General features: G+C 41.2%; 12 protein-coding genes and 3 long non-coding RNA genes across 24 annotated transcripts; 7 read left to right on the forward strand and 8 right to left on the reverse strand.

The window, feature by feature from the left end:
* The first annotated feature begins 46990 nt into the window (after positions 1-46990).
* Positions 46991-49141, forward strand: gbp (glycogen synthase kinase binding protein). Its single transcript, XM_018678725.2, has one exon. The coding sequence runs from the start codon at positions 47335-47337 to the stop codon at positions 47851-47853; it is 519 nt and encodes a 172-aa protein (XP_018534241.1). The 5' UTR covers positions 46991-47334; the 3' UTR covers positions 47854-49141.
* A 14907-nt stretch (positions 49142-64048) lies between these two features.
* kcnv1 (potassium voltage-gated channel modifier subfamily V member 1) lies at positions 64049-76207 on the reverse strand. The gene is given in 11 exon segments (XM_018678659.2): positions 64049-65187; positions 65189-65209; positions 65211-65380; positions 69972-70341; positions 70343-70516; positions 70518-70616; positions 70618-70642; positions 71289-71605; positions 74208-74453; positions 74555-74605; positions 76043-76207. Coding segments are annotated over 11 exon segments (1977 nt in total). The 3' UTR covers positions 64049-64848.
* Positions 76007-84714, forward strand: dek (DEK proto-oncogene). Of its 2 annotated transcripts, none has more exons than XM_018678723.2 (12): positions 76007-76265; positions 77650-77811; positions 78065-78163; positions 78250-78359; positions 78523-78617; positions 78777-78906; positions 79067-79423; positions 79797-79961; positions 80212-80302; positions 80720-80859; positions 80943-81011; positions 83831-84714. In XM_018678723.2, the coding sequence occupies exons 2-12, from the start codon at positions 77688-77690 to the stop codon at positions 83840-83842; spliced, it is 1392 nt and encodes a 463-aa protein (XP_018534239.1). In that variant the 5' UTR covers positions 76007-76265; positions 77650-77687; the 3' UTR covers positions 83843-84714. The 2 variants fall into 2 exon arrangements, with proteins under 2 accessions (XP_018534239.1, XP_018534238.1); XM_018678722.2 differs by having other exon boundaries at positions 76011-76265; positions 80717-80859.
* A 1138-nt stretch (positions 84715-85852) lies between these two features.
* LOC108884643 (NLR family CARD domain-containing protein 3) lies at positions 85853-95278 on the forward strand. Its single transcript, XM_018678658.2, has 14 exons — positions 85853-86104; positions 86305-86336; positions 87305-87487; positions 87774-87916; positions 88112-88255; positions 88525-88668; positions 89072-89117; positions 89240-89438; positions 89693-91475; positions 91583-91756; positions 92098-92271; positions 92384-92557; positions 92662-92708; positions 92978-95278. Exons 4-14 carry the CDS (start codon positions 87792-87794, stop codon positions 93517-93519), a joined length of 3552 nt encoding a protein of 1183 aa, XP_018534174.2. The 5' UTR covers positions 85853-86104; positions 86305-86336; positions 87305-87487; positions 87774-87791; the 3' UTR covers positions 93520-95278.
* Positions 95279-97242: 1964 nt separating this feature from the next.
* Positions 97243-106059, forward strand: LOC127143362 (NACHT, LRR and PYD domains-containing protein 3). The gene is made up of 12 exons (XM_051076349.1): positions 97243-97271; positions 97429-97575; positions 98041-98181; positions 98446-98589; positions 99132-99177; positions 99535-99760; positions 100285-102067; positions 102176-102349; positions 102691-102864; positions 102977-103150; positions 103255-103301; positions 103571-106059. The coding sequence occupies exons 1-12, from the start codon at positions 97258-97260 to the stop codon at positions 104110-104112; spliced, it is 3612 nt and encodes a 1203-aa protein (XP_050932306.1). The 5' UTR covers positions 97243-97257; the 3' UTR covers positions 104113-106059.
* Positions 106060-107025: 966 nt separating this feature from the next.
* npr1b (natriuretic peptide receptor 1b) lies at positions 107026-182402 on the reverse strand. Of its 2 annotated transcripts, none has more exons than XM_018678689.2 (22): positions 182254-182402; positions 178409-179227; positions 152775-152962; positions 150729-150842; positions 146236-146371; positions 116473-116567; positions 115545-115677; positions 115375-115459; positions 115054-115171; positions 114679-114753; positions 113862-113939; positions 112996-113100; positions 112840-112911; positions 112597-112759; positions 112347-112502; positions 110248-110416; positions 110012-110158; positions 109708-109831; positions 109555-109623; positions 109289-109463; positions 109088-109186; positions 107026-108027 (listed from the first exon to the last, which is right to left on the reverse strand). In XM_018678689.2, the coding sequence occupies exons 1-22, from the start codon at positions 182273-182275 to the stop codon at positions 107882-107884; spliced, it is 3288 nt and encodes a 1095-aa protein (XP_018534205.1). In that variant the 5' UTR covers positions 182276-182402; the 3' UTR covers positions 107026-107881. The 2 variants fall into 2 exon arrangements, with proteins under 2 accessions (XP_018534205.1, XP_018534206.1); XM_018678690.2 differs by lacking the exon at positions 182254-182402 and adding an exon at positions 181049-181373.
* LOC108884687 (uncharacterized) lies at positions 119494-123528 on the forward strand. 3 transcript variants are annotated; one of them, XR_001961091.2, is made up of 5 exons: positions 120830-120949; positions 122093-122163; positions 122417-122455; positions 122802-123301; positions 123514-123528. It is a non-coding gene; the product is annotated as an uncharacterized LOC108884687 (long non-coding RNA). The 3 variants fall into 3 exon arrangements; XR_007814727.1 differs by lacking the exons at positions 120830-120949; positions 123514-123528 and adding an exon at positions 119494-119627 and having other exon boundaries at positions 122802-123498; XR_007814728.1 differs by lacking the exons at positions 120830-120949; positions 123514-123528 and adding an exon at positions 120014-120180 and having other exon boundaries at positions 122802-123040.
* On the reverse strand, positions 122465-128280 carry LOC108884684 (uncharacterized). Its single transcript, XR_001961087.2, has 4 exons — positions 127800-128280; positions 126371-126499; positions 126015-126078; positions 122465-122837 (listed from the first exon to the last, which is right to left on the reverse strand). It is a non-coding gene; the product is annotated as an uncharacterized LOC108884684 (long non-coding RNA).
* On the forward strand, positions 124590-125865 carry LOC127143363 (uncharacterized). Of its 5 annotated transcripts, none has more exons than XR_007814731.1 (5): positions 124590-124623; positions 124890-124965; positions 125268-125343; positions 125416-125567; positions 125682-125865. It is a non-coding gene; the product is annotated as an uncharacterized LOC127143363 (long non-coding RNA). The 5 variants fall into 5 exon arrangements; XR_007814730.1 differs by lacking the exon at positions 124590-124623 and adding an exon at positions 124656-124736 and having other exon boundaries at positions 124928-124965; XR_007814729.1 differs by lacking the exon at positions 124590-124623 and adding an exon at positions 124658-124736.
* Positions 182403-192013: 9611 nt separating the features above from the next.
* creb3l4 (cAMP responsive element binding protein 3-like 4) lies at positions 192014-200085 on the reverse strand. The gene is made up of 10 exons (XM_018678699.2): positions 199842-200085; positions 197486-197647; positions 196781-197036; positions 196313-196437; positions 196146-196235; positions 195958-196064; positions 195457-195525; positions 194892-194976; positions 194191-194284; positions 192014-193981 (listed from the first exon to the last, which is right to left on the reverse strand). Exons 2-10 carry the CDS (start codon positions 197642-197644, stop codon positions 193653-193655), a joined length of 1314 nt encoding a protein of 437 aa, XP_018534215.1. The 5' UTR covers positions 197645-197647; positions 199842-200085; the 3' UTR covers positions 192014-193652.
* A 3677-nt stretch (positions 200086-203762) lies between these two features.
* Positions 203763-210463, reverse strand: ccne2 (cyclin E2). Its single transcript, XM_018678700.2, has 12 exons — positions 210030-210463; positions 208430-208468; positions 208126-208207; positions 207953-208006; positions 207250-207392; positions 207026-207161; positions 206790-206936; positions 206611-206706; positions 205770-205904; positions 205565-205676; positions 205322-205479; positions 203763-204852 (listed from the first exon to the last, which is right to left on the reverse strand). Exons 2-12 carry the CDS (start codon positions 208441-208443, stop codon positions 204742-204744), a joined length of 1188 nt encoding a protein of 395 aa, XP_018534216.1. The 5' UTR covers positions 208444-208468; positions 210030-210463; the 3' UTR covers positions 203763-204741.
* Positions 210464-211471: 1008 nt separating this feature from the next.
* On the reverse strand, positions 211472-225841 carry tp53inp1 (tumor protein p53 inducible nuclear protein 1). Its single transcript, XM_018678708.2, has 4 exons — positions 224438-225841; positions 220321-220705; positions 216130-216664; positions 211472-216046 (listed from the first exon to the last, which is right to left on the reverse strand). The coding sequence occupies exons 2-4, from the start codon at positions 220445-220447 to the stop codon at positions 215824-215826; spliced, it is 885 nt and encodes a 294-aa protein (XP_018534224.1). The 5' UTR covers positions 220448-220705; positions 224438-225841; the 3' UTR covers positions 211472-215823.
* An 11672-nt stretch (positions 225842-237513) lies between these two features.
* LOC108884663 (N-acetylglucosamine-1-phosphodiester alpha-N-acetylglucosaminidase) lies at positions 237514-258520 on the reverse strand. Of its 2 annotated transcripts, XR_007814715.1 has the most exons (13): positions 258337-258520; positions 254028-254233; positions 252777-253044; positions 248873-249012; positions 247773-247881; positions 246173-246301; positions 245881-246086; positions 244392-244439; positions 242803-242931; positions 242534-242665; positions 241197-241278; positions 239038-239417; positions 237514-238936 (listed from the first exon to the last, which is right to left on the reverse strand). XR_007814715.1 is itself a non-coding variant. In XM_018678691.2 (12 exons), the coding sequence occupies exons 1-12, from the start codon at positions 258417-258419 to the stop codon at positions 239195-239197; spliced, it is 1755 nt and encodes a 584-aa protein (XP_018534207.1). In that variant the 5' UTR covers positions 258420-258520; the 3' UTR covers positions 237514-239194. The 2 variants fall into 2 exon arrangements, 1 of the variants encoding a protein (XP_018534207.1); XM_018678691.2 differs by having other exon boundaries at positions 237514-239417.
* A 354-nt stretch (positions 258521-258874) lies between these two features.
* LOC108884642 (N-acetylglucosamine-1-phosphodiester alpha-N-acetylglucosaminidase) lies at positions 258875-265030 on the reverse strand. The gene is made up of 13 exons (XM_051076386.1): positions 264823-265030; positions 263782-263996; positions 263414-263681; positions 263190-263329; positions 262910-263018; positions 262667-262795; positions 261981-262090; positions 261734-261759; positions 261036-261084; positions 260685-260813; positions 259747-259860; positions 259567-259648; positions 258875-259294 (listed from the first exon to the last, which is right to left on the reverse strand). The coding sequence occupies exons 1-13, from the start codon at positions 264906-264908 to the stop codon at positions 259120-259122; spliced, it is 1632 nt and encodes a 543-aa protein (XP_050932343.1). The 5' UTR covers positions 264909-265030; the 3' UTR covers positions 258875-259119.
* Positions 265031-265758: 728 nt separating this feature from the next.
* Positions 265759-280017, forward strand: ndufaf6 (NADH:ubiquinone oxidoreductase complex assembly factor 6). The gene is made up of 9 exons (XM_051076368.1): positions 265759-265985; positions 266719-266818; positions 266958-267080; positions 267179-267232; positions 267736-267838; positions 267963-268096; positions 275334-275435; positions 276800-276856; positions 279664-280017. The coding sequence occupies exons 1-9, from the start codon at positions 265795-265797 to the stop codon at positions 279790-279792; spliced, it is 993 nt and encodes a 330-aa protein (XP_050932325.1). The 5' UTR covers positions 265759-265794; the 3' UTR covers positions 279793-280017.
* Positions 280018-286888: the final 6871 nt, after the last annotated feature.

Consider the following 286888-nt stretch of genomic DNA (forward strand, 5'->3'; position numbering starts at 1 on the left):
GAGGGTTGTTCTCTTTAAGACATCTTTAGTGAAACTTTGTCCCTGAGGTCACAAGAATCAACTTGACATTCTTGCGTTTGAAATTTAGCTTCGGTGCTCAGCGGCTCTGGTCGTAGCCTGCGAGCAGCTGCTGATGCTGCTGCAGGCCTCGGGTTTGTTCCTGCTGATTTCTCTCTCTCTGCAGCCCTGTACTCAGGCGACATGTTGGCTGCAGCCTCCAATCAATCGGTCACGCTTCTCCAAGTCCTCCATCAGGAAACACTGAGAGAAGAAACTCCGCCTGAGTGGAAAAAGGCTGTCACAGACCAGACGTGGGGAGAACACAACACATTCTGCCTGCATGTGTCTGTCAGCTTGAAAAAATGCAGCTTGATGTGCCCATGTTGTGTGTTTAGTTGGTGGATAAAACACCACAGCAGCGTGTTGAATTTATGAATGACTGAAGAAAGGTGTCTGAGCAGGTAAATCCCTGTTACACCGGCGCTAACATTAGTTGTGGCTGATTGGATTGGAACTGGATGGTGCCAAATCCCCAATAAAACATTTCAGTCAATCCAAATCAGCTCCAGAGAGAGGAACGACATGAGCTGGCTGGATTTTTGAAGACTGTTTATTGGCAGGTATCCAGATCAGGTGAGACACATTAAGCTGACGAACAACCAGGAAATGTTTCTGACTGTAATATTACACCATAGATACGTCCATGCACACAAATCATTTACTCATCTGTCAGACAACACTAAAGTTTCAAAGCAGCAGGAGACCTTGAAGTGAGAATGTAGAACTAAATCTTTTCAATAAGACAGAGCAGCAGTTGGTTCTGCCATCGGGGAACCACAAACCAGGTCCTGTTTACACCACAGCAGTTTTTGCATAAAATGGTAAACCTTAGTTGCAGCTTTTGTTCACTTGATAATGGAGTTTTGGTCCAGGTTCCAGGGTGTAATCTTTTGAAAATGCCCTTACCATCGCTGAGGAAACTGGTACTACGGCGAGTCACATCGCCATCTACTGGCCTGGTATGCACACTACTGCGTTTTCAGTGCGTACGAAAATTGTTTTCACAACGTTGTCATGTGAACATGTACCTCAAATTATTACTCACACCTGCTGCATGCATGTCACCTTACCACACTCCATTTGTTCTCAACAGAAACAGTCACAGGACTTTTTGATCACACCTAGCTCATATCATTAAAAAATAGGCACTATATTAGTAGTTTAGGACACTGCTGCAGATTCATCAAGTTACATCGCCATCTACTGCCCTGGCTGCACACTACTACATTTTCAGTTAGTGTGCACAAAGATTGTTATTTCCTTGATGTGTGAGCTCTGAACACAAAGGAAAAACTTTCTCATATAAACAGGGCCTTTGATTCTCCATGGGTAACCAATGGGGTCAGTGAATGGTGGAGTGGGCAGTAGATTTATTTCACAAACTGCCATGAGAGTGGGTTGGGTAATCGTCTTTAAATCTCGGAGAGCAGAATTTTATATTACATCAACTTTACATCCTGTAAACACAAATTAAACATGGCAGGAGGTTTAAAGGTTTTGTAGGGAGCCTGAATTCATAACCTCAGTATTCTTAAAACCCTGGCTACAGCCTGGATGCCGATCATTTAAAAGATGCCGACATCAAGTCTTTTCAATGCACAAGCCTTAATTATTCCAAGACTTTACAAGGTCATCTCTAAGTATTGCTATTACTTTAATTTAGGTCCAACCTGGTGAGATTACTGTGGTGATTTTTACAGACAATTATGTAATGAAAAGACAGGTATTATCCTAACGTTTAATCAGCGTCTCAGATGTTACAGTATTAACCTTCCATACCAGGTTCTGTTTCACACAGCGATGCTGTATGTTTTCACCCAGAGGCAGCTTTGCTAAATATACCCGTTGTTCTGCACACACCTTGACAACCTGCGATCACACTGGGCCTCATTTCATTATGCCGCATGATGGGATTTCAACACATGCAAACGAGTTTAATTAAGCTGAAATTAATTAGTCAGTGGAGTGTGAGTGAATGGATATGTAAATGTGCAGCAGCGTGGAGGAAAATCAGATCACATGTATAATAGGGTGGAAGATAAAGAGGTTTAATAGCACGGCGGCAGCGAGCTTGCAGCGTATCATTAACTGCTAAATAGATGACGCTGTGTAAACATGATTACCTCCGAGCTCGTCTAGACAGGAGAGATCAGCTCAGATCAACAACCACAGGAGGAAAAATCAGAAAGCTCATGTTTTTAAAAAGAGTTTTAAAGTTTCCTTTTAACCCTTAGAAAGTTCAGGATCACTCCTCTTCCTCCTCCTCCTCCTCCTCCTCCTCCTCTTCTTCTGCAGAGGAGAAAAAAGCGAGTGAGCTGTGATGAAAGAGTGGACTGAGTGGTTTTGACAGGACATTCGACACCGTCAGCTCCGTCACACTGCTTCACTGTCGGCCTGGACTGCTGCAGTTTGGCCTCTGACATCTGTCAAATGCTGAGGAGGAGGAGGAGGAGGAAGAGCCAGTCTATCTCTACGTAAATAATCAATAATGGCATTAAAGCATTTGAACCTGGTGCACAGAATATTATTTATTTGCAGCATTAAAATGAGCTGGAGTCCTGGAGCGGTGCAGAGGTTTATATGTTTACTCCTGATTTATCTGAGATAAACTCCAGATAGACTGAAGAGGAGGAAAGAAGATGAAGATGTAGAAAGAAGAGGATGAAGAAGAAGGAAATAATCTCTCACACATTCTCCTCAAAACCCAGAATCCAGCTCAGATAAATGATAAACAGATAAATATGAAGGTGTGGAAAACTAACAAGTATGATATCACTGTACAAGTTTAAAGAACTGGTTTCATTCTGCATGTTTGAGTTGGTTTAAGCTGCAGATTACCTGGAGGAGGAAACTGCAGACCTGTAACACCTGTCCGAGGTCAACAGGTCAAACAGGGTGTGAACAGTCTTTATGATGCTCGAAGCTGTGGAAAGGTTCCGATTTTTTTAACCTTTGAAGAGCCTTTCTGTTTTTCTTTAGCAGTCTCAGGAAATGCAGACGCTGCTGTTTAAAAAGAAATCTCATTCAACATCAATCGGTTTAGAAAATCCCAGTTGTTTCCCTTTAAGTTGCTGTGTGAGGTTGAGTTTTATCAGTGATGGAGGTTTTCTTTTTGCTTTATAAGCTCCACAGTGACTGTGTGTGTGTGTGTGTGTTTGCATCATACAAGGCCATGGACAGGAGGTTGTACTGATGTGGTGTACTGGTGTTTTTGGTGGAGGCAGAAAGAGAAGGAGGCGACTTATCTACAGGTCAGAAGAAGAGATGTGAAGAGAGTCAGGCCAGAAACAAAAAGAGGAAAATAAAAAAAAAACTTTATAAATAATATGAAGAAAACAACTTTATATAAACACCTGAATCAAAAAAGTTACACAAAACTTAAACGTAGTTTTGTTTAAGCACTTTCTTCTTTCCATGATTAAATATGATTTAATGCTTAACGTACATGTTGCTGACACCTCTGAACTTTTACTTGAGTAGGACTCAGGGAGCGTCTGGTTTTCAGGTAACACACAGACTGAACCAGAACCTCCTCCACACTGTGGTCAGGTTAGGTCAGTGGCAGACTGAGCCGACGTCCTCAGGACAGATGGTTTAAATTAAGAGGAGGAGGAGGAAGGTGAGCGACCGTTATCCTCCACCCTCCATCTGTCCAAAATGTCATGAAGCAATCTGAGAACCATCAACCTGATGGACGAGTGAGGAACACATGTTTAAACCAGGCTGATGTGTGTGTGTGTGTGTGTGTGTGTAGATGAATAACAGGCCCAGAGTGACATTTTAAATTGAGTGGTATTTCCCTTTAAGTACAAAGCTGAATCTCACTGTTGGACGAGACTGACGAGTTTCTGACAGACACAAACTGTGTGATTACAACCTCCTGTACGCACACACACACACACACACACACACACACACACACACACACACACACACTTAATGACCAGCAACAGCAATAATAATTAAAGCTGCGAGCAGCGTTGAACGGGCCCTCGCACCCGGCGTCCGTCGGGGGAGCGGCGACCGCGGGACCCCGGCAACCGCGGGGTCAACGCAGGTCGCAGGGCACACGCTGGCGTAACAGTTCACACTTCCCAGATGTAAAAATTTTAAATAAAAGCTTTTATGCTAATTATTTTCTGTGATAATATTATTCAGAGCTCATCATCTGTGACAGATCATGGCTCTATTGACTGTAACCTCCCTGTGGCAGCTTCTCACAGACACAATCAACTCCTCTTCCCCTCCCCCCTCAGACACACACAGACACACACACACAGAGACCCCCTTCCAAAAACCCATCAAAGAGTAATACAATGGCTCCATCTGTAGGATAAAGTAGAGAGTCGCAACAGGAAGTTACCCCAAAATCTGAGGTTTCAAACAGGAAGTTGGGTTTCCGAACTTTGACGGGCCAGAACCGGCACACGCTTCGACCCAAACTCACAATTTTCGGAGCCAGTCTTCCAAAAAATCCTTAAGTCTGTCCTGACAACATTTGAAGTGAATCTGGTCACCCGTCTAGAAACTGGACATCACACTATAAAATATGTCATTTCCTGCTATAAATAGGTGGTGCTACAACAATTGTATGAATATTGACATATGGATGTGTGCAGATAGGTACCATTAACAATCCTGTAAAGTTTGATGCAGTTTGGACAAAGTATGGCCGAAATATAGCAAATTTAAAGCAACTTCCTGTTTTGTGGCGAGTGATCGAACTTTGAGGGGCCATAACTTCCACGCCCTTCAATGAAAAGTCCGAAACTTTTGCAATTTAACTTCGTCTATGTCTTAAGAACAAATTATCAAATTTTGAAGTCAATCGGATAATGCGTCTAGGACTAGTTCGCGTTCAAGCGACCCCTGGAAATGGCCAAAAACACACAATTTTTTCACCTTCCGGTCAAAATAAAAATACTTTCTGTTGGGTTTAGAATATGGCTCCAAGAGACTTTTTGGTGCGTCATGGGATGTTACATATGTGTGCAGATTTTCAGATTTTTAGGCGCAACGGGCTTGAGGGGCTGTTCCGTTAAAAATGTAGGTGGCGCTACCGAGGCCATTTTGCCACACCCATGCTCAAGACCCCTAATTTCTTAAATTTTTCGCCGTGCCTGACGCGTCTGCAAATTTTCAGGAGTTTTGACGCATTTTAAGGCCCTCAAAAAGGCGATCAAAGAGGCGGAAAAAGAAGAAAAAAATAATAATAATAATAATAATAATAAACCGAACGAAAACAAGAGGGTCCTTGCAACTCGTTGCATGGCCCCGTTGGGCCCACGCAACTCGTTGCTCGGGCCCTAATTACGCCTGACGGACAGATGAAGGAAAAAAAGAGTAAAACACATGATGGCCACTGGAGTCTTCATGTGTTCAACACTGCTACACACACACACACACACACACACACACACACACACACACACACACACACACACACACACACACAGTGGCTCTTTGAAGCTATTTCTTTCCACTCTGTCTCTAATAGTTGTGTTTTCACGGAGCTGTCAATCAGCTCATACCGACAGACGTTAACTGTACGACGCCAGGTTTCCACACAAAAATAACTTTGTCGGGCTGTGTAGATGGACTGAACACAAACACACAATTGTAAAAATATAACTTTTATTTCTGTGTCACCAAAAACTTTGTAGAATAACTTTTTAAATCAGATGCAGGAATGAAACCACCTCGCACACTGGTAAACATCCGCTGAGAACAGGCTGAACCTAAACACAGCACCTGCAGGGGATTGTGGGTAAGACTTAATTCACTTCTTCGTTCTTAATCACCTACTTTTTTAAGACCTCACCACAGAGCTTGATAAAAACCTGCTGAATAACGTAACAGGCTCCAGATCGACCTTTAACCTCTGGATCTGTGTTGGATTCAAGACGACAAAGAGCTGACTCAGAAAATCTCCAAAAGTTTTAAAACAGAATCTCTTGATTCACAGCAGTTTAATTTCTGCTGCTGGTTGGGACCTGATGAGGATAAACACTGAACCATGTCTTTGAACAGGAAGTTGTTTTTGACAGATGACTGGTTTATTTTACTGTGAAACAGAATAAAGACTTTTATCTTGATCTCAGCTGTAGAATGTGTCGACAGAGATCGCCTCCATCTTGTTTTCACACTATTTTTTAACACTACGCTGCACAATAAAGTGTCAGCTAACGAGGAAAATGATTAAAATGTGTTTTAAATGCAGTATGTTACACAGTGTTAGTACGTTACCTGGTGGAGTCACCTGTGCTCAGTCCCAGTGGACAGATAATGTTAAATAATGTACTCTATGTTGTGAATTATAAATAAAACAATATTTCATATTGACAGAACTTTATGATTTTTCTTAATCTGTTTCTATCTCAGTGTTAAATCCATGTGACAAAGGAAAGAGACAGAATTTTTACCATGCTGTTATATATTATCTTGTTTTATATCTCATCTCTTTTTCTATTTTTGGCATCAGCTCCAACAACCAGGTCTCAGGTACGAGACAATCTGTTGACTTTTGTTCACCAAAGCAGCAGCTTCACACTCAGATACTGCAGCTTAGCATCAGTTCAGCTCATGGCTCTCATGTTTGTCTCAGTCCAAAGCAGGAAACTATAAACTATATACTACAAACTCAGGGAGGTTGTGTTTTTCCCCGTCCAACAGCTTCACCTCTGGCTGTAAAGCACAGCTCATCAGCGACACTTCAGCAAAATGTCAAACACGTTGAGGTGAAACACAAGAGTAAAACCTCTCAGCACGTCTTCATATCAAAAACCAACAGTTTAGAGAGCTGTGAATCAACATGAGCATCGGTCCAAACCCTGAGCATCTGTATCAGCTGAGGAGCAGGAAACAGCGAAGCGTGCAGAAATGCAGCGCTGCAGGCTCGCTCTCTGGGTTTTTTGGAGGGGGGTAGAAAAGTGACAGAGTCAGGAGATTCTATATTAAGATCTTCTCCTCCGACAGCCAGTGTTTTTAGCCCGAGTCATCCCCCCCCCTCTCTCCTCTGCAGGCCGTCCTGCTGCTGTCGACACGAGGTCGGCCTGAGACGTCAGGCTGTTTATAAAAATCTTACATATCACATAAAAAGCTCACATCTCTACAACACTGAGTCTCTGTGTCGTCCTCTACTGAAGAAGACGTGCCGTCACCAAACGAGAGGAGACGTCCGTGTACAGTAACCCAGATGTGCCAAGAGGCCTTTTCCACTGCAGGAAAAATCACAGGTGTTACTAATAACACTGACAATGGAGATGTGTTTTTCCTGTGGTGCAAAAGGTTGATTGTGGGACTGATTATGGAAAAATAGATGTTTTTAAAGCATCAGCAGCAGCCTGTTTCTGCGAATCCGCCCCAGCTGCTTTTATCTAAATTTCAGTGCAATGAATTTAGCTCATAAATTAGTTAAAACCAGTAACGTCAGCTGAAATTACTGGCAGGGGCTGAAATGCTGCTGGTTTTAGTAGCCGACCTCAGGGAGTCTGAATCTGATGATTTACAGGTCAAAAGACATCAGATGTCGGAGTTAAAACGCGGTCAGCTGGTTGAAAAGTTTAGATAAAACTGCAGTAACAATCAATAAAATATGCTAATTTGCTTCCTGCCTCTGTATTAAAGGTGCTATATGGAAGTTTTTGCACAGCTGGAGGACTGAACTTACAGGCTGGAAGCAGGCGGAAATAACTACTCTGTTCAAAGTTCATAAATACACCTACAACCACCTAGCATATCATATCTACTTTCTTTAACCTATAGACAAACTGAGATGTAAAAACCACAGGTTGTGGTTGCTAATGCTAGCCAGCTATCCTAGCTAACATTAGCTGGTAAAAACAGGTACCCCTGATCTAAACTATGGCTTTTACAGGGTGTTTCTTGCTATGAATATCTTCATGTTTCAGCACCCACAGACTGTGTTATACATTTAAAAACTGTAAGTCATAAACAGCAACCATTTCCTCTCTCTTGTCACGAAAGCACTGAATCACACTGAATAGCTAGCGGATGCTAACGCTAGGTTAGCTTGCTAACACTAGCATCTGCTTATTATCAACAGCTTCCATTTCCTTTTCTTTTTCTGGTCACAAGGAAAGTAGTGGAACGTTTTTTGGACTCACATCAGTTCAAACTACACAAGATAAAAATAAAAAAACAACAGGCTAAAACTAAATGTGGCTAAAACTAATACATAATTTCATCAAAAGATTAAAACTAATAAGTAAACAGCTGAAATAAAATGAAAGTAAAACCTGCCTGGAAGGAAGAATTTAAACTGACTGAATGTAAGGCAGAGCGCTGTTTTTAAAAGAAAGTCCTGGTAGAAACACAAACACTGTGAAGTTGAACAGTGTCTCTCTTCACTTCAGCTCTGCCATTTGTCAGATTTCTCTCAATAATCTTTTTTTTTTAACCCACAGACCCAGTTTTCAGCAGCTCTCAGCCTCAGGACCTGCAGGAAGCTTAATGACCGTGGCCTCTCTCTGCTGCCGGCCGCCCTCTGACTGACGGCCTGACGGCTCTTGATGAATGATGTCCTCCGCCTCGACAGGCCAAAACCAACGCCAGGCGGTGGGAGGTGATTCAGCTGCTAAACATCAGCCCTCCGTCTCCTCTGAGGCCGCGGTAATGAGCCCGCCGCTCCAGGTTCAGCGTGGGCCCCGCCGGGGGCCGAGGCCGAGGCCGAGGCGACGAGGGCCGAGCGTGACGGAGTGATGGAGGGCTGGTGAGGAAATGAGGGAAAGGGGCATGTCACCTCTGTCAGGAGAAAAGCTCATTCCTCCAGGTTTTTCTTTCTTTCTAACCTTTGTCCGTTGAAACTGGTGCAGCTCCATCTGTCTTCTCCTGCTTTATATTCAGACAGAGAGGCTGCCTTTGTCTGCTGTTTCTGCTCGACACACTGAACCGTTTTTTCTCTTCGTGTACACATCAAACAGATGAGATACAGCATGTTGTGTGTATTCTTGAACTTTGGAAACATTCAGAAAATGTCAAGCCACAAAAACCAATCTGCATTCAATTAAAGTCACTGCAGTTCATTTTTAGTCCTAGATGACGGACACGAGCGGCATCTCCATCAATGTATTATTGAAGTATCAGAAATGTCAAAATTCAGAAAACCTTTTTCACGCTTGCTTGAAGAGGAATGAGAGATGGAAACATCTGTCCTGAAGAAACACTGATGTACCAAATGTTCAGGACACATGACTGACCAGCTGTTTCTGCTTCTAGAGAAGAAGATGAAGAAGAAGATGGAAAAGAAGAAACAGCAGAAGAAGAAAAAGAAAATGACGACTAAGAAGAAAAAAGAGGAAAAAAAGAACATGAACAGAAAGATGATAAAGAAGAAAAAGAAGCAGAAAGGAGAAAAAAATAGATGACAAAAAGATGACAAAGAAGACAAAAATAAAGAAGCAGAAGAACAAAAATGAAGACAGCAAGCGAAGAAGATGAAAAAGAAGCAGTAGAAGAAGAAAATGAAGAAGAGGATGAAGAAAAAGAAGATGATGAAGACCAAAATGAAGCAGTAGCAGAAGAAAAAGAGGAGGAAGGAGGATAGGAAGAAAAAAGAAGAAAAAGACAAAAACAAAGACGTAGAACAAGAAAAAGATGAAGAAAGAGAAGATGAAAAAGAAGAAAAAAAGAATATGAAGGAGAAGAAGAAAACGATGACAACGAAGACAAAGAAAAAGAAAACAGAAAGAAGGAAGAAGATGTCAACAGTTTTTGGTTGATTGTAAATTGTGTGTTTCAGTTGAAGAACATGTAACAGAACCGTTTATATAGAATCATTAAATGTGTGGAAAAAAACATGAAGTTCTAATCAGTAATGTCACATCATTGATATGCCGACTGTGTTTGTCCATGTTCCATATTTCTCATGACGTCCTGAGAGCTCCACGCCTCGACCGTCAGACACACAGCTCCCTCTGTCCAGACATGAAATATTTCCATCCTTGAGAATCACTGAGCCGTAAAACATCAACGTCTGACCGTCAATTCTTCACCATCTGTCCCTGAACACTTCAGATTCAGAACTCTGGTTTCTTTCTCAGAGGTCACAAACTGAGAGGACCAACATTTTCTTTCTGACTTCACTCTGTTAAAATCATGTTGAAAACAAATCTAACTTAATATACAGAGAGTTAAAGATCACTTCAATCATTCCTTCTGTCCAAACTGGCTGTGAAAACATTCCTTCATCAAGTGACTTAACGTTATTAACTGATGCAGAGCTGTTGATGTGTGTGCAGAGGGATGAATCCTTTTAGCTGGATTACCAGGACAAAATCCAATATTAGTACAAGTCTCTTTTCAGCTCTGGTTTGGTCGCCGCCACCACAACTCACCATCGTCTCTACAGGATCAGATTATATGATTGTTTTGTCTTTCGTGATCGTCAGGTTACGCATCAAAGAGCCGGAAATTCTTCAGCGTCTCAATCAGGAAACTGGCAACACAAGAGGTTTCACTGCGATCGATCATCACCAACGTCCTCGAGTGTTGTTGGGGAGGAGTGTATCAATGTCGCACCAACAGGTGGCGATATAACCCTAACGCCTGTTGTTCAACATGAAGGAACACATCGTACGAGACATCACAACAGACAGGCTAGCCTGGAAGTTAGCATCAGCCTGGTTCCTCCACAAAAAGCCAATGGGATTTTTTCATTGTGTTTTGGATTATTCCAGAAAATAAACTGAGACCAACTAAAGTTTCTGACAGATTTTATGTCGGAGAATAAAACCTGAAAATGTCTTGAGCTTGTGTTAAAACCACAGACCTTATTTCAGACATTTAACCAGAAACACACTGACTCTGGGACGAGGGACCAGGAAGAGCTAACATGCTAACATGCTAACTTACTTCCTGGTTCATTCATTGTTCATATTCAGGTTTTTTATCGGCCACAGCATCATTGTGTCACAATCAGGCTTCAAACTTGGAGCTAAAAGAAGCTAAACAGTCCAACAACCTCTTTTATATCAAACTGTCATGTGATTTACTGTTAATACAAACCAACCAGTCTTTTCTGAAGCGCCGTGGTCCGACCCCGGAGCTAATCAGTTGGTGACACTCTGCTGTTTGTCTTGGCCTCAGAGTCCAGTGTGACAGCTTTAAAAAAAACACCGCTCCATCACCAACACTCACAGACAGACGTGGGTTGAGTTACCTTCACTGTCGAGGTACAAATGACGGCTTTCTGTACCGCAGCTTTCAAAACTTGTCCGACTGACACTGAATACTTTGGCAAATTAGCAGTAAAATCCCCTGAAAACCTTGACAGGGAGGAGAAAGTGTGGGAAAGAATGTGGATTTTCTCTCTGTCAGATACAAAATGGAGGTTTTAACGCCTTTTTCTGGGACTCGGGGATCATTAAACTCTCAACAGGTTAAACAGCAGAGTCGATGTTTGATTCTCATCAATAACTCCCAACAAACCAGTGAAGGATTAATGTTCCTGTTTACATCCGCTGTGTTTAGGCTGTTTAGTTTTACCATTACAGACGGCTGAATTTAAACGCCTGTGGACAAACAGAGCGATTGCACAATTATGCTTTTGAGTTTACTGGAAATTGGTCGCTGCAAGTTTCACTCTAAATCTATTTGATGTCCTCAATCCAAAGCTGTTTAAAACAGGAACTTCAATTACATGTCGTAAAGGGATTAAACCGAGAGCTGCCGGCTTCGCTCCGCAGTAACACACAACATCGAACACTCGCTGGAGAAAGTGTTTCATGTTGTGTGTTTACAGCACAGATTAACACTGTACATGTGAGTCTGTGTCGCTGTTAATGTGATTATTGGTTCTTCATGTAAGATCCACTCAGACACATGCGACCGATTAAAGAGAATTTTACGCTTTCACCACTTTCCTCTAGGTTTTCAGTCCAGGTTTGTTGTTCTGCTCATGTGCACAGAGTCAGGATGTTGCACAGATAATAAGCTCTGATGAAGACAGATGGTTTTTACAGCAGAGTATTCGACGCTGGTGTCTGGATCTCTAAAGTCCCTCAAAGATAAATGTCCATAAATCTGTTTAGAAATCATCTTTAGTTCATCAGATTCAGGCTTTCGTGAACAGGAACCAACAGCAACACTTCAAACTTCACCTCGGTTTAACAAACAAACATGCAGCAGCTTTTATCTAAGATGCTTTCACTCCTGCTTTGTTTGGTCCGAACATTTGGACTTTCAGACTTGTGAGTTCGTGAACTCGGTCCGGATCAAACCTAAGCACGGTTCGGTTTGTTTTACAGGAAGTTGAAACAGGCTCATCGTCAATTAAACAATAGAAGAAGAAAAATAATGAGGAGACAAAATATTAAACTGTAATCTGGTCCAACGATGAAATCAAAAGTCAACTTTAAGACTTTCATCTCATTTCTTTAAAGATTTAAACATATTTGAACTTCAGGACTGTGAGTCTTTAAAGTGTGTGAAGGTGTTTTCACACCTGAAAGTCTCACACACAGTTAATCCAGTTCATAATCTCGTTAATCTCAGAGCACAGCTCAGCAGGCTGCTGTGATGCGTTCACTGACACTGAGGAGAAATGACACAAACTGAGGCTGAGAAACAGACGAATACAGAAAAACACAACGTACTGTGTGTTTAGATGGAGAAACGACATCGTGTGCAAACTCTGCCACAATGTGTGTGTGTGTGTGTGTGTGTTCATGTGTGTGTGTGTGTGTGTGTGTGTGTGTGTTCATGTGTGTGTGTTCGTGTGTGTGTGTGGGGGACAGACAATAGACGGAGTCTGTCGCTTCAGACGATCTGACCGTTGGAAAAAGTGACGGAGGGATTAACACAGCGACAGTTTCAGAAGCGAAACACAAAACCACACACACACACACACACACACACACACACACACACACTCTCTCATCTGCCATATGTTCTGCTTTTGTGTCTCATTCGCTGCAACACACTTTAAACACTTTCACAAATATTCACACACACGCACACAAACAATAACAAGCAGCAGGAAGTGTGTGTGAGAGTGTGTGTGTGAGTGTGTGTGAGAGTGTGTGTGTGAGTGTGTGTGAGAGAGTGTGTGTGTGTGTTAACCACATGTGACTGTTAATCTTTCACCTCCTCCTCATCTTCTCTAAACTCTTCCATCCTTTCACCTTCACCTCCTCCCTCCAGTCTTCACCTCCTTTCCTCACTAACCTTCAACCCCCCCCCCCCCCAAAAAAAAACATCTGCTTCCACATCTCTTTAATTTCCATTCAGTCATAATTTTGTCGTCACTTCTCTTCAGATGTCATGTGACTTTTCTTTTATCCTCCTTTTTTTCTTCACCTCCCTCCATCTTGTCTTCGTTTACTCCTTTCCATCTCTCCACTTTATTCTTCCTTTATCTTTCTACTCTTCTTCTGTTTCTTCTCTCTTCACCTCTCCTCCTCTTTTTCTCTTCCCTTCCTCGTCTTTTCCTCTCTTCTCTCTCCCATCCTTTCTCTCTCTTTATCTCTTTCCCCTCCCTCCTCCTCCTTCATATCTGTCTTCCCTTGCCTCCTCTTTCCTTCATTCTTTCCTTTGCTGCCTTCCTTTCTTTATCTCCCTCCCTCTCTCCTCCTCCTCCTCCTTCTCTCCATCAGCTGGATGAAGTGTGAATCTGAAAAAACAAAAACTCTCAGAGTCGACTTCTTGTTCGACGTCGGATCAAACAGCAGAAATAATTCACACTCTCTCGTCTATAAATATAAAATCACAGCGTCTGATCCTCCGTCGCCGTCGCAGCGGCTCACGCCAGCGAACGCACCACATGTCCTAATATGCTGTAATATGTTGAACAAGCCGCGGCCTTGTTGAACGCAGCTTTGAAGATGATGCAACGCGATGGACGAAGCGAGACGCTTCTCAAAGAGGCTGAATTCAATGATTTAAAAAACATCAACCAGGATAGAAAGAGAGAGAGCGGAGGAGAGTTTGAGATGATATGAACAAAGACGAGTGTTTATCAGAGGCAGTTTGTTTTCCAAAGAAATAAATTGTTTAAGAATCTGAGAGCAGACGCTGCTGTGGGTTTCATCAGAAACAGTAGAAACAGTCTGAAGGAGAGGTTTACTGAGGTTTTTATCATCTTTTAGCTTCTTGGTTTGCGTCACAGTAAAAACATTTCCACCTGTTTTTAGGCTTTAATGTCAATTTATGCATCAAAAACACGGAGGTGGAAACACTGGATATGAGGTGAAAGAGATTGATGTGCTGATAAAAACAAAAAGCAAACCAACAAAATATTTCCAGTTTGTTTGAAATTTAACTGACGTTCCTAAAATCAAAGTATTAAATATAAACCACGCAAAAATCAACTCAAACTATCAACAGAATGTGAAGAAATAACAATATCACAGGTTAGCATGCTAACAAGCTAGCCCTGGCTCGTCTTGTAGTACCGCTCTCTACCTGAAGAGGCGATAGTGAGTCTCTGTAGTGTCCAGTCTGCCAACATGAGAGGACGAGGAAGAAGCTCTGCTCAGAGGACGCGCTCGAACGTTGCGTTCGGTAACTAACCGCTAACACTGGCGTTGTGTTCCGTCATTGGAGACGCTCCTGCCGAGTAAAAGACTTAGTTTGATTCTGAACTCACAGCTTTTAATGCTAACGTTAGCCACGTTAGCTGTTATGACCCTCGTTCCTGAGTGACTCTGGTTTTTGGTTTCAGAGTTTGTCATCCCCTTGCTGCATCTTTTGTGTTTTCAGTTTTTGTTTTATTTTGGTTTTCTGTTCCCTTGTGTCTTGCTTACTTCCTGTTTTATTTTGGTAATAACTGACGAGTTGTTTGTCCTGAACTCCCAGTCGTGACAGTAGCAACAAAAAAAAACTTACATATAGCACCTTTAATGGCACAGAGAGGAGCATTAGCTTCACCTCTTAATATTCACGTAACGGTAGTGGATGGAATCAAGGTTTAATTTGCATTTTCTTTGGCTAATTTGCTGGAAATTCATTTAGAATTTGCTCTAAACCAAAATATGTGGATGATATTTTGCAAACTGGGCTTTTTTCACTCTCTAACCTCCATGTTTTCTTCCAGTGTTTGTAGCTTTAAGGTTTTCCACTCGACCTTTTTAATAAACCTGACAGATGCACTTGGAGAATTAAACAATGCACACGACTTTCCAGATTGTTTCTTCTCTCTTTAAATGAAACCATAAACCCACCCCGACGTTCTTGGGGCAGATTATAGCATCTTTACTGGTTCATCATCATCAAACAGCCATAATCGCATTAAAACAATCGCCCTCTGCGGCGTTAAAATGTGCCCTATTGTTCTGAGGCAGCCAGGTGGAAGAGCAGAGGCGTTTTCCTTCCACATTATGAAGACGCTGCGGGTGTCGGCGGGTGATGGAGCCACGCAGCCCGCCGGCTCGGCTGACGTGATGGGAGAGACAAGCGGAGACACCAGCTCTGGGCCTCGTTACTCGAGCTCCATTAAGCTTTACACTGAAATTATACCCTCATACCTGTTGTCACGGCGATGCACTGGACTGCAAACGTTTATCCGGGCCACAGGGCTTTAAGGAAAAAACAAAAAAAAAAGAAGAAAACGCCCACGCATCACTGCCGGCGAACGTTATAAACTCGCTGCAACCAACACGCATCAACGTTACACCCTGCAGGTCGCACATTAATACACAAACAGGATCTGAATACACATTAATGCTGGAATCTCTCCTGACACATACGATCCTCTCACATCTACATTCAGAGGATCATCTGTGAGGGAACGACCGCTAACGTTCAGTAAAACACCTGGATTATTATGATGCAGAACGAAAGAGTTGGACACGACTTTACAGCCTGACAAGAAGCAGAAGAAATAAACAGAGAGGTCAAAAACATTAAGATTAATCTGAATTCTGAATTAAAGTTGGAAGAAAATGGATTTCTGAGATGATAATAGCGTTGATCACGACCTCAACACACTGGATTTCTCCACGTTTAAGCTCAAGAAACTGGTTAAAAAGTGTCGTCGGTTTCACCTGCTGTTCTTGTTGTTTCTAACGAGTTAGCGAACGTTTTGGACGCTGCAGCCGTGCACACCTGTAAATCTGTACACGAGAAAATGACCGAAGAAGACGCCCCAACGTCTGTCTGTGTGTGGGCCGCAGACATTTTAAGTTTTCACATCTTCAAAAGGCTTTTTAAAGGTTAAACCACGGTTAGCTTAGCTTTAGGTTAGCGCTAGGCGAACGATGAGGGTCCTGACAAGTATAGAAAAGTGTGTGTGTGTGTGTGTGTGTGTGTGCTGACACTCAGGCAGTCTGTTTCATCAGAGCTCCGTCTTTCATCTCCACAGCAGCCCTGAACGCAGCAGACACACTGGGTGACACTGACACCCAGGGGTCCCTGAACACATCATCGCCCGTCCTCCACACTTCAGCCTGAAAAACCCTGAAATCTCCAGATACCACCAAGACACACACACACACACACACGCACACAGGGAATCACAGAAACACACTCACTTTCATTTGTACAGATGGGACTGTGGCAGACGTCACATCCATCCTCATCAGCATCAACAGATCATCTCTCTCTTTTTTTCATTTCCAGTCATCGCAAATTCCAAGAGAGAGATCTGACTCTCAATATGTAGACTCAGATTGTTATTCTGTGTGTCTGACAGCATTATGGACAGGATTCCTATAGAGACAGAGCTTTTTATTAAAGAGTAACATCCTTTTAATTTGACCACAAACATCACTTCATCTCAACACCAGACTCCATTGATAAAAACAGGGATTTTACCGAGCAGAACACAGGAGCTGCTGGAATACCTCTGCCTCCATCTGTCAGTGTGTTTGTATTCCAGTGCTGGAAGAAGTAATCAGATACTTTTTTATAAGTAAAAGTTCCACACAGTAACACAAACAACCTAACAGATGGAGGCAGCAGCTCCTGTGTTTCTGCTCAGTAAAATTCCTGTTTTTGTCAATGGAGTCTGGTATTGATATGAAGTGATGTTTCTGGTTAAACAAAGGGGATCCTAGTTATCCTTCAGGTCTAGATTGATTTGTTCAGTTTGCATTAATCTTATTTCAGGATAAAATTATTTGCTGCAGCAGTCTGGGCTTTGCTGCCTTGCTCAGCAGCACACAGACAGAGCTGTTGAGGAATCAAGCGTTGATTGACTTTTTAAATGACTCCTCCCAGAGAATAACTGATAAAATCAGCCGTTTGTTGATGAAATGAGATGCAGTCACAACCTTGATCTTTCTGCTTTCAGAGGTTTTAGTGGAGAAACGTTAAGACTCAGCTCTTTCCTTAAATGGAGCAGAAGAGCACTCTGGAGGGGAATAATCTGGGGGCTCGGTCCGGCACACCGAGCCACCTGACCGCTCTGAGATCGGCTCGGCATCGGGCTGACAGAGGGGGGACGCGGGAGCCTCCACAAACTGGGTCGCAGAGGGTAAAACCGCCCGAGGGCAGCTTGGCTGACACCCCACATCTAAATCACCGGTACACGACAAAGAACTACGAGAGAGCGGAGGAAGCTGCATGCATTATGTGTTTTAATATTCAGAGTTTGGACGAGTGGATGAGATCAGTGCGGTGGAGCCGAGCCATTTGGCTTCCCTTCAAAGCCGACGGACGGATGAAGGGTGTCGACCCACTCGGGTTCAAACGGAGATTCAGTTTGTTCAGCAGCTCAGATTAAAACCTACTCATTACACTTTGTCTTTTTTTGATGAGAAAGACTCAAAAACAAACTGAGAAGGATTCCACCGCTTTAAGCAAATAAATCACCTGCTGAATTATTAATTAAAGCCAATTCACAGACTGGTTTTTTGACTGTAACTGATAAACATCAGTGACACATTCAAACCTTTATTTCTGTAACAAACAGCCAGGTTACAGGAGCTTTTGTTTCAGATTTGTCAATCAGACAAAGCAACGGAGCACGACTTCAGATATTTATTTCTGTTTGTAGACGTTTGACAGATAATTTAACTGTCACCAAACACAGGAGAGACATGAAATAAAAAAACATTAAACAGTTCTTTCTGATCTTCGTCTCACTGTGAAAGTTTCTGTTCTTCATTTCCTCTCACAGAACATCTGAAAACCTGAAGACAAAGCTCTTGATTTACCAGTCGATCGATGTTCCAACCCTCATGAACTGTAGGTCGTGACCGAAAGAAGAGTTTGTGGATGAAGTGAGTTTCCTCTGCAGGAGCTCTGAGTCGATCGAAAGGAGCCAGTTGAGGAGTTGAGGAGATCTCGGCTTCGTCCTTTGGAGGGTTTCTGAGTTTGTCCAACTGAGAGGAGACTCTGACGTAGATCAAGAACCTCGGGATCCTCCAGGAGGAGCTGGAAAATGTTGCTGTGGAGAAGGAAATGTGGAATATTCTGTTTGTCCTGCTGCCACCACGACTAGACCTCAGGTACAAGAAGAAAATGTAAAAGGTTTGTGTTGCTTTTATTCTTCAGGTTGAGTTGTTATAATTTCTGTGTATCTGAATCACTTTCTTGAGATTTCGAGAGATCTGGAGAAAGTACATCTTTTTTTTAATGTTAACGTTAAAGAAATAAAACTTAAAAACCAAATTATTAAGTTATTTGTTAGTTGTTTCAGTCTTCACTCGTTCTTCCATCAACATTTTTTATTTACATACTAAACTGTTTTTAAAGAAGAAGAAATCTCTGTATCTTTACATTCACACTGATGCTGTTGGATGTTTTTCCTCATCAGCAGAATTTAAGAAACATTTTATGACAAATAAATTCGAGCTATAACAACTGGTCGGTTCATCAATGAGTCAACTGGAAAAAAGTTAATTGTTTAAGTCTTTTTTCAGTCTATAATACATGTACATGTTCAGTGTATTTTCACAGTAAACTGAATATTTTGGTTTTCTGGATGTTTAAAGAAGCTGTTTCTGACATTTTATAGAACGAACAACAAATGAAATCATCAAAAATAATCAATACATAAATGAATAATTATCCATAAATGAAAGACGCATCAGTTTCAGCTCTGAAGTAAAAGCAGTTGATTCACTGAATGAAATATTTTCTACTCTTCCTCTATTTTTACCTCCTCCCTCCGTCTCAGCGTCGCAGGTTGAACTCAGAGGAGCTGCGACTGTAATGTGAACGAACACACACACACACACACACACACACACACACCTACGAACCAAACACGCCATCAAACACAGCGTTAAAGACAAGTGAAGGTGTGCGTGTGTTAATGTGTGTGTTTGAAAACGAGGTCAGCTGCAGCGTTTCCGACACACTCCTCTCCGACTCTCTCTCTAACCTTTAGAGGATCCTGCCGACACTCAGATTAACTCTCACTGAGGGTAAATCCTGGACGACAGCTCACACACACACACACACACACACACACACACACACACAAGCTCTCGATTTCCTTCTCAATCTCTTGCACACACACACACACACACACTCTAGAGACTGCATAAAGTAAAACCACAAACTCACACAAGCTCTCAATCTGTCTTTAACTCTCTTGTGTACACACACTCACACACACTCTTGTACCATCACTTTGCAAATGTGCACACACAAGCTGTCTTTAGTTCCCTCACACACACACACACACACACACACACACTCTCTCTCTCGTGCACGGCGCCGTCCTGAACTTCGGGGATCTGTGGGTAAAAAGCTGACTTGATGTGACGGCGAGGTGTGCAGACTCTGCAGAAACTCCCGCTCTGCAGATGGTTGATGTGAACCTGCAGCAGCTGTCAGATCTCTGTCAGAAACCGCCGCCACGCTTTTTATTCTACAAGCTCATCCACCCTCCACCCTCCACCCGAACCCTCCACCTCGCCTCGCCCCACAGGAGTTTGTCAAACCTGAACCGATCCTCCACGTGAACCATGGGAAAAAAGCTGCTCCAGTTCTGCTCGGGCTGACTTTGCATTTTGGCGACAACAAACAGGAACAGGAGGAAACTGAAATCTGGAACATTTTCTAACTGAGCCCCAAAAAAGTTTTTTAAAAAATCCAGAGAGCAGAATTTTAACATTTGGGTCCTTTGGGGTGATTACAAGTCTCCAGTGTGGCTTTAAAAAGTGTGCAGAGAAGCAGGAATCAACACCTTGGACCAGGGATGGACGGCATCGTATCGTTTGCGATATATCGGGAAAAAAATTCCCCACAATAAGGATCAGTCATCCCGGGATAATAACAATAAACTCCAGAGAGTTTTAGGAGTTCTTGAAGAAAATCTTGTGACATCTTTGTTAAGTTTCCAGAGAAGTTTAAGAGATCTCGCCAAAAAATCTCACGAAAAAACTCTGCGAGATCTCCAGAAACTTATGTATGAGATCGCAAGGAAAATATTGTGAAACCTAAACAAGATCTCTAAAGAACCAAGGAGGGGCAATATAAAATTCCCCTTAATAAGAATCAGTCATCCTGCGATTATAACGATAAACTCCAGAAACTTTCACCAGATTTCAGAAAACTTTACATGATTGTCAGAAACTAGGGAAACGCATCGTTTGCAAAATTCCCCACGATAAGAATTAACAATAACAATAAACTCTAGTTGATATTTGTGTGTGTGACACATGAACGAGAACAAACATGGCGGAGTTGAAGCTGAGGAGGAGTTCATCGCTAAATGAGGAGCTACCCAGGACCCAGGACCCTCTGAATAACTGTCCATGAAAAAATGTTTAAGCGACGTCAGCAGGTCGCGTGAGACGGCGTTTTTTAATCAAATGTCCAAGAAACGACACGTTAACAAGTGACAGCGCCCTCTGCTGGATGTAGTAATCATGACAGGTGAGAAAAAGGTAGAATTTCATTTTAAAATCAGTGGAAAACCTTTGACTTTACTGTGAGGATGAGCTGCTACACAGACTCTTGATTATTACGATCAGACCTTCTTCATCACTTCACCCTCCTCCTCTTCCTCCTGATCTGGTTATTCTCGGTGATGAGTCTGCTGCTTCTCCTCATCATAAACCTGGATTTCTGTGTCAGAGTGTCAGGATTTTCCAGCTCAGATTCCCACCAAGGAGGAGAGGGAAGCGTTTACTGACACACACACACACACACACACACACACACACACACACACAAAGTACGAAAATGTAAATGTGCACAAATACAGGAGGAATATGATACTCTGGATTTTTCTGCCTGTAGGAAAGCTGCAGAACATCTTACCAACACACACACACACACACTCACACACACAGTACATGCATTCAACACGCATGTACAAATACACACATCACACACATACAAAAGGGGATTATTATTATCACACACTCACACATATGCAGGAAGCTTAAAACTGTTTTTTAAACTCACACAGTCGACGACACAAACAAACACACACTGACACATGACAAGGCTTTTAAGTGACTTCCTCTCTCTCTCTCTCACACACACACACACACACACACAGACACACACACACACACACAGACATACACACACACAGTATCCCCTGTGTAGTCTAATCTCAGGGAAAGGGGAGCAGACTGAAATGCTAAAGCAGACGAGGATTTACAGCATCGTCTTTCTCCTCTTCCTCACTTTGACTTCTCCACAACACACACACACACACACACACACCTACAGACACACACATCTGCACACAAAGCTCATTCAGCATTGATATAAACCTGAGCTGCACATGCATGAAATGTCGTCCCTCTGCAGCAGAAAACTGAAATATCAGGTCGCCTCAGACTTTTAAATTTCTCCTCATAACAACAGACTGAACTGATGATGTTAGCCTAGCTTAGCTTAGCCTAGCTTAGCTTAGCCTAGCTTAGCACGAGGCAAAATGTGGTTGACCAGTAGCTTTTGAACAGACTGGATAATGCAACAATACTGCAGGTTGCCTTTATTCATGGTGGACGTCTATAAGCACTACAATACCCATGCGCCTCAGCCACCTTTAGCCACCTGAAGAACACCTCAGCTGTTAACATTAGATTTTAATGCAAACACTTTAAAATCATCAATGTTAGGGAACCAGAAATGCTAAACTGTGAACTTATTTCTCTGTGGACTCTCAATCTCTTAATATTTCCTCCTTGTTTCCTGTTCAGAGACTTAACATCATCTGTCAAATGAACAAAGGTCGAGTGAAGGTCACTAAAATAGCTCTCCCCACTTTGCAAACTCTATTAAAGTTTTCAAACCTCAACCAACATGAGGAAAAACATCCTTACATGCCGCTGCTAAAATCTTCATTTTTCCATTTATTGTATTTTTATCTGTATCCTCTCTTTTTTCTGCTGCCACAATGACTCAAGATTAGATGAAACTTTAATGATCCCTGTGGGGAAACTGGGTTCCTGTGTCTTTTCTAAAGTTATATAATACAAAGAGCTTTTACTTAAAAACAACCTCATACACTCAGTGTCAGTAAAAAAGAAAGTTTTAGTTATTTTATCTTATTTTACTTCTGTTTCGTTGCATAACAAACCTTCTTTACTTCTTAAATTTCACTGGAGCCAACACAGGAGCATTGTAGTGTCAGTATTAAACCATGCTGAGTAAATTAACTTGGATGTGATGCAGGCCAAAGAAAAAAGCTTTAAAGTAATGAATCACAGGAGGCTGTTTTCCATCTGTTTTTGCAGCTGTTATTAAGGAGAAATCTGCTTCAGAAAGGTGCATGATAAAGTTTTCACTGCACTTTGACTTACTTTTACTTATGTAAAGTATCTGATTACTTCTTTCACCACTGAAAGTCACACAGTAACACAAACATTAACAACTTCCTTGTTCTTCAAGGTGAAATCCCTGTTTTTGTCAATGGAGTCTGGTAGAGATATATAGAGATGTTTCTGGTTAAACTAAAGGATCCTCCTCTTTAATAAAAAGCTCTGTCTCTGTAGGAATCCTGTCATCATGCTGTCAGACACTTAGAATAACAACAATAATGATAATGCTAATGGTCTGACGTCATTATGCTCATCTGCAGGTGCTTGTATCACAACAAGAACCACAACTACGCAGCAATAAAAGAAAGAGAAGAAGAAAACTACTATTACAAGGATACATCACTGTGATATAAGGTATTTTCCCCCAAACAGCTGAGTGGTTGGTAAAAAGAAAATGTTCAGTTGGTGAGATTCAACGCTCAATGCTAGCTCGTTAGCTACACTGGCTAACATGCTATCCATGCAGTCCACCTGTTTTTCTTCACAGAATTATGACAAATCTTTTAAAATAAACTCTAGGAAAAAACATAAGGTCAAAGCTAGGGTTGCAACATTCTGGGAATTTTCAAGGTTCAATGTGGGAATTAGGCAGAATAACCTTGAAATTAGCAAAATCACATGTTAGCCTATAACAGCGAACTTAAATGTAGTTGGGAAAAAAAACATCTTGCAATATAATCTTGATTAAAACAACCAGATAATAAATCAGAAATGCTAAATGTAAGCTAGCTGTTAAATCAGATATGCTAAATGTAAGCTTGCTAGCTGGTAAAACAGGGATGCTAAATGTAAGCTTGCTAGCTGGTAAATCAGATATGCTAAATGTAAGCTAGCTGCTAAATCAGATATGTTAAATGTAAGCTAGCTGTTAAATCAGATATGCTAAATGTAAGCTTGCTAGCTGGTAAAACAGGGATGCTAAATGTAAGCTAGCTAGCTGATAAATCAGATATGCTAAATGTAAGCTAGCTGTTAAATCAGATATGCTAAATGTAAGCTTGCTAGCTGGTAAAACAGGGATGCTAAATGTAAGCTAGCTAGCTGATAAATCAGATAAATCAGAAATTTACCAGAAATTTTCTGCCCCTTTGACCTAGTCAGAACAGGACTCTGTACGTTAGCATTTCTCTTCAGCCTCAATAAGAATTTACATTCGTCTCATAAAACATGCCGGACCGTCAACCTGCTCTGTCGCCCCAGTGCATCCTGGGATAGGCTCTTGTTTCTTGTGACCCTGAACAGGATACAGGTGCGTACATGTCTGGATGAACTGAAGTGAACTGAACCGAATCTAATGATCACAGGAGCTGTCGACTGGGAACCAGAGACCAGCACACGGTCTCTCTCTCAGGTATGCATGGCTGGACGCCACAGAGAGATTCTTACTCTTAGCTTTTTTAAAAAAAACACCTGAGTCAGAAACAAAAGCTGTTTTCTCTCCTCCTACTACAGTTTGCTGCTGGAGCTTCTTAAACCACATTTACACTGAGCCAGGCATTCAGACCACCTCCAGAGGAAGTTTAGACGAATACAAGCATCTGTCTCTCCAGGACAACCAGTGTTTCCTCTGTCCTTCTGATAACAGCTGTTCTCTCTCATTAAAAGCAACAAGGAAATGTAAATATAAGCTCATAAAGTCATTACTACAGTTATGTGATATGATGATATATATCAGATGATGAAATCAAAAATTATCTATTGTTTATATCATGACATTGCAGAAAAGTCAATCACTTACACCCAAATACACGACCTGGACTCAAAAATAAGAGTTTTCTCTTCTTACATATTGAAATATATTACTCAAAAGTTTGGTTTTACCCCCACTATTTCATTCACTCAGTGTTTGGTCACGTGACTCGGCTCGACTCATGTCTAAGCAGACATCCCTCAGAGTTCAGTCGGTCCAGAGTTCTCAAATATTAACGGACATATTGGTCGTCAAAGAAAGTCCTGTTAAATCTTCTGTTTATGATCTTACACACCTCCACATGGCTGCAGGTAGAAATGTGAATACCAGCATCGAGAGTGAAGGTGAGACAGAACCGAACTCGCCGAGACAAATCCAGGAACTGGTTCCTAAACGAGGAGCTACCTCTGCAGCATGGATGATTACCACCACCCTACAGAACCTTTAAAAGAAAACTCCATTCACTAAAACGCAACGTGGAAATAAAACTGTGCCAACATTAAAAAACACAACCAAAGAAACCAATAATCAAAGGTATTAAACCAGGAGAACCAGACAAAACCAAACAGAACCAACCAAGAACTGAGGCCAAAGAGACTTTGTTGCTGTTGTTGTTGCTCAGTGAACAATCAATCAAAGCTGATTCACCTGGAGATCAATAAATACATCCAATACATGGTGTAACACAGCATGTAAAAACACAGCAACATACCTCTGGTTTCTTCTCTCTCCACTGTTCATCTGTATGTTTGAGCCTGTGGCCTTTATGTGTGTGGTTTAATGCTTCCAGGTGAGAGGGGCGGGGCCAGGTGCCAATGGACAAGGTTGCGTTCAAGAGCAGCCGAGACTCTATCACAGTATTTTGAGGATTTTGAAAATTAACTGTTGTAATTTTCCAAAAAACAGAAATTACATCGCTTTTTAACCATATAAGCATCTGTGAAGTATTCATAACAAAAACAACAGAGAAAAAAATAAACTGACGTATGAATTAATGGCACAAAAAAAACACTCTGAGTGTGAAAACTCTGTTTAAAACAGTAAAACTAATGTGTTCAGTCACACCACTGAAAAATGTGCTATTAGCCACCCAGCTAAATTTAAATCGTTAAAAAAATCAGCAAAAATATAAAATTAGGTTTCAAAATAATGACAAAATAAAACTCGCTCTGATGCAGGAGCTGAAACCACACCCACTCTAACGCTGCAGCACAGTGACAGCTAGCACCCTGTTAGCATTCTGCTAGCACCCTGTTAGCATTCTGCTAGCACCATGTTAGCTTCCTGTTAGCACCACTACCTGAAAAACAGATCGTAGCAGCCTTGGAGTTGTTGCCTCGATCAAAAGTCCATAAATATGATTTATTTGTGTGTTTGTGTTGGTTGTTCTAAACTGTAGTTACCAAACAGCACCTTCCTCTGGACTGGAGGGTGGTGGTCTACATGGAGCTGGGAAACTGGACTGTGATTAGCTTGAAGTGAAGTGGGACTGGGACCTTGAACAAACCTTCGATGGCAGGTTTATAAAAGAAAAATGGCCGACGAGTTGTCAAAGTCAAAAGGCTTCACAAAACATTCAGATGTCACACGTTTAAATCAGAGGGAAACACACACCTGTCAGTCAGCGCTGACGTCACCACGGCAACAGCTCTCTCCTCATCAACACACACTGACCTTCAGTCGCTGTAATCACAAACAGACGTCCAGGTGTGAGGCATCTGTGTGTGTGTGTGTGTGCAGCTCCTGGCGTCTTACAGATTACAAACTGTTGGATTTTTTTATGTCGCCATCAGGGCTTTACTCACATCAGTTTCAGGGACAGTGTGTGTGTCTGTGTGTGTGCGCTGCAGCGTTTCCTTCATCAGTCAGGTTTGTTGTCGTCTCTGTTTGCAGGAGGAAGGTTAGAGAGGGACACGGGCCGACAGCAGATGTTACAGCTCCCCCTACAGACACAGAGAGGGAACTGAAGATGGCATCAGAGATACATACAGTAACAGTCCTCTCTGTGCATGTTTGTGTTAATCATTATTTTTTATACTGTAAATGTCTATGGCAGAAAACAGGTTTTGTGTGTTTTTACTGATCCAACATCAGTCCTCTGAAACAACGTTGAACTAACAGGAAGTAAAACAACAAAGATCTGTGGCCTCAGTTGTTGAGATATTTTACCCTGACGATGCAAACACACACACACAGACACACACACACACACAGACACACAGACACACAGAGAGACACACACACACACACACAGACACACACGCTTCACCTAACGTCAGATGTTGGAAACAGACAGAAATGAATCTGAGGCAGAAACATCGAATCTGTGTGATGAGAAGAGACAGACGGCCGGCGACTCACACACACACACACACACACACACACACACACACACACACTCAACGCACACAAACACAACCACACACACACGTCACGCATCACACACATTTGTCACATCAGGCATCTGAGCTACACGCATGATGGATTACCAGTGTGTGTGTGTGTGTGTGTCTCTCTCTGTGTGTGTGTGTGTCTCTCTCTCTCTCTGTGTGTGTGTGTGTGTGTGTGTCTGTGTGTGTGTGTGTGTTATCTATAGTGTGTCAGCATGTTTATGTTGTTTATGTTTATGTTTACATCAACAGCTCATTATTTTCTTCTATTTTCAGCTTCTGTTTTTTCCAACAACATCCAGTAAATCAAACCTGTGTGTTGTGTACACACTCACTGTTACTGGTTTATGTAGTTTATGTTTTGTTGTGTACGCAGGTTATGTTCGTGGTTATTATTCTGCATTCTTTAAGTTTTGCTTTCTCCGTCTCCTAAAAAGAAAAAAGAGACGGTGAAGACATTGATCAAAAGATGCTGTTTGTGTAGTAGCATCGATTTTTACGCTGCAGTTTTTCAATTTCCAATTTTTGTTGATTTAATTTGTGACATTTTTCTCACAGTTAAGCTCAAGCATATATAAAACAATGTTCTGCTGAGGAACCTTTGGTCCTGACATTCATTTGGACGTTACTTTGTCACGTTGCCACCCACCTAAATATTGTCACAAACCAAGCACACACCCCTCCAATGGCGCCAACACTCCCCAATGTCAGGGGCCTCCCCCAGCAGGATAATCTGAGTCAGACTGTGATCTGGGGAGTTTGGAGCTCAGGTCAACAGCTTTGGCTCTTTGTCATGTTCCTGGAGACATTTCTGAGCAGTTTTTGTGGTGGTGGGAACATTATCCTGCTGGAGGCGCCTGACATTGGGGAGTGTTGGTGCCAATTGGACGTCTATATATGTCTGAGTCCTTCCTGTTCACTGTGACACCAACTGATTTGTTGTGCACGTCCAGGTTATCTTTGACTACTTCCTGTTCACTCATAATAAACACTCAGAATTTATGTTATTTTTATATTTCCTGACTTGGTTTAGCTTTAGCTGACGACCAGCAGAGTTTTTATCTTTTTTCCTCCTTGTCGTTTGTCATCTTCTCCACCAGAGGAGTGTGTAAACTGTAAACTGAGCCGAACAGTGAAAGAAGAACAACGTTTAAATTCCTGCTAACATCGACATCCGAATGAAAATCACTTTAAAATTTTAAAAGTTTGACTTTTTTGGGGCAAAAACTTTGAAAATCTGAAAACAAGGAACCTCAGTTGTGTGTCTGTGTGTGTGAATATTATATTAAACAATGTGTGTGCGCTTCATGTGCACGGATGTAATTGGCTTCATGAACATGTGCACGTGTGAAAACCTGAGTGTGTGTATTAGCCTGAAGGGAAATCAGAGAATCTGAGCATAAAGGTGTGTTTGTGTGTCTGTCACACCAAACCCCCCTCCCCTCCATGATTCACCCCCTCGTTACCCATCAGCCCTATCACACGGCCGACCCGGCGATGGTTACACAGCCGACTGAGCCGGCGTTGAGGCCTCATCGAGCGCAGCTTTTTTTGAAGATGATGCAACACGATGGACGAGCGAGACGCCACTTTAAAAGAAGTGAATCCAATATTTTTTTAAAAAGCTCGTCGCTTCGCCACGCAGCGTGAAAAATCCAGTCAGGAGACAGACGGAGAGGAGGAGGAGGAGGGAGGACATGAAGGAGACAGGAGATACAATCAGTTTATATCAGCTGAGCACAGACTGAACAAACATCTCTTCATCTTCAAATATTGTTATAAACACGATGCACTTTATGTTCTGTCTTTAATAAAACACAGTGTGGCTCTTGTTTGGTCATCACCTCAGCTGTAGTTTAAGGTTTAAGACGAGTTTAAACCTGTGGTGTCTGGATCTCAGCGTCCTCAGGAAGCTGCAGTTTAATCTGCTCCTGCAGAAATAAAGTAAATGCCACTAGAGGACGCTGTATCCAAAGGACAAGCACCCAGGTACAGAGCCCTGCTGTGGTACAATTCGTTCCCACATTTTAATTAGTTTTTGCACAAGATAACTGTATAAAAAGACGCCTCTTACTCACCTCAAGTATCAGTGTTAAGCTGATTAACTAGCTTGTCTTAGCTAGCAGCTACAAACATTGGTTAGAGTAATTCCATTAATGAAATGGGCTACATAATAATATTAATTAGTGATTAATCTTGAGAAAGTAGATCAGTTTGCAAACTGGGCCACACCACTTCACCTGCGCATCTACCTGGCTGGACTGCTGCAGCTTGTACACAGCTTTTTAACAAAACAACATTTCAGGAATATTTGTTTTGTGAAATGTTTTGTTTCTGAATTTTTGTTTTGCTTCTGAAAAGTTTTTTTTTTTCTAAAATGTTGTTTTGTTTCCTGAAATGTTTACATTTTTTAAATGTCATTTTGTGAAATGTTGCTTTGTTGTCTGAAATGTTTTGTCAATTGTCGTTTTGTTTTCTGAATTGTTGTTCTGTTTCCTGAACTGTTGTGCTTTGACCTTCAGGGCCACCGTAGTTTCCTTCCATATGTTTATGGATGCATCATATATTCAGATTAAATTACTCTTTTATAAATACTTCCCTCACATTCTGCTCAACATATTTGGAAGCTCACAGTTCACGCTCACAGATTTACACATTCAAAACAAACAGGCTTTGAAAGACGCTTGTAAAACTTATCAAGGAGAGCAGTCAAAAACCTTGCCATTCTGCCAGAACATGTGAATCAAAAAGAAGTGAAGGGAGAATAAACTGGCGTCTTGGTTTATGTCGAAGTGACCCTGAGATAAAATTTAAGGTCCTGAGGTCAGAATGCTTCAGGGCTGAAAGACTCTGTTTGTCTGAATTCCTCTGGACCTCTTTTAACCATCGTCCTTGTTCATCCTTCACAGCAAGAAAAGAACTTTTTCTACCCATTTAAAGGACTGAATTTACATGTGGAGAGAGTGAAAGAGAAAAAACATCAGACCTTTACTTCTACCATCACAAAAAAACAAATTCAAACGTTAGAAACATTTGATTTATTTGATATTCGACCAGATTTACACAAAAATAAGAAACATGACCAAACAATCACGCAAAAAGTATAAATAAAAGAAAGAAATTGAGATTAAAACTGAGGCAGGACACTTAAAGTTCACATTCTAACTTAGTTTGACTGAACTTTTAATATTTAAAGTAATAAAATTCTCTTCTTCATCTTATTTGACGGTGCAGAGAAGTTAAATATTTAATGGACGACAGATGAATAAACTGTCTGATTCGTTAGTCGTCAACTCTTTGTCGTTTGTCCAAAAACAGACACATGTAACATGAATGATGCTGTTACATCTACACAAAAATACACACAAACTCTTTCCACTATCACTGTGAGGACACTCATTCATTCATTCACAACTAAACACCTGAGTCCCTGTAAGTCAGTTTGTATTCAGGATATAGTCCTCACAAAGATGTAAGAACAAGATCACACACACACACACACACACACACACACACACACAATCAAGACAAATTACTAATCAGTCTCAGATGAATCAGTGTGTGTTGTACTGAGGACTCAGCCTTTATATTTCATGTTCTCATGCTGCCCTCCTGTGGCACCAGGTGGTACTGCTGAGTCACAACACTGCAGTTACATTATCATTGGTTTTTCAGTGATATAAATACAGACTGATAATTATTATTGACATTATTAAGAGTAGTGGTGTAGCAGCAGCAGTGGTATTAGTATTTGCAATAGCAATATTGTTTTTAGTAATTGTAGTAGTAACAGTACAAGTAGTAATATTAGTAGCAGCAGTAGCAGTAGCAGTAGTAGTAGTAGTAGTAGTAATAGTAGGAGTAATAGTAGTAGTAATAGTAGTAGTATCAGACAGAAACAACTAAAAGTAGAGACCAAAGTTTTTAATTAATTTTAATTAGTACAAATATTTAACACATACAAACACATGAATGACTGATTCATATAAAACATATTTTTATTTCTGAGACAATAATGTCACTACTCATGTCAATGTAGTAGTTAAATGTGTGTGTGTGTGTGTGTGTGTGTGTGTGTGTGCAGCACATGCAGCAAACACACACTTCCACTATCACAGCCGCTCACAGCCAATGAGGCGCGAGGACAAAACTGGCCAATCACAGCGCAGCCTGGATCACTGCTACTGTAAACAGTGTTTATAGGATGAGTTCATGTTTACACCTCCTCTGACATTTACCTGTGTGTGTGTGTGTGTGTGTGTGTGTGTGTGTGTGTGTGTGTGTTTGGTACCTATATATTACTATATTTGTGAGGACATGTTCAGGTTCAGGTTAAAAAAACAGAAAAGTTAGTTATATAACAAATATCCAGCTCTCCAGAAACAACTGATTCCGTTTATTAGTTTACAGCCTGATTATTTTTATTGCTTGGAAGTTATTTTTATTGTTTTATTGTTTGATTATTGTTATTATTTTATTGCATTTCCTGATTATATGTGATTATAATTGTTGTAGTCAACATGATTAAAAGCTGCTCATCTTGTGGTAAAATCCTCCACAGCAGGACACAGTGACGCTGTAACACAGGACTGTGAGTTCATGTATATCAGCAGCACAGATTAGATTAAAAAAACTGAAACCATGTGGTACAGTGTGTACTGTTACTGCCTCCAACTGTAGATACTGGTGTGTACAGGAGAGTCAGAGTGTGGGTACAGTACATGCACATACATGTGTACATATGTAAAGCTGCAAGTGTTGCAATGGTCCTTGTTTTTTAAAGGATCATTTCACCCAAAACAACAACAAAAACCTCTTTCCTCTCGTCCCCTTTAACCTTTAATTTGTGGTTTTAGCTCCAGTGTTTATTGTGACTTTTCTAAACACCTGTTTGACCGCAGCTGTAAAATGATTACGTGCCTCTCTGCAGATAAGGGTACGTGCCCTTATGGCAGCAGCAGCTCCTCTGGTTCACTGACATACCAAACATAGTGAACATTTCTGCTGCAGCTGCACAGCACACACATGTAACACCACGTAACATAAAGTAATACTTCAGGAGAACGACTGCTGGACTGACTTAATTCACTTCAGACAGCTGCTGTAGGTTAGCTGTTAGCGACAGGTGTTTGTCATGAAGTCGTTTATGTCTCAACGTCCAGTCTGAATGTGGCTTTTGTTTGTAGTTGTGCTGCTTCTATATTGACTTTGTTTTCTGTCTGAAAACAGTCAGACTTTTCTACAATGTCTAAAATCACTTCCCTGTTCACTTATTCACTGCTCCCTTTGTAGCAGACACTTAATAGTTCACTCGTGACCAGAAAATTGAGACTTTGGACGCCAACTGATCATCGAGCTGCAAAACTGTTTTTTTCTCATTTGTAAAAAGAAATGTGGGATGCAGTGTACCAGCCCTGGCCTCTACTTTTTCTCTTTCATTGTGGAATTTGAGGGCAGCAAGTGGATGTAGGTAGGCATCTATCAATAGAGAGCTGCAGGAATGAGTGTTATGAATGTTAGCACTTCCTGTTCCCTCGTCCCACAGTCAGTGTGTTTCTGGTTAAATGTCTGAAATAAGGTCTGTGGTTTTAACACAAGCTCAAGACATTTTCAGGTTTGATTCTCCGACATAAAATGGGTCAGTAAATCCCCCACTCCTGATGTTTGAAGCTTTTACGTGTCTTAAAAAAGGTGGTTGCTAACGAGTGTCTAAATGAGACTACAGACTTTTGATGCTAACTTCAGACGTCTGACGACTAAAACCCTTCAGGTTAAGATATAAAGTTAAAAACCACCAAGATCTAAAAGGTGTATCTTAAAAACGAGGCTTAAAACTGGGTACAAGGTCAGATTGATACCTCTGGCGACCACAACACTGACACAGGACAAAAGACAAATTTCTCCAGATTTGAAAACTGCTGGAAACATCTGAGATAAAGTGACATCTTACAGCTTTCAGCAGTCGTTTTTCTATCCAGAGAAACAGTCGTCAATGACCAGGCTCCACACAGCTAAACAAACAAGACGATGGACTTTGCAGCATCACGTTGTGAATGTGCTCAGCTTCTATATTCAGAGTCCAAACAGTCAGCAGTGTGAAGTTTCAGCGGGGGACAGCGGCTGCCAGCTTCCTAGAAGGAACGCAGACGGTTGGAGGGACAGAAATAGCATCGGATCAGGTCGGCTGCGTGGAAACCAGACGGGTCGATGGCGACTCGGTCACTGTTTGCTCTGAGCGGCCTGTTTGAGATCTTTGGTCCCGGAGGGCGTTGACGTGGAAACACCACCGTAGTAACACAGACCTCAGGCTGATCCACGTTCTGCTAAATTCAAACTATGAACTTTTAAACCAGTGAACTCAAAAGTAGACGAAGTAGAGAACTGCTGAGTGAAGGGTTTTGATCAAACTGACTGAGCACTACGTCTCTTTTTCCCCCGGACGTTGCTTCTGTTGCATTTGTTACAACTCCCTCCCTCACATCCACCGTGGGTGAAAGATAATCTTAAACTAGAAAGAATCAAGTTCACACCTAAGGCTCGTTGGGGAAGTTTAGAAAGATATGGGAACCTTTCTCTAAGCTTGTACAAGAGTTCGACATCAGGGAGGAATCCTGAGTTTGTTTGTCCGTCACTAAAGTGAGAATACGTACGACGTGCAGCAGATCAACCAAATATATTATTATCATTATTAGAAGAACTTTTATTATTATTATTCTATTGGTTTTGTTTAGTTTTTTTAGTCCTTGTTTTATTATTGTGTTGATTTAATCATGTTGTTGTTGTTGTGCTTGTGTTTCCTTAAAAAACATAGGAAAACGTTAATAAACAGATTGGATAAAAAAGAAGAAATGTGTTTCTTATTAATGGAGCATTTCACACATTTTCAAACATATAAAAGATTTTTTCTTTTAAGAACAAATGTGCAGCTTGAACTTTATTTTGTAATGTTGAGTTTTCAGCGTTTTAAACTCTAAATAAAATGCTGTACAATAAATACAAATGAAAATTCACAGTCATACTTAAAGAACCAACACAACTTCACAAAATATAACTGCACAAGATAAAAACCTACACTATTAACACTTAAGATCATAATTCATGTACAACAACACTTAGTTAATGTCCTAGTAGCTGCAGTCATGGATTAATAATAATGACTAATTAATATTCATGCTGATAAGCAGCTAGTTAAAGGTGAAGAAGTGTAGCCTGATGAAAAGTGTTACTGGGTTTTTTGTTTCTTTCAAAATATGTAAATTATATCACACCATGTTAACTCAAACGTCTGCGCTGAAGCATCATCATCACCTGTCAAACACAATTAAATATGTGAATTGGATGTGACAAAGAAACAACAGCTGATAATATCACAAACTATAATCCTAATATTAGAATAATCTCTAGATACTTCAGTGTTTCTGTCTGAACTTCAGTTTTGTGTTAGAAAACTTTCACTTTCTGACCAGTGTTTAATGCACGTGTGTGTGTTTGTGAGAACTGGATGGTTTCAGTGTATAAAAACACCACAACATCAACACACGTAAAAAAAAAAAACCTGCTCAGAGCTGGTGTTTATTCCAGAAAGAGAGAGAGAGGGAGGAGAAGTTGTGAAGTGAAGGAGTGAATCAGGGCTGGAAGCCAATTGGCTGCTGAGGTGACAGGTGATCAAATATCAGAGGGCAGCAGGTCCATCTCTCCCCCTCTCTCCCCTCTCCCCCTCTCTCCGTTCGGCTGATTCACTCTTGTTGTGTTGTTGTAGCAGAGGTCAGAGTGGGATAAAATATTCCTGACACCACAGTGAAACAAGCAGAAAGGTTCCTGCAGGATGTTTTATTAACGCTGCAGTCCGGTAGGTTTCGGTTGATAAATCACTGCAGAACGTGTCTGCTCGGTGTAAACAAAACAACCAAACATGGCGGCTGCACGGACCTCGGTCCAGCTGCTGCAGCTTTACAACACAAAACACAGATTCAGATTTACTCTGCAGCTTCTGTCAGAGGTTAAACGTGGTCTGTGGTCCTGGATATAAACAGGATTACTGCCTTGTATGGAGATAAGGTTCAGTATCACAGGTGTTAGACGTCACCGAGCTCTGCAGATGATCTACAGCAGCGTCTGATTCAACTAGATTAACAGCTATTACTGTTATTATTAGCATTAGATTCTCTCTTACACCCTCACTCTCTGGGCCACGTGCACTCTCTCCTCCAGACTCAACAACAACAACAACATTAAGCCTCTGGGCTTCATTACACAGAGGGAGAGAGTGAGTGGAGAGGGGAGGAGGAGAGGGAGGAGAGGGAGGAAGGAGGGAGGGATTCTCAGAAATAGTAACTGACTGCCACAAGTGCATCGTCCACCGCCGAGCAAACAGAGACGAAGTCCAGATCAGCAGGTCAGAGACACTGAACTGGGATCAGCTGCAGGACTCAGACTGATAATAACTCAGAGGGAACATGGAGACGCCTGATGTTTGATGATTTCACAGCCTTTGTTTATTCACACACAACAAAGAATAAAGTGGCAGCGTCGTCCTCCACCTTCCTCATCATCTGCTTTAACTATTGACAGTAAAGAGTGTAAATATAAAGAGTCCTGCAGCCCCAGGTGTTTAAACTCTTGGAGGTGATCCTGAGAGTCACCAGGTGAGACTCGTTTGGCGGTGGGTTGTCCTTCATCGAGTCAGTGAAGAGACAAAGAGAAGAGCATCAACAGGAGAACAGACGCAACGACGTCCTCTTCCCACCGTGTTGATGCTTCGTAAACTTTACCTGCACACTGGGTTACCTGCAGGCTGCTGTAGCACAGTCTGAACCTGCAGACAAAACTGAGGGTTAATCAGCTCCGAGTGCTTTATAGATTTATAACTGTTTTTCTTCAGAGCACACACACACACACACACACACACACACACACACAAGCCTTCATAAAACAATAACAAGAGCGAGGGGAAACACACACTCATAGTATTTGTAGCAGCTCCCAGCAGATTAGAGGTGAGTAATATCTGCCCCTCCTCCTCCTCCTCCTCCCTCGAGTATTTCCCATGATCCTCTGCTCCTCCTGGGTTTTGTTTTTTTGATGCTGCAGCTGTGAACAAGGACAAACAGCTGAACTCACCTCCAGACAGCAGACAGAGCTCAGGACCATGATTCAGTTTTCCTCCGAGTCTGATTCATTTTGAGTCTGAAAACCTGCAGCTGGAGGAAACCATTCAGTTTATAGACGTGTTTGTGTTTTATTGGTTTAGTGAAAAATAGAACATATTAGTCATGTTACATCTCTCCTTTTTTATTAGTTTATTCATGTCAAACATGTTTTTATATACTAATACCAGACTCCATTGACAAAAACCCTAATTTTACAGAGCAGAACACAGGAGCTGCTGGAATACCACTGTCAGTTAGTTTGTGTTACTGTGTGGTACTCTTACTTATAAAAAGTATCTGATTACTTCTTCCACCACTGAAAGTCACACAGTAACACAAACACACTAACAGATGGAGGCAGTGGTATTCCAGCAGCTCCCAGTAAAATCCCTGTTTTTGTCAATGGAGTCTGGTATTGATATACAGTGACGTTTCTGGTCTTGCAGCAGCTGATCCTTATCAGCCATTTACACCCAAAAACATAAGAAAATAAAACCCAGGTTTAAAAACACCAGTTATCCTTTAAGTTCAGGAACACTGGGTAAACTCCAGCTGCTGAGGACGACGGCGACATGAGGTGAAAAAACACAGGAAGTGAAGTTTTTCTGGAGGAAAACTGGTTTACAAACAAAAACCCAGGAACATTCATGACAAACAGTCAATTTACAGACATGACCATAATGTAAAAATACAAATTACACTCATGCAAAGATGAAATAAAATAAAAAGGATGAGAAAAACACAAAGAAAATGAATCAGTTTTTTTCTATTCAGGTCAGTGGGGTAACATGTTAGTGTCTCTCTCTCTCTCTCTCTCTCTCTCTCTCTTTAGATACACAAACACACACCTACAAGCAAACACACACTCACACACATCTGATTGGCTATGAGAGTAATTGGTTGCTGGTTGCTCTCCAGGCTCACAGTTGTTATGTCACGGCAACGAGCCGCACCCTGCTGTGACCCTGATCCACTATAACACACACACACACACACACACACACACACACATATAAACCACAGGGAGATCATCCTTGGAAAGCAGAACAAACACTCAGAGCTTCAGTTTAATGAAGCAGAAGGAAAATCCATCTGCAGCAACAGGAAGCTGCTCAACATTTTACACTGATGTTGTTGGATTTTATACAGAGTGAGGTTGTTACTCAGACTCACCTGTTTACCTGCCCTCTAATCACAGACCTGCCTTCTCTCCCTGTAAAAGAAAACCAAAGAGTTTTAGAAAATAATCGTATGAATTCTTTTTGTTAATGAGCTTTGGAACCATTTTAATTGTGCTGATGGTGCATCGGATCAGAAACTGCTCACACAGGTCTCTTTTATTTTGAACTTCATGTCAAACAACATGATGTGAAAAACACTTTGGAATAAAACTGGTCTTTGTTCCTCCCATAATAATTAAATAGGACTAATTAACCCTTTAGACGCCGCAGTATTTAAGACATCAAGGATCCAAAAGGCTTGGAGGTGGTTCGAGATGAAGTCGGGCTGTAAATGAGAAAAACACTGAATATTTATGATGGGAGTAAATTGAATCGTCTAATTTGCATATTGTGACATCACATGGCGGCGGCCATATTGGATTACGTACTTGACAAATTCATCAAAGCTTCAACACTGAACAGACGTCTCGACATTTCTTCGTACACTTTGTGCCCTGTAATGGTGTTAGGACTGAAGCAGCACATGTCCGCCATCTAGTGGTGGAAAGTGGTAACAAGATTTGGCACTCTATCTGGAGCCATGGTGTGTTTCTTTCAGTTTCGTTGCTTGTCGCAATTTTGCGACTTTGGTGCTTAAAGTGTTAACCAATTAGACCGTTATCTTTGGCTTAACCCGACTGAGATTTATATTTATGAATGTTAGTATTTCTCATTCTATAAGTTAAAACTCTCTGCTGTGTTTTATTCATTAGTTTAACATCTGGCATCTTTGTGGTGTTTTTCAGGAAACAGGAGCTGTTTAATCTTTGTGAACTCAACCTCCTGCAGAGGATGTAAGAACATAAGAAACATAAACACACACACAGCATGTTGTATTAGTTCCCCAGTGTGTGTGTGTGTGTGTGTGCAGGATTATCTCCCAGGTTACTTGGCAGATTTCTGCTCAGTGTTTTGACAACAACGACTCGCAGAGAAAGGAGGATGAAATATGCCGGTTGGAAAAAAACAACAAAAACGCACGTCTGTGTTTTGTGTCAACATGTTTCACTGCCTCGTGCTGCGTTCAGGGAACAAATTCTCACACGTGGACTTTAGTTTTCACAACTTGTCCAACTTTGCTTAAAGAGGCAGGACTGAGTCAGTAATTTTATATGGAGGTAAAATACAGTCGTTGGTTCAGTAATAATACGAAGGCCAAAAACACACATTTCAGTCTGCATGAAGCTGCAGAACATTCTGAGACATTCTGTTTTTATTGCATTAAGATATTTTTGTCTGGCTTGAAGCAGTTATTTAATATTAAAAGACAAATAAAGACGTGTGTCGTCAGCATAAAAGAGGAAACTACATGGCCAAGGGTTGGTGTAAAGAGAAAACACAAGAGGACCCAGAACTGATCCCTGTGGAACACCGTACACCATCTCGACAAACAAGAGGTTGTTCTTCAAACATAAACTTAAGTTATTAAATTATTTATTTACTGGAGTTTTAGTTTTTCATGACCCTTCTCTGTTCTTATACCTGTCTAACATGTACTGCAGCTCACATTATTAAATGTGACTCTACGCCTGTTTATTATGAGTTGCTTTGTCTTTGTCAGGCAGCAGCTCAGTATGACGCACAATGTTGGCGTGGTCGACTCTGTGGTTTAATGAGTGTGTGTGTGTAATTGTAACATTGCTAATTATCATATAATAACACACACTGTCATAAAGTAATGTAATAAAATGTCAGGATGTGATAAACTCCTGAAACGCTGCAGAGTTTTAACAGTAAACACTTTACATGTCTTATGAGCAGCTACAGCAGAGAGTGTGTCTTCATATGTGTTAGAATCCAAACCACACATTGTCCTACATCAGTGTTTTAACCCTGCTCAGCTCAGCAGGTCATGAAGCAACAGCTCTTTGTTTAATCAGTCCAGTTCACCGAAATATCAACGTCGCCTCGAGTTCATCAAACCCGGAGCTCAAACATTAGCTTAGCTTCGTGCAGAGGCCTGGGAACATGGCCTCAGAGCCACATCATGTCAGTGTCCTCTGATCACCTCAGGTTTATCACCTGAGTTATTAATGTGCGATTTTTATCACTTTTTTTTTTTTAAATCTTATGCTGCCATTTTACTCACACTAACCCAGCCACTGACTGTAAACACACTTCAAAGATCCGACAGTAAAATATTAACTTTACATTTTCTGCTGGTGGTGGTAATTAAATTAACATACTGCCATAAACAGAATAAACCCACAGTCATGTGATACACACTGTCCCAAAAATACAGTGTTATTATCAAAAGAAACAGCTTTAAAACAATGACACATAAAGGTGTAAAAAACACAATGTGCAGGGTGCAGGGATGGGATGATGTATGATTTTGTTTCCCATTGCTCTGAAAATCCAGCGGCGTGGCAGCTTCCCTCAGGGTTGTGTGGAGGTGTGAGAGTGTTTGGGTTTATTGAAAGTAACCACAGTGAAACAATCAGAAAACGTTTTATTTCTCTGATTCATTGCTTTGTTCTCGCTAACGCCGCTCCCTCTCTTCATTCAGTCTCTAGCTCACTCAACCACTGCTTTTTAATGGCATTGCATCACAGATGTTTTTTTTCTGTAATGAATTAAACCCACTCTTTAAATGTAAACCCGTTCTGCTCTGAGTGTCTGTAAAACAACTGAAACCAGTCCAAGATCCTACAACAGAAGATCGACAGTTTGATAATTGAGGTTGCGTCAGGTGTCACATCCACCTCTAACAAAGACAACACAAAGGTGAGAGTCAGTCATTACGAGCACCGTGCTCAGAGGAGGAGGAAGGACTTGGCCTGGTTGTGTTGTTGCTCCGTGGCGCAACAATCAAACGTGTCCCTGGAGGGACGCCAGCGGCAGGAACTAATGGCTCCGCTGGAAAACAGCCAGCTGTTTGTGTTGGTGGGACCTGATCCTGAACCTGATAGCTGATGAATCAGCAGGACAGATGGTTATGCAGATTAATGTTTTTCATTTAAATAAAGTGATCCTGGTTTTAAAACACATATTATACAGAATGATTACAAAGCAAATACAGATTCTGCTGAGTCCAACAGAGCATTTGAGGTTCTGATAAGAGGACTGAGAGATTCTCAAGAGTCATATTTAAGGTTTGACAGAATATAGAGAACATGCAAAGCTTTCCTCCATTGTTTTATTATTTGTTCTTAGTGGAGCAATATCCCACTTTCTTTGTGTCTGGTGCCACTGAATCAGATTGTTTAATCTGTAATTAGTCAAGTATATAAAGAGATGCAGAAATGAGTTTTGAAACCAGATAGGATATTGATAGGATATGATTGTGCTTGTTCTCATTCCCCTACAGCGCTAACAGTAGCTAACATTAGCTTAGAAGTGGAGTCCGTAAACGTCAAGAAATAATCAGCTCCTGAACTGATGAACCAAACCTGGAAGGATCAGAAACTTTAGTTGGTCAAAGTTTATTTTCTGTAATGAGCCAAAAACCAATTTAAAAATTCCATTGGCTTTTTGTGGAGGAAACAAGGCTAATGCTAACTTCTACGTTAGCCTACAAAAATATACAATTCCTGCAGGACTTTATTAACAATAACTGTGGTAACTGTGGAATAAAACAGTGCAACATTCTGAAATCAGAAAATGTAGATGCTAAAATTAGAAAATACTTTACAACCTTGAACCCTGGGTTTTTTGGTCTGTTTTCATATAATTTAAAGATCACTTTTTACCCAGTTTCTGTTGAATGTTTGAGTTATTTGTCTGTATGTTCACAAAAACAGAGGAGAGTGTTGGTGTTCCAGGAATATAAAAACCACGTTTGTTTGTTAAAAGTGAAAAATCCTCCTCACAGAAACTCCATCTGAGGTCCATTCACTTGATAAATTGCTCAGATTAAGAAAACTGGTGGACGTGTGCAGGGGTGGGGGGAGTGCCGCTGGCTGCCTCTGAACAAAAAACACCAGAGTCAGCAAGAAGTTTCAACACACACATGCATAAATACCTAAAACAGTGTTATGTAACTGCTGCTGGCTCCTCGGTGCATTCAGGGAATCAGTAACTGTGCTCCAGGAGGAGTTTTACAGCCTGTCGTGATCATATAATCTCTGTTTATCAATGCTGCGATGCCACGAGAGGAGCAGGAGGAGGGAGGGAGGGAGCGCTCGGAGAAACTCCCTTTTCACCCCCTCACGTACGAGTGCACCTCAAACCTTAAGCTCGTGTTCACACACATAGGAAGCACATGGTGTCCATTACTGTTTCTGTGACTTTAGGTTATGTAATAAGGCAAACATAAACTGATGATGGCCTCAGTGTGATTTATTATGAGGCGGTTCACATGCTTCATGTGCTGGTTTGCATATTTCTTCATGGATTTGACTCAACAGATTTATAATTAAACAAAAAAAGATCCAAATATTAGTCAAATTAAAAAAAGTTAAGAGAGTGTATTTTAGCAGGACTTTGGTTCAGTGTGTGACTTTAAATTGTTAAATACTTGAGTAGAGTTTACTCTGACGTTAATGATTAAACTGTTAACCGCCACGTGAACTTGAGGGTTTCTGATTTATGGCAGATTTCAGTTTTCTTTTACAGCCTGCATTCATCAGGAGGCGAAAACGAAAATGAATACACCTGAAATGTTGGTACAGAAAAACAACTACAGCAGGTCACAGCTGAGGCAGGAAGTTGAATCGTTTTACTGCTCACATGTGTTTTCTCTTCAAAATACATTTGTCTAACCTGAGTTTTGTTTCCAACCTTAATCCTCAGAAAAGTTATCAGAACCAATCACAACAGACCTCCACTTACATAATAATAATGTCATCGTTGGGAAAACTGAGCAGGGAGAAGGATCCAACAAGAAGGCCTGGGGCTCTCTGGTATGAGGTCTGTACATGTGCCATCATGGAACAAGACTATAAGCAAATTATGCTTTTTCAGTGTCTCATGGGATTTTCATATAAACCTCTCAGCAGTTTTAGTATGTGTTGCATGTTGTGTCTGTTTACTTTAAGCTTTTTGTGTGTCCTTTAACGTTATTTTGATTAGGGTGGCCTTTTGCGGAAGTTAGCTAAAACCTGGCACGCACTAAAAGACACTCAAAAGTCAAAACTGATTTATAAAACGTGAGAGAACACACACATGACGACAGATAATGACAGATGTCACAGTTGTGTTCTTATAGTGTGTGATGTGCAGAGAGAAGACCAACACAGCCACACCACACACTAACAGATTCACCACCAACAACCAGAGTCTGGACTCTGAGGTGATCTTCAGGTGGAGCAGATTTGTTTTGAAGTTGTCTATAAAGACGTCCATGGTTTTCCAACTGGAACGCCGTCAACTCGAAGGTGACATCACCCCCAGTTCCGATCTCGTCTGTAAATAGAACACGACTTTAGAGTAAACAAACGCGGCGGCCGATGTCGTCTCTTGTTTGTTGTGCTTCCGTCTTCAGTCAGCTGCTTCCTGATTGGCTATCATGACACTTCTCTGTATTCCCCCCACACACAGAACAGGTATTTCTGATCGGAAATAATATTTAATCTTTATCGGGGCAGCTCTGATCGTCTTTGAAGGGTAAAACCACTCTGAACACACCTCACACCACAGGAGAATCTCACAAGATCATCTTCACAACCATCAGATAATCAAACCTTTGCTGACTTTACCTTGTAGTGTGTACCTTGCTTTAATGAACCTTGAGAGGAAACTGTTTTGCCAACTGCTGTTTCCAAGTTCAAGGAATAAACTATTCAAACAACCAGAAGCTACAGCCTCCGCTGTTCCGGTTTCGGCTACAGGAGTTTACTCCCATTCTCTGTTGGAGATCAGGTCTGGGTCACAGCCACTTCATCCCAGAGGTTGTTGGATGAGGCTGAGGTCAGAGCTCTGTGCAGAAACCACGTCTTTACGGAGCTTGTTTAAGAACTCACATCAGCTGAGTGACCCTCTGTCGGGTTCAGGGACACGCTCTAACAACACATTCAATAACTTTTCTATTCAATTTGCCGTGTATAATTGAGGCTGTGATTGTATTTCTGCTCATGTTTACGCCACAGCGCCCACAGGCCTGCAGGTCCTCAACACAGCAACAAATAAATCCTTTGATATTACTTCCTGCCATGTGCAACCTCCTCACATTCCTCTGAGAGAGAGAGAGAGAGAGAGAGGTGTGTCTAAAAGAGAGAGAGCGAGAGAGGGGAGGAGGGGGTGAGATAAAAATGGCGTCTCTCTCTCTCTCTTTGAATGGAGGGAACAAACCCAGTGAACCCGAGCTGCTGGCCGCCCTCCAACTGCTATCAAAGTTGATCCCCTGGCTGAAAAGCCTGTTTTCTTTTCTGCTCTCCATTCATCTCCAGCACCACAGCCCATTAGAAAGTAAAGCATGGACGGTCAAAATAACGATTACAAAATGGGACGTTTAAAGGATTCGCTGCGGGGGGTGGGGGTGGTGGGGGTGGGGGTTGGAACTTAAAGATACACTCCCAAACTTAGCCACAGCAGCCGGCAGCTTCCCAAACCTCCAGGAGCCGGGAGTGAACCTTCGAAACTTTTCTTTTCTTTTCTGCATTTTTCCTCCTGTTAACAAATCCACAAACACTTTCTGATCCCTCAAATAATAATAATAATAAACTATTTATTTATTGGGGACTATTTTCAGCGGCGGATTAACACTTTATATAAAAATCCTGTCAGTTAGCTTAGCATTTAGCCTCTCAGAGCTGCTAGCATGGCTTCAGACTCTTAAGGCCTTTTCACAAACAGCATGACGCCAATATAGAACACGGAAATACAAGATATTTGCCCACAAAAACACAGCTGACGTTCCACTTTGGCGGGTAGTAACGTTAGGATGTTTGTGGGACAGTTTGAGGTCCTGTTGGGGAGGCAGAAACCAACTACTGGGATCTTTTGACCCAGAGCCTCTGACAACCTTTACTCATGGTGCGAAAGCTCAGAAAAATCAACTGTCTTTTAAATAAAATTGCTTTTTTGTCCTGTAGTATTGGCGCTCTGTGTGAAAGTACTCATAACAAAAACAAGCAGCTCGTGCGAATTAATTGTAGCAAAAAAACCAAAACGTCCTCAGTGTGAAAAGAGCTTTAGACTGTGTCTGAAATCACACTGTACTCACTATATAGTGAGTTGACCACTTTGTAGCTCTGTACAACCGTATAGTAAGAATTGGAAAACAACCAATGGTCACTAATCAAGCAATATATCCCATCATGCATTGCATTTGTGCTGTGAGAAAGTGACTTGTCTTAATAAACACAGTTTTTATATAAAACTAGCAAAGCATCAAGACCAAGTGTAAAATAAACACAAAGTACAATTAAATCCAGTTATTAAGGAGTTTAGAAAATCTAAATAAACTAAAATACAGTCAGATAAAAAGCATATTTATCATAAGACTAAAAGGTGATTTAATAGAAGGCAGCGGTAAACTGAAGACACTTATTACGGTTTGTTAGCGCTGAGCTCTGTATTTAGTGAGTGGGTTGTAGTGAATGAGTGATTTCAGACACAGGCCTGGTTCCCGTTTAAACTCTCAGAGGATGAGCCTTATAAGCCTTCAAACTGCACTTCCTGGTTTGTATTTCAACGCCAGCTGGAGGGTTATTGTTGGTGCCGATGAATGTGAGTTCCACAAACTCCTTCTTTATTTATACCCCGCCGCTAAATCCAGAGCAACCTCCGCAGCTGTGAATGTGACTTCAGGCCTTGACTCAGCTCCAGCCGACGACCAACACAACAGCTCCGTGTTTTCTCCTCACGTTTATTAATCTCCTGTTTTTCTCTCACACGGGCACAAACAAAGACAGAGGATGAGGTCAGCCGGCCGTCGCTGCAGGGAATGTGTGAGAGCAGCTGCTGTTAAACAGGAATTTGTCCGGGGCTGTTTACACCGCCGCTGACTCACGTACAGGAAGACATGAAAGACTGAGGAAGTGTTTGACCCAGTTTTCTGCCAGCTCACTTCCTGGTGTTGTAGAGAGATGAAGAATCCAGCAGTGGAGGCTGGAAGAGGGAGGGAGGGTTAAAACATGACTCAACCGACACAAGAACTTTTCTAGATAGTTTTGTTTACATGTGCAGAGTCTGAGGTTGTTTCTGAATCACTCATTTCTGATCTGAGCCGTCGTTCCCATAGACGTGGACACTGACAGGAAGTTAGGCGAGGTCGCATTAAAATCTCACTTCCTACAGAAAAAAAAAGGATGTGAGAAAACATTTTTATTTGAAAAAATAATAATACAGACCCTGAGTTTATCCATAAACATTTCCTCCTCCCAGCTTCACAGGTGCCACTCTAATGCTGATCCAGTACAACAAAGATAATAATGTTCAGAGAGGGATTCATGTCTTTATCTGTGAGGCTTTATTCTGAGAGCTGTTTCTAATGTTTTGTCCCATTTACAAACATGAGGAGGACGAATATTAGAAACACATTAATATGATGCAGCCCAGTACAACACGACTACAGAGGGATAAAGGTTGATTAACACCAGAAACAGAAAATGGTCATTTTAAGCTTGATAAAGGAAGAACATGTGGCAGAGCTGTTGGACTGGATTTTACAGGTGTCCCTAATAAAGTGGTCAGGGAGTGTATGTTGCTGTGTGACGGTATTTTCCACTATTTTCTGATGTTTTATGGACAAAGTGGACGATGAATTAATCTGGAATATGAATTAACTCTCGTCCGTCCTCTGCAGGACGGGAAGAAGTCTCTGTAACATTAACCACTGGATAACAGATGAACTTAAACTCACTTCAGCTAATCCTCCAAACTAAACCTGGGATCAGAATCTAATCTAATGTTTGGATAATTATGTGTTGAGTGATCGCTCCCTGATTTAGGTTTATTTCCTTTATAACTTTATTCTTTTTGAACGCGTCCTCTCTTCACTTTAAAAGTTGTGCACACTAACAGCACAGTGTGTGTAAGAATAGATTTCTGTGTGTGCTCTGAGCTGTATTCGACTTGTTCTTGTTCTGTGTTGGAGGAAGTGGTGACAGTTTATCTCGGTTTCAGTGTTTGGTCTCGCCCCTAACTGCTACAACCTCACTGGATTCCAGTATGACTGGACTCCTGCTGCTGCTGCTGCCATTGACACACACAGGAAACCTCAGCCAGGGGCCGCCTGATTGGCTCACGTACCACGTGGTGGCGGTGATAGTAGCTCCTTTTATGGTCATGAGGGCCCTCTCTCTTTGACTGGAGCGTCAGGTTTAGCCCGGCTGCTGTTTCTCAGAAACAGAAATGTACACGGTGTTCTCCAGCAGACACACACCCTCCTCCCTCCTCCTATTGTCACTGTATACAGGCCGGCTGCCAGACACTGCTTCTACTCATCACACTCACAGACAACTATTTCAGCTGCACACGTCTGTTTAGATACAGGTTATCGGTCTAATACAGAGGAGTTTCTCCTGCTGTATACACAATATAATAACTGTTTAATAACTGCTTTGAAAATAAAGTGTGTGATATGTGGAGCTGCATTTATCATAAGGTCCGTGTATGTTGTGGGTCACAGGTTTTGGTGCAACAGTGAACAGTGATTACACAACATGTTTCAACACACATCCTGGTTTTAGCACGCGCGCGCTCACGCTTTAAAATGACTGGAGTGTTGTGTAAATAAAATGAAGTGGATTCATGTTGATTTTTAAAAATAATTTTTGTGTGATTAAAAAATAGTGCTTTGTTTGTTTTGCCTGGACAGACAGCAGCAGACAGTTAGGAGTTATGTAATGTCCATTTGGAGGGAGCAGTCCAGAGACGGAGCGTGGTTAGGTGGAGGCGGGAAACCGGAGCACGTGCTCAACATCGTACACGCACGTTATACATCAGCTTTTGTGTTGTAATGTTGTAAATGTACAAGTAAGTTTTTAAAATGTCGGCTCGGTGATTCGTCGCGTTGGTTAAGTGTAATCACCGAATTTATTTTGGTTTACAAACCCCCCTCCCCTTCGCAGGGAACATGGTACAGTCCACAACGCGTCACCCATTGTTTACAAATCAACTCGGGTTGTTGGTTAGTGCCGAGCGGCGTGGTGAGAGCGAGGAGCGGCTCCGGGGCTCTCATTCATCCCGACAACAGAATACACACACACCGAAAACCTCCACCCAGAGACCGGACTCATCTCCGCCACGATGCCCTGTCGGAAGGAGAACTACATCTTTCTGGAGCAGTCCGTCACCGTCGACCCCAAAGAGGTGGACGCGCTGGTGACGAAAATCGGCGAGGCGCTGCAGCTCCACAACAATAGCGGCGGCCACCAGAAGACGGTGTCCGTGTCCATGTCCTGCCTGCACGGGCTCACCGGCGGCGGCGCCGGCGGGGTCAAACCGGCGGCGATCCTCAGCGGCAGCGCGGGAGCTCCGGCGCAGAAACGCAACGGCTGCTGTATGCGGCTCCGGACCCGGGGGCACCGGGGGAGCAGCAGGGCAAGCCCGTACAACATCCCCGGATCTAACGGCGAACAGGACTGGGACCAAATTAAACCGTGGAACAAAAAGAGGATCGGCGTGGAGGAGGAGGACGATCCGCACCGGCTGCTCCAGGAGTTAATTTTATCGGGGAATCTGATTAAAGAGGCCGTGAGGAGGCTGCAGTTCTCCGCCGCGGACTGTGGAGATTTCCCCAAGGCGGCGGACAACGTGCCGTGCTGATAACGTAACGGACGGACCGCGGGGGGGAGCGGGGGGTTTCCGCCGCAGCGTTTCCCCCTCTACCTCCACAGCAACACCGAGACTGTACACACGGACTGTTTAGAGAATAAATTTCACAGGACTGGTAGCTATGTTTTCTAATTTTCATCAAGGTTTTTCATCGAATTCGTCTGCAACGTTTGCTAGCAGTTAGCCTAGCTGACATGCTAGCCACCCGGCTAATGAGCCGTGTTGTTTATGTTTGAATGTCTCCTTGTGGGTCAGACGTCCGGGCTGGGGAGGGGGAGGGGGGGGGGGTGGAAGTTAAAGCCACCAAAAACCCACTTTAACAACAAATATATGAGCAGAAGAAGCTAATTCAGAATCTTTAGAAGGGCTAATGTTAGCCTGTAAGATGTAGAGCTACACATGACATGTATGTTTGTGTGTTAAGATGGAGTCCTGAACAATGGCTGGTGGATGGAGGGATGGTGGAGTCACAGTGAACAGTGGCAGGAAGTCATTTTTTATTCACCACTGCATTCAGGAATTTATCCGGGTTTTTGTGTGTGTGTGTGGGGGGGGGGGGTCTCATGGCTGAAGTGTAAACTAGCCATTCCCTGCTTTGGCAGACCTTTATAATTACACAGGGGGGGTTAGGTGGGAGGTTTAGTAGTCCATTTTGTTTACAATCTAATGCTGGGTGCAAAGGACCCCCCCCCTCCTCTTTCTCTTCTCAGTGGGTCGTCCTTTAACCCTCAGAGCCGCTCTGTTCACCGGTTTACTCGACCTCAACCAGACGGATCAGTGAAATCGAGCCTGTGTGATGCCGGTGTTTTAGCCTTAAGCGGCTCAGGACGTGTTCCCAGGGTCCCACCGCCGGACGCCACGCCGTGCCTCTGTCAGCGGCAGCTCCACGCCTCTCCTCTGGACGTTTATTTTGTTTTCAAAGAGGGAACGTGGACACTTCGGACACGTGGAGGAGTGGGGGCATGGGAACGAAGGAGAAAACACGCCCTGTTCCCACAGGGCTTTGGCTGATGTGTAACTGTTTGTTTGTAATGCTCGGGGTGGGTTCGGGGAGGGAGGGGGTCGGCACGTCACATGACAACACTTCTGTGGTGCTTTCACCTTGTTGGAATTCCCTCCGGGAGTTCTGTTTGTGTTTTTTATTTTCTCCGTTTCTTCTCTGTGTAAAAGAAAAATCACCACGACTGCTTCGTACCGAAGTATCTGATAATGTTCCTGAGTATTCAGGGCCTCTTTTTTGTTGTTGTTGTCTTAATAAACACATTTTTGTTTTTCCAAACCTCTGTGGAGCTTTATTGGAGACGCTGTAGCCTTTCCAGAAACTTCCCTCACTTGTTGAAGTTTGTCTTGTCCTTCATGTGAAGCTGAGTCCCCTCCTCTGCTTCCTCTGGGCCTGTGAGCGTGGACAACGTGGTCTGGAAGGACACATGCTCATTATCAGCCTATAAATACCCCCTCCCCCGTCTTCAGTGGATCACAGCGGGCAGGCATGACACCAGCAGTGAAAAACATGTTTTGCTCCGGTGGCCTCGTGGAGCTCAGAGCCAGTCGAGGTCCCTGCGTGTTGTTGATGGCGGCTCCCTCTGCTGTCGCTGCTCGGTTACTGAGGGTGAGTGTCGTCATCCGTCAGCAGCAGCAGACGGAGCTGACAGCGAGCGGAGGGTCTCTGGGTGGATGTTAAGGTTCAGACTGGAGGTTTCTTACTCCAACAAAAACCAGGGTGAATTTAAAACATCTGCAGGTTCACACTGATGTTTGAAATGTAACGTTTAAAGCTGCAGCATGAGACAAGAAAAGTGCTTTACATGAAGATAAAGGAAGAAAACTTTGAGCATTACTTTCTGTTAACATTTCAATAAACATCCATCGCAGACCAACACCAACCTCCAAATACTCCGTCCACAGAGACCAATCTGCTCATCAGAGAAACTGGAACCAAAAAGAACTGATGCGTCTTTTAAACCAGATCAAGTCTAATTTAAAGAGTCTGTTAAAAAGCGGAGCAGCTGACTGACGCTCTGCAGAACGACGACATCAGTGGATAAAATCAGCCCAAAAATCAAACATCTGCTCAGGCAGCAAACGAAACGACGAATCACCTGCTGCTTCTGCACCGAACACAAACAGTCACAGTAAAAGATGAACTGTATCATTCATCTGAGTCTGATACTGCAGCACTGAGGTGATTACTAACATTTATTTCCATTATTTCAATAATTGTTATTTTTCAGTTGTAAATGAATCATTCAGTCTAAAATGAGGAAAATACTTTTTAAAGGTCAAAGATAAAGCAGCAGATAAACAGTGGATCCTCTGAGTGGAGAGGCTGAGGCATTTTAACCTGATAAATGATTCAACATTTTCCCTCCTGATACAGACTGAGATTCATCTCTGTGAGAACAGAAAACTGATCTGAGAGCAGTGATATCTGCACACACTCAAACTCATCGGGAACGACTGCTTTTATCAGCAGTAATCTGGAGAGTGTTTGGATTAAAACAGGTCTGTTTCTGTCCAACAACAGACGAGTCTCAAACCTTCACATTCAGATTTCATTTTGTCCAAATAAAGCTGCTGTTTAAAAATGTAACTGCAAAGTGAAGTGAACAAACGCAGAGACGATAAAGTGTAAATGTAGAATCTGATCACAGAGCTGCAGTCAGTGAGTCTGACAGTTTCAGTGTGAAGCAGCTCGTCTGTGTGGGCGGCTGCTTTATTCTTCAGGTCGGCCTCCCACTCACGGCTCCGCTGCATCCCTGACGCAACCAACACACACACCGAAGACAAAAATAGCAAAGCTGCGACTGTATTTCTGAGCTCTCACACACTTAGAAAAGAAAAAGGTGAGACCACTCGTTCTGTGCCTGCTGGCAGATCAGGTGATGTTCTCTCCTCGCTCACCTGTCTGACTCCAGGCTGAAGGTGCGTTTGTGTCCGTCTCTGTGAATTCATTCAAAACCAGAAACAACAAGAAACAAATCGACGTTTCGGCTTCGTTTTTCTGACTGAACAGATGAAGACAGCTGTGGAAGAACTGAGTCTCTCTGGTGACATCTGAAGAAAAACATGTGAATAAATATGTTTAAGGAACCAGATCAATAACCTGGAACCACAATAAAATGATTGTTAGTCAAGTTGACGTCCTGGCAGAGTTATCACAGACACAAACCTCACTGGATTAAACTTATAATGTTGAATAAAAGTATAATTATCTTTATTCACTGCATCATAAACAGCATCAAGCATTCACCTCAATTTAATGACCTTGTTCCCACGCCTTATTAGTTGTGCCTACGTGATAGTTTCTCGTCTTTCTGTATTGGAACAATACTCAGACAAAAATCTGTCTGATTTTGACTCAGAATCAGTCGTGTTGTGACAAATATTCCAAAAACATACGCAGTGATCTTCAGCTGCTAAAAAAAGACAAAAAGAACAAGTCCAGAGACATTTAGTGAGGATGAATCTTAACAGTTTAAGCTAAGCTAGCAGCTCTGTGAGGCTGCACTGTGGTGATTTGAGCTAAATGCTAACATGCTGATGTTTAGCAGGTTTATGGTGCGTTCAAGCTGTACTCTAAAGTCAGAGTTTTCAAGTCCCTAGTCTAAAGTTTGAACCTGAACGCCTCCTGAAGTCAGAGCAACCTCCACCAACCTCTACATCAGAATCCAAGATGGCTGCTCCTCACATCAGCAGCAGTGAACTCTCTGCTAATGTTCCTGTTTATAGCAGCTCAGTCTCATTAGTTTACATGAAGTCAGTCAGACACAGAGAACTGTTCAGGTTTTATCTGTGGACATGTTGCTACGCTGTTTGTAGAGCGCTGTTAGCATGCTGGCAACTGGTGTTGCTAACAACCACGAATGACGGCGCAAAATTTCACGTTAATCAGGACTGATTATCATCCACACTGATACCACAGCTTAAATAAACACTGTTAAACACTGTGAATTTAACTGATTCTAGAGCAGAATCATAATTTATTAAAGCTGTAAACCAGTTATACACATCTGGGAGTATAGTTTTGTTTCCTGTTAATAAAAGTTGTTTATTTCCACATAAAGTCTGTAAACTAAACCCTGAGACTCTGTTTGACCCACAGCAGAGAGGAGTGTTGATGTGTCAGAGAACAATGAGGTCAATGTGTTCCTGGTTTCTACTGGAATGAATTCATGAATGAACTTGAGTGAGGAGGTATTTAACTTGTTTGTCAGCTGGGCAGGTCTGTAATTACACGACTGAACAAAGCAGTGGAAATGTACAGCTGCAGCTACACTCACTGTGCTGATATTTAAATAATCTCAAACTCATCAGTTAAAGATGAAGGTTTTCTGCAGCATGAAAGAAGAGACAACGTCCTGTTCCACTAACATCTGCAACAATAATAATACAACCTATTTATACATTATAACAAAAGTCTAAATCTAAAATAAACTGACGAAGCTTTAATTTAATTAACTGACTGTTGTTTAATTGATTAATATGTTCTGTACTAAAGTATATGACAGTACAAGTGTATAGTAGAACATAATTATGAGTTATAGTTCTGCTTTTTTAATGAGACGTTTGATGAGACAAATGAAATATACACATATTAAATGCTATTAATAGTGTTACTTTAGTAGACAAAAACACACAAAAATATATGAAAAGCAAGTATTTAAGCAGATTTAAAGGCCAATATGAATTAATTCTGTTTATTTGTATTAATACTTATTTATTCTGCATGATTGTCTGTGATTGTAATATATTTAAATTTACTTTTTTCTTTTACTTATGTAGATTATTTTAGATTAGAGGCAACTTCATTGTCGTTGCATGACGTAAAAGTGCAGCAAAAGACAGTTTAGTGTTTAAGCTTAAGGGGCTTAAGCTTAAGAATGATCAGTGTGAACAGTGTGAATGAGTGTAACTTTAAAACCTGTTCTTGCCTCAGTTACTGTGCAGTCAACACGGCCTCTGTACTTTTCCCCTGATGAACCAGTTTACATCATCAGATTCAATGCCTCACACTCTGCTGCGGTGTAATGACAGCAGGTGTCCTGTTGGTGGCGCCAGGACACCGTCAAGTTCCCAGACCTGATCCTGGAGAGCACAGCCCTGCTTCCTCCTCATTCCACCTCTGACCAGGCTGCAAAAACTACAGGTCACAGCTGACAGATGCTCAGTGACGGCCCAGTGACGGCTGGTGGTCGGCTGGTGGTCGGCTGATGGTCGGCTGAGTGTATAAGTGTCCTAATTATTTACTGACTGTATAATAATTATAAATAAAGAAGTAATTTACGTTAAACATCATGATACTGTGAAATTTCAGTCACAGTTTTACAACTTCACAAAGGTTTAAATTGGAAAATATCTGAATTTTACGAGTTTTATAGAAAAATCACCACAGGATGAAACTGTAAAAAAAAAAAAAAAAAAAAAAAAGCAGAAATCCTGCAAAGTGAGAATAAAGTCACAGAATCATGAGAAAATGTTGTTTTTTCTTTTATAGCTCTATTCTACTGAAATTTCCTTTTCTCCGCCCTTTTTTTTCCCTTTAGTCACCATAATGTTAATTAATTAAATAAGGAAAATAATAATGAAGTTACTTTCACTCTTTCAAACCTCCAGTTTTAGTTAAAGGTTGTAAAAACACTCAGATCAGAATTTAAACATAAATGAAGCATATTTCCTTTAAACTGTTTGATTCCTAATCTCATTAAACAGCAGATTATAAAATGTCATCAACAGGAGAAAAACAGATTTACTGCAGCTATAATAAGACTGAAGATTCCTGCCAAAGACAAACCTCGAGGGGTGTAGAGATGTTTTTATTTTTTTTTAATGATGTTAATATTTCTCTGACGACCACATGACTCAGACATAAACAGGAGCTCTGTGCTGCAGGCTTAGCCCACGTCAGAGCTGGATTTTAAATCTTTATTTGTGTTGAAGGGCTGGTTGAAATGGAAATCTGAGGGGATAAATTTACACCATGTCTAATGTCACTCATTCAGTCTGAACTGTCACGTAACACCGTGGAGAATGGTCTGAACAGAAGCTGGTAGTAAAAGACGTTTAAAGACACACGAGGAACAGGAAAATCCAGCGTTTAGTGTTTGGTAAAGTGTCAATAAAGAATCAGAATCCTGGATTTACCTTTAAAACCTTGAGAAAATCTGGGATTCAACCTCTGACTGAACCTTTACATGTGTTACTGAATGTAATCTGTGAATTAGCTCTTAGCTGCAAACTGAGGCAACAGTATAATAATCAGTGGTTGTAAGTGAAGCTTTGGCAGTGAATGGTTTTAAACACACAGAGTTATTACCGTTCATTCTCAGGGGAACACCAATCTAACTAAGAAAAATTTAGAAAGGAGTTCAGATTTTGTGTCCCCATCATCAACATCCCTCTAAAAGACAAACAGCATCAAATATTTACATCTGTCATCGTCTTATCTCGGTTTTTCAGTCTCATTAAGACTCATTCATCCTCTGAGCGTCGGCTGTTCAGCTGTCGATGTTTCTGTCTGAGATCACAGACGACAGACGGACGCTGACAATGGAGGATAATTTACAGCAAACTGAGACGCAGCATGAGCCGAACGCACACGTCGTTTTATTTCATCTTCAGCTTTTTTATTCTGTAAGTGGAGCAAAAATAGAAGCTGAAGATCTGAAGTTGAAGAAGGAGCTGTGTTTATTCATGATTCATTTTCCCTCTGCAGCTTTATTATACATCAAAGATGGTTTGTGTGTTTTTGTGCTTCAGCCAACAGGACGACACTACAGAGAGACTTCAGACCAGAGACCAGCTCAAACTCAGGCGATCTGCTCGTTAGCTGCAGTTAACCGTGTTCACCTGGTGAAGCAGGTGTTCTAACGAGGCCCTGAGAGCTGAGGAGCAGACAGGTTGAAGGAAAAACAAACATGAAGTGTCAGTTTTGTTCCAGCCTCAAAAAACAACTTCATCGTCTTTGATTCTCCAGGTTTCTGAGTCTGAAGGTCTGAGCGAAGGTCGGTGAAGCCTGTTGAAGCTTTGAGGTTTTTTCAGCTGAAGAAATCCCATCACACACACACGATCTCCACCAGATCCATCTTAACTCAGCTGTGAACATTTCAAATTAAAATATTTCCACACTGGAGACTAAAGAAAGGCAACATCTCAACACAAAGCTTAAAAATTTCCTTTAATTTGTCACCCATCTGTACGTTCGGTTCTGCTGTTCAGGTGATCGTAATCTGGTGTTCGCGCTCAGATGTAGCAAAAATAATTTACACAATGAAAGCCTGCAAATACAAAAAAGCGCCCTCTGCTGGATCACAAACTGTTAGAGACTGCAGGCTACATTTGGAATATGATCTTTTCACTCCAACAAACGTTCAATTTGTTTCCGATTTTGTTGTTCCAAACCAAAAATCAGAAAACAGCTAATTTTTTGTTTCCGGTTTCTGTTTTCTGATAGAGCGCCCTCTGCTGGATGACAAGCAAACTACTGGAGCCTACGTCTGAAAACAGATCATCACAGCTCGAATATGAACTTTTCACCCAAACAAGTGTTTGAATTTCAAAGAAAAGTGACAACCCATTTACAAACTTTTATCTCCATTAAAACTGAGTTAAAATGAAAAACATAACTGAATCATTTGTTTCACAAAGACCAAATTTCCAGGACGTCTGAAAACACATCATCCAGTTCACTATTAGCCAGATGTCTTATGTCCAGTATATTCCTCTTAAACTACAATAACAATGTTAAACGTGAAAAATAAACTGAATAAATGAGTCTGCACGTGGAGGACGCCTCAGTTTTTCCCTCTGATATAAACTGTAAGGCGTGCAGCAGAGATCAGAGCAGCAGCTCGTCGCCTCCTGACAGGAAGACGAGCGTCTCCTCAGACTGTTTACAGCCTCCAGTTTGTCAGTGTGACACCGTGAACAACATGTCCTCAGGTCTGGAGAAGCTCTGCTGCTGCTGCCGTCAGCTCGACGTCTCCGTCACCCAATGATTCAACTGTAGAAAAAGGTTTCACCTGCAGGAGGATGAACAAACAGGAAGCAGACAGTCCACTGGCTTTAGATAGACTCAATCTGTTTTTAATAGAAAACATCAAACAATAAAAAGGAGCATATTTGTAATCTGTGTGCGAATAACACAATTTTACACTTTGAAATCACATCAGGTGTTTTAATGTCATTAACGAGCATTTTGCTGTTTTAACTCAAACTTTGATCTTTTCCTGACTTTAACCAGGTGATTTTGTGTCTAAAACTAAACATTTTGAACTCAAACATCATGGGAAAGACTGGTTCATGAGCTGCACACAGTTTCAGAATGTAAAGTTGGGTCATTTTTACAAAGATTGATGAGACCAGGTGAAATTATTCCAAGTTTTTGAGTCAGTTCCCAAAGAAAATGCTTCATGACAGAAATGTAAAGTCGAGGGTTTGCTTGCAGCAAATGAAAAACAGAGATGATTGATGTTTTTTCATTTAACAGAAGAAACAAAAAGTTCATAAATGATCAAATGATGTTTTCATACAAGTAGTTGTGCAAGACTTTGACTAAACGTAACGCAGCAAAAAACAAGATATTTTGTTTTTGACTTCAGAAATGAGACGAATACAAAACAAAAAGGAGGAAATCTGAAAACCACCTGAACGTTCTGTGGTTGTGTCCTGATGACGAGGAGCATGAAAAACCAGATTAAAGGACGAGTTTGAAACTGAGGACATTTTGGATTTAAATCAGGAACTGTTGGATCAAAGAAGTGAAGAAGATTTAATACCTGACCAGCTGTTAGAAGCTGCTCTTACTGTTCAGATTTCCATTTAATTCACTAAGAATGTTCATGGTCGTCTGAGGATGAACTGTCGTGAACCACGTTTTCACAGGAAATTAATATAAAAATCTGAGATATTTACGTTTTTTTAATGTGATAATATCAAATAATGATTTAAACTGTGCGTTTTAAAGTGACCTAGTTGAGTCTGAACGTCCTGAGGAGGAACAGTGAGCCCGGCCTCGTTTCCTCTCCTCTCACCTTCTGTCACAGCTGGGAATAACCTGCAGCTCCGTCCTTGGAACGATCTCCATCCACCTCCGCCGTCTTCTCTTTCAACAGAACTGGGCTAATGAGGCGTCCCGGACTGGGAATTCTGGGAAAGCAGGAAAAGATCCGTGCGCTGCGTTGATCCCTCGGCTCGCTGTCCTCCTGTGTGGTCGTTATTTCTGAGCAGCTGACAGGTGAATAAACCTGCAGAGGTGTTTTTAACTCTGCAGGCTGATGGTCTGTCTAAATGACTGCGTCCAGACTGTAACTAATGATCAATTCTGTCATTAATTCATCTGTTTTTTTATTTTTTATCATAGTTTAATCCTTAAAAACACAGTCCGACTATTTTGTCCGATCAACAGTACAGCTGCTTACTTTCTTCTGGACTGTGCTGTACACTCACCGGCCACTTTATTAGGTACACCTTGCTAATTCCAGGTTGGACCTCCTTTTCCTTTCAGAACTGTCTAAATTTTTCGTGGCGTTGATTTAACAAGGTGCTGGAAACGTTCCTCAGAGATTTTGGTCCATATTGGCATGATGATCATACAGACACAGATTTATCATCTGCAGCAAAGTTAGATGATCAAAGATGATCTTCTGCAAACCTAACAAGTGGTTATCTGAGTAACTGTTGCCTTCCTATCAGCTCTATTGACAAGGCATTTTCACCCAGAGACCTGCTGCTCACTGGCCACGCCACATTCAAAGTCACTTAAATCAACCTGAATCTCAGCAGCTCAAGATTTCTAAGGCTTCAGAGTGCTCCTCTATTTTTACATTTTTAAAAGACACGACCTAAAACCTGCACTACAAAGGACTAAAATGACCTGACTTTGAATCGAAGCTTTTAACAGATGAAAACATGAACCTTTATTAACCCGTCTTGCATCAGAATCTGCACCACACACGTCCCCAGGTCTCTGGAGACCAGGTCCTCAGATAAAGAAACTTAACATGCAGGTAACGAGTTGTTTAACTCATCTCCTACCTGAGGACACCAATATATTATTATATTATTATATATATTTCTGTTTGTTTCTGTCTCTACATAGATACTTGAAAACATTTCCTAGGAGTGGTTAATGGTGATTTCAGAGAAGGCTGGGAATCTGACATTGTGATTCATCAGTACTCCTTTATTTTTAGACAATGACAGCCTAAGACAAAGGACTGTTGTCATCTATTTATCCATTTCAAACTATATGTCAAAGTTAGACATTTTAAGTTTAAAAAAATACTGAAATCAGCCTTTAAAATATCCACAAAGTGCAAGTTTTTGACTGTAAACTCCAAAGTCCTCAGCGAGAATAAAGAGGACAAGTCTGAAGAATTCTCAGTGACAGAAATCTTGCTTGGACATCAGAGCAGCTTGCAGCACTTAATCACATCAGTATCTAATAATAAAGACGATAATCCAAAATAAAAACTGGTAGGTTAAAGAAACCCTGCAGAGCAGACTCTCCCTCTGACCCTGTGAAACGTGTGCAGCCTGTAAAGCAGAGCTCAGTCTGAGCTGGTTTGAGGTCAGTTCAGTCGAAGGATCTGCGTTTTGTTACGGCAGAGTTTCATCAGAGTGGCTCCGTCAGAGCAGACGAAGACGAAGAGGAAGAGGAAACACCGGAGGGAATTAAACCGGCTCAGAGGTAAACTGTTATGACAAGCAGAGTCTCTGATCATCACAAGACCTGAACAAAACCCACTTTGAATGGTTAATAGAGTCTGTTAAAGTGTCTGTGATACTCTGCATGTTATAACCTGGAGGCCTCAGACGTTCACATCCAAGATGATTTCTCTGAGTTTAAGATGAAAACACAACAGACGGAGGATTTTACTGCTGCTCTCTGTGGTAACGTCACAAGAGTTGATCAGAATGTGAATGTTAATGAATATTTCCTCATCAGAGGGTGAACATGAGGCTCTGTGTGGACGTCTCTGTAACTTACTAATTCGTTGTGACCACACGGGAGAATACCTGAGGCCTTACCCTCCCAAACTGCAGGGGGCAGCACCTCCACATTCCCAATTAAACAATGTCTGATGTGCGTCAACAGGCAAAAACATGCCACAATAAAAACCTGAAAAATATCCCTTTAAGATAAATTTAGAACAGATAAAAATGTTCGATTAATTGCAAGTTAACTATGCACAAGGACACACAGGATTCATTATGATTAAATGTTTTAATCGATTGAGAGCCTTAAAGATAAAGTCAGAATTAAGTTGAGGTTACGATTAAAGGTAAACGTCTTTACACACTGGGGGAGTTTTTTTTTTCTTTGTGTGCTAATTTTTCTGAGGTTTCTCACCGTGAATAAAGGAATCAACCAATCACAGAGGCTCTGGGTCAAAGGATCCTGGTAGTCAGCCTTTAGACCTTTAGATGATGCAGTTTAGTAATTTTTTTTTGTTTTTTTTTACCACGCTCACTCTCCTGTTCTTTAAACCTGTATTTAATGTTTTCTATCCAGGCCTTTAATTAACAGATTCTGACTCTCCAGTGGTTTCTCTCTCTGCTCCTTCAACATAAAGATTCTCTGTCACATGAGGTCAGATTTACAGCTGTGATGAGTGATGGAAAATGGTTTTTAAAAAGGTTTGTTCGGAGCCTTTTGCTTCCTTTCTGACTGTCTGTGTGGAATAAAAAGATGAGGAGATGGAGAGGCGAGCCGAGCTGGAACTCGGTGGAACGAGGAGGTTCTCAGGGGAACCGTGACAGCCTCGAGGGGGAAACAGGCCTGTCTCGACTGAGACGGCGTTAAGTAGGACAGGAGATTTTTCTCTGAAGCTTAATGCAACAGGAACATCTGTGAGAGGTAACGGCTCGTATCAGGCAAAGGACTGAAAAACAGCTGGTTAAGACCTGATCTGCCTCGTCCATCAAAACATCTCCTTCTGTTTAGACAACCAGGTTCAAACTGGAAGAGTTAGAGTTTAGATGTCAGTTTCAAGTCATGTCACATTGTTTAAATGTCTGAAATAAGGTCTGTGGTTTTAACACAAGCTCAAGACATTTTCAGGTTTTATTCTCCGACTTAAAATCCGTCAGTAAATCCCCCACTAGAAAAGTTACTCTGGGTAAAGAAGAAAGAACGAAGTGTTTGTGTAATTACTCTCATTGCCAGAAGGGGGAGACAAATGTTCCACACTGCAGATTTAATATTTATGTGCAGACCACTAACCCTAATCTGTACATAATTATTTACAAATGTACTCAGTCATCACAACTATAAGTAACTGTACATTTTAAAGCAGCTGTGTCGGATCCTGACCTGGTTTTTCTCAGTTTATCAGACCCAGTTTCACCTTCTCCACAGACCTGAGCTCCACAACAACTAAATCAGTTCCACAGTTCACTCAGAGAAAACTGCTGCAGCTCAGAAACAGGATGTTCTGCTGTTAAAGCTCCGGTCCAGTTACTGAAGAAGGTCCTGGTCCAAACTCTGCATCCTCTCACTTTTTTATCTGCACCATCACTGCAGGTACATCGGATGATTTCCTGCCTGACTGCCTTTCACGACTGACCTGGATTCAGCGTTTGATGCCTCTGGCTGCACAGCGAGGAAAAAAAAAAGAAAAGTGGAACATCACATTTGCATTTTACTTATTTAAGGAGAAAAAAAGAGGTTCCTGTCCACAGAGAGGGCTCACAGTTAAACTTCAACATCAGAGTCAAAGCAGCAAAACTGTTGACTGTTAACAATGATCAGTGTTTGGAGGCAGAGCTGGAAAAAACAAGAAATTAAATGTACAGAATGTAAAAATAAATAAACGTAAATGTAAAATAAATGAGAGCAAAATTCACCACAAGAGCGGAAGGTTTGATTTATGTCTGTTTTAGATTATGTGCAGGGAAACCTTTGCAGCGCAGCTTTATAAAAGGATGTAGGAGTTAGCTGTGATGTCTCCTCCTGGTCACTAGGGGTCCCTGTAGTTTTCTCATGTGTTGCAGGAGATGATTGGAGGCTCGTTACCGGTATGAGCTACACCTGTAGCCAGGTGTGCTCTGCTGGATAAAGTCACCCTCAGTCTGCAGCTTCACTCTGACACACCAGATGACGGCTGTTGTTTCTTTTTGTTTTCACATCTAACAGTAAAACTTAGTTGTAGTTTGGCCTTTCATTCACATGGCAACAGTATTTTGGGGCCTGAAAACACAAACTTTTGAGCCCAGGTTCCATAATATAAACTTTTGAAATCAATCTTTTTTCACACTGGGTGTGTTTTTGTTACGAGCACTTTCACACAGAACGTGAATATTATGCAGCAGTGTTAGAGAACGTTTTTCAGGCTCTGGGTCAAAGGATCCTGGTGGTTGGTCTCTGCTTCTCTGCCTCTCTGCATGGCATAAATAAAGAATTTCTGTTACCAGTACTTTCACACAGAATGTGAATACTACGCAGTGAAAAAGTGATTTTAAATCTGATGATTTCTTTTCTTCATATTCAGCAAAAAACAAACATGAAAGTGGAAGAAACCGTTAAATATTCTGCACACACAGCAGAAGAGAAAGCTTTACCTGCCAGCTTAGTGTCAAATATGTAACGTGCTGTGAAAAGCTTTTGTTATGTAAAAACCTCCTTCATTTGGAAAAGACGTGAGATGGTTTTTTATTTGAGTTTAAAAAAAAAAAAAACTCCTCCACCTTCTCTGCTCAGTGTTTGATAAATAAAGTCATGTTTATGAAGCTTTAGAAAAACTGACGACGTTCTGAGGCCGAAGAACAAAAACACAAAGACATTAAAACGAGAAAATGAGCTGTGGAATATTCGTTTTTTTAAATGGATGACACAGGTTTATAATTATAATTATAGGTTTATAATTATCAGTGTCTCACACCTGGACAGAAAATCGCTGTTTTACCTGAGAGCCTGAAATAAAAGTGTGAAATTAAACGTGTAAATGATGCGTTCGGTGCAAAGCATCAAAGTGCAGGTGTTGTGTTATCTACACACAAACACACACAGTGAAAGCTGCTGGTTCGAGGTCGTCACAGTTTTTTTAAATTTTATTTTTGCAGCCTCTCCCTGAGCAGACGACACCTGAAGGCAACGTCTGTTAAAACACTGAAACAAATCGATGCTAATGAGGCTAAAAACAGACGTAATCATCTCACCTCCACAAACAGAGTGTGTGTGTGTGTGTTTGTTGCCTCTTTGGGACCTTTTCCAGTATAAACACTGAGTGTGTTTGGGACCAAACTCTGGTCCTAACGAGGAAAAACCTCATCTCACAGGTTAAAGGTCGTGTCAGAGATGAGATGTTTATGGTCAGATTCAACCTGTCTGCTCCAGTAGAGTGAGATATCACTGTGTGTGACGTTAAAATAAAATAAAGTTTAGACTTCAGAAGTTTTCTGATATTTACTGATGTTTGATTTAAGGAAAAATGCAAAAATTAGATATAAAATACATGTGTCATGTTTTATTTTTTGATCATTTTTCTTTAATATTCCAACCTTACTTTTAAAATTAAAACTTTTTCTCAAAACTTCAGGATTTTTATGCAGAAAATAACAATTTCTACTCTTGAAATGTTCATTTTTGTCGTTATATCGCAACTTTTTCTCATCAAATTGTCGCAGAGCTCTCCTCATGTTCTTGAGGAGAAAATATAAATGCAGCTCCTGTTTGGGAACAAATGCCTGGTCCTATTAGAATCAGTAGATTTCAGGGTTAATAACAGTTTTTTAGTCCGAGTGAGATCAAGGTTGAGGCTACAAGAAGTCGACATGTGGCCAACCTGATATGAAAACAGGTTTTTATGCTCAAGTGCTTTTCCATCAGCTTCTGAGTTTGAGCTGCGATAAAGAAACACGCAGGAAAAATCCTTGAGAAAGCGAGAACAGCTGCAGCTAATCTGTAAACCAGACCCTGAGAAAGAAGGAGACGTGGTGGCAGCAGCTCCCAGGCCAGTGTTTTTTATTCAGGCGCTTCAGGCCGTTGCTGATATTTGAAAAGACCACTCTGACCCACAGGAGAGTTTGTTCTTTATTGCATGACTGAGTGAAAACAGGGAGCAGAATACAGCCTGAGGGGTTTCTACAACACTCACTAATGCATGTGCAGGTTTAAGGTGGAGCACGGAGATAATGTTACGTCTGGATGAAAATACAACAGGAGAATAAAAAGAGTCTTTTCCACTGAGTCGACTGTTTTTCTGCAGACATGCCTTATAGGAAACGTCTCAGCACTTACTGTCTAAATAAATCAGGGAAATACCGGACCTCTCGTTTTCTCGACGGGAGTATGTTCATCAGTGGTTTTCATTTAGATGCAGAGGTCCATGATGTTCTGGACTCCTTACCCGTAGTTCTTTGACTCAAGACTTTGATGCTGGAGACTTGGGTTTTGATCCCATACGTGCTTCAGTTTCAACAACAACAACCCAAGATGGTGGTCTTGGTTACGTACACAGACCTGTCTCCACAGAGCTGTCTCAGTGCTGGAGCATAGTCTGACTTCGGCTGTTTTTTATTCTTTTACTTTCTTTAAACCAATCACAGTCGTCTTGGGTGACGTTAAACAGCAATGGTGTCCCTGCAAAATAGCTGGTGAGCTAAACCCCGGCTAATAACCCAAAACAAACTTCATCAAAGCTGTTTTCAGTGTGTCGGTTGCTCCAAGGTTGTTGTTGTTTCCTGTACCACAGATATATTAAATATGAACATGAATAAAACATTTCCTCTTATTCTTCTATTCTGAACATGGAACACACACACACATATATATATATATATATATGTGTGTGTGTGTGTGTGTGTGTGTGTGTATAAGGTTGTTTTTATAGAACGGAGTTGCATTAAAATAACAATTTAAAACAAAAATGGCTGGAAAAAAATGTTTATAAATGTGTTAAATCAGCCAAGACTGAGTCATTTTAGACTTTCTGTATTTTCCTTATAAAATCTGTAAAAGGTTTAAAGCAAACAAACAACAGGTGAGAGGATAAAACTGTTGGGATTTGTTCAGAATAGAAACTAAACTGTCAAAATAAACTTTATCAGTCCAGGACAGATGAGACGAGCTTAAACCACAGCTGAGCTGTCTGCTGAATATTTTAACTTCCTGTCAATCGACCTACATTTTTCATCCGACCAGGACCCCAAAGACCAGCTGCTTATTATTAAAGCATCTGAAGACGACAAATTCAACAACCACAGAAACGTTTTGCAGCGTTTAACTGAGCATGTGAATCCTGCGTCTTATTTACGCTGCTCAGAGCTGCTTTTCATTATTTCATCTCAATTAATCAGTCACAATATTGGCCTGAATATGAGGAAGTATATTTGAGAATTTTAGAGTTCCTGAGCCTTTAAAGTGTCTCATTAGCTCAGTTTAACTGGTGGAAGTTTCATGTTTTTCTGCCATGAAAGATGAAAACGAGTCGTTTTCTGCAGAAACAGACTGAATCACCTCCTGCTGTCAGAGGACGTCACAATGAGAAGCTGAGAAAGAAAGTTTTGAAAAATGCTAACAACCAGAAAAAATCATTCTGACAGCTCAGAGAGTCTGACAGGAGAGTAACTGATGTGGGATTTAAGTTTTTCTTTAAAGAAAGTTTTGCACACTTCAGTTTCACAGCATAAAATGTGAAGAGTTTAAATCCAAAAACACTGTCTCATAATTGGACCAATACAGTGATCATTCAGTTTATTAAACATCAGACAACAATAACAAGTGACGACAGCTTTTAACAAACATCCAAAGTTTCCAAAGAGAAGAGCAATAAAATCTCACATTAAGGAGCTGGAACCAGAGAATATTTGACTTTTTGCTTCGGTAAATGATCAATAACCAAAACTGATATTGATTAATTTTCTGTCATCAATCAGTTAACAAATTTACATCATGTTGGATTTAATCTCTGAGGCGAAACACATTGACTTCATTACTTGTCACTTGGTTGGTCACCAGGTTCTGGTCCAAGTGTCAGCTCCTGGTTTCTACCACCACAGTTCCTCTCCTCCGCTGCTCCGGGTGCTCGCCCTCTCTCGCCCCTGCAGCCTCAGCATCTCCAGGACGCTCTTGGCGTAGGCGTCCCTCAGGTTCACGCCTCCCCCAACGCCTCCCTCCCCCACCTCCCCTCCCACTGAGCCGCGGGCCAGCCTCTTGAGCATCTCGCCGTGCCGCATCGCCGCCTCCTTCATCTTCAGGGTGAAGTAGCAGGTGGAGAAGCGGTCGTTGATGATGGCGATGGGCAGTGCCAGGATCAGGATCCCGGACAGGATGCAGAGGAAGGCCAGCACCTTCCCCACGGCCGTGTCAGGACGGATGTCGCCGTAAGCCGACTGTCGTCATGGAGGTCGGTCGCCCACCACCAGGCGGCCGGCACGCTGGTGAAGGTGGTGGCGGGGATGTCATGCTCCAGAGCGAAGATCACCATGGCGAAGATGGAGATGGAGACGCCGAGGAAGAGGAGGAGGAGGCCGACCTCCTCGTAGCACTGAGCGATGGTCATACCCAGAGACTTCAGGCCTGGACAGGAAGGAAGAAAAGTCAGAAACCTCTTCAAGAATTTCAAGGAATTTACCTGTGATTAAAGACTTCAGTAGTCTGGACTAACTGGTGGATTCTCCTCTGCCAAGGGCCAGTTGTCCTAGACCTCGCGTCAAACGATCTCTAACCTTCATAATAATCTGATGGAATAATTTGTTAGAAACACATATTTGTGTAAAGTCTATTTGTGAGTCATACAAAAGCTTTTCTTTGACATAGTCGTCAAAAATTATTTTACTTTCCCTCCCTATGACGTAAAAAAGGGTTTTGGGTTTTCTGACTTCTCAGTTGGAACGTCGTCAACTCAGAGGTGATGCAACTTCCAATTCTGACTTGGAACGCAGCATCAGGTCCTGTTTACACAATAGTTTTAGCATCAAACAGCAAACCTTTGTTGGGCTTTGACTTTTCGTTTCACTCGTGTTTCAGGGCCTGAAAATACAAACTTCTTAAACCAGGTTCCAGAGTGTAATCATTCATAAACACCACCCTTTCCATCACCATGAAGACAAAGATCGTTTCAATAACGCTGTCGTATGAACATGGAACTTATTTTTTAACAAAACTGTTGTCATGTAAACAGCTGATGATGTATTGAGCTTGGTATGCAGTTCATGTGTGTGTTTTATGCAGATGATACTGTTGTGTACATGAGAGATTTCCACTGGTTTTATTCAGTTTGAGGAGCTGAACTTGGATTATCGATGATGACTCTAAGAATTTGACACCAGGTATTTCGGGTTATTACTCAGACCTGTTTGGTGCCTTATCTGCAAAATGCTTCATATTGTATCATGTATTCTTTAATATTGTGATGCATCAACATATTGACCTTTGTGTGTTGTTGCTGGTCAGAGGTGCAGCCGAGTTGTTTCTTGCCTCGAAAGGCAGAGAGGGAAGTTTGAAGACAAGGTGTGGAGATCATGGCAGGGCTGTCTCAAATTATATTTTTCATTAAAACTTTTGAAAAGTTTCTGTCTGAAAACGAGTCGTTTTTCTATTTTTAATCCATAATTAGCTGCATGAAAGTCTGACACATCAACTTCAGATAACAGCTGATCTGCAGTCCTTTTTTTCATTTCACTTTCACTCATTTTCTAAATAAGCTTCTGTTTGTTGTGTTATTTCTCTGCAGTGTGATCCTCCTCATCTCATTCTCAGAGTCTGAGGACTGAATCTGTTCAGTTCAGGAGCAAGTAACAACGAGAAACAGCAAATTTATAAATACACCCACGTTCGAGCCGCCGTTCACACCACCAGAATGACTTGTCATCTTTCTGTTCTCCTCTGAGAGAAAAGAAAAATGAGCTTTGGTGCTGAGTTTAAAGAGGATTTGAGATGAGCTGGTGAAGAGGTTTTCTTTAGTGTTAAGGACAGAGAGTGTTTACTGCAGCTGAGGAAGCTGAATCAGAGCAAATCAGCTGCTCTCGCTTCGGTTTTAATGATGAAATTTAAAGAAGAAAAGTAAGAATGAAATTTTAAAAACAGGACTTTTTTTGAATTTTGTCCCTCTGGGCTCAGACCCAGACGTCATATTCTGCAGAAGAATAAATGTGCAGGTGAAAAAACGATGTGTTGTTCTAATCTAATATTCATGCAGACAGATGAGCAGAGAGACACTGAACTCTCTAACATCTTGTCTGCAGAGTAAAAGCAGCTTGTTAGCAGCTGTGAGTGTCACACTGAATCTGTTCAGCCACTCAGAGCTCACAGGTTTAACTCTGCTCCTGCCTCAAATTACTCAATTATTTCCCTCAAATTAATCGTTTGGGTGCACAAATTAACAGAATGGAAACAATCTGTTATCAGCAAAGAAATCTCCAATATCCAGAGCACGGCTGCACGAAAATCTCTGCATGAGCAAAACAAAAAAGGGTCAGGATAAAGGAAACCATCCTCCCCTGGCACCTTGTCATGTCAGATTAGGGACGTTTGTGTCGGACCATCTCTGACCTTTGTTCCTGAACTTCTTCGTGTGAACAGCACGACGAATGTCTGCAAGAGGAGACTGTCTGAGAACGTACACCATCTATGAAGCATCTCTCCAGTCCACCTCCAGTTTGTGACCTCTGATTCAACCTGCACTTTGCAACTTAACTGGGAGAGTCCCCCAGTAGCCAGATTTTGGTGAATGATTGCATCCAATCTTCCCAAGAGTTTTGACGATACAGTCCCCTATTCTCCCTTTATCCTACTGTTAAATGTCTTATCCAGCTTTAACCTCACACCAAGCCATTCAGCAGCAAAAATCTGGTTTCTATCTGCTGGAAAACTCCACATATTCTTTCATTTCAAGCATGGATTTGAACAGAGCATGTCTGGAGCTATCGACTGTCTATAGGCATGAGACCAACGAATCAGTGGAGAATCTGTGAACTTCCATTTCTAATGAACTCAAAACATTTCTATCATACCCTCATGTTGGGATGGATGGTCTGGATTCTGGGTGGAGATTGGAAACCTGGGAGTTCTTTTCTTTCTTGCATAATTTTTCCCCCTTTTTCCTTATTTTTATTGATACAACCTTTTGTTCATAATATGTGTGGAGTATACGGAGCCTCTCTGCTGACATTTGAAGGAAAGAAAGAGTTTCTTAATGCATGGGAACAAGATCAAATTAAACGCCTCTTGTTGATAATTACTCCATGCCTGATGGCGAGTGACTGAAGTCCTTGTAATTCATTCCAAGGCTAAAATAAATCAAGTGAAAATTGTCCATGTTTGGAGCAGCTACTGATGATACTCCTACAAGTAAGACAATAAACAATTGACTAATAAGAATTTTATTCATTGATCTTGTTCCTACCCGTTATTAACTCTTAGTCACGCCATGTTTTTCTTCTTCAAATGTCACCAGTGGGACTCTGTAGAAGTATGTGTTTGTAAGTTGGACTTTTATTTTGTTAATTCCTTGGTAAATGATATCTTATGTTGTGAATGGAATTTATCTGACAGACACTGGTGGTAACAGGAAAGGTAATTTCCTGATCCAAAGTAACAAGTTTTTGTTTAATGTGTTTAGAATTATTGACGTTTATTCTAATGTGTTGACTTTGTGCCTTTTCCTTTGTTTACTGCTCTGTGGTTTCATGAGATTCACAGGAAACAGTGTGTGGATACTACAAGGTGTCAAATCCATCCTTTAACCCTAAAAACCACCTCCTGACTGAACCCTACAATGATGCAGTTTCCATAAATGAACGATCTTCGTCTTTGTTTTCTTTCTTGCATTTCCTTTGTCAGTCTTTGTCTTCTTCCTCTTTCCCTCTTCCCTTCACCTCCTCCCCACTCTTTCCATGTTCTCTTCTATTATTCATGAGTTGAGTCCAGGGATCATCTTCTTTCCCAAAATCACCCAGATCAAAGCACTCATGGTCTGAAACACACAAATACACTCATGCACATACAGTATAATCACACACACACATATCATCTCTCTCCTGAAGGAATTTGCAAAAAAATGAATCAATATTATTTTTTTCTCGTCTCTGTCGTCCTCAGAAAACCTCCCGGCTGTAATCTCACAGCAGCAGCTTCTCACCGAGGAGAATTTCGATTTCTTTTCCCCCCTCTCTCTCTCTTGCTCCCTGTGGATGTTCACGTCATGTAGTTGAAACCCCCTGACAGGCCGGGAATATGTGTGAATAAAAAAGCACAGTCGTCTCCTTCAGATGCTGCTGATCATGTTCCCCTCAGCGAAGTGCTTCACCTGCTCAGACGAGGTCGTATCTGCACCACAGCTCCTGACACCAGAGTTTTTATCTGAACTTCATGACATCTATTTTTAAAAATGACCCACATCTTGTTCTTGTTTATTATCCTTCAAAACAACCTGCTTCTCGGTGTAAAGAGTCTGTCACATTAAGAAGACAGGAAGAGAAGGAAATACTGTAATTTTCTTTTAAATGCTAAAAGAGCTGCTTTCCAATTCATCCAGGAAGATGAAATACAACATGTTCTCTCCATTAAAAACTAATTTATTATTGAAACTGTGGTTTCCTATGCTAGGTGTGAGAGAGTTACTCATCGTTCCTTAAGGAGTTTGTTTTTAATTGAACTAAACAACCTATTTCCACAGTTTTTAGTCTGGACAATAAGTCCGATAATAAACAACAGAGAACAACACACTGAGCAACAGGTAGACAACAACAAGATTGGTCTCACTGTCGCATCACTATGCTAATTACCCTGTTTACAGCTGGCATTAAAATGTATTTTGTGTGGTTGGATTGTAACCGGATCACGCTTGACCAGATTAAAGTATGGACTGGGACAAACAACTGTTATTGTCATTGACATCGAAGACAGCTTCCTATCCCAGGCAGGCAAACGCAATAATACAGCTACTGGACAAATTCAAATTTGACCTGATGATGGCGCAAGAGGAAAAGTCAGAGAATCACCAGTGGAACATCGCCACAAACCATCCAATCGTTTCACTCAAAACCAAAACAGTTAACCACAAGAAAAAGAAGAGGATCTCCAAGGTTGATGGGATCGACCCTCTGGGGACCTCCACTGGCACGGACATCCATCAAGCCATGTTGGCTCCATGTTTTGATGTGTTTACCTGTCAAGTGTCGTCCGAGCTTCAGCATGCGGAGCGACCTGAGGAGTCGGAGGACCTGCACCACGCGGCCCATGTTCTCCAGCTCGGTGGTTCCTCCATGGAGGCTCTCCACCACCAGCGTCACGTAGAACGGCAGGATGGCCAGGAGGTCGATGACGTTGGGAATGCTGCGGCTGAACCGACACTTATCCCTCACGCAGAGGAACCGAAGAGTCAGCTCACCCGTGAACCAAACCACGCACACGTACTCCAGGGCGTCGAACAGCACCGGCGCTCCAAAACCAACATCGCTCACACCAAAGTCCTCCCCTAAGTCCAGAGAGATGAGCACCATGTTGATAACTGACACCACCACGAAGAAGATTGACAGTCGAGCCAAAGGTGCGAGCAGCTCGTGATGAGTCAGGTTTCTCCAGAAGGTCCCACAAGCGCCGGCGGAGAGCCGGGCAGGCGGCGCCCACAAAATCCTCATCGCCATCGTCAGCCTCAAACTCTCTCTGCACATCGAGGGTCTCCTTCTGCTCCTTGCGACGGTAGTACCGTTCAGCGGCAGCAAGGGTTGATACGAAGCTCGTCGATGCCCCAGTACTCAATCTCCTGCAGGAAGGAGATCTCGCACAGCTCCTCCCTGACGTGCAGGTGACCCTGTCCGGTAGTAGTTCATCACATACCTGAAATACAAAGAGACTGGTAAAGATATGAGACTCAGGAGAGAAGCAGTAACCCATGAGCTGTAGAGTAACGGACAGAATTACCCTGGCCAAGACTAAACATGGAGTTGGTCTTGCTCACACTGTGATGATACCACCAGCCAGGTGTAATAACACCTGCACAGTTTGGACACAACCCAATATGTTAAAGATCACCTGCTGCCTCAGCCTGTCCACCAAAAAGCTGCAGACGAACCCTTTCTCCTGCAAAGAAAAAGTATGCAAGGTGTTCATATTCTTAAAAAAGAACGTCTGTGCTGTCCTTTGTCTGAACTCAGACTTTAGAGTTTATTTTGGGTTGTAAGCTGAATGGAAGTCGTCACAGTTTTAAATTCCGTGAGGACCTCATCAGTTAATGAGAGCTGACAGCACACCTGTGAAGACGACCTCCAGTGTGAACATCAGGTGTTCCTGTGACTCAAACAAATGTTTGACTCGAGGCAAAAAATACACTGGAAACATCAAGTAAACACTCAAGTTTAGTCTGCAGTTCAGGCATCAGATAAACCATAAATAAACTGACCTAAATCAGAGGTAAGTGCAGTTATGTAGGTTATTTAAGTGTGGAAAGTTTGTGTCTAAGGAGGGAGGAGGAGGCGCCACCTACTGGAAGGTCTGTGAGTTTCGGTCGAAGAAGAACTCGTTTTCCAGAAAGTCAGCGTCGTCGCAGAGCTCCAGCACCGAGTCTCGGCTGCAACAGGCCAGTTTCCCCAGCCGGGTCTCCGGGTAGGACGCCAGCAGCTCCTGGGACAGGACGTAGCGACTCCCCCCAACGTTGACGGTGAAGAAGTCGAGTGGGTCTCTGACGCAGGACGTCGTCGTCTCACTGAAGAAAACACTGGAGTCCAGAGACGCCGTGGAGGAGCTGTCGCTGTAGAGCTTGGCCCTGCCACCGAACTGGAGGGCAGGCTCATGGTGGAGGACCTGAAGGGTGAGAAGAGGCGGGAACAAACAGAGCAGGTTCATTTCAAGAGGAGGCAAATTACTCCTTCAGGGAATTTTAATAAAGCTGCATTGATTGATCTATTGGTCCCTTTGGGGCAGAAAAACTCCTCTGGGAGGTGAAACACCCCCAATCCCTGACTTATTATCAAACTTCAGACTTTGCTTTTGTGACCTGGGTAATAAGATTTTGAAAGTTGCCCTTTTTATCCGAGGCTAGATTCAGTATTGAGTAGCTGATAGAGAATTTTCTAGAACTTAAAACATTTTCAAGAACCTTTCAGGATTTTCTAGAACTTTCTATTACAGCCTAATCTGACAAGTGGTCCATCTCAAAAGACATAAATAGTGTGTGGTCTGGTCTTGGCGTTCATGTTACTTGTTACATCTTTGCATAAAAAATGCACTTACTTTTATTTTTATTGTAACACTTTTTGTCATTTTATGTTGTTTTGTATGTTTTTATTTGTAATATTCACCCATTGCGTCTCCATTTTTATTCGTTGTACATCTTCTTGCAAAACACGAGTAGATTTAAAGATACATACATTTCAGCTACTCTGCTGTTCACCAGTAGTAGTTGTTGTAGTGCTGCTGTTGTTAGAAAGGATGGGGATGTTTTCAACTGGCTCTTTCCAGAACATCCTCACTTAACCTCAGTTATGACAGCACAGCAAGAATGAATCAAAGGGAACAAAGACAGACTCACAGAAGGGGAGAAGAGAGAGAGAAATTAAGAGCAACGTAGAGTCTGGCAGTGTCCTACTTGTAGCAGATCTCTGGCTGCTGCCGTATTTAAATATTTCAGCTAGCTTACCTAATTAATAGATCTAATGCTACTATTCCTGTGATCATTCATTCCCTTTCGCTAGTTGCCTCTGTCCAACGTCATCATCTCGCTAATTCTTACACTCTGAATATTACATGAGGCAGTTTGAGCAGAGGCTGTGGTGGGAAATTAAAGCTGAAGTCTGAAGCTTGGCCAGTCTGCAAGTTAGGAGATGTGGCTGAATTTGTGTGGAGGGTTTCCCTGAATCATTCAGGAGCCCTGCTCACATCATACAGTCTGCATCCATGTGGCCACAAGGGTCCATGTAGACCCCTATGTGGATGTCTGAGTGCATCCCAAATTGTATGCAGGGCAGGTGTGCCGAAGGTGCACACTCAAGATAATAAAGATTCGGCCTTAACAACATTTATACGATTCTTCTTTAAAAAAATAAAAAAATACTAAGACGACCAAAAGGTGTTGAACTCCTGGTGAGAAAACAAGCAGATGGTTGGAGGAGATACCGTCAAAAACACTTGATTTTTGTAGCCATTGGAAAACAACATTATGGTGCTTTACCACCACTGCCTGGAACGGAGAGTGGACTTGTGCATGCATGGAAGAACAGACCGACGCCAATCGACACAGACCCTCAGTTGTAGTATAACTGGAACCACATGCAGAAATCATGTCCACGCCTTAAGGCTGTACATTTATAACTAAATGATAACCTGCTCTCGTCTCTCGCTCTCTACACTGAGGTAATGTCAGTTCAGCCTTGAATTTCACCCCACCTCCAGCAAAATTAGACTTGGGACCCAGACGTCCCTGAGGTGCATAAAAATGATATGAACGATTTCAAAAACCTTTAAAATGTTAAAATTCTGCTGAGAATCACTTTGTGGAAATGAACTGTGAACAGCTCGACTCCTTCAGAAACTTACACACAGTAATAATAAAGATTAAACCAACCAAATCTGTTTTTATTTGTAGAAATGATAATCTATGAATGACAGAAACACTAAAGAAATACAGTACATCTTCCTCCTGTTGCTGAGGGGAATCAACACCTTTTATATTTTTTACAATCAAACTTATTTGTCAGTTCTCAATAAATTAAATATAAAATGTGTGTTGTTATGACGTGCTGGTTCAAAGTAAATCTGTAAATTATAATTAATATGCATTAAACATTATGTGCATGGTCAGATAAAAGGTCAGAGCTGACAGAAATGTGTCTTCACTGACAAGACGCTGACATTAAACAGGAGAAAACAAAAACTGGATGTTTGTATTTAAATATACTTCATTCTCAAATATTTTTTCTTTTAACTATTTTCCTTATGATTTTTACAATAACAGAATCTAAAGATGAAATCACCTTTGTGCTTGTAGTTTGCCCACTGCTTCTCTACATTTTAATCTAAAATAACTGACTCAGAAGACAAACCAACCTTTTAATATCCATATTATCACTGACAGAATCAGTCGTCCTGCTGTTCAAGGATTTTTTTAAATATGTGTAACTTTTGAGAAATGATTTAATCAGTTTTACCCTCTGTCTAGATTCTCTATTTTATCATAGTGCTCATTAAATCTCAGACTGAGACGTTTTTACATCAGATTTCTTTGGATTGATTTCAAATCAAGGCAACAACACAGAGATGTGATGTGATCTGTCTGTAAAGCATCATTAAGTGAGAGTTTACAAAGGAGAAACAGCTGTTTCAACATACATACAGAATATATTCATATATATGCAAAATGGAACAGCTGGTGGCAGATGATGAATCAAGGTGAATCTTTGAATCTTACCTGGTCTAAATGAAAAGAGTCTTTCTTTGATGATAACTCCACATTTTCACAAATACTCGAACAAATTAAATCCACAGCAAATTCAGTTTTTATGGAGATGATCACATGATGACAAAGAAGGAGGAGAGAGGTTTTCCGTTTCCTTATTCTCAGTAAAAAGTCAAATATCAGTTGATAAAGAGAGAAGCAGGAGGCAGCAGCTCCTGAAGCCTCAGCTCTCTGCTCTCTGGGATTCGCGGTGCGGGTTTAAAATAGTGTGGTGGAGTGTATGGGAGGTGATTAATGTCACAGTGAAGAAGACGTACAGGAGAAGGGTTAGTTTGTCTCTCAGAGTCTGATGTTTTTACCCTGGTATTCTTGTGTCCCTTCTGCTTTAGGCTTTCACACAAACAGGAAACCTGTTCACAGAAACATCCATTACAGGAAATATAAAAGCTTCCAAAGCCTACGGTACTGTTTTTAAATAGCAAAACCTTTTTGGAGCTGTATTCCACATAGAAGGCAGATTTTAAGGTGGTATGAAGGAGATTGGTGCCACATGAAAAGAGGCAACAGAGACTGAAGAAAAGCCTTCATGCATGAGATGTTATTTTATATTTTTCTTAATGTAATCAAATCTCAATAAAAGAAGACCAAAAACAACAATATGTTATGTTTTATCTCTGAATATTCTCTGACTTATCTTCTCTGTTTGTAGCTCTGAGCTCTGAGCGTTCATACTGCCTCAATCTCAAAAAACACCTCTCAAATATATTTTTTCATTTAAAAAAAAAGGCTCAGCAACTTCCTAAAACATCTGCTCATAATGCATTTGTTTGGGACTATTTTCAGCGGCGGATTAATCCACATATGGATTGTAGAACATTTTTTTAAAAAAAGGGAAACACCCCTGTTTAAAATTAAACCTGGTTATGATCTGACAGTTTGTATGAGAGTAACTCTTGTTTCCTCGTGGCATTAACCACCCTCCATACAGGACCTGCAGCGACGGCTCCATTCAGATTGAGATGCTGCTACTAGGCAACAAACTGGTTTTCTTAATCAAACTTTATGGAAATTAAAAAAGATGCTCTACTTTTACAGGACACATCCCTGCTCCCACAGCGCCACCATGTGTCCAGACACCAGCACAATGAAACACTGATGGATGTTTCACATAAACTCAGGTCAAAGAATTTCATTTATCCAGTGTCTTTTTTTCCTCCTGAGAGGATGAGACATGAAGAGATGTTTGGATCTTGATCAAACCCAAGCAGCATCAACCCGACACACAAACACACCTGCTGCTGCTTTATCCCAGTTACATAGCGTCATCTTTAAACTAACACAGTGCAGGGAACAGTGACAGATGGAGGAACTTCTCACAGCTGAAGACTCTGACAACAAAATGATAGAGTGAAAAGTCATTTTTAGCTCTTTATTTGAATTTGGCAAATACAATACAAATACAAAGAAGTTCTATGTTTGTTTAACACTTCCTGAGAGAGCATCCCTGCACACGATTTGCAATACTTGCAACTGGATGACAGTAAAGTGAATACAAATCAGTCTAAAACTGATGCTATCATTCTGATGCTTTAACATAACTAAAACATACACATATATAGAAGTACTGTCTTTTTAAATTATCTGCATATGTGTTTTTAGTCCGAGTCACATACAGTATATTTTACTATTCCACCACTAAACCAGATAAATATGTACTTTTAGTTTTGATATTTTAAGTGAAATTTACTTATGATACTAAATATATTTTTAAAGAATGATTTGAACCTGTAATAGAGTATTTTTACTTTGTTCCACTGGTAGTTTTATTTGAGTAAACCTCTGTGTACCTGTTCCCATAACACTGCTAAGTTGGCAGTTGCACCACAAGGGGGCGGTAATGCAACGTTAACGGGGCTCGGACCAGCCAATGACAACACGAAGAAGGATGACGTCATCGGTCGTTTGGCCCAATCAGAGAAGTAGTAATCCCCGCCCCACTGAGAAACCGCCATCATGAAATCAAAAACAAGGAGCTGACAGATGAGACGCGGTTCTCCGGTTCATAACAAGGTAAGCGTTTGTTTTTCTGTCGGATAACAGCAGGTGCTAACACTCCGGATAGTTCGTGACATTTAAGCGGAGTTTGTTGCTTCGCTTCATCCGGTTATAAACGGTCTATAACGCTGTTTCTCTCGTAATTACCGCACAGCTATGAGTGAACGTCACTAACGTTATTACAGCTAACGTCAGTGCTAGCAGGCAGAGGCTAGCTACACACAGCTCTCTGCTGGCAAACACTGACGCCTGGTTTGCTTTTTAAACTCATAAGTACACTGTTAACAACGGCTTACTAACCAGGAGGCACCGGAACAGCACAGAAGCGACTGTGAAAGTGGTAGTTTATAACCTTGTCTGGTAGCGGGCTAACTTGACGCGCAGTAGCTAACGTGTTTGAAATGCGTGATGCAAAGTTGCAGCGCGCCAATCGGCACGGACATTTATTGTGCAAGGAGTAGAGACACAAAACAGCATCAACCTGCCCCGTACGGAAGACAACGGGAGGAGAAGTGGTCAGCCGAATATCTCCTAAGAAACTTATAAAGGCCTGGGGCTAATTTTTCATTCCCAGGTATAAGTATGGCTGAAGGTAAACAAAAATGTAGATAGTCCCAAGGGGAATCGCGGTACAGTCAGTCCCCCGTTTAAAGGGCCAGACGCCGTTGGTGATTCCTTTGTTTTTAACGACCAAAGCACCTGGCTGGTTAAACAGAAGATAACAATACTTCAAGTTAAGACTGAACGAGTTAATAGACCCCAAACTTCAGTTCGGCTTACTTTAATATACCAAACTACATTTATTAAAGTGAGAGTTAATCTATGATAGTAGAGCAAGTGGCTTTTTAGTGACACAAAGTCGTTGGTAAGGATCATATGTGAACCAGATATTTACCGTCTAAAGTCCCGTGTGCACGGTAGCCCAACTCAGGGAGTAGTCCTGCATCAAATAAGGATTTTTTTAAGTGATGGTGTTTTAGTTTTTATTGACACTGTCGAATAGATGTGAAAATTTCAAAATAATCTTACTCAGATGGATTTACAAGCTTCTCTGAACGTTCAACTGCATTTAATGACTAATGAAGACGTGAGATGCTGCTAATAGCTGGGATGCTTATAATGACATTTACCAGTCTATCAATTTTTAGTGAGTTAATTGACTGATTTTGAATGGAGTTTTGAACTGATTTTCACAAACTTGTGATGCACCTGTGGCACAGATCTCCTACAGTTACTTGACATATTAATACATATTGTTGCATGGAAAAGGATATAAACTTTAATTCAGTCTGAATATGTTAGTAAGACAACGGGGAAACAAAGAGGAGAGAAGTTGTGTCTTATTTCTGTGGATGTTAATGTTCTTAATTCGTAAACCTGTTCATCTCTCTCCCGTCAGGTCGTATCGATACTCCGACAGACTGAGGCAGTGCAGATATGAGTGACGTGGCGGAGGAAGCGATGGACAGCTCTGCGGTGTCAGAGGAGGAAGTGGAGGACCAGCAGGAGACGTCGCAGGGAGACCAGTCGAGTCCGAACAAAAGCCGCACCAGAATACCTGGTAAAGGGAAACAGAGGGTTTACTCTCTCTGCTCAGTCTGATGAAGTTATCCTGTGGTTGTTAAACCTCCACACACACAGAAACACACCCAGAGTTTGACAGGGATAATTCATCAACATGTGTTTACAAGATTTAAACTGTTTACATCAGAGATTCCTGCAGGAAAAAGGTTTTTATTGTTTGTCTGTTAAGCTGTTGACTGAAAAAGAGGCGTAATGTTGATTCATTTTTCATTCTCACTCTGTCGATGCAGTTGTGGGTGAAATCATTGAGGGCAAACGGGCGAAGAAGACGGTCGAGAGGCTCGATTTCCAGGCGCCCAAGCAAATGGAGAAACTCAAGATTGGAGATGGTGAATGTCATTAATGTTTATATTTTTAAGCACAAGAGTCCTGGATGTGAATATTCATCATTTGAAGATGCTGCTGATCTTTTCAGGCAGCGGAGATAAACTCGGAGACATTCCACGCACCAGCTTCCAGATCAGCAAGATGAAGCCAGCTGATCTGAAACCTCTGCACGCCATCCTGTTCGACAGACCGGGAAAGGTACGAACATCTGCAGCCCTCCGTGAAGTCTGGATGACTCTGAGCGTATATTTTAAAGTGAAACAGAGACATGAGTTCAGTCTGTTATTACAGCATTACTTGACACCTCTGCTGTGAACAAAGGTACAGAAATAACAAACTCTCTCTCTCGTTCTTTTAACAGATGGCCACGATAAAGAAGAACCTGCGTCTGTTTAACGGCTTTCCCTTCGACGCCGACAGTGAACAGTACACCAAGAAACGAGAAAAGCTTCTCAAGTGAGTTTCAGGGCAGCGACGCTGCGACGTACGTTCTTTACAGGGACACTGTCAGAAGTTTGGAAGGATTACGAATGACCTCTGTTAGTATAGATTAAAATACATATTATAGACTGTGGTGCTTAAATAAAGTTTGGCTCTTCTGTGTTTTTGATGCAGGAATTCAAATTTCACCAACTCTAAACTGAAAGTCGTCTGCAGTGTTTTGGATCTGGAGAAGAAAGGAACCCACTCAGACCTGGTCGACAGGATCCTAAGTTTCCTCATCGCACCAAAAAACAGTGGGAAGGTGAGCTGTGAGGCTTAAGCACGATTAACCTTCAACATTTAAGTTTTAAATGAGTTAAATTTTATCTCTGAGTTTCAGATGTTGAGGTTTTTCTCCTTCAGGAAGCAGTTCCTCATCAGTTTTTCTTTAGAAACTGAAACCTGTGTTTGTCTTTCTGCAGCGAGTGCCCGTGAAGAAGAAGAGGAAATCGAAGAAGAAACTGTCGGGTGACGACTCGAAGGTAAAGACCAAGAAAAAGAGCAAATCCAAACCCAGGAGCTCGTCGTCAAGTCCCAAAAAGTCGAAAACGGGAAGCAAGTCCAAAGCCATCGTCATGGACTCGAGCAGTGACGAGGACGATGACGAGGAAGACGAAAAGGCGGGAGCTTCGGCCGAGGCCGAGGGATCAGACGCCGAGGAGAAACCGTCAGAGAAAGAGGAGGACCAGTCTGACAAGTCAGACGAGTCTGCAGATGAAGAGGAGGAGGAGGAGGAGGAAGATGACGATGAAGGTGATGAAGATGATGAAGATGATGAGGTGAGACTGTTACACAGAAAACTGGAAACTAGGTTTTCTTGTGAATCGATCAGGCATTAATGGTTTTAGTTTATAATTGATTGATAAGTCAATTTTCAAACAAAAACATCAAACATTCCTTTGTTTGCTTGTTTATTTGTTTTTGTTTGTTTATGTGACGGTAAACTGTTACAAAACAGGAAGTTTGAAGGTGTAACTTCGGGCTGACGAACATTTTCTAGACCAAATGATTAATTAATAAAATAATGACAAAACAACTGTTTTCATTTAAAATCCTTGTTTTGTTAAAGAAAATACTCCAATTAGACTCATTTGTAGTCGTCAAACTTTGAGTTTTCATTTCACTTTTTAATCTACAAACCTTTTGTTTCAGTCTCCGAAGTCAAAGTCGGGGAGAGGGAAGTCTGCGTCCAAGAAGTCTGCACCGGTGAAAAGACAACGGACACCAGCGAAGAAGACGGGTCCTCCGAAAAAGAGAGCGAAGAAGGAAGTTTCAGATGAGTCCGAGTCTGACGTCGACAGTGAAGCTGAAGAGAAGGTAAAACTGGAGTCAGTAGAAACAACAATTTAGAATAGAAACTATTTTTTAATGTGTAACCAGTTATTGATTAAAACCTCCGATATCTGATGATTAATGTGCTTGAAATTCACTTTTCCAACTGGTTTGCTCTGCTGTGTTTTGGTATCTACGACTGAGTTTTATCACAAAGATCATTTCAGTGTTTGGTGAGGTTTGTTTATCAGATGTGTTGTTGTTGTTTACTGGTGTTTTTTCTGTTGTTTTTCAGCCCAAAAAGAAGAAATCGGCACCGGCCAAACCAGCTGCCAAAACAAAGAAGGCCGACAGCAGCAGCAACAGCAAAAACAACACAAACACAGGTAATCAGCTGCACAGTTTGATGTTCCTCTAATAAATAACTGTGTAGTCTTTCAGTCAGAGTCTTTAAATCAGCTCCCAGAGAGAACTCATAGTGTTTCACATGTAGGTTCAGATTCCTTCAGTGTTTAGGAAAAGTGTTAGAAAAGTGACGGCGACTTCAAACGGTGAGAGAGTAGTCGACTGAAGATATTTTAATATCTGTCGACATCTGGCGCTGACAGAAAACAGTTGTAATCTTATCCAAAAAATGTTGTTGTGAAAGTTAAAGTGTTGTGACGTAATGGTTCGAACTTTAAAGAGGCGTGAATGATTCATGGTAAAATGTCATTTTGTTTTTGTTTTTTTCTTTTAAATTATTTTTTCACTAACATTCTCTGAATTCTTCCTCTCATTTTCTCCTCCTCTTCCTGCAGCAGATGACAGTTCAGACGACGACGAGCCGCTCATCAAGATGATCAAGAAAGCTCCAACCGAGGAGCAGCTGAAGGAGACGGTGCAGAGTCTCCTGAAGGAGGCGAACCTGGAGGAGATGACCATGAAACAGATCTGCCAGAGGGTGAGAAGCCTCGTCCTGTTCACACCTACGAGCCACAAACCACCGTTTAATTCATTTTCTCTTCTCTCTCCTGTTTGTTTCAGGTGTTTGACACGTTCCCAGACCACGACCTGACCGGCAAGAAGGACTTCATCAAACAGACAGTCAAATCTGTGAGTATCTCAGTACACACACCAGCTGTCTTTACTTCAGGTATTCTGATTTGATCCTCTGACTGTTCATACTTCAAAATGCATCAGGATCAGGTCAAATACTGGAAGGGTTTGTGTTCATGAAGATGTACAGTTCCAGGTGTGTGGTATTTACTTTAATACTTCTACCTTCCTGTTCTGGTTTATGTTGAAGCACAAAAAGACATTTTCCTAAGGTTAGTGTTTTAACAATTTGTGTTCTAAAATTCTGCCGAGTGTTGAAATGATTAGTCTTTAAATCAGCAGTTGTTTTTAATCAGTTAATCGTTGACGTCGTTCATGGAGCAAAAAATAACAAAAAGTGAAAGAATCATGGGATTCAGATATGAAAACATAGACTGGGCTGATACTGAGAAACATGTAGTTTCTGCTTTTGTCCAGCAGAGGTCGTCACTCAGCAGACGTTCATCAGTTTAGCAGCAGTTGTGGAGCAAAAATTACAAAGATTTGACTGTTGTTTGGAAAAAACATCAACAGAAACGTCTGGAGTCGTCTTTGGCTCTGAGAAACTGTGAAGTGTTTTTCTTTTTTAATGTCTTATAGAATAAATAACTTACTCTATAAAAATAACATCTAAAGAAAATAATATTTAGTTGCTGCCTCCCCCTCAGGAGGCCTCTTCAGTGCAGTGGTTAAAAACAGAAAGTCATCTGGCAGCAGCTGATATGATCATGTCAAAACTCAGACTCGAGTTAAAGAAAATGCAGTTTCTGGTTTTCTCCAGCAGGGGTCGTCAGAAATCATAGGTCACATCCTGCCCTTTTAATAATAATAAGGAAGTGACTGTAGGAAGGAAATATCAACAAAGACTGAAGCTAAAAAGCTGACATAACAGAGATTTGAAAGAGGTCTGAAAATCCTCCTGACAGCTGTAGAGATGCTGACAGAGAGAGCTGGACACTGTATTTAACCTCTGAGATGTAATATAAAGATGATGCCTCTGATAGAGAAACATAAAATTCAAGGAAACTACAGCGTCCACTCTGGACACACCTGGAGTCTGACCAGTAAAAAAAAACAGGTCACTGTAAAGTAGTTTCACTGTGAGTCTCGTCACTTTCAGGATGAGTTTTATAAACAGGCATCTACGCACACAGTGTTTAAACAGTTAGTTTATCAGTCGATTAGTTGATAAGTAAAAGTCAGAGTTTGTGGTTTTAAACTGAACCTTTTTCTGTCTGTGGGGAACCTGCAGTTTAACACTTCATAATTTAGATGAATAAAAAGCAGCGCTTTGCACAGACACCAACAGTAAAACTTTGAGTTGACTATTTTATTCCTGTGAAGCAGAACAACTGTGCTGATGCACAGACACCTCTGGGCGGGGTGACAAATGTCAGCAGCTTTTTTTCCCACATACAAAGCAGAGACCTCAAATGATACGAGTTACTGCAAACATACTGTTAACAGTATTCCTCAGATGAAGAACGCACGTTAATTCTGTCGGTTTACGGGGAATTTAAAGACTCTAACACCAAAATGTAAAACTGTGACGGTCACACAAAGTCAGGGAGACTCGTCATATGTTCTCTGGATTCTTAATCTGTAATCTGAGATGTAAATGTGACGATTATTATGATACTTGGATTATAGTCGACACAGTCAGGATGAAATATTGTTTCTATAAAGTGATTCTTCTCCTGAACAACCTCTGAACACTGAGAGATCTCTTCAGTGTTTACAGATACAAACCTCAGAGTCAGTATTTAACCTGCCTCCTTCCCTCTAATCTGAGCAGGTTTCAGTGGCTTCATTGTGTTTTTTATCAGCTCATGACTGATCCGGTCCTGTCGCTCTCTGTAAAACCTGGCATGTATTATTCTAGCAGCTGAGAGGATGTAGTTTAAACAGCTGAACCTACAGGTCAGCTGCACTGTGTTTCCACAGTAACCATGTGACAGAGCTCAGCTGGTTTTTCATAATCAGCAGCGTATGACCCGCATGAGAACACATGTTGTCCTCGGGTCAGCGTCAGCTTTTCCTCCATTTATTTTTTTATTTTTTTTACCCCAGTAATGACCAGTTGTTTAAACCAGAAGCTTGTTTCCTGTTTTCTGTTGCTGTTTCTTTTCCAGTCCACTTTACAAAGTCTCTAAAGTAATCTGTAATTCATGTTAATCAGATTACACACATAAGCGTTCATATCCAACCTCCACACCAAAATAAAGTTCCCTCCATCCAGACAGATGCTAAATACTTTTTTAACGTATAGGAGTAAGTTTTTCATAGGTGCGGTCTCTTTGACATATGTCGTATCGTTTCCTGTTCTAAAACGGTGACACCCATAACACATACCACATCCCCGCAGAGACCACTGAAAGTACCGCCTGTTACTAATAATACATGATAATTAAAACTCCTCACATTTATCAGTATTACACATGTAAAGCACAAAGGTATTCTAGCTGTGTATTTTTTAACATGACACATTACTCCTGTTTTACCAACTGTTTATGTCCAGTCGTGATCTGTAAATGTTAAACTGGTTTAATTAGCGCAAGATGAATAATAACCTTTAGATTGAAACATCCCCCACATAGCAACAGCACTCCCCAATGTCAGGGGCCTCCCCCAGCACCTGGCCTGGATGCCAAACTCCCCAGATCCCAGGTCAACACTCTTTGTTGTATTCATCCAGACATTTCTGAGCAGGTCTGGTGGCGTAGTGGGTTTTTCCTGCTGGGGGAGGCCCCTGCCATTGGGGAGTGTTGTTACCATGGTCTCTGACAATGTTTAGGTGGATTTTATTTTTACTTGATGTTTGAAATGTTCTCTTGCAGCTCATCACATGAAGATCTGAAGAACAAAGTCGACGTCACTGCAAAAGAGGGAAAAACTTCAGCTGAAGTGACTGAAAAGCTCCTTTTTCATTAGTTTCATATCATGGTTTGTTTTCATACGAAGCTGTTTTATACACAATTGTTTTTTGTTGTTTTTTTAATGTTATTATTAATGTGTGACTTGTGTATAGGTTTCCAGATTAACTCCACATTCATTGTCAGAAAACTTTTGTAACGCTCTCTGGTCGAGTCCAAAGCAAAGAACCAATCAATTTAAAAAAACAAATGGACAAAAAAACATTTCATCTACTTTAACGTGTAGATTTTATCTGTGTGAAGTCGACTTCATGACATGTTTTGGCAACAGAAGGAAGGAAATGAGTGTAAAAATGCAGGTAAATAAACTGCAGCCAAACAACAAACAGATGTTTTGCAGGTCAAAATAAAAAGCAGTGGTTTGGACGTCAGATGAATGAACTTGTTTTTTGTTTATTTAAAACTCAAGTTTTCTAAATCTGATCTTTGCTTTTGACTCACAGGACTCTTTATTTCTGGATTAAACGTCTGTACATATGTTTCTAATTAGGTGAAGCTATTTTTTGATTAATCCACATTTTAACTCGTTTTGTCAGCTCTGAAAACTTCTCTGGATTTTTTGTTTCGTTCGTTTCTTTTGGTTGTTTTTTGTTCTGTCAGACATTAATTTACAGTTTCAAATATTCAAATTAACTGTGCTGAGTAATTTACTTACTGATTAAAATTGTACTGTTTTTGAACAAAACTCTCTTTATGTCTTTGAAAGTGTTGTTTTCGGTGTGGTCGGGGAAATCTGGGGAAAACGATCTCTCAGAGTCCCTCTGGAAATATTAAATAACTTCCCATGATTTTTATCATTTCACTTTCTTAATAGGTGCAGCTTTGAATCGGTTCATCTGCTGCCTTTGTGGTTTTTCTCAGGTTGTCAGGTTTTCAGTTCAGTTGCTGAAGGATATTTGAAGATGTGAAAATGAAACTGTACGTGGCACTTCAGTATTATTTCACTGTGGACTGTATGGATGTGTTCAAAGCATGATTGAATTGTTTCTATCAGTATTTCTACCCATAATAATCGTGGTCTGATCCGTGCAGTTTACAGATTTCTGTGTTTTCTCCAAACTCTGGTTGTTGCTGTAAAGAGAGAGACTGGGACAGAGGAGCCAGAAGTGAAAGTACTTCCTTTATTGACCACCTCTGACTCCAAACCAAAGTAAAGCCAACAAGAATCAGGAGGTGAGGCTCTTTCTAAAGTGTGTTTGACTTCAAACTTTCAGTTAGGTCGCCGTGATAAACAAAGGGAAATGCAAACCAACAGGACAGACAGGATGAACCTAGACCTGAGGCAGATATCCGTCTCAGAGCAGCACACTATCTACAGCGGCTTATACTTGTTTTTCATGTTTTCTTGAACATTTATCGCTCGTTAATTTGAAATATCTACTTTTATCTCAGCTTTATGTTATAGAAAATGCGTGAAGAGCTCAGATACCAGTCTTTATTTTGTCTGTTTAACGAAAACTGTCCCTAACGAAGGTTAAACCGAAGCAGGCAGAAAGATAACAGCATTGCTGTGTCTGCAAATACAGATTAGCGTTGGCTGAGATAGTGCAGGCTGTGCAGGCTGCATCCTGTGGCGCAGTTTGGCTTCCTGGTGTAGGATGGATCATTTACAGCACCGGGTAAGTACACAGTTAATATTCTGCTAAAGATTAAAAAGAGGCGAGAATTGAACATGAATCCAAAGTTACTGCGCTGCTTTTAGTTCAAAGACAACAAAACTCCTTCATGCGTTAAAACAGAACCTGTCATAAAGGTTAGTGCATTAATGATTTACAGTGTTACCTGATCTCACAGTACAACACTTTGTTCTCCATGGTTTGTCTTGTTTACTTCTAGTCTTTATGTAGTCAGTAGCTCCACCCTCTAACTCCTACCCTGCTGCTCCCGAATCGAAAGTAAATTTAACCATCCCCTCTTGAAATGCGTTTGTGTTTTGTGTTGACGTCGACTGGTTTTGCAACGATGATTCACATTAACCAAACTCTGCAGATCCTCTGTTTACACGTGAGACGGTCTGTAGAAACTCACCGCGCTTCAGTTTGATCCGACGCTCGAGACGAACTAAACCGAGGAAGCGATCGAACATTTGGAACGAAATTAAACTCAAATTATTTCTCCTGATTTTCTTCCACAGTCGTCAGACTGTTTCTGTCTTCGGAGGTGAAGGTAGAGAAGAAGGTAAGAACCAACTAAATGTCTGATTATTACTGGATTTTACAGAATTATTGATGCATTATTTTTGCACAGCTGCTTCTCTAACGCTGTTTACTTTTGTTGTGAAATTGATTTTAACTTGTTGTAAAATGCTTTAGATGACTAATGACTAATGTTGCAAGTGCACATAGTTAAGACAGATGTTTTTGTTTTGTTTGTTCCAGAGGAGTGGTGCAGCTGCAGAGTTGCGGTCATGGTATGTGGTGCTATCTAGTTGCCTTCAGTCATGCAACACCATTGTTTTTTTTCAGGGGGCGTTGTTACAACAGTATTTTCACTTTGCTTAAAAAAATATGATGTGATATTTTCCCATTAGAAAAAGATTCATACGGAAAAATTCCTACAGACCAAAGCAGAAGAATCAGTTTCAAACAACAATGAAGGATCTCCTCAATGTTCAGAGTTTTTGATGCATTTGCATCACAGATTTAAAAATGAATTAAAGTTTGACAGTAAAAGAACTGTGTCGTTTTTAGTCCCAATGCAAAGACAAATTATCTATCATTTATAAAGTTTGTTGAAACTAAATTTGTGCTCTGATGTTAAATATACTACAGCATCAGTTAGAAAGAAAAAGTGAAAGCCTTCAGTTAGTAATAATAAAACTAAGCTGTCCTTCACCTTTATCTTTACTGTATCATGAATCATATCATAAAAACTCAAACCATTTGAATAATGCAAAACATGGCCTCCTGATAGATATTTCTGTCTGTATTTTCTGTTCTGCTACTGATACAGTGTTGGTACTCTTCAAACACACCTGCACCTCTCACCTCACAACACAAAACCTCAGGCCTGAATACAGCTGTGCTTTGAGCTGGATGCTAAAAGCAGAACACTAACAGACAAAGCATCTCCATGTAAGGAGAAAATATTTGCAATATTTAACATCACTGCATGATTTAATTTGTATTTCTCCTTCCTGTTTACTCTTCCTATTTTTTTTAGTTCTGTTCTCAAACAAGAAGCTAATTTAAACAGAAGTAAGTGCAAAGTGTCTGTTTCAGTGCTCACTCTTATGATATATAGCCGTACTGAAACAGCTCTGGAAACAGGCCGACTGTTCAACTTACTGCTGCTGAGCATGAAAGTGTTTCAGGTTTTTGTTTATTTGTTTACACAACTAATATTTCATGACTAAACTAAATGCATGTGTATGTGCAGGGAAGGAAAGAAGTCAAGACAAAGGAGACAGACGAGAGGAAACAAACTGAGAATTTAAACATCCAGCAACAACGGAGCAACATTATAAAACCATCTGAGTCGAATTTCCCCCGGATGAATGTAAGACCAACCTCGAGAACATCCCCAACCCTTCAACGTTGAGGCTTCACGAACACAAACAAGGTAAGAGGCTTTGTTTAAAAACATAAATCATCAATTAGGGTGGAGAACTGAGGGCGCTATAACACAGCTGGGAGTCTTGAGACCTGAGTTATTTATCCTTGAAATAGATTAGTTTGTGATATCGGTCGTCTGATACTCTTTGACAATCCATAAAGCAGTTTGTTTGATCTCTTAAGTCCACATGATAAATGGATTGGCCACCAGTAGCTACAGTCATCAGGACTTCATACAGACTATATGAAATGAGTTCTTTTGTACTGTACAATGTCATTGATCTACATTGTAGATTCACCGAAGACTGAAGATGGATAAAAATGGTGTGGAGAGAGGACCAGCGTTTTCAACAGCCAGTTCTGTTTCTGTCAGGACTGACCGCTCAAGAGAATATCCTCCAGACTTGAGCATTGAATCCACACCTTCAGAAGGAAGGTAAAATAATCAGTCTTTTCAGGTCATATTTTCAAGATTATGCACCCATTTCAAACTTAAGCCATTCTTTAAACTTAAATTTCTTTTTAAACTTGATACATTTAAAAAGTTCTAAAAGGACTTGACAGGAAATGGAATCAGCACCTAGGCTGTGTGTTTTGTTGTACTTTACAATGTCACTGATCTACATTTAAGACTTACTGAAGACCTGGAATTGGGTAAACGTGGACCAGAGGGAGGAACAGCATTTTCTAACGCCAGTTTTGGTTCTGCTAAAACTGATCGATCAAGAGAATATCCTCCAGACTTATCCACTGAAACCAGACCCTCAGAAGGAAGGTAAGATATCAGTATTGTCAGATTATATTCTCAAGATTAGGTAGTATGGAGGTTGGAAGACTTGGTTCTTCAGCACCCTTAAATCTTAACTGAATGTGGCAGCCATTTAAAACCTAAGATGTTCATTAAACTTAAATTTCTGTTTAAACTTAATTTGAAAACTAAATTCTCACAGGACTAAATTTGAGTAGCAACAGCAGCTGTCATCAGCACTTACTACAGGCTGTGTGTTCTATTGCACTTTACAATGTCACTGACCTTCATTGTAGACTCATTAAAGATGTGGAGATCGGTAAACGTGGACCAGAGGGAGGAACAGCATTTTCTACTGCCAGTGTTGGTTCTGCTAAAACTGATCGATCAAGAGAATATCCTCCAGACTTAAAAACTGAAACCAGACCCTCAGAAGGAAGGTAAAATATCCGTATTGTCAGATTATATTCTCAAGATTACATAGTATGGAGGTCAGAAGACTTGGTTCTTCAGCACCCTTAAATCCTAAAACAGCTTTCATATCAGGAACAGTTGCTTTGTACTGTCCCTGAGTAGATTCAGAAGACACTGTGGAAAACAAGAAAAGTGCTGTTTTGTTTGTAAGGCAAGAAACAATTGGCAAGTGTCCACTACACTTAAAAAACATGCAGTCTTGGTGATCTTGTGCCGTAATGTTGTAACTGATACAATCTGTTTTAAGATACAAATGTTCCAGTTGTGTCTTCAGTCTCCAAAACCCTCCTGGACAAAAAACCAACTGTGTATGTTTTCCATAAACTGTAATACTGTATATTTACCATCACTATTTCTTACTTTTTCCAGTGACCAGACATCGTCAAACTTTCAGCAGGATTCAGCCACCCAGAAGGTGGGCATTGCATCATTGCAGTAACAATGTAACTCAGTTATAATGAGGACCTGCTTAAGGAATAGGATATTGATAGAAAAAATGGTTAATCATTGAGTCATTAATTTCATGGTCTCTTTCAGTTATTTGAATCCAAAGTCACTGACCTTGTAAAGCAAGCTCTGATGGTACATGAGAAGGTCCTGTCTACACCACAACAAGGACTCTCCGATGAAGATGTACATAAAACAAGGAATGAAGCAAACGAAGCAGCTCTGAAGATTGCCCTCTATGTCTTGAGGACCATGAATGAAGAAGAACGTGCTCGTACACTTGAGCAAAGTAAGACTGTGTTTTGTCTTACTAGTTTGTATTTGTCAGAAGAGTTCGCTGTAGCTACCCACTGATATTCAACAAATGTTACAGATTACGTTTGTTTGTAATATTGAATGAATTGCCATGAACATGAACCAGACGGTAAATCATAAAGACTTTAATGGTTCCCTGACTTTTCATCTAGCGCCACTATGAGGTCAGTGTGTGATAAGAGCTTAAATTTTACTTGTTGATAATGTTAGATATTTCTGTGCCGTTAGGTCATTATGGAGAACTCGTTGTGCACCAACGAAAACAAAAATCTTTCCTGAAGAAGAAAAATGAGTACTTGTTGCAAGAGATAAATACACAACAATGTCCAGTGCCACTCAAACAGATTTATACTACGCTCTATCTGATAGAAGGCGACAGTGAAAATGTCAACAGCGAACATGAAGTGAGACAAATTGAGAAAGCCATTAACAAACGGAAGTCTGTGGAAATTCTGATCAGTTGTGAGGACATCTTCAAGCCCTTACCGAAACTAAACAAACCAAGAGTGGTGCTCACCAAGGGAATAGCAGGCATCGGCAAAACCGTGTTGTCCCAGAAGTTCATGCTGGACTGGTCAGAGGAGAAGGCCAATCAAGACATCCAGCTCCTGTTTTCACTTCCTTTTAGGGAGCTGAATTTGCTTAGAAATGAAAAAAGAAGTTTGATGGAGCTTCTGTATGACTTTGATCCAGACCTGAAAGTATCTGGAATCAAAGACCTGAAGGCGTACAAAGTCCTGTTTGTATTGGACGGTCTTGATGAATGCAGACTCTGTCTGGATTTTGAGGGAAATGATAGATGTCATGATGCTACACAGTCTGCCCCAGTGGAGGTGCTGCTGACAAACCTCATTGCAGGTAATCTGCTGCCAGAAGCTTATCTGTGGATAACAACCCGACCTGCTGCAGCCAGCTGTGTCCCTTCACAGTATGTTGACCGGGTGACTGAGATACGAGGCTTCAACAACCAACAGAAAGAGCAGTATTTCCACAAGAAAATTGAGGATGAAAACTTGGCCAAAAGAGTCATCGCAAATATAAGGTCTACCAGAAGTCTCTACATCATGTGTCATGTGCCAGTGTTTTGCTGGATTTCTTCTATTGTCCTGGGAGAAATGTGCGCTAAAGCAGGAGTAGGAAAGTTGCCAAAGACTTTGACTCAGATGTACATCCACTTTTTGGCACATCAGACCACACAGATGCGTGTCAAGTACTCTGAGAAGCAAGAACTGGACTCCCAGGGGAATAACAAGGTGATTATGTCACTTGGGAAGTTGGCCTTCCAGCAGCTGGACAAAGGCAACCTGATCTTCTACGAGGAGGATCTCAGAGAATGTGGTAGTGATGTCCAAGAAGCATCTGTCTACTCTGGATTGTGCACTCAAGTCTTTAGGGAAGAGTCCTGCATGCAGAAAAAAGTCTTCTGCTTTGTACATCTGTCTGTCCAAGAGTTTCTCGCAGCTTTGTACGTTAATGTTACGTACAAGGTCAGTGGTGAAAACCTGATGACCAAAGAACCTAAACCATTCGCCAAAACAAAGCCTGTATCTGAGCTGCACAAAGCTGCAGTGGACAGAGCTTTAAAAAGCGAAAACGGTCACCTGGATCTCTTCCTGCGTTTCCTCCTCGGACTGTCTCTGGAGTCCAATCGGAATCTGCTCAGAGACCTGAAGATTCAGGTAGAAACCTGCGACTCCCAAAGTCATTTGGAAACCATCGAGTACATAAAGGAGAAAATAAGTCAGACTCATCATACGGAGAGGTATATCAATCTCTTCCACTGTCTGAATGAGTTAAACAACCACTCTCTGGTGGAAGAGATCCAGAGCTACTTGGAGTCAGACCAAGACTCAGTGATGGACGAGCGCTCTGCAGCTCAGTGGGCAGCTCTGGTCTTTGTGTTGCTGACCTCACCGGAGAAACCAGAAGAGATCCACCTCAAGAAATACTCCAGAACAGAAGAGGGCCTTTCCAGGCTCCTACCAGCCATCAAAACATCTAGGACAGCAATGCAAGTATTTTTTTATCATTTTCTCATAACTCATTTTACCATTTATCACAGGATGTCTTCAACCTACCCACCACAGACTTACAACATTGACTTTTTCTGTTCATCAGGTTGAATGATTGTAATCTTACTGCACACTGCTGTGAGGAGCTGTCCACAGTCTTCAGCTCATGCTCTATGGAGCTGAATCATTTAAACTTAAGTGACAACAACATAAAAGACTCAGGAATTGAGTTTCTCTGTGCCGGACTCAAGAGTCCACGTTGCAGACTGAAGACGCTGAGGTGAGTCAATGCTGAAGCTGACAATAACATGACTTGACAAACACTGGGAAAGTACCCACAACTTTGATCACTCAAAGCACATGCCAGACAGACTATGTAGACCAATAACAAGTCATGATGCAAATATGTGGTGGTTTCACCAACTAACACCATGTCTACACAGGAGGCATGTCAGCTGCAAAACAGAAGGCTCCTGTTTAACAAAACATAGTTGGCTTTTTACTTTTACTTTTCTCTTGACACTAGTATTTCCTTAAGCGTTTGTACAAAGCACACCAGCATTTGACATCAAGACTTCAGTATCTCTAATTTTATCACCTTGTCCTTGTTTGTCCCTTCAGGCTCAACAGATGCAGTCTCACCTCCAGATGCTGTAAAGATCTGGCTTCAGTTCTGAGCTGTCCCTCATCACGTCTTGAAGAGCTGGACCTGAGTGACAATGACATCGAAGACTCAGGAGTAGAGCTGCTCTCCACCGGACTGGGAAATGTGTGCTGTAAACTGAAAACCCTAAGGTTAATCTACTGATACAAGTTTAACAGTTATGAAGGGTATCTCTTTACTGTTTCAGACCCTGAGGACAAAAAACAGCCATCGTTTAATGGTTATTCTATCATTCTGTCACAGGTTGTCGTTCTGTAGCATCACAGAGAAAGGTTGTGGTTTCTTGGCCACAGCAGTAAAGTCCAACGCTTCCCACCTGGAAGAGGTGGACCTGAGCTACAATCACCTTGGAAAGTCTGGAGCGACGCTCATCTCCGAGGCTCTGGTGGAAGGAAAATGTGAATTTACTAAACTCAGGTAAACAGTGATTTTAATCTGTTGAGAAGTCTTGCATCAGAATAAGTCCTTTAGGGAGACTTTCTCAACATGATCCAGACTGACTGCATGTGTTCTCTTCACAGAGTCGACCACAATGCAGAACACTGGTATAAACCAGGACTGAAACGATGTAAGTTGTGAATTTTTCTAGCAAAAATCAGAAAGAATGAGAAATTGAAAATGGTACCTTTTGTTGATGGTTTTGAAAAATGTAAAAGGACATTCATATTGTGGAGCTTTAGAACATGCAAGCAATAATGCACAATGAGGGATCCTATCTTTTAATACACTGGTTTAAACAATGATCAGATGATTGACCAGATCCAGGTTTGGGGTTTCCTGGTGTATGGACACCTGTTATTATACCGGTGTAACTCCTTGTTCTCTTCCTGCCACCAGATGCATGTGAGCTCACAATCGATCTCAACACAGTTCACAAACTCCTCATCCTCTCTGACGGGAACCGAAAAGTTACCCAGGGCAGAACGAAGCAGCCATACCCCGATCACCCTGACAGGTTTGACTACTGGACCCAGGTCCTGTTCCAGCAGGGCCTGGACAGCCGCTGTTACTGGGAGGTGGAGTGGAAAGGACACTGGGCCGGGATCGGAGTGACCTACAAGGATATCAAGCGCAAAGGGCCGGATAACAACTGTGTGATTGGATACAATAAAATCTCTTGGAGTATCCACTGTTGTGATCATGGCTATCGTGCTTATCATGACTTCAAGGGCATTGTCCCCCAGGTCCCTGTGGCTGGTTGTCAGAGACTGGCGGTGTATCTGGACTGGGACGGAGGTGTCCTGTCTTTCTACAGAGTCTCTCCTGAAGGGTCACTGACACACCTTCACACCTTCGTCTCTGAATTCACTGAACCTCTTTATCCAGTTTTCAGAGTGTGGGGCAAAGGCCACTCACTGAGGCTCTGTCAGGTGAAATAATCTGTCAAAAGGAAAAAGGCATGAACAGTCAAAATGATCAACTGTAAATACTGTGCTTTCTTTTGAAAAGAAACCGCTCAAAATGATGTAAGTTAAAGACAGTGTAAACATCTAATAATACATCTATGTAGGGCTGAACTGAATGTCTTGAAGCTTCAAAGGTTCTTCCCTTGCCAGGGTAATTATTATCCAATATTATTATTATCTTATGTACCACACCATAATAATCCCAAATAGCCCATCTAATAAGAAATTGTCATATAGCATTATTCATTATTATTACTACATAGTTATTATTTTGTGACAGCTTCTTGGTGTGAGTTCTGGAAAAAAAATGCTTCAGTGCCGGCAGCAGCTTTTTGGGCTGTCCATACGTCCATCTGTACATCTGTCACTCCCATTCTCATGAACGCAATATCTCAATTTGAGGGAATTTCGTCAGATTTGATAATAACATTCAGCATTTTCTCTAAGTCTGTGGAAGGCTAGGAGCTTCTATATGATAGGGGAGGGTTTAACATTGCTCCAAGTCCTTCAGCTAGTCCTACTATTAAATCTACACAAATTTGGAAAGGGTAACGGCGATAATAAATAAACAACATCCATAAAGCTACAAAGACAAAACTTGCTAAATAAATTCACTGGGAACCAACGTCAACCATTAGATTTAGGAAAAGTCCTTAAGTTATTTTTGCTCTCCACAATGATTTTAGATTAATTTGGCGTAGGTGCAGCAGCCAAAATGGTAGGGAAAACCCTAATATTCACTTGAACTCAAGGATGAACTGATTAGATTTTGGTGGTCAAAGGTGACAAAACATGTTTTTTGGCCTAGTGAATGCAACTTCTCAAGAATGCTTCAAGGAAAATCCTTCCAAATCTGGCACAAGGATGAACTGTCACTGTGACAAAACTTTTCTTGGCCATAACTTATGTATTGATACACCAATTAACTGTAACTGGACTGAAGACAGAGACATACATTGTTGTTTGCTTTGTTTTTTGCTTGTTCATTGCAGACACACAACCTACCACTTTTAATAGAGGTTACTAATGTACTTATACCTGTTGAAACTTTGTTAGGTCTCATAATGCTTTCACACCTGTTTGTTTCTTGGCTTCAGGAGGTTTTTGGTAGGTTGTTTTAAAGATGTTCAAAGTAATTGCCAAGTAAGTTAAAGCTAGCTGGTCGTCCAGGTGGTAGTTGAGGGCAAGCAAAGGATGTGGTATTCAGATTGTTTGAGTAGAAACTGCAGTGTTTGTCAGAGCATTTTCATGTAGTGATAGTGATATGTCCTGTGTCCTGTGTGTTTTTATCTCTGCACATTTGTTGGTTATTTGTTTGTAAATGTGTGTAATATGTGCGTACCTGTGCTCATCACTGACCAGTTCAAACATCTAAACACTGAAATCTTTTTATTTTGTAGCATTAACAGCATGTGAAGCTAGATCTTATTGAGATTTTTTGTAATTTTGTTACTAACTAATATTCACTACCTTGCCTGCAAAACATAAGAAGAGAAATGAGATAAAGAAAGTAAAGACAACAAAGGACATTTTCACATTTATGTATATATCCAGAATTCCCCCATAACCATGTATACATCTTTTTATTAAAAGGTTTAGTTTCAAATAAATATGTGTTCTTTCTGCTACGTAAACTCAGTTTATAATTGTATTTGTCTGTATTATAACACATTAGTGTGGATTCTCTTAAAATGAATATTGAATAAAAGTCACAAGTTTATCATTGGCAGAGCTTCGGTTTTGCAAAATTCCTGAGCATTATTTGCTGAATTTTAAGTTGTGTGTTTCTGTTCTTTGAGATTTCAGATTGATAGACTTTAATCTTGATACTGATCATCTCTTATTTTACTCTTTCTCATATGTTTTCCCATTTGCAGGCTCCATTGGTTTGATTTGATGTGGGAAACTGGTGCATTCAGGCATTTTGCTGTTTGCAGATAAGAAGGACCCACACCGGTTCAAGATGAATTTTCTCAAGATCTTGCTTTAATTCCAACTCTGATACAACTGGCATCAAGCTTCATTGGCATCACTCCTGTACTGTCCTTAGGTAAGCTCTGGTGTCAGAGTCAAAGATCTTGCCATAATCTTTGATATGATTTAAAGATCAGTTTGAGCATTGTTGTGGCTCTGTCATGAAACTCTTGGTTCATGGATATTTGGTTCATACACTATCTACAGGTTATTATCTCTTGTCTAGTCTTATTGCGATTACTATTGCTATTAAAATTGTCATTATTATTTTTATAGCTATCATTATTATCATAAATATTACTTTAAATCTCTGTATGGAATCTGCATTATGCTGTGTTCTCCTTCACCTGTTGCTCCACCCCTCCTCTTTCTCTACCCAACCGGTCGAGGTAGATGGCCTCCACCCTGAATCTGGTTCTGCTCGAGGTTTCTGCCTTCTATAGGTAAGGTAGTCTTTTCTCTCCACTGTCGCCTAGTGCTGCTCGTGGTGGGAACTGATGGGTATTTCTTTGTAAATATATTAATAGAAAAGAGTATATTCCAGACCTGCTCGTCATTAAAAGAGTTCCATAAATAAAAATTAACTTGACTGAAAATCAATCACGTGACTTTTGAATTTAGTCTTAGGGGCTTTGTGTGTGCTTGTACTTATGCATGAGGGCAGGTGCATGCACACAACTGGTTTGAATGATTAAACTAAAACCAGAACTCAGGAACTCCCCGAATACAGATAAGACACAGCTGAGTTGTTGCCAATGACACAGTTTCCTTCTTCCCTCAAGTTGTTGAGCTCAGTCTGAGGACATCCGGGAAGTCAGCAAAAGGTATACAACCTGCCCTGCAAGTTATTCTACATAAACGTCTTTTACAGCTCAAGGTATTGTCTTCATGACTTCAGGATCGCCGTTTATGAGTGTGAAAACAGCATCACTGTAAATATTCTGCTAAAAAGACACGTGAATTGAACAAGAATCTAAAGTTTGAGCGTACAAGAACTGCGCTGTTGTTTTTTAGTTTAGTGTTAATGTTGAAACTGAAGTTGGTGCGTTAATGATAGTTGTACACAGCGTTACCTGATACCACACCACACTACTCCACTTCACCATAGTTAGTTTAATTGATTTCAGTGTTCATAAAATATATTTAGCCTACACACACAGAGAGAGAGAGATGCCTCATCCTCTGAACACTTGAAGTGAAAGTAAAAACTCAAAGTCGACAACAAATTTGTCCGCGCTTTAACGTCGGTCCAACCGACGACTGACAAACTGCGCTGCCTCCCGTTAATTTAACAGTGATGAGACTTCAATTTATTTTGCAGCAGGTGAGCAATAGAAACAAATTGTGGCGAAGTTTGAGCGGATTTTTCTTGTGGAACTAAACAAAGGAAGTGATTCACCATTAGTTGCGATTTAAAGTTGAAACTACTTTTCTGCTTTGCCTCTATATTCATCAGGCTGTTTGTACTGTCACCTTATGTGGTAGGAAGCAACTTTATGTCTGATTATTACTGTATTTTAAAGAATTATCGATGCATCATTTGCACAGCTGCTTTTCTAACGCCGTTTACTTGTTGTTTAAGCGGACTTGTGTCAGTGCCGTAGATTGACACATAACGAATATTGCAAGTGCACTTAGTAAAGAAAGACGTGTTTGTAAATGTGTGTTTTTCAGAGTCCAGCTGGTTTGTGGACACAGGATTGATCATAGTATGGGCCTGAGCCAGACTTCCTGCAAATGTGTGGAAAATGGTATGTAGTGCCATCTGCTGACAATATAACAAACTACAGGAATACACTGAAAAAAGTATGTATAGAGGATGAGGTTCGTGGGATGGAAGGAATGCAGTTTTCAAATAACACATTTACAATATAACACAGATGTATACTTATGTTTTTACTTATCCAGTAGACTGAGTGAAGGTCTGAAGATGAGTGAATGTGGATCTGACAGAGATTCAGCACCTTCAACAGTCTGTTTTACAGCTGAGGGGACTGACCAACATGGAGAAAATCCCCAGCTCTTTAACACTGAGGCTGCACATGCACAAACAAGGTAAGATGTTATTTATTTATTTATTTATTTATTTTTTTAAAACCATAATGGATTGGCCACCAGTAGCTTTAAAAAAACAAAAAAACATCAATCATCAATTAGGGTGGAGATCCGAGGGCACTATAACACAGCTGGGAGTCTTGAGACCTTTATTCTTGAATTAGAATAGTTTGTGATATCGGTCGTCTGATACTCTTTGACAATCCATAAAGCAGTTCGTCTGACGTCTAACGTCCACATGATAATTGGATAATAACTTTACAATGTCACTGACCTACATTGTAGACTATGGCAACCATTGTACACCAAGTTGTATTTCTGTTTAAACTTAATGAATTTGAAGACAAAGTCATCACAGGACTCAGCAGAAACTGGAGTGGCAACAACAGTTGCCGTCACTGCTTAGTACAGGCTGTGTGAGATGTGTTCTGTTGTACTTTATAATATCAATGATCTACATCATAGACTCAAAGACCCGAAGATGCATAAGAGTGGAGCTAAGAAGGGCTCAGCATCTTCTACAGCCAGTCATCTTTCTGCTAAGAGTGATGAATCAAAAGAATATCCTCCATTCTTCAGCAATGAACCCAGCCCTTCAAAGGAAAGGTAAGATTTTTGTTTAAAAACATAAATTTTCAATAAGATTGGAAATCTGACGGCATTGTAATAGAACTGAGAGTCTTAAGACCTGAGGATTTATACTTGAAACAAACTAGTTTGTATAAGTTGTCTGATACTATTTAACAATCCATAAAGCAGTTTGTTTGACACCTTAAATCCACACAATAATGGATTGGCCACCAGTAACTAATACAGGCTGTATGAGATGTGTTCCAATGTATTTTACAGTGTCATTGATCTACATTGTAGATTCACTAAAGACCTGGGGATGGATAAAAGTGGAGCTGAGAGAGGATCAGCATTTTCTACAGTTAGTCATCTTTCTGCTAAGAGTGATGAATCAAAAGAATATCCCCCATTCTTCAGCAATGAACCCAGCCCTTCAGCAGGAAGGTAAGATCATCAGTATTATCAGAATATATTCTCAAGATTATGTAGTGTAGAAGAGATGTGTAAAACACAGTTTTATCTGCATCAAGATGCGTTGGATATATCATCAAATGATGTCGTCAAATTACATGCCTCAGGATCCTCACAATACCTTCCACTGATAGGCACTGAGGCATATATCAGAGAGTTTATGATATGTCTTTCTATTATGTCTATTATGGAACTATCAAACTCTAATTGTGCTACCAAACATGTTTGGAAATCTACTTTAGGATGATAATAATATACAGTAGTAATCTAGTACACTTAAACAATTTATTACATCCACTGCTAAAAAAGCGGATTGTCGTCAGCAAATAGGAGAACATGATTAATTATATTGAGGATAAATAAAAGTAATAATAATGAATAAATGTAATTAAAATCGAAAAAAGATTTACATGATCCAGGCCATTTACCTCTGTTGATTTATGTGTGTGCAATATTTACCTCTCATGCAAGCACACTTTGATGGAACATGTTTTTTTTTATATATCTTTTTTCAGTGACGACACCTCATTAAACATCCAGCAGAGTCCAGACACCCTGAAGGTTGGCAGCTGCATTTGATATTCAAATCAATCTGCATATTCATTATTTTTGTACATTATTAGACTTTCTTTTTCTAGTCGACAAAGTAGAAGTTCAAATAATGTGTAACAGTAGGAAATTATGAGCAAATTTGTTGCTGGGTTCAGGCTGATGAAGAATGAGGACTCATTTACTCAATACAGAGACTTCCAAAAGTAAATAATTTATACCCAACACAGTTTTTTAGTGACATTGACCTAGAAACATGTAGAGTTTATGTCACAATATCATTTCGATAACATTGTAACTTAGGGTATAAGGTCTTTATAGATTAAAATATGTATTCTAATTTATCATTCATTTCATGGTCTCTGTCAGGTATTTGAATCCAAAGCCATGGACTTTTTAAAGCAAGCCCTCAGAGTACATACGAAGGTCCTTTCTGCAAAACACAAAGGACTCTTTCAGGAAGACAACCAAGAGGATGTGCATGATGATCAGCCAGTTGTGTTTGATGAAGAAATAAATGAAGCAGCTCTGAAGATTGCCCTACGTATCTTAAGGACCATGGACCAGGAAGAACATGCTCAAACACTGGAGCAAAGTAAGAGACTGCATTTTGTCTTATTAGATTGTATTTGTCAAGCGAGCTCGCTGTAGCTAAACACTGATATTCAATAAATGCTACAGATTATGTTTGTTTGTAATACTGGATGGGCCACCATTAACCCCCTTTTTGACCTGTGTTTGTTCACATTTTGGCAAACTGGCACCATTAAAAGTGTCCCAGAATTAGCAGTTCCTGTTTGCAGTGTACCAATGGATGTGCAGACAGTTATCACTGGATTATTTTGATAATGGAGAGAGTGTGATAATTCTCTGTACCCTCCATGTGCTCCTCTAGTAAGGCCCACCTCAGAGTTTTTAAGTCTCTGGTTTAGAGTAATGAAAGTTCTGCCAATTCCGATAATGTTAAGATAAGCCTGACAAATGGAGTCTGAGATGTCCTAAAATGGCCATCCTGTAGAATGTTAATTACAGCTTCATCAGAACTGATTGTAAGGGGTAATGAGCGATAAGAATGTACATTTTACTTGTTGATAATGTTAGATATTTCTGTGCCGTTAGGTCATTATGGAGAACTCGTTGTGTACCAACAGAAACTAAAATCTTTCCTGAAGAAGAAAAATGAGTACTTGTTCCAAGAGATAAATACACAACAATGTCCAGTGCCACTCAAACAGATTTATATTACGCTCTATCTGATAGAAGGCGACAGTGAAAATGTCAACAGTGAACATGAAGTGAGACAAATTGAGAAAGCCTTTAACAAACGGAAGTCTGTGGAAATTCTGATCAGTTGTGAGGACATCTTCAAGCCCTTACCGAAACTAAACAAACCAAGAGTGGTGCTCACCAAGGGAATAGCAGGCATCGGCAAAACCGTGTTGTCCCAGAAGTTCATGCTGGACTGGTCAGAGGAGAAGGCCAATCAAGACATCCAGCTCCTGTTTTCACTTCCTTTTAGGGAGCTGAATTTGCTTAGAAATGAAAAAAGAAGTTTGATGGAGCTTCTGTATGACTTTGATCCAGACCTGAAAGTATCTGGAATCAAAGACCTGAAGGCGTACAAAGTCCTGTTTGTATTGGACGGTCTTGATGAATGCAGACTCTGTCTGGATTTTGAGGGAAATGATAGATGTCATGATGCTACACAGTCTGCCCCAGTGGAGGTGCTGCTGACAAACCTCATTGCAGGTAATCTGCTGCCAGAAGCTTATCTGTGGATAACAACCCGACCTGCTGGAGCCAGCTGTGTCCCTTCACAGTATGTTGACCGGGTGACTGAGATACGAGGCTTCAGTGACCTACAGAAAGAGCAGTATTTCCACAAGAAAATTGAGGATAAAAACTTGGCCAAAAGAGTCATTGCAAATGTAAGGTCTACCAGAAGTCTCTACATCATGTGTCATGTGCCAGTGTTTTGCTGGATTTCTTCTATTGTCCTGGGAGAAATGTGCGCTAAAGCAGGAGTAGGAAAGTTGCCAAAGACTTTGACTCAGATGTACATCCACTTTTTGGCACATCAGACCACACAGATGCGTGTCAAGTACTCTGAGAAGCAAGAACTGGACTCCCAGGGGAATAACAAGGTGATTATGTCACTTGGGAAGTTGGCCTTCCAGCAGCTGGACAAAGGCAACCTGATCTTCTACGAGGAGGATCTCAGAGAATGTGGTATTGATGTCCAAGAAGCATCTGTCTACTCTGGATTGTGCACTCAAGTCTTTAGGGAAGAGTCCTGCATGCAGAAAAAAGTCTTCTGCTTTGTACATCTGTCTGTCCAAGAGTTTCTCGCAGCTTTGTACGTTAATGTTACGTACAAGGTCAGTGGTGAAAACCTGATGACCAAAGAACCTGAACCATTCGCCCAAACAAAGCCTGTATCTGAGCTGCACAAAGCTGCAGTGGACAGAGCTTTAAAAAGCGAAAACGGTCACCTGGATCTCTTCCTGCGTTTCCTCCTCGGACTGTCTCTGGAGTCCAATCGGAATCTGCTCAGAGACCTGAAGATTCAGGTAGAAACCTGCGACTCCCAAAGTCATTTGGAAACCATCGAGTACATAAAGGAGAAAATAAGTCAGACTCATCATACGGAGAGGTACATCAATCTCTTCCACTGTCTGAATGAGTTAAACAACCACTCTCTGGTGGAAGAGATCCAGAGCTACTTGGAGTCAGACCAAGACTCAGTGATGGACGAGCGCTCTGCAGCTCAGTGGGCAGCTCTGGTCTTTGTGTTGCTGACCTCACCGGAGAAACCAGAAGAGATCCACCTCAAGAAATACTCCAGAACAGAAGAGGGCCTTTCCAGGCTCCTACCAGCCATCAAAACATCTAGGACAGCAATGCAAGTATTTTTTTTATCATTTTCTCATAACTCATTTTACCATTTATCACAGGATGTCTTCAACCTACCCACCACAGACTTACAACATTGACTTTTTCTGTTCATCAGGTTGAATGATTGTAATCTTACTGCACACTGCTGTGAGGAGCTGTCCACAGTCTTCAGCTCATGCTCTATGGAGCTGAATCATTTAAACTTAAGTGACAACAACATAAAAGACTCAGGAATTGAGTTTCTCTGTGCCGGACTCAAGAGTCCACGTTGCAGACTGAAGACGCTGAGGTGAGTCAATGCTGAAGCTGACAATAACATGACTTGACAAACACTGGGAAAGTACCCACAACTTTGATCACTCAAAGCACATGCCAGACAGACTATGTAGACCAATAACAAGTCATGATGCAAATATGTGGTGGTTTCACCAACTAACACCATGTCTACACAGGAGGCATGTCAGCTGCAAAACAGAAGGCTCCTGTTTAACAAAACATAGTTGGCTTTTTACTTTTACTTTTCTCTTGACACTAGTATTTCCTTAAGCGTTTGTACAAAGCACACCAGCATTTGACATCAAGACTTCAGTATCTCTAATTTTATCACCTTGTCCTTGTTTGTCCCTTCAGGCTCAACAGATGCAGTCTCACCTCCAGATGCTGTAAAGATCTGGCTTCAGTTCTGAGCTGTCCCTCATCACGTCTTGAAGAGCTGGACCTGAGTGACAATGACATCGAAGACTCAGGAGTAGAGCTGCTCTCCACCGGACTGGGAAATGTGTGCTGTAAACTGAAAACCCTAAGGTTAATCTACTGATACAAGTTTAACAGTTATGAAGGGTATCTCTTTACTGTTTCAGACCCTGAGGACAAAAAACAGCCATCGTTTAATGGTTATTCTATCATTCTGTCACAGGTTGTCGTTCTGTAGCATCACAGAGAAAGGTTGTGGTTTCTTGGCCACAGCAGTAAAGTCCAACGCTTCCCACCTGGAAGAGGTGGACCTGAGCTACAATCACCTTGGAAAGTCTGGAGCGACGCTCATCTCCGAGGCTCTGGTGGAAGGAAAATGTGAATTTACTAAACTCAGGTAAACAGTGATTTTAATCTGTTGAGAAGTCTTGCATCAGAATAAGTCCTTTAGGGAGACTTCCTCAACATGATCCAGACTGACTGCATGTGTTCTCTTCACAGAGTCGACCACAATGCAGAACACTGGTATAAACCAGGACTGAAACGATGTAAGTTGTGAATTTTTCTAGCAAAAATCAGAAAGAATGAGAAATTGAAAATGGTACCTTTTGTTGATGGTTTTGAAAAATGTAAAAGGACATTCATATTGTGGAGCTTTGGAACATGCAAGCAATAATGCACAATGAGGGATCCTATCTTTTAATACACTGGTTTAAACAATGATCAGATGATTGACCAGATCCAGGTTTGGGATTTCCTGGTGTATGGACACCTGTTATTATACCGGTGTAACTCCTTGTTCTCTTCCTGCCACCAGATGCATGTGAGCTCACAATCGATCTCAACACAGTTCACAAACTCCTCATCCTCTCTGACGGGAACCGAAAAGTTACCCAGGGCAGAACGAAGCAGCCATACCCCGATCACCCTGACAGGTTTGACTACTGGACCCAGGTCCTGTTCCAGCAGGGCCTGGACAGCCGCTGTTACTGGGAGGTGGAGTGGAAAGGACACTGGGCCGGGATCGGAGTGACCTACAAGGATATCAAGCGCAAAGGGCCGGATAACAACTGTGTGATTGGATACAATAAAATCTCTTGGAGTATCCACTGTTGTGATCATGGCTATCGTGCTTATCATGACTTCAAGGGCATTGTCCCCCAGGTCCCTGTGGCTGGTTGTCACAGACTGGCGGTGTATCTGGACTGGGACGGAGGTGTCCTGTCTTTCTACAGAGTCTCTCCTGAGGGGTCACTGACACACCTTCACACCTTCGTCTCTGAATTCACTGAACCTCTTTATCCAGTTTTCAGAGTGTGGGGCAAAGGCCACTCACTGAGGCTGTGTCAGGTGAAATAATCTGTCAAAAGGAAAAAGGCATGAACAGTCAAAATGATCAACTGTAAATAGTGTACTTTCTTCTGAGAGAAAACAGCTTAAAACCATTTAAACCAAGACGTTTTTAAAAATAGTTTTGAATTATTTTTTGTGCATTTTCAGCCTTTATTAGGTAGGTGTAGTAGAGGGAGATGGGAAATGATGGTAAAGAGCAGGGGAAAGACAAGCAGTGAAGGGTCAGTCTGGGCGGAAGTCAGCCCAGGAACCAGTTGCTCAGGGCATGCGCTCATGTGGTAACTATTCAACCTAACTATTCGGTCAATGAGTTGCCCCAATTTAAAGTTTAAACATCTAACAAGTAGGATTGAACTGAATGTTTTGAGCCCTCAAAGCTTCTACTGTTGACATAGTAATCAATGTCCAATACTATTATTATATATGCATTAACACAAAAATTCCAAATAGCCTGTGTAATAAGAAATCGTAATCATTATTCGTTAGTATTATATAATTATTATTTTACAAGTGTGACAGCTTCTTGGTGTGAGATCTGGATTGTTTTTCTGTCTCCACATGGCAACAGCTTTTTAGACTGTCCATACATCCATCCGTACATCCGTCAGTCCCATTCTTGTGCACACGGTATCTCAGTAACACCTTCAGGGAATTTCTTTAAATTTGATAACATTCAGCATTTTCCCCAAGTCTGTGGAAGACTTGATGCTTGTATATTTTCAACTAAAAATATAAAATTTAACATAACTTTGGACCATTATTATTACCATATATGTCAACATGTAGATTCAGCCGGTCCTTCAGCTAGTATATTAGTACTATTAGTACAGTACAGTACTAATGAATCCCCCCCAAAACTGGAAAAGGTAACAGAGAAAATAAATAAACAACATCCAGAAAACTTTAAGACAAATCTTAAATTCTAAATAAATCCTAAATAAATTCACTGGAAACCGACAGTAACCATTAGATCTGGGAAAAGTCTTTATGTTGTTTTTTCTCTCCACAGTGATTTTTGATGAATTTGGCTTAGGTGGTTCCCAAAATGGCTTGGGTGCTTGGGTGCTTGGGTAGGAAACACCCTGACATTCACTTGGACTCAAGGATGACCTGATTTGATTTTGGTGATCAGAGGTCACTGATCTCACAAAATGTATTGTTGGCCTCTTGGATGGGATACCTCAAGACTGCTCTGAAGGAATTTCTTCAAATTGGCACAAGCATCCCCTTGGGCTTGTTCTTGGCCATAACTTATGTATTTATACACCAATTAACTGACAATGGAGACATATGCTGGTTTTTGATTTGTTTTTGCTTGTTCATTGTAGATGCATTATCTAACACTAAGCTAGGTAGGAAACTAATGTGCTTATACCTGTTGAAAGCTAAGGTTCCTAATGCTTTTACACATGGTTGTTTCATGACTTCAGATTGTTTTTGGTAGGTTGTTCAAAGTAATTGCTAAGCTAAGTAAGTTGAAGGTAGCTGGCTGTCTAGGTGGTAGTTAGGGTCAAGTAAAGGATGTGGTGTTCAGACTGTTTTTTTTAGAGTAGAAACTGCAGTGTTTGTTAGGACATTTGCAGGTTGTGACAGTGATAGCCTTATGTGTCCATAGTGTGTGTGTGTGTGTGTGTGTTCCTGTGTGCGACCATCACTGATGAGTTCAAACATCTAAACTTTATATGAAATTCTTGATATAATTTAGCTAATTACTTGTGTAATTCTGTCTTTTCAGACCTGATTACTGAGCTATATATGTTTTATAGATATCAGTTTATATTTGCATTTATCTGTTCTGTATAGAGCATTCATAAATTGCTGTGGATTCACTTAAAATGTATATTAAATCAAAGTAACGAGTGTATTGGTCTCTGAGTTTCAGTTTTTGTAGAATATAACGTCGGTTAAATTTGTTCTGTTTTTTATTTAAGGTTAAATTTCATTTCAAACTTACCTCCGGTCTTATGAGACATTTTTATTTGCTGAATTTGAACGCTGTGTTTCTGTTCTTTGGGATTTCAGATGGATATTCTTTCTTCTTCCTCCCACACGTCTTGCAGGTTAATTGGTGACTCTAAATTGCCTGTAGGTGTGAATGTGAGCATGATTATATGACTGGCTGATGTGTGTCTTCTGCTTCTTTGAACAGTAAGGAAACCACTTCTGATGTTTCAGCCTGCAGCCTGCAACGCAGAACAAACTGCTCTGCACAGCACTTTATTGAGGCCACTACAGGTCAGTACAAACAAACAAACACTGCTGGTTTGATCCCCAGTAAAAACGAATGGCTCATCTTCACGTCTCTGAATCCCCAGTTGAAACTGAAGCAAGGGTTTAGTCTAATGCAGGGATCCAAAAATGGCACCAGAGGGGAAGTGCAACATCGAGTTAAAACAAAGATACAAACAAGATTCAAATTACAAAATGACTGACGGCACAAAACAAACACAATCTGTGATTCTCATGAACTGATAGCAGATTATTGATGAACAGACTGAGTTGACCTGTGGAGGACTGGAGATACAAAATGTCCTAAAACTGAACTCATGATTCTCAAACATAGCTTTGTTGTCCACACGTATCGGCACTATATAAAAATATCAGATGTGTTTCGTACATTAAGACACATTTACATTTTGAGGCCGTTTGAGTTCATGAATCCATCAATCCACTGACCCCAGTCCAATAGAATATTTAGTCCCACTTACAGCTTCAGTAAGTTCGTCCCATTCGCTGCTCGGGGGTGTTTCAGTCCGCCGGACGTTAGGAGGTCAGGAGGGCGTCAGGAAACTGTCCCACCCTGCAAACATGTTCTCAGTTCCTTGTCTGGCTGAACTTAACCCGTCAGATGTGAAGATCATTTGATTGTACTGAATTTGAAACCGGGGGGGGTTTGTGACATTCAAAATGAAAAAATGGTGTATTTGCAACTTTTTTATTAAGAGAGATTTTTGTATATTTACAGAGAATGTATATTTGCAAAAGAGCTCATGAGCAGCTGCACCTCAATTTAAAATTTTTACTCTAGTTTCTCAGGAGATGGACCCTGAAATGGTCCTAAGCTGAGGGAAGAGGCCGTGTGATGACCTTTCCTGGCGCTAGGGAAGTCAATCAGACGTATGTTTGCATCCTTCGCTCATTGATTAAAATTATACAGTTAAGGGATAAAGAGTATAAAGAATTTAACAAGAGAAAAGACTTCAGGGATGACGACTTACTGTGTGAAGACTAACTGCTTCTCTGAGCTAACACCTCATTCTAGACCTGTTTGAATGTCTGGAACAAGGGAGTTCTAGCCTTGAACGTCTGAGCGAGGGAATTTAAATCAGCTGTGAAACTGCCCAAAGGTGCCAGACCTGGATCACAGAGTATAAAGAGTCTTCCATCATGTTTCAGCCCTTCATTTGTACAGTTCGATTCCTGGTTCTGCAGGTCACAGACCAGTCGCTTCCTCTGTCTTTTGCCTCCTGTTCCCACCTGTAGTTTTGTTTCCTTGTTGCACACATGTCCATTTGAGTTTTTACAGTTCATTTTTTGGAGAATGTACCGCTACTTTTCCTCCATCTTATGGAGTCTGAAACCATCCAGGTCTGATTGTTCGGCGATAAGAAACAACTCGGAGGTGATGAGTCCAGACCAGGACCCGACATGTCTGAGGAGAAACCTTTTTCTTTCATTCTCTACCTCCTCCATCTCATCCTGTCTATCTTCCTCTTTCCTTTCCTCTTTCCCTCCTTCTTTGTTCATCCCCTTCCTCTCTATTTGTGGTGTTTCGTCATTGGCTGTCGCTCTCTCCCAGTAGCCAATAGGTGGTCATCTTTCCTTTGCCCTTGACGTCGATCTCGCCTCTCAGCTCCAGCTGGAAGCAGTTGAACTCCAACAGGACGTCACGAGTCGCCGCCGACACGTGGATCTTCAGCGCTGAAACAAACACACACAGATAGAAAATACACAGGTAAAGGGGTGATTTACTCTCCTGTTCCACCACATGTCAGACACTTTTGTCGTCCCATTCTTGTGACTGCAAAATCCCAGCAACTCTTTGGGGGAATTTCTTCAAACTAATTAGAATTTGGTGGTCAAAGGTCACCGTGACCCCCACAAAACATGTTTTTGGTCATAACTTGAGAACAGAGAGCTGCAGGACTGATCCTAAAACCAGGAAGTAAGTTAGCATGTTCCCTCGTCCCAGAGTCAGTGTGTTTCTGGTTAAATGTCTGAAATAAGGTCTGTGGTTTTAACACAAGCTCAAGACATTTTCAGGTTTTATTCTCCAACATAAAATGGGTCAGTAAATCCCCCACTCCTGATGTTTGAAGCTTTTACGTGTCTTAAAAAAGGCGGTTGCTAACGAGTGTCTAAATGAGACTACAGAGGTTGTCGGGGACGTTAACATGAAAACCCATCTACTCACCAGTCCACCTTTACAGCCTCGTTGTGTTTCTACTCACGCTCTTTCAAACTCTCACTAACTTTCTAAGAAGAAAGGCTTTTGTAGAAGAGCTCAGAGCTAAATGAAATGACCAGTTGGAAGCTTAGTGGTGGAGACGTTGACGTCATGTGACCGTGGTGTAGTTGGTTTATAGCCTAACATTAGCTTCTTACTTCTGGAGATTGGATTTAGGCTTCAAACATCAGAACAGAATAATCTAAAACCCAATGAAAAAATCCCATTGTCTTTTTGTGGAGGGAACCAGGCTGATGCTAACTTCATGGCTGGACTAAAAACATCATCCCTGCACCTCTCTATAGGATAAAATGAGGAAGATATGACATTTAATATCCAAAACGGTCAAATGTCAACCTCTATGTACAACAGCATAACTCAGAAAGGAAGGTTGTGACTATGTTTCTTGCAAGTTGACCATTTTATTATTTATCTGACAGATGTAGTTACTTTTAGTTCTTGTAGTTTAAGAATATTTTGCAGATTTGTTCTTTTAAATCTTTAAAATACAGTTATTTGAATGTAGGTGCAGACCTTCTCCGCTGGACTCCATCCGTGACGACGTGTTGACGGTGTCACCGAACAAACAGTAACGAGGCATCTTCAAACCCACCACACCTGCACACACCGGACCTAAACACAGGAAACAGCAGCAGGAAGTTGATGCAAACATAAACAACATCTACAACGTAAATAAGATGGAGTCTCCCTCCTCTCCCTCCTCCTCCCCCTCACCGCTGTGAATCCCTATCCTCAGCTTCAGCTGCTCCTCCGGTCGGTGGCGGATCTTGAAGGTCCGGACGGCGTCCAGCAAGGCGAGGGCCATGCGGGCGATCTCCCTGCCGTGCAGCTTCCCGTTCCTCACCGGCAGCCCTGACACCACCATGTAGGCGTCGCCGATGGTCTCCACCTGAGGGCGCCACAGGACCACAAACACCGGGTGAGCAACACTATGAGCCTGTGGTTTTAACCGACTGTGAGTTTTGTGTTGATGTTGTCACCTTGTAAACATCAAAGTTGTCGATGATGGCGTCGAAACACGTGTAGAGGTCATTGAGTAGAGTCACCACCTGCACAGACAGAACCACAGCAGAAGGTCAGAACCACACAGAACCGGTCCAGGTACTGATCCGGTTCCGTGAAGGTCGGCTCACCTCCATCGGAGTACTCTCAGCAGAAATGGCCGTGAATCCAACGATGTCGCTGAAGTAGATGGTGACAGAGTCGAAGGCCTCGGCCTGAACCGTCTCCCCACGCTTCAACTGCTCTGCTACTGAACTGAGGGGGAGAGGGAGGGAGGAGGGGGAGTAAACAAACTATTAAATATATCACAATTGTTAGAGAAACGTATATAAAGTGTAAAACATCACAAGATCTGGTAGAGCAGTACTGCAGTATGTGTAGTACTCACTGTGGTAGTATCTGGTAGAGCAGTACTGCAGTATGTGTAGTACTCACTGTGGTAGTATCTGGTAGAGCAGGGCCTCCGCCTTGCGTTTCTCCTCGTGGTACGCCTGCGTTCGTTCCTCCACCAGCTCCTCCAGGTTGTTGGCGTACTGCTCCATCCGAGACAGGAGGTTGTCCAGGATGTTGGTCCTCGACTCCCTGAGCACACACAGGTCAAAGGTCAAAGGTCAGAGGCGGAGGGATACATTCGTGAGGAGGTCAAATGTGAAGACGGTGATTGTCAGCACTTGTTCTGTTTGCGCAGCAGCAGTCGGATGTGGTTGAACTCCGGTCTCTCGGTGGGTTCCTCAGCCCAGCAGCGCTGCATCAGCTGACCCAGCTCAGGACTGTGACTCTGGGGGTCGACTGTCGGCCTCAGGCAGGGCCACTCACCCAGAACCACCCGGTCCACGATCTCTGCAGGAGGAGAGGGAGAGGAGACAGGAGGGGAGGGTTCTTAAACTGTGATGAAAACCAGAGGAAAGGTTCAGAAACATCACCATATACCAATACCAGACTCCACTGACAAAAACAGGAATTTTACCAAGCAGAACACAGAAGCTTCTGGAATACCACTGCTTCCATCTGTTAGTTTGTTTTTCTGTTTCTGTGTGGTACTTTTACTTCAGTAAAGTATCTGATTACTTCTTCCACCACTGAAAGTCACACAATAACACAAAGACACTAACAGATGGAGGCAGTGGTATTCCAGCAGCTCCTGTGTTCTGCTCAGTAAAATTCTTGTTTTTGCCAATGGAGTCTGGTAGTGATAAAACAGCAGATTATGGTTAAAGAAAAGGATCTTCCTCTTTAATAAAAAGGTCTATCTCTGTAGGAATCTTATCCATAATGTGCCAGACACTTAAAATAACAATCATGAAAGGTCCACATGGTCCTTTTACTATCTTGTAGCAGCTTTCAGGATCAAGAGTGAAGCTGTTTTTTCTAAAATTCCTAGAAACACTCTTCATCTGTAACTCTTCATCCCTCATTCAGTCGTCTGTGGTTTGGAAACTAAAACTTTTCCACGTTCACTGTAAAAGGTTTCTCAACAACAACAGTGACTTATAGTGTCAACACCACTCTACAACTGAAATACGACCAGCGTCGACGGTTCAAGTCCTGGAATGAAAGAGAAACTGCTGAGTGATCGAGGCGTCGTCCAGCTGGCTAATCTGACCGTCACTGCTGGCATCCCAAATGTAATTGTTGGTTCCAGTCATGGCTCTAATTCTCCTCATTCAGCTGTCATCACGATTCAGACCAAGTCTCTCCAAATACCTCCATCCATCCCTGACCTCGTCTTTGTTCGTTGTGGTGAAGATGGACCTGAGTCAGCACAGCTCTCGATTTACCAGTCGACCTATGGTCCAGTGATCATGAGATCTGGGTAGTGACCGAAAGAATGAGATTGTGGATACAAGCAGCCAAAATGAGTTTCCTCCAAAGTCACCCAGTCTTTGGAGGTTTTCCAGGCATGTCCAACTGGAAAGAGACCTTGGGATAGACCCAAAACGCTCGAGAGATTATATATCCCATTTGTCCTGGGAGAAGCTGGTAGGGAGTATGTCTGGAATACTCTGCTTAGCCTGCTGCCACCGCGACCCGACCCCGGATAGGCGGAAGAAAATGGATGGATGGGTGGTCTAAAATCAGGAGAATCAGCACTGATGAAGACCAGGAACATGTTATTGATATGACCTGAACTTTTCATTTTTCACCTCATGAAGAATTCTGACTTACAAGCAGATGAATGTTTTCTGCTTCTTCCATTCTTACAGATTCATACTTTGGAAATCTGTCGTCCCAGCTCCAAACCGAACTTTCATTCTGAAGGACCAAGCTCTGACTTTACCTCAGCTCTTAACCTCAGTCTAAGTCTTGTTTTCCCCAGGAACTCCACTTGTGGTTTCTGGTTCTGTGGTTTGGCTGCTGAAACAAACAAATCCATTCAGCTTTTTTATCTCATCCTTCAAATCTCTGGTTTATTCCTGGAGAGAATGTTTTCTCTTGGACAAACGTGTTGTCAGCATGTGGTCACTAAAGTACCAACACAAAACTCCTAGAAACATGTATCATACTGGGTTTTGTTTGTTCAGCTCCATACTTTTTGTTCATGCTGATTTATTCTGTCACACAGCCTCAGCATGGAGCAAGCTGCTGAGTTATTCTGGTTGTATCATTTGCTGATTATTGTTATAAAAATGTCCTCTACTCTGTGAGTGATTGATTTATTCTGAAAATACAGAATGTGCAGGAAGACACAAATTTCTGTTGTCCAACCTCATGTCCTCCTGTCTTGACATCCTTTTTCTTCTTGTCAAAAAGCAGCGACAAACATTCGTACCTTTAGGGCTGAGTGGATCTCCCTCTAAGTAAAAGGCTCCCCGGCGCAGCGCCACCTCCTGGAGGATGATGCCAAAGCTGTAGACGTCTCCTTTCTGAGTTCCCTGAGGAGTAGGAGACTCCATCCTGAGCAGCTCCGGAGCCATCCACAGCCTCTCTGCAGGAAACGAAAAACAGGTTTGTAAGGCGACTTCAGAGGACTTTACCACAGTTCTTCTTTTTCTGGAAAAACGACTGGAACAGGAACTCACGGGCGTAGTAGGCGTGAGCATCTTTCCCTGAGTCGCTCTCCGATCGGAAGCTGGACAAACCGTAGTCGGTGATCTTCAGGACGAAGCGGTTGTCGACGACACAATTGGATGACTTGAGTTTACCGTGAGAGAAGATGACGCTGTTGTGGAGGAAGACCATGCCCTGAGGACGGAGAGAGAGAGGAAGTCATAACAGCACTTTAAATATCTGCAGCAGAGAATGAGAGCAGATGAGAAACGAACCTTAACGATGTCGTTGATGAGAGAATATTTGAACATCCAGTCCAGAGTGATGCTGTCGTTCTCCAGGATGTCCTGAACAAACAAACAAGTAAACAAAGTACAAACAATGCAGACTCAGTCAGTCAGACAGGTAAACAGACAGACAGGTAGTTGTACCTGCAGACTTCCTCTGGGACAGTACTCTGTGATGATACAGATGTTGGGAGGGTCGATGCACGCTCCGATGAACCTGGTCAGATGTTCGTTCTGAACGTCACGCATCTAAACAAACAAACAAAAAGTTAAAGATTTGTTTTTTCTCCAAGCTTTAGCTGTTAATCTTTGAGCCTTACAAGGACTGAACCAAGACTTGAGTGGATTAACCCTTTAGGAGGCCAAACATGAACTGTGTGTCACCATGTCAAATCATTTCATACAATATTTCTTTCACCTGTTTCTTTTGATTTCTACCAGTGGTAAAAGAAGAAGAATTTATGTGAGAGGAAAGAAGAAACTACAAAGTTATGATTCGCTGATCTGTTTTCAGTTTCTGGACTTTTTCTCTAATCTTTGATTTTTGCAAAGATATTGGATCATTTGAGAGAAAAATCACTCTCTGAGACCCTGACTATACTCTGCTTTTTGAAAGACGCCAAAAGGTAAAAATGTTGGAAAACAGCGGTTTAATCTTTAACAGTGTGTTGTATTTTAAACGCTTGTTGTCTAGTCTTTGTCTTAAAAGTAACTAGTAACTAAAGCTGTTAAATAAATGCTGTGGAGAGGAGAATCCAATAATTCCCTCTGAATGTTGAGCAGTGGAAGTATAAAGTAGCATAAAATGGATTTATTCAAGAACCTTAAGATTGTACTTAAGTACAGTAGTTGAATAGATATAAATACTCAGTTACTTTCCACCACTGATTTCTATTGTGACCAGCTCTGACCTTTGAAACTTTTGTTTGCGATTTCTAGAGAATAATTAATCATTTAAAACGTTAAACTGCGACTGTGATTTAAAGATTTCAACTCGACCAAAAACTCACATGTTTCAGTTCAAACAGAACCTTCCTGTTCAGCTCGATTCGTTTCCTGTTGGTGTATTTGATGGCGATGATGTTCCCCTGGAAGAACACAAAGAGAACAAACATATATAAAACCCACAACCTAAACTGATCCAGCCCATAATCCTGATCCTCATCAGATATCAAACAGTCCAAAACCCAAACATCACGTTCAAGAAACTGGAACCAACAAACATTTGGTCTTTTTCACTTGGAAAGTGACAATAACTCAATAACTGATTAAAAAACAGTTTGTTAATCAGTTAATTGTTTCAGGTCCAAATACAACACTGTTCAGCAGCTGAGCAGGAGAGTATTTCTCTAAAGGACAACTGCTAAAACAGTCAGTTCTTTCATCCTTCAAACTGGTTAAAGGTTGTTTTCTGTTGTGTCGATCGGCTCAGAGAGACTGAAACACTCGAAGGAAAACTGGTTTAAATCTTCAAATGTGCTCATAAAAGTGAACTTTATGCACTTGCAATAACAAGAATCATTCATTTGTCCCTGATTTATTTTCACTTGTTTGCTATCAGTCTTTTGGTTTGTGATTCTTGCTGCAGCTAACATGCATCTTTACTGAGATGTTAAGTGCAAAAAGTTTTTTTATGTGCAGCCATTTCTCAAAAAGTAAAAATAAAAAGTACATCTCTTCCGGTGCCACAGCTATTAGACCGTAACTAATGAGAGATGAGGAAAAGCTATGAGGAGCTGTAGAGGGGGTTATTATGTAGAGGAAAAAACAACATCTGCTTCTTCACATTCAGTCTGAGACTGAATAAAAGACTGATAACACACCGACCTTGTAGTATCCAGTCTTTGCAAAAACCTGCAGGTTTCCATCTCCGGTCATTAGGGAGCCGTAGTTAGAGCCTCTCTGGAGACAGACACAAAAGACTCAATTAGAATAATAGAATCAAATAACGGTAAGAAGCAACAGAGCGAGTACATCATGAGACACAAGGAAGAAACACGTTTGTTTTAAAGTCAGGAGAGTGAAGCAGCCGAGGGATATTTTGGTGGGCGACAATCGTGGTCACATGATGTGACTGTCACAGCAGCCATGTTTGATTTAAGACAACACTACCATGTTGAAATTCATGCACAATCCCAGTACGTGATTTTAGATGCAGCATCAGTTGTCAAGTTGGGTTAAAATGTGTGTTTGTGTTCTGACCAGTGACAGTGTGATCCTGCTGCCGCTGCGCAGCACTTTGTTCAGGTTGCTCATCTGGATGTTGTCCCAGGAAATCCTCCACAGCTGAGCCACCAGCTCCTTCTCCAGCTTCATCCTCCTGCAGAGACACAGACGCAGGTTACAAACTGTTTCCAAATACATCTGTTCACATTTACTCGTCTGCTTTTTTAAAATCAGGGTTTCAGCCTTTTATTATTCATTATTAAAGATAATAAATAATGCACACATCATTGTATCGTACAGAAGGAGCCAGCTTCCTCTGTAATATTCACCATGACAGAGTCACGCTGCTGCTCTCACCTGTAGATGAAGACGGCGATGGTGAGGGTCATGATGAAGATGAAGAAGACCACGATGGAAACCATCTGGTGGATGGTGATGGTTTCTGACAGAGAGGAGGAGGAGGAGCTGTTTAATAACAAATCTAAACTCAGTGAGTCACATGACTGAATCAAACTCGCTCCACTGACTTGCGAGGCAGATGGGGTTGTCGTTCTTGAAGCCGCAGACGGGAACATCAGGAGGAACTCCACCCGGCCAGTGCAGCGTTGTTCCAGGTATGGCCGTCAGCTGCTCCTCTGAGCTGTTGTAAACCAGAACGATCTGGAATAAAAACAACAGGAAGCACAGACCCCAGATCAGACAACACAAAGTCAGTTCAACAGTCCTGTGTCCTGCACAATCTCCCTGTGTCAAAATGGCTCATTAGAAAACTTCAATGATCAGTTTTAGTTTATGTTGTAAATCTTTACAGTGGTGATTGATTAATTGACTCATCTCTAATAATCAGTTTCTGGCTCAGAGGTTAGAACAATCTGATGAACCCAGGTTAAGATCTGGGATAAATCAGTTTCAGAGCAGCAGATTTAAGAGTAAGAGTCATTTTCCAGCGACAGTAACATGATGCCTTCATGCTGTGATAGGTGGACTAAATCCTGCCTGAGGTCCCAGAAGATTACCAGGTTTACAGAGATTGAACCGTCACACTGAGACACAGAGACTGACAGAAGCTATTAGAGAGTGTGAAGGAGGCTGATGAGGAGAGAGGAGGAGGAGGAGGTGACGGAGGAAGGAGATAAACTGAACGTGGGTGAAGGTCGAATGAGATCTCATCTCTCTGATGTATTCTTACTTCTCTGTTGTAGCCTGATGCTGTTTGAACACTGCACTGTGGAATTATTCATGTTACAGTATTTCCATGATAAAAAGACTTCACTGGAGTCATTTAAAGAAAAACATTTCATTATATTCCAACAGGTGTGGTCCACTCAGTCTCAGTATAATAAACCTACAGAAAAGATTAGAACCTGCTCTGACTCTCAGACTGACTCTAATGTTGTTTACAGTATAATTCATTTTTATTTCCAGCCTCCTCATGTTTCTTGTCTGTGTTTTTACCTGGAAGGTGCTGGTGTTGGTGTCGATGATGTCCCATAGAGCAAAGTCCGTCTCTCTGTCCCCGTTCTCGTCCAGGTGGACCAGTCCTGTCACACCTGAGGAACACAAACGAAGACGATGTTTTTATAACAGAGTTTATTCTCATCAGTCAGTGACAGTTCAATCAGGTTCAGGTGAATTAAAGACACGTCTGAACTCGACGCTGAACATCATCAGTCTCCAGAAACCAGAACCAGAAACAGAAGTAAACTGAGGTGTTTGTTGGATCGGCATCTGAAACTGGAAATGTGAAAGAAAACAAAGCTTGAACTTCTTTCTCTGCTCTTTACAGATTCTTTAACATGTTAGCAGCAACTGTTTTACATTTTCTTTGATCATTTATAGAATCAGCACAGTACTGTGTGTAAATCATGTCTGTAGAAGATACAGCTGTCAGAGAGCAGAGAAAAGAGGAGAATATTCAGCTCAGAGATGTGGACAGTAACATTTTACTTACTCAAGCAAAGTACGAGAAGCTCGCGACAGTTCTATAAACGTACTCCGTTACCTCCCAACAGAACCATATCTACCACAGGAGGAGGATCTACCAACAGACTGAATAATAAAGAATGATAAAGATTTGATCACCATTACAATCAGCTGTTTTTTCTACATGCTACCACCACAGAGGGTGGGGGGTGGGGGGCACCTCTCTTGTGCACGGAAAAAAGGAAAGTAGACATCAGAGGTTAATTACAGCCAATTAGCAGTTAGCGCATGTGTATGAGGCTGTAAAGACCCAGATGACTGATCTCCATAGAAACAGAGCAGCGAGGGATCAGGAGGAAATGATGAGTCAGAGGGGTCACACATGAAGCCCACAGTTCACTGTTACACACTGCTGCTAATTTACATGATATTATCAACAGTATAATCCTGTTAGGCTTTATTTAAACAAACTTTATTAACAACACATGGAAGATCAATACAGTGACAAACTCAGTGCTGAATTACACCTCCTAAAGAAAGGATGTGTTCAGATTATACACAGAGAACATTTAACCGTCAGTCACACTGGATTAAATGTTGCAATAATATAATAATACGAAAGGAATATACAAGTAGATAAAGTTAAGCCATCGAAATAATAATAAGTAAAACTGAGGAGTTGAGGAAAAGGCCCAGAGTTCGTTATATTCAGAGGTAAGCAAGCTTTTCAGTGTGCACTGAACCTTCGAACTACTTCCGTTGTTTACATTATTTGAACCAATCAGAGGCGGCTGCTGAGCGGCCCAGCTGACCAATCAGCGCTCGCAACTCGGCCGACCAATCAGCGTCTGTCTGTCTGTCGACGTTGGTTGGCTTCCATTGCCGGTGATCGTGACCTAGCGAGAGTGGCGCACAAACAAAGTCGGAGAGACGAGAGAAAATACAGAGTAAAATCAACGTTTAAATTGTCGCTTTGTCGCCTCGGTTTGTTAAAACCGTGAGAAACTTCATTACTGAAGAAGCTCGGACGCTAAAACACGTTCTGGAGCTGTTTTTACCGAACGCAACCTGCTGCTCGAAGGTAAGCTAACTAGCTAACTAATTAGCGACGAGCATTAGCATTAGCCGCGAGCTAGCGTTAGCCTTCTCTTTCTTTTAATGTTAATCCTTGCTGTGTTTGTGTTTCATGAGATGTGGGTCACTAACACGGACGGATAATAACACTGTGGTAGTTTGTTTACAACTCTTTGTGACTTAGTTGTGTCTCCTTGCGGTCAGTTTTGTAACTCTCCAGGCATGATTTGTGTCTGTGGTTGTTTTGTATCTCTCAGTAGTAAACTCTCTGTTCCTTTGCGGTCTTCTTGCATTGTTTAGTGGCCCTTATTGTGTGTCTTTATTTCTGTGTCTGTTTCTGGCTCTTTGTGGCGGTTTTGCGTTCCGTTGTGGTCATGTTGTGTGTCTGTGTGGTCATTCTGCGTCGTGTTTTGTCATTGAGTCCCGTGTTGTTGTTGACTGTGACCTGAAGAAGAGCAGAGCAGTGGAGAAGCAATGTGTCGTCGCTTTGGTTTGTTAGCACTGAGAGAAACTTGTGTCGATACTAAAACAAGCTTTAGAGCTGTTTTGTCGAACACTAATGAGGCTGAAGGTAAGCTGATAAGCTAACTAACAAGCGAGCGTTAGCATTAGCCTCCTGTTTTAATGTTAGCTTCTGGCTTATTTTTACTGCGTGTGTTGGTGTTTCTGTAACTAGAGCGGCTCTTGACCTGAGACGTGTCTCTAACTGGACATATAATAACACAGTGGTGCACTGTGTACAACTCTGTGTCTCAGTGTGACGGTTCAATCTCTGTAAACCTGGTAATCTTCTGGGACCTCAGGCAGGATTTAGTCCACCTATCACAGCATGAAGGCATCATGTTACTGTCGCTGGAAAATGACTCTTACTCTTAAATCTTTTCTCTCCTTGTGTCGTTTTTGTGTGTCTCCGTTGGTTTGTGTCCGCCCCTGGTCATTTTGTGTCTCTATGGCAGTTTAGCATCTTCCTGTGATGATGTTGTGTCTCTGCTTACACGGTGTGTTGCGGCGACAGAGGAAACTAATCCGAGCTATAGAGCTGTTTTGTCGAACACGGGTGAGGCTGGACGCTGCGGCTAACGAGCTAACTACTTAGCGGACGGCGTTAGCATTAGAATCAGCTGCCAGCTCCACTGTTAGCATTAGCCTCCTCCTATAGTGTTGTTCTTTACATTCTTTTGTTGCTTCTGTTGTGTGGTTGTGTTTCTGTGAGCAGATATTAAATGTGGGTCACTAATGAGAACAGATAGTAACACAGTGGTTACCTGTTTACAGCTCTTGCCGTCACTCCGCGTGTCTCCGCAGTTGTGTGACCATGCGGACTCGTTTTGTGTCTTTGTTGACATTTCTGTGTGTATTAGTTGGTTTGAGTCAGTTCCTAGTCCTTCTGTGTCTCTTGATGGCACCTGAACATCTTGCTGTGATGATGTTGTGTCTCTGTTTACATGGTGTGTTGTCCCTGGCCGTGACCTTTGTCGTCATATGCTGCGACCGCAGAGCAGAGCAGAGCCGCGGAGACGTCGTTGTTTTGGTTTGTTAGCACTGAGAGAAGGTTAATTACTGAAGAAGTCTGGAGGCTAAACCGAGCTTTAGAGCTGTTTTGTCGAACACAGGTGAGGTTGGACACTGCGGCTAACGAGCTAACTACTTAGCGGACGGCGTCAGCATTAGAATCAGCTGCCAGCTCCACTGTTAGCATTAGCCTCCTCCTATAGTGTTGTTCTTTACATTCTTTTGTTGCTTCTGTGAGCAGATATTAAATGTGGGTCACTAATGAGAACAGATAGTAACACAGTGGTTACCTGTTTACAGCTCTTGCCGTCACTCCGCGTGTCTCCGCAGTTGTGTGACCATGCGGACTCGTTTTGTGTCTTTGTTGACATTTCTGTGTGTATTAGTTGGTTTGAGTCAGTTCCTAGTCCTTCTGTGTCTCTTAATGGCGCTTGAATATAACGCTGTGATGATGTGTGTCTCTGTTTACATGGTGTGTTGTCCCTGGCCGTGACCTTTGTCGTCATTACTCGTGACCCGTGTCGTCATATGCTGCGACCGCAGAGCAGAGCCGCGGAGACGTCGTTGTTTTGGTTTGTTAGCACTGAGAGAAGGTTAATTACTGAAGAAGTCTGGAGGCTAAACCGAGCTTTAGAGCTGTTTTGTCGAACACAGGTGAGGTTGGACACTGCGGCTAACGAGCTAACTACTTAGCGGACGGCGTCAGCATTAGAATCAGCTGCCAGCTCCACTGTTAGCATTAGCCTCCTCCTATAGTGTTGTCCTTTACATTCTTTTGTTGCTTCTGTTGTGTGGTTGTGTTTCTGTGAGCAGATATTAAATGTGGGTCACTAATCAGAACAGATAGTAACACAGTGGTTACCTGTTTACAGCTCTTGCCGTCACTCCGCGTGTCTCCGCAGTTGTGTGACCATGCGGACTCGTTTTGTGTCTTTGTTGACATTTCTGTGTGTATTAGTTGGTTTGAGTCAGTTCCTAGTCCTTCTGTGTCTCTTGATGGCACCTGAACATCTTGCTGTGATGATGTGTGTCTCTGTTTACATGGTGTGTTGTCCCTGGCCGTGACCTTTGTCGTCATTACTCGTGACCCGTGTCGTCATATGCTGCGACCGCAGTTATGTGACCATGCGGACTCGTTTTGTGTCTTTGTTGACATTTCTGTGTGTATTAGTTGGTTTGAGTCAGTTCCTAGTCCTTCTGTGTCTCTTGATGGCACCTGAACATCTTGCTGTGATGATGTTGTGTCTCTGTTTACATGGTGTGTTGTCCCTGGCCGTGACCTTTGTCGTCATATGCTGCGACCGCAGAGCAGAGCAGAGCCGCGGAGACGTCGTTGTTTTGGTTTGTTAGCACTGAGAGAAGGTTAATTACTGAAGAAGTCTGGAGGCTAAACCGAGCTTTAGAGCTGTTTTGTCGAACACAGGTGAGGTTGGACACTGCGGCTAACGAGCTAACTACTTAGCGGACGGCGTTAGCATTAGAATCAGCTGCCAGCTCCACTGTTAGCATTAGCCTCCTCCTATAGTGTTGTTCTTTACATTCTTTTGTTGCTTCTGTGAGCAGATATTAAATGTGGGTCACTAATGAGAACAGATAGTAACACAGTGGTTGTCTGTTTACAGCTCTTGCCGTCACTCCGCGTGTCTCCGCAGTTGTGTGACCATGCGGACTCGTTTTGTGTCTTTGTTGACATTTCTGTGTGTATTAGTTGGTTTGAGTCAGTTCCTAGTCCTTCTGTGTCTCTTGATGGCACCTGAACATCTTGCTGTGATGATGTGTGTCTCTGTTTACATGGTGTGTTGTCCCTGGCCGTGACCTTTGTCGTCATTACTCGTGACCCGTGTCGTCATATGCTGCGACCGCAGAGCAGAGCAGAGCCGCGGAGACGTCGTTGTTTTGGTTTGTTAGCACTGAGAGAAGGTTAATTACTGAAGAAGTCTGGAGGCTAAACCGAGCTTTAGAGCTGTTTTTACTGAACACGAGCTAACTCGTTATCGGCGAGCGTTAGCATTAGCCTCCTCTTTTAGTGCTGTCCTGTAGCTGTGTTTACATTTCTTGTTGCTTTTCTTGTGTGTGGTTCTGTTTCTGTAACTCAGGTGTCACTGACATGAGTTGTGGGTCTCTAACGAGGACGGATGATAACACAGTGGCGGCTGTTTACAGCTCTTTGCGGTCACTTTATGCGTCTCTGGAGTCATTGTTCTAAGGCTTCATGGCCGGTTAATGTTTAAAACTCTTCCTGTTGTTAAGTTTATCTTAAATGTCAGTTGTGTTTCTGTCTGTGGTGGAAGATGTGTTGAATTAGTAACAGTATCAGTGTAGAAATACTGTTATAAGTCCTGTTTTTCAACTGTTAACTTTAGTAAAAGTGTTAATTATGAAGTTCACAATAATACACGTGTTGACAGATTAGTTGATCAACAATTAAAATAGAAATTTAAGGTGGATTCATCTGTTAAAGGTGTTGGTTCCAGCCCTCTTCTGAAACATCCCATTAATGTTGAATATTTCTGTGTTTTTGGGTGAAATTGATCATTTTCCTTTCTGTGTCTTTTATTTCCTCCAGGTGTCACCACTTCATCCATGACTCCAGAGACCAGATCAGACCAGATGAGACCAGGACAGAGAGTCTTCCAGGTAATTCAGAAACACCCTCACATCACCTGTCATCATCAGCACTTTGACATTAAGTTGTTTAGTAACTGATCTGAAGTCTGAATAATTAAATTAATACTGACATGTCTATAATTTACAGAGTTAACTCATTAATGACATTTATTTACATAGTTCATATAGAAACCGCTAACATGACGTTTTTATTTTTAGTTGATGATCAGCTCTGCCTCGTTAAAATCATCAGTTTTAAGTAAAAGTCTCGTGTGTTTTTCAGGTGAACTCACAGAAACAGCTGGATCCAGTGGAGCTGAAGGTAAGACAAGAATTTATTTCTTTTAAAAACACATCAGGGAACAAAACAGCCAATCTACAAATCAGTGGTTTGTTTTTTCTTTCTGAAGCTTAAATAGTCCTGACGTATTATAGATATAATTAGTCTTCTCCTTTCTTAATTCTATTTATAATACTGTTAGTTTATGTTTAACGTCAGGACTCTTGGAGCTTTAGAAAGAAAACAAACCACTGATTTGTAGAAAACTAGTTGATTAATTTTTATCAGCAAAATGTAATTAAATACGAAGGAGTAAAGACAGTTCAGAGTAGGAGAATCAGGTTTCTGAGTCAGTTTGTGTCATTAACATGTTGTTGTGTCTCTGCAGGAGGAGGAGGTGACGGCAGCAGCTGAAGGTCTGGACCTGAAGAGGATGAAAGAAAAACAGAGTTATTGAGCTGATAATCACAGACTGATGCAAGTAAAGCTGTTTGGTTTTATTCACTCAGTTTCTAACAGTGTGATGTAGTTGTCCTCATGTGCTCACTTAGTACATTAGCTTGGTTTGTAGAGATATAAAGACTGTGACCGGAAATGTTTAACGTCTTTACACTGTCATGATTTTCCTCTGAAAGAAGAGCAGCTTTTACCTCTAGATGATTCTTCAACTGAAGTTTGTAACTCAGACACTGGTTGGTTTGTGGTATTCTTTGAGTATTTTACTTTTTTAGTCTTTGACAGTTTGAACTTCAATACCCAGAAACCCTCTGTGCTTTTGGTTCTGTGATTTGAAAGTTGCTGATGTTTGTTGTTTCTGAATTTTCTCTTCAGGACTCAGAGTTGAACATCAGCTGATGGAGAGAAGAGACATGAAAACATTTCCAGAAGGTCAGTGTTTATTGTTTTCAGTCTGACTCTGTCATTATCTCAGCTGCAATAACATAATCCACTTTAATAATAATTATCAGTATTTTTTCACTATGTCACTGCAAAAAGAATTGGTATGAAACTCTTAAATGTGTGTCTCCTGTGTAGAGTCAGACTGAAAACAATAAACACTGACCTTCTGGAAATGTTTTCATGTCTCTTCTCTCCATCAGCTGATGTTCAACTCTGAGTCCTGAAGAGAAAGACAACAAAAATCAGCAGCCTTGAACATCAAACCAAAAGCACACAGGGTTTCTGGGTATTGAAGTTCAAACTGTCAAAGAGTAAAAAAGTAAAATACACCAAATCCACGAAAAAACCAGTGTATTGAGTTACAAACTTCAGTTGAAGAATCATCTAGAGGTAAAAGCTGCTCTTCTTTTAGAAGAAAATCATGACAGTGTAAAGACGTTTAAACATTCCTGTCACCAGTGACATTCTTTACATCTCTACAAAACAAGCAAATTTAAACGGTTGATGAGCACGAGGACAACCACATCACACTGTTGTATGAACGGGTGAGTAAAACAAAGCACCTGCTGGTGGTCAAATTTCTCTCACTTTTACTGTGGTTGTCAAATATTGCCTGTAACAAATCAATAAATTTCATTCTAAACGTTTGAGCTGAGTTTCTCCATTTTCTTATTAGTTATGCTTTATATAATAGTTGTACACTAATTTTAAATCTGCAAGCATTTGAAAGTTTTAAAGTATAGCATACTATAGTCAGGTGTTGAAAATGTCATACTATAGTCAGGTGTTCAAAATATGATAAAAATGTCATACTATAGTCAGGTGTTGAAAATATGATAAAAATGTCATACTATAGTCAGGTGTTCAAAATATGGTAAAAATGTCATACTATAGTCAGGTGTTCAAAATGTGATAAAAATGTCATACTATAGTCAAGGTGTTCAAAAATGTGATAAAAATGTCATACTATAGTAAGGCACTGTTCAAAATGTGATAAAAATGTCATACTATAGTAAGGTGTTCAAAATATGATAAAAATGTCATACTATAGTCAGGTGTTCAAAAATGTGATAAAAATGTCATACTATAGTAAGGCACTGAAAATGTGATAAAAATGTCATACTATAGTCAGGTGTTCAAAATGTGATAAAAATGTCATACTATAGTAAGGATGAAAATGTGATAAAAATGTCATACTATAGTCAGGTGTTCAAAATATGATAAAAATGTCATACTATAGTCAGGTTCAAAATGTGATAAAAATGTCATACTATAGTCAAAATGTGATAAAAATGTCATACTATAGTAAGGTGTTCAAAAATGATAAAAATGTCATACTATAGTCAGGTGTTCAAAATGTGATAAAAATGTCATACTATAGTCAGGTGTTCAAAATGTGATAAAAATGTCATACTATAGTAAGGTGTTCAAAATATGGTAAAAATGTCATACTATAGTAAGGCACTGAAAATGTGATAAAAATGTCATACTATAGTCAGGTGTTCAAAATATGGTAAAAATGTCATACTATAGTCAGGTGTTCAAAAAACTGATAAAAATGTCATACTATAGTCAGGTGTTGAAAATGTGATAAAAATGTCATACTATAGTAAGGCACTGAAAATGTGATAAAAATGTCATACTATAGTAAGGTGTTCAAAATATGATAAAAATGTCATACTATAGTCAGGTGTTCAAAATGTGATAAAAATGTCATATGTCAGTGTCAAAATGATAAAATGTCATACTATAGCACTGAAAATGTGATAAAAATGTCATACTATAGTAAGGCACTGAAAATGTGATAAAAATGTCATACTATAGTAAGGTGTCATGAAAATGTAAATAGTATGATAAAAATGTCATACTATAGTAAGGCACTGAAAATGTGATAAAAAATGTCATACTATAGTAAGGTGTTCAAAATATGATAAAAATGTCATACTATAGTCAGGTGTTCAAAATGTGATAAAAATGTCATACTATAGTCAGGTGTTCAAAATGTGATAAAAATGTCATACTATAGTAAGGTGTTCAAAATATGATAAAAATGTCATACTATAGTAGTGTTCAAAATTGATAAAATGTCATACTATAGTAAGGCACTGAAAATGTGATAAAAATGTCATACTATAGTCAGGTGTTCAAAATATGATAAAAATGTCATACTATAGTCAGGTGTTCAAAATGTGATAAAAATGTCATACTATAGTCAGGTGTTCAAAATGTGATAAAAATGTCATACTATAGTAAGGTGTTCAAAATATGATAAAAATGTCATACTATAGTAAGGTGTTCAAAATGTGATAAAAATGTCATACTATAGTCAGGTGTTCAAAAACTGATAAAAATGTCATACTATAGTCAGGTGTTCAAAAACTGATAAAAATGTCATACTATAGTCAGGTGTTCAAAATGTGATAAAAATGTCATACTATAGTCAGGTGTTGGAAATATGATAAAAGTGTCATACTATAGTCAGGTGTTGAAAATGTGATAAAAATGTCATACTATAGTCAGGTGTTCAAAATGTGATAAAAATGTCATACTATAGTCAGGTGTTGGAAATATGATAAAAGTGTCATAGTATAGTCATAGTATAGTAAGGCTCTAAAAATAAAAAATCTGTCTTTTTTTCTAATCTGTTAAATTTGAACTAAGTTTGGTTGGAAAAAGCTAAAATGTAGAAAAATGAACTGACCGGTGTAACATGTTCTCCAGCTCTCAGGTTCAGATTCACCTCATCTGTCTCAGCAGTGTGGCAACTAAAATTCACAGAGAAAACAACATGTAAACAACAGGTAAACAAAGCCTGAGGAGGTTTGTCTGATTGAACTGACTCAGACAGGTGTTTTTTACCTGACATGTCTTCATCAGAGGTGTTCCTGAAAATTCCTGTCAGCTGATTTCTGTGGATGTGGTCATCGTACCTGTTACCATTGAGATCAGCTGACAGGAAGCTTCAGTGACACCTGTGATGGAGAAATGTGATGATTAAGTGTGTGTTACGTGTCAGTATGTGGTCTATGGTCACTCTTATAAGAACAGTTGATTCACCTGGTGGATCCTGAACGTCTCAGACTCATGAAGATCCACTGAGGCCTGTGAACCTTCTCTGAGTCTGTGCTGATGGTCTCTGGACTTCATCCTGTCCTCTCCTCTCTAATAACACTGCAGCAGCTCAGTCTACAGACACAAACACAACAACAAACCATTATTAAACACCTGTAACTGTAAGGCTGTGTTGTAGCCATGAAACACACAGACAGGATGGTTTTATTCTGATAAAACAGGAAATAAAATTATTCTAAATAATTCTGTTTAAGTATCAAAATTCAAATACATTAAAATTCATCTTATAATAGTAAGTATATAAGTATTAGGAGCTGATCTGTATTTGCTCTGTGGCTTGATCCTTTGTCACTAGTTACTATTGCTACAGCAACAAGTGACAACAGGCGTTAGCATATCTTGCCTAGCGTAGCTACACTGTCAAGCCAACAACAACATCCAATAAAATTACAGTTTGGCAATTTTAAATAAAATTCACAACTGCTACCGACTGCTACTACTACTGAGATGATCAAGGTTAGAAAAGTAACGGCTTCAACCCCCGGAAGAGCTACGTTAGCATGAGCTTGTTACCATCCCTCAAACAATACAGAGAATGTTGTATTCTGGGTCGTCGCCATGTTGTTGTTCACGCAGAATCAAAACATAAACTGACAACCGATGCTCACGTTCCCAAACATTTTCTCACACCTCGTTCATGGTGTGAAATAATCAGAAATGCATTCAATTGGATGGAGTATCTATCTATCTAAAATAAAACATGGCTCCAAATGATTGGTGCAATAGAAATTCCCTGCTGCCACCGAAACTCTACTGCAGCAGCTTTGAGCCCTAATGACAGACTCTCCCAGACTACTGTAAATAACACTAAGAAATGTACCAAATCTCCAACAATCTTTGTTGATGCAGTGACTCTAAACGTGTTACTACGCTGGAAAACTAGAAGTCAGCTCTCTGTTTTGTATTTTAGTGCGTCTTCTATTTTATATGAACGTTTTAAAACAGGAATAGGCTTTTTTTTTTACCGATACTCCTGTAATTCAATGACTCCAAACCAACGCCCAGGTGCATTACTACACTAGACTACTAAGTCACGACTCTTTGTTTTGTATCTTAATCCGTCTTCTATTTTATAACAACACTTTTAAGGAACTATCACATTTTCTTCAACAGATTCCAACAGATGTTGTGACTCCAGAGCCAACACCGGGTGAAACTCGAAGAAGACGCTGCTGGATCCGGATTTAAGGCGACCATCCAGCCTAAACTGTTAGCTAGCCTTAGCTTTCTTCGCTACATGTCCCTTTTCAGTGACTGTAGTACATACGTCAACACAGTAGAGGAAAAAACAATACATTTAACCTTAAAGTGTCATAAGTAGCAGTTAGTGATATAATAAAGCCATATAACTCACCTTACCTTTAGTGAGGCGGTCACTGCACACCTGCGGAATATCCCCCTCCGCTCCTCCGACCGCAGATGAAGGCTAAACCGCTTCTCTCGGCGTTTTTTCGGTCACTTTCTTGCATATTCTCCGTCAAAAACAACATCATTGGTAAGACTCGATAAAAACTTCCCGTGGCTTCTCGGTTTGATTGATTTGAAAAACTATACGCGACGCAAACCATACGCATTTCGGGAGCGTGTGTGGGCATCTTCCATTAAGCAGAAAATGGCGGACCATCACTTCCGGGTCTACAGCCGCTGACTGTGCCGACGCCAGACGCAAACAAACGACTGTCCAATCACAAACAAGAAACGTTGTCCCACCGTTTCCGTAATCTGAAATGTAAAGTGCGGCCAAATCACAGACATAGACTGGATCTGAAATAAATATAACAAATATAATAATTTATAAAATTCATAGTCTATGATCATATGGTGCAAAAAAAAAAGTCAAGTTTACATCAGCAGTAATTTTAGAAAAGAATGGAAATATCTAGAGTGGTGTGTTCAGGTGTACAGGTGGAAGAGAGAGATCACATTTTTATTTCATCTTTTTTTATTGAGAATCAGAGACTGAGCATGAAAAAAAACAAAAAAAAAACACAAGCCACTATGTTACCAGGAGTGAAAATATAAAGATAAAAAATATGATCTATGAGAACTTTACTTCTTCTCCAATAACAAAACTCTATTTACAGCTTTCTATATAGAAATCTGTACCAACATACTATACTGTATGAGTTACAGAATTATTGTTGTTGCTAATTATTGTCATATGGAGTAAGAAATTAAACACACTCACAGTGAACAGGAAGGTTTGCAGGTGAAGACAGGAGATCAACACATGAAGTTGCTGCAGGTTAATATTCACATTCACACTAAAAATAACTGAAAAACAGCTGCCTGAAAAATAAATACACACAAACACATGTGGAAGTAAAATGTAAATGTATGAAAATGTTTAAAGGTAATCTCCAAAATTCTGGATCTGTAGGACTGGCATTTTAAAAAACACACGTTTGTACCTTTTTCCTTCTGAAACATGACAAAACAATGAATAAATATTTGTATAAAACACCTTATTGTGCTCTGTGTAATGTCATATTCTCAGAATTCATTCAAACATCCTCAAGGTTCAGATTTAAATATATAAAAGATAATTTGTCTTGTTGTGTCAGCTCCACAGTCCAAAACTCAAAGAATGTTCAAATTACTGTTTTTAGCTGGTGGTCCGTGGCCCCCTGGTGGTCTGTGAAGGCATCACACCATGAATTCGATGATGTATTTTTTGATTTAACATGTATTATTTATATTCCTGCTGCACAAACATCAGAGCACTGAGAGTTTACTACAACAGAACCACGTGATGCTGTTAACATTAACCTGAGTGAGTTTTATGTGTTCCTGGAAAGTGATGACTGGCTTTCCAGGAATGAGGGAGTGTTTGTCTTTGTGTGTGTGAAGGTTAACATTTACAACAGAAAAAATAAATCATTGATCTGAATCACTGACCTGTGCTTTGTGAAAAAAAACAACAACACAGGAACAAACCAGAATAAAACTCTGACATCAAAGTATCTGAACCTGATGTACGGAATCAAATTAGGGTCAAAAAGACTCTGAGCAAATAAAATGTGTTTTGACCAGTGTTGACCTTGTCTTTACACCTGAATCTGACTGAACGATAACATCCAATCACAAAGCAGAGTCAGGTCTTCTACACCTTTTATGACCTGCGGTGGAGAAGGAAGCAACAGATTAATTTAACAGGTTTACAAAGGTTGATTTGATTTTACTTTAAAATCTGTACCTTCAGTTCTATATTGCTGAGTTTTAAAAAGAAGATAACAAGCTGCTCAGACTGATTCAGAAAATCCAGGATGAGCACAAATTTACTGTTCAAGCCGAAACATTTTCAGATCTTCTAAATGTGTCTTCAGCTAAGTTCATGTTTGTTTGCATTCACTCACACCTCAGAGCTCTGCAAAGGCCTAGAACAGAGACCTGAACCTGGTCAAGACCTGGCCCCACTGAACCCGACTGGAGACAGTATAATGTTTTGACCCTTAGCTCACCAGAAACACCAATATCTGAACTCTGTCTCCTTTATTCTGTCCACAAGTCTCTGCAAATCTACTTCCAACACACAACGAGCCTGGACGATTCAATTTCCTGACTGATGAATCGACTAGCTGCTTCAGATCTAAGGACTCCTTGTAGCCTGGATTGATCTCTGAGTTGTAGTTCCTGCTGCTCACCTGAAAACATCCATAAAACTCACCATTCTCTAAAAACTCAAACCTTTTCCTGTGCTCTCTCACCTCCCCTCCCTTGACTTCTAGCATTAACAGAACAGGACTCAACCTCCTCTCAGAGAATGAACCCTGCAGTGAATGAGTTGAACTGTTCTTTCTCAGTCAGTTCGTACAGCGAGGGAACAATCGCAGCAGCTGCACGAACATAAAGAAGGCATGATGAAAATTGGCTTCAGGCTGCGCTGGAGGAACAAAGCACAGAGGCGGAGTAATGGGCTCTAATTTCAATTTCAGAAAACCTTATGTCAGTTTGTGCTGATTGCTTCAGGCTGATAAAGGTGTAAGAAAAAAAACTTGTGTTGTACAGATTTGTAAATAAATACGAGGCGGTTCACGCAGAGAGATTCATGTTGTGATGAATCAGAAAAGACTGTAACGAGGCACCATCACCAACAAGCCTCCATTAAACAACAAAATGAAGAAACTAAAATAAAGACAAACCAGAGGAGCAGATTTTCGACATCCATGTTCCTCACAGTCTGAAGAACCTGAGCGTTCAGGATGAAGCTCTGCTGGTTTGTTTATAACCGAGCGACCCATCGATTTCAGACAGGAAAGCCAAAGATATGTTCTGCTAAAGTATTTTCAGGCCATGAAATTAAATCTAAGTAATGTATAGAAGTATGAAAACATCTAGGTGGATGTGTTCAGGTGTATGGGGGAAGAGTCGCACATGGAAAACCTGTAGTGTCTTTTATCAGAACGTTTTAATGAATGTGTTTTATTTTCCTTCTATACTGACAATTTTTATTTTCCTGTAACATCATTCTATTGTTTTTAATTTCCTTTTCCATTTTGTTAGCCACTTTGCCTCACAAAAAAAAATCGAATTACATTTTTTAAATAACTTTTTAACATATTCTAATTATTTTATCTAATTTTTTATTTTTTATTTTTTATTTTTCCCAACATATCTTAATTCTATTTTCCATTATATATATATATTGTATACACATTTTATACTTTATATTTAATGTTATTTTTTCACTTATATTCTCTTCTGGCAAAAGAAATTCTCATTTTATCTCACCTTATCTTATTTTATCCTATTTGAACTTATTTTATTTTTAATTTATCTTAAATTAACTTATTTTATCTTATCCTATTTTATTTTAAGCCAGTAACAGTCTGAGGTATTTCACTGATTTGTTTCGACCTGTTGGTACCACTAAACAGTCCATAGGGTTTATCATCTGGGTACCATGACTGTGTCTATAACATTTCATAGTAATCCATCCACGACAGTGAGACTTGCTGACTCTCTGACTCTCGTGTGAAACCATCTACATCAGTGGTCGGTGTTAATGTGTCCAGCACCAAGAATAGCCTGTTTTCTGCCTGCATGTACGGCAGCTTTTAGAAGCTGTGAGGTCAACTCAAGGGCTTCAATAACGTCACGCTACTTCCTGTCATAACTCTAAACCCAAACATACGCTGCTCTGAACGACCGATGCCGTCGTTTTTTTTGTTTTGTTTTCAACCTGCTGAACAGAGGAGATCTGTTGTGATACTCCTCGATCCATCAAACACGGTGAGAAGTGGCTGTCCATTAGTTAATGGAGCGGAAACGTCAGAGAGAGGAAGCTATAATCTGATCTCCCTCTCGCCTCTCTCTATTCATGGGTTTTACAGTCAGCCTGCCTCCCTCCTCCAATGTCCTATTTGTCATGGATATTATCTCTGATGAAATCTTATTACTCCCTGCCTCCCTTTTCTCTCTCATTCATTCTTTTTCCTTCTCATTCTCCCTCCTCATAGATCATTCTTTAGCACTGTGGCCTATCACCCTGTATTAACTATTAATATGCATAGATGAGGATTAAAAAAAAAAACAGAGACCATACAGAAAATATTGAATAGAACAGTCCCCAAAGATGAAACAGATCTCATGTTGTGTTATTGTGTGGTATTTTAGTTTTCACAGGTCTTTCTGTGAAATCAGAAACAGTTGTTTTATCAATACCAGACTCCATTGACAAAAACAGGAATTTTAACAGGAGCCGCTGGAATACCGCTGCCTTGATCTGTTAGTGTGTTTGTGTTATTGTGTGTGTAATTTTATTTATATTAAGGGTCTGGATACTTCTTCCACCACTGAAAGTCACACAGTAACACAAACACACTAACAGATGGAGGCAGTGGTATTCCAAGTCTGCTCGGTAAAATTCCTGTTTTTGTCAATGGAGTCTGGTATTGATATATAGTGATGTTTCTGGTTAGACATAAAGGATCTTACTCTTTAATAGGGTCATCTCTCTTTAGCTGCACAGTTGATTCCAGCTTCCTCACTGCAATATTAAGGATAACTGCTGTGTTTTTGAACCTGAGCTTATTTACCAGACTCCATTGACAAAAACAGTAATTTTATTGAGCAGAACGCAGGAGCTGCTGCCATGATCTGTTAGTGTGTTTGTGTTACTGTGTGGTACTTTTACTTAAGTAAAGTATCTGATTACTTCCTCCACCACTGAAAGTCACACAGTAACACAGACACACTAACAGATGGAGGCAGTGCTGTTCCAGTTCTGCTCAGTAAAATTCCTGTTTTTGTCAATGGAATCTGGCATTGATATATATAGATGTTTCCCATTAAACAAAAAGGACCCAAAAATTTTTCAGGCCCAGGTTCAAAAATACCAGAATTATCCTTTAAGCCCAAACTGAAAATATTTGCTGGGTGAAATATCAGCCTCGTCTAATAAACAGAACAGGTACAGGTCTGTGTTTGGAGTCTGTTTTGGTCCTGAAAGCCAAAAACCTGTTGCCTAGTAACCAGGGATCACTTCATCCCAGGTTCCCCCTGCCTCTGGCTTATAAATCAGAGATTAGAAAAGACTGACAAATCTCATTATAACGCCTGTGCTCTCTCATCTCACACTGTCAGGTCACACAGCAGGTAAAGACTTCATCACACGACAACACACAGCGACGGGAGGCAGGAAAACATACAACAACATGTAGGAAACCTCCAGAGCTGCAGAGCTCATCTACGGCAGGCAGCACAGACATAAAGCACAGTAAATAAACCACAGTCTGGCGACCTCTCCAGAGTCTGCTGTCATCACCTTCACCAGGTGTCCATTTCTACAGAGAGAAATTCTTTTCATTTCAGGCAAAACGACAAAATCATTTGTGAAGAGGGAGCACTTCTCCAGGGGAGCGAGTGAAATGGGTTTAAAATGTGTTTTCAGTGCGACTGAAAACTGGCAGAAATCCTGGTGGAGGTTCAGCTCAGGGAGGATTTTTATTAAAAGGACAAACAGGAAGCGACAACACCCACTCCAGCACATGGTTTATATATCACATGACCAAGATACACAACTGATAATCGAAAGAACATTTTATAAAAGGTAAAACATTGGTCAGTGTTCAGGGAATGAGTGATTGAAAACCTCAGGAACGATTAACAAGTTAATTTAACTGAACTAGCACAGTGAGCAGGAGTTAAACTCCAAATCTGAGTGAATCTGTCTGTAAACCCTTCAGTCGTATCGCTCCACAAAATAAGACTCCACTCAGCCAAATATAACGTATTTCTCAGTGATAAACGACCGTGTTTCTGTCACATCTGAGAGTCGAACTTAGAAGAACAAGATGAGAAGGACATTTTGTATCAGTTAACAAGTTATCAAGCTAGCTAGCTAATTAGCAAGTGTTAGTTGCGATCTAATGTTAGCTAGCTAGTTAGCTAGGCCTGCTAGCAGTGCTTAATTTATAAATCAGGAGCTAGCTAGCTAACAGCACTAAAGTTGTCACAACAGGTTGCTTTCAGTGTCTGTGGTAAAATGTATTATTTGGTTATAAGAGACACGATGAGGCTGTATTAGCTTGGCAGCTAACTAAGTATTAATATCACAGTAGTGTGTGAAGTGCCAAATTAGCTAGCAAGCTAACTAGCATTCTATGTTCATTGTTGTTGTTTGTCGCATTATGATGTAGTTGTTTATTTTATTTACTTATTTACTTTAGTAAATTGTTCAGATAAACCTTTTTTCCAGAATATTTTCGAACTATTTGTCCTAAAAGTCGATTTGCTGTTTGCTTTGTCTTCAGCTGCACGAGCAGCTCAGAGCTTTAAGCCAAATGCTAATATGCTAATATTTAGCAGGTATACGTTTTACCATGTTGACCACACAAACAACACAAACAAACTGACAAATCAAGGCATCAGTATTCAAGCAGCTCCTGTTAAAATTGCAGGAATCTGGTGAAGACAAAATGTCCACAAAATAGACTTAAAAATTCAACTGGTGCACAGAGGAACTGTTGTATATTGCAAAGCAACTCAAACAGAAGCCAACCAGAGTCGTTTATTTACGCCACAAAATCACTAAATAAGTCTTTAATTATTCTGAACTATGATAAATGAAGTCAGAGGAGGGAGGAGGAAACTGATGATGATGGAAGTGTGACTCCAGCTCATCCCTGCTGTGTGTGTTGTACAGAAAACCTCATGACGGCAGGTCGTAATAGAGCACACCTGATGCAAAGGCAGAGAAAGAGCTGATGTGAGAAGAGGAGGAGGAGGAGGAGGAGGAGGTGTGATTTCTAGATCTAAAAATGGCACAGAGACATTCTCAGTGATGAATAATGAAAACCTCTGTATGAGAGAAAAAGAGGGAGATGTTCTGGCTCATGAGAGGCAATCACATCTGATTGCTTCTGTATTATTATTGTCACCATTATTATGATTATTATCAGAGCTCCGAGATGAAACTGTTGCATTCACACGAGCTGCTGTCAGTCACCAGAATTAGATTAGATTTTCCCATGTGGGTCCATGTAGCATCTGTCAGCTCATACGGCTTCATGTTAGCAGCTTCTGTTTGTTTGTGTCAATGTGAAATCGACAACAGGCAGAAATAAATCTCCTTCTCCCCTTGTTACAGGTGATTGTAGAGACTTTCCGTTTTAGGCTCATCCTCTGGAGAGCAGAGGATGAACTAATGAGGAACTTACGGTGGCTGACAAGGACAAACACTGCAACTGTTTTGATGGACAGGATGGACTATTTCTTTAACTCTGTTATTATCAAACACAGCCACAACCTCAGGGCCCTGTTTGCTACCAATGACATTATAAAGTGGTGCAGGAATAAGTCCTGAAGGAAGTCAGTTAGCATGTTAGCATGTTAGCATGTTAGCTCTTCCTGTTGTCAGTGTGTTTCTGGTTAAATGTCTGAAATAAGGTCTGTGGTTTTAACACAAGCTCCAAGACATTTTCAGGTTTTATTCTCCTGACATAAAATGGGTCAGTAAATCCCCACTCCTGATGTTGAAGCTTTTACGTGTCTTAAAAAAGGCGGTTGCTAACGAGTGTCTAAATGAGACTACAGAGGTTGTCGGGGACGTTAACATGAAAACCCATCTACTCACCAGTCCACCACTATGAAAAAATCCCACTGGCTTTTAGCGGAGGAACCAGGCTGATGCTAACTTCAGGGTTGGACTACAGAAACACATCATCTATGCATCCACTCCATTATTTGGTGAATATAAACCAAAGAAAGAGGCCGCACAGTTAAAGGTCACGTTGACCACAATTTGTTTTCCTCAAGGAAAGTTCAATCCAGGATATACAGGACAGGTCTGAGTACATGAGTAGACCTGCAGTCACTGAACAGTAGAAAAAGTTCAGACATTTCTATCCATGTCTATTTCTGACACCATTAAGACAAAGTATGTCTTCAAAAAAGTCCCAATAGTCCAGTTTAAAGAGAACAATTTGAGAGTTAAATGGACCTGTATTCATTTAATCTTTGGGCCCACTGAACCACAAAGTGAAAAAGTAAAGTCTGCTGTTACCATGGTTACAAGAAGTCTAATATAGTTGAGACTAACATGAGCTGTGATTTTAAATGACAGAGCTATGGCAGGTGGACGGAAACCGGTCAACCAACCACAGGACGTTCTTTGTATAAATGAGCAACAACAGACTGAAACAAAAAGAAATATGATGCAGCTGCCACAATTTTCAGAGCAACAACCACCTGCAAAATAAATCAGCAGCTGATGGCTGAAACATTAACCTTTAACTATTTTAATTGGGACTAAAATAAGAGGATTTTCTAATTTTCTTATAACATTCATAAATAAAGCACATTAAATATGTGTGTTTTGGTGAAACAAGATGAAACACCTGAGGACAAAACTTTGGATTCTTGCAACGAATTGCAATGAATGTTTTTCTTTATTTCCTGACAATTCAGAAGTGTAATTATCCTGCAGCCTTGTTTGTCCCAACATTTGAAAAATGGTTTAAAAGTGTCTTGTCCCCCAGAGGAAAACATTATTATCAGCTCAGGCCAGAGCCCTTGTTAGCCCTCCTCGTTCACAGGTGTTATTCAGACATGTTGAGGCTGCAGTGATGCTAACAGACACCATAAAGGCTTCGCGGTGATGGATGTCCACAGCAGAGAAAGGAGAATGAGGCAGAGATAGGAGGCAGACGGAGGAGTGGAGGGGCAGCAGGGTGGAGGAGAGACAAGGACAGGAGGAGACGGGAGGCTCTGGTTTCACACGATTAGATTTCCTGGGCTATTTTTGGGGGTCTCCTCCGCCGACTTACAGGGGCTTCTGACAACGAGACGAGCAGAGAGATCAGGTCTCTTTCGATAACAAGAAGAGACGGATGAAAAAACGTCTGAGACTGAATGACAGAAATGAGACGGATGGAGGAGAGGAAGATGGAAAAACATGACGTGAGATGACAGGAGATGGAAAATGAAGGGCAGTAATTGAAGGTTGGATCTGATCTCAGGTCAGATTCAAACCTTATCTTCAACTGAGAAAATTCTAACTTTGTGCAGCTTTGACAGATTATTTAACCTTGACCGAAGGAAGAAAATATTCTCCAATAACACAGACTCTAACACTTTGACTGATCATCTTAACTAGTGTTGAAAGATAATTACATAAACTAATAGGTTACATGATCTCTGATTCCTCAACACATCAACTGGTTCATTGGTTCCAGCAGGTAGTGAACAGTCCAACATGACCTGACTCTAAAGCCTGAGGACCAAAAAACTGATTTAACAGAGTTTTAAAGAGTCCTAATACCTGGACTGAGTCAGCCAGACCTCAGTCAGTGTCCCTGTTCAGACCTGGTACTAATGTGTCAGGTGATCTGATCATAAGTGGACGGCTCTGAGGACGTATTGACATCTGATCACTCAAAGGTGGTCTGGACACTGAAGGATTGTCCACTCGACTCACCGCAATACAATGATTTATTGGCGGAATGAGCCTTAAAACAGGAATCATATTCCCTCGTCCCAGAGTCAGTGTGTTTCTGGTTAAATGTCTGAAATAAGGTCTGTGGTTTTAACACAAGCCCAAGACATTTTCAGGTTTTATTCTCCAACATAAAATGGGTCAGTAAATCCCCCACTCCTGATGTTTGAAGCTTTTACGTGTCTTAAAAAAGGCAGTTGCTAACGAGTGTCTAAATGAGACTACAGAGGTTGTCGGGGACGTTAACATGAAAACCCATCTACTCACCAGTCCACCTTTACAGCCTCGTTGTGTTTCTACTCACGCTCTTTCAAACTCTCACTAACTTTCTAAGAAGAAAGGCTTTTGTAGAAGAGCTCAGAGCTAAATGAAATGACCAGTTGGAAGCTTAGTTGCCAGTGCACTGGTTTACTGCAGGTGTTGACCCAGGTTTTTAGACATTCATCAACAAAAAAGACGAGAAAGCTGCAATTACAGCTCCTGAAAAGATTACTGCTGAAGTCAAACAAAGGTTTGGGTCTTTATTTTCCATCTTAAAAGCTAATGTTCTGAACCAATCTATGGCTTTAGACTCTCATGTTGCTCTTGTTTTTTCCATTTAAGAAATATTGCTTAAGTCATGTTTGGATTAATGCACTCTTTTCTGAACAAAGCATCTATTAATCGCAACCTGTACAAAACGCTGCTGCATTTGACTCGATCTTAGATTTGAAAAATAAAGCGTCATCAGTCTATCCTTCAGGGACCATGAACACACAGCAAATTTATTACAACTCTCCACATTAATTTGTGAGCTGCCTTGTCGTGAACCACAGGGGGACGCACAGTCTGATGTTTATTAACGCCGCATGAAGCAATCATATTAAACAAATTGAATCGTTTCCCTCCAGCACTTGACGGTCTGACTGCGACTGACAGGTTCGCTTCTTTAACCCCGAGGTCGCACAGAGCGATGGCGCTAATGGAGGATGGATAGATGGATGGAAAAACAAAAAGGTGGCGAGGGAAAGGTTTGAAGAGGAGCAGAAAGAAATGAAGAGCAGACCAAATAAGCTGCATAAACACGACTGACCCTGAAGTCACTCCTGTGTTTTCACAGGACGACGACGAAGGCTGCAGAGAAGATGCAAAAATACACCTTAATTTCTCTAAATAGATGTTTACCATAGGTTTTTATTGAGTTTTCCTTCTTGCATTGTGTGTTTCCATGGTCCTAATTTGATGTATTTTATCTTTTTAATGCTCATTAGTCAAGTACAGCCTTTTATTACCGATGGTTTACCTCTTCCTTCTAATTTCTTATGTGTAGAACAATAATATTAGATTTATGTTCTTGTTATCTGTACACATTTTACATACACCTGCTTAAAATACATAATAATTAAAAAAAGGAAAGTCTTACTTTTAATTGTGGACCTCATCATCATTTTTATTGTCTTTATTTATATTTAAGACTATCATAAACAAAGTACAGGAGGTAGTTACATCTTACATCTAACCTTAGATTATAAATGATCCCTCCACTGGTTTCTATCTGGTTGAAGACCCACTAAAGTTCATTCTGCACAGGACATGTGGCTTGTCAAGGCCTGAGGGAGATATGGGATAATGATAGAAAAGCAAAGAGGTGGAGAAAAAAAATGCAACTTTGCACAGAACAGGGCAAAAAAAATGAAGTGCTGGGGGTCAGCAGATTTAGTCTTTTTCAGCTGTGAAAAAAAATACCTGTGCAGGAAAAGATCATTACTGCAGACTCTGGGGTTCCTGCTTTGTACACTTCTCCATATTGCAGATTTATCCAGAAACAAGAAGCTGCTCGGCACCAGATTGTTAGAGAAACATGCAGTGACAGGAAAACAGTGGCAGAGACAGTGACATGCAATTTAAATCTCCCCCAGAGACTCTATACTGTCATTTTACTCTGTGATCGATCAGTTGGTGTCTTAAGGTAGAGGGAGATTAGTTAAACAGCTTTTTTGTGACTATGCAGAAAGTTTAATAACTTTTGTGGTTTTTCTGTTTCAGTTGATTGAAAGTTAGAAGTCATTTCTGTCTGTTTTTTTAACTGTATTTTAACAGAATGAAGGATTTTAGTCATCACATGTCTGGATCTGAAGTTATTAGAGAAACGAGCTGAGCTAACGTTAGCAAGACATTCTGTGTCTGCCAAACTGTATCAGAGAAACACTGATTTTAACATGGAACTGCTTTATTTTGTGGTTTTTATTGGTTTTAATCACCTGGTCTGTTTGTTTTTGAGAGGAGGAGACCTCTGTGGATAAATTGGCTCCTGGTAACAACCTCCTGTACCTTTGGATCGTAGCAATCTAAGCTAACGTAGGCGGGAACTCGTGGCAACTCTTCCAGGATGATTTCTTACCATGAAGACAACAACTCCCATGATCCTACGCCCCTTCAAAATGTCACCAAACTCTGTTCTAGCAGCAGAAATTACATCCTGTGCTTCAAAAATGACCCAAGACCTATCAATCATCCTGAAAGCGTCCTGTCCTTCACACTAACTGCCATTCATTCTCTCACAGTCTTTCTCACTCCTCCACACTGCTGACCTGCGACGACCTCTGACCTGGTGACCCGTCAAAAAATAAAGCACCACCTCAACTCTCCAATCCAGCCAAGAAAAAGCAAACACCCACAAAAACACACAAAAACTCAAACAAGTGTGTCAAACAGACCTCTCTCGTCCGTCGGCTCTGTGGTTTGTGTGTTTTGGAGAGGTTACAACAGAGGAAGTTGGTGTGGAGTTTTGTGTCATTCATCAGATGGACCTGAAGGCTGAACTCACCTCTGACACATAGAAACCTCCCTTCATCCCCCACGATAACAACTAATATCAGCACACTCACCGAGAACAGAACATAAAACTAAACACCATGAACACCACTGCTGACCTTTATCAGAGTTTACAGACTGATTTCCTTCTTTTCCAGTTCAGTTTCAGTGATCCATGATTCATCTCTCTGAGCAGAGGCTGGAAAGTTCAGTTGGAAATGACACATATGAGCATCATTTACTGGAAATACAGCAGAACAACAACAACTGATCCTGTCTGTTTGCAGCCGAAAGAACGACTGACTGGGAGGATTCATCGTCTCGGATGTTTTAACAAAGAAAACAGTCACCATAGATGGCCTCCTTCTCTGACTCTCCTTATGTTGTGCCATGAGTCCTGTGGATTAGTTAGGGTTAGGATGTAACCACCTTGAACTTTGACCTTTAACCGCCATATTCTAATCAGTTCATGCTTGAGTCTGAGTGAAAGTTTGTGCCAAATTTAAAGAAACTTCTTCAAGGTGTTACTGAGATATCACATTCACAAGAAAGAGACGAATGACCCAAAAACACAAACTAATTAAATGTTAATTTTTAAGTCTCTTTTAGCTGATTTTCATCTGTTGTGTCACAACTTTTCATTTTAGGTCAACTGATTTTATGTCCCAACACATCCAGTATCACTGCAGAGCTTCTAGTTCTGAGTTGACAGAATCGACAACCAACACACCTCTGACTGCTCTAACAGTCCAAATAAAAGCAAACACACTCAGTGGATCTGTGTTGTGATTTCAGAGCAGCTGCAGGAGGAGTTTCCTGTCTTCAAACACGAGCCACGTGCCTCTCCACCTGCATCTTATTAATAGACTCTCGAACGCAACGCGCCGTCAGGACGAAGTGGAAACAATTCCTGTGACATCTCCTCCTCGCAGCAAAACGGAAACGTGCTTCCAGGGATGCCAAGAGGCAAAGAGAGCCGGACCGATCTCTGCTGCCAGCAGGGGGAAGGAGACGAGGAGGTCTGCGTTTCCTCCCCACAATCCTGAAGAGAAACAGAGGGGAAACATCTGCTTTTCCCCCCAGAAGCCAAAAGAACCGACCACACTCATGTCTCTTCCAGTCTTTGTGATGTAAAGCAGCCTGCTCAGGGTTTTACAGCCACGATTCAAAAGCCACATTTACATTCGTATACCGCTCTGCCTGGAGATGTCTTTGTATGTTTTGTGCTGCACAACAGCAAATAGTTTCCACTCTGATATTCACAGCTGTGACACTGTAAGACAAGGTTTAATACATCAGTTATTTCATCCAAACTATTGAGAGGAAAACAGCAGAAATACGCTATTCAGGTCACAACGTAACCTACCATGAATGCGTGCTACAGCTTGCATGTACTTGATGGCAATGTAGCATTGCTCTGTGTTGCAGAAAAAGTTGACACCAGACAATGCTGCCTTTTCTTGCTGCAGGTAAAGAGGGAGCTGAACCAGAATGCAAAGCTCTACGTTTGATCTACGCTCTTACCCTCACCTGTGGTCATGAGCTTTAAGTAATGACCGAAGGAACGAGATTGAAGATACAAGTGGCTGAAATGAGTTTTCTCTCTAGGGTATCTGGGCTCAGCCTTAAGGCCTTTTCGCATACAGCACGACGCAAATTTAGAACGCGAAAATGCAAGATACTTGCCTGCGAATACACAGAAGCTGAGGCTCCACCACAGCTGGTTGCAGACATATTTTTTAGGATGTTTGTGGGACAGTTTGAGGTCCTGTTGGGGATGCTAGCACCACATCTGAGGAGGCAGGGGACGAACCACGTGACTATGATGCCCTTACATCACATCTCCATCTTGGTTCAGAAGTGGAGAGTCTTCCAACAGTCTCTCCTGTTTGTTGTTGTTTAAACATGTTTGCAGCTGATTTATGATCTGAGAGGCAACAGCACACAGCAGGTCGTCTTATCTTCCTGAATAATAAAGGTGAAACCAAAGCTTTCTTCCTCCTACCACACAGACTTTGTAAGAAAAACTGAAATCAACAAAGAAACTCCTACAAATTATTAATGATTACAGGATTTTATAAGAATAAATGCTCCAGAGATATGAGCTGACTGGGTAGAAACAGACTGAATAAAGACAGGGAGAAGGACGTGTCTGTCGTCCAATATGCCTTGTAGCATTTCTGATCAGTTCTGAACGATGGAGTGATGAATCACTGTTGCTCTAAAGCTCTACATAAATTAGCATAAAACTGTGGCAGTTGGTTGATTTTCATAGTTCTTAGTTGAAGTTTCAGTGACAGCAGATGAACAGATGAACCAACAGACGGACTGAGACGACTCAGTAAGACTGACTTTAAAATATAAATATAATAAAGGGCAGATTAGTCTGTGTAAAGTACAGATATTTTAACTTCTGCTGTGACTCATAACATCTCGTTCTGACAGCCTGAACTAGATTCATTCTGGGTCTGTTTGCATTTCACATTTTTGCATTTTAATAAGTTGGCTGAGCGGAGAATGAGGATTTTTTTATGAATCAAGATGAGGACGTTCTGGTCCAAAGGTCACGAAAACCTGATGGCAGATGGAAGAAACTGGGAGATGATGATGAAGGAAGAGGAGGTAAAGAAGATCCAGGGAGAGATGGATTAACAAACCATGTTCCTCCTCCTCTGCCTCTCTGCTGTTATCTCCTGCTTTCATTGTGAAAGAGCGAGCAGTAAATGATTATTTATAACACTGACGACGAGACCAGAGCAGTGATGTAACATGGTGGCTTTTCAAAGTGCAGCTGATATCATCTGGTTTGTGTTTTATGAATCAAACGGTGATGGATGACGCCTTAATCCGGCTCTCCTTTCTTCTCCACGACGTCAGTATTTCCTTTGACAGCGGAGGCGTTTTTCAGTGGAGGTCGGAGGGCAGGACTGTAACGATAAATCGATCTTTTCTGAGGTTATAAAAAAGAATGATGCATGAATCTCTGCAGAAGTCTTTACTGTAACGAGACACAGACTGTTGAGCGGTGGAGCGAGTCACGCCATTGGGCCTGACGAATGATTCTGCAATGGAGAAAGATTTTCGAAACAACTCACTGCTGAGAAAAAAATCAGCTCAGGAGAAACAAAAAGGATGGAGGATATATTCTCAGGAAAAATAATAACTTATGAGGCCTTATAAACCTGAATTATCAACACTTAAAGAAAAACTGAAAGTGAAACAAAGTTCTGTTAACTTTTTATTTAACGGAGGAAAGACGCCAGAAACATCTCTATATGTCACTACCAGACTCCATTGACAAAAACAGGAATTTTACTGAGCAGAACACAGGAGCTGCTGGAATACCACTGCCTCCATCTGTTTTACCACTTTTAGTGTCAACTCCTTCAAGCTGCTGACAATTCAATGAATTTTCAAACGGACAGATTCAATCAGAGTTTCTGTGTTTACATTTGGGCCGAACTCAACGGCTAAACTACGAATTATGACTTGACACAACTTAGAAGATAAATAAAACATACAGTTTTTGCACCAGATAACTCCTCAACACAAACCTCAAACCAACAAAAAGCACTGACATCTCTACACCAACAGAGGTTTATCTTTCAGCCTTTAAATCAAAGTGTTCCAGGAGTCCAGACCTGAGTCCCTCAGGGTTAATAACCCTCTGTGTTTCTAACAGCTGCAGACAAATGAGTTTTGATTTCCTGCCGAGCTGATATCAGAGCAGAACATACTGTACATTCTTTAAAGGTTGCAGAGAAAGCTGGCATTGGCCGAAGGTCCAGTGTTATACAGATATGAGCTTTAAGATAAGCTCTCTTAAGAGGGAAGTCCGACACAATGAAACCAACAGAAGCCAAGCAACAGGAAAAAGAGAGAGAGTCCGGTCCGAGAGGTCAAAGTCCAGTTTTACCAGAGATCTCCGAACCTCAAGTTAAAAAAAAAAAGTAAAGTAAAGAAGGGTCTAGGAAAGGGAGGGTATAAGGAAAAATATATAGGACTTAGGCAATCCTTAATATTTTATAATCTCATGGTGTTTTTCCGTAAGTGCCGGCTGTCAGCCAGATGGTCGGGCATTAAAAACATTTCAGTTAACTACTTTCTCACTGTTTCAAATCAAGTCACCATCACTTTTTTCTAATGTTTTAACTCTAATCTTGAACCAGATGAAGGATTTTTGTCATCTGACGTCTGGATCTTCAGCAATCAGAGAAAGAAGCTGAGCGTGTGAAACTGCTTTATTCTGAGTTTTTACCGATTTTAATCAGCTGGTCTGTTTGTTTTGGAGAGGAGGAGGACTCTGAGGAGAATTCAAAAAACCTCCTGAACCATGAAAACTGAAGGAATCTGAACCTTCAGATGAAACAAAATGAGCTGTATGAGTTATTTGATTGCTGATAACCTGATATGATGGTTGGTGGTTTTAGGCTCTAGAGGGAGCGATAACTGTATAGGTGCAATGATTGACTGCTTTATAACACAGTAAACCTAACACCTTTGGGTTTGGGACTGTTAGTCGGATGAAAAAAGATGTTTAAAGATGTTTTAGACTCAAAAATTAATTGAGGCGACAATCAAAAGATTATCAGAGAATCAAGACAGATCAGTTGCAGCTGCAGCCTCCTCATGTTTCAGGTTAAATTCCCTCACAGGCTTGGTCAGTAGAAAATAACTAGAGTCTGCTAAGATCAGCACAAACACTGTGTCTCCACTGATTAATTAAACTGTACTAAATCAAGAGGCAGGTCTTCTGATTCTGATGGTTCATGCGTCCACCATCTTGAAATGTGACTTTACAGCAGTTTGTAGAGCAGCAATGACAAAAGACACTGATTTAGATTAAAGCTCCTGAATATATTTCCCCCTCCATCCAATAAATGAATAAATCATCTTAAAAACGACACGGCTGCTTCTACAATCGGCGAGCAACTCTTCAGTCGTCACTCGTCAACATGATCATCAATCTCAAAACCCAAATTAACCAGATTTAGATTCAGATCCCAGAGGATCTCATCGGAACATACAGGAGTCCTCACAGATAATAACCAACAGCACATTATAATGAGTTTGACCTCGGTGTCAGCGGATCATTTCATACAAGTGGGAGTCGCAGCTCTCAGATGGTGAGGATTCGTCTCGGAGTGAGGCTCATCAGAGCAGCTTTCAGATTTCATGGTAAACCTCCAGCTTTAATTTCACTCTGTGAATGAAACAAGATTACACCTCTCGACTCATGACTCAGTGACAAGTAATGTAGATGTGGTGAATGAACGTCCAGACGTTCTGATCCACACAACCATCAAAACCAACCATGTTACAGAAGGTATTTGACAGCTAACAACTGGTCTGATTCCAGGTGTGCAACAGGTGTGAATCCTCGCAGAGACACTGCTGGCATTTTAACAACTTTCTTCTGTTTTCGCCACGATGGAACCAAAACCAGCGAGCTAATGGCTAAATATCAAACCAGAACCAATTCATTTCAATAGGATCTTTGAATGTCCAACTGAAAACCATCGTAAAGCAACACAATGTAACTTTGACTGACCAACAGCGCCCTCTGCCGCCAACAGTGGTAATTAATTCTGTTGTTTTTTCCTCTCTCGGGGCAGCAGTGGGATAACCATTCTAAATTACTGTCTGGTTAGCAGCTAAGCTAACTAGCCTGCTAGGAAACATGTGGCCAGTCAGCCAACAAGTTTTAGTCTCGATTGTATTTGCATTGGCTGAAGACATCACACAAACACAAATTTAAAATTCAAAAGAGAGTTTAAGCAGCAGAGGAGGCAGAAACAGATATTAACACATTCGTAGCCATGCAAACCAGAATTCACTGTTTCACATGAACAAACAAAATCACACAACCTACTGCCTTCCTCCTTCTGAGCTATTGTCCCAGACATTTTAACTCTTGTATGACTTGCACCACATCAAAGACAATGGCCAGAATATTCACAGTTTAAATGACACACAGCAAGCTGCACAGATTAATTCCCCTTTCTGCGATCAGTTTTCCACCAGTGGACATAAACGTCACATAAAAACGTTGCACACTGACCATGGAAGGTTCGATTCCACATCCTCGTAGTGACGACATTGCCCGGAGGACGACTGCCGTACGCTGACATGGTCTCGTTCAGGGTGTGAGTGTAGAGCATCAGACCATCGTAGAAACCTCCTGCAATGATATTCATCTGGAAGAACAACAAAAGAAAAGCAAAAACATCCATTTTATTTTCTTATATTTATGCTTTTCATTTACTTTTTGGGCGTCAGAGTCTGCTGCTGTCAGTTTGTATAAAATTCAGAAACAGAACTGAGACTGAGATGAGTTTAACTGACCACAGAGCAGTGAAACCAGCTGATTGCTGCTGATGGAGCAGGTCTATCTGAGCTTTGCATTTGAAACAGCTACCATTAACAGCTGGATATTGATGTCACTCATTTACACTGGAAGGACCAACCACTCCAAACAAAACACAGAGTAATAGCCATCACTCCAGTCCAATAAAATCAGGACAAGATTACCCATAATCCTCTCTGATGCTGGATGCTTGTAATGGCAGTGATCGAGAGTTTAAGTAAACAGCAGGTATTTAACAGTAAGTCCAACAAGCCCGACTGGACTGGAGATTTACTCCCATTAGAGCGTGAGTGACGTCCAACACTGACGCTGGTGACCAGGTCTGGATCACAGTCCAGTTCGTCCTGAAGGTTCTGGATTGGGTTGAGAAGAAAAACCATGGAACATGGACTTTATGGAGCTGACTTTGTGAGAGTCTCAATCATCCAGGTTGTGGTTATCCAAGAAGAGTTGAATTGTGGGTAACTGGACTTCAACTGTCATCCTTCATTGACGAAACCTCTTGGACGATCGGTGAAACATCTTCAAATCCAGCTGACCCTGATTCGACCCTTCTTGTTGCTTAGAATGAGCCATTTATAGTCCACCATGTTTCTACAGTAGCCTAGAGCGGACAAACCAATATGGAGGACGAAGAAGATGAAGGGGAAGAAGAAAGAAGTAAATGCTTCCGCATCTCCAAGACGCTCATAATCCTCACTCTTACTATCCACTTTAGTCTGACGTCACGACCGTCGAAAGTCAAAAAAAAAAGATTCAGTGTCATTCTACTGCTTTCACTGTGACGAGGAAGAGAAGAGGAAATGGCTGCAGTTGCTAAGGTCATCAGAGCTGTAGCTTTTATCTGATCCCTGATCAGTGCAACAGTTGCATGATCTGACTGAGTTTAAGGGGTTTATGGAGGATTGTTACCTAGTTGGTTGCTACCAAACAGCTTCAGGTGCATTACTGCCACCTTCTGGACTGGCGTAGAACCGAATACAACTTTGTGAACTGGCTGACGGAGACTCAAAGGCAATCAGATACGAGACATAACAAGGGTCTGAGTTAACTTGTTTTTACCTAGAAGTGGTTACCTGTTGACAGGGGAAAATGGTCCTCACGTCTATTGTTGCAGCAACGAGCAGCTGATTCAGATCAACAACTATTCTACCAAAGCTGACTGATGTTCCCCCACATTCGACACCCCGCAGTTCAGATCTGAACTTGTGACCTCTGCGCAGAGTGCCGGACCTTTAATTGCAATAACTGGCTGATAACATTGGCTAAACATGGTGCTTAAATAATGAACATTTCCTGGTCTGCAGCTGTGAGGAAACAGCGTGGAGCCCCAGTTAATGGTTAGAAAATATAAGGCTGGAAATTACAGACCCCATGCTGGTCATGTCCCCACCTCTGTTTGATTACTTTTAATGAGGGTGCTCCAGAGCGTCGGCTGAGATGAGCAGAAAACAGCAAAATATTTACACATTTTTCCAAAGAGTAAAACTGAATAAACCAGAGAACTTCTTTCAGAGTGAGCAGCAGCATCTGATGGATATCAAACATACAGTATGTGCAGGTCAAAGGTCGTCTGATTATCCTTGTGTCTTGTTTCCACTGGTGTATCCTGTTTCACATGGATCACTGAAGTGCCATCTTATTGTATAATGTGTGTGTCTGTGTGTGTGTTAACTACATTAGCGTCCCTCAGCTTTCCGTCTGCTGCTGATTAACTGGCTTCACAGAGCTGCCAGAACAACCTGCCTACTTAACACACACACATATGGTGGCTGATAAGGGACAAACTGGAGTCCCCTAATAGGTTTGGACGTCTTACAGCATCAGGGAAAGTGACTGTAATCCATATTTAACAGTTTGTACCTGACTGTTGTGAAAGATGGATGCACTTTAAGTTGTTGCCAGTGAAGGGAAGAAGTCTTTTCACATTAAAATCACCCACAAAATATGTTTATGCTGCTTGAAAGAAGTGGTCGTGGAATGCTACCAGACTCCATTGACAAAAACAGGAACTTTACAGAGCAGATAACACAAACAAACTAACAGATGGCAGCTCCTGTGTTCTGCTCCGTAAAATTCCTGTTTTTGTCAATGGAGTCTGATATTGATATATAGTGATGTTTCTGGTTAAATAAAAAGGATCTTACTCTTTAATAAAAAGCTCTGTCTCTGTAGGAATCCTATCCATAATGTTGTCAGACACTTAGAATAACAATCTGAGCCTTTGTTGCTTCCAAATATTTTTGTCCCTTACAATCATTTACACCCAAAAACATGGGAAAATAAGGCCCGGTTTCTACTTTCAGATAAAGCTTTTAGTCCTCGTCATAACACCTTTGGATCACTTTAGAGAAGCATGTGAACACCGGTCTGTAGTATTCATGAGCTGCATACGATCTCACCATCTGTTTAAATACCATGTTCATTTGTACAACTGGCCCCTGTGTGTTGTTTCAAGCTTTGACTTTCAAACTGTCAGTGATGTGTTCAACATTTTACAACTACAAACACACACCTCAGGGCTCAATTAGAGGGGCTGTGAGGTTTTAAAAATCTGTAACGCCTCCAACTGTGAACTCAAACACCTGCCGTCTTTTAGAAAACAGCATAACTGATGTGAATAATTGTTTTTTGGTCACGCTTTTTATATCTGTTGTAATCACACTGAGGAGTGAATTGTTAAATTGGCAAAATCTGATTTTCCACATTTGTTGTTTTACTTGTTGGACACAGATTGGAGAGAAAACATCATTGAAAACTACCAGTGGTTTTGTTGCAGACTGATGCTTTGATTTAATGAGCTGTTGAATATAAAACCAAAGAACCATCATGAAATAAAATCAGTGATGTTCAAATGATCTGAAATTCTATTTTTTCTTCAACCCTTCAGTCTAATTATCTAAATATCCATCTGTTTACACGTCTTCCTAACTTTCTCTCTACAGTATCTTCCTCTCTTTACTTACCCACCTACTCATCTATCCTTCCAACCATCTGTCCATTTATCCAATCAGCCCTCTATCCATCAATCACAGGTGGTACTAAGACTCAGTCTCAGGTAATGGGGACTCGACTCAGACTTGGACTTGGACGCAAACACTGGGGACTCGACACTCAACTCGGACTCAAGGTTTAGTGACTCAACTACAACACTTTATCTACTGTATCTTAATCAAAGTTAAGTTCTACGCAGCACAAGATTAAAGTCTGAATGAAGAATTTTTCTGTTTTTATGGAGCCCAGGAAGGAACATTGAGGAATAAAAATTTTAAAGGTTGAAAAAAATTATGTACTTTTGCAAGATCTTACAAAGAGAGCTTGAGAAAAAGCTTGCAAAACCTTTGTGAGATTTCCAGAGACTTTTGAGAGATTTCACAAAATCATTTGGAAAACAGCTAAAAAGAGGAGTCATGGAGGAGGATATTATATTTCCTGCGGTCAAGAGAAGTCCCAAAGAGCTCAAGAAAGTTTTGTGGTTTGTCGAGATCTCGCAAAAGTACATCTTCATCTTTTTTCAACTGTCAGATTTTTTTTTTTTTACTCCAAACAGTGAGCTGTTAAAATGGTAAATAATTTGTGGTGTAAATGCTGAGGTGATTAATGGTAGGACTTGGACCTGAATGATGATGTGTTTTACTCAGTGTGTGTGCCTTTTTCTGCTGAAAAATGATTGAAAAATCCTATCATACAAATACTTTGATTTTTTTTCAAAACCTCAAAGGGAACGCGACAGAAAACAAGATGTCTCACCTCCTCTCCTCTCTGGTGTTTTGTTATTATTCAACAACCTGTCGTCTTTAGTCCAGGTGATAACATCAGCAGCTGTTTGCACCGTGCTGAGATTTAAAAGTAAAATCAGTCGTCTTTGTTTTTTTCTTGCTTTTCTTTGTCTCTGAATCTCTGCTTCTGTGTGTGAGTGTGTGATATGAAAATATCACGCTGAACCTCCGTGACGGATGGGGCGATAAGATCAGAGACTAAATTAGCTCCTTGAGACTGAACTGCCTCGGTCATCCAGCCCTGACAATGCTAATTACACATTAGCATAATAATGTCTGTTTTCATCTATACATCTATACGTGTTTAAATCATCAGGTGCATCATGTTTAATAAGCCAGTGTCCTCTCATTCTAATTGAATCATACTTGTCTTGACAATAGAAAAACTCATTTTCTAACACTTCTCACCAGCGTGTCCTCGACGGTGTAGTTGAACATTTTCTTGGCGTCCGTCTTCAGGTTGTTGACGAACTCTTTGTACTCAGGGTTCTGAGGTTCTCGGTACGTCAGGATCTTCACACTCTGAAAACAGGAAGAAGAAGAGGAGGGTGTGATTTTAAAATAACCTGTGATTTCCTGATCAACACAAACTGATGTACAGTACATTGGTCTGTATATTGTGAGTTTTCCTTTCTAAACAAGTAAACATGTTGCTGGGAAATTAAATGTTCTTTGATTGCACTGGAAAGGAAACAGGAAGAGGAGTTGTTGCTCTGAAGATGATGAGGTGAGTTACTGACCAGTGAAAAGTGACTTAAGGTCAGTGACTTCTCTTCTGTTTCAAGCACTTGACCTCATTTGCTTTGACTTAAATGCCTTATAGAGTCCTGCAGGAATGATGAATTTCTGTAGTCCAACCCTGAAGTTAGCATCAGCCAGTGGGATTTTTTCATAGTGTTTTGGATTATTCCAGAAAATAAACTGTGAGTAACTAAAGTTTCTGATCCTTCAGGTTTAGTTGATCAGATAATCTTCACAGATGAACACCCAGCCACTGAAAACCTGTCCGTCTTGGGTTTTGTCTTAAAAGAGTCACTGATTGAAAGCAGGAGGCTATTCCAACGCTCTGCAGCTGCCACCGCAAAGGTTCAATCTCCTTTACCCACTTAAAGCCTCAATCATGAAACAGTTACAGACAATTGTTCTGAAGATCTGAAAGGACCAGAGTTGGAGAAAAGACAGACAGACTTTTATTCGTCCACATAAATGATTATTTTTCTTTTCAAGGGTTTTGCGTGGGTTATCTTTACGTGATCAAAAGCCTTTGAGTCATTAAACCATTAAAGTGTTGAGTCATGAAGTCGGAAGCGTGATGATTTCACATTCACCTCCCAAACTGGAGTTTCCAGTCAGTCTGAAGATTCAGTTCTCAGAAAAAATCCTGCTCTTTGAAAGCTGTGAATGTTTGTCTGCAGTCTGTCGCTGTCTGTGGAGCTGGAGGCAGAAAATAAAAGTCCTCATAACCAAAAGAGAAAGAGGGAGGGAGAGAGGGAGGGAGGAGAAAAACAAATCCAATTTGTCATCTGCCTGACATCCCTCTTTAACACATCGGGAAAAAACAGTAATTGCTCCAGGGAGTGGATGCTCTGTGTCAGTGTGTAGAAGAGGGTCAGTAGAGAATAAAGCCAATTTCAACTACAAAAGAGATGGAGATGGAGATGAGAGGAAACACTCCAGAGGAGCCTGGGAAATCAGGGTCTGAGATCAGACGCTCCGAGCTGCCTCTCCTGGGCCGAGCAGGGCGGCAGGTCGGCGTTTAACCCCTCACCCACCGAGGGCTGAAGTCCCCTTAAGTATTTAAATTCAGGCAGGAAACCGTAACAGTCGGTGTGATTCAGAATAAGATGGAGAACAATGGTGGGATGTGTCATTCCCCAAGGTTTTGATAAAATTCAATCAGTGCTGTCTCAGACATTGTGTTTGTGATGGATGAATGATCCATTGTGCTCCTGATTTCAATATGGAGGCGGAAAAAAAATAGATCTGTTGTTACACAATCAGTCAACAGCCTAAAATGAAGGAATGAATGAAAAGTGGGCACATGAATATTTAATTTAGATCCTTTTTGTTTAACCAGAAACATCTCTATATATCAGTACCAGACTCCATAGACAAAAACAGGAATTTTACTGAGGAGAACACAGGAGCTGCTGGAATACCACTGCCTCCATCTGTTAGTTTGTTTGTGTTACTGTGATATATAATGATAAAAAGCATAAAAAGCTCTGTCTCTGTAGGAATCCTATCCATGATGTTGTTAGACACTTACAATAACAATCTGAGCCTGTCAGTGGCAAAAACAAGAACTTTAGAAGACGTACTTTAACATGGACAATGGCGATGTTTGTGCAACATTCTTGCCCAAAACCAACTGATGAGATTTTTGTCCCTATCCGATTTACATCCAAAAACATGGGAATACAAGGCCCAGGTTTTGTAAGTAAACATTTGTACCTGGAAAGCCTCCTTGGCGACATCGTCGTCTTCGTCTCCTCGCTTCCACGGCTGCCTGTTCCTGGAGTTCAGGCTGTCTCCGAACACGTCGATGTAGAAGAAGACGTACTGCTCGTGGGGGAGATCCGCCTGCCGGAAGTGAACCATCAACTTTCTGAAGACGTCAGGGGAGCAGCAGACAAACACCACTGTGGAAAGGAGACACAAGAAAAACTGGTTTCAGTCAGGGATCATAAGTGTCCTCAAGCCAAACCAGGTCTCATTAGTCTTTCCATGATGTTTGGGTTAAAATGTTTAGGTTTAAACACAAAAATCACCTGGTTAAGATCAGGGAAAGATCATGGTTTGGGTTGAAACAGTAAAATGCTGTTTAATGGCACTAAAACACCTGATGTGATGTCTAAATGTTCAGTTACTGGTCTTGAACAGAGCTCTCCTGCTGCTTGTGCAACTTTAACTTTTTGCTGACAAAGTCCCAAAGCATCCACCAGACACCGGCCTCTTTCTAATGAACCAAACGATCTCCACCAGCTGGTGGGGAAACAAACTGTTTGTGTTGTCGCCTTTGGCTGCGACCGTTTTCTTGCAAACATTGCAGAAAATTGTGTCTCCCTGTACGTCTGACTTCTTAAAGCCAAACCACTTCCACACAACAAACATAGCCCGTCAGAGGTCGATGCTCTGCTCTGGTTTCCCGCCATTGTTGTGTTGAGATAAGACCAGATTGTGCGCTACGGTTTGCAAACACACCAACATGTCATCAGGCTGCTGTATTGTTGATTTTTTTTGTGTTAATTGGCACTGGTTCTATCTGTTACGACCTGTTCCCCCGGTGACTTTTGTTCCTGTTTTATTTTGGAAATAATCTTCCTGGTGAATCTTTGGTGCTTTTAGTTCTTGTCTTATTTTGGTATTTTGCTCCCTTGTGTTTTTTTGAGTCCTGCTTACTTCCTGTTTTATTTTGGAAATTATCCCTGTCATATCATTTTTGCTTTTACTTGTTTTCTGTCTCACCTGTGTCTCATTAGTTCATTAGTCTCTTTGTGAATATATAGTCGTGTCTTTACCATCTTTAGATGATTTGTCAGATTTTCTCCGGCTCTTCCGACAGTAAATCTTTTGGTTCTTCCTTTGTCGGTTGAGATAAATCATTTTGTTTGCAAGCCCTATCTCTGAGCCTGAATGTTGGGTCCTTCTCCTCATCCTGAGCTCCCCTCGTACCAATTATCACGAGCGATATGATGAACAGTCCTGTCTTGGAGAGACAGTTCCATCTTTTCAACATCTGGAAGCGTCAGACTTGAATCCTTAAAGTCTTCTTGGATGATTTTCTGAGATCAGAAATCTGTCTGATGCATGAAGCGTAAACAGGGTCTTTAGTCATCTGAGACGCAACGTACAACAGAGCACTTCACAATATTACAACAAGATTTAGTGCCTCTTTATTCAGACGGTCATAAAGAAGAAGTGTCACCCTCCGAACATGACTTTACTAAAGGATTAACAGGTTCACACTCGAGTGAAGAATAAATTCAATTTCTAAGAAGTTTTCTACTGAGATTTTTCCTTTGATGAACCCTTTTAAACTCCTAAAGCAGGACTGGGAGTTATTACAGTAACAAAGACATCATTAAGCTGCCAAACTGCGACCCAGAGCAGCAGGACAGTAGCTATCAAAGTGTCATCTCCACAACCAGACTTCAAAATTAAGATCCAATTAGGAGGTGATGTCTCAGTCGCTGCTTCAGTTTTCTGTTTCTTCAGCAATGAAACGAGTCCTCGTGTGTTTGTGAATGGGCAGGGAGAGAAAACAATAATCAATACCGTGGCGGTCAGAGAGACTCAGACAGCTTGAGGCGAGATTAGCAGCCACCTCTGCCGCCGCCGCCAATCACACTGACTCATCTGTTGGAGGAGGAGGATCAATGGAATCTATCACCGCTCTTCTCTCAGAGCATCAGCTGTTCAGTTCTGTAGTTACACAGAGAAAAATCCATTAGGCCTCTGAGTCTGCAGGAGCTGATATTTTATATCAACACTCAGACAAAATCAATGTTATTGATGGAATTTATCGGCAAACTGACACCGGGAGGCTCTGAGGTTACAGTCAGGAGGTTTTCACAAGTTTTCTGTGGGTTTTAAATGTAAAAATCTTGTGGTAATTCATCTTGAGTGGAGGCCGATCTCCAAATCTCAGGAGATTGTGTATGAATAAAGTTTGGGTGTTATCAGTTCGCACTTTTTCCTTTTTATGGCACAATTTTTTTAACCCAAAAAGTATAAAATATTTGCACACAATCCTATGAGATCATGTTACTTCAGGGCGTCTTGTCCTGTTTTACTCCTGTGTCATATTTCTACTGTAAATAAAGACAAAAAAAAGATCATTTTAATAACAGTGCAGACTGCGATGGATGAAACATCTCAACTGAGAGTCAAGTCATCTAAACCTCTCTTTATATTTCTGATCTTTTCTGTAAAATCTAGACCTGATAGTTTTGTATTTGTGTTGTAACAGCCGCTCTGCTTTCTCGGTCTCTCAGATGCTGAGCGTCCACAGTTTCTTGGCGTCCTCTCAGGTCTGCGTCTCGATGTCGGAGCCTCAGGAAGTCTCCAGAGGCGTGATGACATTCCTCCGGCCTGCCGTTCCTGTCCCACCGCCTCTATTGTTTCAGGGCTTTAATAACCTCTGAGCAGGAAGTGAACAGTGAAACCGCAGAAACCACGCAGGGGCTAAAAGCTTTCTTCCGATTGATACTGAGCTCTTAAAAAAACAAAACAATCCCTCCCTGTTGCTGAAAGGAGTTTACCGTCGGCTGAAAAAGCTCCTCCTGATCTAAAAATACTCTGCACTGTGTAATTTCTGCTCTCTGCCTCTTATTTCTTTACAAAACCTTCTCAAACTATTCATTCAGGGAAGGTTTGCCTCTTTATCCGCACTGCCTCGATTCATATTTTATCCTGCACGCGTCCGTGAGGTCAAAGGTCAACAAATGCTTGACTCAGCATTTAAACTTCACACTGACCCGAAGATGTGATAATTTATTAATAATTTACTGTGTAAATATAATATTAGAAAGAGAAAAATAACATCCAATAATAACTGGTGTTGGACTATCGGGTTCAGGTGGGAACCAAACTAAAGTCTCCTGTGTGAAAGTACTTTTTTGCTCTTTAGACGTCTACTTCAGATGTCATACTTACTACAGCCACTAGATGTCACTTGACGAAGATGTAACTGGGCCGTGATAAGCAGCTGCACAAGTGATATATGTGTATAGTAATTATCACAAATAACTTTTCCTTGATAGAAATATAAGACACAGTCGATACAACGTCGATAAAACTCATTCCATCCATGTTTTGACGTACAACCTAACCTGACGTAGCTGGAATACGCAAACACAGCACAGAGTGTAGGAGTAGTAACTGGCAGCAGCACACATGCTAATTGTCTGAGAATCACATCATAAGTAGGAGCGAGATAAAAGAGAAAATGACGACAGAAAATGTTAAAGAAAACTCGACCCAGCAAGAAGCAGATTGATCTGTTTCACACTGAGACAGCCTGAATCCACAACCAACCTGCCGAGTTTGTTTCAGCTGTTAAACCTGTAATTTTCTGTTCTGATGTTTTGCTGCTGCGTCAGGTTTGTCAAAGGTCAGAGTGCAGACACGACCCTAAAACCAGGAAGAGTGCAGCAGACAACCTCCTGACCTCTCACCTCCTCTACACACTTCCTCACTTCACATAGATGCGTTGAGATGAAAGGCGACCGACCGGCTTCCACTCTTTTACTTTCCACAGCTCCGAAGATGAAAGGATCTTGTTCTGCTCTTAAAAAGCATCAGATCTGCGCAGGATGGACACTTCAAACCACCTGGAACCTGAACTTCACACTCTGACAGAAGCAGATACAAGTTTAATATCATCCACAAAGTGTAGAGAGTAAGACAACGTTCCTACTTTCATTAATCACTTTGCAGCTTCTCTCGTTAATCCTGAGATCTGACGAAATCTTCCTATCGTTCTTGACATTTAAAAATCGAGGAGTTAAGCCATTGAGCAGCTGCCATCTTTCACGTGAGGGGTGAAAGAGAAGAAAAGCAAAGGTCATTTCAATTATCGTCTTAATCTCCTTTTTGTACCTTGTTCCTCTTCTTTCTTTCATCTTGGTGTTTTAATGCTGTGCTTAAGATCAGAGTTTGTCGGGATGGTTTAGTGTCCTCGCAGCCGGAAGAATCAGAACAGTGAGAGGTGTCTGACTTTTTAAACGCATAAAAACAAGGCAACAGAGCGCCTTTCATGTGAGCTGAAATTAGCCCAGTGATCCTCAATGTTTAATCAAAACTGAGACTAAAGTGCTGGATTTGTGACGGGACAAGGCCTCAAAGAAAAGTCTGATAAAAAAACCCAAATGAGCAGAGGATCGACAGTTAAAGAAAATAAAAAAGACCACAGAAATACCAGCTTCAAAATGAATCAGCTCCTCCAAAACCCAAACATGTTTGGTTGCATAAAAGAAAAAAACTCCTCACACAAACAAATCAATTATTAAAACAGTTTTCAACTTATTCTACCAATTAATTGATCAACTGACGATTTAAGCTCTAAATAATTACGACTCATACAATCGGTGTAGTTTAATAAAATGAAACAAGCTTTAATCGAGTAAAATTCCTGCGGTTTGAGACTTTGAGAAATGTAGACTCCTCCTGCAGTCAGAGGAAACAGTTATGGTTTCGTCTCGCCAAAGTAAAGGTCATGAGAAATATCACTGCTTCTAACCTTTAACACTCCTCTAGTTGTGTGTTGTCATGGTGTGTGATATAAACGAGTAGCTTTCCCCTTTTTTACAGCAATAATGAGGAGCTGTAGTCGTTTCCAGGCAGACAACGTCCCTCTGCTGCTTTAATGGTGCATTCACTTCTTCACTTCTCTGCTATTTTCATTGATTTGCGGGAGAAAAAATATATAATTAAAGCCACTCAGTGAAATGTCAGGTGTCTACTTCTGAGAAAATCGATTCAAAATATCTGTTCTGTTCACTTTCATACTTCAGCTTCCATTCAGGTGGATGAGGCACACTCCTCCCTGCCACAGCTGCTGCAGCCGAGCCGACGACGAGCCCTCGAGCAAAGCATTTGTACCGACTGAAGCTTGAACGTGGGAAAAGTTTGATAAAATCTGTACGTATCCTGCAGCTGTTTGCCTCCACTTTGTCAATGTACATGTATATTCAGGCCTGCAAAGTCCTGAGGGATGAAAGAGGAGACCTTTCAGAAACCGAACCACTGAGGGTCTAAGCGACCAGCTGCCTAGATCCACAACAACACGATCATCCTACTGGAGTTGTGGAGTTCTGATCAGTGAGAGATGGACTTAGCTGGGAGAAAGTACATGCAAAATGGCCTAGACAGCTTTTCTGATTTTTGGCAGCAGGTTTTTCATTTTTTCTTACAGACACTTCAAAGCAGATTTATTTTTCTGTTCTCATTATTCATTTACACCATTAAAATGAATCTGGGAACATGTTATTTTCAGAGCTTTTGCCAAACACAGTCCCAGACCGACGCCCCGGCTGATTGAGAGAGTTTTAACTAAAACGCTTCGCTGTGTGGTTTCTCTACATCACTGCACGAGAAAAGAAACGGCCTTCAGAGAGTTTGACAGCTCCACCATTAGCGGTAACGTTGATTACCAAAGACAAACAGGAAGGAAAGATGGATGTTTAATCACTTATTGAGTGACTGAGGATGTTGTCAGAGGGAGTTTTGCTTCACACTTGACTTCACCTCTTGACGTCTTCTGAAAGTGCATAGTTTCTTAATAAGGAGTGTTTGTTTTTCTTTGTTTGTCTTTATTACAGGCCTCTGTGTTCGCCTCAAACAGCTAATTAGATCTGGTTGAATCTGGATCCCTAATGTTCCTGTGCTTAACGCCACGGTGCATCCTGCCTCCTGAGCACATCAGGTCCTGACTCTTTAATTAGAGATGTGTGTGAGAGAAGTAAGAAGGCTGTCAGCTTCTTTATTAAGTCCTCAGCCTTTCAATTACACTTTCTTCTATTTTGTTGGCTCGTCTTCTTCTTCTTCGCCGTTCACTCGGTCTAATCAGAGCGAGAAGTTGGCAGCAAAGAGACAACCCGCTGAGCTGGAAGGACCGGAGCCTCCATCACTGCCACCTACACATTGTTATCAGACTGTAACTCATTACTACAGCACAGTCGAACAGAGTGAACGGATACTCACATCACCTTCTCCTTTCAGTCACTACAGGTTAGGATTTTTTTGTGTGTCTGTGAGTTCTATCAAGTAAAAACCATTTTCAAATTTTAAGCTGGGCAGAATTGACTTATACGGCACCCCGAAGTGGTCACAGATTTAGCAAATAGTAAAACGTGCAAATGATTTAGTTAAAATGTGAGAAAATTAGTAAAAACATGCACTCAAAATAGTAAAATGCGTGAACGAAATAGTAAAAATATGCGCATGAATTAGTCAAAACATGACTGAAATAGTAAAGCAAATGAAATCGTAAAACGTGCAAACAAATCAGAGAAAACGTACATAAAATAGTAAAACTTTTCATAAAATGAAATCGTAAAAGGAAATTTCGTAAAACAAAATTGTAAAAGTCAAATTAGTCAATTAGTCAAAACGTGCATGAAATAGTAAAACATGCCAACGAATCAGTCAAAACATGGGGACGAATGGTGTTTCATGTGCAAGTCATTTTGTTTTTATCACCTGGAACCAGGATTTTAAGTCCAAACAGGTTGTTAGAAACACTTAACATATTTGTCATGTCAAAGTCAAAGAAACATGTCAGATTCAAGTTCATGTTCAAATTCAGAGTTGTTATCTTGCCGTTTTTGTTGCAATTTTGTCTTTATTGCTTTGTTAAAATCACACAGAGGTGAAATAAAGAAACACAAAGTTTTCTTCTACTGTTATTTTCTTTAGTTTGGAGACTTTAATTGTTCAAGGACAGTTGTGATCCTGAACAGATCGACAGAAAGTCAGTCTGCTGTAACATTCAGGTGTCATGGGTCGTAACGGTTCCTGAACAGTCGGCCCTCTGGCACAGGAGGACGACAACACTGAATCTACAGAGCTCTGTTGGGCTCGGATGTTTTTCCAGTCGAGGAAACAAGAGGTCAATGAGCCCAGAGACTCTTTTCTTTGTTTACAGATGTAGATAAAGCTCACGGGTGTGGAACCAGGGTAAATCTGAGTCATTTTGAAAGAGTAAATAAAAACAGTCACCAATAATTCAGCTGTTCTCAGGCAGCCGTCACTCCACAGAGCAGACAGTGCTACAGCCGAGCCCAGGTGCTTAATGAGCTTGATGACTGAATGAAAAGTAAAATGCAGCCAGAGTCATAACAACAATTAAACACCAAACATTTGCTGGTGGTTACAGCTTGTTTTTCATGCCTCCTTTGTGTTGATATAAAAAAAATAAATAAACTCTATTCCGAAAGATTCTTAACATCAATCAAGATTTTAAAACTCAAGGTCCCAACATGGCATAATCTGAGACACAGCAGTTTTATATGGCTGTATGTTTACAGGTATATATATATATATATATATATAGTTTTATAATGAGAAGTAGCGGAATCTCTTGAATCTCAGTGATGGCGTTTACTTACTAATAAAGGCAGCAGAGCTCGAGGTTCCGAGTCAAACCAAACAAATTATTAATTATTATAACATCATTTACGATGAGCTTCGTTATTTCTTAGCTTGAAATGGTCCCACATCAAACGATTCGATTTCTTTTACAATTTTCCCTGTAAAATTTTAATGGCGCCCCCTGCTGGTTGCTGCCACGTAGTTAAAATCATTATATTGCTTCAAGACGCACAACACAACGCCACTGAAACAAACATATTGATGAAATTCCACATAATTTACAAAATCCTTAGTGATCAATAATTGATTAATTATGCCCATCCCAAGTCCGGACCACAGCTTTATTGCTCTGGTTGACTCCCACGGCTCTCATCGCTGTTTTCAGAAGAACATCTGTAAAAAGCCACTGTCTACTTGAGACCAGCTGGTGAACATAGCTGAGCATTTAGCGGCTAAGGAGACAGATATTTTATATTTATATTATATTTATATTTTCCCAGGGGAATGCTGGACTTTGATTAATCGAACACCAACTCTGAAACTGCTGAATGTGAAAATAAACTGTTTGCTAAAAAAAATCAGTTTAAAAAGGTGATGTGTCAAAGTTTCTGCTCCCACCAAGAGGCCAATAAATCATCATAAGTAGCTTTTTTACACCAGTAATCTTACTCGAAACTGTGTTTGACCCACTCTGCTCTACACCTAATATAGACATATTTAGGGTTGTTGGGTTTTGGTTCATTAAAAGCGATCACTGGCGATTCAACATGGCAGACGGTGCAGGTGTCATTATGTAATTTCATAGCATTCCTCTTCTTTATTTGGTCATGTTATGAACCGTTCGTGCATCAACCTGAACTCTGCGATCACACTGAATTACTGAGATTGAGAAGAGTTTCGAGAGCGAGATGTCACTGTCAGTATTTTCTATGGGTTTGCAGTAATCCTGCAATAAATCTGCAGTCACAGTGAAAGTAATCATGTGCTTATTATAGAGACGTCCTTTCAGAGCTGCATTCAGGAGGCTGTAAAGGCCCAGGGGGATGAGCTGCAGATAAAGAGAAACAGATGAGGTTTGGAGGGTTTGTGATGCAGGTTGGTCAGAAGTGGCAGCAGCTCGATAACGTCCGTGACACGCTGTTCGTTCACTGAGTGTACAGTCCATTTGGTTTCTCGCCCGGGGGGCCCAAGGTTTCTCGTCGGGGGGAGGTAATTGGCTGAGGCTGGAACTGCGGGGGACTGAAAATGAAGTCGCACCGCTCTGCTCTGATACAACAGCATGTTGTCATCTGCTTTACGCTCAGTCCTGAGCCCCAGAGGGCCCCTCCTGCTGAGGAGGATCATGACCCACCAGAACAACAGCTCTGCAGGCCTCCCGACTCTGGCCTCATTGTGGACTTAAATACACACACCATCAGTCCAGCTCAGATCAAACGCGACTTATTTACTTTGGTGGACAATTTTCAAAGTAGAATGCATCCAAAATACATATCATACAATGAAAATCCACCAAAACAAAATCCTTCTGCATCAGATTTAGATTTTGGTACTGACTCTGAATATTAAATGAATAAATAAATGTTCTTTTACAATCATATCTTTAAGTCAAGTCAGATTTTATTTATATAGCGCCAATTCACAACAGAACTTATCTCGAGGCACTGCATATCTTTCAACAAGTTAACATATGGGTTTATTTTACCGTATAATATAATAAAGTGTATTAAATTGTTTATTTCGGGGCCTAAACATGGCTGTGCAAAAACAAAATAAAACACATCTAAAAAAGTCTTATGATTGTTCAACGTTTTGTCCATTCCTGATGAAAGCTGAAAAATCCAGACGTCCTGTTGTCGTATCAAACAACAAACGTGGCTGAGAAGATTAAAAAAAACAAGTTTCAACCAGAGACTCTGATCTGGTTTTGTTCCTCGGATACTTTTATTGACAGAGAATGCAGCCATCTTGTTTTTACACCGTTGAGTGCATTGTGATTTTGCAGAATAAGGTGTCAGCTAACGAGGACAACGGGTCTAAGTTTAGCAAAATGAAGCATAAGGTGCAGCAAACCCAAAATGTAATGTCCCTGTTTGAGGACGCAGGATCTCAGGAGGTTAAACTGCAGCAGAGTAGGTCTTTCATTGCCTTCCAATGTGAACATTTTCTAATCTGCTTCCTGTAGAGTCAGGATGAAATTATCCCTCAGTGCCTCACAAAAACATCACAAAGTGACTGTTTTCTGATCTGCCACCTCTGTGGTCAACATTTTCTTTGGTTACACATGTTCACGGATATCAGAGCTACACCAGCACAAGCCATTTTTGGGCTGTATTAGCTGCCTGTGTGTGGGACAGCAGATATGAAGCAGCCTGACACTTTATCAGAGCGACTCTGGTTCCTTTCCTGCATATCTGCAGCCCTCAGGCCTCAGCGGCAGCTGCGACGACTGGCAGGGGGTTGACTCATGTAAAATTCACCCTTCTTACTCAATACTTACTGAATCAGGAATATTTACTCACTGCTTCACTTCCCTTTTACAAAACAGATCAATTTCTATGTATTATAAAAGCAGTTTGAACTAAATGTAACCTCCTGAGACTCTGTGTCCTCCTTTACATTTTTGGTTTGCTGCATCTTGTACTTCATTTTGATAAACTCAGACCTGTTGTTCTCATTAGCTGACACTTTTTTGTGCAGTTAATGAAATCACAATGCTCTCAACAGTATAAAAATAAGATGCTGGCAATCTCTGCTGAGACATTTTACAACTGAGATCTAGATAAAAACCTGATCAGAGTTTTTATGCTCAGTAACATTCATTGGACGTCACCATTCATATTTGATTTTTATGATTTCCGGATGTTTATTCATCAAATGGACATTTCTAGTTTGGAGTACGGAGGAAGGAAAATGTACAGAGTTTCAAAACGTTAAATAATCATGAAACATTTAGGCATGTCGCATTGTTTGCAGTTTTGTTTTTGCACAGCCAACAAACTGTTTTACACACTGATTTTATTTTGTTCTACACCAAAATAAACCCACTGTCTCCATATGCTAACTTTCTTTTTTTCAAAAACTACTTCCTGTTCAAAGACATGGTTTAGTTGTTATACTAACCAGGTCCTACTGATCCCAAACAGCTAGGGGAAATTAAAAATGCAGACAAAATCAACGCTCAGGTCTTAGGAGTGTGTTTGTCGCACTACACGTCATAAAATAAGTACAGGAAGTATTTTTAGGGCTGCTCCCGACTCAGAATTTCACACCAGATATAAAGATTCGTTCCTTCATACAGATGTAAATTGGTGCTTTGCTCATCGCCCAGTTATGAAATCCTACTCCACATCGGAGTGTTTCTCCTGCTGGGTTGCTGATGGCGTTGTCAGTCAGTTTTGACTCGGCATAACACCTGACCGACAGAAACGACCAATTTCTTCATCAAAACATAAGTGGAGAACATGGAGAACACAAACTGCACCGCACAAAGGAAGTAAAATAATGGCAACATATGGAGTATTTAAGTTGCTGGTTGCTGTGCAGCCAGAGTCAATAAATCCTTCACTGAGACGTGAGATCAATGTGAACCTCTTGAACTCTTCAGTCTTGATCTGTGGGGTTGTGCTGATGTGCCGTCCGTCTTCTCCCCCCGCCCTGGATGAAACCACCCGTCTTCTCCCCCCGCCCTGGATGAAACCACCCGTCTTCTCCCCCCGCCCTGGATGAAACCACCCGTCTTCTCCCCCTGGGCCGCTCCGTCTCCTCGGCTCTGCAGATTCCAGTGTATTAATCTTTAACTACTGCCAGATGGACGGGAACGTGCGGGTAAAGGAAGAGGAAAAGAGGACCGAAGCACGGCCTTGTGGGTAGGATTTGTTCAGGATGATCGGCTGCACGCTTCGCTGCCACGGCGACGGGAGACGAGGCGGTGACATCACCCCGCTCCTGTGCACGGGGGCGTGATGGCGGCGGATGTTTGAGCTCCAATTAGGTTTCTCGAAATCAATTTGGAAATGACATCTTCAGGGTCACAGAGCGGAGTTTAGAAACACTGAATCCAAGTCCTCCCTGCCCCTCTGAATATTTTAGTTTTCTTGGCTTCATGTTCTTTCGTCGTCTAATTTTCAGACATCAGCTGTGATCTCATGTCTTAATATGAAAGACGACACTTTATCTTGAGCTTCACCTCGTCTGCTCTTTGACAGCATGTGAGCTAATCAAGGTGTGTTTTTTTTTGTCTTTTCTTTTTTTTCCTGCGGGGCTAAAAGGACACAAAACACAGGCTGTGATGGTTTGATAAATCTGCAATTACAAACATCTGATGATGATGATGATGATCGGTCCAACAGGCCGTCAGTGACACTCGTACTCTTTGTTCCCGCTGTGATTTAACACCTCCATCAGGCATTCAAGTGATTATTGTGATTATAGAGTATCTTTATTCTTCCTCTGCAGCCCTGATCAGCAACAGATTACAGAGTCTGAGTGGAGAGGAGGTAAACATGTAACTGTGACAACTGTCGCAGCCTCAGTAAAGACTGAGCAGACGTCAGCTCTGGTCCAATCCCAACGTCAATACTTGGACTTGAGGCTTGTTCCTGCCAAGTCACTGAGGGTTTAGGGTTCGTCCGACTATCAAAGTGCACGAAAGCTCTCTCGCAGACATTTTGAGGCCTTTATGCACATTTACCTATATGTCAGCATCTCTGCAGCCTGAGGGACTCACCCATCACAGTTCATTGCATTGTGTTTAAAAAAAAAAGATGGAAGGAGCTATTAAATCTGACACTACAGAAATTAAATTAAATCCTTCCCTTTTAACAAGAAACTTGTCCTGTTTGTATGAGCAAATACAGCGTAGAGCGTTGTTATCAACTGGTGTTGCTAACAGCGGCTAGCAGTGACAATGGTTAGACCAGGATACGTTTGAAACGGTTCGTGTTCATGGTTAAACTTAACATGTTTTTCTTGAACAGTTAAAGTTGAGCAGCTTTTTAAGAACGTTCTAAAGTGTTTACACTAAAATCCAACGTTAACAACTGAGGTGTTCCTCAGGTGAAGTGCAGATTTGTTCTGAAGTGGTCTATACTCCGAGAGTAAAGTGCAGCTATAAACTTTCCAGTGAGCATCCATGTTTTTCCAGCTTCTCAACTGGAACGCCATTAACTCGGAGGTGACGTCACTCCCAAATCCAACCTCCAATGTAAATGGAACGCACCATAAAAACATATCACTTTAGATCCAGTCAATGCCTAAAGAGCAGGATACAGATAAAACAAACCGAGATAAAAACACACATCCGACCTTGATTCTTCATCATCTGACACCAGGTAAATCCTTCACTGTGAGAAATGACTCCAATGCTGCTTCAAATCACTGCATTTACAGTCGGCAAACAGTATCGTATAATAAGCTGGAGGTTTAGGCTGTTTTGTTGCCATACATTTCTTTCTTTCTGTATCTGCAACATGAATTATGCGGACAAATTAGGCTATTATTGGTCTGACTCGTGCATCAGGGCGATTCATCAGTAATTCACTTTAATAAACACCATCTACATGTATGCAGCTGTGAATGTCACAGTCAGTTCTCTGAACTATGATTATTAGGAGTCTAGAGGTGGTTAAATTAAGTCCAGATTAAAAGCTTAACTCAGAGTTTTTTATCAGTAAATGGTCAGAGGAAAACAAACTGTTGCAGGAGTATAAACTGACTGAATCTGTATTACATAACATCAGTTACATGAGACATGGTGGCTGAAATGAGTCATAGTTGGCATCGAGTCACCTGAAGAAAAAAAAAAAGCCTTGAAAGACCTGTGAAGTGGCTCTGAGACTTCATCTAAGGTTTGTTTACACATGAAACAGGATGTGAAACATTAAACAAGACTTAATGAAGAGACCAGAAAAAAACGGTGAAACAAATACTGAACAACACTGGTACAGGTTCACTGAGGTTGGACATGTTTCATTTAGTCTCATTTAGCTGTGAACTGTGCTTTCTGTTAGGTGTTGGTTCGATCAGACCAGACCTGCAGGTTTACATGTGCAACTTAACCAAAAGTTCATTCCACTAATATTCCCTCCACCATTTACCACAGACTTCATGATGTATATTTGAATATTTCATGCATGAAATTATGAATTATTAAAGTATTATTTGTCAGCCCTCAGGTCCTGGTTCAACCCTGTCTCTGATAAAATATGTTTATAATTTGTTCATGATATATTTTCTAGAAAAAGTAATTGACTTTGTTTCACTGTTGTTTTCCCATCAAGAGAGTCTGATGTCCTCACTCTGCAGAGGAGGCAAATAAAATGTCTGAGTATTCTCAAGCCACTTTTACACAAAGATCGTGTTTAAGAAGAGTATTTTGCTTGTTTACTTCCAACCAAACAAAGCCAGTGTATTGCTGCCCAGTGTGTGATTTTATACAACATACCAGTGTTGCAGAATTAAATTAAAACTGAAAGTCAGAACTGGGAGTGACGTTACCTCCGAGTTGACCACGTTCCAGTTTAGAAGTCGGAAAAACATGGACGCTCACGGGAAAGTCTTTGTTGTTGTTGCTCTTTCGGAGAATCAGAACAAATCTATACTACACTGAAGAACACCTCAGAGGAGGAGAAAAGGCACAAAGATATCTTTTTTTTCAGCATTTTTCATTGTTTAAAACCGTTTTTGTTTCATTTGTCTTTCTGTTACCAAAACACAAATCTGACTTAACGTGAAACAAACTGCTATAAACAGTGAAATTAGAGTGTTTCCAGTCAAAACCTCCGACTAGGAACTTGGAAATTCTGAGTATTTAGGCTTCAAACATCAGAACAGTGGTGTTCATCTGTTAAAATTATCTGATGAACTAAAGCTCTATCAAACCTTTCCTTGCTTTACATATTACAAACATAAAGTACAGCATGTTCTCTCTATCCTTTTCTATATTTAGGAAGGTTTGGTTGTTGATCAAGAGAAACATTCTGCAGCATGCTTATAAACATTAATCTACATCACTGGTGTTGCATTAGATGTTCCTGAGATGCCTGAAACTGTCTGGTTCTGAACCAGAAATGGTGTTTTAGGATGGAGAGCAGGCTGCCAGCACTGGGAACTGTGATGGATAGATTTCTGCTGCACTGAGGCCAGAGTATTATACAGCAGATAAACCCAGAGAGGCTGCCAAGCTGCTGGCTTTGGGTCTATTTGTGTTGGTGTGATAGGAAAGCAGGAAAGGCGTACGGTGGAGGGTGAAGTCATATAATGAGAGAGTAAACACATGGAAACATTAAAAGACAGGGAAATAAAGGTAAACACTGCCTCATTTACAGGGTTCAAAATCAGTCCAGGATATTTTCAACACTGAGCTGAAATGTTTATTTTTAGGGAATGCTCATTATAAAAAGCTCGGTTTGCCCATTACATGGATAAAACAAGTTCTCTTAACATGGAGGGTGCTACAGCTTTGCTTTTTTTACGACTGATGTTATATTGCAGGAGTGTCATAGTAGGGGGGGAATAGTGAAACTAAAGGTGTTTCTTTTTGGTAAATCGGACTATGGTGACTAAGGTGAAAACACGGTAATCGCACTCAGGTGAGGAACCAAAACAATCACAAAAGAACCGACCCAACTACTCTGCAGGTTTGAGCCCCTGTAGCCAGGTGTGCTTTGCATATACACCCACCAGCCACCTTAGTAGGTACACCTGTTCAACTCCTCGTCAGCCAATCACACTGCAGCAACTCAACGCATTTAAGCATGTGGATATGGTCAAGACAACCTTCTAAAGTTCAAACTGAACATTAGAACGGGGGAGAGAGGTGATTTAAGTGATGCAATCATCTCTAGGGTTTACAGAGAATGATCCAAAAAAGAGAAACTATCCAGTGAGCAGCTGAGGCTCCAGTTCCAACTGGACGACTGAAGATTAGAAAAACGTTGCCTGGTCTGATGAGTCTGGATTTCTGTTGCGACATTCCGATGGTAGAGTCAGAGTTTGGGTATGAAAGCATGGATCCATCCTGCCTTGTATCAACAGCATTTAGAAGAATATTTGCTTAAATGCAGCGTTAACAGTTCATTACTGATTACCCACTACAGATGTGTGTGTGTTTTTGCAGCACATGCTTGAAAATTGACATATTTAAGGAGATATATGGTCCACTGAGACTACAAACACACAGTCTGTTGCAGTTCCCTGAATATTATATGCACTGAAAACATTTCCTGGCAATTCAGCTGATTGATGAGGCGCTATCGTCTGGAATCTGCTCTTGTACCTCCTTAAACCCACAGTATGGCTTCAACATTTAATACACAAAGATGCAAAATATCTCAAGAAAACCTCTCTTAAATTCATATTAAGTTCTTTGTCATATGATGCTGCAGATACGGAAAATATATGGGAAAATGTTCTTTTAATTTAGGAGTGACTTATGCTACAGTTTAGAAGGACTGTGAAAATAATTAGAGCTCAAATTATAAAGCAATAAATCAAGTAATAATCATAATTTATATTATTTCACCATTAATGCTGCTTTCATGGGAATCCTGGGTGCACATATTTTTTAAATCAATAACAAAATGAATCCATGACAACTCTGATAATCAGTTTATCATTTTTCATTTGTCAGACTAATCACTCTGAGCTCTGGTACCAATGATTTGTTTAGTCATTTTTTTATATTTGGAGAATTTGTCTTCGCTCACCAGGGGAATAAGATCTCCAGAGGAAGCTGGCAGACATACAGCCCTGATAAATGACTGTGTTTTATAGTTCTTCCTCTGTTTACACCTCTGTTTCAACTAGCCACTGGTAATATTGACAATCCTGAAATCAAAGCACTCATCACGGTTCATTGTGAGAGTCTAAATGAGAATCACCCGTTAACTGTAGCTGGAGATGCTTCATTGCTCTCATGGTCTCTGGTGAGCCTTTACACGCTTGTTCAGCTATGTGCTCTTAATTAGCATTTGTTAGCTGTGAAAAGCTAACTAAACTGCAACCTGGCCTCAGTTAATGAGGGCAGGGCTGATTAGTTTAAGCGGCAGAGCGGAGGAGCAGGAGCTCTGTGAAAGATTAACTACTTTCAGTCGGGTCTCTGGAGAAACACGAACACGCTGGAATCACCAATTAGTTTCTCTTGTTGCTGCTCAGAGTGAATACCTTCAGACTGTTTTATGTTCACGCAGTCGTCTCATCTTTCTATGAAAGCAATCAAGCCTTGAAAAGTTGTAACGCCTCTCTCACCCTCTTGTCCTAATTGGTGAGGTTGTTTTTGACCTTAAAAGGCAGCAGGAGATGTCAGGCCAGAGTCCTCAATCAGCTGGAGGGTTGTTCAATCACAGAAAACCTCTCTGTTGACTGTGGAGTATCCAGCATCTTCTCCGCTGAACAGTCAGCTCTGATTCCTCCTCTCAAAGACACACTCAGGGGGTCTGAATCAGACAAACAGATGACTGATACCTGCTTCACATTACTCAGTATCACCTCTTTTAGCCCCGGTGTGATTTGAGCTAGCGTGTTAGCGTAACCAGGCCTCTGACTGCTGTTCTAGATGGTGAACTGCTGCAGGTGATGAGCTAACTGCTAACACATGCTAGAGCTTCCCTGTGTTTTCTCTCTAAATGTCGACACTGTTAAGGCAGCTTGTTAAACACAAAAGATTAACTTCATCTTTGAAATGTTCAGTCACAGATTGGTCATTTTACTACATTAAGGACTCAAAATGCTCTTACATGCACACAAGATATTTCAGAGAACATCCGGTGCTTTTCAGAAGTTGTGACACTTAATCATTAATAACAGCCATCTGTTGTGTTGGCTCTCTGTAAACACTTATCTCATGTGCATGAATTCATTTTGGATTTTTGCATAAAATGGTAAACATTTGTTGTGGTTTGGCCTTTTGGGAGCATGAAAATGAAAACTTCTGAAACCAGGTTCCAGAGTGTAATCTCTTGAAAACCCTTGAGGTCTTTTCACACTCAGCGAAATGCAAATAAAAAATGCGACAGTGTGAAATACTCGCCTGCAAATATAAAGGAGCTGGCAATACGCAGTTCTTACGAAAACTGTGACGACACCTCGCACATGGCTGTTGCAAATTCAGACTAATAGCCATGCACTAGAAGAACAACAACAACAGCTATGACGGACTATCAAGCTGTATTTGTGCTGCAGACTCATTAAGTTACATCGCCATCTACTGGCCTGACGTAATACCGCGTTCTTAATCATTTTTGCAGATCAGCGTGGACGAAGATCATTTTCACAAAGTTGTCAGGTGAACACTGAACCTTTTTAAAACGCAAGGGAAAAACTTTTCTTTGTCATGTAAATTTGGGCCTAAAACGTCGGAACAGTTTAATCAAAACGTGGGATCTGCAAATTGTATCTTGTGTGCATGCAATTGATTTATATACTGTATTTTTTTCTCTCTATAATCTCTCTGGGGCTCTGTTAAAATTAGGAAACTGGAATGAAATAAAATTGTGGCCTGGAACCACTGTTACACATTTCTGTTTGTGCAGATTAAAGCATCAACATACAAACATCTTCATCTCTGACTGAATCTCAACCTGTGGCTGCCATCTTTGTGAAACCAGCATTGTCATTCAACACTGGTGTTTAGGGTTAAATGCCTTGCTCAGAGGCACTCCACAGTGAGGATAATGCTGCAGACAAGCTAACTGGTGTTAAACTGGTTAACTTCTGGATTAAAACACCAGATTTTTGCAAAACAGTGAACATCTGCTGCTTCTATGTTCCCTTTAATAATTCATGAGGGAGGTTAAGGTTAAAACAGCGTCCGGTGTCAGTTTTCACCTTTCGGCTCATAATGCTGAGGCGATGTCACCGTATCACCGGGAGCTGAGAGGTGCTGAGGTTTAAACTGTGAGTTGCTGTTAAGGTGGAAATGCCACCCCCCCGCCCCGCCAGGTCTTAGTGAGTGTGGAACATATGGCTTCGCATTAATGAGACACAAACCAGTCTGAATATGGATCACGCCTTCTGCTGCTGGGATGGAAAAAAAAAAACTCTCCCAGAACTTTTGAACAGGTCACTGATGTTAACTGGTTCCGTCCATTTGACCTTGTTCACCCTAAAACTCCACAGTACAATCAGATTCTTATGAATCCACAGCAAGATTCAGGTGGTAATCAGGGCTAAAACGATCTTGATCTGGGATCACAATAAGTTTTATGTAGATTAAGATGATAACCATGGGACATTTTACTCTAACAACCTATCACACGGCAGCATTACTGCGACAAAAGCCAGTCACACAGCAGTATTTGGTTCCCAGGTCAAAGTACGCTGTGGACGAGTAAAAAACAAGAATGGAACCAATGAGTGAAGAACTCACACTATCCTCCGAACAAGAAACTGTTGACAAGAAAGGCCACAGCACGTCGATTATATGGAAAGCAACAAAGTCCAGATTAAGAAAGTCTGAAAAACATGTTGCTGGTCGGCACCAACAAAGATCAGAAACACAACAAATCTTTTCAATCAACCTGAAATGGTTTCAGGCTGTTTGTCCATCCACACCAAGTCCTAACAGGGCTAACAGCTAACAGCTAATAGGGCTGAACCAAAACTAACATCTCACCTGTCGTCTTTTGCGGCTGTCGCCCCGAGTGAAAAGTGATCGAAAAGAAGCGTTGATGTTTCTTTTCGCTAGACACAATGTCCCTGAACACAGCAGAGAGCTCTAACTGAAAGGATTCAAACCCAAACAAACCTCAGTCAGATCGTCACCTCATCACTTCCTGTGACTGTACATGTTCGACATGTTCCAGCCATTATAATGCCTCGATACATCCAGCAGTCATTCATAATTCATAGAACCACGGTTATATAAATAACTCTTGTTGTGATGTCTACACCAGCTGGTTACATCTCACTCACAGCGGCTGACAACAAAAGCAGTGGACAAAGACTTTAGAGTCTCTTTGTGTTTTGGTTGTCGGTCCTTTTCTGTGCTGCCCAGCTAAGGCGAATAAAGCTGGTGTTAGCTAGCTATCTTCGCTCAGAAACGGTGAAAATGAATGACCCTAGTTAGCTATTTTTGGGCAGCACAGAAAAGGACTGGCAACCGAAACATGAAGAGCAAGAAACACCCTGTAATGTTAGCTAGGTAGCTAGCCAGCTAACCTAGCTAACGTTAGCACCCGCGGGCATCAAACTTTGTTTTTCTTCATTCGTTTACAAATTGAAACTTATTCAAGTCTGTTCAAACAACATGGGACACAGCACTGCAACATCTGTATAACAGGGGAGACTCAGAGAAGTTGGACCAGGAAGCAGGACTTTCATCGGTCATGACGTCAGATTAGCGGATTACAAGTCAGTGAACCATCACAGTGAATCTGAGGCTGATATTTTAAGGTTAAACAGTTAGATCTGCTGATCTATGCATCTACAGTAAATGCTTACGCTTGTTTTAAATGAGCTACTTGACTGAGGAGACAAAAGGCAGAGACACAAGATAAAATTAGCCTGAGCGTGTTTGGCAGGAAATACCTACAGATCTGATAGGCCGACTGCAGTCTCCATATAAGGTGACAGGTTGCTGACCTCTGTTAATAAATGCCCAGTCGGGAGGTTTTATGCCGCTGTGGGAACCGAAGAGGGAAGCTCATTGGGGGCTGGTGTGTTTGTTTGTGCTCTGGTTCACAGATTGATACACCTCCACAGACAGAGGAAGCTGAGTTTATGACTCTGAACTCTGTGATACGACTCGATTTATTAACCAGGAGAGCGTCGAGGTGCTGATTCGCCTTTTTTCTCAAAGTCAAATTGTCCTGAATAAATTTGTTCTCACAGGTTTGACTGTGTTTGTTTTAATTTTTCTGGTTAAATATCAACTCATCACACAGACCAATTACAACAGCTAGATTTTATCTCCATGGCACACAAATCCTGAAAAATAACATACTTTACACCTCATTTAAAATGTTTGTGTTAACAGTTCCTCCCCATTATTTGATATTTATTTTAAAATGTTTCATGATTACTTCATATTCTTTCTAATTTAACAATTAGTTGATTTGTAAATTTGTAAAATGTCAGAAAATAGCCAAAGAATCCAAAAGCAACAGTTTTAAACCAAACAATTTTCAGTTTACTTTCATAATAAACAAAGAAAAGCAGCAAATCCTTAAAGTTGAGAAGCTAAAATTACGATTTCACGCATTTTTCTTGAAAACAGACTTTATGTGAAATATCTTCTGGTAAGTCAGTTTATGTAGCTACATCAGAAGAGGCAGATAAAACGTTTATTATCCAAACATATTCCATCTAAACTGCACTAAAACACATCGCTAAAAGACGATAAATGTTGTGGACGATACCTGAATTTACTCAAATATATTTTTCATGTTATTTTGTGTGTATATGTGGATTCGGGTCCTTTCTAATTATCTAAATATGTTGTTTATCCTGGTGATAAACGTTCAGAGTGGACTGAGTGAGGCTGTGCAGGTTTCATTTTGTGTTTTTGTCTGTTTCTAGATGACATTTGTTCTTGGTGTGTCTTCTTTGAGTCATGTGTTTTTATCAAATATAACTAAACCCCAGCTTGTGCTCCTGAGCTCCTTCTCCGCTGTGGAAATCTGCTGCATCATTCACTGATGCAGACTTTTCCACTGCGTCCTCAGGGGCCGAGCCATTTACAGCGCCGGGGCTGTTGTCTGGCCCGTGGACGCATCGATTCAGCTCATATTTCTGGCGGCTGCTGCTGCTGCTGCTGCTGCATGATGCCCTGCGGCAGAGATCAGGAGCTAATGTCTGGGGTTAACAAGCGCCGCTGCCCGGCTCGCTCACAGGGCGAACGTTAGGGGGCCACAAATCACACGGCGAGACATGGGGGAGCGATAGGCGGGAACGGTGACAAATCTGAAGAACTCTGTTCACATGAGCCCAGAATATCTTTGGTCTGTGCAGCTGGATCAACAATAAAACATTCAAAACACGCCGCTGAGCTCTCTGCTTACAGCCATGACTTGCTTTTTTTGTTTGTTTGTGTGTGTGTGGGATAATAATGTGCAGAGACATGATAAAAACCTGGCACATTTATTACAGTGTGCAGATGCAATAACAGAAGATAGAGGCTGACATGTTGTGTGATTTGTGTTGTGTTTACTGTGTGTAGCTGGGTGAGAAACTCATATCTCCTGCACGTCAGCTTTTCAGGAACTGAGCAAGCTGCTTAGTTTTAGCTTGACGACCATGTGTGTGAACATCTGAAGACATTTTAAGACCATTAGTATTTACTGTAAGTCTCAGCTATGGTTTAGTACTAGACCAATTCATGACCACAAAGAATCCAGACGTACCAAACAAGTGCACAAAACCTTAAAATATCTGCGTCTGAGGATCCTTTGGGTCCTGTGGGGTTGTGGACTAGGGTCTCCATGGATTTGTCTTGTTCCAGATCATCCCACATCTGTCATCAGAATATGGATTACTGTAGATGCACACATCTGCAGATCAACTTAAATCCACTTTAAAGAGCAACTTAAAGCAACTGTTTTGACTTAAAATATCACGTGATGTTGCTTCTGTCATTTGAACACCTGTTGTTGCTCTGAGTGATAGCAAGCAGCTTAAACTGCTGGAATCAGGCCCAGAGAGTTCAGAGTAACGCTGAACTGTAGATCAGTTAAAAACATTTAGAAGTCATTAAAAACCAGCATTCATCTCTGATATCCAGCCAGGAAACTTAGAAAATATCAACAATTAGAAACAGAGTTTAGTGTGTTTCTTATAGCCAAAGCACTTCCTGGTCCAGAAGGATAATGGGCAATAGACTTTTGTTTTTTGTACATGAAAACCACTGAACTGCTCAGACAGAGGTAATAACCACTGGTGGCTGCAGGGGGCGCTGCTGCCCAGTGAAGTTACGCTCTGTTTCTTTAAGTTTTTTAGCAAATGGTTGTTTATCTTCTCTTCCAGCTGTTATAGAGCAACATGATCATTATCAGAGGACTCATCGCAAAGACAAAAACTGAAATGATTAGCTGATGCTAGGGACGATATATGATTTATCGCCAATCACGATGAAAAAAAAAACACAATATCATAGTGAATTTCCATCATTGGTTAATATCATCACAAGTGATTTTAAAAAATCTGTCTAGCCAACATTTAGTCCTGTGTTGATTTATTTTCAATCACCACAAGGGGGAGCTGCGCTTTTCGCTGGACTCCAGGTAAAATTAACTTATGTTACTGTCGGTTACAAACATAGCATGTGCTGGTTCAGTTATACTAACGTTACTGTTTTGGGCACCAGTTAATTAAGCTAACGTTAGCCAGGTAACGTTAGCTATGTAGCTAAACAGCAAATCACTCCACTGCGATCTCTGATGAACTGATTGCAATTTACTACAGTTTTTCCTTTTAAGTTAATCCAAACATTAGTTTGGCTACAGTCCAGAAGGAACAATTCATATCAAGCCAAGAGTTTAAAGCATATTTTCATGATTATCGCAATGATATCGTTAATCGCAATTACTTTGGCCAGGATAATCACAACATGAAACTTTCATATGATCCCACGCCTAGCTGATGAATAAGTTAATCGCTCAGTATGGAACAGTTTTGATAATTGTTTGTTACGTCAGTCGTCAAACAAAAACATCAAGCATTCCTTTCAGTTCAGCCTTCCAAGTGTAAGAAATTAGCGTTTTTCTTTGCTTTAAATCACTGTGAATAAAATTCCTGAGGGTTCAGGCTGTTAAAATCATCTTGGGCTCTGGTAAAGAAAAAAACATGATGGACTTTTAATACATAAGTAATCATTTACTCGAATAATCAAAAATATTATCAGCAGAATAACTGTTAATAAAAGTTTAATGGCAGCCCGACAGACAACAGTACTTTAGGGTTACCAGGTTTGGAAGTCCAGGGTGAAATTTAAAAGAGAAATAAACAATATAAAAGTCTCCTGCTGCTCATACCCAGCTGGGTGCATCTTAAAATCTGGAGATATTTGCATCTAAAATTGGTCATTTCTCTCCATGTACCTAAAGGAAGCTTGATGCATGAGGAAACTGATGGTTGTCAAGTTGAAAATCAAAAAGTGCTGAGTGCTTTAAAATGGAAAATTACCTGAGATACACTGAATGTTATGTTCACCCTCTGCCCTTTGTATCACCATGTTCACCCCTGATAAGCGTTGTAGCCGGTGATTACATGCAGGTAATTCCGGAGAATTAACTGTTTATTAAACACTGCACTTTGACCGGTTGTCTCCTGTAGTTTGCTGTGTGCTGTTATTTGTAATTTTTACATGAGCTGAGGTTAATCTCCTGCAGCCTGTGGGAAAAGTGAAGCCGAAAAAAGTGCATAAATCTAAAATAAAACAGCTCTCTAGTTGTAAGTTTGAAAAGGAAAGAGCAGGAAGAAGACGCTCAGCCTGCAGTTTGTATTTGAAGGAATCTTTTCCCTTCCAGGATTGAATTACAGGAAACAGGAGATGCTGAAAAGCTAAGAGGAAACAGGACAAATTGATTCCATTTACAGGCTGTAAAATCACACACGTCGATAACAGGCTTAAAGGGGCGTTCGTCAATAAACACAGCTGACTGATCTGTTCAATAATTATCCCAAAGACGACATCCTGAAACAAAGTGAAGTGTTCTCATCTGGATCAGATTGATTTAAATAGAAATGAAAACAGTCTGTATTCATATTTTCAGAGCTATTACCAAACATCTAATGAAGTTAATGAGAAGAAGCATCCTGTTAGTTCAGGCAGAGTATTGATCAGCTGATCAATAGCCAAGGAGCCACAGTTATTGTTCTGAACGTCACTGACTGAAGGCTCAAGAACTGAGTAGTACTACGTAGTGTTCATTAAGACTAAGTTGTTGCTAATATAAACATCACGTGTCTTTTTATATTGTAGATGTTAAAAGTCTCGAAAAGGCTGAAAAAATAGAATAATAGAATATAGCAATAGAAATATGGAAATTAAAAGCAAAGAAAAATGTAAACTGAAGCTTCAGCGTTGTTACTCTCAGGGTTTTAAATCTCCTTTTCCACCTCCACACTTACAAACATATTTAGGAATGAAACATCCAAAGTCGCAACGATTGGATGGTTAGTCATTAAAAAGAATAACAACAGAACTATTCTGATAATTAATATATAATTTCACGCTTTTCTTCCTCTTATGTGATAATAAACTGAATATATTTGAGTTCTGAACACGTCAGACTAAAACTAAATCATGTAATCATGAAAATAATCGGCAGATGAATCAATAGTTAAAGTTAGTAACGCTGTAGAGTTTCACCCTACCATCGCCGTGAAGGGAGAAACCAAAGACGACTAAATATTTTATTTAGATTATTTATCTGAATTATGTGAACTTGTTTCTTTTCAGCTCAGTGTTTGAGTCTATACTGCGTCTTGTTGTCATTTGCGGTCACACGTGCTCAATCTGGCGACAGTGGCGGGTATGCTAGCATGCTAGCAGGGAAGCTAATTAGCTATCCTGCTGATTATTACAGCTGAGCCAAGAACAACTCTTATTAACAAACTGTGAAATATTCAGCCGTAAGGCAAATCCAAGAAAACACCGTCATTGACGCCACCGACCTTTGGACCACAGCCACAATATCACAGTTACACAAGGTCTTCACAGGTCTAACATTTTGGACCTGGCCAATAGAGTGGTGCAGGAATGAGTAAGACAAATACAATCTACAGCAACCGTGACATCCTCCAGTTTGGGGGATCTGGATCAGGATCTTTGTCGTTTGTCATCTCCCTTCCTCTCACAATTTTCCCCATCAACCTGTAGCGTCATTATCAATCAAAGCTAACAGCAGCACAGTTCACACCTCTGTCGGCCTCAAAAAACACATTATCAGAGCTGACAGAGACTCTGTCTAGGCAGGAACTAGGCCTAAGACTTGTGAAAACACAGCAGGATCCTACCTAGACCTGATGGGTCAATTACCAGGACAAACATCGCTCACCTCGGCCGTCGTTCTGGCTGTCGGACAGGATCTGGGAGTAGTTGACAGGTTTGTTCTCCTCGAAGACCCGGTCCACAAGGGTGATGTTGACGTTCCTCAGCTCCGTGTACAAACCCTCCACGGCAAAGTAACATGGCCGATCGTCCACCTTGTCGTCGTTGAACATGAGCATCACATGCTCCTGCCACCCGAAGTGCTCGCAGATCCGTAGGGCAAACTTCCCCAACTTCTTGTGGGTGGGACCGGTGTTGGTGAGGGACGGGTACACCTTGCCGTTAAAGGCCACGGCAGGGGCGCCCGCTGTCACCATGGGGACGTTCCAGTGGGTGGTGAAGAGGCCGACGGGGGAGGCGGTGTAGGAGCAGCCGGGCCCGATGAAGGCCCACGGGTCGTAGGCGAACTTGAGGTCCACGGCCACGAGCGGGGCGATGGACTCAGAGCAGATGCGGTCCTTGTCCTCGCTGTTCTTGAAGGCGTAGGTGAGGTGGTGGTTGGGGAGCAGGGTGGGGTTGGCGTTGATGGTTCTGACGGCCCGGTGCAGGGCGGGGCCAACACGAGGCCAGGCCCATGGGTAATCCGTGTTGGTCTCCGGTAAGATGACGGCCAGCGTGATGTTCTGCTGTGGCGTGGCCCGGCGTTCACGGTGCTCTCGGGTCTGGCGCTTCCAGCTGCGGTGGCGAGACGATCGCCCGGCGACCGGCCGTGGGTCCAGCAGGACCAGCAGGACCAGCAGGAGGGTGGCGCCCTCCTTCCAGCAGGCCATCCTCTGCCCAGCAGGTATCCCACTTCCACCACAGCTGAATAATTTATCCCTGTGAGCTGCAGACAGACACGAGGGAGACATTAACAAAACATTCAACTCAAATGAAGTCCTGTTATTCGAGCTCGAAGAATGAAGCGCACTTCCTCCTTTAACTTAAATCTAATAAAATCATCAGGACACCAAGACCTGCTTCAGTCCGTCATGGTCGAATTCACAGTAATAATTTTGTCCATGTCAGTCCTGAGTGGTCTTTGTTGGTTTGGGGCCACATTGAGTCGTGGGAGAAAAACTCCCCGAAGATGAAAAATAAAAAGGACGAGCTTTTCCCTGCCAGCCCAGCCCACCTCAGACAAGACAGAGCGAGGCGTATCGACACTGAAAGTAATGAGTGTTTTCTCAAGTACAGCCTGTCCTCATGAACATCTCAGAGTGGGGGAAACACATTGTCATCCTGTAATAAAAACAAGAAATATTCACTCCAACATTTGATCTCCACCTCTGAAACGACAGATTTAAAGTCAGCTGTGTTGAGGCTTTTATAATGTCTGCTTTATAGCCCATAATGCAATCTGAAAAAACACAATAAACCACTGGTCCAGGTAGTGTAATTATGTACAGTAGCAGCCTGTACATTTCAGCTGCGTCATACAGGATTCAGTGGGAGGAATTCACAGAGTCAGATGTCACCAAGATAAGAATTTGTCATGAAAGCTGCAGCGTTTAAGTGTTAAAGGCAGAAAAAAATGCATTTATGAAGGATCGTTTTAATTAAATTGTGGTTTCTAGCGTCACAGAGGTGGTGGACTGGCCATAAAGAGAGACTGTATCTAAAATACTTTTATTTATGAACTGAAAAATAAACTGTATCTGCATTTAAACTGATTGAAACTGGAGAAAGCAAGTTGCTTTGCTTGCAAATTTTGTATATTTTACTCTGATAGCTGTAGTTAATAATTACTGACTTGCAGAACATGCATCAGCAACTATTCTGATAATAATAATCTATTATTCATTTAAACTGTATTTTAGTATTTTAACCTCTGGTAAAAGTTTATCAAAGGGGAGGATAAACTAGTTTTACCTACATTTTACTGAGCAGAACACAGGGGCTGCTGGAATACCACTGCCTCCATCTGTTAGTTAGTTGTTTCTGTGTGACTTTAAGTAGTGGAAGAAGTATTTAAAAAAGTAAAAGGACCACTTAATAACACAAACTAACTCACAGATGGAGGCAGCAGCTCGGTAGTCTGGAGTCTGGTACCTATATTTTGAGATATTGTAGCTGCATATATCTCATGGTGGGGATGAACAGGGGTCCCAACAGCATATCTTTGCCTCCGAAGAGGGTTAATCCGGCTGTGATACCATCAGTCTTGTGTTGCTGTCTTTGTAATGGATTCATGTGCTGCTCCTTAAAAGCATCATTTCCCTCCGGACAGAAACATGCAGCGGTCAAAACGTCAATTATCCTCTCAAATGTAAATCGATACACCTATAAAAATGATATCACTCATAAGCTGGACTTTGTGCTCTGTACCTCAGCGGGTGTCGGGTTTCCTCTTCATGCTGTTTGTAAATTTTGGTGACAGTAAACTAACTTAACCAGCCTGAGGAGCGCGCCGTGGTCCGTCTCTGTGACGGCAGCCGGTAAATCCGGGTCCCGCACCTCTGGATTTCTAGAAATCTGTCTGATTATCACACGTTTTATGGTCGCAAATGATTATCAGGTGTCACCGCAGTCTGCTGGGAAAGTGGGGTGCAGGAAAAGTCGCGTTTGAAAGTTTAAAATGTGTTTCTGTTGCTGGAAAACGTGCACAAACTATATGCATATAACCCATGAATCAAGGTGTCATGTCTCTGCAAACTTGGGTGCTCACCTGTGCAGCCACATTCTCCTTTCGGTGGTTTAAATCAGGTTCGAGAGGGCGTTAAAATTGGATTTATCCACATTATCCACAATGAATGAGATTGAAACAGCGGCCAAACTGGTCACTTAATCCAAGTCAGATTAAATGAAACGCTGGAATCCGACAGGTAAAGTCCGTTAAATGTAATGTAAATCTGCCCTCCAGCCCCACAGGTGAATACTCAGCTCCACTTGATTCGCTTATTTAAATCCATCCGCAGGTAAATTAAAAATGAGAGTGTTGTTGATCTGCTGCTGCTGCTGGACTGAGACCGGACTGACTGAGAGAGAGCGGTCTGTCTGGGCGGAGAGAGACAGAGAGAGAGAGACGGAGAGGCGAGGGAGAGGAGGGGAGAAGGAGGGGAGGAAGGAAGGAAGGAAGGAAGGAAAGTGAGAGGGGAGAGGAAGAAGACAGGAGGGGTGAAGGAGACGGGAAAGGTGGAAGGAAAGAGGAAACAAGGAGGGGTGTAGGAATAAAATAAATAAATAATAAAAATGAAAAATATGTTGTTTATTCAAGTCTAATTTATAATCAAATTAATGTGATTTAAAACACGGAAATAAATAGATAGATACTGAATCATGATTGGACCAAAATAGTCACGTGACACATGCAGCCGCAATAAAATAAAATTGGTGTAATACGTAATATTATACAAAATATACAGCTTTTCTTAACTTTGTGGTTTTCATATATTATAACTATGTTAACTGAGACTGTGTGGATGTTTGTATTATTTCCAAATCGTTACGTCCAGAATAAACACGTAGAAAGACAGACTTAAGTAAGTTACTTAAGTAAGTTACTTAAGTAAGTTAAGTATTAATACTTCTCTGTAAAAAACACTCCAGTCAAAGGAAGGTCCTTACCATAACTTAGCAGCTATTAAAGTAAAAATATGTACATTAACAGGAAAATGTGTTTAAAGTATTAAAAGTATTTAAAGATGCTAAGGTATACGCATGTTTCTGCTTTAGCTACATAGCTAACACTAGCAGTCTAACGTTAGCTAGCACCACCTAGCTACCACTCGTTTAATGCTACTATCGTTGCCATTTTGCTCACGCTATCGCTACATAGCCAGCGTTAGCATTGACATTCATTTCACGCAGTCTAACGTTGGCTAGGATAGCCTACTTGTTTTTGCTAACGCGTTAGCATTAACAGTTACTTACCAAGTGCTCGTGCTAACGCCATTTCCACGGTGTCCCGCGTTGACTAGCGTACTTGTTACTCCAAGTTACACTTGCATCACGTTACTGGGATGTGGAAGTACTCCTTAAACGTTACTATCGCTACCATTTTGCTGACTGTTGGCCAACAACATCAGTTGAGCTCCTTCGCCAAGGTGCTAACTTAATTAGCTTTAGCTCCTGAGGTTTCCATTTTGTTTACGGTAACAGTAGCAAGGCTAATACTCTCATAACCACGACGGAGTTAAGCTGAAACGGACCCATTTTACAAGATTGGTTTGTTACAGCAGCCCCATTATGTTGCTTTAGGGGGAATCAAGTTATAAACATTAGATATAACCACTTTTTAACTGGACCAAACAGCAGCTGTAAGCAGCAAACACATTATCCTCCTCTCGTTAGCTACATATTCACAGACATATCAGTTTTATTTTAGATGATATTTTCACTCTGTTCTTGCCTACAGTACATGTCAGCGTCTGTGTAGCTGTATTATCTTCACTGTGTTTGTGTTTGCACACAGAGGAGCAGTGAAATGCCGAGTCCTGCTCAGTCCCCTTGCCCCCATTATGTTTTCCTGCCATTACATTTTATAGCTGTGTTATCTCCCATCAGCGCAGGCTGTGGATTATCTCGCTCCTATCACGGCTGCGCATTTTACAGGCACTTCACAGATCAATAAAAGCAAATGCCAACACACAATTTTAAAAAAAGGAAGGACAACAGGAAGGACACTGCTTCTGCTTCTAATAACACTGAACATTAAAGCCCACTCCACCAGTGGGCTTTAATACAAACTGTGTTTTATGGTTTCATTCAGGACATTTTATAATACACTCAGGAAACACATTCACCTCGTCTGAACGGACACGTCATGCATTTATTCCTCCCTAAGGATCCCTGAAATCCACCTTTGAGGGAATAGTTTGACATTTTGAGAAGCTTAAGCTTGTTTGCTTTCTTGCCAAAGCTTAGATGAGGTGACTGATCCCACTTTCTAAATATGAAGCTACAGCCACATAAAGGTCCTGCAGACTCTACCAGAACCACCTACAGGACCCCCAGAACCTCCCCATTGATCACCAGGATCACTTAGTAATCACAAGTACCAAAGAACAACCTAAAAGCCGCTTTAACCACCATAAGATCCACCTTTAAGACTTGTACTACTCCCTTAGAGACCACAAAAAGCACATAGAGTACCCCATAGAACCTCCTTGATTATCACTAGAACCTCTGCAGTCAGAACTAGAATAATCTAAAGAACATCTAGAACCACCTAATGGACCAAGATAACCTCTTCAATGATGAATAGAACCATATAGACTACTAGGACTTTCTCAGTGACCACAAGAACTCAATTGAAAGGACCCCTAAAACCACCTGGATGACCACCTAGACTCCTAGATCTTCCTCAGTGACTACTAGAACCTCCTAAAGGATGCTTGGAACCACATACAGAACCTTTTGTCAATAACCACAAGAATCAGGGCCCCTAGAGCCCCTTGAGCGACCACTAGAATCATCTTAAGGACCCCTACCACTTCCTCAGTGTCCATTAGAACCTCCTCAGTAACAACTAAAGCAACCTAAGGAACCTCCAGGACCACCTGAAGGACCACTAGAACCGTTTGCATGTCCCCTGAAACCTTCTCAGTTACCACTAGAACCTCCTAAGGTACCACCAGAGCAACTTAAATGGCCTCTAAAATTCACTCCACAACTGTTAGAACTTCCTAAAACCCCATAGGACACCCCTAAAACCTTGTTAATGACCTCTTCAAATGACCCCAAGACCCACCTAAAGGACCATAAGAACCACATAAAGAACCTAGAGTCTCCTCAGTGACTAATGTAAATGTCCTAAAGGAATATCAGAACCACCTACAGGACCCTTAGAACCTCCTCAACAACTACAACTACTACTACTGTGTAAACAACAGGAAAAAAGACAACAGGATCAGGAGCAGGATGCTCACAGGCAGAAGCTGCTGAAACACAGAGGCGAAGCAGAAACTTAAACAACCTGGAGCTTCATGGGGGAATGAGGTACAGGTGTGCAGTGAGGCACAAAGTTCAGGTAACTTTGAGGACATCTGGTGGACAAAAGAGGAACTGCAGGGGCTGGAGAGATGGAAGAAGGCTGGCAGTAATCTATATTTTTGTTACCAGCAATTTGTCGTCAACAATGTTGATGGGATTTAATCTAAATCTAGTAGAAACAGGTTCACTCTTCCAGCTACAGCAGACTGCATTTTCCCTTTTGCCTGTCCTCTGACAGCGACAGTGTGTTTTTATCCCGTAGGCGTCGAGAAGCTGAGGAGAGCCATTAGCTTAACACACTGTCTCCTATACATCCTTTATACAAACCCTCCGCTGCTACTTATCTGCTCTTACCCATCAGCACTGACGTCTGCTTTTCTCTGAAGTGTGCTCCACAAAAACCAAACCTCCACTTACCCATTATGACCATACATGTTTGTCTCCTGTGTGGAAAACAGACAGTTATTATTTAATAATGGGCCTGCAAACAGGTTTATAAAGTCAGAACAAGTAACACATTGCTCAGTATAAGTCTGTCTGTATATTTGCATTATATATATGCATTTGTAATTTAGCAGTAGAAACAAACCACTGATTTAGAGAGATTACAGGGACATCAGCGTGCAACAAAGACTGTGAAATAAACATTTTAAAACATTGTCTCATATATCAACTCCTGCTCTAAAGCCTGAAGTCTATGATGTCCGTGTCGAAGGAAAGAAATGCTACGGTCTTCTTTCTGCAAATATTCACCATTCAGGGAATAATGCATAATCATGAAGCGAGATGTCAACTTTGCACGTTGTGTTTTTGTGATACTTTTATTGGTGCAGCTACAGTTGTGCACAGAGTGGACACTTATTTACACAATGATGAATCTTCACAGATGTGGTCTGCAGCTGGTGTTACACAACGTCTGTTCCTCTGAGATCCAGGCGGGATGTTGAGGCTTCGGGGGCCTGAACTCTGCAGAACTCTGCATCCTGACTCTGCAAAACCTGATGTGCTGAGACAGCAGAACTTGAACTGATTCACACGGATCAAAACAAAACTTCATTGTTTTTAACGTCAGGTTTTCTTCACTTCAAAGGATGAAAACATAAATTTCCACTGACAGCGGCTCAGATCCACATTAAACTGATGGAAACAAGAGGAAACAGATCTGTGAACCTACAGTGAAAGGTTTATCAGCTTATCTGGACCGTGCATGAGGCTGAACTGAAGTAACTGAGGTAACTGGTAACACATCAGCTGTGCAATGCTTTGACCTGTTCGTGCTAATTTTCATGTCGACATGTAAATGTTCTGAGGCGGCCGAGCGGATAATTATCCTCTCTCGTTTAACTACGGATCACTCTCCTCTTCTGCAGGGGGGAGGTCAGAGGTCAGTGTGGAGTTTCAGGATGTTATTACATCGTCTTTTCAGCGTTTTCTGGTTGAGATCTGGTTACTGGATTCAAGCTTTAGCCAATTAATTCATTTGTTAAAGGACAAGAGGCTGAGAGAACACACTTTTCTGTCAGAGAGCTATTTGTTTGAGACTTTTCTCAGTGAAATACACCAAAGATTGGTCGTCACAGCAGCAGAAATATGAGGATTTTTATTTTATTTAATGACTGTATTGTATTTTGTCCCTTGGACTTCTTGTAGCCGTTTACTCTCATGAAAAAAATACTTTAAACAGGATCAAACATGAAAATTTAACGAGTATAAAGTGTTTGGGACGACTCTGTGGCGTTGGGATGTGATGTGTCACTCGGGGGAAAAATCTCAGCCATAGTAAAGTGACGATGTCGAGGCAGAGAGGAAGCAACACATCAATAATGGATTTGTTTCCCGACGGCTGGAAACATGATGGAGACACTGCAACAGAGATTTACTGTACACATCTGTGTCAGCAGGTTCTCTTCTTCTTTCCTGGTTTAACTGTAAATAATATTTAACTGATCTCTACATCAATATCGTGAGTTTACTGGATTGTTACAGCTCTGACTAGGTCAAGACAGAACCGGCATCCTGGGGGGCGCTGGAGACTATATCAGCTCCACATCCATCAACATCCAAGTATTAATTGTAACTGGAGAAACACAGATTTTTCTAAAACCTCCGATATTTCTGAGTTAGCATTTCACTAACAAACACGACACCAATAAAGATATGGATTGGCATAATTAGCATAAGGAATGAAAGGTTGAAGGATGAAGAATCGAGGATTGAGGGATGAAGGATGAGAGATGAAGGGTCAAGGACTGAAAGGTCCAGCGTCGAAGGATGAAGGGTTGGGGTTGAGGAATGAGGGATAAAAGGATGAAGGCTCAGGGATGAAGGAATCAGGTTTGCAGATTGATGGATGATGTGGAGGCTGATGGTTTGTGTCTGCTTGGTGATGGGAGACTGTTGGAAACCGGGGGGTTGGGACTCAGAGTGGGGGGGGGGGGCAAGAGAGAAGAAAAGAAAGAGAAACGACAACAAGAAAAAAAGAGGGTATCGGAGGAGGATGAGGTGTGCTTAAATACTCTTGTTGTGAAACAGGGATGAGTTTTAGGCGTTGTCTTTGTTCCTGGACCTGGTTATAAACCCAGACTCAAAGGATGTAGAGAATCACTGTCGCACAAGCTCATCATTCTGTCAGACTCGTTGTTGTATCTCTGCGAACACGTCCTCAGACATCGAAGTGTCTGTTTGACGACATCCTGACAGCTATCGGCGTCAAAACTTCCCCCTCACACCTCCACCTGTAAAAACCCCAGCTCCTAAATGCCAGAGACGTGAGGGCGTTCGTCGGTGACTCACAGGTCCCTGGACGTCTGCAGATAATCTGTCCACAGCTGCCACTGCCATGGCAACACCACACCAACCCTCCGCCACATCACCCCCTGCTGCTGAAAGCATCCTCATCAGCTGACTGCAGTAATTATAACGGCCAGTGTCTGTCAGATTAAACCCAGGTAGATGTCTGAAAGCTCTGCTGCAGGAATAGGAGTCACAGATTCATCCAACCATCCAACCCGGTCACATGAAAGTCGGTGGTACTGACTAAATGGAATGGAAACGGGAACAATGAGCCTGTAGCTTGTTTGAGAGGTCAAAATAACTGAAGGAAAATGTAGTTGCGTGCTTATGGATAATCATTTTATATATTCAGTCACTTTAGATATTCTTTACATATCTTATGAGAGTTCAGTCTGAAACCAGGGAGCGTGCAGTATCCAGTCCAACATGTAATCTCTTGAGAACACCCCTACATTCCTTTGACTGTACATTGTAAGTTGTTTTCCAGATGTTCAGGATGACACTTACATAAAAAGGGGTTGGAAAGTCTCCAAACTCATATGTACTCTTAAGAGTCCTACAGGTTGAGAATTTGCACGGCAGCAAAAAAACTGTGGACTGAACCAAGAACCAAGAGAACAGTTTCAGGTTTGATTCTCCTGACATAAAATGGGTCAGTAAATCCCCCACTCCTGATGTTTGAAGCTTTTACGTGTCTTAAAAAAGGCGGTTGCTAACGAGTGTCTAAATGAGACTACAGAGGTTGTCGGGGACGTTAACATGAAAACCCATCTACTCACCAGTCCACCTTTACAGCCTCGTTGTGTTTCTACTCACGCTCTTTCAAACTCTCAGCTAACTTTCTAAGAAGAAAGGCTTTTGTAGAAGAGCTCAGAGCTAAATGAAATGACCAGTTGGAAGCTTAGTGGTGGAGACGTTGACGTCATGTGACCGTGGTGTAGTTGGTTTATAGCCTAACATTAGCTTCTTACTTCAAACATCAGAACAGTGGTGTTCATCTGTGAAGATGATCTGATCAACTAAACCTGAAGGATCAGAAACTTTAGCTGCTCACTGTTTATTTTCTGGAATAATCCAAAACACTATGAAAAAATCCCACTGGCTTTTTGTGGAGGAACCAGGCTGATGCTAACTTTAGTGTTAGCCTACAGAAACACATCATCCTTACATGTGTCACAAACAGTTTCTTTGTAATCTCCTATTTTGAAAAGTGCTGTACAAATAACATGTATTAATACATAATCTAATTTAACAGAAACTCATCTGTAACTGGAAATGCTGCGAAGTACTGGGTGGATGGATACAATGTGATTCGTCAAGAAATAGTTCCAGCACATAACTGCAGTGTGGTTTAATTACTTCTGGATTAAAGAAACAACATGTTGATGACTGAGCTGGTCAGTTGTATTTTGAATTGAAGCAGGCTAGCAGTTTCCCTCTGCCTCCACACTTTATGCTAAGCTAGGCTAATCACGTCCTGAAACCAGGTCTGATTGATGCTAATCTGAACGTCTCACTCTCAGAAAGAAAGTTGTTGTTGTTGTTGTTTGTCTTGTTTAGTTTCTTTGTACACAGTCTTTTTATCACTGCTGCATTTTTTAAACAACACTTTATTAAATTAGACTTTTAAAGCAAAAACAAATCATCTCTCCCTCCATCTTTCTATGTGTTGATATCATCGGCTCATTTATCAGTCTAGTATCCATCCATCTTTAATCAGCAGTATCACTGTGTCTCGCTCCTGTATTTAGCTCCTCTGTGTATCGTTGCCATTTCAACAGGAAAAGGAATCGGCCCCCTTCAGGTTCTTCTTGTCAATTATTCAACACAAAAGGATCTAAATATTCAAAAAGCTGTGGGTTTATTCTCCGTGTGCAGAGTAACACAACTGAGTTTTTATGAGTAAAAGATAAGCTCGCTGTATTTTTAGTCTGTGAGATAATGAGAAACTAAAGTCTTAGTCTGTGTGCTGCCTCACTTTACAGAAACTAATAAAATGTCTACAGAGACAGAGTCTAACAGGAGTTTAAATATTTAAATTTTTATTATTATTTAAATATTTAGGTCTGTTTAGCACCTCCACATTTAGCAGATATCATCAGACACTGATTTAAACAGTGATGGAGAATTTATGGTTTTTCTCTTCCAGATATCTACTTTGAACCTGGGTCTTATTTTCCCATGTTTTGGGTGTAAATGATTGATAGGGAACAGCTGCTGTAGTACCAGAAACATGACTATATATCAGTACCAGACTCCATTGAGAAAAACAGGAATTTTACTGAGCAGAACACAGGAACTGCTGGAATACCACTGCCTCCATCTCTTAGTTAGTTTGTGTTACTGTGTGGTACTTTTACTTCAGTAAAGTATCCGATTACTTCTTCCACAACTGAAAGTCACAGAACAACACAAACACACTAACAGATGGAGGCAGTGGTATTCCAGCAGCTCCTGTGGTGTGCTCGGGTTAAATTACTGCTTTTGTCAATGGAGTCTGGTGTTGATGTACAGTGTTGTTCCCAGAAACAATAACAGAAACAATTAGCAACACTTAAAATCCAAATATTTGGCATTTATAATCAGTTTATAAAATAATAAGAACTAGAAAATCACAATATATCACTACCAGACTCTATTGATAAAAGTGGCAATTTTACCTCTCACAACACAGGAGCTGCTGGAATACCACTGCCTTAGCTTGTTCATGTTACTGAGGTAAAATTCCTGTTTTTGTCAGTGGAGTCTGGCGTTTTTAAAAAGTTAATTTGCAGATTCAAATTTGTGTGCATTCATTCCTGTCAGTTCTGTCAATGTTACGTAAATTTCTAAGCAAAATTTATGGCAGCCTGTTTCCAGACCTGAATCACCACCCACACACGTCTCATTTGTTCAGTGAATCAAAAAGGCCTGGTGTTGTGTTCACTGACAGCTGGTTAGAGAATCAACAGGGCTCTGTGGGCAGGATTAAGACTGAGGACATACTCTTCCTTTCTCTCTTAGCTTTCTGCGTTTTACAACAACGTGGAAAATAATTATTAACGTGCTAATAAAACAAATATTAATACCAAACAAGGGACAATAAGAGGAGGAAGATGATGATGTTTCACAGGGAGAGAAATCAAACAGCTGTAATGGTAATAATAAAGAGAAGAGTGGCTCCATTAACACCTAGAGCTCATTAACATTAACCACACTGCGCCAGCAAACACATAAACACAACGTCAGCTGCTAAATGTCAGTTCACAGAAACGAGCTTCAGTCGGTGGATAATAACACACAGAAAGACTTTAACCTCCTTTAACCTGCACTCTATCACACAACGCACACATATAAACATCCGTCTTCTAATGCTCGTCCATCATCATCATCTCTGCGGCCTCAGGTGGTGTGAATGAGCAGCAGATTAACACGGACGTTGTGTTTGTTTGTGTTGTTTCTTCAGTATTTCTTGAGGAGACTTAATTAGCTGTCTGCTGATTCGGCTACAGATGCTCTGTCAAAGGCTCGTGGGAGCTGCAGTCGTTGAACGCAAACAGAATCATCTTTGTTTGTGTCTCGGGGTTAAAGTGCCGAGGCGTTCGGGACCACAGGAAAACAGGTCAGATCATTATCGAGAAATATCACAAAGAAAAATGTTCCTGAGCTGAGAAGACGAGCTTGATATCTAAATAAAAGCACCTGTGTTAGTTTCTTTTTCTTCCAGGACAACACGAGTCATGGACAGACGCCACTGATCAGATTTAAAAACCTTAATTTAATTTGTGTAAATGGTGATTCAGAGCATCAGACCACCACAAAACAGGGACGATGCTGCTTCATTGTTCCTTTTATGCTCATGTTTTAATGTTTAAAATGCACTAAATTAATAGGAGTTTCCTCATTTTGTTTAAATTGAGTTCTGTTTTTAATAAATTAATGAAATCATTAATTATTATCACATATGTAATTTTCATATGTAAAGTTAACTGCCAGAAAAACAACAACCACCATCAAAGTATTTCTGCAACAGTCTTCAGGTTATTCAGTATCTCTGCAAAAAAATAAAATAATAAATGTCCAAAAAATGGTGCTGATAACAGTTAATAGTTTGGCATTTACTAGAGGCGTTTGAATGCAGCGTTTGACCTTTGTGTTGAGCTCAGAGACCTGGTGGTGGAACAGAGCGAACGCCCTGAAAACCAGAGTGACGTCCACAGAGAGCGAGCTGCAGAAACTCAGGACAAACACAGGCTGATCAATGGTTTGTGTTACTCAGACAAGGAATAATGTGAATTTATGTCCATTTATCATTTTTATCTGGACTAGTTCAGTGTGGAATGTCTTTACCATAAATGTTTCTGTCTGTTCTTTTACAGTAGTGATAAGATTTAAACCATCTTAAAGTCTGACTGATAATGGCTGCATATCACACTGACAGATTTATGAATTTCAAAGGAACATGGAGTTACACAAGTAATAAACAATAACAAAAAACAGGAATTAAAGGGGACAAAATACAATACTGTGGCCACAATAAAATCTGAAGCTAGAAAATTAAAGGTATAAAATGAAACATTGCTGCATGAAAATGTCTAAAAATGACCAGACCTATGTTATATATGTTGTTGAGCCTGTTTTCTTACATTATCCCAAATGTTTCTAGTCATTTTCAAACCATGTTGTGGTTGCCAGAAGTGTCAAAAATTTACTTTTTTTCTTTTTTTTTTTATCATATATGAATAAAAAATATGCAAATTTGCCAATGTTTACAAGGAAAATAGATTAATTTCTGTTTTCTGAATTCTATTAAGAAATAACACATATTATCTAGGAACAAAATTTGTGTTTCATGTGTGATGGTTGAGCAGTCCAACGATTCACTGAGCAGCTGCACCAAACAGCAATAAATCAGACACAGTCTCCATTAATTGTTCCCTTTTAATAAAGTAAAGATGTCGAATAAAGCCTGCAGCAGCTGAATGAAGGAGTCTCACACAAACAGTACAAAGCTGTTATAGATAGAAGTTTTACTGCAGATTAAACCAGGTTTACTCTCTAACTTGGATCCAGTTAAGGCCAAAGACTGAGAATAAATGACAATAAAACACAGAGTTACAAGCTGAAATTAAATCCCCAGGTTTCTATCCTGTTAATGGAACTAAATAAATAAATCCAATCCACTTAGTGAAACAGACAACGATCAAAACATCAGTCTAATAATTAGAAATCCCTCCCAACAATGATCGTGTTCAAAACACTCAACATTATGTACAAAAAGCAAATCATTTGGCGTTTTCTTCCATAATACACATCTCTCTGGACATTTTGGCTCTAAACTCCCTCCCCTCTCTCCCCCGTAAGGCACCAAACACCAGGCTGGAAAAGCCCCCGAGTCGAGTAGACGCATTAAAACACCTGTACATGAATGCAACATAACCTCAGCCTGGATACATGAGAAACTGACGCTACTTTACTCTTTTATATGTCGTTGGTTACTGATTAAAACACCATATATGGTGGGTAAAAGGCCACAAGAAGAAGCAGCAGGTAAGTCATGTTGGGTAATGGCACTAAATGTTACACCAGGGTGAAATGGCCCTAAAAAAAAAAACAGTAAAACCAGCTTGTTAACGTTTCTGGCGACTGAAATAAAACTCAATGTTCGTAGTAAATGATCTCACCTAAGGTCCAGCTGAGTCTGTCCAGAGCCAGGCTAGCTGTCTCCAGTTTCCAGTCTTTAAGCTAAGCTAACTGTCTCCTGGCTTCATATTTATCATACAGGCATCATCTCAGAAACAAACTGGATTAGCATGTTTACCAAAATGTTCCTTGTTCCTTTAGACAAAGGGTAGAAATGGACAGGGATACGTAAACGTTGTACTGTGGTTAAGGTCTAAAGCCGCTTGTTAAGTCGTGACGTCACGGCCAACGAAAATACTGTTTCCTGGTCCAACTTCCCTCGTAATTCAGTTGTCAATCCTTTTCTGTGCTGCCCAAAAAATACCTAGGTTAGCTAGCTAAGGTCAACTAAGGTCACCTTAGCTGGGCGAAGATAGCTAGCTTTATTTGCCAGCACAGGAAAGGGCTGACAACCGAAACTCGAAGATGTGGGCTCATAGCAACAAACACCCTGTAAAACCCATAGCTTGTATCAGGAATACTCGTGTGCTAACGTTAGCTAGGTTAGCTGGAAAACGTTAGCACACGTTGGCATCCAACTTTGTTTTTCTTGAAAACTGAAGATTATCAACTGAAGTTGGGTGCGGAAACAGCATTTTCATTGATTGAGACGTCACGACAAGCGGATGAGATGTGAGCAGGACTTGTCTCTGAACACTGGCGGCCATGTTTGTCTCTCAGGTTTAATGATCCACACCCATTGACCTTTTTTCCAGCAGATAACAGCTCGTACTGATCAGCCCTAACCAATCAGAGCATCCGCTGCTGGGTCGTCTGTTTACAGTTAATCCGAATCGTAACAGAGTCGCCTTCAGCAGCCACTGATATGTTCTGATGCACGACACCAAACCTGAAGTCCAGTTCTTGTGGTTGAAAGCATCCGTCTACATCTCGTCGGCGTGCGCAGGTTTGGCCGGGTCGTGGCGTCCTTTTCCCGCCGCTGACCTCAAGCCGAGAGCCAGCGGTTCAGTCTGCCCAGCAACAAGAGCCGAGCTGTTCCCCGTTTGGCCCCCCTCCTGGACCGGACCATCCACACCTGTATTCTCAGGGTTTTCTATTGGTTGCTGTGGAAACACAACGCCCTCCGGACCTCCTGATTGGCCGAGATCAGAGAGTGGAGACGATGAGGAGTCGGACTGAACAACCGGACTGTCGACCTCGTCTGCTGCCGGCTGGAAGGAGGACGGGTCTGTCAGGATGTTTCTGGAAATAACTACAAAGATAAAAATAAATATCTATAGCATCAAATATACCACAACATCTCACAATGTACGATTCACAGCTGACTAATGTGTTTGAACAATTCTGATTTGTGTCATTTGTAAATTGTAAACCTGTGTATGTTGTGTGTGTGCGACCTGATCTAAATTATCTTTTTCCTTTTTCTTTGTACAAAGTGCTGAAATGTCGAATGGGACGAACCTCCTGTGGGTCTGTAGTCGTCGTCCGTGGACGAGTCGCGTCTGAACGGACTGAAACTCGGCATGATGATCAGACCCAGAGAGACCAGGATGATCTGACGACACAAAACACACAAACACACAAAGTTTATCTCTTTCTAACACATTCTTAAAATCTAATACAGACTCATGTGTATCAGAGAACTGAGAATTCATTCAGTAAACTTGCTTTTTAATTCCTGAAAACTTTCTGCTGCAGTCTGAAATAAAAGTAAGGATCATTTCACCGCTGTAAAGTGATGCCTATGACAGGGGAAACACAAAAAATTTAACTGTCTTCAGAGAAAAAAAAGTCAGGAGTTCAAATAAGTATGGTTGTTCTTTGGTGGGGAACACAAAAGTTCAAAAAAGAAAAATCCAACATACTCTTCTGGCAAAAAAAGTTTAAAGGCTTTTATTTAGAAAAAAATCATAAAATGTAAAACTCACACAATTTCCCTTTTTATTAACACAAGATAACAGCAAGCACCTGAGCAGGAAGCAGGTGACAAATACTAAGTATGACCACTAGATGGCAGATGGCATAGAAAAATGGAAAGGCAGCACAAACAGAGAAATGTTTGTGATTTTATTGATCCTGAAAAACAGACATCAGCCTGTTGATATTAAAAATAAAACAATAGAAACTGAAGGACATGTGCAGCATCCTGTGTGTTTTCCTACCAGTAAGCAGGTGCTGGTCTGGGCTCCTTTACTGACCGTCTGTTTGATCAGAGACTGGAGCTGTCGCAGCTGAGCCAGCAGAGACCTGAACAGCAGGAACAGGCAGTTTACATCAACTTTACTCAGCTCGTCATTATTCATCACTGTTAGCAATTACAATCTGAAGTCAGGAACGTCAGGTAAAACAGGAAACTCTGCTTCGGCTTCTGTCTAATCATAAATAAGCCTGGAGGGAGGAACACCCTGAATCTCAAAACGAAAGGTAACTGATGTATGACTTATTGTGAGGCATCAGTTATATATATTTTAATACAAGTCACTGCGGGAGTGCAGCTTCTATAGATCAAGATAAAACAAAAAGACAACGGCGCCCTCTGCTGTCCAGTTTTTGACTGTACTCGCTCCCTCAAAGTGATTTCTTAGAAGATATAAAGAAAACTTCACTTTAAGTCTTTCATTTGACCAAGCAAACATGCACCTAATGAATGTGACCCCACGGCTCTTTCCTCATCAATTATAATAGTAATAACCAGTTAATCATCAATAAATAAAGTTGTGATCATACATGTTGTGTTTCTCCAGCTGCTCCACTGTCCTCTGCAGCTCCTTGTTCTGTGCTGAGCAAGCTGCTGCCCTGTTAACACACGTGTGTGTTAGTGTAACTGTGAGTGTTATAAGATCCTTTTTGTTTGACCAGAAACATCACTGTATATAAATACCAGACTCCATTGACAAAAACAGGAATTTTACTGAGCAGAACTGGAATACCACTGCCTCCATCTGTCAGTGTGTTTGTGTTACTGTGTGGTACTTTTACTTATCTGAAGTATCTGATTACTTCCTCCACCACTAAAAGTCACACAATAACACAACAGACTAACAGATGGAGGCAGTGGTATTCCAGCAGCTCCTGTGTTCTGCTTGGTAAAATTGCCACTTCTGTCAATGGAGTCTGGTAGTGATAAAACTTGGGGAAAATAAAGCGTTAAACTGTGTTATCCTTTAATAAAAGTGCTATTTGTCTAAACAAAGTGTAACTTCCCTGTAAATAAGTCATGAACTGTACCTGCTCTCCAGTCCGTCGATGTACTCCTTCCTCCTGCGGCGGCTGTCCTGAGCAGACTGCTTGTTGCGGATTTTCCTCCGCACCTTCTTCAGGATTCGTTCCTCGGCCTGCCAATAAAGATTCGATCAAAACCCGTCTCGACTCGTGTCCGCTTATTTACCTGGTGCAAAAAGGTTTTGACCTCTGACCTTGGTGAGAGGAAGGTTGTTCGGCAGAGAAACTCCCTCCTGGGTCAGCAGCTTCTGCTCCTCCTCCGTCAGCTGGAGCTCAGGATACAGCTGCAACAGTAGAAGAAGAGTCAGTCCTCCAGGTCAAAGGTCAGCTCCAACAACTAAAGCTTTGTGATTAGACTCACCAGACCGCTGTCCGGGCTCGGAGGGTCGGCGACGGCCAGGCTGCCGTCGAGTCGAGCCGCAGAAATCATCGGCAGCTCGTTAACGATGCACGAGTCTGAGAACAACACCTGGGAACTCCACTCATCTGTACAGGTGAGGGAGCAATGAGACACCTGAGTGTGAAGTCGTGACGTCACGACCAATGAAAGCACTGTTTCCTGCTAGCTAAGGCCAGCTTTATTAGCCTTAGCTGAGGGACGAAGATGTGGACTCATAGCAAGAAACATCATAGCTAGCTAACGTTAGCACCTGCTGGCATCAAACTTTGTTTTCTTTAAAAATTGAAAACATATCAACAGCAGCCATCTCCTCCTCTTTTTCTCGTCACAAGACGAGCGACAAAATGACTTTAAGTAGTTTTTGCGAACTCGGCCAAGTTGGACCTGGAAACATAAAGGATTTAACAGTTAATCACACCCTGTCCTCACCCAGCTCTATGGAGATGACGTTCTCCTGTCTGGGTTCGGCCTTCACGCCTCCCAGTCCACTGATGTCGTACACCACCTGGTAGACGGTCGCCGGGGTCGGCTGGGCGGTCTCCGTGGCGATGGGACTCTCGACGACGGGATCCTCAGAGATGCCGCTGTCGCTCTCGGAGGAGGGGTCGGTGGGCGGGCCGCTGGGAAACACCTCGTTGGGGTCGACGCCGTGGAGGACGTCCTCTGATTCGCTGTCGTTCAGAGTCTGAGACGAGAGACAGATCGTGATCCAGATCTGATCAATCAAGTACACGTTCAGCACAGCTGCTCGATTTTTATTTTTATTTTTATTTTTATTTTCAGTTTCTCCCAGAATCAGGATTTGATGAGAACTGACAAACAGAATCAGACACCACTGATAAAATGTAAAGGAAAAACAAAAGCACGAAGAGGGAGAAGAAGGAGGAAAAGTAGAGGACGAAGGAGGAGGACAACAAAAAGATGAAGGAAAAGGGGGAGGAAAAGAAGAAGAAGAGGAAGAAGAAGAAGAAACAGAGGGACTGTCACTAAGAGGAAGTGACTGATGATTGTGTCTTGTTGCACAACAGCTGTTTGACTTTCTGCAGTTTCATTCTTCCAGTTTCTACAGAAACCCGAGGAGGTCAGCTGTGTCACCTGCCCTGCACCACCACAGACGTTATACAGGTAACTCACACAGTCGGGGTCCACCGCCCAGTCCTGCAGGGGTTTCTCTGAGCTGCTGAAGACCAGCTCAGAGCAGGAGAACGGAGCGTCGAGCTGCCAGCTATCAGCTGCTGCCACCCCGCCGCCGCCGCCGCCATCGAGAAACAGCTCCCCACTCTCTGCATCCATCACCTGAAAACAGAGGAGAGCAAGAGGGGTCAAAGGTCAGAGAGGAGCTTTCCTCCTGTCCCTATAAAACTGTCTCTGGTATCTTCTATTTATTATCCAGAGTCAGAGGGAATCAGTTTTCTGAGACAGTCTGAGGCTTATGAGCCATTCTGTATATCAATACCAGACTCCATTGACAAAAACAGGAATTTTACCGAGAAGAACACAGGAGCTGCTGCCTTGATATGTTAGTTTTTTTGTGTTGTTGTGCAGTGCTTTTACTTATGTAAAGTATCTGATTACTTCTTCCACTACTGAAAGTCACACAATAACACAAAGACACTAACAGATGGAGGCAGTGGTATTCCAGCAGCTCCTGTGTTCTGCTCAGTAAAATTCCTGTTTTTGTCAATGGAGTCTGGTACTGATACGTAGTGATGTTTCTGGGTGTTATTATCTTTATAAACTGATTAGAAATGTCAAATATTTGGACTTAAAGTAAACTGTTGCTAAGTGTTATTGTTTCCAAGAGAATCAATATATATCAGTACCAGACTCCATTGACTAAAACAGGGATTTTACCGAGCAGAACACAGGAGCTGCTGGAATACCACTGCCTCCATCTGTTAGTGTCTTTCTGTTACTGTGTGACTTTCAGTGGTGAAAGAAGTATTCAGATACTTTACATAAGTAAAAGTACCACAAAAAATAACACAAACAAACTAACAGATGGAGGCAGTGGCACATGAGCAACTCCTGGTAAAATTGGTGTTTTTGTCAATGGAGTCTGGTAGTGGAAATAAATCTAAATAAAATAAAAATACATAAATTCACCTAAATTTCATATTTTTGTGATGGTGTGTGCGATGTATATGTGTGTGTGTGTGTGTGTGTGTGTGTGCGATGTATACAGTGTGTGTGTGTGTGTGTGACTGACACAATAGACACGTGAAAGTAAACACACCGCAAACCAAACAGCAGAAAAACGAGCCTGAAGATCATGACAAACCCAGGTGACGCAACACTGGAGGAGGATATCCTGGTGGCTACACACACACACACACACACACACACACACACACACACACACTGACAGTACCAGTCTGAACAGAAACCTGATAAGCTGCTAAACGTGTTTCCACATTTCTCTGCTTTCAACCCTTATTTCTTCCTCACAAGACTCAGAGTCAAAGACCTTTACATTACATGACAGTAACTAAGTACATTTACTCAAGTACTGGACTGTCCACTGCGCTGCACAGTGACTGTACTTCTCTTTATCTAACACATGCAGTTACAGGTTACTTCATACTCATCACTTTTTAAACACACTGTACTGCAAAACATTCAACTTCCCAACAGTATATAAAACTTTAAATGATTAATCAATCAGTATTGATGAGTAAATAATTAAAAACAATCAGCAGCAGCTGTTCTCAGAACTGTTTTAGTTGTGTTTCATGTTGGATTTCTTCCTCTTAAATCCCAGTAAACTGACTGAGACGTTTCAAGTGTTGGGAATTTCTCACCACAATAAACTGATCAACAAAATAATCAATCAGTTAATCAATAATCATGAGTTGCAGCCCTGTATACAGCTCCACTAAAACCAGCTACAACATTCATGCATGATTAATAATAAATAAGCAGGAGCCATTTCTCTGAATCAGCTATTTTTACTTGAAATACTTTGTTACTGGTGATACTTGGATACTTTTACTTCCGTTACATTCGCAGTGCAGGTGTTTGGATCATGTTCCTGTTGCAGGAACCGGCCTCTGTTCCAGCTGAATGTGTTTTTTTTTTCGGTTTTTTAAAGTTAAAGAAATAAAAAAGTAAAAGTTTAAATTACTTTTCCTCTTCAGTAATCAAACTACACGTGTAATCTGAGCAAAGCTGTGCAGCTCTAACGATGAGTCATATTTGCTGATAATACTTCAGAGTAATGGCGTATTTTTATTCTGTGGTGTTGTTTTGGTGGAGTTTGAGCGCCCTGTCAAAATAAAAGCCCCCCACTCCTTTTCCACCACTTCTACGTTCCTTATTCTGTTTGTTAAGGAAATCCACAAACTTCCAAGGCAGCTCCAGGCCGCTGTACAGCCCGTCTTTACGTGTTTATGCTGTGTTTATTAATGAGCTGGTAGCCAGCTGTGAACCAGGCCTGATCCTGGTTCAGCCGGATCAACAGGAGCACACAGCGTATTTAAGGTGGACTCACTCTCTGAAGGAGAAGGCAGGTTCCTCTGGGTCAGACCGTTCGGTTCTTCATCACACAGCGGCTCCTCTGCAGCTGCAGGACCCGACAACGCGCACGCAGACGCCTCCGCTGCTTCTCCTGGAGGTCTGAGTCGGTGTAAAGACCAGCTGGCAGCTCCGCGTCCAGCCTCCACCAGTCCGCTTCCTTCTCCTCCTCCTCCTCCTCCTCCTCCTCCGCCTCTTCTTCCTGCGGCGGTTATGGCGGTTGGCAAACAACAAAATGGCGCTTTCCCGCCACCTACAGGCCTGGAGCGGGAGTCTGAACTCTACAGCCCGCCACACACTAAAAGATCTTCACTAAAAAAACCAACCGATTTATAAAATGTTAGAGACCACACACATGACGACAAATAACAACAAATTTCAAAGCAGATTCACCATCAACCAGCGTCCGGACTCTTAAAACTCCAAATCTCGCGAGGTCAAACGCGATTTTAGAGTAAACAAACATGGCGGACGACGGTGTCTCATATTCTTGTATTACAAGGACTCTGAAGCTCTGATAATACATCCATGCACAAAATAAAATAACCTTTGACCAACTAAAGTTTCTGATCCTTACAGTCTCAGTCCATCAGATCATCTTCACAGATGAACACCACCTAAATACAACAGGAAGTGCTAACATGCTAACTTACTTCCGGGTTTTAGGACTCATTCCTGCACCACTCTGTTTTCTTGCAGATCAGCGTAATAAAATAAATAATACTAACAATATATACTCCATTTTTATGCCTTTTCATATTCTGAAGGTTTGTACAGAGGAGTTTGTTCGTATATTATTCACAACCTGATTTATTGAAGATTATTCCTTAAAAAAAACATATTAACTGTCATAAAAACAGATCCACTCTGTAAAAACCTTTGATATATGAAGACTGAGATAATGAATTTTGAAGCTGTAAATGCCTCATTAGCATATTTAGGGCCAGAGCACCAAAGGTGGCAGGAACCCACTGTTGTTGTAGAGATTATTATTATTATTATTTCATCCATGAAAACACATTTTTGAGGCTTTAAGACGTTTGAAAATTCACCAAGATCAGCTCACACCTCAGACCTGGTGACCTACTTTTCTACTACTTTTTGTCGTGTCTGACTCAGCCTGTGACCTCTGACCTCTGACCTCCAAACATCCTCTAGCTTCAGTTTAATCCAGTTTCCACAGAGCGTCGATATATTTCTCCTCGTCGGGGAAAATGACCTTTGACCTTCACCCCTCCCTCCTGACACACATACAGACTGGACATTGAACTGACATGAAGCATGTGCATTGTTAGAAACAATGGACGGAGGAGTGTGTGTGCTGCTGTTGTTCTATCCTTGTGGGGACCAGTGTCAGTGTTTAACCAGTGTACTGAGGACATTCAGTCTGTTTAAGGCGGTCTGAGGACCAGGACTTAGTTTTAAGGTGGAGTTAGGTTTAGATGGAGGCTGGGGTTTGGAGCTAAGGAATGTCTGAAGGTCCTGTGGGGGGGTGTGTTGGGGGGTTGCAGCAGCTTGTGTCTGGTTGGTCTGTATTGTCTTTGACCTCTTTAAGTTGAGGATAAAGAATGTCAAGTTGAAGTTCACAACATCTGAAATCCACTTCTAAAAACAATAAACTCATCATGTGCCAGTGATATTCTCATCAAGTCTTTAACTTCACAGAAAACAGTCCTGTTTCATATTTAATTTACAGCTACAGATATTAAAACAGGAAATGAGAGGAGATGGAAGCAGCTTTAATCAGAAATGCCTCTGATTAAAAAGAAACTGACCTGTGTCAGGCTGTAAACACAGTGTGAGTGACAGCAGCTGATTAAAGTGCAGCATGAGCCACGTTTAACATCACAGCTTAAAATCCAAATCAAAAAGTAAACATTTCAATATAGTGCAAAACTTTCAACCCTTAGAAAGTTACCAGGTTCAATTAAATAAAATGAAATAAATCAAATTAAAAGAAATTAATAATCAATAAACTTACAACAGGCGACTTCAGTCTGAGCTCAGTCATTCTTTCCAGTGGGAAGTGGTTTAACGTCATTTCATTTTTGCTCATTTAGTCCTTTTAGAAGCTTCAAATACAACTGAAACTCACTCAGAAGTTGGGAGATAATCTTCTGATTTGTAGAAATATAATCTACTTTTATTAACCTTTGTCTCCCCCTACTGGCAGTGAGAGCAACTACAACCTTCTAGGACTGAAATTCCTTCTTTATCTGCAGAATCAGAAACTTGTGCAGTTTTTCCTCCATATTTGTAGTTCCTGTCTCCATCACTGCTGGTGGATTTCAAGGTTTAAACCGCAGCAGGAGTGTTTATCATCATATATACATATTTCTTTTTTCCACCATTTAAAATGTGCAGGATCCAGACGTGTTGTAATTTATTTCGGAGGTGCTGTGATAATCCAGTTTAAGATACAGACATTTATTTACAGTCTGAAGTTCCTCACTTGCTTTTTCTTTATGTGCTAAAGGTGGACTCAGAACATGAGGAAGAACATGTGACTGATAAACATAAATTAACATGTAATTAACAGGCATTTGGACTCATTTAAATTCTGACCTGACGACCTCTGAGTGGTCGACTCCACCGCTGAGAGAGAAGTTCTGAATAAAGTTTCACCTCTGATAGCAGCTCCTAATGTGTGTGTGTGTGTGTGTGTGTGTGTGTGTGTGTGTGTAGGCCGAGGCCACGCTTTCCCAGGCCGACACAATACACTCACTCTCCAGGAGTTTTTTAAGAGATGGGGGGTGCATGTATATGGAGGGAGGCCTCAGACCAGATTTACCCTATATATGTCACTCACACTCACACACACACACACACACACACACAGAGTCATGACAAAAGGTTGAATAGTGGCCGTGGCTCTGAAGCTGCTGCTGTAACGTCTCAGTGTTTTTCCCTCATTAACACTCGACTGTTTCTCTTTGTTTTTCTTTGTCAAACTTCGCACTAAACTGAGAAAGTGCAGCGAGGAGGGAAAAGTTCTCTGCTCCTCTTCACTACAGAGGAAACTAAAACCTGAGACACACTGGAAGGTTTTTAGAACAGAAAATGTGAGAGAGCAAACACACGACGACAGATAACGTCAGATTTCACAGTCTGGACGACTTTAGAGGAAAAACATGTAAATATTCATATTTTTATTATTCTGACCTAAATTCTCCTTCAAATCTAAAGTAAACACAGATTTAAACTTCTTATCACAGAGGAACAAACAAACCGTAATTATCCAGGACAAAGTGTTTTATTTAAGTTGCTGTTTAACTTCCTGAAACTTGAGGTTTGTTTTAAAAAGAAAAACTAAAACACATTGAGCTTAATTTAAACTTTAAGACCTTCACAGCTGTAGTCTTCATCTATTCTGAAGTTATTCTAAAATGAACTTTAGATTTAAAAATGTCTCTAAAACCTCTTAAATTTAAGAGTTTTTAATATCTCTTTAAAACAAAAATATGACAAATGATCTATTCTGAAGTTCAAACTGAACTTAAATATAAGTCACATTATCTGTTATGATTTAATATCTGAGGAAACTTTGCCCCTAGGATTTAAAAGTCTCATTGTGTTGCTCTAAAAATGACAAATTAGTTTGAAAAGTTTTTGCTAATGAATCTTCACTTGCAGACAACAGGACAAAAGATTTTAACTATTGTTACCACAGCAGGGAAGAAAAATATATTTAAGAAACATGTAGATTAAATTTAAGACTTTTAAATAATAAAAGTTTTGTGTTGAGAAAAATTCACATCTTTTAAGAGCTGCAGATGTTTTTGTTTCCTCAGATCATTTGTTAGTTTGAGCTGCACAGTTGATTTAAATGTTGACTTATTTATAATCCGATTTATCTCCGATGATCTGAGGCTGCTGCAGGAAACATTTTAAACAGACGTCATCTCATTCGACTTTATTTATTTAAAACATTGCAATATAAAAGAAAATCAGACATTTGAGTCTGATCTATTTACAGAAGGTACATTCTCAGACATCTACAGACAGTTTCCATGGTTGGTTTGTTCACTGCAGGTTTTACAGTCACAGGGTTTTTGTTCTTTTAAAAAGGCACTAAGAAATGACAGGCTAGTGTCCAACATTTAATAAAGAACTGTAATTCAACACCAGGCGTCACAGAGCTAAATCATAAATAGCTTTTGCCTTCGGCAGCGACCGAACCGAGCTCATTCATTGCTGAAAGATTCATATTTTTTTGTATTTTTACATATGAACATTTAATTTTTCTTACATACTAAGGCTTTTTAATAAATACAAGCACTTAAATGAAAAAGCAAAGAGAAAAATAAACTTTGCACAATTGTCAAGTTTCCCAGGAATGTAACAAAAACACGTGCAACCAGGTTTCAAGAGTTAAAATAAGAATTAAAAGGGAATTACTGAGCCACGCGAACGAGTGTGAGGACGTTAGGAAGCGACCGATTCCTCCGGCGGCTCACGAAGCTACAAACAGTTTGTAGGAGAGATCATCACGTTGTTCCCGTGCAGCGACGAGAACGAGGGGTTAAAAAAAATAAAAAAATAAAAAGGAGGAGGGCGGTTCAGGTGAGTTTCCACCAGGTGAGAGGGATAAACACAGAAAACAAAACTTGTTTTCGTTTTCCTGAGAATCAGACTGAAGCACCGTGTCAAAGTGTTTCCATTTCAACAGAATAGCACCAGTAAAATTCCCAATAATACCTGAAAGGTACGAAATGCTGCTGTTTGAAAAGCAGAGCGACCTGCCTGAGGAGTTAGTGTTAAAAGAAAATCCAACGTGTGCTACAGGCAGTTTGTTCTTCCTAAAAAACAAAAGGTGTTTGAGGAGCTGATGTTGAGTCCAAGGAGGTGGAGAGGTAGAGGTGGTGATGCGTTCAGGTTCAGGGATTGGCTGGTTTCTCTGTGCTGCTGGGGGGAGTCAGGAGGGGGGAGACGGCGACGGGAGACATCTGAGAGTCGTGGCTGTGGATGTGACGCTCCTGAGCTTTTCTCTGAAGGGAGGGAGGAGAGAGGAGAGGAGTTAGTGGAGGAGAGAAATGACAATGTGGAGGACGAGGAGGAGCAGAGGGAGAAGATGAAGAGGAGAGAGAGGCAAGAGGACGAAGGAAAACAAAAGGAAGATGGAGGACAACGAAAGAAGAAAACGCAAAAGGAGGAGGAGGTGATGACAAAGAGGAAGGAGAGGATGAAGAAAAAGGAAAAGAAGAAGAAGAGGGAGAGGAAGAACGGGATGAAAAAGGAGAAGATGACAAAAGGAGGATAAGATGGAGAAGAAGGAAGAGGATGAAGGAGGAGAAGTTGGAGAAAGAGAGGGAGATAAAGAGGAGGTGGAAAAGATGAAGAAGACAAAGAGAGGGGAAGGAGGAGGAGCAGAAGATGGAGGAAAGAAGGAGAAGAAAAAGGAGATGAAGAAAGAAGAGGGGGAAGATGCCTAAAGGAGGAGAAGATGGAGGAACTGACCAGCAGCTCCAGATAGGCCACGTGTGTCTGGATGTTGTGTCGGTCGTCAGCTTTGACTCTGGTGAAGGTTTTCAGCTCAGGTGTGGGTTCAGATCTCAGCGTGTCCATGAAGGGACTCATCCACCGAACACAGGGAGCCACGCTGTCCCACGTCAGACCTGAGGACACAAAGACCAGGGTCACAAAGACCTCAACACACTCCCCTCACCCCCGTCACGCTGCAGGAACCAGACTCAAACCCACCTGAGACTTTATGAACCACGTCGAAGGTGGAGAAGTGGCAGAAGGCGGCGGCGGCGAGGATGCTGTAGCTGTAGTCCAGAGAGTTGATGTCCATCATACACAGATCCAACAGCTGCAACACACACACACACAGAAACATCAGCGTCTGAGCTTCATCATCAGAACCACCTCCTCTTCTACGTCCTCTCTGCAGGTGAGCTGTTACCTGTGTGATCTGGATGTAGGTCTCCTGCGAGAACTGAGGCACCAGGAAGTTCTCGTCGTCTTTCTGAGCTTCGACCTGAGCGTACAGCTTCAGCCAGGAGATGGGCGTCTCCGGACACAGGTTCCAGTCCAACGCCTGGAGGAGGAGGAGTTAGTAAGTTAACCTTAGAGACAATCTGAACTCAGCGTCTGGATACTTCAGGTTCAGTCTGACGTTTGTAGACTGTTAACCAGCTGACAGAGTGAGAGTGACTCTCTGACAGGTCATATTCTTCTAACTCTCTGCTGACGTCAGGAGACACTGAACTGAGGCTTCATCAGTTCCTGCAGGTTAAACTCGACGAACCAAACACGTTTAAAGCAGAGATGAAATAAGAGTATTTTATTTAACTGAAGTCAAAAACAATGCAGTTTCTAACTTTACTGAACTGCTCCTCAAATAGAACAAAAATAACTATATATATATATATATATATGCTAATTTTGTCGGTCATGCTAGCTGCAGCTGGACACTGTTTCACCTCAGACTCAAAGACCAGTTCCACAGATTCTCTGTTTAAAAACTGTTGCAATGAATGAAAACGTAGCTGTGTCATAAAATGAGACAACTCTGATTTTAAAGTTTAGTTCCTTTGCGCTGTAATCTGCAGAACAAGATTTTATTTTTACATTTTAACTAGTTTATTTTAAAAGGAGGGAAACACTGGAGGAAACTGAGTTTTTATTTTTGCAGCTTAAACCAAGAAGGAAGAAATTAAACTTAGATCTTAGTTTCTCTTTGTTTCCTGAGAAAAACTGAACAGTTACAGCTCTCCTGTTCAACAGTGTTTGTGTTGTTGTACCTTTAATATGTGAAGCTCTGTGCGCTGGATGTCCCACATGTCGCAGGCTCCGTCTGTGACGTAGGCGAACTCGTAGATTTTAGGAGGGTAGATTTCCTGAGGAGAAGAAGAGGTCTGGTTAGAAACAGGAGGTTTAATTTGATTGGCTGTGGAGTGGCGGACGAGGGAGGACGACTCACCTCGATCTTGGAGGCGATGAAGAGCGACGTGATGCCGATGAGCTGCAGGTAGTCCTTGTTGACGTTCTGCTGGGTCAGCATGAAGCGGTCGAAGTAGTCCTGGGCGAGGTAGGCCGTCTGCCGGTGGAGGCTGTACACCTCGCTCACCTGCACGCAAACATTTAAAAGGTCACATTTAAAAACACCTGCAAACAGAGAGTGAAGCGAACGTGATCTCCTCGGTCCTGAGTTCTGACCTCGAGCAGCCAGTCCAGGAGAATCGCCCTCATCTTCGGCTGCAGCTTGGGATGCCTCTGCAGGTAGCTCTTATCGTGAACGTACTTCAGCTCCTTGTTCAGCATTTTAATCCACACGTCGTCTGAACTGGCCCAGCTGCAGGGAGAGAGACCGCTTTAGAGATCAGCAGCTACACGCAGGCTAACAGGCTAAAACAGATTTCAGGTGCAAAACACACAGGTACCTGAGGCGGGGGATGGGCGAGGCCTTGATGAAGAGGTTCTTGAACGTGTACTGTTTGAAGCTGGATGGGTCGGCGGGCTCCAGCTCTTTGTGGGGGGTTTCGATGAGGATGCACGGAGTCGCTCCGTCCTCCGACCAACACTTCTAAAAAAACAAACCAAAACAAAACAAAGATGAAGAGATGTTTTCTTTCCTTTAAAGCCTAAACTGTTCTCTTTTCCTAAGTTCTTGACTGTTTGACTCCGATTCACTGGAAGAAGCTCAACTACCATTCAAGCTAAGCAGCACCACCTTCAGGTGAACATCAGGTACTGCACCGCTGCAGATAAACCAGTTTGAAACTTCTAAAATCACTCTAACCTCTTTAGACATTAAATTAAAATCATAACCAGCTGAAGATATTTTATTCAACATACAGAGGTGTGGGAGAAACAATACAAGGCTACAAATAAATAAAAATACAAAGAAATTAGAGGCAGAATAAACTAAGGTGACAAAATGGACGCCCTCATCAACCACAATATTTCACTGTAAATCCTAAACTCATAAATATACAATAATATGTGAATAAGACAGAGCTTCAAACAAAAAGAAAAAAGGGCAGGTCACATTAGAAGGGAGGAGTAACAACACAGATAATAAAACTAGTAACACACATCCTTATCAGTTATAAACACACACAGTAATAAGACGTGAGCACTGACCTGTATTTCATAGCTTTGTTTCTTGGCAGCAGGTTGTAGTTTCTTTTTGGAGGGCTGGAGAAAGAAGAAAAACAAACAGCTGAGTCAAACAGGACTAAATCTAAAGACGCTAATAATCTAAACACCGAACACGACCACGCACATGATACAGATCATTAACACGAGACACAAACCTCTGATTTTCTCTTCTTCAGTGGGACTCTGACGGTCGGCTCAGGTGTGTTTGAATCTCTGGCTTGAAGTGTGATACGACCACTGAAATAAGATAATATAATAAATAAAATAAAGCAGGGCTGCAGCTAACAGGTAAATAAATAAAACAGGGTGTTATTGTGCACATATGGAGAGTTTGGTCTCACATAAAACTCAAAACCAGCACAGAGCTTTGTTCTGAACGCACAACAAACACTTTAAACATCAGAAAATATGATTAACGCTGTGTTAATCACCCAGGTCTTTAAACTGGTGGCTGCTTACCTGCGTCTGGACATGGTGTCGACTGTGTTTATGGCTCCGCTGCAAAGAAGAAGAAGAAGAAAGGAACAGGTGAGATTTAAGAGCAACTTCAACATCATGTAAATACAGACATCCAGAAGTATATATGATTAATAACTAATCCAGTCCTCCTGGAGTTATTTCATGATCTTTTGGAGAGTCCTGAGTCCATGTTCTGGAGCTAAGGGCCCCAATAATCCTAAGTACACAACATGTTGGAGGTGACTGTATGTGCTAGCCCTGGAGAGGTTGTGTAAGAGTCTAAATTAAGTCTAAATAGATAAACTAACGTCCTGGAAAGTCATGGAGGAGACACAGAAGGTCCTGGAAACTGCAGAGCCCCAGTACATGACAGAAAAATCACATTTACAGACTGAGTTTAACCTGGTTTCAAGTCGTGGTTAGCTTGTGGTCACAGATAAAGTGTGTTAGCTTGTGACCTCCAATAAAGAGAGCCAACGCAGCTCCACAGACACAATAATGGGCGGTTAACAAAAGCTGGAACACCACCAGCAAAGACCCTGATAACCACAGCTTCATGTTAAAGAGGTAGAACTGATGTAACCGTGATAATAAAGAGTAAAACTGGGCAGCCAGGTTCGGGGAGCTAGTGCGGTAGCTGCAGCCAAAAAGGAGGGGGGCTGGTTGTTCCCTCGATTTCAAACAAAAAAAGCTCGAAAATGCCGCGTTTCAACCCGAGTTTCTCATCTCCAGCGACTAAACACACGTCTTAAGACATCCTCAGTGCAGTTTGAATTGTGATAATGCGAAAATATGAAGTTTATTTGAGGACTGAAACTCAAAGACGCGCCAATTTCCACAGCGTAGAAGCGGGAGGATTTGAGCCCTTCCTCCACGAAACCTCCAGGTCTTCGGGGGGGAAACTGGCAGAAATGACCGCTAAAGATGAACCAAACGGACTGAAAACCAGGCTCTACTTGTAGAATAAACTCCAGGGAACAACATATCTTAAGATAAACGTGTTTGGAGTCCATTTAGTGCCATTAAAGTCCGGTAAACCGGCTCCACCGCGAGGCTAAGTTGTGGAGGGGAGCTACTGTAATTAGCAAACTTAGCCCGGTAACTGCTAACTAGGTCAACAATAACCAGCTAACAACGATATGCAGATAAACGGGAGATCTGCTGGTTTTGCGTGCAAACACTTGAATATTAGCTTGACTGAAGAAAGTGGGCAAAAGACAAACTTTAAAACCACTTTTCTGGTGGTTTACAAGTTACAAGCACCACCTCAGTGTTTGATCAGATAAACTCCACAAAAACCAAAGATTTTAACTCAACACACCTCCAGGATAACACGCAAGATAAAAAACAAGGTGTAGAAGATGACAACAGAAGCGAAAACCCTTCAAATAAGTCAAAATATAAGTTGAACAGTAAGATGTCTGGCTGCAGTCACTCGCTTGTCCAGATTTAAATCCACTCAACACAAAACTCCGTTTAGAAAAATGGTGATTTAAGATTAAGACGCACGATGCAAAAACCACGGAGGCTTAAATAGTAGGAATATGTTATAAACCAACTAAATCTGATCTAAATGAGATCTCCGGCTCGGTGGTCTTACCTCCTCAGTGAAGAATGAATGAATGCATCAGCTGTGGCGCCGGCGCCAATCCTTATATCCGCGTCAGCCTGCCGCTGCCACTGCGCATGCCCGTTCCCGGTTCACAGAAACGCGCTAAATGTTTAAATTTGAAGTGAGTTTTGCGCAAACGAAGAAAACGTAAATGTCTAAACGGCTTTAGCTCACTCCCGTTCCCGATAATATAGTTAATTAGCACCGCAAGAGTGCGAAAAAACGGGTTATTTACCGAGTTTAACCGGCGTCTACATTCATTTCTAACGGACACCGAATCGCGGGGAGGTTTTTTGACGCGAGCGCCGCTTTCCGTACGTTCCGGCTAAATTTTAACGGCTCGGTATTCGCTCAGAAATCACCCAAATGTCTAAAATCCTGGTAATTTCTCTATTTTACGGACTTATTCGGTGTATTTTTTCGCGGCACTGAAACAGCTTCCGCATGCGAGCCCCGCCTGAGGGAGGGCGCTCCGTGACGTCAGGCCAATCAGAGCGCGAGCAGCGACAGCCGCGTGCTCCCTCCGCAGAATGTAAACAGAGGGAGCACGTGGGTCTGCTGTCAAAGTAAACTGCTGCTGGTGAGAGTGTTTACTTCTGTTTTTACCGTGATTTTAACTCGTATTTTTAATATTTAATGAGACTGTGCAACAGCAGAACATCGACAGACGGCACATAGACGTGTATACGTGCAGATAGAAATGATATTTACTCTCTTACAGAACATTATTTAAATGTTTCAGCACGCTTACATTATATTATTTAATAATAATAATGATAATGATAAACTTTGTTCTGAAAGGTGCTGTCTAAATAAAGTTATAAAGTGCTTTAGAATGTTTTCAACACTAAGAACTAGAGGTTTACCACTTAAAAGATGAGTTTTAAGAGATCATTTAAAAGATGTTACTGATTCTGAGAGTCTCAGATCTTTAGGCAGGGTGATCCAGATCTGAAAGACAGTGTATCTGGTCTTGGGAGAAGCCAGATGAGTCCTGCTGGAAGATCTGAGGCTGTATACTTAGCAATATAACTGGCAGCTAAGGCATGAAGTCAAGGCATCAAATCAATTGTGATATTGTCTGTATCTTGTCTTCTAGTATTAAGACTAAAATATCCTCTATTACAAGTTAAAGTTCTGCATTTACCACACAGATAAAACAGAGTATGTTTTACATTTGGCTTTGTGGTAAAAAAAAAAAAGGTCATTATTGGCTTTTAAAATCTTAATCTGAAACATAACGTGTGCTTATAGCTGTCATAAATCTAATAATTCAACTTTAAATTAAAATACAAAAACCTCAGAACTGTGATAAAGTACTTCCCTCTAGTAGTTTTGTATCATAAAAGGAGATAAACATGTTCCTGATTATTTTCTGGTTAAATGGAGGAGCCTTAAAGCTCAGCTAAAATGAACTGAGACAGGAGAGCTGCATATGAAAACATTTATTTTCGGCTAATAAGAGATCACATGTATTAACTATTACAGTTCGAAAACAGATGACCCCACGTTTAATTAGCTTTTTTTTGTTTCTGACATCAGAACAGAGAGTTGATCATTCATAACATCCAAAATACAAAGAAAAGGAGACCAGTTATGTTCGATAAATAAAAAGTTAACCCTAGAATTCCTACACCTTTTTTTTCTTTTTGGCAAAGTGCTGTATTTTTTCCAGTAAACTACACAAAAATAAAAGCAAAAAAAAAAAAAAAAAGTCTAACACTTGGTGAAAAATAAAAAATGCCACAAAATATTCTTCACACTTTTTTTTCGTTTTCAAAATAAACAACAAGGAGAAAAGAGGTTTTGCTACATCATTCTGTCTGGTTTGTTGAGTCGTTATAAAAGCTGGGCGGGTGGTGGTGGCGAGAAGCTTCCTCCGAGTGGTGCATAGTTGGTTTCTGATGTCTGTTTGTGTGTTTTGATTTATTTCGTCCACTCAGGACATTTTAAAAAAACAAAAAAAGAAAAAAAAAGAGAGAGTTCAAGTTCTTCATTGATGCATTGTCATTACAACATTTCAACCTGGAAGGCACGTGATCCACAAATTTCAAGGCATTGAACAAAAAACATTACAAATCCCTGTTAGTTTGATGATGGAGAAATGAGAACAGAAGCTAAAAATAAAACTTTTAAAGGCTCCTGACAGCAGGAGGAGACAGATCCTCGCCTCCTCCGATCCCTTCTGTCTTTTAAGTTTTAAATTCTTTTTCAAAAAACATCACAAGATAATGACATCGTCCATGATTGCAAAGCTCGATCGTAAAGATTGAGAGAGAGAAAAAGACATTCGAGAGATAAAATAAAAGCTTAAATACACCAGAAAACAAACAAAAACAAAAGAGACACTCCACTATCTGTTAGGATTATTTACAGCGAACCATACAGACACCTAACAAACGTTTGTTAGTGCTTTCTTATTAATGCTACCATCTCACAGACACAAACTGAAGTCAGATTTGACCAGAGATTCAGGGACCACACTGCGAAAAGTCTCCACCACAAGTGACTGAGCCTTCAAATCTAAAGTCCTGTTCTTATTACAAAAAGTCTTGTGTCCTTCAAACAGGATCTATTCGCTAAAATCCAACTTTAAAATGACAATATGTGTTTACAGTTGGATCTCTGTGTCAGGATCATTCAAGGACACAAAAAATATCAAAATCAGGCAAAATTTCCCAACAATTTTCCAAATATTCAAATTTAAAGTTTCAATCTGAGGCTCAGTATTGAAGCTCATTTCAGCCAGGAAATGTTAGGAAAGATAAAAACATCAAAAATACAAATGGTAAGTCAAAATAATGAGAGACTATGTCTAAAATCTGAGTCGATTAAAAAAATAAATTGTTACAGTAAGTCAAAATTTTATCTTTTTTTAAATTAATACAACAAATTTTAAAATTTTGATTGTTAATGCCACAAAAGTTTAGATTAAAAAAGATTTTTTGTGACAGTAAGTCAAAAAATTGAAATAATTATGAAAAGAACTATGAGTTCAGTATAATGATTAAATATGTCATCATTTCATCTTAGTATCTCATAATTTGGATTCAACATATGTATTTTTATTTCTAAAATTTAATTTTTCCTCTTAACGTAAACGTGCTGTCGAACAGTCGACTCAGTCACTTTGTGAGCTGGATTATTTCTCCTGCAGTGCGGTGACTCGACTCCACTTTTCCCTACAGTGGACATGTTAAACTGTCCGCCATTACAGAGCCGAGACCAAGAGCTATTAACGTCTACAACTAAAAAAACAAAAATCCAAAAGAACATCAGTATTATAAACTAGCGAAAGGTTAAAGGTCACTGCTACTTTTTTGGTTTAAATATTTTAAACAGTTAAACAAAATGTAACTAAGTTAACATGGAAAGTAGAATAGTTAAAAAGCATAAAGTACATTTCTAAAACCATGTTAGGAACACTTGAGCAAAATAAAATAGATATAAACATCGCAGAAAAAGACCAACATGTTTCTCTCCATCTCGATGGATTTCCAACAGTCGACTGAGAGCGTCAAGAGTTCGTTTGCTTTTTTTCACAGTCCTGGGACCAGGAGAAGTTTCTGAACTAAAAAAAAAAAAAAGTCAAAATATTTCTCACAAAACAATTTTCACGAGGGAAAACTCGCAAAGGACAGAGTTGGAAAAAGTCTGAGCGTGCACAAAGAATCGTCAGCCGTCAAGTAAATCTGCATTTTCCTAAAAGTGTAAAGGTGATTGGTTGTGACCCTGAGAAGTGGACTGCAGATTCATTTAAGAACAAAACAAATACAAATTACTGAAAAGAAAACAAAAAATCTTTTTCCATTTTCTTTTTTTTTTCCACCATCGTGACACTAACACAACTCTACAACCATGCAACAGTTTGCACACTAACATAACCAAACATACTTAAGCAAGAAACCATAGACGCATATATACCAACTTCATACTGATATGTAATTTGTTTTTTTCTTTTCAAAAAATATTTTGGAAGTTTTTTTTTTAAATACATTTTTGTTTACATTTCTATTCATCTCAAAGCTACCGTTAAAACAAGGCGTTTAGTGATATTTAACCCAGTAATTTTTACCGTCTTTTTTTTTTTCTCCTTTCTTTTCCATTTTTCCAAAAAAATATTGTGAAAAGTACTGAATTACAAAGTCGGAGGCAGGTTCAAGCGGCGCCGCAGGACGACCGACGGGGAAATCAAAGGAAAAATCCCCTAAAAATGCTCTAAAACTATAGAAAACAGTAAGTGGTGATGCATTTATTACTGAGGTTTTTATTCTATGTGACATGCAGTCAGTTCCCCAACAATCAGGGAGCGAGGGATTCTTCCTTAAAGGAAAAAAGGTGTTTACACCTACAGTATCAGAGTAGAAAACAGAGTAAAAAGGCAAAGCAGCTGCAGGAAAGGTTTGGGTTTGAGTCAGAATTGACGGCTCATTAAACTCTCTGTTCTGTCTCTCAGTTTTCAGTCACTATATCCTCCAGAAAAACCTGTGAACGCAGCACGTTCACACCTGCAAAAACTCTTGTGTTCAAGATGGAGGTGGAGTTAATGTCTTTTTAAAAACTTCAAAACAGTTTCAGTTTCCTCTGAGAGGAATTTGATTTGTTTACTCTTGATTTAATATTGCACTTCCAGGGACTTGTTGTAGTTTTCCAAATGTAATATATCATGAATTCTGCAGGGTCAGTTATTTGGAAGCAGGACCTGGACAAAGATTGTTTGGACTTAAGTAGTGAAGAGTAGTGAAATATTAAAGCAGCTGAGGCTGAGATATCCTGACTTTAAACTCCAAAAACACTGGATCCTACATTTCCCATAATGCAACTAGTGTCTTTCATGACACCCTCCCTGCTTGGTAAACAGCCTCATCTGTCACTCTTCACCTTCCTCAGCAACGACAAAGTGCTGGCTGAAACAGAGTCAGATTATTTGAGGGGATTTTTCCTTTAAAGCTGCAGCAACTCGTTGACTTACAGCCTCTTTAAAACCAGCAGGGCTCAGGTTGCCCGTTTCAGAAACACACCTGACGAGCAACGCTAACACCTCAAGTCTCAAAAATTGCTGCTTCTGGCAACTTTTTGGGCGTCTCGATCACAACACTCCTGCACTGATTAAACGGCAACGTCGTGCTGCTGCGCCAAAACTTGTTCAAGTGATTCAGGATCTGAAATGTCTCCTGTTGCCTGTTGCCTCTTGAGTTGCCCAGAAAGTTGCCAGACAAACTGTCGCTGCAACGACGACGACTTCGCCCGACCATCCTGCTGCCGCGCCGTGAACCTGCCGCCGAGTAAAGTGACCTACAGCATTGATTCTACACGTTAAGTTGTCCGTAAAGAACGAGAATAAGAAGGAAAAAGAAAGAGAGGGGGAGGAGGAGGTGGACGTCGTCGTGGCAACTCGTCGCCTCTCTGTGATTGGACGTGAACTGGTCCAATAGAGAGAGACGTGGAGGAGGAGGAGGAAGGGATAGGCCTCTTCTTTCACATCCCTTCTTCTCAGCATCGATATGAAGGATGGATGATGAAGACGAGGAGGAGGAGATGCTTAATGAACTGACCACATGAGCTGATAAAGTTTTTTAAAAATCAGCAGCCATTTTCCCCACTCGACCGTCCAATCAGATTTCAGAACTGATCAGGTGTGTTAGCGACTGCTGCTGATGAAGGTGAACTTGTTGCTGCTGGTGTTGGAGGTGTGACCAGAGTTTAGATTCCCATACTGCTTACAGGAGGCTGATGCTGACGATGGATGATGGCGGATGATGAAGGTGATGTTGCCGCGACCTCAGAAGTTGAGGTGTCTCTGGCTGGGCTGGTGCAGGTGCACGGTGCTGGCCTTCGGGGGGCGCAGCAGGTTGAGGCGTCGCAGGGCGTTGCGGGACAGCGGTTGGGTGCGTTGGGCGGCGTTTCCCGCCCGCTGCTGCAGGAGGCCGGCGCGGGCGGAGAGCGCCGCGGCGTAGCAGGCGGAGTGGAGGGTGGAGCGGCGCTGGACGACTGCCACCTCTGGCCTGCAGGGGGCGACAGAGCAGAAAATTAACAACAAGTCTTTTTTTTTAAAGCGGGAACGTCAAAGCTAAACGCGGGACTTTACCTGTGGCGGGGGCCGTCCAGCGTGCGCCTCGCCTTCTCCTTCCCGCCTGAGGCTGTCGGGGTGGCGGCCATGTTGCCGGACAAGAAGTCCAGCTCCCGGTCGAGCGAGCGCTGCAGGGGGTCGAGGGTCAGTCGAGGCGGGCTGTGGTGGGCGTACACGGACATGCTGGGGTGCTCGATCAGCAGGTTCTCCAGAGGGCTGGTTTCCAGGAGGACGGGCTGGCTGCCGCGGCCGGTGAAGCAGGGCGGGGGGGTGACGAACCAGCTCTCCTCCAGAGAGCAGGCGTCCAGCCGCAGGAAGCCGCCCTCCTCCTCCTCCTCGTCCTCTTCGTCCTCCTCGGCGCCGCCGTCCGGGTCGGTGTCGGCCGTGGAGTTGAGGGAGGTGCAGGAGGCGTAGCGGATGGGGGGGCTGGCCACCGGAGAGGGGATCATCACCAGGTCCTCCTCCTCCTCCTCCTCCTCCTCCTCTTCCTCCTCCCTGTGACCAACAGTGGATCCAGACAGGCCATCGCCACACTGACCGGAGCAGGCTTCAGCTGCAGAGAGAGACCAGCTTCCATTAATTACAACAACTTTAAAACATATAAAATAAACTTTATCTAAAAGCCTGAGAAGAGACATGGAGGGAAAAATTACATACTTTTGTGAGATCTCAATAAACTTTTATGAAGTTGCAAGGAAAACCTTGAGAAACCTTTAAGAGATCTCAAGGAAAATCTCGTGAAACAAAAGACTTTTACGAGATGACACAGAAACTTTTTCAAGATCTAAAAAAACATTTGATTTTTCTGTCCGTTTGGGAATCAGCTAAAAAGAAGAATCATTTCCTGCGTTAAAGAGGACGTCTCAGAACAGGACATCATGCACAGACAGAGACAAAGTGGGTGGAAAGTTACAGAGCCTGCGAGTGGACATGGAGTTTAAAATTTAGAAAAAGTCTACATCAACTGACGAACTGATTGATTAACTAATTGTTTCAGTGCAAAACTTTTCAGAGTCACCTTCTACAACGGTGCTGATCCTTTAAATACCTCCACTCAACACACAGCTGAGTTGTCCAGCTGTTGTTTTGCTGCTTCAACATACTGTAAATATCAAACTCTTAAATTACAGAGCTAAAAACACCAGTGTAATGTCTGCATCCTGCCAGCAGGGGGAGCTGTGGCCTGTCTGCGCAGCAGCTCCATGTAAACAATCATGTTCTTGATGCAGAGCAGCCAGAGAGCATCACATGTCCGACTGAAACCACATGTTTCTGTTTGTGTGTATGCAAACCTGCCTCGCCCGACAGAGCTGCTCACGACCGCCCGATTCCTTCCAGCCCTGCTTCCTCTACGAGAAGCTGCAGAAACAACCGCTGTGTGTTATTTCACACACCAATCACCACCAGTGAGACGCGCCAACACCCTGCACCGCCATGCATCCCCCCAAAAAAACAGGAGGCCGGCCAAAAAAACGAAGCGAGCCAGGATCTTGTTTTGATCTGACGTTGGCTTCTAATGATTCGCAGAGACGCAGGAAGTTAGGATGTGGAAAGGCAACATGAGCTCAAGCTGGCGGCTAAAAATAACCCTGTGTCAACTAAGCAGACGTCTGTTTGATTTCAGGTCTGTTCTGTTTAAGGACTGCAGCCTGTGGATAATAACTCACCTCACTTTTACTGGTTTTTGGTTTTTATGCAGGCAGAATCATCTCCCTGACCTCTGTGCTCTCTCTGTTTACTGTATGCATGCCACTTTGCATGTGAGCGAGCGTTTGGAGCTCGTTTCCACACGTGACCCGAGCGCCGCCCGGCGGCCCCGACTCCCAGGGGTTCACAGAGGAATCCTTGTTTACTCCACAACAGGCCTGAGAAGCTGTGGAGCGCTGACTCAGCTCCCAGCAGCTGATCTCTTCCTCCGGAGGCTGCGGGCGTTCTGCAGCACGAGAAGGCTTCAGGTGCGGGATATCAGCTGAGGCTGTGCGTCGGGTTAACGAGGGCAGTGTGGATTACGAACGAACCGGCTGACCTTCCACAAAACTCCCTCTCCTCCATGAACCACAGAGACTCAGAGTCTGCAGGTTTCAGTCCACACAAACACCAGACTTCTCCCTGCTCTCGCTCTTTTTCCGTCTCACGCACGAGCTCTCAGCTCAGCTGCAGACGACGGTCGCTCTGCAAACATGATGCTGCACAGTGCACATCACTTCTACAGCTGATACCCTGCAAAGCACAGACATGCCTGCAGTTGTTTATACTACACCGGGGGTCTGCATGCTGGGACGTGTTGACACGTGTACAGCTGGTGTGCACGGTCATAAACTGGACGTCTGTGCAGACACAGAAAGTATCATTTGACCTTTAGGGCTGGGTTTCATTTCAAAAACTTTAATCCTACTGTTGACACCGACAAACAAACAATACCTCACTTTAGAGAAGCAAAGGTTCTCAAATATCATTTTTTTCCTACTCAAGCATAAACACTTCTCCATCATGCAGTCGTCTGAAATCTGCAAAATAATGACTTGAATCATTATTTCTGCTCACAAAAGTCATCAACACAGATGTGCAGCTAACAACATTTAACATTATGTTTTGTGCAGTTATTGCACAACACGTGCAGCTGGTCATTGCAGGATGACTCGGTACTTCTGTGCAGCGCTGTTTCCTGCAGTTAAAATCATTTTAACTTCAGTTAAAACCACAGCAGGTGGCAAATGTGGTTTTACAGTTTGAAATTTTGACCTGTTTCATGTAAAACTGGGACATAAATGTATAGCTGTTTATAGGAGGTGACTACAGTCGTGTTGGATGAAGAGAATAAAGAGAATTCTTCACATTTAAACCGTCAGATCTGAAACAAACCAGGACAGAATCTTTATCCTGAGCTTTAGTTGGTCTGCTGCAGAACTCACAACCTGTTTCTAACTTTACAATGCACCTGGGAGAAACGGGAGCCTGTGTCCAGGTGTGTTGGGATGACAGAGGCAGCTCTGTGCCCATACATGTCCACCTCCACAGGCCCAGAACGGGAACCACCAGAGTCTATTTTTACCTCCTCTGGTTCCTCAGACGCTTTTGTTCGACCTGTTTACAGGTTGATTACCATAAACTGCCTGATGCCTCCCCACCCTCTCACCCCAGCATGAAGTGGGCCAGCCGCCCTGCCTCCACCCTGAAATATTCACACAGCTGTGGAATCGGAGACGAGGGTCGGGTCGAGTCAGGACGGGCGGCGGGTGAACGGTGGGCCAAACCGAGGCCGAGCCAAGATTCACTCGGAGCCATCCAGAAGTCACTGCAGTGTGTCATGTTTCTGTATACAGTGTGTGTTACTGTGTGTTTCTAAACTCTCTGGGTGTCTGTTTTGACTGGGATCTTTTTTTTTTGGAGGGGGGGGGGGGGGGGGGGCAGGTCTGGAAACTTGGCTCGACATTTAGCTGCTATTAAAACAGTCTAAAGTTATACAGTATCTTTCCAATCTGCTACAGGTCGGTTTATTTTCTCTCTGCATATTAAATGAACCCCCATCCTTAGTTTGACAAAAATAATCTTAACTCAAGATCTGCTGACTAGTTTTTCCAAGAGTGGATTTAGTTCTCTTCCTCAAACACAGGAAGGTGAAATAAACAAGAGACGGACGATTTGCGATAAAAAACACTCACAATAGGTTGATTAAAGTGAAATTCCATCATCGGGATAATCGTTAATATCTTCTCGAGTGACGTAAAAAAATCTGTTTAGCCAACATTCAGTCCTGTATTGATTTATTTTGAATCGCCACAAGGGGGAGCCCTGCGATTTTCCAGTCATTCCAGTTACTGAACGCAGCGAGTGTTGGTTTAATTATATTTACGTTGACATTTGTTTAAATGTTTGTTATGTTACGATGCCGTTTTGGTCACCGGTGAATTAAGCTAATGTTAGCCAGGTAATGTTAGCTATAGGAATGGATCGATCATCGGAAAAATTAACAATCAGTTATTATTATAAATTCTTAGCTATCATTAATCGATCAACAATTAATTATGCCCATCACTAGTTAGCTATGTAGCTAAACAGCAACTAGCTCTGCTGTGGGAAGAGAATTAACTGCAATTTACTAGTTCTTCCTTTAAAGTCAATCATAACATTAATCGCAATTATTTTGGCCAGGATAATCGTGACGTGAAATTTTCACATCACCCCATACCTATTCTCCGTGAGACTTACCCAGGTAGTTGACCAAGATCCAGTCTTCGTCGTCGTCCTCCTCCTCTTTGCCGTCTCCGGGTCGGCTGCATCGACTCAGCTCCTCCACGTCGTCCCCGAACAGAGCGCTGGCGAACCTCTGGAACATCCCTGGGCGTCCTGCGGGGGCTGGGGGAGGCTGAGGGAGGGGCTGGGGGAGGCACGCGGCACGGGGCGACGGCGGGGAGGCGTGGCAGGCGCTTTGGTCATCAGCTGCGGGGTTCTCGGCAGGGAGGAAGGCTCCGGAAAGGCGATAAAGTGCATCAATAAGGGGTGGTCATGGATCATCTGAGGGCCAGCAGACAAAGGCTAGACATCGCTCGACGTCGGGGTCGTTTCAACAAATATGGAAGTAGAAAAAAAAGCCCTGAGAGGAGATGAGAAAGAGAAATTTGATTAAATCCAAGACAGTAGAGACAAATCTGAGTATTAATAAGAAACCACAGGTCAAAGGTTTCCTTTAGAAAGTTGTAAAAAGGGCTTGTTTTTTGACTAAACTTGATCAAGTTGACGCCGTATATTCAAACTGTTTAGTTATACAGATCTTGTCTTCATTATTTTTTCATTATTCCATGATAATACCAGATCAAAACTTTTGTTTTAGATGTTTTAAGGAACCGTTGTTGTTACTTTCAGCTGTAGACGTTAAAGATTTGGCCAGCAGGGGGCAGTAAAACAAGCTAAAAACACTTAAAGGGGCATTTAAAAAGTGCTATAGTGAACCTGATAGCAACAAGTTGCCTATACTTCAATATGTAAGTCCAGTATTTCCCCTCTTTTAGCTTCGCTTTTGGTCTCCATGAGAGCCGAGGGAGTCAACCATAACGGTGATGCTGTGGCCTGTAACTCACACCGTGTTATTTCCAGTGTCATCTACAGTCGTGAATTTGCAGCGTATGAGGATTTTTCTGTTCTAAAATAGAATACAGGTCAGACGGGGATTTTGAAAGCCAAGAATCTCTGCAACCAGCCAAGTAATTATTAAGTTACCGGTAACTTTATCAACCCCCAAAGATACTGTACGTACTGTGTGTACTCTGCTGCAGGACAGAGGAACCAAACCTACCAGTTTTTAATACTGAGAATTAAGGTTTTCATCCTTTTCCTCGTGTTTCCACCATCCTTCTTTTTGTGAATGTTGGTTTGTGTGCAGAGAAGTCAAAGAGGCACACAGAGGTAAAACGAAGCTTATTTTTATCATATAACTGTTTCGGGAACCACAAGAACTGAAACTGATATTTTTCATTGTGGATTAATCTGTTTTTGATAAATCTATGAACAGTTTTGTCTTGAAAATGCAAGAAAATAGTGAAAATAAAGCGATGTCAGTTTAATAACACATATGACAAAGAAAAGCATCAAAACATCATATTTCTGAAGCTTGAAACTGAAATTTTCTGCCTAAAAATCTTTTGATAAATCGCTGCAGTGCTAGCTAAACCTTTAGTCCCTTGGCAGAAAATTAGTTGACATGTGATTTATAGCATTTTTAAACTAAATCTCTTTATGTTTTGGATCATCTTTGGCTTTGGAAACTTGTGATGGACATTTTAAAGAAAATGAATTAATGGAAAATGATCATAAACAGATTTTAAGACGCATTCAAACACCATAAAACAATGAAGCGGCAGTAAATGTTTACAGCTGATTATTTTACCTTAATTAAAGAGCCAGAAAACACACACACACACAACTGCTCTGCTGGTATTAGCTCTAAGACAAACACATATTTCCAGACCTGGCTCATGAGCCCGTATGAATCAGCACCATAACTGAGGCAGGATTAATTTCCTGTCAGAGCCGATGGGGGCGAGCAGCAGCTGCAGTTCCTTCGGTTATCGATCTGGCGGGGGCGAGCAGAGCGTTTTATTCACCGGTAAATAAAGGGATGTGCTGTGTTCGGAGGACGGACACACACAGCTGGCTGGCAGCTGCTCTGACCACAGTAAGTAGGGTTAGTGAGGAAGAAATGATCAGTGTCACTGTCCCACTGCAGCTGCTGGACAAAGGAGGGAGGGAGGCATCCTTTCACACTATATCACTGGATTAAAGCCAAGAGTCTAGCTGCCAAAACCAGAGGAGAGAGGCTGTTTTTACCCTGAGTTTTGCCTCTCAGGCTGCACACAACACTGAGGGATGAAAAACTACAGCTCCCTGTCTGCACGTATCTCTGTTTTTAATCAACAAAAGAGCATATTTTCTATTTTACCAGTTGATTATTGAGCATCAGTCACAGGTGAAGCAGTAAAAGTAGCATTTTTAACACTATATTAGATAAAACAGCCTTTTTCACACCCATGTTTACAAAATGACTGATGTAAACAAACCTGTAGTGACATTAAAATAACATTAAATTTGCATTTTAGTTGTTGTCTAGAGCTGTCAGTGGATTTCGGAGTCAGAGCCCAACAGTGTTTTTAATCTTTGTAGGTTGAAACTTTGCTTTAAATCAGGGATTACACCTTTAAAATTTAAGCTAGCTGTTAAAATAAGGGCAGTAATCGACACTGGGAGGCTAACACCGCTGTTCACACTGAATCCAACCCGATATGAACGACTTATCAACGCCTGACAACTTGAAATTAAAGTATCCGATCTTTTCTCCGAGCACTTGAACGCTCCCGCGATTCGAATCGAACGGTGACAGCCTCGCCTGTGGTGCGTTTAAACCTCTCGCTGCGGCTCGTATTTCTCTGTTTTCACATTCATCACGCGTAAACAAGAAAAAAATAGACAGCGCCTCTTCTCCTTCTTCTGTTTTCTAGAACAAAAGCCAAACTCCGCCTCTGTAAACATCGAGCAGCTGTGACAGAAAACAGAAGAGCTGATAATCTGCTGCACCCGTTCCTCTATTCACCCCCTCCACCCTGTCTGGACATTAAGGGGTAAAAATCTTCATATAAATGTTTTTCTTCTCATTATAATAATCACCCTGCACGGAGGAAAGCGGATCCTGGATCGTTTTATAGGCGATTAATGCCGTTAAACGGGGTCACTGAGTCATGGCTGCGGTTTTCTGTTGAGCGACACCGCAATTAATTCATCTGTTACATCACACACTCATTATTTATTCATCCGGGTGTAAAATAGGTTGTTAAAAAAAGAGGCAGGCGCCGTTTAAAACCTTTAATCTGATGCAACAACAGTTAATAAGCTGCAGGATTAGTCATAAACCGCGGTGGAGGATCATCATCACCGGTGTTAGTTTAAAAACAGGAGTTAATACACATTATTCTAAGTATTTTACAAATTATAAACATCATGTGTTTGATATTTTTCTGCTTTTGTTGACCTTACATGATGTTTAAAGCAGAAAAATATAAATTATTGCTGCTCAATACTTCTTTTCATTATGTAAGCAACTGTTCGGTCTATTAAAAGTCGAAATATCTTACGATTAATCGATTGTTTGGTTTATAAAACGCTCATCAGGTCATCTTCAACTGCCCAGACCTTTGGATTCACACTGATGTAACAAAAGCAGCAAATCCTCGCTTAGAAAAAGCTGAAAATAGAGACGAACTGATACTTTTCATCAATAAAGAATCAAATATCAACTTTGTTCTCGGTTAATTTTCTTGCCTGTGCACTAATCGACTAATCGGCTAACTCTTCCAGCACTAATATCCTTCACTGACCAGTCAAAATAAAGCCAAACTGGTCCAGTAACACCCAGTGTGTTGGACGGGTTTGTTGGTTACAAAGGGGAAGGGGAGGAGGCTGTAACTCTACACCGGCAGGGCAGGACCGCAGAGCCTCCCTGCTTAACTTCTATCTCCAGGAATATGTTTTAAAATTATTTCCAGGATCCAGGTTCACAAAACTGGGAATGACTTTTTAATCCAAGCGAGAAAAATAGACGAAGTTCGCAGAGCTAAAGCTGCAAAATCTCGCGAGATTTTAAGCTCGCGATCCTGCAGCGTAAGCCGAATAAAAATGCATCGTTTGATGATTATAACACAACATAACACATCGACATTCGCCTCTTTGTTAAAAGCACACAGCGTCTTTGTTGTAACGTGGTGGGAAAACAGCATTAGCTTCAGCGTGAGAGGCACCGGAGCCGTTAATGGTCACCGAGCCGAAACAAAGAACTCACCTGCGGCAGAAGAAGAAGATGTAAACCGAGTTTCACACCGTGATTAAAATCCTTAAAAACTGAGGTAGGTGCGTTACTTTTCGAAAAATAGAAAAACTTGAGGTTTCTTCGCGGAAGAAATAAAATATAAAAAGGTTAATTTAAGGACTGTACATCGGGAGTCACAGTGCGGCTCAGCTTTCTTCTCTTTTTTTCCTCCTTCAGTCCGTTTCCTCCTCGGTCCCCGACTGCTGCTTCTTTTGTTGTTGTTGTGGAGCTCCAACAGCTGATCGCGGTGACGTCGGCAGGGACAGCCTATCAGAGGGGCCGGGCCTGGAGCGGCGTCGGGCCAATCAGAACGCGCGGTGCGGGCTGTCACTAACACACGTGACACCCCCTCCCCTCCCTCCCTCGCCCTGTCCCGTTACGGGCATGACTGGGCAAAGCGCAGCGGGTCCGGGAGCAGAAACGGGACCAGGTCTGAACCGAAAAACAGAAACATTCCACCAGCAGACCCACTTCCGGGTTCAGCGGCAGGATTTCCTGTCTTTGCAGAACCCGCCCTCCTCGTTAACGTCCACACCGCTGTAAAGGTTACACAACACAACACGGTCAGAAAACAAATGGAAGTTTTCAAAACTGCTTTAAGCATTGTTTTGTTACTGATGGAGGAGGTGACATTGAACGCCTCACGCACAATAACATCAGCCACAAACCGTTGCATAACAACTGTTAGCTGATGGACACACACCGCAGCATGATGTTAGCAAACTTTACAAACCTCCTCCGGATAAAAAAAATAACACAAAAATACAACTTTTTCATGAGTTAACGAGCTAAAAGAAACTGATTTTACTCAAACTAACCACAGTGGTAAAATATCTTTAGTTCCAGCTCTTAGTTTCAAACAAAACCACAAAGAAATGTTGTTTAGATTTGTTTTCTGATCATTTGTGTGTCTTTGTTGTGAGTGGAGTCTAATCATGGACCGATTATGAGACAACTGATGTCAAACACAGGAACACCCACAGACTTTAGTGTGTCTCTTTGTAGTTGTGGTGTTGTGTGTATTTGCTGTCATTTCCTGTGTCTTTGTGTGTGTCTTCAGGCAGTTTTGTGTTATGTGTAGTTCTTTTGCTTCACTTTGTGTTACTTTGTGGGTATTTTATGTCTGTCTCTGGTCATTTTGAATCTGTTAAAGGCCATTGTGTGTGTTTTTGTGTTGTTCTGTGACTCTTTTGTCTTTGCAGTAATATTGTATGTTCGAGGTTATTTTGGTTGTTTTGTGCTTATATTCTGTCTGTTAGAGGTTCATTTGCATCTGTTTCTGGTCATTCTGTGTGTCTTTGTGGTTGTTTTGTGTGTCTTTGTGGTTGTTTTGTGTGTCTTTGTGGTTGTTTTGTGTCTCTTTGTGGCCATGTGTGGTAGTTGTATAAAGCAGAATGAAAATAAACAACTCAAGTAAAGTCCATCTGCCTCACATTGCAGTAAATGTACTCAGATACTTTGCTGCTTTAGGACAGCTCAGTACTGACTGTTCTAATCACCCCCTCCTCCATCTGCGTGCTGTGACCTCTGACCTCCTAACGGCAGCTTACTCAGATCACTGCACACTGAAGTTAGACGAGTGGAATAGAAGCTGCTGTACCTGTCAGGTCGAGGTGTAAATCTACCTGATGATGGTGCAGGTAATGAGGTGCTGTCATGACGACAAACAGGAAGCAGAGACGCTGTCTTTCTGCAGATTCTCGTCTCAGCTCGTTTATTATCCGACAGACGTTACATACGCATGACGGAGCTGTTAAACTGTAACTCAGGAGGAACCCACCAACTCCAACATAAGAATTCAAGATGGCTGCCGGCAGTCACACACATAGTGCTGTTCAGTTTTTTTCTGTGGACATGTTGCTGCCCGAGATACGTTTGAATCGGTTCACGTTCTTGGTTTAACGATACGTTTTCCGAACAGTTAAATCTGAACATTAAAATCTACGTTAGCAGCTGAGGTGTTCTTCAGGTGGAGCAGGTTTATTTTGAAGTTGTCTAAACTCCAAATAGAGCAGCTATAAAGGTTCTGTGAGCGTCCATGTTTTTTTGACTTCGCAGCTTGAACGCGGTCAACTCTGAGGATCTGACGTCCGACGTAAATGGAACGCACCATAACACTGGCTAGTTCCTCCCTTTGCTCTAAAGACAGCCTCAGTTCTTCGTGTCATGGATTCCACAAAATAGGTTCTGTGGGTTCGAAGTAAGTTTGGTTTTACGTGGTGTTACTGTAATGGTTTTCGTCTGGTAAAAGACTAGCTAAGTATTTTTTCTACACAGGAGCACGGGAAGGGAAACGGTTGAAAAAATAAGTACTTATGTGAGATCTCTCGATCTCCAGAAACATTTACGAGATCTTGAGAAAAATCTTGCGAAAGCTCTGCAAGATCTACAGAAAATTTTAAGAGATTTCACAAAATTTGTAAAAATGTTTCTGGCCATTTGAGAATCGGCTAAAAAGAAGAATCATGGAGGAGGGTTTGCGACATTTCGAGACGTCATGCACAAGCAAAGAGACAAGGTGGGTGGAAAATTGGGGTGGGTAAATAAATAAAAATCTTTTTCAGTTGTCTGATTTTTTTTTTTACTCCATGTCTCCTCCCTGGCTCCGTATCTTTCTTGGCGTATCTGAACTGTCAAAACAAGAATAAAACCCACAAAAAACAAACAACAAAACTCAACTTAATGACCTAAATTAATACAACCTGATTGTTCCATAAAGTGCAGGAGATGTTAGCCTGTTAGCCCTAGATGCTAACGTTAACGCTACACTCAAAGGAGGTGAAGTCAGTGAGTCTACAAACATGCAGGAGCTCAAACGGACAAACTACAGCTGCTACGACCGAGTGCAGGTGGAAATGGATCAGTGTATTTACTGGGGAGCTGATGAGGGGATGGAGGGAACAGGTGAGGGGGTCGGTGTAAAGGCGGGAAGGTGTTTGTGTACAGAGCTAACTCACCGTCGTCCTTGTGTTTGATCGATGGCAAAAAGTGTGAATCACTCTGACAAACGACGAATCCATGTGGAAAAACACACAGGGACAACATGTTACCTTAGATATTTCCATTCCCCAAATAACAAGGTCATACCTGTACTCTCCTCACAACACAACACTGATAAGACGTCCTCCACCGCCGCCGCTCCCTTCCTGTTTTTTTTCCCTCTCCACAGAGGGTTACATCACCCTCCACCATACTCCAACCTGCAGCCTCAAACATCCAGAGCACTGTAAAGACCGGGAAATATGACAAGTTAAAATGTCATTTTTTCATATTTGTTTTTAAGTTTAGCTTCCTGAATAGAAACAGAGTGAATAAAGGAACAGAAATCCTTCATTATGCACCTGAAAATGCCTTTTTTCATGTTTAGATGAAGATAATTAAGTAACTTTATCGACTAAAGCAAGTAAATTTCTTCCTTAATAAACCAAACTAAAATTCAGTGATTAGAGAAACCCTGAGTTTACATTAAGTTTACTAATATTCAGATAAAAGCTCAAACAGAAGGAAAATGCTCCATTTAAACACCTTGATCAGGTGCAGTAGGGAAGTTTAAACCTCCACCTAAAAGTAAAAGTGTGGGGACATAACGTTTGTCCACTTCCCCAAAAAATGTCTGAAGAGTCCATGAAGTCTTGAACTGGTTAAAAAAAGTTCTCGAGACATGTTAATTATAATTATTAATGCAGGGCTAATGATGCACAGCTGCTCCAATTAAATGCGTCACCACACTGTGTTAAATAATATATGTAAATAGTTGACCTGAGATATTCAACTGGAATGAAAATAATGCGGTCATGTAACCGCAGCTGTTAAGGCGTGTTCACAGATGAAGAGATGAGTCAGGTAGGTTTTTAAGATCCATCCCTGTGGAACAGGATTCATCCACAGAGACATATAACAACTGTAAATACACACTGAAACTAAACATGAGAAATGTAAATTGATGTTTATCTTTTCATTTGGTTTTCTTCCTCTTATCTGGGATCAGGTCGATGTGGCAGCAGGTTAATCAGAGTATCTGCTTGTTTAGTCTGACGTCACAACCGACAAAAATACTGTTTCCAGGTCCAACTTGTCCGAGGCGCTCCTGTTTTCACGATGCTACAGTGCTGCGTCCGTTAGCTAGGTTAGCCAGCAAACGTTAGCACCAGTAAAAGCAGGTACACCTGATATAAGCTATGGGTTTTACAGGGTGTTTCTTCCTATGAACTCACATCTTTGTGTTTTGGTTGTCAGTTCTTTTCTGTGCTGCCTAAAAATAGCAAAAATAGCTAGCTAAAGCCGTCTGTTTTCACCCTAACCAGGGGAAGATAACTCCCACGAAGTAGGGAAACCATGGACCTACGAACCAGGCAAAGAACTGCACTTGGACCCACACTGATCCAGACTAGAGAGTAAACTTCAGGACATCTGAGTCCACCAACGAATCCTCCTTAAAACTAGATTTTGACAAAGGATCCCAAACTGATCAAATGAGAGGGAATCTGCAGCTTTTTGTGGCCCTGGAGGTTTAGGGAATCTGGAGGTCTAGGGTTCTTGTTCATCTTCTCCATCATCCACCATTTTCTAAACAACAGAACCCAGTAGATTCTCATGTTCAGGTTGTTCAATATAAACCAAGATTAACCAGAATCATATCTTTGTTAATCAGTAAAAACCACATCACTAATGAAGTACACAAGGTGTTCAGAGTGTGGGAGTGTCGTGAACAAAACGTCCTGCTCGCCAACATCACATTCATCTGTCACAACAATGTACAGCCGCCTTCCCTCCTGCATCTTTACACAACCTGGCTAATGTTTACTGTGTGTGTTGCACAATAATGTCCTCGGCGAGAACTACAGGGGTCAACGACCTCGTGTTGTTGTCACTGAGGACTGATTGAGTAACATATACAGTAAAAACGGTGCCAAGTAGGCTGAAGCTAATTCTAGAAAAATCTGTAGCAGGTAATAGTTTATCTTTTCATTGCTCACTTCCTGTTGCTCTCACGTCTGTATTTTATTTATATTTCTTTTAGTTTTATTCTGTTTTATATTGTTACACGTTTTATTTTATTTTTGACATTTGTTGCTTTATTCATTCTTTCGCTTTACCTGTCATTTTACTTGCTGTGGTTGTATCTTTAACTAAAACGTGTACAGGACTTTTAAACGTGCTGTATTTTAAACCTGAAGTAAAAGTACAGAAGTATTATCAGCAGGAAGTACTTCAAGTATCAGAAGTAAAAGTATTTACTGGGCAGAAAGGAGGGGTTTGCATTCATATTTGTGTGGTTTACAAGGCTGTTCTTGGAAAATTCTTTCCTCCTCCTCTACAAAGCACTTTAAAATGAATTTGTTGGTGACTCTTGGTCTTTTTAAATCCATAATCTCAAACTTATTTTATTTATATATAAACTTATGTATTTATTAATACATATTTATTTAAGTAAAGTACAGTTACAAAGTTACCGTTGCAAATTAGCCTCTTAAATGTTGAAATATTCCGGCAGCGGATCAATACAGTCGACTAAAAACGTATGTAATTCACTCTCCTGCATTTTGAGTTAATGCACATGTATTAACAGAATATATAATGTTAAAAATATTGTTTAAAGACAGATTTCTAACAGTTCTAAAAATCAGAACAACTGCATTAAACCTGATCAGTTCATCTCGATCAGAAACGTCCACATGATCGTTTTTTACTCAAAATAAACTGACTCCTGCTTAGGTTTGCAAAAGTCTGCATGAATGTCTGCTAATGACAAAACAAAATGTTTGTTTGTTTATGATACAGTTTGTATAAATTACCACAAAAGTTCCAGTTAGATGCTGTGGAAAGTTTCTGTAAATTTACTGAACCTTTGTAACCCTACTCCTGCTGTCAGACCTTTTCTTATGATGTACTGTAGTTTCATATTCTCGCCTTCAGTATCTCCTCCAGCTGTTGACCGTTGCCGTGGTGACGGGTCGTGTCAGTCGGGGTTCAGTGGGTCGGTTTGTTTGTAGCGTAAAGACGACACGAGAGGAATGTGGGCCAGGCCACGTTAACACACTGACCTCTCTCTCTCTCACACACACACCCTACAGGTCTGCACACATGAGGAGCCTCGGTTGACCTTTGACCTCTCTGAGCCTGAAGAGGAAAAAAAACCCTGCATCTACTCCTCATCATGCCTTTTTATGCAGCTGTAAATCTAAAAAACAATCAGTAAATATCACGTTTGTTTGCTTCTGTCTACAATTCAACCATCATTCATCTGATTATTTTCTGTAGGGTGGGCGAGATAGTCTGAGTTTCTTCTGTGGTTTTGTTTCAGGTGATGAAACAAACTGGTTGTGTTGCCGCCTTTAGCTGCCACTGTGTTCTTGCAAATGTTCAGGTTTTATTCTCCGACATAAAATGGGTCAGTAAATCCCCCACTCCTGATGTTTGAAGCTTTTACGTGTCTTAAAAAAGGCGGTTGCTAACGAGTGTCTAAATGAGACTACAGAGGTTGTCGGGGACGTTAACATGAAAACCCATCTACTCACCAGTCCACCTTTACAGCCTCGTTGTGTTTCTACTCACGCTCTTTCAAACTCTCACTAACTTTCTAAGAAGAAAGGCTTTTGTAGAAGAGCTCAGAGCTAAATGAAATGACCAGTTGGAAGCTTAGTGGTGGAGACGTTGACGTCATGTGACCGTGGTGTAGTTGGTTTATAGCCTAACATTAGCTTCTTACTTCTGGAGGTTGGATTTAGGCTTCAAACAACACATTATCCCTGCCCCACTGTATTGTTGTGGTGAGAGAAGACTAGATTGAGTGCTATGGTATGCAAATGCACCAACACGCCATCACGCTGCTGTATCACGGATATCGTGACATGAAAAATTGGTACCGCCTGTTTGTTTTTCATCTATAAAATGTCACATTTGAGAAGCTGGAAGCAGCAGAGTTTGGCCTTTTTGCTCAAAAAGTGACTGAAACTAATTAATCTCCTGTTGATTGACTAATTATTGGTTATTAGTTGTGGTTCTACAGTCGTAAACAAGGTTAGTTTTGAGTTTGCAGAGACAGAAAACAAAACAGTTGGTCTCTTTGAGCCAAACCCTGCAGCACACAGTATTTTAGTGTTGGTGTGGGAGGACTTGACTGGTCAGCACAGACCGGGATGAACTGGACTTTGAACCAAGCCCAGACCTCACTAATCCTCTGACCCTGCAGCAGGTTCAACATCTGGTGGAAAGACTGAAACCAGAGGAGCAGAGCCTGTTAGAGCAGCACATGAAATATTAGAGTTCACATCTTTCTGGACATGTAGAATAAACAAAACACATCATGAGTCGATGCACAGAGGAGGTGAGTGACTGCTGTTCTTCGCTTCTGATCCTGAAGAGACAGATTTTGAGCGTCACTTCAGCTCATGATAAGCTTCGACATGTGAACACACCCTGGATAAAAATGCAGCGTGATGAGCTGATATCAAAACATCTAACTCTGTGGAAAACAAAAGAGCTCGTTTCCATTGGTGTGCTGGTTTCTGCATTACTCACAAAAAACTCCTCACACACCGAAGTCAGCTGGAAAACTGAGAAATGACATCCTCCTCCTGAGTTGCATCAGCTGAGCCGAGCAGAGCGGCGGGAGGCGGGACGAACGGCGGAGTCAGCGGGGCCATTGGCTTTTAACCGACCTGTCACAGCCAGGCTCTGTAAACTAGTTCTCTGCTGGCTGCTCTCCAAGCCCTCAGCTCATAAAGTCAGTTAATAATAGCGGTGAAGTCATAAAACTTAGCCTGTTTCCTTTTTAAATCAAAATAACTGGAGGAAAATGCAGAAAGAAAAGTGAGTCCTGGAGGAAAAAGGTGCATTTTTAGAGCAGCACCACAAATCATTTAACCCTTTACACCCACAGGTCTCTACATGTTTTAACTAGGGATAGAGATCATTCAGTTTTATTGATATTGGCACAATTTTTGAGACTGTCTATCGATTTGGGTCTTTATCGATACCACTATTGATAGTTTTCTGTCATTTGGTGGAAAGATGAGACAATAATAAATAGTTTACTGAACTGGTATTGTTTTTATTGTTTAGCTTTGAGAATTTATCTGATACGGAAAAAGCAGGTCTCCTTAAACACGACGTTTGACTATGAGAGTCGTAAAAACCGAGGGTTTCATCTGATGTACAACCTTCTGGTGCTTTAGCGTAGACGTTGTTTCACTCCCTCTACCTTTGAAGGCTTTTCACGTTCAGCCGTTGCAAACGAGCAACAAGCAAACCAAAGGAGAAACGAAGCGAGAACAAGGATGTGACAGCTACAAGAACTGGATTCAGAGGCTTTATTGGACAGTTGGTGTAACCCATAGTCCAGTGATTTGATTTAAATGACACAACTCTTGAGTTTTGAGATGTTTGGAACAGAGTCTGTACAGAACCGGGTTTCAATCGCCATCCCTAGTCTTAGCTAAGAGTACCAGACACTGATTAACCCCTGCTGAATATGTTGGTCCTTCATGTGCAGCCAAAGCAGCTCCAACCCACCAAGGCATGGACTCCACAAGACCTCTAAAGGTTCCCTGTGGTATCAGGTACAAAGACATTAGCAGCAGGTTTGGCTTTGATCCAGTACATCCCACAGGTGCTGGATCAGACTGAGATCTGGGGAATTTGGACTTGAACTCATCATCATGAACTGGTAGATAGGGGTCAGCACAGACCTTCTCAATGGTATAGCCTTTGTTACCTTTGCATGTCTATATGGGTTTTATGTGCCCAACACCCTGACGCCATTTTGTGTTTTGTTCCTCCTTGGATCACTGCTGACCGGAGGCCTTGTTGTTTCAGAGTAGGGTTGTGTAATACGACCAAAACCTCATATTCCTAACCCTCGATTAGGAACAAACTCCTCGATTTGTCTCAGCTGGTCTGGTTCTGTCTCACCCTCAGTCTCCATGCTGGAATTCACATTTCTGCCTACAATCATGTGGTGGTGAGATCGCAAACCGCCATCCAATTGATAAAAACTGTTGCTGTGAACAGTGTATGAAACTCAGATGAATTAGATTCATATTGATGGAACATTCTGAGATTTAGTAATGGCAAAACTGATACTACAAAAGAAAAATATACACGTTCATGGATCCTGTCTCACCACTTATATATTTATTCTTTATTCCTACTTGGAATAAACAAGCTGTGAGTTTGGCACTACAGTTCCCATGATGCTTTGGCTGATGCAAGATGGAAGAAAGACTTAGTTGTTGGCTAAACATGAACATGGAGTTTAGATTCTGATGAATCTTCAACACGAAAAGTCATGAGGGAGACTGAACTTCGGAGAAAAGCTACTGATTGTTTTATTTTTTACATGCAGCTGGATCTCGTCTCTGTTTTGGAAAAGAAAAAAATAGACTCTGATCCAGACTCGTCAGATGCTTTCCTAAGCTTCTGTCGGAGTGAATCACTGGAAAAGTGAAGGCATCTGATGATGACACAGACAGAAATCTGCGGAGAGAAAGTGGATGTTCTGTGCTTTAAAGCAACAACGTCTCCGCAGAGACATCAACAGAAATTTGTTGAAATGCTTCCTGACAGGAGGAGGATGTGAGAAAAACAAAAAAAACAGGGAGGAAACTTCCTGAGGACGACTGACTCTCCACCAAACCCTCTCCAGAACAAGGACTGTGGTCAGACTGAAAATAGGACGGTGATGTATTCTCGTCCATCTTGTCCACTTGGAGGAAGTTGATCAGCAGACATAGGTTGACGCCTGAAGTGTTGGGTCCCTCAACAGCAACATGGTTACACTGAAATGAACTCAAGAATTAACTGAACTAATGTTGACAGAGGATGTTGTGTTCCCTCTTTCTGCTGCTTGTTTTCAAACAGCTAAACATGGCAACTAAATAAATGTGGTGTGGATAAAGATCTAAAGTGAAACCGTGAATAAATGATGGCGTCCGTGAAGCATGAAGAGATGAAAACATCAGATCTGCGTGGAGCGACGAGGAGGCCCAAGCCTTTCACACTCAAGATAATCGGTCTGAATCCCCTCTTATGATCAAAGTCAGCCAAGACCCGATGATCTGATGGTTCTGAAGATGATCTTGTCAGATTTTCCTGTGGTGTGAGGTGTGTTTCTATAGATTCTATAAAGATTCTATAAATCTTTTAACTCTCTAACTCTGAATCTGGTAAAAGTTGATCTCCAACTTTTAATACAACCTGGAGTCCAGAAAATAGGGAATTTCCATGAAAACTGGTAAAAATCTACCATGCGAACAGCTGCTAAAAGGACCTCGAGAGGTGAGACTGCTTCCTAGCTGTCGTTCAAGTCCCGACTCAGGAGCAGGAACCAAAACCAGAGCTACTATTTTCATGTCTAATTGACAGTTAAGTTCTGTACTGGCTTCCTGGAAATGTTACTACAGACACAAGGAGAATTCTCTGTCAATTCTCTGTCAGTTTTCAAACATCTCTCATCTCTCTCGCGACAGTCCTTCTTAGCACCAAATAAATGCCTATAAATATGGGTTTCTACAGTGTTTATCTGTTTTCTGCAGCTCCTAAAAGCCTTGAAACACTTAACACTGATTTAAAAACAATGACCTACAACAAACTGAGAGCACCTGAAATTTGAGAGTTAATCAAAACAACATGATGATTCAGATTGAGCTTTTTGTTCAAAGAACAGAACAAACAGGACAATCATGTTAAACTGACTTTAGACATAAACTGGAATCACTTTTGTTTTGACTCTGCATTGTTGCCAAAAACCCTCAAACCCGGACCAGGAAGACAGGTCACAAAGGAATCCAGACAGGTTACCTGTGAGCCTTTTGTTTACAGAGCCCAGAGTTCAGACGTGATCGATACAAACAGGATTACTGAGGAAACGGAGGCTGAAGCAGAGGCCTGTGTTGACTGACAGCCTGAAGGAGAACGGGCTGTTTCCCTCCACAGATGGTCAGCGCAAACAGGATTATTGAACGTGCTGCACCTCTGCAGATAAGTGGTTAATGACCACCAGGAGTCATCCAATAACACTTGAACTCAGAAGAACCAGAGAGAGCAGAGCAGAGACAGAGAGGAGAAATCAGATGGTTCCTTTTAAAAAGGAAATTATTCCAGAGAATAAGCCTTTAATCAGCTTTAATTTTGTTAATTTTTGGCATATTTTTTATTTTTTTTGTTTAAACAGATTTGTTGTTGCACCTCATGAGTTTTTAATGTTTTATACAACTAAAAGAAACTAAATGAAGTCTGACTGACGTGTTTATGTTCTCAGATAAACGTAAAAATGCAGCAGAAATCAATTTGAAAAAAGAGTCAGGATGTGATTAGCTTAGCTTAGCATAAAGACTGGAAGCAGGTGGAAACAGTTAGCCTTGCTCTGTCCAAAGTTTAAAAAAAAAGGATGTGTCACCTGTTTATCACATTAGCAAACCTAAAGAGCAGGAATTTATTTACTTTAATTAATCTTATTATTATTATTAGATCATTAAAGTTATCCAGAGTCTGTTACTCCTAAAATTCACATGTAATTTTTATATTTTACTTTTTCTAAGTTTAGTTTTTTGAGCCTGTGTCCTTGCACTGGCTTATAATTTTAGTCCAACAAAAAAAGTAGAAACACATGAATGATTCCTGAGAGACTAGAGAACCATTAATGTAGATAAAATAAACAACAGAGCAGCTGAAAATGATTAATTCATTGAACATTATCCAAATAAACAGAAACTTTTAGAGAAATCTTTGGGGTGGAGGAGCTGTTTGAACTCATGACTCCAGTGAGGAGGGAAAAGTTCAGAGGAAACAAATCCAGAATTTATCTGATTTTTATTGTTTTTTGCATTTTATTTAGAAACTGAGTCACTAACAGCAGCAGAAAGTTACCTCAGGCTGAATCAGGCGTCTGTGCAGCAGAAACACCAACTGCAGCTCGTACTCTTCAGCCTGTTTTTGTTTCGATCAGCTGAGAGCGACTGATGTAATATTTGTAAACGTTGGAGTATTTTAACAGCCCTGGGGCAGTGAACGCACCCTGACAAGGTTTTCGGTGTTTCAGGGAGAAGAAGAAGTCATAAGCGGCTGACCTGATTTTTCAGCTGCTGGGACGAAGCTCAGATTCCTGCAGCTCCTCTGTAAATGACAAGTCTCACATGTCTGACCTGCAGGGCCATACATCACTGTGTGTTTACACGACAGGATAAAACACTCATGCAACAGGCTTCTTTCTGCAGAGCAAAGAACATTCGGAAAGTTAAAGACAGAAACTAAAACAGTGTGGTTTCTCAGAAGTCAAGTGAACGCTCCAGTGAACTGACAGTTGATGAAAGAAAAAGCCCCTGAAGGTGAAACTTCAGCCTGACCTGGATGTCAGAGCAGACAGGAAAACTCTCTCTGCACATAAACAACCACCGAGCAAGACGCTAAATTAGCTAAAGCTAAATTAGGAAGGTCAGTGCTGCAGAGAAGACATCATGTTTCTAACTAAGGACATCATGTTTTAACGGCTAAAAACACATAAAATCACCCTGAGAACTTGTAATCTGCAGTGCTTTTGTGACTGAATAGCTTGATGCAAAACTTAACTCAAACACCAAAAAAGTCCCACCAACACTGACACTGACAATTACGACATTTCTGTTGACATAAGGCTGGTGCGTCAGATAGGGATCACGCTCTGGACCAAAGTTCCTCTCTGATGAAGTCTCTTTTAAAACATTAAAAAGTTAAAGTTAAATGGAGCTTAAATGTGATTAATTCTCTGTTTTCTGTAGCACTTGTTGTGAAAGTTTCTTATATTGTTAGCATGTTAAAATGCTATGTTAGCACTGAGCTCAAATACTGTAAACTTTACACTGTAAAATGGTTAATACTTTTTCATTTAGATAATATATTCAGGTAACTTGTTGTCTACAGTTCAGACCTTATACTAAAGGGAAGAAAACAAACAGTTGGTAATAAACGTTATAGTTTCACCAGTTTGCTAATGTGGCTTTTCATCTTCCCTGCTGCCTGATCAGAGACAAAAATCTGTTAAAATCTGTGTCAGAGTCAGAGCGAGACACAAATTCAGATAGATTCAGACTTTCAGTCTGATATTTTTTAGATTTATTTGTGTGTTTTAAACAGGTAAAAGAACCTGCTAATTACACATCAAGAGTTCAGTGATGATTGGTGACAAGTTAAAAATAACATTACAAATATTTTTTTCAGTCAACACCAAGAATTGCTGACAAAATACAAAGTTGTCCTGTTTCCACAGAGACGTTTAAAGTTATAATCTTTTAGCAGTAAGCACGGTTTGGTACCACAGGTCCTTGAATTCAGGAGGCTGCAAACTGTCTTTGAGAAAAGAGTAACTGGTGTAACTGCAGAGGGAAATGTTTGGTTAGCATGAGCAGTAACTTAATCCAGCTCTGATCCGCCTGTAGGAGAGTGAAGAGTAAATATAATCAAATTAAAAATAAAGAAAAACATAAACTATGTGTAAACTGAACGGCTGTTAATGAAAATGAACAGAATCAAAAACAAGGTTTAATTTGATAAAAATCATAAGAATTTTAACTTTAAACTGAGCAAATATTTGTGGCATCTTGAGAAAATTGTGCTTCTTCTTGATCCTTTTATCTCATGATTCATATTCTGCACATTAATCCATTATTTTTACATTCAGACATGTGGCTCAGTGCATGATAAGAAAACATCTTAAAAATCCTCGTGTTCGCAAGAAATCAAGCAATAAAAATCTTAAGTAACAGTTTGTTTTGAAACCCCTGGGGCCTTCCCGGCTGGAGGTCAAAGTTCATCTTGAAAACCTCATCCTACCTGGAGTCTGTTTCACGAAGCTGGGAACGTCAAAATTATTCTCCAGGAATCCTTCCACAACCGCCAGGTTTTCCAGGACACATTGGAACCCTGGTTTTTGTTGATGCTGAGCACTAATGCTAACATGCTAACATCTAGACAAGAAAAATCTTAACTCAAGGTCGACTTATGAACTTTTCTTCACAGTCTTCCTCAGCAAAAGGAACAAGATGTCTGCTGGTTCTGTCAGGCTGCACTGACACGACAGGAAACTCTGATACCTGCGAGTACAAAAGGGATATTTATCCAGTGGTGGAAAGTAACTAGGTACATTTACTGTTCTTGCTAGTAGTGGAGTTTGGTGTGCACTTCCTGAGAACAAATAATACTCTTTAATATACTGCTTAATCTGTATAATTAGTACTTCTGATACTTTAAGCACATTCTGCTGATGATAATACTATTGTCTTACGTAACGTTTGGAATTCAGGGCTTTCTGGTATTTCTGGAATACTTTTCCTGGAGTAAATGACCTGAGTACTTCTTCCACTTCTGTATTTATGGAGGTGAATCAGTAGCACAGAATTGGGAGTATAATAAGAAGCTGGAGAAGGGGTAGTATACGTGGCTGATCCGGCTTCGTGATACAGGCGCCTGGTTAGAGGTCAAAGTTCATCGTACCTTGAGCTGGGATGGAGACAAAATAAAACTCTGACTTCCGCCTTTAATCATCAGATTCAAAGACTATCCTACCCAACCAGCTGCCAACAGCATCTTCTTAGAAATACCTGCTGGTGGTTTGATGTCGCTGGAGGGATGCAACAAATCCATGCTTCCTTTTTCAGCCTCCAAAGATTTGTTTGAGTCATTTCCTCTGTCATCATCTTTGGTCCTCTTTGAGCTACGACTTCCCTGAGACCAGATTACATCCCCGAGTCGTCCCGTTCAATCCGAATCGTCCAATTCAAAACCTGTTTTCCCGGATTTCCCAGCATCGGCCTCGGCGCGTGAAGCGGCTCCGTTGATGTCCGTGAGTGGAACCAAGGAGTAGTCCCGATGCTCGGGGAAGCCGGCCGCCACTGAGCCGCGACAGGCTCGCACGAGGTGAACCAACAGGCTGGCCGAGAGCAGAAAGGCCAGGGTTAGAGTGACAATCAGCCACGTTCGCCTGAGGAGAGAGGGAGGAGAAGCTCAGTGAGTAAAACTACAAACATGGAGGACGTTACAGAAAGAGAAATGGTGTGCTTCAGTTGTACTTGGAAGTCAGAATTTCTGAGTTCTGAGTTGGAAGTTTCGACTTGAACGCCCCCTGAAGTTGGAACTGGGAGTGACGTCACCTCCAAGTTGACTATGTTCCAGGAGCAGCCATCTTGAATTCATATGTCAGGGTTGGTGGGGTTGCTCTGACTTTCTGAGTTAGAAATCTAGTTCCAGGGTGCGCTCCAGTTGAAACTTTCTCGCTAGGAACTTGGAAATTCTGACTTCCGAGTACAAATGGAATGCACCAAAAGGCTTTCCTGAGAGTGTGCGTGTTTTTCTGACTTCTCAACTGGAAGTTCATCAACTGGGAAGTAACATCACTCCCAGTTCAGACCTCCAATGTTAATGGAACGCATCATGAAACTCAGGAAAAAGGCACCAATGTTGAATCGGGATGGACTCAGTTGATTTAAAATCACACCTTAAGATGTTTTATTTTGCGAGAGCATCAAATTCCAACATTTGAGACTGTTCCTCGCCACGTCAAGCCAAATAAGGCAATTAAACCCAAACTTTTGCCTGTAAAACACAAAAAACGCTGCCAAACTCTCCTCCTGTGTGCACATCAGGTGGACGTTTGCATTGCGATAGATACGACAGAGCTCTAACAGTTGAATGCAGACAACAAAAGTGAGAGTAAATATGATTGTAACCCTAAATCGTCTCACTACATCTACTCCTATGAGCTGGTACAAGTTAAAAAGGGTTATAACAGATGATGTTTAAAAAAAAACAAACTGTCTTTTCCTCCATCTGTGACCAGAGCACCCCCTTTTACAAACCGGTGACCATAGCAACAGCTAACAATCCCTAACTTGCATGTGAAAGGTAAAGGGGGCTAATGAATGCGTCCCGTTCCTCAGAGCGTCAGCCTTGTTTACATGTAAAGCAGAGTCTGAGACGAGAAGCCAAATGTGGGTCTGGAGTATCTGGACTCCGTTAATCAGAGCAGAGAGGACAGAAGAAGTGAGATATGATTATTCCTCGTTAAATATCTCACATCAGACTGTGAAATGCAGCACGGCTGTTTGTGGTTTCTCAACGTCGTGCTAAAAAACAACCTCGGCTCAAAGCGTTCTGATGTCGCTTTGGATTTATTTCTACAAGTAGAAACAGACCGGCCTAACACTGTGTGTGTTTAAGAGGCTGGAGGAGAAGATAAACTGAGCAGCTGGGGGTTAAATTTCCTCACATTTGGCTGGCAGATGGGTCAGTTTCACACCTCAGCTCATAACACATTTTCTACCTTTCTATCTGTAACTGTCAGTCATAAACAGAAAGACTTAAACACAAGAAATAAACGTGTTTAAGTGTCTGACAACAGTATGGATAGGATTCCTACAGAGACAGAGCTTTTTATTAAAGAGGAAGATCAGTTTAGTGTAACCAGAATCATCATTATATATCAATACCAGACTGCATTGACAAAAACAGGAATTTTACCAAGCAGCACTGGAATAGGACTGCCTCAATCTGTGAGTTTGTTTGCATTATTGTGTGGTACTTTTACTAATGTAAAGTATCTGAATACTTTTTCCACCACTGAAAGTCGCACAACACCACAAATAAACCAACAGATGGAGGCAGTGGTATTCCAGCAGCTCCTGTGTTCTGCTCGGTAAAATTCCCGTTTTTATCAATGGAGTCTGGTACTGATAGACAGTAATGTATGACCTTTGACACTTACTCTGATAGATAAGGCTGCTCTCTGTGAGCTGCTTCCTCTTGTCTCCAGGACATAAATATCTTTTTGGCCAAACAGTGTCCAGCTGTGGACAGAAGAAGAAGAAGTAGTTCAGTAAAATACGAAGACATCTGCTACAGCTGTTTGCAAAAAAGTCAAAAATAAAGATTAACTGAGATCTAATTTTCACCAATCAGGCTTTACATGAATCTGTTTGTGGTTTACAAGTAATGTTGGAGCAAAAAATGAAAATAAAGGTAGAAAAAGAGGAGATTTTATTTCTGTAATGACTGTGTCCAAATCAAAACAATCTTTCTCTTGCACAAGTCCAAGTCTAAATAGTGTTTCTACTGAGGTTTGGAGTCTGTGGTATGTTCACACTGGATATGTGACAGTATTTAATGTCCTCAGTTTGATTTTTTGGACTCTATTGTTCCAAAATGAAACGCATAACATTAAATGGAGGAGCCGCTAACAGCTGGTAAACATCAGAGTAAACTGTGAATAATCACCCAGAGGGATCTGACATGTTTAAAAGACATGTTGCTGTCTCATTTCCTGCAAAAACATGCTGCAAAATACAGAAAGGTTTAACCTTTCTGAGAACAGGGAGACGTCTTTCTGCAGAATTCAAATGACCTCTTAGTGTTTTGTTTATTATTAATATATTACCTCCATATTTGGTGGTTCCTTCTGACGGTTAACAGAAGTAGGACAGACCCATCCTGAGCTCAGTGTTTGGTTTATGTTTAGTGTAATTGTACAGAACCAGGGAGGAAAACGTCGCTCAGTGTTTACTGAGAAATGTACCTGCAGATCCCAGATGTTAAACATGTAACTGGATAATGTTTGTTTTTCCAAGCAAAACGGACTAAATTTAGCTTCTTCACACTCCTCCAATACCAGGATTTTTTTGTTTTATTTTTCTGTTGATCAGAGCATTTTAGTTCAATTTTCTAACATTTTATGGCCCAAACACACGATCAGTTAATGGACAAAATAATCATTGGGCACAGCCTTGTACAGGCTTTAAAGAGTAACATTTCCAGTCCTCCCAGTTGAGTTGACACAGAGCTGCTCTGTTTGGACAGACGGCAACAAAGACTGAACTGTTTTTACTTCTGCTCTATGCAAATATAACAGATATTAGCTGTGAGGACACACACACACACACACACACACACACACACACACACACACACACACACATCTGTGTATGATGTGAGGGTGAGGAGAGATCAGCTGGGTGAGGAGAGATCAGCTGTATAACCCTTTTGAACCATTCACAACCAGCAACAGTGGATCTGGACACGACCTTTGACCCCTGTATATGTGTGTACCTGTGTGTAGGGTGTAGTTGGTCTCTGGCTGCATTGTGGCGTTACAGCTTCCTGTCTGCGGGTCACATGGGCACTGGTCGTCACAGAGACACTCCTGAGCGCAGGACAGACCGAAGAAACCCAGAGGACACACTGACAACACACAGAGAGATTTAATAAAGAAAATAAAGACTGCTGTCCCTTTAATTAAAACCTGCTGAATTCAAAGATATTTGGTGTAATGTGAGTTTCAGTGACACAGATCTAAAGTCTAACGCAGTCTGATCTACCTTGCTCACAGGCGTTGCCGCGGAAACCGGGCGGGCAGGTGCAGCGTCCGTGGACGGGGTCGCAGGAGCCGCCGTTAACACAGGCGCAGGTCTGATTGCAGCCGTCGCCGTAGAAACCTGGGAGGCACACTTTAAAAAAAAAAAGAAGCAAAACAGATTCAGTTTTATATTTTTTTCCTGCTTTCTTTGTGTTTAGTAAACTCATTATGTTTGGGTTTTGGAATATTTATCTATAAAAACCAAATCTAAAGACGCCACTCTGGGACATTTTTCACATTTTTTTGACATTTTATTGGACAGACGACTAAAAAACAGTCGTTAGTTGCAGCTCTAGCTTGATGATCTACCACAGATATTCATGTTTACCACTTCAGTGATCACACATTTTCCTCCTCTATTCCCTCAAATAAAACAGACAAACCTTCTTCCCTCTACCATGTCCTTACAGCAGGTATCTGACAGACAGAGGTTGTGGGTTATATCAGTCTGCACATCCTGCACCTGAACCTGGGCAGGTAAACAAGATGTTTTTGTTTTTGACCAGTGAATGAACCTCTCTGTATGTGACCTTTAAACTCTCAGAGATGTTAATTATAACTGCTGAACACATTCTGCACAAATTTCTCCAACTAATGACAGACTCCTGAGAGACGGCATCTGATGTTTAAAAACTACATCAGACAGACGACAAACTATGGAGCAGTTTGCTTTTTTGACAGCTCAAAGTTCAGGTCTGTTAAAACAGCTTGGTATTAGTCACCAGTGCAGATACAGAGCTGCAGGACTGATCCTAAAACCAGGAAGTAAGTTAGCATGTTAGCATGTTAGCCTGTTCCCTCGTCCCAAAGTCAGTGTGTTTCTGGTTAAATGTCTGAAATAAGGTCTGTGGTTTTAACACACTGACGTCATGTGACCGTGGTGTAGTTGGTTTATAGCCTAACATTAGCTTCTTACTTATGGAGATTGGATTTAGGCTTCAAACATCAGATTGAAGATTATCTGATGAACTAAACCTGGAAGGATCAGAAACTTTATGTTTACATGGAGCCTAATATTCTGAGTATTAGCAAGCTCAAACTGAATAAAAATGCTGCAAAAATCTGAATAAACAGGCTAAATAAATCAGTTACAGAGGGGTGGTTTAAACTTTTTCATAAATTGATCAAAAGAGAAAATGCACCATGTAAACAATTCGACCTGATTACTTTCAGGCTGCATTCTCTCTCCGCACATGTCCTCCATCTTGACATAAATGCATGAGGACATATGTTTCTCCACTTCCCAAAAAAAGTTTGTTTTTTTAGGAAGTTGTTTTTAATACAAACTCTTAAAGAACTGAACATGACTGGATGCATAGACAGAGGAAGTTGAGGGAGACGAATGCATGAGCGTCACACAGTCATTCAAAATGAAAAAATGTTCTTGTAACTACAGCTGATGTTCGGCAAACTTGACCTGAAACGCGAGTGAATCCTCTGATCACAGCAATTCAACAGAAATCAATCGATGCTGCAGCAGGTTTAAATGCTAACATGACCCTAAGGTTTGTGTTAAAGTTTGAGGTGAGGGTTGAAGCTGCAGATTTTTACCTTGGCTGCAGTTTTTCCCTCTCCATCCAGCATCACAGACACAACCACCTGCAACACAGAAGAGACAGACGAAGACATGAAACTCTGCAGATGCAAAACGAGTCAACAACTGAATCAACTTTAACTCTTAACATCTTAAAATGGAAAGAACAAATGCTCCTGTGTCCCTGGAGAGAAGGATTTAAATCTGATCGTCTGATGTCTCCAGTTTCTTCAGCTGTTTTGTACAATATTATTATCAACTGTGAAGATAAGAGCCAGGTTGTAATAAAACCAGAACAATCCTTTCAGGACTGGAATGAGCAGGTGCGAGGGTTTTACTACAAAGCTCAGTTATATTTAGGAATTTCAATTCGTTCAGTACATTTAAATCTCTTTTCCTGCTTTCCTGTTTTGCATGTGGTTCAGTTTCTTTTTTTTAAAGCCTCTCACACAGTTCATTTTAATTATTTTGGCTGATTACGCCTCCTCTGAGGACTGTGTGGGCGAGCTTGATTGGCATCTCTCGCTCTCATGTTCTGTTGTTGCACCTGTTCAATACAAATTATACCTCATTATCCTTCTCACTGGAACATGGAGTCTGTGGTACATCCAGCACTGTAATAAATCCTCCCTTCATGGAGGTTATAGCATGTAGGTTTACAGGTATTGATTCAACTTTAAGGTCATTTTATAGGCTGAAGTTGATCTGTTATAGTGTTGTTTTTTTTTTTAAAGAACCCTTATTGATAAATAAAACAATTATTCATAAATAGTGTAGAAATTTTAAATGTTCCTGCTGCCCAGTGTATCCAAGATAATCAGCTATCAGAAGTAAAAATGGCCTCAATGAGACAAAGAGTTAAACAGTCTAATCAGCCAATCAGAGTCAGCTTAGTCCACTTCCGCCCAGCAACCGCTGAGTCATCACCAACTGCTGAGTAACTGGTTGCTATGGTGACTGGGGCCCCAGTGGGAATTAAAAGAGGTTTGAATGAGATTTTTTGGAAAACCTTTGAGAGGAGGCAGTTAGAGTGATGATGTCACACATCATAACTCAGAACATTCCGTGCAATACACACCATTATAAACTCTGAAACTGTAAAAAAAACAACAAAACAATAAAACTTAAACTGCGATTTTGTCAAAATCACAATTGCTATCAAAATGCAGATTTAACCCAAAAAAACCTTAAAGTCTTGTGAACTGTTTAAAATTTCAACCATGTTTCTATGTGAAAGTATGAGGAAATCATGTGGCCTCACACAGGGGTGTGATTGATCATTTTCGCAACAACTTACCATTAATTTTTAATGGATTTTTTTCCGCGATTTACGTCGTCATGGCTACTAAAAGACATAGTGCACGATTCCTGATTGAAGCGCATGCTTTGATGTATGTTTTGCTAGGGTTTTGTCAAAGTTGCAGGGCTAGTTATGCGCCAAAATTTAAACGGAAGTAATAATAAGAAGAAACGTGTTGGATCATAACCAAAACAGTCCACACTTACCGGCGGTGCAGACGCCGTGGGAGCCACAGGCCGGCGGCTGACACACCAAAGAGTCGCAGGCGGCGCCCTGCCAGCCCTCCTGACACTGACACCGTCCGTCCACACAGTCGCCATGTCCGCTGCAGTCTGATGGCTCGCAGCGCCGCGGGTGAACGCACAGGATGGTGGAGACTTTCCGACCACAGCGCCACCTGTTGTCTGGTACGCTGTGATGGGAGGATGGATGGTGGATTAGCGGATCAATTAGATCAATCACATCTGTAACACCTGTGTGATGGATTCCCTGGCTCACCATTCATCAGAGGGGTAGCTGGACAGGGAGCCATCAACCACATAGGTGGAGGACCCGCCTCCATCCAGATTGATGGCGTTGATCACTCCGTACTTCTTCAGGAAGTCAGCGACCTCCCAAAGATTCATCCTGCACAGGGAACAAGACAGAAGATATAGACTGAATGGAGACATTTTGTACAGATATTAACTTTGCTGATCCTCTGAATTGTCATCTAATGGTTGGAAGATTCAAAAACGTGGGAAAACTGAGGGATTCACAGGAAATTCTGCAGCAGTGACTCAGTGTTCCTGTTTGTAATTTTATCCCCTTATCATCGGCCTTCAGCCGTCCTCAGTAACCGTCCTCAGTAACACAATGTGAGTTTGTTTGGCTGCACTGTAAACAGACACACCAGCTCCTCCTCTGTTGTATTTCTGACAAAGCAGCTGCTCAAGGAGAGTTTTCTGTTCCCAACAACGACACTCCTATTTTAGTGCATAAAGATGAATAATCAGTCTCTGATTATTTTGGTCCAAGTTGACTTGTAAACGTTTTTATTGAGCGGGTGGTTGCCTGATGTCGAGGGAGCGGACATGTTTAGACACGTCAGCTCTGTTGTGCCTTTGAAAAGACTGATCATTGACACCAACACATTAATCTCCAGGGTCACTGCAGGTCTGAGGGTGGAGGGAAAGTCAGATCAATAGAATCGATTGGGGGGAGAGATGGAAGAGGGTTGATGTGACACAAAGTTGTTGTCTTCAGTAGCTTGTGAAAATGCTCACGTGTTGTATTGTTGGTTTTTGATAAACACAGTTGTTTCCTTGTAACATCACAACTATCAGGAAGAAGACAGGCTGTGTGTGCAGATGATTACATTTCATTACAGTTTCTGTTCGCTTGTCTGTTTTTTTGAGTTTCTGCAATTCTGACGCTACGATAACCTTGACCAAAACATTACAGTTTCGCAATACTGCGATTACAGCTCTAGCTCTCGTAGAGTGATGCACTTGATGCATTTTGGGGATTGTTGAAAAACTTGTTCATGCCACTTAAAAAGTATCAAAACACAAACTCTGTTATCGCTAAATATCACCACCAGACTCCACTGACAAAACAGAAATTTTACTGAGCAGAACACAGGAGCTCCTTTGTTTGTGTTGCTGTGTGGTATGTAAAGTATCCAAACACTTCTTCCATGACTGAAATTAACGAGTAAGTACTTTTTATTTAATCAGAAACAGCACTGTATATGATCACCAGACTCCATTGACAAAAACAGGAATTTTACAAAGGAGTTGCTAATCTACTTCTGCCTCGATCTGTTAGTTTGTTTGAGTTATTGTGTGGTAGTTTACCTTAAATAAAGGGATATGAACACTTTGTCCACCACTGAAAGTCACACAACAACACAAACCAATTAACAAATGGAGGCAGTGGTATTCCAGCAGCTCCTGTGTTCTGCTCGGTAAAAATACTGTTTTTGTCAATGGAGTCTGGTAGTGATATAAAGTGATGTTTCAGATTTAAAAAAAGGATCCTACCCTTTAATAAAAAGCTATGTCTCTGTAGGAATCCTACTGAATTTTTTAGAGTATCAGCTCTCTCCTTCTTTTACCCTCTTTGTCCAGTCTTTCCATCAATCTGGAACAGGATGAGTCTGCCCTGAGCATCGTGGCCCACCGCTGTCCGGGCCGACACCACGTCCACAAACGTGCGAAACTGCCCTGTGAAAGCACAAGAAAAAGGTTTTGTAAAATACAAATCAAGAGAAGATGAAAAGACTTGATCCGCCAGCGAGCTTCCTGAAGTCAAACACCTTGTTGGATCCAACGACAGGAGGCTGTTTACACTGGAAATGTCAAGTCTGTTCTTCAAGACGAAGACAAATACAACAGTTTTGGTTTTAAATTAAAGCCCTGCTTGCTCTTAGGACACAGTGTTCATCTGTTAGATAACAAACAGTGAAGGATTAGCAAACAATGAGGATTTTTTTCTACAAATTTGCATTTTTGAGGGCTGACTTTACTTCCTGTAGCTGATACGTACACATAGCGAGTATTTTACAGGCTAATTTCAGTGTTTTTAAATGTATTTTTTTACAGCGTGTGCATGTCTTTCTGTTTGATAAATAAACATGCACACAGATAAGAAACCTGATGTGACCTTTGGCTGGTCCACATAGTTTCACTCTTGTCACTGTTAATCAAACAGTGCAGTGTTGTGTTTTGGTGGTGTGCGACGGAGACGTGTCAGATCACAGACAAAATTCTGTGTTAGGCAAACACTCTGGAGATATAGTTGCACTTAATTACAGCTGATCCAGTTGATACCTCCCAGCCTGATCCTGGACAAAGGGAGTGTATTCTAGACTTGACCTGTGGAACTGAAATCCAGGAAAAACCTTGATTTTTTTTCCTGGAAAGTTGCTGGAAACCAGGCTTATTTACAGTCTGTGTCTGTCACTATGATTGTAAACGATAACTCAAGTATTTTTGAACCATTGCTACATATCCCTACCCCTTGTTTGTGTTATTGTGTGGCACTTTATCTTTATATAAAGGACCTGGATACTTCTTCCACCACTGAAAGTCACACAGTAACACAAACAAACAAACAGATGGAGGCAGTGGTATTCCAGCAGCTGCTGTGTTCTGCTCAGTAAAATTCCTGTTTTTGTCAATGGAGTCTGGTACTGAGATAACATCCAGTTCGTACCCGTCTCTTGTGTCTTGTCACACTCGGCCGTCAGGCTCTGGTTGATGTAAACCTCTCCGTTCCTCAGCAGCCACACCACACCGCTGACCAGCTGGACAAATGGGTTGGACTGGTTCAAAACGTCTTCTTGGGACAGATACCTGGACGGACAGAAAACCAGGACATCGTGGTTGTTGTATGTCTCTACATTTAATGGTCGGTCAGTCCAACAATCTGGTCCAGACTGAAACATCTCAAACATTATTACATGAATTTTTTACACAGAAATGTGTGCATGTGACAAAAGGTTTACATTTGTGGTTTTAGGTGAAATATCTTGACAAATATTAATCAAATTAGCTTCAGATGTTCCAGTTGCCCTCAGGCTGGACAAAATTTGTAAACTTTGAAATCTCACTATATTCAGCAATTTAAAAAAAAAAATTACACAGAAATGAATGAAAAGTGGAATAAAGTCATCAATGAATGCAGAGATAAATATAAGATATTTTAATCAGTATTTACAGGTTTATATTGTTCTGTACAAACACTTAAACCTGCACTGTTGTTTCAGATATGACCTGTAAACCGAGCTCAAACAGGAGGAGCAGTATTTGCTCTGCAGGTGACTCATCGACAGGTCACCTCAGGTCCATTAATTCTCTATGAGCTGTGACAATAACAGGGAGGGAGGGTGGCGAGAGGTAACGAGTAAAGAAACAGTGCGATTGTGACCATGAGGAGACGGCGTCCTTATGTACAGAGAAAAACAAACTGAGCAGCATAATGATCCAACGATCACCTGCTGAGGACAGAGGCCCAACGACAGCATCTCAGTGGGGAACAGGCTGGAGACCAGACGAGAAAAAATTTAGAATTTGCCTATTTGGCAATTTTAGGCTCTTGGACTCTTGATTTATCATTATGCTCTATAAAGTGTCAGAAAACTGTAAAAAAAATACACATTATTGTTTCCCAAATTGATTGTTTTGATCCGTCATACAGTCCTAAATGCAAAGACAGTTTGTTATCAATTTTTGAAGTGTGCTCTTTGCAAGATTGTTATTTGTTCTTGGATTAATTGATTAAAGACGATATGAAAATGAAAAGACTTCGCAACTTTTCGGCCTCACATCACTAACTGAAGCGGATAAACACTGGTCGTCTTAAGTGCTAGAACTGAAGGCAACTGGACTTCTTTTAGGTTTCTTGAAGATGTGTCTCTCGTCCAAACATTCTAGAGGCTGGGTGGGGAGTCCCAGGTATTGAACCTCCTTGGAGGTGGTTCTCAGAGTCGTCGACCAAACCTGTTCGTCATGTGACTCTCAGGACCACCTCCAACAGGTTAAATACCTGGGACTCCCCAACCAGCCTGTAGAACTGAGGAACCATTTCGGACAAGAGGTGAAACATCTACAAGAAACCTAAAAGAAGTCCAGTTTCCTTCAACTGAGAACCTACACAGACATAATGTCCCTTCTTAGCCACCTACAACACAGTCCAGAGATCCTCACTCAAGTGATTTAACCCACATCCACACCTTGACCCATGTGATCCTAACGATTCACATGATGTCAGGGTGAGTCAGGGACCCTCAGGACCACCTCCAAAAGGTTCAATACCTGGGACTCCCCCAACCGGCTTCTAGAACTGAGGAAACCCTATTTAAATGAGAGGTGAAAGGTCTTCACGATGGTCTTAGGAGGTTAAGATAGTCCTATTAAATAACTTGTGGTGTGTTTTTTTTTAACCTATCTCACTTTACAAAGTATGAACAATATAGGTGAGACGTTATGCTCAGCCAATAGAGGGGATATTAGGAGGTATAATAATGATAATAACCTACGGGTGTGTCAGTGTCAGAGCCTTGAAACTCTGATTTATCATGATGTATGTTGGTAGTTTCACCTTTGCTTTTTCTCGTCTGACCACTCAAAGTGTCTGTTGTGATAAAGGAGAAAGTTCAGGTGAATGATAACAGGTAAAAACTGGAACACATGACGTTGTTGTGCAGAGGTTTTAGTGTCAGGCCGGGACACACTCTTTCTTACTCTGTGCTTGTAAAGGCTTGTTTCAATATTTAGCTGAGTTACTGCCAGGACATTGTTAGAAACCTGCCTCTATTCAACACAGCATACTCACTGTTAACCATCATATAAACACAGAGAATTAAAATACACCCAAGTTACCAGACGTACAGTAGAGATATATTTATAAAGAAGTACTTTTGGCTGGTCAACCTGCCTGGTAATTTAAGGTGAGGTGATATAATGTAAGGTGATTCCTCCACCCTGAGCTGAAGTTACATTATAGGAGTAAAAATAACCAGCGAGGTTGGAGTTGTGTAACATCTGTGGCATCAGTTTGACTGACTGTAGGTGGGTTAAGATTCTCAGAGCAACACTTAACTAAGAGAGGGCTGATTGTGTGAATGAGGACAACAGGTCATAATCTAGTAAAATGAAGTATAAGGTGAAGCAAACCCAAAATTTATTGGAAGACGCAGAGTCTCAGGAGGTTAACAGCGATACTGACTTACTCTTTTACACGAGTGTGATAAAGAATGCTATGATTTCAACCATTTATTCATGATCACATGTGATTGCCTCACTTCTACCAAACACAGCTCGACGGTTGCATCACACCGGGAGCACAAAGTCTGTTTTTTTGTGGATGAAGCAATATTTTCGCTTTCTAAATGAGATGTAAGTTTGTTTAGGACAAAGCCGGACAATGTCTGGTTGTGTAGAGTTTGTGGTTTTCTGTGAGTGAGCTCGACTCTCTCCTGGTGTTTGACCCACAGACGGTTGCATCATGTAGGACTCCCTGGGATTACTGACCTCAGGTATCAAAAAAACAAAGTTAAATAGATTTTTTTAATAGATAAAATGTGTGAGCTTGTGTGTTTGTTTTTGTGAGTGGGTGGGAAAGAGTGTCGACCTTACGGTGGCATCACGAAACCTAATCAGACAGTAGCTGTGTGTCTTTGAACTGAAGCTTCAGTGTGTTGTTATTTAGTCGTTCATCTAACTGAGGTTATATGTCACAGGCCCACGCAGACAGGAAGCCAGTCGATTCTTGCAAATGTGGTTTACTTCAGACAAAATGTGAGAGGAGGCCGACGGCTCGGTGGAACGTGATGTTTTATGAAAACAGGCAGTCAGGTGCAGGGGGCTCGAGTTTATGCAAAACCTAGTTTCTGAATGTTTAAAGACACAGACCAGCACTGAAGATAAAACTCATACCCTGTGCCTTTTCAAAATAAAAGCTGTTGTTATACTGGCAGATTGTGCGGGTCCTAAAATTCATCCTGCTGCTGTATTTCCAGGATTTTCTGTGCCAAATAACCTGCTGCTTTTTGGTTCCAGCTGGGAACCAAACCCATTTATTTTAGGTAATAATGCTCTGAACAGCTCAGTTTTAGGTGTGTGAGCTGCAGCAGAACCAGTCCCATGCTGGTGGATAACATTACCAGTGCAAAACACGTTCAGTGTTGCTGATACAATTAATCACATAAGCAGAATAAATGGTGCAAAGGTGTCCACAAATGTCGACATAAATGTACCAAAAAACAGAATTTTTATCTTACTAACGAATTATTATTTTCATTGATTAATCTGATGATTATTTTCTTGATTAATTGATTCATTCAGAAAACAGTGGAACAAGGTGATCCCATTAAAGTGCCTGTTTTTATTCAACAACCAAAATCAAAAAATGATTTAAAAAGTGGAATTTATTGTCATAAAACAAATGGTCACTAATCAATTAATCGACTACTTGTTGCAGCTCTAAATTATTAGCTTTATTTTGGTTGTTGTATTTGGTGATTTGGTTGATGGAGATGTTTATAAGAGCCACTACACTGAAGAGAGAGCTACAGAAATAAGTGAGAAGTGAGTTTTCTCCTCTCTGGATCTCCTACCCGAATGTGAGCGTGCCGTCCTTCCTGATTCCAAACTGAGCGTTCTGGACGCCGCCGCTGTCCTGCACCGTCCTGCCGTTGCTCACCACGTTGCCCAGACACTTCCCCGACCGCGTGTTGAAGAAACCGGCGTTCTGGGCGTACAGACACCCGGCGGCTTTGGCCGTCTCCTCCACCGTGGCCCTCTGGTTCATCCCGCAGCTGCCCGGCCCGCCCGGCTCCAGCACCGACACCGTCCTCAGTGGGTCGTGGACCACCGTCATGTGACCTGGGGATGGAAGATGCAACAGGTTGGGATGATACTGATGTTGCTGCCTCAGGGAAAAAAGGGTTTAAAATTATTAGGATGTACTGCACTGTGTTTGTATCATCAGTGACAACGTAGTTATTAACGAGTAAGATCCTTTTTATTTACCCAGAAGAAGCCATTTTATCTCCCTACCAGACTCCATTGACAAAAACAGTAACTTTTACCGAGCAGGACACAGGAGCTGCCAATCTCCTTCTGCCTCGAACTGTTGGTTTGTTTGTGTTATTGTTTGGTAGCTTCACTTAAATAAAGGGATGTGATTACTTCTTCCACCACTGAAAGTCACACAGTAACACAAACACACTAACAGATGGAGGCAGTGGTATTCCAGCAGCTGCCTGTGTTCTGCTCGGTAAAATCCCTGTTTTTGTCAGTGGAGTCTGGTAGTGATTGTCGGGTTCACTGATTTTTGTCCCTATCAATCATCAACATGGGAAAATAAGGTCCAAAATAATTTATCCTTTCAGTTGTCAACATATTTTATTCATCACACAACAAACAAATGTACTTGGCAGATTTTCTACTGGACATTTTGTTCCAATCTTAACCTTGCTCCACACAAAGTGAAGATACAACACTGAAGAAACAGAACCATTAGTTCCTCTTCTTTGTGTAGTAAAACATGAACCTCCACCCAAATAAAAATGAGTCGATTCTTAAAAAAAGATGTTGACTACACTTACTGTTTCGACTGATCGATTATTCGTGCACATCTCTAGCGTAAACTACTTTACTTTCAACCCAGATGCTGCACCACTGTAGCTGAAAGACGAAGCCTTTTTCGTGTCTATTTTTACAAATGGACTGAAGGTCATGGAGTAAATAAATAAGCAGAAGGATCAATGAATCAGATGTTCATCAAACAAGCATCATATCCAGATTCAATACGGCGCATCTCATCAGTTGGTCAATAAAGTTATTTTGAATTCTCTATCGCTGACCGTAAACATGTCTGGAGGTTCCCGGCACATCCACCACAAACACCGAGGACTCGGCCAAAGGCAGCCCGCTGTGGTTGCTGGCGGCCCAGCTCTCGTGGGTGGTGTTGCCGTAGATGACGGGCTGACAGTCTCTGACATGGCGGTGAGAGTGGGAGGGGCCGTGGCCGTGGGCGTACGGCAGCAGGACGTCATCGTCCTTAGAGACTCTGCAAGAGAAAGAGAGGGAAAATTCATTTTTAAAATAATATTAAGAGAGAAACAAAAGCTAAAAAGTATATAATATCAGATAGGACACAAACATCCAGAATCTATCATGATACAGGAAGACGACGCCACGATACATTTGGATTTTTTATCAAGTGAAAGAAAAGGTTGAAAGCTTGTACACTTCATTTTACCACACAAAAAGGGAGCATCCATTTAAAACTGATTATTTCTTGGGTTATTTTCTCTTCTCAACCAAACGTGTTTTCTGTGGCAAGAAAACTCAGTTCACTGCAGTTAACAACAAGGAAAGTCCTCTTTAAAGGAGCTAAGCAATTAAAATGGTTCATGTGAGAGAACAGTAAAAGAAAAATGGGGAGGAAATGCTGATAGGTTCCTAATAAATAGAACAGCAAAGTCCCTCACAGTAGAACAAAAAGTTAGATTGCAGATTTTAAGAGAACTGAATGATAATCAATCACTTTGATAATTTTTCAAGCAAAAATACTGAACATCTGCTGGTTCCAGGCTCTTAAATGTCAGGATTTGTTTTCTTTTCTTTATCATTTATGAAATATCTTTGGGTTTTAGACTGTTGGTCGGTCAAAATCAGTGTTTTTGGACGTCATTTCAGACACAACTGGTTTTTTACACTAGATTCTAAGATTTTATAGTTTTAACTATTGACTAATCAAGAAGAATGATAGTTAGTTGCAGCTGTAGTTTATTTATAATCTGATTTACACCCCAGCTTTTACATTGTTGACTCTTTTAAATAGATTTGCATCTGTTTTAACACACAACGTAGAGATTAAAAACAGATTAGATATAAATCTGTTGTTAAATGTGTCTGGCTGTTAAAAAACAACACGCAGGTTTACACTGTAATGAGGTATTTTGATTTATTGAGTATTAAATTAATCCACTGCCAATCTTGTTTTGGAAAAATAAAAAACAAAAACAATGTGTGTTAGTAAAGTATCCTGCAGTAAATCGAGCGTCTTATCTGCTGACTGAGTGTGGAGAAGAAAAACATTCCCACAACTGTAAAAGAGCTAAAAAAATATCTGGGAGGAGAGAGAGAGGGGGATGCTGCTGAAATAAAAATATGTTTTTTTAGTGTTTGAGTTCATAAATAAATCCTGTGTTGGGTAAAGTCTTCTCGTGTTGTTGTGCTGAATTTCATCACACAACCGCTGCTGGTCGAATCAGAGTTTCATCACATGGAGGAATGTGTTTTTTAAAAGAGCTGAACTGTGGTTTCACTTCTGCCTCACATGGAAAACACAGAGCATGCTCTATCTAGTTTTTCTCATTATTATTTTAATGTTTACTTTTATCCCTGACTTTCTATTTTTGTCAGGAAGTGGGTTCACTCACCTGTGACCAGTGATACCTGTTTATCCTGAGCTAATTTAGAGATAATGAGAATAACTGTGCTGCGTTTAATCTAATTAACGTTATTTAAAGGTCGAACTCTGCAGCTCTGAGGTGACAGACTGCGATTTTTAACACCTAACTGTGGTTTTGCAGAAATAAGGATGTTGGGCAACCGATGAAAAATACAAGCAAAATATTTTCCTTTGTAAGTCAGTTGATTTATTTCTTAGAATAATCGCTCAGTCTATAAAAAACAACAATGAAAAATGTCTGCAACAGTTTCCCAGAGCTGAACATTTCCAAACCCCAGAGGATAAAACAGAGAAAAGCAGTAAATTATTATTGTTGTGGATTCATCTGCAGATTCATTTCTCTATTAATCATTTAGTCTACGATATTCAGTTTTATTTGTAACAGCACTTGGTGACAGTGGAGACGCAAAACTGCCTTAAAAAAGGAGGAAACCTCAGTCAGTCTGCTGTGATTGATCAGGTCGAGAGGAGAGAAATGGGGGACGAGAGGGAGGAGCTGTCTGAATTTGGCATTTACAGTTTCTCAGAGGTCATGGTCATGTCTCCAATCTGCTTGTTGTATCTGTGCATCAGGGTAAAACTTATTCAATTTACTTTCATATATGATCAAGAAAAACAGCAAAACTTTTGCGACATTGCAAGAAAGTTTCTCAGGATCTTTTTGTGTTTTTCAACCTTCAGATTAGTTTTTTCCTCCATGTCCCTTTCAGGACTCCACAGGAACCAGAGAGTGTTTGGCATTTTTTTAAGCAGAATAATTTTCTGTCGATCGACTCATTGATGAATTGGCTGATTGTTTGATTCAGTGGACGATTCAACGTTTGCCGATATCACAAAGTCTTCTACGAGCCAGTGATCGATATGAGACGATGTCATCTGCTGATCTAACACAATCACTTCCATTCATATCAAATCACAAACAGCAACTGAAGCTGTTCTTCAGACATAAAGAGTCACATCCTCATATATTGTACTTTTTTCACATTTTATAAAAGAAAACTGAAAGAACATTTACTTAATCCCAGTCAAACCAGTGCTGTGTGGTATAAAAACACTATATAACAGAAAAACAACAAACACACAACCAAGGTGAGGCTGAGGTCACCACAGTGACCACAGGTGGGGGTTTACTGTTATGCAACCGCAACCTCAAGGTCACATGGTGTGTGTAGCATGCCACATGAATCACAGGTTAAGGTCAGATACAGTATGGACTCAGTATATGATAACATCTTCTTCATTTAGGTGTTTTTTATTCTAGTTTTGCTCAGATTTCTGCAGCCCTGGACAAAGGTTTGTTTACTCTGATGGATTGTTTTTCCACTTTTGGCATTGGAAGTAAATTTGAGTCTCTCTTTTTTTTTTTTTGGCCTGTGTGGCATTTTTCCATTTTTTTTCTTTTGTGTCTTAGTCCAGGATTTTCTAACCTAATTTACTCTCTGTCATAGGACGACACTCCCTCTGTTTTTAGTTGATGCAGCCAGAAAAGGCACATAAACTGTACACCAGTGTTCCCACTGATGTGCAGTTTATGTGCAAAAAGTCAAGGCATTTGAAGATCACATGAAGAGACAGGAGAGAGAGGAGACACTGAGGCAGCCCATAGTTTCATCTGGAAGCATCCTCACTTTAATTTCAGTGACTAAAACCTGTGCATTGTGCTATGAAACAGGGTTTGTCCTCAGGAAATAGTTTAGCTGAGGCAGTGGACTCCTCACATCTTGCCACACTCGTCTTCTGATCAATTTAATTAGTAGATGAGATCATAAACAATATTTACACTCAGTCACAGTTTGATTTCTCATTATTTTCTCATTTGTTTTGTCAGTAAAGAATTAGAGCACTTTGAAAAATAGCTGTTGCAACATGTCACAGCCCAAAGAAATGTTTTTAAACTGCTTGTTTTATTCAATCAACAGCGCAAAAACCAAAAATAGTCAGTTCACTATCATAAATATGAACAAGAAAGCCCTGAAATTCTCACATATGAAAAGCTGGAAGCAGAAACTGTTAAGAAAAACCACTTATTTAACTGAAGTGTTTGGTTTTTGGTATTTTTAGATGTAAATGTATGATACAACGCGGCCATCTTGTGGCCACAGCGTCCAACTGCAGCCACATTTTCACAGGAGCTGTCAGTTTCCGTAAAGAGCGAAACCAAAACGTGATGAAAAACTTCATCTTGTGACTAAAGTTTGGTCTGAACAGATGCTATGAGCAGTTAAAACCACTGCAGCAGAGCAGGAGGCTAACTGAATACTGTCAGTGTGATAGGTAATAAAACTAGACACAGCTGCTTTGTGTTTATTTATGTCATTCAAATTTTAAATTACTTAGCTTTATATTTAGTCAAATGAGTGGATTAATGGCCTTATTTGTGTTTGAGGACTCTGGACCCAACAACCCTGATAAGAAGTTAGCTTTTCTTATCAAAAACCAGCTGTTGGATGCTGTTGCTCAACAGCTGGAAAGTTAAGTTAGCATGAATTGATTTAGTGTGTTTGCAAAAAAACAGTGTCATTATAGATTAACTAAATTTAACCAAAAAGCTCGAGTTTTTATTCACTCAGCTGCCACTTATAAAGGAAGAGAAACTAGCCTGGACACACTTCTCTTAAGTCTTCAGGCCGAGGCTAACGGCAGCTAGCAGGCTAACGTTAGCGGTTAGCTCGAGCAAGAAGCGGTTGTCTTACCGGGTGTTTTCGGTCTCGGACAGCCGGACGCAGAGCCACAGCAGCAGCCACACACACGGACATTTCACCAACGCTGCTGCCATATGAGGAGGAAGACTAGCCTGCCAAACTCCCCTCTCCTCCTGCTGGTTCCCACATTATCCAGCAGCTAGCACACGGCGCTAAAGTAGACACACGGAAGCGCATGACTTCCTGTTACTTTACAAAATAAAAGCCGCACGAGCCATTCATAACTTTAACAACACACTAAATCAACACTATATTAAACGGTAATGAGAAAATATACACTTATATAAAATGAAAGCAACACATGACGAGCTCATATGGAGTAAAACAAAATTAAAACAATACAAAAATAATGACAGAAATACGCAGTTTTGAAAGAAATACCGGCGTTTCCAGTGCTTTATGACGCAATGCAGTAACTTGACGCTGTCCAGGTCACATGACTGTCACCAGCTCCTGACCCCGCCACACGTCACCTGCCCTTTACCTGTACTGACATCAATGTGAGTAAACAAAAACAGGAACAGGTGTAATTTCTTTTTATTTTATACACAGTATAAATATAAAGAAAACACACACAATTACCATCAAATAATTATGATAATATGCTGAACATACTGTGTTTACATGAACAGTTATTATTTAAATAGTTATACTGTGCAGCTGGGTGCAGTCAGAAATGTTAGAAATGTTTGTTTCACACACAGAATCACGTCTTCAAACATGAGGAATAAACTCCAGTTTCAGTTTATATCCCTGTAACATCCTCTTCTGGTGTCAGTGAAGTTGAAACAAGCTGACAGGCATCGCCTCTGCGTTGACTTCCCTCTGTGGAACGTGAGTGTAGAAATAACCAGAGAGAATCCATTTCCGACTCACCCGCACGGCGTGAACCACCAGGCGTCCCAGCAGCAGAGAGGCCAGCACGCCGGTGATTATCAGCCACGTCTGTCTGTGGAGAGACGACGGGAGCGCAGATGTCACTTTTTGACGTCTGTCCAAACTGTTTCAACAGTAAACGACTTCTTACAAGGTGTAAGAAACACAAAATCACACAAAACATTACAAAACCTCATCGTTAACATGCGTTTCACTGCATTCACTGATGTATTAGTGTGTTTGTTGTTCACCTGTTAATCAGTGGAAAAAAAAACACACATTTTAAATCAAACTGGATAAAACTAGACTAAGACTAGACCAGTAGCGGTGACCTTTGACACTTACTCTGAAAGATAAGGGTTCTCTCTACAATCTCCTTCCTGTTGTTTCCGTTTCGTAAACATGAGTTGAGCCAAACACCGTCCGGCTGTGGAGGAGAGACGAGGAACGACACTTTTAATAAAACAGGCTGGAACCTCATCAGCAGCTCCAGACGCCAGGTTCAGTGTCTCCTGTGTGCGTTACCTTGGTTGAATCCTCTGTCGGCAGCGCAGCTTCCTGTCACCGGGTCACATGGACACTGGTCTTCACACTGACACTCCTCAGCACAGGACAGACCGTAGAAACCTGGAGGACACGCTGACGGACGGACAAAGGTTTCTTTAAATTCAGTAAATATTATTACAGCAGAACCAAGGCTTGTTTAACCCGAGGCACCAGTTCACACCAATATCATATACATTTTTAGACATATATAGACAGATATTACAGATTCCTATGGAGCAGAGCTGGTTGTGTTTCATTCTTACTTTTGACAGACAATGGGTTTATTTTACTGTAAAACAAAATAAAGTCACGAGTTTATAAAGCTGTTTATTTCAGTGTCTAAACATGGCTGTACCAAAACTAAATCAACACATCTAAAAGCCTTGTGATTGTTCAACGTTTTGTAACTCGGAACATTTTCAAACGTCCATTTAGGAACTGATGAATTAACATAGAGAAGGCTGAAAGAAAGACGTCCTGTCGTCGCATCAAACAACAAACATTACTGAGCAGAAAAAACAAATTTCAACCAGAGACTCTGATCAGGTTTTTGTTCCTCTGATACTTTTATCTTGATCTCAGCTGTAGAATGTGTTGACAACACTAGATCGCACAAAAAAAGTTTCAGCCAACGAGGACAACAGGTCTGACTTTGGTAAAGTGAAGCATCAGGTGCAGCAAACCCAAAATGTAATGTCCCTGTATCAGGACTCAGGGTCTCAGGAGGTTACGAGATGAGGACATTATTGGTAGGCGACTTTGTCTAGGCGACTTTTATGTGACAATTTCTTATTTTTTATTTTTGTTTAAAAACGTCACCTAATTCCACTGGAAATGTCACAAAATGGAAATGAACATTAAAAGGCGTTTTCTGTTTTAAATCAAAAATCTAAGTCTTAATCTCCACCTGGTCTTACCTTCTTCACAGGAGTTGCCGTAGAAACCAGGCGGACACGTGCAGCGTCCGTTGACGTGGTTACAGAGAGCTCCGTTAAAGCACGCGCAGGTGTGTTTGCAGCCGTCGCCGTAGTAACCTGGCGAGCACTCTTTTATTACCCAGGGAGAGAGGAGAGAAACGAGGTGATTTAATTCACGGGAGGTTGAAGAACCTCTGAGGAAACTTCACTGTGCAAACGCACAAAGAGCAGACGGGAAAATTTAACGTAGATGGATTTTTGTTAGAAGCTTCTTCTTGTCTGATATATATTTCCCAGCATGCAAAGAAGCATGAAATGCATGTGTGCACGTGTCTGTGAGTGTATGATTACTTTTGCTGCAGTTCTTTCCTCTCCATCCAGTATCACAGATGCAGCCAGTCTGCAACACAAAGGTGACAGAAGACGTGTTAGAAACAAGCTGCAGCTCTAAAACAAGACTCCTCTGCCTGTATTTTCATCCTATTCTTCTGCGTTTGGGACATTTCTGGACTATTTGTGCTTTAAAGTGTGACTGCTGCTGTGAGACAATCAGAATATAACAGTTTATTTCTCCAATTCACTGCTTTGTTCTTGCTAACGTCGCTACCTCTCGTCATCGCTCGGGTTGGAACTGTTTCAGCTTGAGCTAAAGAGTCCGTCATTATGATCACCGGATTGAAGGGAATATGTTGTATAAGTGATTAGTGTTTCATTTCTCTCCATCCCTTCCAAGATTCTCTACAGGATTGCTGAAGTTTCTGACGTTCAAACCTCTCTTTCCAGCTCAGCTTTTTTGAAGACTGTCAAGACTGTTTGTCAAGGATTCAAGACAATCGCAGCATGTTTAATATTCATCAGGGCGTCTCCGATCGTCCTCAGAGCAGATCAGGGAGGGTAAAACCACTCTGAACACACCTCACACCACAAGAGAATCTGACAAGATAATCTCTACAACCAGCAGATAATCGCCCCAATTATCTTGTTGTGTGTACACAACTGAAATCACCTGTCAGCCTATTAAACACACCCAGGAAGTTCTATAAACCCACCTCCTTCAGCCTGCAAACCCCTTTCCCTCCAAACCAACAAACAGAACAAAGACTTTCAAATCTAATGTTTCCTTTCCCTACAGCAGCTGAATGACCCGAATGTTCATTTCTGTTACATCACCTTCGATTTTGACTTCATGTGCCAAGTAGCTTTTTCATCAAGACAATAAAACAAACTCTTACCACGACATGTATGTGTTGGATCTTTGACATTAAGGACAACTCTGAGCTCCACCTCCACACTTACCGGTGGTGCAGTCGCCGTGTCCGCTGCAGTCTGACGGCTCGCAGCGCCGCTCATGGACGCACAGGATGGTGGAGACGGGACGAGCACAACGCCACCTACTGTCTGATTTACTGGGAACAGAGAGAGCATGGAATAGTATTACTACTCCTTTTCCTACCCCCTGTTTATTTAGAAGAATAAAGTTTTTCAAGCTTATATAACCTCAGTGAAACAAAAACAAAATATTAAATGCAAAGCAATGAAGCAGGAATATAAAGAGTGGAGAGAGGTCCTGGATGCTTCTCGTTGATCCAGAACTGTTTCAAATGCAGTAAAAAGTGAATAAAAAAGTCCCAGATGCTGCTGTCGTGTTGATTTTTATTCAAGTCCCAAAATGAAACAATGCAGCATTGTGTCAGATAAGAGCTGAACAGACCTGAGAAGCTTAGAACAGTCAACTTCTTTTCCATTTCAGTCATGTCACTTGCAAGATAAGAGAGAAACAAGGAGACAATGGAAACTGATGATGCTGAAAATCTCAGCTCTGACAACACGTTGTTGAACAACAGCTGAGTTTCTCTGCTTACTTGGCTTTGTAGGAACTGAACAGACACATTTGTTGAGTGTTTCTTGCAGTGTGAATGCAGGAAACAAAAGCAGATAATTCAAAAATGTCCAGCTGGTTTTATCCAGTTTAATTGGCTCACCACTGGTCAGCTGTGTAGCTGGCCAACGTGCCGTTGACCACAAAGCTGGAGGACCCGCCTCCATCCAGATTGACGGCGTTGATCACCTCGTTCTTCTTCAGGAACTCTGCCACCTCCCAGAGATTCATCCTGTTCAAATATGAAGAAACACACAAGTGCCACGTATGTTATTCTGAGCGACTGGTGTTGCTTCTCATGTAGTAAAATAAGAATAATAATAATACTTTGAGTTGATAATCGTACCCTCTTTCCTTGCTTCGTCCGTCCACATGAAACAGGACCACGTTGCCCCTGGCGTCATGACCCACCACCGTCCTCGCTGACTGCATTTCCACAAACTCACGAAACACCTCTGTCAGGAAATAAAGGAGGTGTTTTAGAGCCAAACTGCAGGTCGACTGCTCTAATACAGGTGTGAAAAAGCAAAGTGAAAATAACTCAAGCATCAGTAACACTGCACTTCAAGCAGCCTTTTTTCTGGTCTGAATAAAAACTGAATGAATGAAAATGTCTGCAGCTTCACCCTGGTCGGTTATCTTGTCGCACTCAGCCTTCAGGCTCTGGTTGATGTAAACCTCGCCGTTCCTCAGCAGCCATACCACCCCACTGACGAGCTGAACAAACGGGTTGAACTCGTCCAAAACATCCTCCCGTGCCAGGTACCTGGAGGGGCAGGTGATGTTTTTATTATGTTGAAAATTCTCTTTTCTTTTATGCAGTTTTCTTTCTAGTCAGCATTCCTCTTACCCAAACACCAGGCTGCCGTCCTTCCTGATGCCGAACTGAGCGTTCTGCACCCCGCCGCTGTCCCTCACCATCCTGCCATCGCTCACCACGTTGCCCAAACATGCATCGGAGGTGACGTTGAAGAAGCCGGCGTTCTGGGCGTACAGACACCCGGCAGCCTTGGCAGTCTCCTCCACCGTCACCCTGTGGCTTTTCTCACAGCCACCTGCCCCACCTGGTTCCAACACCGACAACGTCCTCAGAGGGTCGTGAACCACTGTCATGTGACCTGGGAACCATGATGCGCAAAGACAAGATGACACTTATACACTTGATCCACGTAATCCCAGAGGCTAAAGCACACCATTACTGCTGACTCCATCACTGACCATAGACCCAGCGGGACCTGTCTGGGCTGTCTGACAAGTCTGATACGAAGACAGTGGATTCAGCCACCGGGAGTCCACTGCGGCTACTGGACGGCCATGTTTCATACGTGGTCTTGCCGTTAGCCACGGACAAGCAGTCTCTAACGTGGCGATGAGAGTGTGAGGGGCCATGGTCGTGGGCGTATGGCAGCAGAACGTCATCATCCGCAGAGGCTCTGTGGATCGAAATTTACAGTAAATGTCCAAAGCAACATGAAATGAATGGGCCAGTCCATCAAAATTACACAAAGTGCACAACTCTGTTCCAGTATACAATGGTCTACTGCCATCTTACTTTGACTCGTGTGGAAAGAATTAGGCCAGACTGCAGCCAGAGCAGGCCTGAATCCCTAAAAGCAAATTACATGGGGTTGTCTCTGAGAAGTTAGGACCAGAATCTAAATGCTGTAATTAACAGATCAATTAGGTTGTCTACTGCAGTTCACGAGATGACAAATACACCAAAAAACAGGAATAGATACTAAGTCATTTAAGTGTTTAGCTTACAAATATTATAAAAACTGGCCATCACAAGTGCCATGCCAAAGGTCACATCTTTAATTGTTTTGTCAGTCAGTCCAAAACAAAAGTTTCTTAATAATATAATCCAGAGAAAAGGATCCATTAAATCACTAATGGTAAATACAACTTTTAACCTAAACCTTAAAATAGATAAAAGAATGATCAGAATAGCAAACATTTTGTTTGTAGTTGTTGTTGTAGTTGCTACTTAATCCATACACATTTCACTTTAATATTAACATTTAAAATTAAATAAAAGAGTTTAAGGTATATTACTAATGAGTTCTGGTCCGTGGGGCTTAGGGTTAACCATAAACAAGGCCATTAAATGGTGCCAACGGCTAACAAATTAGCATAAATATAATCATAAAGTCAGCTTTCGGTTTTAACTAGCTATTACTATTAGCACAAATTAATTTTAGATTGCTATTTTCACGCAAACTCACACCCGTGTCTTAATTAAACTAGCTAACGTCTCACCTTGCCCCTGTGCTTTCCGACAGCCAAACCCGGAGACACAGCAGCACGAGCCCCACGAGTGGAGGCGCCACTGAGCCCGTTGTCATGGTTACCGGGGTTCGGGTCCCCTCTGCCCGGGTTCGAAGCGGACTGACGTGATGTGTCCGCGTGTGGGTCTCAGACAGATACGTTGTACATTTGTGTCGACGTCAGACTGCCTGTCGGTTCTTTATGTTCTTGCTGCTCCGGATTCTCCACATTCCACAGCGCTGTCGGACGATACACCCAAATTATTCCTGTCTACCTGCAGTGACATTTTATTAATAGAATAGTAACTAAACAAGTTATGACCTCTTATAAGAAACAAATAGTCAGCTTATAACAGAGATGTGATAAAACTAAAATCAAAGTTAATGAAATCTGGACACTTTACAAGCTAGTTACAAGCTGAAGATACTTTCGGCTAAATAACACTTCAAATCTTTGGACCCTATTGTCTTAAATATAATGCTAAACAAAACTTAAATATAAAATATTGTGCACAAATGGGTCTGTAAGCCTCATTTTAAAAATGGGTTAAAGTTTAAACAGTTTGAAAAGATTGTGTAACTTTATATAATGCAGTTATAAGTGAGATGTAAACAATTTAAAACGTAGAGAAACGACCTATTAAAAAGCAGACCTGGCATCTATCTTTTTAATGTTGTTTTGTTTCTTGTCTTTTTTCAGTGACACTTTCACAATCATAATTTGCAATTTTCTGCTACAAGGTGTAGTTTTTAAAGTTTAAAAAGACATGTCAGTGAGCAAAATGCTCAAATAACATAAGTGAAATAAATAAACGTGACTCCATAAAGTATACCGTGTTTGTCTCTATTACAAGACACAAAAAAGTAATTTCCATCCAACTGAAGCGGACTTTAAATTCCGCGGTTGTCGGTTGGCCGGGGGAATGTTTATAATGTGACACAAGGTTGAAAGTTGAAGGGGAACATGGCAGCTGGCATCAGTATTAAACAAGGGTTGCTAAGCAGTAAAATCTCGCTTCATCACGCTCTTCACAGGAAAATATCACCCAACAGTGTGTGTATACAGAGAGCGGCTGAGATACAGAGTGTGAGAGCGGCGACCAGCGCGACTGTCGATTCACAAGACAATGAAAAGTACTGTCTGGAGCTGGTCAGGTGGGTCTGACTGTCACTCAATGCTAACAACACAAGCTAGCTAAAGTTCAGTCCATTTACATTCACAGAGCCGTTATAACAGCGTTATTAACAGCCGGTACATCCAGTCCTAGATCTACAGCGATATAGCAATCATATAAAAGGATAACCAACACGTGTAGTTACAAAACGTGAAAAAGTTTTGTAAGCCAGACTCCATTTAAAAATTCCGCTGTAGATATAGATAACGTAAAAATTCAAGACACTGTAGAAGATATTTTGAAAGCTTTGTACACTGTCTAAATATGTTGTGTTTACTGTTCAATTCGGCTCAATTCAACTCGCAAAAAAGCACATACTTTAATGTAATTTTTGCTTTTAAAAATGTGAAATGAGCCTACTCCTTGTCAGGATTCAGTGGGAGAACAACGAAGTGAAGTCACAGAAAATCTTCATTATGAAATTTGTTTACAGCTATTGAAATCTGTTGTTGAGTTTGTGCACTATAAGATTATTATATGTGTAAACCCATATACTGCGTAAGATATAAGGCATTTTGTAGCTGTTCTGTATTGTTTTCTTTTCCTACAAAATATCTGTTGCACCATTGTGTGTCTGTAAATTATTTTACAGTGCACAGTCCTGAGCCTTTAAACTCACATAAAATCAAAATAAACTAAATTAAAAAGGGGATAAATGTTGTCAAAGACACTCTTAACTCTCCCCCTCCCTCCCTGCCTCTCCACCTCCCCAGGTCCAGAGACTATGACGGCTTCGTGTCCTCCCTCCTCCTCCCAGAGGAGGCACGGCGCTCCTCTTTGGCTCTGAGAGCCTTTAATGTGGAGCTGGCACAGGCAGGTATTCCTGGATGGAGAATAACAACTGTTAACTGCTTTTACATTTTACAGCCACTGATATTATGATTGAAACTGTACAACACACTGAACTGTCTCATTTCTGATCCCAACCTTCTCATGTTTGTTTCTCCACAAGGTGAAGGACTCAGTTTCCCAGAAGACCATTGGTCTGATGCGGATGCAGTTCTGGAAGACAGCCGTAGAGGAAATCTACAGAGATGATCCTCCGAACCAGCCGGTCGCCGCCGAGCTGTGGAGGGTAAATATCAACATTTAACCTGAGAGAGAGTTTTATCTCTGTGTCAAACTTTTAAGATGAGATGATGAATAACAGTCTGAACAATGTTTTGCAGGCAGGTGAGGAAACATTACCTGACGAAGAGATGGCTGCTGAAGATCATAACAGAAAGAGTAAGACACAGAGTCATGCTGGAATTTGTGATTTAAGGTTTTTTCACATTCAGCATAAAGAACGTGAAAGTGCGAGATACTTGATCACAAATACAGAGAAGCTGAAGCTCCACCGGGCCGACAGTTTGAGGTCCTGCTGAGGAAGACCAACCACCAGGATCCTTTGATCCAGATCAGCCTGTGTGATTGTGATACCTTTATTCAGGGTTCAAAAGCTCAGAAAAATCCTTTCGTTACGCTAGTATTCGCATTCTGTGTGAAAGTACTCATAAGAAAAACAACAATTTGAAAAAATAAATTGACATACAAACTAATCATGTGAAAAAAGACAACTTTACACACCTAATAGGAAGGAAAACAAACCTCCTCTGGCCTCAAAAATATACAAATAAAACTGTGAAACAGGAAACTGACTGAACTGCACACACTTCACAGAGGAAAATGCTTCAATTTAAGACGTTATAAGTGAAATAATTACAGTGAATCTGTGTGTGTTTCATTAGGAGAAGGACCTGGATGACAGAGCGTACAGGAACCTTCAGGAGCTGGAGGCGTACTCAGAGAACACACAGTCCTCCTTAATATACCTGCTGCTGGAGTGTTTAGGTAAGAACATCCTCTCCACTGATTAAAATATATTCTGCAGGTTGGTATTAAAGTCAGGATTTGATTATTTTCAGCCCAGGAGTGTTGAGGAATGGGAAGGTCAACTCAGACTTTTTCTTTTCAGGTTTGAAAAACGTCCACGCCGACCACGCCGCGAGTCACATCGGTAAAGCTCAGGGAATCGTCACGTGTCTGAGAGCGACTCCTTATCACAGCAGGAGACGGAAAGTCTACCTGCCCATGGACATCTGCATGCTGGTGAGTCGATGATATCAGAAATGACCTCCCCTGAAATGTTCCGTTTCCTCAGTTCCATCAGGAACAAACTCAAGAATCAGACCAAGCAAACCTTCAATACTTGACATTTTCTTTAAGTATTTGTTGCCACAGACACATTTCAGGAGATATTGAAAAGGTGCTGCAGTTCAATACCGAGCGTCGGACGCTTCGCTGCATGAAACAGAGGAGTTCTGTGAAAGTGAAAATCACTGAAACGATTGATTTTGTTTTTGTCTCTTTCTGTCTCTGTGGACTGATGGTTCTATAAAAACACAGCATGAACTCTGAGCTCAAAAATATATCTAGATAATCCAGGCACAGATAGAACAGAGTAAACACCTGACACCTTACAAAACTAACAACAAAAAATAAACATTTTCATTTACATCTGAGATAAGTTTTCTGTCTGTTTTTGGGTGGAAATGATTGATAGGGAAATATCATCCTTTTTGAAATGTTCTTTGTGTCTGTGGCAGCTGTCACAGCCAAAAACAAAAACCACCACCGCCACCAAAAACAACACATAAGACACTCCAGTGTTCCACAACAACATCGCCATCAATCAGGAACAGTGCAGGTGACACACTCTCACGTCTTCAAGATCTGTTTAACAGAGCTGTACAAAGGATCTAGGAACAACTCGTATTCACCAGAAAGAGGCCGTGATAAATGTTCGAGACTCACAAAGCAGAGACACTGAAAAACTCCAAGCAGTAAAGCAGAAAGTTAACATACTCTCCACACATGAACGATTAGAGAACCATGATACAGTATAGAGCTCGGGATTGTGGAGCGTTAGACTGGAGGAAGATGGAGACAAACTTTGCTTTTGGATTTGAAAGTTAAACTGTGGAGTCGTCAGAGTGTTAAAACGCCAAAACCAAAATGGAAGACTGTTTTTTTCTGCAGCACCTAAGAGCCCAGGTCTCCGAGCTAGGATTGAAGTAGTTGATTCTTTTGTTTTGGACAAACCAAACGATGAAATGCGACAGTGTGATCCCGACTGGGTCCCGTCTTTACAGCTCGGACCGTTCGCTAAGGAGAACAAAGAGGCTACAACTCCAATTCCAGGGTAAAAGATGTAAAGATATTAAAGTGCAAGATCAAAGAAAGCGTCAGTGAGATGTGAAATTATAAACTGTTACTAGAGAAACTAAACAGAAGACTGTTATTTAGAGAAAATAGAGATAATTGGAGTTGAACCCCATAAACGCAGGAAATGGTCTCTTGATTTTGAGGAGCTACTGATGCTCACTTTTTCATCCATCGTCTTTTTATATACAGTCTATGTATTGTACATGCAAATGGATAAAATTAGCCTTCATGCTAGCTGAAGCAGCAAATACGACCACATTACCACTGAGTTTAGTTTCTCTGTACGCTTCTTTAGCATTTGTAATCGTCTGTCTCGTGTTTTGTTTCTGCGTGAACAAGATATTTATATTTACAGTTTTCTTAGTATTTAGCTGAAGCAAACTAGCAACCACACAAATTAACACCAACACATTTAACACTGAAAACAGATGTATCCTTTAACCTAAAGAGAGAGGATGACTCAGACTTGACACATCTCTCCAACCCTTAACTCGGCCTAATTAGTCAAACCAGGTCCTGACTCAGCTGATTTAAAGTCTGAATTCTGCTTCCAAATAACAACATAAGGCAGTCACACACACACACACACACACACACACACACACACACTCCCCACGTTTGTCTGACTCATGGCTCGGCTTTGACATCATGTCAGATGATATTCTCGTCGAAGCGGCAATGAAATCGTCATCCAGAGCAGAGGCGACAACAAAACCAGTGAGGGATCGTTACACAACAACCATATGGCAAACAAAAAAAAAAGAAGAAGAAGAAGAAGAAGCAGAGAGCATCAGATTTAAACCCCATCCTGCTTCAGATACATGCACGCCGCTGCAGATAAACAAATAACGCTGCAAACTATTTGCAACCTTTGTCTGGGCCATCTGTCCCACATAGAGAACAACAAACTGCTGCTGCTGGAGGATCTGACGGAGGCGGGGGTGGGTGTATATATACGATGCAGGCTCTGTCCTTAAAACCTTCAGCTGGAGAGATGACGCTCATGACCCGAGGCCCGACTCCTGAGCACTCTCACCTCACGTCACCTCCACCCTGCCGCCTGAAGAGGGGGCTGGTGGAGTGCTGAAATCCCCCCCTGCACTCCTCCACCACATATGAACAGTCTATGAATTTTAAAAAAAACTTGGATTCAGCCGTGCAGGATGCAGCAGACAAAAAAACAGATGGAGCTAATTTCCCTGTGATACTTGACTGATCATGCATGATGCAGAATCACAAAGGGGAATACATGTGTTTAAGCTGAGGAGGAAGAAGGACGAGATAAGCTGACTGGTTTTAAACTGACTGTGTTTGTGGTGTGTTTAAAAACATTCCAACAATCAAGCAAATCACATTCAACTCCTCATTTTCTGGAGTGGCCATTGTCGTCTTCACAATAGCCAAAATCAGATCTGAGAGTTTTGGATGCTGCGCTGAGTTCTTGATTAAAGATTTGTTGAATGCCGGCTTCAGGTTTTCGACAGGTTGATGGGGGTGGATGGTCGGTGTGTGGGTGGACATCCCTTTATGTCCATTTCAGCCGTCTGTCCTGCGTTTTTCTCGCCCAAATACTGATTCCAAAATGAGTGTAAAGATCATATAACAAAATCTTGGTAAATAGAGGAAAAACTAAGCTTTTCTAAAACGACTTCTCGTTTGCGAGCTGCTCACCTCTAACTGTCCCTGATGAATCATTTTAAATGTGCAGCAGGTTGGGAGTTACTGCTGATTAACAGGTAGTATTCATGACAGTCACTCCTCAGAGGTTCGCCAACTGAAAAGAGGATGAAGAAGGACATGATATTTGATTTTAGGAAATCTGTACCCGTCGTCAAACCCATAGTTATCAAGGGAGCTGAGGTTGAGTTCAGTGGAGAAGTATTTACATTGAGAAAAATGTAATGTGTGATTCTGTTCTTTTAACTTTTATTGAATCTGTTTTGTCCACTTCTACTGTGGTTTGGGAACCCAAATCTGTGAATCTCTCCTCGTGGGATAATAAAATTGGACTTGACTCGACTTGACAGAGCAGGGTGAGGAATGAGACACAGTAAGATGTTGTTTCGAAAGGATAATTTTTTTTAATGTTGTGTGGGCAAAATGTTCAAACTCTCTTCAGGACTTTGAGGGTTCTGTCTTGTTTGCAAATGTGAGAGAGCTTTGATAATTAAAGAGATAGTTTGACATTTTTCAACTATCTTGTTGAGAGTTAAACGAGAAGACAAGAGACAGTTAGCGTAGCTTAGCATAAAGACTAGGAACAGGGGGAAACTGCTAGCATAGGTCTGTGTGGCTACCAGGACCTTCAAAGCTCCTTCTGTTGGTTAACCACCCGTAAAACCACAACTTCTACATTTCTGTTCATATGTGGATATAACAAAATTTTGACATCAGATCTTCACATCTAATTCTTTGCAAGAAGGCAAACGACCATATTTCCTAAAATGTTGAACTGTCCCTTTTAAACGTTGTAGTTGCAGCCTCAGTCAAGAAAAATGTGTCAGGTAAAGAAATGTCATTATTTTCACAGTGAAAGACTCAGCTCCTGTCTGCAGAGTTTTCCTTACACTTCTCTCTACATGTTCTACGAATTAGGATGTTTTCTTCTGTTTCAGTTATAGACAACAGAAATGGCACGAGCCTCGGGCAAGAACCAGTCAGTGTCAGTTTCTACCCAAAGACACCGACGCTGTCAGAGTGGAGTTATGGTTCAGTTATTAATTCTGTGAATTATCAAGAACATCAGCAGGATAAGAGCCGGGGCTTTGAGTTATCTCTTCTCTTTGAGTTCTCTATGTGTTCCGATAAACGAGGAAGTACTCCCTTTAACAGCTGTGGTTATTAGCCCATGTTGAAAAATGTTCCAAACCAGTGAGCATGACTGAAAATTCAATTTACAGGATTTTGTGCTTAAATCTGATCAAGTATGTTGGTTTGTCTGGTGTTTAACTCACTGGATTAGCCCCAAACTGATTTTTAAATCCTCTTATTTTAATATCAACAGATTCTTAATTGAATTTAATTGAACTGAAGGATAGAAGAGACTATTTAATCCATATTTCTCACCTCTTGTTTCTTCTGCCTGACAGAGATATCAGTTTGAAAACACTTAACGATCAGTTGAAAATGAGCAAATGAGGTTCAAGGTTTTCAGTTAATTGAAAATCACAGCAAAGCAGGAAGGACTTGTTTTCAGACTAAGGGTACAGGATGGTCACTAACCAAGTAGTATATCCCATCATGAATTGTGTTGGGACATACCTTGAACTCTAGACGGTGAGAACAGGGCCGTGAATGATTCCGTGATTTCGAACACAGCCTGAGAATGACAGATTCCTCTCTCCTGGTGTGGTGCTTTCCTGTTCTGGCAAACTCTGTCTTCCAGAGGTTGCCGTGGCTCAGGAGGTAGAGTGGGTCACCTTTTAAATGCAGGGTTGGCAGTTCAATCCCCAGCTCTTCCTGTCTACATGGTAAAGTATTCGTGAGCAAGACCACCAATGAGAGGGGAATCATAAAGTGCTTTGTCCCTGAAGGCTGCATTTATCAGGAAATGAGGTGGAAGAAAGATCTCCACCTGGAGGTTATGCTTTGTGTATGATGCAGAAAGCCCTAAGCCACCAGGGTACCCGGGTCCTGGCAGACTTAACCTGGTGACGTATGATGATGAATGTCAGAGCACCTGAATCTGTTGTTCCACACATTGGTTGGTAATTTCGCCCATCAACTCCAAAAAAACGCAGTAATTTCATCAATTTCGTCCACGCAGGTCGGCTGCTCCTCTGTCTGTATGACCTGTCTGATGTGTTCATCAAATTTGGATGCTTTTTTTTTGCTATCTAAGTGAATTCAGACAGTAAATGTAGGGAGAGAGGGAGGGTAGGACATGTAACAGATGTCCCCTGCCCGGGAGTCGAACCATGGATGTTTCAGTTATGTGGTACATGTAGGGAGGTTCGTGGTGTTTGAGTCTGTTGTGGGGACTGTAACCAAACCACGTCCATGCTACAGAGGTAGCCCCCTCGTTTACGAATGAGGTCCTCGGTCTGTCTCGGCTGGTCCTTCTCCTGTTCGAAGCAACCCAGTTCTGTCTCACCTTCAGTCACCTTGTTGGTATAAACATTTCTGCCTGCAGCCATGTGGTGGAGTGTAAGATCGCAAACTGTCATCCAAATGATGAAAAACGCTGCCATGAACGGAGTATTTTGCAACACCAATATATATCGTCATATCACACAAGCCTAGGTCCATGCTTTGTACTCTGCTCAGTATTTCTTTACTTATTTACTAATCTTTTGGTGGACTGAAGGCAAATCATGATGATCATGATCATAGGCAGGTGGTTTAGAGGTTGATCAAATGTGATTTTCTGTATAAGTTTGGTATTTCATAGGTAGGTCAGTAATGTTGTTCACAGGAAGGTTATGAGGTGCACAAATGACCTTGTTGGTTAGTTCGACAGTCAATTGCTTGGGACAAAATTGCGAAAGCAGTGATACTTGTGGCAGCGCTCATTCACATCCCATCTCCTCGTCTAAGAAAAATTCCCCCTCTTCAATGCTCTTTCCATTCGCTGTCATTTCCAAGCCTAATCGACCCTCAGACAATTTCCCCAAGTTCTTAGAGAAATGGGAAAGACTGTTCTTGGAGAAATTGGTCTGTTATTTTAGAGAAGGAGACGAGGTCAGATCACTTCGCCTGAGAGCCTCAGTTTAGCCGTCACAGTCTGCAGGTCTGAGGTGTCGAGGGGGGAAATATGTGAAGGAAGTAATTCAATTCCATGTGTTGAAAGGTTTTAGAGTTACACAGAAGTTATTGTCATTCATTCTGCTCATCATCCTTAAGATGATGTTGGAATATTAAGTCAAGTGACCCTCCTGTATGAATAATAATGTGTCATTAAAGCTCATACTCTCACAGAAAAATACCCACATTTTCTGAAAAGAGCAGCTCATTTTCACCTGGGTTTACATTAAAAAGTAATGGATCATCAAGTTTCATTTAATGCTGTAGACCTGCAATTCACTTCAATGTTAGTTTAAATCTTATTCTCGCATAATTACACTGGAAAATTCATGTAAATACAAATCACAAAACTTGAGCGTTTCACCCAATCATTGATTGATTTGTAACCACTCCCAACAGTGACTAGATTCTCAGGGTGTTAAGCTACTCCTTAAATATTATGCTTTTTACTCACAGTTGTTAAAGCAAAACTGAAATCTAATTGATCCATCTATCTTCCAACCTTCACCTGCGGTCATGAGATTCAGGTAGTGACCGAAAGAACAAGATTGCGGATAGAAGCGGACGAAATGAGTTTCCTTTGAAGGGTGTCTGGCTCAGCTTAGAGATAGGTGAGGATTTTGAAGTAGAGCTGCTACTTCTTCACGTCAAAAAGAGCCAGTTGAGGTGGTTCGGCAGTCTGGTTAGGATTCCAACTAGGAGGAGACCTCGGTGTAGATCCAGAACTCACTGAAGTGATATATCTCATCTGGGATCTGGGGGAGAGGGATGTCTGAAATACTCTGTTCAGCCTGTTGCCACCACGACCTGACCCCAGATAAGCGGGGCCATCATCACCATGTGATTCCCGTTCCTAATGGATGGACAGCAAAGAGCAGAAATCCAACTATAGAAAGCTAAACTTTATAAAGAGAAAACCACTTGAAGAGGAAACGTTTTGTGCCAAAGGCGATCAGTCTACAGAGTTAACAGTATATTTTATCTTTTGTGGTTAGCGAGATAAAATGTTCAGTATTTGAAATAATGGAAAATATGCAGGTTAAACAAAGGAAGGTGGAAGTCTCAGCAGTGGAGATATTCCTTTATAGTTCAGATGACCAGAGTCTAAAACTGAAACCCTCTGCAGTCTGGTGCAGTGGGGGCTGTTTGTTCATAAGTGCAGAGGTGGTGTACCCCCCCCCCGGCATAACTTCACACTCCTCTGCCGGTGCAGCAGAAGGCGACCTGGAGCAGTTTAAAATGTCTTCTTTCAACAGATGAAAAGAAAAGCCTCAGCTCTCATGTTAAATGGAGCTAAAATGGATCCAGCTGAAGTGGCGAGATAAGCTTTGTTGTTTAACAGACATAATTACATTTTTATGTCTGTGTGTCCCCGCAGCATGGAGCCTCTCAGGAGGACTTCATCCGCGGCAGCCGGGAGCCGAACGTCCGGGACGTCGTGTACGACATCGCCAGTCAGGCCCACGTACATCTACAACACGTACGTATATACACAAAAACCAAAAGCACAGGTGTTAACGTGCTGCTGTTACAGCGTCCACTCCTGCAGGGATTTACATTTACCTTAAGAGAGGTACAGTACATCAAAGAGAAGAAGTGTTTCCACCTGAAACAAGGCTGCAGGTACCATAAGTGCACTCAGGAGAAACAAGTCCTTGAGTGGTTTTTGAACACAGAGGGATTCAGCTGAATGAATCTATTTTCCTCAATTGAGACAAAGTCCAGTTCATCCCAAAGGTGTCTGATGGGGTCGATGTTGGACCTCTCCACTCCAAGCTTGGAAAACCACTTCTTTACAGAGCTGTTTGGTTAGCAGCAGTTAGCAGCACTTGATTCCAATATCTCTGTTAATGGAAAAGTCCTGGAAAATGGTTGTCAGAAAGTTGCCCTGCAAACTTTACAGCTCCGTCACATAAACTAACCAACAAAGTTCACATCAGCGTCAGTTATGTTTTGTAACACTCTTGAAACACCTTTTAAGCCACTTAGCCTGAGCACAAACAGCGGGAACAAAATGGAGCGCTATTTTTTAATTCAGACCAACGTCAGTGCTTTGACATGCAGCAATTTACAACTTGTACATACACAGTATAGACACACAGAACAGTAATGTGGGTCTGAAAAGTTAGGAATTCTAACAGGTTTGTAGAGTTATTAGCTGCCACTTACAGACCTCATTGATTTTTATATTTGTGGAAGCTTTTTTCATTAAGCTGCTGCCCAAACATTCGTCAGCATTTACGTTTTATTTGAACCTTGTTTATGGCAATTAAGAATGTTCCTGACAGTTAAAGCAGAATATAGAGAAGGATTTACTCCTTCCTGCATGTATTTAATGTGTTTACTGTTTACTCTCCTCTTCAATTAGAAAAGTGCTTCATTAATTAACTTAAACAGAACAAGACAGAGGCTTCATACAGGAGTTCTGTCAGTCATTAGAACATCTGCTGGCTTCTGGACGCATGTTTACAAGAAAAAATACACATATATGAGATTATGTTGGTGTCTCAGTGATCTGTTGATGCTTTTTCTTCACTTTAAAAAGGTGGAAATGCTTCTGTGAAGTCACATAAATACATAAATATGAAAGCATTGAAGTGGTGGAAGAAGTAGCACAAACAAACTAACAGATGGAGGCAGTGGTATTCCAGCAGCTCCTGTATTCTGCTCAGTGAAATTTGTGTTTTTGTCAATGGAGTTTGGTACTGATATGTACTGATGTTTCTGGTTAAACAAAAAGGTTCTTCCAGTGAAATACTCATGTGCTCAATCATGTTAAACGAGCCCCAGGTTCAAAAAGTCCTTTACAAGTTGATTTTGTTTGTTTGTTCCTTTCTCTTTCAGGCGCGATCATTTAGCCACAATGTTCCAGCAGCTGCCACTCCGGCCTTCCTTCAGACAGTAAGTCGTCAGATAAGATGAAGGAAGACATTTTCTCTGTGTGGCTTCTGGAAGGTTTGATATAAAATGCTGAGACCTGTTTTGGAAAAAGTAATCTACCTTAAAAAAATCATTAGTAAATATTTAAAAAACACAGACTGACCTTTAAAAATAAAAATCTAGTGTCTTATGATGTCTCCAAAGGACAAATTTCCACCGAGGCGAAGCAATTCTCCATCTTTCTGTTGCACCCAAACACATTATCCTCATCACTCTCATCACAAGTTAAATTGATTTCTCAAATATCAATTTAGGCTTGAAAATCAAGGCTGTGTTTTAGATTTATAGCTGCGGCTGAAAAAGACACACATATAGTTATTGTGTGTGTGTTTTTTTTAAGGTGTTCTGCTGCTGTAAACAAGAATATAATGCTCTTGGTGTCAATGACTCATTGTTATTCTCTTTGGTTATAAAAATCAGGGTAAGGGTTTGCAGACGTGCATGTTAACTAGAAATTAATTCACATCAAGTTTCTTTTAAAGCAGCAGGAGGTCAGTGTCTCTGACAGCAAAAATACGCCAAGAGAAACAGATTAGTCTTTGCAGTGGTGATGTAAGTCAGAGGCAATTATTAAACACAGTGATGAGACTCTGCTCAAAGGCAAGAAAACATTTGAAATTAGTCTCTGTGTCTAGTTTTACTTGTAATTTACAAAGAAATGTACAAACACTCGTGTGTTTAGCAGCTGCAGATTCTCCACAGTGGGAGCAGCAGTTTAGAGCTGAAATATCAATGTCGCCCCCTACAGGTGAAGAAATATTAATGCTGATACTTGTGCCACCTGCAGGCAAAGAGTGGTAACAACTACAGTTTTTCTTTTGGTTTTACATTCAAAGGAACTCATTTTTTAAATTAAAAATAAATTAAGTGTGAAACATTGACATCATACACTCACGAATCAGAGACAAATAGATTTATAGAGAGCTCCAGAAATGAGTCCTAAAACCAGGAAGTCAGTTAGCATGTTAGCACTTCCTGTTGTCAGTGTGTTTCTGGTTAAATGTCTGAAATAAGGTCTGTGGTTTTAACACAAGCTCCAGACATTTTCAGGTTTTATTCTCCTGACATAAAATGGGTCAGTAAATCCCCCACTCCTGATGTTTGAAGCTTTTACGTGTCTTAAAAAAGGCGGTTGCTAACGAGTGTCTAAATGAGACTACAGAGGTTGTCGGGGACGTTAACATGAAAACCCATCTACTCACCAGTCCACCTTTACAGCCTCGTTGTGTTTCTACTCACGCTCTTTCAAACTCTCACTAACTTTCTAAGAAGAAAGGCTTTTGTAGAAGAGCTCAGAGCTAAATGAAATGACCAGTTGGAAGCTTAGTGGTGGAGACGTTGACGTCATGTGACCGTGGTGTAGTTGGTTTATAGCCTAACATTAGCTTTACTTCTGATGATTAGCTTCAAACATCAGAACAGTGGTGTTCATCTGTGAAGATGATCTGATCAACTAAACCTGAAGGATCAGAAACTTTAGCTGCTCACAGTTTATTTCAGCTCATACACCAGATATGTGCTCAGTGTCTCAGATTTCCTAAAACGCGTGGACTGGTTTAAACTGACTTTGTCTCCTCACATATTCAGAAGTTGTTTTCTGCTGCAAGAAAACACTGATCATTGATTGCAGTTTACAGTGAGAGAGTTTCCTCCTGTGATGAGAGGAAAAACTAAATGTCATGCAGCTCTGACCTGCTATAAATACAGTATGGACCTGTGTTTCTCCTGCAGTCTGCAAACTGTAAAAGCCACTCTGCCCTCTTGAAAGGAAGAATTATGATTTTCACGCTGCGGTGGTCTGCAGTGCAGCAGAGCTTATTTGTGTGTGTGATTGTGTGTGTGTGATGCTCTTCCAGCTCAGTGTGTTCGTCCACGTGAGAAAGCCGACACAACCACCCGGGCTTTCTCCCCGCGCTGAAAATTTAATTTGGATGAATCGCAGGTTTGGATGAGTGTCGTGTGAAACAGCAGGCAACACAGAGCAGAGCTGGTGAAGCCTGAGGGACATGAAACACAACGACCGGCCCTCTGAGCTCTTTGATTTGAATACATGAAGCTTTATTTAAACCCCGCTCAGCCAGGTAGAGCTGTAGGAGATGATGAAACTATATCCCAGTTTTTTATGAGCCTGTAGATTATAGATTTCTTTATAGTTCACCCAGATTTGAAAAACTAAAAAAATACAGGTATCTACTGAAGCTCTGATGTGATTGAGGTGCAATTTTGTTCTTTATGCTGTGAAGAAAAAACTGAAAATTACATTCTAGAGAGAAAATCTAGTGTTGTCCCAGACTAGATTTAAACAGGTCTGGTGCTGTGTTCACTGAATATTTCCCTCAGGAGGAGGTGGAGGACCAAAAACGGAGCTAAAAGAGAGGGAATACTGGACTTAGATCCATCAGGTGGACACAAACACCACTCTGAATCAAATTAAATAGCCTGATTATAATGTCAGTGTTGTGTTTACAGCTTATTTACACTGCTCAGAAATGACAGGGGGAAAAAAAAATCCATATTAAAACTCTGAGAAATGTTAAATTAACTGCTCCTACAGCAGCCTCTGTGTCGTCTGAAGCTGATGTCTGCAGGACAAGACGTTATTCACCACAAACAAAACAAAAACTAACCCCCACTGACGTGAAGAATAACATGACAGGAAGTGGCAGCACAGTTTAATTATCGAGCTAGAAGGAATGAAAAAGTGTCCTGTTTATTCTGGGACTTTGTTGGAGCTCTCTCAATCCAACTCTTCTTCTGTGGTGCTGCAGGTGGTGTTGGAGGACTACCTGCAGAGAGTGAGGAAGGCCGATTTCGATGTTTTCCACCCCAGTCTGCAGAACAGAAACCCCCTCATCCCCATCCAGCTGTACTTCCGCTCCTGGAAGAAGACCTACTGATGCCAGTCCTCCATCCTCCCTCACCTCACCCACCTCCTCCCCCCTTATCCAGTGATTCCAGTTTGAATGACACCTCCGACACCTGCAGGACTGGAGTCCAGAGGCGACGTCACCTCTCTGGGGGATTCAGCCTGGAGAACACAGTCTATAAAGGAATCCAGACTTGTTTGAACCTCAACACTGCCACTGACGTCTGTTTCTTTATTAAAACACCACAGACACCGACCGACTGTTGTTTCTCAACCTCTGGTTCGCTCCCCAGCTTTGGTCTTCATAATAATAAGACAGGGTACATGTAGAGCTCTTTGGAAACGAGTTGATCACCAGAATCCAAGTATTTAATTTTTACTTTTGAAGCTGTTGTCTTAAAGAATAATCCTGGTTTATTACAACTTCAGTCTTATTTCATAGTTTTATCTGTATTGTAAACTGTAACTGTAACATCTAAGTTTATTTAAGGTTTGTGAACAAGTTAGACGCTCAAACACGAGCAGAGAGATTAGAAACCAACGGTGCAAACAAACTTGTTCGGAAGAGAGATTCAAGATTCACTTTATTGTCTTACATTGTAGGAGATCTGACTTCCACCCATGCTGCATTCACAAATAAAACATACCACATTAGGGCTTTACCGATAAGTCAAGCTGATAGAGTGCCCTCTGCTGGATCACAAGCAAACTCTCCTTACCCAAACTAACCTTATCTTTATTCGTGACTTTGCAATCAACGGTGTAGAACCCAAAAAACTTCCACACGCTGCTTCTCAGATGTTTTGGTGTCGGCTCTGCTCGCTATAATTCTCCAATTTCGTTCACCGATAGAGCGCCCTCTGCTGGATCACAAGCAAACTATGTGCTTTAAGAGGAGCACCCTACATTTCAAACAGATAAAAAGTGACAGCCCTATTCCACATACATAAAAGGGTAAGACAACTACAATAAACAAGAAACCCATCTAAAAAACAATAACAACAATAAGAAGAATAATAAAAAGTACATTCCTACGACTGAAAAAAGCTGATACATGAGTACTACATGAGATGGATCAGTTATTATCTTGTTGGTTAAAAGAAAATCCATCACAGTTTAAAGACTTCCTGCTTCAACACTGTCTCATACAGGATGACTGAGCAGACACACTTCCTCCTGTATGTGCACTGGACCAGGACAGGAGGAAGAGACAATATCTTGAAGTTGACACTAACTGTGAAACACGTGTTATTAAGAAAATAAAACACTTGTGTTATAAAAACACACACAGGAAGTGTCGATAGCATCGATTTGTAGCTCAGTGTAGCCCTGTCAGGAAACAAAACCGCTGGTAAATACTGATAAATGAACCACAAATGGTCATGGTTTTAGTTCTCAACTACTCAACAAGTCAAGTAGCAACAGGCGAGCAGTGTTTTAGGGGGATTATAACCAACTCTTTGGGTGCTCTCGCTTTCAGTCTTCCCTCCAAATAAAGTGGTTTTTAGATACTAAAGATCCAAGCTGTAACAAACAGATAAAAAGAAGCAACCAGAGGAAGAAGAGCTGGGAAAGATGAGAGTCAGTTTGGCACCGATGTGACAAATCCTGGTGGAAAAGCTGCTGTATGGGTTTCTATGGTAACAGAGGAGATCTTATCCACAGCATCCGACGGTACCGGCCGGACGCTGGTGCGAATTTTCTCCTCTTGTTTTCATAAAAACAGACATGTCAGTTTGTCATTTGTTTGTTGCTAGGATTATTTTTATTCTCTTTCCGGATGCAGAATCACTGAGGCAGCAAGAGGAGGAAAAAAAAAAAAAAAAAGATTACAGAGAGCTTTGATATCACTTTATAATAATCAGATTCACTCAGCACAAAGAGACACTCCAGAGGAGGGAGCGCCAATTAATCAGAAGAACAGAATCTCAAACGATAATGAGATGGATGATGGTGTAGAAACACAGGCAGCAACAAAACAAGGAGCACTTCATCTCTGAACAGGCTGGATACAAAGTGCACCTGTGGAGACTGAAGTTTCCCACTGCACAAATTCACCAGTACTGTCAGTGTGTATTACTGTTACTGTATCTGTACCAAACTGAGCCCTGAGATGGAAGAAGAAGCTGTTCCATGTTGCTTTAGTTTCACACCGAGGTTGAGAAATGATGCAGACTGATGCACGGCATCACAGTGTGTGTTGAATTCATCTGAAGTGAAACATCATCTCTGTTCAGAAACTGAAGGATAAAATACCCCTGGTATCTTTAAATAAAGTAGGAGTAATACATCTGTGTTGTTTGCTTGACCCGTCTGTGATACGTCTAATAAAAACAGGTGGAAATTTACTCAAACGTGGCTTCTCTTGTACTTTACATGAGTATTTCAGTGTTTTTGCTACTTTATACTGCGACACTAGAAGATTTTAGAGGGAAATATTGAACTTTTACACCATTACAAATTTTATTTTAACCTCCTGAGACACTGCGTCCTCATACAGGAACATTACATTTTGGATTTTCTGCACCTTATTTCATTTTGTGGAACAAAACCTGATCAGTTTCTGGTTGAAACTTGTGACAGCTGTTACTGCTGCAGCAGTATCTGTGGTGTCTCTGAAATTTAAAAAGTAGTTGTAGTTTCGTCTCTAGCTTCTTCGCTCAGTTTTTTATCTTTTTCACCCATGTTACTGCTGAGGGAAAACAAACGAGGTAAAAGCTGCTTTTTCTGGTGCTATTTTTATTTTTTAGAAGGGATTTGTCGGAGAAGCAATAAAGTGAAAACTAATCAAATTCAATTTTTACTCCAATATGACGCTGTGGAAAATAAAAGCTACAGGAAAAACTGGGTCCAGTGACTGGGTTCAGTTTATGCAGAATACAGATTACATTTAAGGGCATGTACTCTGTAATCTGTAGGGAAAGCAGTGGGTGTAAGTCTGTGTGGGCTGGGAACACAGTAAATTACATAACTGATATGACACAGTAAGTGTTTTTTTTCTTTTGTAAAGGTGTTGTGTTGATGCTTCCTTCAAGGTGAAATGAACAGAGTGAAGAAATGTTAAGTGTTTTTCCACATGAAGACGAGCGGGAAGAAGGAGAGCAGAAAGTCTCCATTTTGTTGTGTTTTTTGCTGAAAGCAGTTTATTAAGACACAAACGAGCCGGAGCAGAGATGACAAATTCTAAACACGTGCACGAGAGGTTAGAAATCCAAACAGTCTCGTGTCAGATGTGAGTTTTCAGGCTGTTGGGGTGAAGGTGGGGTGGGTCATCCACCCGGCTATTCACCGTGACATGACAGGTGCTTCGTTAGGCCTTAATTAAGCCTCATCCCCTCTGCTTTAAGCTGTCACCGTCGGCACGGAGACCTGTAATTACAGAGTCCGGTGTTTACATCAGCAGACACACCGGCTTCCCGCCGCCGACAGAACAGAGGGGATTAATTAGAATTAATTACAGTCGGAGAGGGAGACACTTATTCACCTTCACTTCTTCAGAGTCACAGAAAGTCCTGCTCCAACTTTAAAGCTGCGCTCAGCAAGTTTTTGGCCACTAGGGGGCAGAGTGCATGCGACCCACTCCTTCAAGAACGTCTGAAGGAAATTTTTTCAGATTTGGCACAAACATCCACCTGGACTTGAGGATGAAGTGAGTCGAATTTGGTGGTTATAGGTTAAAGGTGAAGGTTGCTGTGATCTCGCAAAGCATGTTCATGACCAAAACTCAAGAATTCAGACTCCAATTATGACAAACTACGCTTAAAAGCTTCTATTAAATTCATTCACCGTCTTCACTACATATATTATAAGAGTCTGGATAGACACAAGTGTAAATCTAGCCAACGGTGCAGTGATCTGAGCGTTACAAAATTTGACCATTTGATGAACTTCCCTCAGTGACCTAAAGGGTTCCCCAAACCTCCCTCCATTCAGGACTTTGTGGCTTTACAATGTCACTCTACTTCCTACTTTGCTCTGGACAGACAAGAGTCGTAATACATTAAAATTACATGTTGCTTGTTTGAGAGTTAGATAAGATCCCTGTATTTTTATTTCGTTTCCTTCCATTGTCCAGGTAAGTTAGCAAACGCTTGCCTGTTGGTTTCTAGGTTTTCGGTTTGTAATTCTTGTTTATCTGGTAGTTCTAGTATTTTTTGGATGGTTTGTTCGTCCTGAATTTTCTGGATTCTTCTCACATTTTTTGTTATTAAACCTCTTTTTTGTCAGCATTTGGGTCCTCAGTCCTGTGCACTCCTAGCCCAAAGACATGAAGTCTGGATTTAAAGGCCTCAGTGAAGTCAGACAGTCTAATGTCAGTAGGGAGGTTGTTCTAGAGGAAGGAGGCCTGATAGGAAAAGCTCCTGCAGCCTGCTGACTTCTTTTTAACAGGTGTAATATAATGTCCTATCACTACCAGCAAACAAGCTGCAGATCCATTACTCGGTTCTTTCTTGGGGCTGAGCACAGATCAGTTTCATCCGTCGGAAACCCAGTGTGAACATTTCATACCTTCAGCTGTGGTGTTTTAACTGACAATATTTCGCCCCTTCACAGAAACAAAACACATCAAACTGAAGTTTAATAAAGCCCCTGGTGTAAAAGAAAAAAATCGAAAAGCCCTGGCACCAGGTCAGTGCATCACAGCGGATCAGTGCAGCCAGCTTTAAGGTTTAACTCAGCCTGTGACTTTATTTCATGCCTGGCAGCCATGTTTGTGGAACTGATTTTCCAATCTGCAGTCACAGGAGGGAAGTCTTTGTTCACCGGTTTATATATACACACACACACTGTATGGAGTCTTTTAAAATCTCCCCACCGCATCAAGAAAACCTGTTTCTCTCATCAGTTCCAGTGGATTTTTAGGACAGGCTGAAACAAAAAGAGTCTTTAGATGTATTACAGCCGTAACGTCCCTTCAGGAAAAAGAACTGGATTCAAATTTAGAAGATTTAAAAGAGTTAAAACGACAATTTGGCCCTTTAGCAAAGACGAAAGACGTGTCAAGCTCGATTCATCTTGGGTGTCATCGCCTCTGCCGGGGCTGAGAAGCCCAGTCAGCGCAAACAACAATGGATGTGACTGTCAACTGTAATTGGCCGATTGGACAGTGGGGATTAACTCATGACTCAGGCCGGTTGATGAGTTAATTTATGTTATCTCGACACGTCTAAACGATGAAAAGAGAACACAAATTTAAAAACACTGGGCAGAGAAGAAGAGATAAAAGGTTTGTCACATCAAAAAGCAGAGAGAAGATGTGAACTAGATTCCTTTATCCAGGAATGAAAATGAATAACAGATAGGAGAAAAGAGAAGAAGGTGTTAATTTGAACACAGTAACCTTGGATTTCTGTTTACAATCTCAGACATTTAGCGGAGGCTTTTACTGCAAAGGAAAAAGCTGCGTCACTGACATTACAGGTGTTGATATTAGGAGAGGTCGAGAGTGAAAGTGGGAGGCAATAAATGAAGGAAAAAATCTGAGATAGAGTAAATATGATGAGAGTAAAGTGCAAGAGAAGAAGTAACATCTAAAAAGGAGCCACACTCTCACTTTATCCTCAATACCAAGACATTTATTTTGGTTTTCTTGTGTCACACTCTGCATTGATCATGACTGACAGAAAAACTTGACGTAATTGGTTGCACACATAAAAACGAACTGTGCAGGTTCGAGTCAGAGAGAAAGCCTGGTGCAGACCCTGTGGGAATGTTCTGAAATACAAGTAAAAATAGGAGAAACTTATATAAAATATTTGGTGTCTGTCTCCCTCTGCTCTGAGAGGTGCACTCTGGGTATTAAAGAAGCTCCCATTCCTGTTCATACACATCTCTTGTAGATATTGTGCTTGTGGGTATACTTCAATGCATCAGCTCTGAAACTGAAAGTCTTTCAGCTGTTCGGTGAAGTTTGAATCCTGAGAAACAAACTAAGATTTATAAGCCATTAGATCCTTTTCTAGCAGCAGTCCAGACTTCAAACCTTATTTATAAAGAACCTTTTATCACAATCGACTGATAAGACAGAACAAATTATAGAAGACAAAACAAATACAATGCCGAACATTAAAACCATAAAAGCAACAATAACAAAGCAGAGTTAGATAAAACTGTCCCAAAAATTGGTTAAGATAAGTAAAAGTAAACAAACAGATAAAGATCAAATAATGAGTAAATCCACGGTTTTCCACAAGTGCATCTGTAGCTTCAGATTCCTTCAGTGTTTGTGCTTCAGGAGGTTTTTACCAGGAGCTGAATTCTCCACACATCTCCTCCTCTAAATTAAAACTGGAAAAACACTGAATAAAGTAGTTTCATGTTAAAAATCAGTGTTTTTCCCAGTGCTCTTTGGTAAACACAGGACATCAGTAAGGGCCAGCAGGCTGTTAGCTGAGCTGCGGCTAACGTTAGCTTGTTTTTAGGTTCAGATTCCTTCAGTGTTCACGGTTCAGGAGGTTTTTAACCAGGAGCTGAATTCTCCTCAGAGGTCTCCTTTCTAAAAACAAACAGAACTCATAATTAAAAACAGGAAACACTGAATAAAGTAGTTTCATGTTTTTCAGGTGAACACAGGACGCCATAAGAGGCTGAGCTGCTGCTAACGTTAGCTTGTTTTTAGGTTCAGATTCCTTCAGTGTTCATGGTCCAGGAGGTTTTTACTGGGAGAAAGTTCAGTTTTGTCCTGGTTGAGCTGTAAAAGGTTCATTCATGATCCACACAGGATGAATCCTGAATGACCCTGGCGTTACATCCTGTGCTTTGCGAGGTAACATTCCTGGTTTTGGGTCTTACTCTTAAATAAAAAGTCCGTCTCTGTAGGAATCCTACCCACAACGTTGTCAGATAGATTTCTTTATCTCACAGTCTGATTAAATCTGTTTTACTCCGTATTTCTGTGGTTAGTCCAAAACAAACGTCTGTCAGCCCTGAACTGTCAACGGCTGTTTTACCTCCACTGATGAGTCAGCCTCCCATATTACGCCTCTGCAGAGCCATACTGATGTTGTTGTTGACAGTGAGAGCATGCATTAGTAAACATTAAAAGGCCCACTGGTCACTAATGACTGACACTGCTGCACAAAGGCTGCCGGAGAATGAGCTTTTCTAACAGCGTCTGTGGGAAGAAC

The sequence above is a fragment of the Lates calcarifer genome, linkage group LG15, assembly GCF_001640805.2.
Source record: "Lates calcarifer isolate ASB-BC8 linkage group LG15, TLL_Latcal_v3, whole genome shotgun sequence".
Lineage (NCBI taxonomy): Eukaryota > Metazoa > Chordata > Actinopteri > Centropomidae > Lates > Lates calcarifer.

What these genes read in the sequence shown, in the direction of transcription:
- LOC108884663 (XM_018678691.2), bottom strand. Translation starts at nt 258,419, where the DNA reads ATGGCAGCAGCGTTGGTGAAATGTCCGTGTGTGTGGCTGCTGCTGTGG. An exon ending in GACGGCACGCTCACATTCGG is followed by an intron (nt 249,013 to 252,776) that starts GTAGGAGATCCA and finishes CTGTCCGTCCAG; the next exon opens with GTATCTGTCCCAAGAAGACG. An exon ending in AGCTACCCCTCTGATGAATG is followed by an intron (nt 246,087 to 246,172) that starts GTGAGCCAGGGA and finishes CTCCCATCACAG; the next exon opens with CGTACCAGACAACAGGTGGC.
- LOC127143362 (XM_051076349.1), top strand. An exon ending in GCTGCACATGCACAAACAAG is followed by an intron (nt 97,576 to 98,040) that starts GTAAGATGTTAT and finishes TCTACATCATAG; the next exon opens with ACTCAAAGACCCGAAGATGC. An exon ending in CCCAGCCCTTCAAAGGAAAG is followed by an intron (nt 98,182 to 98,445) that starts GTAAGATTTTTG and finishes TCTACATTGTAG; the next exon opens with ATTCACTAAAGACCTGGGGA.
- LOC108884642 (XM_051076386.1), bottom strand. Translation starts at nt 264,908, where the DNA reads ATGACAACGGGCTCAGTGGCGCCTCCACTCGTGGGGCTCGTGCTGCTG. An exon ending in TCGGAAAGCACAGGGGCAAG is followed by an intron (nt 263,997 to 264,822) that starts GTGAGACGTTAG and finishes TTCGATCCACAG; the next exon opens with AGCCTCTGCGGATGATGACG. An exon ending in GGGTTTGCAGGCTGAAGGAG is followed by an intron (nt 261,085 to 261,733) that starts GTGGGTTTATAG and finishes TTTGTGTTGCAG; the next exon opens with ACTGGCTGCATCTGTGATAC.
- dek (XM_018678722.2), top strand. Translation starts at nt 77,688, where the DNA reads ATGAGTGACGTGGCGGAGGAAGCGATGGACAGCTCTGCGGTGTCAGAG. An exon ending in AAGATGATGAAGATGATGAG is followed by an intron (nt 79,424 to 79,796) that starts GTGAGACTGTTA and finishes CTTTTGTTTCAG; the next exon opens with TCTCCGAAGTCAAAGTCGGG. An exon ending in CAAAAACAACACAAACACAG is followed by an intron (nt 80,303 to 80,716) that starts GTAATCAGCTGC and finishes CTCTTCCTGCAG; the next exon opens with CAGATGACAGTTCAGACGAC.
- tp53inp1 (XM_018678708.2), bottom strand. Translation starts at nt 220,447, where the DNA reads ATGTTCCAGAGGTTCGCCAGCGCTCTGTTCGGGGACGACGTGGAGGAG. An exon ending in GATCTTGGTCAACTACCTGG is followed by an intron (nt 216,665 to 220,320) that starts GTAAGTCTCACG and finishes CTCTCTCTGCAG; the next exon opens with CTGAAGCCTGCTCCGGTCAG. An exon ending in CTGGACGGCCCCCGCCACAG is followed by an intron (nt 216,047 to 216,129) that starts GTAAAGTCCCGC and finishes CGCCCCCTGCAG; the next exon opens with GCCAGAGGTGGCAGTCGTCC.
- gbp (XM_018678725.2), top strand. Translation starts at nt 47,335, where the DNA reads ATGCCCTGTCGGAAGGAGAACTACATCTTTCTGGAGCAGTCCGTCACC.
- ccne2 (XM_018678700.2), bottom strand. An exon ending in TGAAGAAGAGAAAATCAGAG is followed by an intron (nt 208,007 to 208,125) that starts GTTTGTGTCTCG and finishes TTCTTTCTCCAG; the next exon opens with CCCTCCAAAAAGAAACTACA. An exon ending in AACAAAGCTATGAAATACAG is followed by an intron (nt 207,393 to 207,952) that starts GTCAGTGCTCAC and finishes TTGTTTTTTTAG; the next exon opens with AAGTGTTGGTCGGAGGACGG.
- npr1b (XM_018678689.2), bottom strand. Translation starts at nt 182,275, where the DNA reads ATGGCGTTAGCACGAGCACTTG. An exon ending in TGCTCACGCCTACTACGCCC is followed by an intron (nt 112,503 to 112,596) that starts GTGAGTTCCTGT and finishes CGTTTCCTGCAG; the next exon opens with AGAGGCTGTGGATGGCTCCG. An exon ending in GATGGAGTCCAGCGGAGAAG is followed by an intron (nt 108,028 to 109,087) that starts GTCTGCACCTAC and finishes TGTTTGTTTCAG; the next exon opens with CGCTGAAGATCCACGTGTCG.
- ndufaf6 (XM_051076368.1), top strand. Translation starts at nt 265,795, where the DNA reads ATGGCAGCTGGCATCAGTATTAAACAAGGGTTGCTAAGCAGTAAAATC. An exon ending in TACTGTCTGGAGCTGGTCAG is followed by an intron (nt 265,986 to 266,718) that starts GTGGGTCTGACT and finishes CCACCTCCCCAG; the next exon opens with GTCCAGAGACTATGACGGCT. An exon ending in TTAATGTGGAGCTGGCACAG is followed by an intron (nt 266,819 to 266,957) that starts GCAGGTATTCCT and finishes TTTCTCCACAAG; the next exon opens with GTGAAGGACTCAGTTTCCCA.
- LOC108884643 (XM_018678658.2), top strand. Translation starts at nt 87,792, where the DNA reads ATGGATAAAAATGGTGTGGAGAGAGGACCAGCGTTTTCAACAGCCAGT. An exon ending in TCCACACCTTCAGAAGGAAG is followed by an intron (nt 87,917 to 88,111) that starts GTAAAATAATCA and finishes TCTACATTTAAG; the next exon opens with ACTTACTGAAGACCTGGAAT. An exon ending in TAAACCAGGACTGAAACGAT is followed by an intron (nt 92,709 to 92,977) that starts GTAAGTTGTGAA and finishes TCCTGCCACCAG; the next exon opens with ATGCATGTGAGCTCACAATC.
- creb3l4 (XM_018678699.2), bottom strand. Translation starts at nt 197,644, where the DNA reads ATGGATGCAGAGAGTGGGGAGCTGTTTCTCGATGGCGGCGGCGGCGGC. An exon ending in CGTCATCTCCATAGAGCTGG is followed by an intron (nt 196,438 to 196,780) that starts GTGAGGACAGGG and finishes TCACCTGTACAG; the next exon opens with ATGAGTGGAGTTCCCAGGTG. An exon ending in ATCGACGGACTGGAGAGCAG is followed by an intron (nt 195,526 to 195,957) that starts GTACAGTTCATG and finishes GTGTGTTAACAG; the next exon opens with GGCAGCAGCTTGCTCAGCAC.